The sequence below is a fragment of the Lampris incognitus genome, chromosome 11 (assembly GCF_029633865.1).
Source record: "Lampris incognitus isolate fLamInc1 chromosome 11, fLamInc1.hap2, whole genome shotgun sequence".
In the NCBI taxonomy this organism is placed as follows: Eukaryota; Metazoa; Chordata; class Actinopteri; order Lampriformes; family Lampridae; genus Lampris; species Lampris incognitus.
Genome location: NC_079221.1, coordinates 9,519,822 through 9,737,321, shown reverse-complemented (window position 1 = coordinate 9,737,321; position 217,500 = coordinate 9,519,822). Strand labels below are relative to the sequence as shown.

Below are 217,500 nucleotides of genomic sequence, written 5' to 3'. Positions count from 1 at the left end.
ATGACGACTTCCTCCATTAACACTTCCCCACACCCAACCGCCGCCACGAGCAGGCCGCCGTGTAGAAATAGACCGGCTGAAATGCTCTTTTTACTTTTTCTGCCCCCCTCCAGCGAGATGAGACGAGCGTCCCGGTGAAATGCCCAGCGGCGTAGGTTAGCGCAGCAGGACACAGACCGTCGTTGCCCGAGGAGTCTGAAAACACAGTCTGCCACACAGACCGACCAAGTTTGAATCTTGGGCGTTTTCGAGCCGATGATTAATCGATGGTTTTTACTTCCTCGTGTGCAGCTCTCAGCCCTTACGCAGCCTCCTGCAACCCCTGCATTCACAGCCCATATCAGCACTTTATGAGAGGACTCACAGTGCTGCAGATGAGCCTGGTCTGACAGCTGGGACACTCCCATTCATCCGGATGTATTCCCGGACCCTGGGTAGGATGGTTTCTAGGACAGCTGTGGCCGTAGCCTGGACCACGTCCATGGACAAGCCCTCCAAGTGGGCCATCACTTCAGGGTCCATGGTGTCTTCAGTCATCACCCTCCATCATCTATCGAACAAAAGAAGCAAGAAGGTCCTGGGACTGAGCCCCGGGGTAGTCCAACCTCAGGGGTCGTCCCGGGTCGTCCTGTGTGTGGCGTTTGCGTGTTCTCCCCGTGTCAGCGTGGGTTTCCTCCGGGGGCTGCGGTTTCCTCCCACAGTCCAAAGACCTGTAGGTCAGGTGACTCGGCCGTACTAAACTGTCCCTAGGTGTGAATGTGTGTGTGTTTGTGTCGGCCCTGTGTGATGGACTGGCGGCCTGTCCAGGGTGTCTCGCCGCCTGCCACCCAGTGACCGCTGGGATAGGCTGCAGCATCCCCGCGACCCTGAGAGCAGGATAAGCGGTCTGGATAATGGATGGACTGGAAGGAGCGCTTTACTGAACAACAGTTTCATTTAAGCAACAAACATTAAGAATATTTTCCATATGATGAAATTTAGTGACGATCCCTCTTAAGACCTGCATGTGTGTGTGTACATATATGTATGTGTGTGTGTGTGTGTGTGTATATATATATATATGTGTGTGTGTGTGTATGTATGTATGTATATATATATATATATATCTTATAATGTCTTATGCTTAGATATACAGCAAAGCAAACATGACTTAACTTTGTCCCAGATCGTCTCTTTATCACAGGTCTTAAGACTGGTGGGCAGGTTGTGACAGAAACGTGTGTGTGTGTGTGTGTGTGTGTGTGTGCGCGCAGCAGACGGTGCGTCACCTGCCTGATTGTAAGAGAAGAGCCCTGTGCTGCGCCTGCTGCATACGAATGAGCAGCTCCAGTGGCGACGTGCCGGTGTGGACGAGACCATTCTGACGGCGCGAGGAGATGAGCGCCCTGGACTGGCTGGGATGGTATCGTCCCAGACAGTACCGGTACCGATCCCTGGTGTCCACTACAGACACGCCAGTACCGCGACCCACTGCATGCATGCAGCCAGGCAGGCAGGCAGGCAGGCAGGCAGAAAGGTGCACAGGGACTCGCGCGCACAAACACACACATGTTCACATCAATACACACACAAACACACACACGTGTCTGTGAATGTTCTCATTCATCCAGGTCATGGTTATCCAAAGGAATTGAATCAAGTGCAACTGGACTTGGTTATATATCTGTGAAGACGTTTCGCCTCTCATCCAAGAGGCTTTATCAGTTCGTGCCTTTCTGACTAGACCAAGCTAGTCTGACTGGCTAGTGATGAGACTCATGACCACTGAATGGAGCACTAACGAAGTCGAAACTAACACCTCCAACGACCATCGTTGCTAAACATCGGAACACAAAAGAGCCTTTGACATCAATAGCTCTGATAACGACTCCAAAAAGGCTAAATATCTGGGTTTCATCACCAGCCAGTCAGACTAGCTTGGTCTAGTCAGAAAGGCACGAACTGATGAAGCCTCTTGGATGAGAGGCGAAACGTCTTCACGGATATATAACCAAGTCCAGTTGCGCTTGATTCAATTCCTTTGGACACACACACGCACGCACACACCCTGGAACATTTAAGGCTGTCCATTATAGTCGCACACAGGCGCAATTGTATGTCCATTGGGCCACACAGCAACTTGACTTTTATGTCAGTGACATTAAAGAATGACAGCACGGGTATCTGGGTGGTGTGGTGGTCCATTTTGTTGCCTACCTACACAGGGATTGCCGGTTCGAATCCCCGTGTTACCTCTGGCTTGGTCGGGCGTCCCTGCAGACACAATTGGCCATGTCTGCAGGTGGGAAGCCGGATGTGGGCGCCTCCTCTGGTCGGTCGGGGTGCCTGTTCGGGGGGAGGGGGGGACTGGGGGAATAGTGTGATCCTCCCACGTGCTACGTCCCCCTGGCGAAACTCCTTACTGTCAGGTGAAAAGAAGTGACTCCACACGTATCGGAGGAGGCATGTGGTAGTCTGCAGCCCTCCCTGGATCGGCAGAGGGGGTGGAGCAGCGACCAGGACGGCTCGGAAGAGCGGGGTAATTGGCCGGATACAATTGTGGAGAAAAAGTGCGGGGGAGGAAAAAGAATAGCAGCACACTCCAGCAGTTAGATGGATGTTCTGCACGGAGTTAGCCAACATATTTGTCCCGCTATCTTCTTATAGCTGCTGTAATACTGCAGGCCTGCTGCCCCACCCTGAGAGGGTCTGTACACCAACAATATGGTGGGGCTGGTCTACTTCACCTACCAGTGTGAAATGTTTTGTGTGTGTGTGTGTGTGTGTGCGTGCGCATGTGAGCACTGTTGATGACTGAGCATGTGCATGTGTGTGTTTAGCAGTAATGGTGTGAATGATTTCCAATAGCAGATGGCAAGGCCGATGCTCTCCATAGTTGAATGGGCTCAGATATATGCGCTGTCAAGACTTGTACGCCACTCGATGGACAAGAAATTACCAGGTCAGGGCAGAATTACTGCTCTCCTTTAGAGAATATCACAATATGTATATCTCATCTCAATTTCAGCCGCTACGGTCGGGTCGCGGTGGCAGCAAGCTAAGTAGGGCACTCCAGACATCCCTCTCCCCAGCAATGCCCTCTAGCTCCTCCTGGGGGATCCCAAGGCGTTCCCAGGCCAGATTGGACATGTAGTCCCTCCAGCGTGTTCTGGGTCTACCCCGGGGTCTCCTCCTAGTTGGCCGTGCCCGGTAACCTCCAAAGGAAGGTGCCCATGGGGCATCCTAATCAGATGCCCGAACCAACTCAACTGGCTCCTTTCGATGCGAAGGAGCAGCGGCTCTACTCCAAGCTCCCTCCGGATGTCCGAGCTCCTCACCCTTTCTCTAACGCTGAGCCCAGACACCCTATGGAGGAAACTCATTTCAGCTGCTTGTATCCGTGATCACACCCTTTCGGTCGCTACCCAAAGCTCATGGCCATAGGTGAGGATTGGAACGAAGATTGACTGGTAAATTGAGAGCTTTGCCTCCTAGCTCAGCTCCGTCTTCGCCACAATGGTCCGGTACAACGTCCACATTACTACTGATGCTGCACCAATCCGCCTGTCAATCTCCCACTCCATCATACCCTCACTCGTGAACAAGACCCCGAGATACTTGAACTCCTTCACCTGAGGCAACAACTCATCCCCAACCTGGAGGGAGCAATCCACCATTTTCCAGTAGAGAACCATGGCATCAGACTTGGAGGTGCTGGCTCTCATCCCAGCCATTTCACACTCGTGTCGTGTCGGAGGTTGCGTTCTGATGAAGCCAACAAAACCACATCATCTGCGAAGAGCAGAGATGCAATTCTGAGGTTCCCAAAACACACACACTCCTCACCTTAGCTGCGCCTTGAGATCCTGTTCATGAATATCACAAACAGAATCAGAGACAAGGGACAACCTTGGCGGAGTCCGACACCCACCGAAAATGTGTTTGACTTTGTGCCAAGAATGCGGACACAGCTCTCACTTAGGTTATACAAGGACCGGATGGCTTGTAGCAACTGCCCTGGTACCCCATACTCCCACAGTACCCACCAAAGAGTGCCCCGGGGTACACGGTCATAAGCCTTCTCCAAGTCCACAAAACACAGGTAGACTGGCTAGTCAAACTCCCATGCCCCCCTCAGCACTTCCGCAAGGGTAAAGAGTTGGTCCATTGTTCCATGGCCAGGACCGAATCTGCATTGTTCCTCCTGGATCTGAGGTTCGACAGTCGGTCAGAGCCTCCTTTCGAGCATCATAGAGTAGACTTTCCCAGGGAGGCTGAGCAATGTGATGCCCTGATAATTGGAGCACACCCTCCGGTCACCCTTTTTGAATATGGGAACCACCACCCCAGTCTGCCACTCCACAGGTACTGTGCCCGACCTCCACGCGACACTGTTAAGGCATGTCAACCAAGACAGCCCAACAATGTCCAGAGCCTTCAGCATCTCAGGGTGAATCTCATCCACACCCGGCGCCTTGCCACCGAGGAGCTTTTTAACTACCTCAGAGACCTCTGCCAGGGATATGGGTGGGGCTTCCCCTGAGTCTTCAGACTCTATCTCCTCCACTGAGGACATGTTAGTTGGGTTCAGGAGCTCCTCAAAGTGTTCTTTCAACCGCTCGACAACATCCCCAGTCCGGGTCAACAGTTCCCCTCCCCGGCTGAACACAGCCTGAGTCAAGCCCTGCTTCCCCTCCCTGAGTTGCCGGATGGTTTGCCAGAACTTCCTTGAGAGACCAACCAAAAGTCCTCCTCCATAGCCTCGCCGAACTCCTCCCACACCCGAGTTTTTGCTTCTGCGACCGCCGAAGCAGCAGCCCTTTTGGCCTCCCAGTACCTGTCTGCTGCTTCAGGAGACCCCTGGGCCAACCAAGTCTGAAAGGCCACCTTATTCAGCCTGACGGCTTCCCTCATCTCCGGTGTCCACCAGCGGGTTCTTGGGTTGCCGCCTCAACAGGCACCGATGACTTTTTGACCACAGCTCTGCCTGCCGCATCTACAATAGAGGCTTTGAACATGGCCCACTCAGACTCCATGTCCCCAGCCTCCCTCGGGATACACAAGAACTTCTTCCAGAAGTGGGAGTTGAAGACCTCACGGACAGGGGCCTCCGCCAGACATTCCCAGTTCCCCCTCACTACAAGTTTGGGTTTGCCAGGTCTGTCCAGCAGCCTTCCCCACCATCTGATCCAACTCACCATCAGGTGGTGATCAGCTGACAGCTCTGCTTCTCTCTTCACCCGAGTGTCCAAACCATACGGCCGCAGATCTGATGATATGACCACAAAGTCTATCATCGATCTTCGGCCTAAGGTGTTCTGGTACCAAGTACACTTATGAACTACATTATGTTCGAACATGGTGTTTGTTATTGCCAATCCATGACTCACACTGAAGTCCAATAACAAGGCACCGCTCGGGTTCAGATCAGGGAGGCCGTTCCTCCCAATCACGCCCCTCCAGGTTTTTCCATCGTTGTCCACGTGAGCGTTGAAGTCCCCCAGCAGAACTATAGAGTCCCGAGGTGGAGCCCTATCCAGGACACCACCCAGCGACTGCAAGAAGGCCGGATACTCCGAACTGCTATTCGGTGCATAAGCACACACAACAGTCAGAGCCTTTCCCCCAGCGACTCGCAGTCGTATAGAGGCAACCCTCTCATTTTCCGGGGAGAACTCCAACACAGCGGCATGCAACCAGGGACTTGTGAGTATCCCCACACCTGCTCGGCGCCTGTCACCTTGGCCAACTCCAAAAAAGTAAGAAGTCCAGCCCCTCTCCAGGTGTTTGGTACCAGAGCCCATGCAATGTGTGGAGGTGAGTCCAACTATATCTAGTTAGTACCGCTCCACCTCCCGTACCAGCTCAGGCTCCTTCCCTGCCAGAGAGGTGACATTCCACATCCCGAGGACCAATCTGCAATTCCGGAAGTTGGCATGCCCCCGTCCCCGCCTTTGCCTGCTGCCTGGCCTGCATTGCACCCTACCACAATGCTCATCCTCGCGTGTGGTGGCTCCATGTTGTTTTTTCGGGCTGGGCCCAATCGGGCCCCATGGGCCAAGGCTCGGCCACCAGACGCTCGCCGGCGAGCTCCCTTCCCAGGTCTGGCTCCAGGAGGGGGCCCCGGTTTCCCTTTTCTGGGCGAGGTGCTGTAACTCTGCTGGTGTAGATTTGTTAGGTTTTTTGGGAATCGCTCTTAGTCTGGCCCCTCACCTGGGACCAATTTGCTTTGGGAGACCCTACCAGGGGCTATTGCCCCGGACAACACAGCTCCCAGGATCACCGGGACACACAAACCCCTCCACCACGTTAAGGTGACGATTCTCGGAAGAGTAATGATTCTCGATAACGATACAATATGTATATATCAATTCCTACACAAGTACACATACAGCATGCGAGGTATTCGCCTGTCTTTCTGGCTCGATCCTTGACTTCCTGTGAGCGCCGTGGCCTCTGTGTGCATGCGTGTCTACATGTATGTGTAAGTGCTTAGCGGGGTCTTAACACTCTTCTTCTCTTACAAGGAGGTGGCGTGCAGATGGCTGTGCAGGCGATACAGGAGGTAGCTCAGGTCAGCGCAGCCGCTAAGCCCCTCATCTCTCACCCACTACCAGGAACTGGCCACGTTAATTAAATCACTTATACCTCTTAACTGGGGCAATTATGAGATTTAATTAGTTGGTGAATGCTTGATTAAATAGTTAACAATGCTTGATTAAGAAAAGGAATGAAGGCGTTGTGCGAAGGGTAAGTGTGCGCTCTGGGAGAGTGCGAGGAAGGGGGAAGGGGCTTTACGGATGGCGAAATCTAATAAAGGTTTTAGCGATTGAGTACGTTAGGCCTGTGTGTGTGTGTGCGTTAGAAAGAAAACTCCAGGGCGTTTTCCTTTCTAAGTTTTTACACCGTGTTCCCTCCAGATGTATAGATACACATACATACAAATGGAGGGGTGTGTGTGTGTGAGTGTGTTTATGTGAGTGAGTGAGTGTGTGTGTGTGTGTGTGAGTGAGTGAGTGAGTGAGTGTGTGTGTGAGTGTGTGAGTGAGTGTCTATGTGTGTATGTGTATGGATGTGTGTGAGTGAGTGAGTATGTGTGTGTGTATGTATGTGTGAGTGAATGAGTGTGTGTGTGTGTGTGTGTGTGAGAGAGAGAGAGACAGAATTGGGGGGGGGGTTCCCTCTCTTGTTCTCTTGCTGTTTCATTTCGTTGTTGACGGCAGAGAGGAATGAAGGAGAAAATACTCAGCCGCCATGCAGAGGCGAGGCCCGCGGGGTGAAGAATATCCACGTGCCCCCCCCCTTCAAACTGTTCCTCCTTCCTCGGGAATTCCCATAATCCCGAGGTCTGATCAAGCCAATATCCCGCCGCTAAATACGCGGCGGCACGCGCCATCCATCACACTTCAGGAGGCGCACGCTCGTGAAGTCAAAACGCCATTTCCGCAACTCCCAGCGAGGACAGGTGAGACCCGGCAGCGCTCGTGGGACCTCCTCACGGGCGGCGACTCGCCGTGGCGCGTGGAGGGGAGCGTGGGACAGAGCGCCATATGTTCGCTGGAAGAGAGGGAGGGAGGGAGGGGGGGCTGTAAATGTAAACATGACACGAGGCAAAGTGAGGTCCTTGGAGAGCACCGCCCGGGGGAGAGACGCGGCGCTGCAGTACCACCGCACAGAGCAGGACCCCCTGTTGCCAAGGAAACAATACGGAGGTTATTGACATCGTTCCAGAGCGTTCCCGGGGATCCCGGTTCTGCATAATATCGCCGTATTTCCTCGACGCCTCCGTGAGCACCTGACACGGCATCGACCCTGTGGACGTTAGCGTCTGTCGTGCTGCAGAACGCGAATCTGCTGGAATGATGGCAGAGGTCTGCATCTCTTTCATGCCATATTCCTGTTAACTCCCCCCCTCTCCCCTCCCCTCCCCCTCCCCCCTCCCGGTCCTGCAGCACGCAGGTGTTTGTAACCCCACCAAGACTCAGTTGACACTGAGCTCCTCATCAGCCGCCCCCGCCCCCCCCCCACCTGACAGGAACTCGTGTTTCTAAGGGCGCTCGTTCCCTTTATTTCGCCACGCGTCTCTCCGCCACGCGGGGGAGGAGCGGCGCCTCCCGTCCGTCTGACCCCGTCAGCAGTACGGAGTCGCGTTAATTGACGCATTAATTAGCTCCGTCATCAAAGGCGACCTCTGCAGATCTGCTGACTGCCGGCCGACGGAGGAGCGAAGGAGCGGACGGGGGGGGGGGGGTCGGGAGGAGGTAGGATCTCCGCGGCTACTGTTGAGGCGCTGGGGAGGGTGGAGCAGAGAGGCTCCATCATCTGTTAGCCATCTGCCGTCGGTGATTTATGGCTTTGTTTTGCTTGCCTAAAAGCAGCAGAACACGGCGTCGACGTGGTGCTACATCAAGATGATGGCTACGGCGGCGGGGGGGGGGGGGTGGTGCTTCACCTGATGTTTATTCGGTTCTGATGGGGGGGGTATTTCCACGAGGGACGGTGGCGGCGGCGGGGGGGGGTCGTTACGTTGGGCGTGTGCGTTTGTTTTTGCTGATCTATTGACAGGCAGCGTTACGGGAGACGCGCCTCGGTGTGGGGGCGAGGCGCGGGTGGATGGGAACGGTGTTTGTGCAATGACGGGGGTGGAGCTGAGGGGGGGGGTGAGGAGGAGGGGGGGTAGGGGGAGGTGAGTGCATGTGCGGGTCTGTGTCTAAGCGAGTGTTTTGTCGTCTGACCCGGCGTGATGGATCTGTCTGGAGAGACAGACCTCAAAGGCTTTAATTGAAAATTGAGACAGTGTTGCGATGATATTATTGATTTTCACACTCCGTATCCCAGCCCGCCGCGCGCGCGCGCGCACACACACACAAGCGACACTTCGGAAGCACTGTGTCTGCAGGAAATAGGAGGAGAGGGAACGGGAGCGGGGTCAGAAGAGGACAGAGACAGCGGGAGGAAGAAACAGAGGAGGCGACAAGAGGAGGAGGAGGAGGAGGAGGAGGAGGAGGAGGAGGATGGGGTCGCTGCAGTTGGTTTGGGAGATGGACGTTGTGGCGCATCTGTAATGGGTAGATGATAGGCGGCGGGCGGGCTCCGAAGAAGACCCGGCGGCCTCCTCTGCCCTGCAACGGGTTCCTTGTTGTAAACCCGGGGGGGGGGAGCGCCCCCTCCAGGCTGCTCGTAAGTCGGCACACAGCAGTGATCGGTAGAGGAGGGAACATGTTTACTCCTGTTTCAGGACCTCCCAGTGGGCTCATGCAGACAGAACCTCTCCTGCTCCTTCCCTTTCCCTGTGTCACACACACACACACACACACACACACACAGACACACACACAGCGCGCGGTACACAGGCAACAGGTCATGTGGTCTCTGGTGAGCTGGTGAAGGTGGTTTTAAGACCAAAACAAGCATCCTGCAAATCAATATCTCGCCTCTTCCTCATCCAGCTCATCCTGCACGCTGGCGTGGTTCCCCTCTCCCCCCCACCCCCCCCGTTCGCTTCAGCCACCCCCTCTTCCCTTCCCATCCTCCATGACAGTAATGACAGTCTGGTTTGTTAAAAGCGTTTTATGCAAATGGTGTGACTCCCCCAACAGGCTTCCCTGCCTGCCTGGGACTGGGACTGGGACTGGCTCCGACACGCCTCTCAGCCGTCCTCACCGGTGGAGGGAAACGCCCCTCCAGGGGACGTAGTCCTGGTATTTCAGCAGTCAAGCTAATTCTTGGTGTAATAGAAAGCAGAAAAAAACTGAAGAAAGATTTTTTTCGTTTGTCGCAGGTTCAAACCACACAACCACTGTCACCTGCGGGCGTCCCTTCGTCAAAGGAGGACCTGATTGAAGGCACGTCCCTTGTTGTTCTCGGTCATTACAACGAGGGTGTTTTGTCATCCAACCTGTCACTGCCAACGCCCTCGTCATCCTCAGCCACGCTGGCAGGGCGGACCGGGCACCGGGCACCTCCTGCGCTGGCGGAGCCGAGGACTCGCAACACGTAGACTGTGATGCACACCGATCAGCCAAAACACCACAACCACCTGCCTTATTGTGCAGGTCCCCCTCGTGCCACCAAAACCGCCCTGACCCACCTGACGAGGCATGGACTCCACAAGACCTCTGAAGGTGTCCTCTGGGATCTGGGACCAGGACGTTAGCAGTAGCAAGTCCTGTAAGTTGCGAGGTGGGGCCTCCGTGGACCGGACTTGTTTTTCCCAGCACATCCCACAGGTGCTCGATCAGATCGAGATCAGGGGAATTTGGAGGCAAGGGGAACACCTTGAACTCTTTGTCAAGTTCCTCCAACCATTCCTGAACAATGTGGCAGGGTTCATGATCCTGCTGAAAGAGGCCACTGCCCCTCGGGGAATACCGGTGCCATGAAGGCGTGGACCTGGTCTGCAGTGATGTTTAGGTGGGTGGTACATGTCAAAGTAACGTCCACATGAATGCCAGGACCCAAGGTTTCCCAGCAGAACATTGCCCAGAGCATCACGCTGCCTCCACCGCCTCGCCTTCTTCCCATAGTGCATCCTGGTGCCATCTCTTCCCCTGGTAAACGATGCACACGCCCCAGGCCGTCCACATGATGTGGTTCATCAGGCCAGGCCTCCTCCTTCCACTGCTCCATGGTCCAGTTCTGACGCTCACGTGCCCATTGTAGGAGCTTTCGATGGTGGACAGGAGTCATCATGGGCACTCTGACCAGTCTGCGGCCGTGTGTCCTAGGAACCTGTCTGTCATAGCCAGCATTGACCTGCCGTTTTGGAGGTGCTCTGACCCAGTCGTGTAGCCATCACAACGTGGCCCTTCTCAGAGTCGCTCAGATCCTTACGCTTGCCCGTTTTTCCTGCTTCCGACGCATCAACTTCAAGACCTGACTGCTCACCTGCTGCCTGATATATCCCACCCCTCACAGGCGGCGTCATAACGAGACAGCGTTAGTCACTTACCTGTCAGTGGGTTTAATGTTTCGGCTGATCAGTGTATGCATCCACCCATTCATCCATCCATCTATTCATCCATCCATCCATTATCTTGGTCAGCACCGCGAGGGTGCTGGAACCTACCCCTGCATGCACTGGGCACAAGGCAGGATCAACCCCTGGACAAGACACCTGTCCATCACCTATGACACAACACAGCCAAACAGAGTGCAGCACAATAGTTTCCCGGCAAAACGGACAACACAAACACAAAGGCCACACTGCAGTGAGGAGCCACACTGCAGGGAGGAGCCACACTGCAGTGAGGAGCCACACTGCAGGAAGGAACCACACTGCTGGAAGGAGCCACACTGTAGTGAGGAGCCACACTGTAGTGAGGAGCCACACTGCAGGAAGGAACCACACTGCTGGAAGGAGCCACACTGCAGTGAGGAGCCACACTGCAGGAAGGAACCACACTGCAGGGAGGAGCCACACTGCAGTGAGGAGCCACATTGCAGGAAGGAGCCACACTGCAGTGAGGAGCCACACTGCAGGAAGGAGCCACACTGTAGTGAGGAGCCACACTGTAGTGAGGAGCCACACTGCAGTGAGGAGCCACACTGCATGGAGGAGCCACACTGTAGTGAGGAGCCACACTGCAGTGAGCAGCCACACTGCAGGGAGGAGCCACACTGCAGGAAGGAGTCACACTGCAGGAAGGAGCCACATTGCAGGGAGGAGCCACACTGCAGGGAGGAGCCACACTGCAGTGAGGAGCCACATTGCAGGAAGGAGCCACACTGCAGTGAGGAGCCACATTGCAGGGAGGAGCCACACTGCAGGGAGGAGCCACACTGCAGGAAGGAGCCACACTGCAGTGAGGAGCCACATTGCAGGAAGGAGCCACACTGCAGTGAGGAGCCACATTGCAGGGAGGAGCCACACTGCAGGGAGGGGCCACACTGCAGTGAGGGGCCACACTGCTGGAAGGAACCACACTGCAGGAAGGAGCCACACTGCGGTGAGGAGCCACACTGCAGGGAGGAGCCACACTGCAGGGAGGAACCACACCGCAGGGAGGAGCCACACTGCAGGAGGGAATTTGTTTGTTTGTTTTTTTGCTGTTGTGCCTTCACGTTGGAATGGTGATGGCAGGAACAGCTCCGCTGGATATTCGTAGTGAATTAATGATGAACTATCAGCATTTAACTCACGAGCCCCCCCCCTTTTCTCCCTAATTGTACCCGGACAATTACCCCACTCTTCTGAGCCGCCCCTGTCGCTGCTCCACCCTCTCCGCCGATCCGGGGAGGGCTGCAGACTACCACATGCCTCCTCCGAATGTGGAGTCACCAGCCGCTTCTTTTCACCTGACAGTGAGGAGTTTCACCAGGGGGAGGATCACGCTATTCCCCCCAGCCCCCCCGACCGACCAGAGGAGGCGCTAGTGCAGGGACCAGGACACATACCCCCATCCGGCTTCCCACCCGCAGACACGTGATTTTTTTCGTACCCGTTTTCCGGGAACTCTGCCTCTGATTGGCTAGTACTCGTTGCCTCTGTTGATGAGGTTGGTTAAGGTTAGTGTTGGGGTGGGGTTAGGGATAGGGTTAGCCAATCAGAGATAGAGTAGGGGCGGGTCTTCCCGGAATCCAGGTGAACGCTCTCTCAACGAGTACTAGCCAATCAGAGGCAGAGTTCCCGGAAAACGGGTACGAAAAAAATCACGCCCTGCAGACACGGCCAATAGTGTCTGTAGGGACCAAGCCGGAGGTAACACGGGGATTCGGACCGGCGAGCCCCGTGCTGGCAACAGAATAGACCACAACGCCACCCAGACGCCCGAGTTTTTAATTCAAGGCCACATGAACAACACGAATTATTGTGTGGAAAACACAAGAGAAATACACATAGCACAAAAAAAAAATGTTTTTTGCCAAAAAATAATGTAATTATTGCCTGACTGCTGGAGTGTCTCCATCCTCTGCAAACACACACACACACACACACACACACACACACACACACACACACACACACACACACACACACACATGCCTTAGTGCAAACTGCACGCTGCCTCCTAAAGTGGGCCTGAGGGAATGAGTGATGGCGGACCCAGGAAAAAAAGAAACGAGAGAACGGAGAAAGAGGCTGCGTGGCAAAGGTGATCACCACTCACCGCCTGTGGCAGACAGAGAGGATGGGGGTCAGGTGTAGGAGTGTGATTCAGGGCTTATTGGTCTAGCATCAGGGGGCAGTTTGGGGCAAATTCCCCTCCCCCCTCCCCTTGGTCTCTTCCCTCCCCCAGCTAGCCCTCGGTGTGTAATGGCGGACCTCTCAACCTGGGCTAAACGACAGCGTGACCCGACGGCCACTTTTAGCGGCGAGCATGAATCAGAGGCGGCCCTCCTACAGAGGCGGCCCTCCTACAGAGGCGGCTTCGGCTGTAAAGCTGTGGACAACGCTGGGGGGGGAGGGGCAGGGGGCCGGGGGGGCAGTAACAATGTCCCTGTGTGTTACCATCCGGAGAAAAGGGACATTTGGTAAGAGAGACACACACCCTGGGCTTGTCCCCGTGTGTAGCACACCGCGTGTTTGTGCCGCGGGGCCGTTCGGGTCTGTGCGCTACGCGGACCGGCTGAGGTGGGCCGGGCGCTCCGGGACCGGGACGGAATGTGACGCGTCTGTGCTCGGTAACAGCATTATGGTCAAGTTATGTGGCGAGGCCGCGGGACAAAAGTGGCCACAGGCTTTAATTAGATTTTGTCTTGTGATCCCGACGCCCTCCCATTACTGCAGCGTCCCCTGCACTCCCCCGAACACATGCCAGGTGTCTGCGGCGCTGCACAGACCACAGCCCAGACCACAACACAGAACACAGCACAGCACAGCACAACACAACACAGCACAGCACAGCACAGCACAGCACAGCACAGCACAACACAGCACAGCACGGACCTTACCGTCCGTCCGTGCAACGCTGAGCGCGCACGTGGGTGTGAGAGTGTGTGTGTGTGTGTGTGAGAGACTGTGTGTGAGAGAGAGTGTGTGTGTGAGTGAGAGAGAGCGTGTGTGTGACTGTGTGTGTGTGTGAGAGAGAATATGTGTGTGTGTGTGTGAGAGAGAGTGTGTGTGTGAGTGAGAGAGAGCGTGTGTGTGTGACTGTGTGTGTGTGTGTGTGAGAGAATATGTGTGTGTGTGACAGTGTGTGTGTGTGTGTGTGTGTGTGTGTGTGTCCACGCCCTCAGGCCCATTGTCCTCTTCCCCGTGTCCTGTCTAAAGAGAAATGAGCAAAAAAACAAAACCCAAAACAAAACAAAAGTTTATTGATTTTTCTAAACTTCCTGCTCGTTAACCTTGCACGCGCGCTCCTAGATACTTCACCCAATACCGCCAACACTTTCCGCCCATGTGCTCTCCCCCCTCTCTCCAGAGTTTAACAAAGACACAAAAGCTCCACCCAACCGCTTAACTTGACCCCCCCCACCCCCTCCCAACATCCCGTCTCCCCGAGTCGGGGTCCTCGGGCTAAACACCTGGGCGCACATTAGTCACTTCCTGCTGGAGCGGAGGGGTCTACAGTGACGCGTGCTTGATGTGTAATCCTCAGACGGACTGCCGCGTGCTGCGCCGACGCCCCTCCAGGAACCGAGGAGACGCTCCTTCGGTGTGCCGCCGCGTGGGGAGCAGCTCGTGAGACGGGCCACGCACGCGCGTTTCACACCTGCCTTGACCTGAACGAGGAACAGGAACCACCGCACGTGAAATACCTCGCAGCACACCGGCTCCTCCCGAGGACTGCAAGCCTCACTGGTAGACCGCATCAGGGCCTTGGGAGGACCACCGTGTCTCCGTTGTGTGTGTGTGTGTACAGACTGGACTCTTGTCTGTCCCCCCGATTTGCATGAACATCTATTTTACTGTTGGTGAAAAACACCCAGACAGCATCCGGGTGTGGGCCACTTCAGGCAGTGATGTGGCTCTGATGGCCTTCTCTGGCCCTGACCAAATGGATGTGAGCCTGAAGTGGCCCACACGTAGCAAATATGGCCCCAAATATGCCAAATCAGATGTGGGCCTTTTTTGGCAAAGATGTGGTGCTCTGAGCAGCATGTGATCTGGATGTGACCCTGAAGTGGCCCGTGTGGTAAACGGTGAATATGGCCCAAATATCACAAAACACATACGGGCCACCTTTGGCAAATATGTGGCACATGCGGCATTGCTACGGTTTGGTTCTGGCCCAGATCTGGCAAACAGGAGCGGGCCGCCCAGGTGCCATCATTCCACGCGGCATGTGGGCCGTATCAAAGTGTCGGGTGTGGGGTGGGTCCGGGCCACAGCAGTTTTGCTGTCTGTGTATTAAACTAAACACCCCCTTCAACGTATCAGCATCTCGTTGTTTTCACCCTCGGGCCTTTTGGCTGTTCTCATTCGGTCCGGCTCATCTTCCAGATGTTCTCTACCTGAGCACCGGAAATTAGCCTCAACACCTGCTCGCTTCGCCTTCTCTCGCTGTTCAGACCTCATGTTGCATCACCTCCCTGTGCCTCATCCCAGAATAGTGGCACCCACACCGCGATAAGCCCGGATGTGTGTGTGCGTGTGTGCGTGCGTGTCTTCCTGCTACTTTTCACGGTGTTAGGCCTCAGAGACAACCTGAGACAACCTGATTAGACTTGAGAGGAGGTGGCAGTCGTAACCCCCGACTGTTACCTCAAACAACCCAGAAACAGGATATATTACTCCCACACCAGACTTCTGGCATTGGCAAACACACACCTCTATACACACACCGCTGCACACAGCCCCCCCCCCACACACACACACACCACAAAAACAGACTGGCATCGACACAATTGGGCTTTATTGCTGTACAGGTACTTATAAAACATTGGGAACATTATAATTATGAAACAACACATAAAATCTTTTTCTTTTCACAAACACATGTATGCAGGTAAAATAGTCTGTATGCATGTACAAAAAACAAAACAAAACAAAAACCATGAAAGGCAGCGAGATACACATTTCGTAGGTGCCAAAATATGCAGCGTCTCACCGCTATATATATAAATGGACTGGGAACGTTAAAATGCCCGTTCTACACCGGCCGCGGCGCCAGAGAGCTGATGGGGGGGGGGGAGATGGGGGGGGTTGGATTCCTGACTGAAGGAGATGAACGGCAGTTAGTTTGCAGGAGTCGGGTACTACTCACAGCCCACTGAGGCTTGCTCAAGGAGACGTTAGCACGAGGAGGTGCATGAACATGCGAGGGCATGTCCAATCAATGTTAATCTCTATTAACAGATTTTATATATATATATATATATATATATATATATATATATATATATCTGTAGGCACGAGATTTGGGTAACAGAAGCCTTCTGGTTCCTGTTTTAGCCCGAGTTACTATTGACCAATCAGGTTTGAGTAGGCGGTGCTTCCTACAGGAAACCGCTTTGGCGGCTTGTCGTTACCGGTCCGTGTGGGGAGCGCAAGAGGCGCAACGCTTTGGCCGAAACGCCGCCCGGACCGGAAACGCCCACAAAAAGTGTCGGCGTTTACGTGTGGTGACGGAGAAACGTCGCCCTCTCAACGCCCAACTCCGTTCTCGTGTCTCAAGTTGCTAACCGGACTGTAAACAATGACGGGCGCACGGAAGCGGAAGTCTTCACAGGAAACGAGAGCGAGTAGACGCGGTTTCGCGCATGCGTAAAACAAATCGTGTTTCCGTCACGGGTCGGGGAGCGGCCAGCAGCTACACAGGAAGCGGCGGAAACATCGGCCGTTGTCGTCGGAGGCTAAATCGTGTGATGGCGGTGAAAGGCGGATGTGGATGGATGACAGTCGTGCGGAGGGGCGGTGGGTGACGGCAGTGAGTCACAGTGCAGCGGGGGGGGGGGGGGGCTTCACATCAGAAAAGCCTTCTTTTACATCTTTTGTGCATAAGCGGTTTATAAAGGGCCGGCTCCACACAAATGGTCATGCAGGGTTAAAAAAAAGCACCAACAACCTCCTTAAACATCTCCACAGAGCCCGACGCTTTCACACGTTCATGTCTGGTGACAAACGAGTGAGAAACAGCAAACAAGAGCAACACACGGCCACCAGATTCCCGTTTCAGAGAGAGAGAGAGAGAGAGAGAGAGAGAGAGAGAGAGATGGATGAAATGGGAATAAACCGTCAATACCTTGATGGTGGTTGAACTTCCTGGTGGAACATAGAGTGACAGATCTGTCCAGAGCAGCTCCACGCTGCAGCAGCAGCAGCGGCCTCCATGCTGTCCAGCTCATAACACAAGATATAGTTCACCGAGCAAATCAGCCGCTCATCACAAATGCTGCGTTGTCATTACCTAGTTAAAAAAAAAGAAGTCAGCAAACAGCAAACGTAACCCCCACAGCATCATGTCTGTGGACAACAGTCGGGGTAAGCAGTCGGGTGCTTGTTTTTCCGGATGTGGGTGGAGGATCCAGTGATGAGCTAGCTACATTGGGTCCCCACTGATGTGTCAGTCAGAAATCTTCTTGTTGACATTGGTTATCTATACATTCGCACAGTAACTCATGCGGTTAGTCCCATACATTCTGGGGCTGATCCACTGTGCCGCGCATCTTACCGGTCCCCCCTCCTCGCTCCTGGTGACCTTTGCTCTGCTCCGCGGCGGCACCAGCAGCCAAGGTCGATGCTGTGATGATGCTGCTAATTCCTAATGCCGGATCAATCAGACACATAGCGGGTGATCAGTAGGAATGAGAAATCAATCAGAGCTATTGATACTCTGCGGCTCTTACAATCCGGGCCGATCTTGAGATCTCTAAGCCGCTTGTCAAGACACACCCAGCCCATTACCCGAGTCAACATGACATCATATATCAAAGCTGTGCAATAAAACACCCGCAACCCTTTCCGTACACCACGGACGCGTCTGCCTGGCATCACTGGAATATCGCGACGGCAGATGGAGATATGGGGATCAAACCATGTTAAATAGAGTACAGACATTAATAGACAATCGTTCTGCAAAAAAAGAAAGAAAAAAGATATTCACATTATAAAATAAAACTCTTCTTTGTGCCTCAATCATTGCATCAAACCCAAGACATTCGTAGAATCTCTTTTTTGTGTTGTTTCGCCATCATACACACTATCTACACTCTTCTCTTCATAGTTCAGTCTCTGTGCTATTTCCCTCATGGCAGAAGTTAAAACATACGATGCTGGTCACTATTTACAGGGCGGTAACCGTGGAGACTCCCGCAGAACCGATCTCGTCCAACGGGAGGTGGGGGTGGGGGGTGGGTGAGGCGGTTGGCGGCGGGCAAAAGGGGCAAGTCTGGGGGAAAGCGGGGGTTGTGAATTAGTGTCTGTCGGAGGACACACACAGGTGGCGGTGGAAGCTGTATAACGATATCCGAGTTCTGTGAGTTTGGGGGTCCTCCTGAGCTCTGCACCGTCTCCTGTAAAATGAAATAAAATAGCCCATGTGGGACGGCTCACTGGACACACACGCCACCGTTTCGGTATCGAGAAGACACAACGAGAGCCGTGTCCGTATTTTTAAAGTGAAACGTTTTTCTTCACTGAGATGAACTTCTGTCTGGTCCGGAAAGAGCTCGCTGGAGTTCCGCTGCATCACAGGAACAGTTGTGATTTGGTCATCGGTTTGTAGAGATGGAAACTAACGCACGCTACAAAACATCCAAACAAGTTATATTTCGCCGTGTCTCTCGAACCTGTGTAATTTTGGCACAGTGTCATCGTGAAGGGAAGTGCATTTGCCCAGAATGGGGGCTTGTCCATGATGTGTCTTTGTGCTAAACCGAAAGGCTGGTGGTCACCAACTTGCGGGGGTTGAAGAAGTGCACCATGGGATACCCAAGGCTCGGCGTTTTCGGTTTTTACCGATTTTCACCGAAAAATAACCCGATTTTCACCCGGCTTTTATGTGTCCACAGATCCAAAAGTTGTTCCTGCTCGTGTGAGGTCATATGTAACAGTGCCCTCTTGTGGCGAAATTCGGCATGCTGGATGGCTTTGAAAAATAAAAACCCGAAAACGCCGAGCCTTGGGGATACCGCTCAGATCCCCACGACCTCTGATCTCTTGTTACCAAGCTCGTGGCAGCATTCGGGGCCCAGCGGTGGCGGGCCGCGCGCGAGCCGTTTCCCTGATGAGGCCCTGCGACCCAAAGCCACGGCGCTGACACAGACCGGACACGGGGGGGGGGGGGTGTACACAGGCGCTTGTTGACTTGTAAACTTCAGAGAGGTCGCAGAGGCGAGGTGCACGACCACACGTGGGAACATCACAGAACATACTCAGCACCATGGTTGTCTTTTTGTTTGTTTGTTTTTTTGGTGGAACTTGTGTGTATACAATCACACAACATAATGGGCGGGGACAACGGGACACTTCACATTAGATAATCGTGGACAGACTTCGAACTCTGCCCATTAATCCACCAACGACACCGCCACCTCTTCGCCGTCTGCCATCCACTAGTTCGTGGTGGACGCGGGTTGACGGCGTCTCCCCGTGGTGGGTCTGTAACCGCCGGCCGCACGAGACGGGACCCCCGAACAGGTTTTCTAGGGAACGTCCTTCATTGGTTGAGTTGAAGGCGGTGAGGTGGTACATTCAACCCAGGGGACGGGGCTCGTCCTCTTGCAACCGAGGCCCGGTCCCCCGGCGTTCAAAGTTGCTTGGTCCATTTTGAATTTGTTTCCAAAAAAAAAAAAACCCCCAACAACATTACATTTAATTGTGGTGGCGGGGAAAGAGGGAGGAACTTTTTCGCCGGTAAACAAAGAATTTCACAATACAGCCAGCCAGGTCGGATGGATCCTCCCCCCCTCCCCCCTCCTCACGGAGAGGCCTTCCTGTTGGTCCAGAGCAGCGAGGGGGGCGGGGGCGGGGACTGAGGCGGGCGGAGCTTCCAGTCGCCCTGCCCCTCACACTGCGCTCGCCGCCACCGCAGCAGCTCTCCCAAGGCGGTGCCGTCATCCCTGCCGTAGGTACGCCACCGCTGGGTCACCTGCAGTACAGACGGAGGAGAAGGTGGAGGAGAGGAGCAGAAAACGGAGATTAGACTCTGGATAGTTTTTCCCATTCAGGTTGCTCACTTAAAATAAAAAAAATGTAAAAAATCAATGACACCAGAGCAAGACAGCAGGCAGCAGAGAGCTGAAATGACCAGGATGTGACTGGAAGAGATGGAGCAAAGGGTGTGGAAGATGAAGCGGGGGTGGTCAGGGGGCATATAATAATGAAAATAAAATAACAGGTCAATGTGATTTCATAGCGGTGCGACGATAAAACCAAATAGATCTGAAATATCCTATTCCGATTATTATCCTGTCTGGACTACACCGGCGGCGGCAGTGGCGGCGGAGAGAGAGGCCATGTTTCTGCCTGATCCATCATCTTGAAAGAAGCAATAATCATTGGTCTGAATTTCTCTCCACTCACCGGGCCGGTTTCTCTCTCCAGAGCGGCTGTAATGGAAGGAGAGGAGATGAATTGGGGAGGGGAGGGGGGGGGGGGCTTGTACTGAGCCGTCCCTGGAGACACGGGGGGGGGGGGGGGACAGCGAGGGAAATCCCTTCTACTGACTGGCAGGTTTAATGACACCTCATTTCCATATCACGTCTCCGGGACCGTCGATGCATCAGCTCCAACGAGGCCGAGGGCAGGAAGTGCGGCGTAGACGAGCTCGTGAATTAGGGAGCAGGCAGCAACAGTTCTCGCGCCGGCGGGGCCGCCTCGCAAACCGACACTCGCCCTCCCCCGTCACACGGACGCGTACGGCGCAGCGGCCGCGCGGGCTCACGCTCACGTGCCTGCGCATGTCAGTCTAGCTGGGGGGGAGGGGGGGGGGGCGTCATCAGTCATCAGCCAGTCAATACCCAGCGAATCAATCAGACAGGAATTCCAATCTCGCTCGGTCAGTAATGCCGGTGATGGGTCTGAGCCCTGGTGATCCATACCAGATTAGAAGCTGGAGGGATAACCGGCGGGGTCTCGGAGGGATGCTGGGAGAAACAAAGGACGCCCTCCTCCATGCTCAGAGACGGGGTTCGAGTGTCGCCACATTAAAACTGGATGCAGGCTCGGTGGCAGAAAGTTCTATAATTTCTGTTGTTTTTTTTGTTTTTTTTTAATGGCCGCTCTCTGCGACAACTTTTTGGTGCAAATTTCCAAACATAAATGTTAATATAAACCCCCGTAAATCCTCTGCAAACACTGACACACACACACACACAGACACACACACGCCCACACACACACTGGTGGTGGAGCTGGTGGCGTTTCCCCCCCGTTTTTCTCTGCAGGAGCTGGAGGGGCACTCTAAATAAAACCAGCGGGACTCAACGCCGCAACATTTTCCCTGTGTGTTGCCAAGCGTACGGTACCGTCAGTGATGCATTCCAGTAATCCAGGCCACACACTCGCTGCCTCACACACACACACACACACACACACACACACACACATACATATGCGGATTGATCGGGGGTACGTGCACAACGTCCGGCGAGCTGATCCATAATTTACGAGCGGGCCGGTCTCCGCACTGACGCCAGCCAGGAACACCGGCTACTGGAGCAGCAGACATGCAGGGACACCGTGTGCCTCTACACACATGCAGTCTACCATGCACGCACACACGTGCACACACACACACACACAGTGAAGAACTAGCAGATACACCACCGCCAGGACACTTGAACATCTCACACTTTTCTGAGAACAGCTCGACACTGGCAAATACTTCCCCTGCCCGTGTGTAGTGGAGTAGTACACTATAAATAACACACCTACTCCTGCAGTAACCATACGATTTAAGGCCCATCACACTTTCGAGCAGTGACCAGCCCCCCCCCCCCCTTTTCTTTCCCCAATTGTATCCGGCCAATTACCCCAGTCTTCCGAGCCATCCCCGGTCGCTGCTCCACCCCCCTCTGCCGACCCGGGGAGGGCTGCAGACCACCACATGCCTTCTCCGATACACGTGGAGTTGCCAGCCGCTTCTTTTCACCCGACAGTGAGGAGTTTCGCCAGGGGGATGTAGCGCGTGGGAGGATCCCGCTATTCCCCCCCCCTAGCAGAGGAGGCGCTAGTGCGGCTACCAGGACACATACCCACATCCGGCTTCCCACCCGCAGACACAGCCAATGTGTCTGTAGGGACACCCGACCAAGCCGGAGGTAACATGGGGATTCAAACTGGTGATCCCCGTGCCGGTAGGCGACGGACTAGACCGCTACGCTACCCGGACACCCTCAGAACATGATTTATTTGAGCTATACCCCCCCGGCATTATAATTCTCTCTCTTTCAGAAAGAGCTAGATGAAAGCAGAATCACAAACGCAGGTGGAGTGTGATGCCGGGTGGTCTCCATCTGGTGCACAGAGAAGCCCTCTCTCGCTCAGCACCAGCATCTCTGACTCTGGACTACGATGATGTCACTTATCGTCTCCTTCCGCTGTCTTCAGTCAGCCGGCGCCGGTGATGAAATTGAAAGTGGCTTCTTGCCTTAGCAATTCAAATGAGAAACATCAACCACTTTAACTGACACACATGTACGACAAGCGCGCCTTCCTCAGAACAAATACGAGGTATTTACATGTGCGCACACATGCAAAAACACACAGGCGTGCACAAACACACACACACAAAGGCAATAACTGTGAGTCTTAAATGCCTCCTCCCCAGAGGAACACCTACGCCAGCATCAATACGTTAATAGCATGCTAATGGTATGCTAATGCCATGCTAATCTAGGATGACTAGTGGTCATTCCAACCTGTCACTCAAAGTCTAGAGGTGACCTGACGGTGGCCCCCGGCCTCGCTGTCCCCACAAAACACAGATGTAACAGATGTGCACCACACACTACCAACCAACAACATGAAACGCACACACACGATCCTCCCCCTTACACAAACAGTTTAACAAACGCCAGACAACATTGTGTTCCCCTGCCGGATCTTTCCAGCAGCATGGCTGCATCACATTCCTGGCTCATGATAACTTGGGTCATGATAACCTGGGTAATGATAACTTGGGTAATGATAACCTGGGTAATGATAACTCAGGTAATGATAACCTGGGTAATGATAACTTGGGTAATGATAACCTGGGTAATGATAACTCAGGTAATGATAACTCAGGTAATGATAACCTGGGTAATGATAACTTGGGCCATGATAACCTGGGTAATGATAACTCGGGTCATGATAACTTGGGTAATGATAACTCAGGTAATGATAACTCAGGTAATGATAACCTGGGTAATGATAACTTGGGCCATGATAACTTGGGTAATGATAACTTGGGCCATGATAACTTGGGTAATGATAACCTGGGTAATGATAACCTGGGTAATGATAACTTGGGTAATGATAACTTGGGTAATGATAACCTGGGTAATGATAACTTGGGCCATGATAACTTGGGTAATGATAACTCGGGTAATGATAACTCGGGTAATGATAACCTGGGTAATGATAACTCAGGTAATGACAACTTGGGTAATGATAACTCGAGTCATGATAACTTGGGAAATGATAACTTGGGTAATTATAACTCGGGTAATTATAACTTGGGTCATGATAACATGGGTAATGATAACTTGGGAAATGATAACTGGGGTAATGATAACTTGGGTAATGATAACCCGGGTAATGATAACTTGGGTAATTATAACTTGGGTAATTATAACTCGGGTAATGATAACCTGGGTAATTATAACTTGGGAAATGATAACTTGGGTAATGATAACTCGGGTAATGACAACTTGGGTAATGATAACTCGAGTCATGATAACTTGGGTAATGATAACTTGGGTAATTATAACTCGGGTCATGATAACCTGGGTAATGATAACTTGGGAAATGATAACTGGGGTAATGATAACCCGGGTAATGATAACTTGGGTAATGATAACCCGGGTAATGATAACTTGAGTAATGATAACTTGGGAAATGATAACTGGGGTAATGATAACTTGGGTAATGACAACTTAAGTGCAGTAAATCTTCCTTCGTGCAGCGTGCCCTCCTCGGTAATCGAGACGCACGATCTCCATCTCATTTACACAAATTCCGAGTCAGAGAAAAAGGAAGAAAGGAAGAACCCCCCCCCCCCCCCCCAAATCAACGACTGTCCGGGGTCATCTTCAAAGCTGCTGGAACAGAGCGGGCCCTGAGCAGCATGTGTTTCATATCTAAACCCACCCGGGCCCGGTCCACCGCTAATCCCATAAACGTACCTAAGGGCACAAGCTCAAAAGGAGGAGGAAGAGGCTCTAAACATTACAGAGGAAAGTAACAGACAGAGGTTGTAGGGAATATACGTATGCCCCCGCGCACTCACACATACACACACACACGCTTAATCAAACACACACACAGAAATACACAAACACACAGAGAACCACAATAACCAGTTGAGTAGACACATGGATGGGAGGGGAAACAGAAAGGAGGGAGAGAAAGACCGACCGGAAGAGAGAGAGAGACAGATGGAGAGACAGATATCTTTCATCTGTATATATATATATATATATATATATATATATATATATATAAAGGAGAGAGATAGATGAAAGAGAGAGAGCGATATGAAGGAGCGAGAGATGGAGAGATGAAAGAGAGAGATGGAGAGAGATGAAAGACATATGAAGGAGAGAGATGGAGAGAGACAGATCAATGTATATGAATATATTTATATATATACAGTGCATCCGGTAAGTATTCACACCCCTTCACTTTCCCCACATTTTGTTATGTTACAGCCTTATTCCAAAATGGATTAAATTCCTTTTTTTTTCTCATCAATCTACACACAATACCCCATAATGACAAAGTGAAAAAGGTTTTGTAGAAATTTTTGCCCAATTATTAAAAATAATAAACTGAAATATTGCATGTACATAAGTATTCACACCCTTTAGTCAGTACTTGGTTGAGGCACCCTTGGCAGCGATTACAGCCTCAAGTCTTCTTGGGTATGAAGCTACAAGCTTGGCACACCTATATTTGGGGTATTTCTCCCATTCTTCTCTGCAGATCCTCTCGAGCTCTGTAAGGTTAGATGGGGAGCATCGCTGCACAGCTATTTTCAGGTCTTTCCAGAGATGTTCAATGAGGTTCAAGTCTGGGCTGTGGCTGGGCCACTCAAGGGCATTCACAGACTTGTCCCGAAGCCACTCCTTCGTTGTCTTGGCTGTGTGCTCAGGGTCGTTGTCGTGTTGAAAGGTAAACCTTCGCCCCATTCTGAGATCCTGAGCGCTCTGGAGCAGGTTTTCATCAAGGATCTCTCTGTACTTTGCTCCATTCATCTTTCCCTCGATCCTGACTAGTCTCCCAGTTCCTGCCGCTGAAAAACATCCCCACAGCATGATACTGCCACCACCATGCTTCACTGTAGGGATGATATTAGCAAGGTGATGAGAGGTGCCTGGTTTCCTCCAGACGTGACGTTTGGCATTCAGGCCAAAGAGTTCAATCTTGGTTTCATCAGACCAGAGAATCTTATTTCTCATGGTCTGAGAGTCCTTTAGGTGCTTTCTGGCAAACTCCAAGCGGGCTGTCATGTGCCTTTTACTGAGCAGAGGCTTCCGTCTGGCCACTCTACCATAAAGGCCTGATTGGTGGAGTGCTGCAGAGATGGTTGTCCTTCTGGAAGGTTCTCCCATCTCCACAGAGGAACCCTGTAGCTCTGTCAGAGTGACCATCGGGTTCTTGGTCACCTCCCTGACCAAGGCCCTTCTCCCCCGATTGCTCAGTTTGGCTTGGCGGCCAGCTCTAGGAAGAGTCCTGGTGGATCCAAACTTCTTCCATTTACGAATGATGGAGACCACTGTGCTCTTTGGGACCTTCAAAGCTGTAGAATTTTTTTGTACCCTTCCCCAGATCTGTGTCTCAATACAATCCTGTCTCGGAGGTCCACAGACAATTCCTTTGACTTCATGGCTTGGTTTCTGCTCTGACATGCACTGTCAACAGTGGGACCTTATATAGACAGGTGTATGCCTTTCCAAATCATGTCTGATCAATTGAATTTACAACAGGTGGACTCCAATCAAGATGTAGAAACATCTCGAGGATGATCAGTGGAAACAGGATGAACCTGAGCTCAATTTTGAGTGTCATAGCAAAGGGTGTGAATACTTATGTACATGCAATATTTCAGTTTTTTATTTTTAATAAATTTGCAAAAAATTCTACAAAACCTTTTTCACTTTGTCTTTATAGGGTATTGTATGCAGATTAATGAGAAAAAAAAGGAATTTAATCCATTTTGGAATAAGGCTGTAACATAACAAAATGTGGAGAAGGTGAAGGGGTGTGAATACTTTCCGGATGCACTGTATATGAAGGTGAGACAGATGAAGGGAGAGAGATATGAAGGAGAGAGAGACAGATGAAGAATATATATATGAAGGTGAGAGATGAAGGGGAGAGAGAGATGGAGAGATGAAGGAGAGAGATGGAGAGAGATGAAAGAGATATGAAGGAGAGAGATGGAGAGAAGAGATAAAAGATGAAGGAGAGAGATGGAGAGATGAAGGAGAGAGATGGAGAGAGTGAGAGATGAAGGAGAAGCAGATGTTGATGATCTGGAATGGCTTCATCAGCTGTTGGGCAGGAAATTCTGGGTGAGATGTGAAGGTTTCAGGAGAAGCTGACGGTGTACTCTCACTTAAACCTCCTCACACTTAACGCTCACTTAAACCTCCTCACACTTAACTCTCACCTAAACCTCACACACTTAACTCTCACGTAAACCTCCTCACACTTAACTCTCACTTAAACCTCCTCACACTTAACTCTCACTTAAACCTCCTCACACTTAACTCTCACCTAAACCTCACACACTTAACTCTCACCTAAACCTCACACACTTAACTCTCATGTAAACCTCCTCACACTTAACTCTCATTTAAACTTCCTCACACTTACCTCTCAGTTAACTCTCACACTTACTCTCACTTAAACCTCCTCACACTTAACTCTCACTTAAACCTCCTCACACTTAACTGTCACTTGAACCTCCTCACACTTAACTCTCACTTAAACCTTCTCACACTTAACTGTCACTTGAACCTCCTCACACTTAACTCTCACTTAAACCTCCTCACACTTAACTGTCACTTGAACCTCCTCACACTTAACTCTCACTTAAACCTTCTCACACTTAATGCTCACTTAAACCTCCTCACACCTACCCCTCACTTAAACCTCCTCACACTTAACGCTCACTTAAACCTCCTCACACCTACCTCTCACTTAAACCTCCCCACACTTAATGCTCACTTAAACCTCCTCACACTTAACTCTTACATTTACTGTTTCCGTTCCTGCGTTCATCTCATCTCATCTCATTTACAGCCTGCTGCTCTTCCACTCAGTGGTTCTACTGCTGTTACATTCATTATTGGACTGTGTAATTAAAGTTTTTTAATCATTGTATTTGTTGTTGTTATCGCTTTTATGCCCCGAGCGTGTGTTTGTTTTTCTCATCCTAGTTCAAGTTGTGTGTGAAGCACAACATGAACGTGGGTTTCTGGAAATTGCTGCATGAATGTATGAATGTAGCTCATCCTGGGCAAGGATGTGGCAAATTTAGAAAACGTGAAATGTGCACATAGCCAAACACACACACACACACGCACACTTACATATACACACAATGTATTTAGCATCCCCTCCCCCACTGTCTGATTAAAATGTCACAGTTTCAGCAGCGCTCCCATGAAGCAGCCCCCCCCCCTCCTGTCTGTCACACAGCAGAGAGGGAGGAAAGTAAACGCAGCGCCATCAAACCAAACAGGGGGAAAGTGCAAACGGCCAGGCCTCTATTCTCCTCATAATGAGTCTGCACTGCTTCTGACTCATGTCTGAGGGAACCGGAACAAGCCCATCCATTCATTCTTCGCTGAGCGATCCACCCCCTCGTCTTCATTCATCCTTCCCTTTTAGTGCCCCCCTTCAGATCTTCTAATCCAGCATCAACCCAGTTCAGGACACTGCTAACTGAACGGCATTGTGGGTCATGCATTTGTTCCCATCTCCTTAATTAACTGAAGGTAACAGAATGAACCATGCAAACAACAACGGAAACAAGAAGACCCGTGTACAAAGTTGTACGAGAAGCCGGTCTTGGCAGGTCATTTGGGTTCATGTTCAGTCTTTAACTCCGGCTTTTTATGAGAGACCCTGTGCATGTTTTTCAAATGACGCAGCAGGTGAGTGAGTTAAGGACCCCGGATGAAAGGAAGGTCTTGTGTAACACCGCGGACGACTACTTACTAGCCCTTGGCTAACGGGTCAGACTCTTTAGTTGACTGGTTAATGTAGTCGCCCGTGGTGCGAGACCTGGGTTCGCCTCCCGGTTGCGGCAGATTCCCGGCTGCCCCCTGAATTCGCTACATTGGTGTCTGATGTGGGATCTGCCCCAGCCGGGGCGCAAGCCCAGGTCTCCTGCACCATGGGCAACTATGTTAACCTGTCAACTGAAGGGTCCAGCCCGTTAGCCAAGGGCTAGCGAGTCTACTCATTTATGCTTGTTACACTCACCCATATGTTGATGGACTTTTGCTATCCTGTGGTCACAACGATCATCTAGTACAGAGATAATTCAGCATGTACTCGGTGCTGGACCACAGTTTTTCAGAGTTGGGTGGATTCTCTTGATCATGGGACAATTGCACAATCATCATACAGTCAAAACTTGCGACATGGAAATAAAAAAAGATCATCTGGAAGAAAAGGATCTGTTAAAGGTTTGTGGAGAGGAATGCAATATGGATCCAGCAACACAAAACCCAAGATGGATGGAAATAAACGGCATCAAAAACTGCAGCTCTCCATCGTTCACTGAACATTCTGCACATGAGTGTGAGGATGCTGCATGTCTGCCTGTAGTTCCCAACATGCAAAAGTGTTCACTTGCATCTGGCCCACTAAGGAATTTCCCATCGATTAAAGGTCCACAGGATGTCCAGGCCAAATCCAGGCTCAATTTGGTTGAAAAGTAGAAGTCTAATAGACATCTGAATCTCTTACCATCCATCCATTATCCAAAGCGCTCATCCTACACAGGGAAGCTGGAGCCTACCCCAGCAGTCATTGGGCAGCAGGCGGGGAGACACCCTGGACAGGCCGCCAGTCTATCACAGTTCACCTGACCTACATGTCTTTGGACTGTGGGAGGAAACCGGAGCACCCGGAGGAAACCCACGCAGACACGTGGAGAACATGCAAACTCAACACAGAGGACAACCTGGGACAACCCCCAAGGTTGGACTATCCCGGGGCTCGAACCCAGGACCTTCTTGCTGTGAGGCGACCGCGCTTACCACTGTGCCGCCACTGCAGAATCTCTTACTTGGAGAGCTAAATAGCCTCTATTAAAACAAATCTACCAAAATATATAGACTTGCATTGTGTATCTCACAATTAAAGTAGTTTAAGCGATATGTAATTTTGTAATAATTGATTAAATAGTTTGGTCTAAAAGTGGGCTGTATTTAGTCTGATATAACAGCTACAGGAGAGCTAATGCATGGCCGCCATGTTGAAAGATTTAATGCTCTGTGGCTGATGTTTGCGTGCATCTACCTGTGCATGCATCATCCAAGGACAGCTTCCGAGGTCATCCTGAGCACAGGCTGGAAATCAGGATGTCCACCATCTACCCAAACATGCGATTAACATTGTCCAAACATGTCTGCCTCGCAGTGTAGCCTGTGATTAAGCCCCCATCTCCACTCCACTTTAAGCCTCTTACACCGGGGTTAACCTCGGGTCGTAACTCCAGGCCACAAACTCTCACTGATCAACTCTTAATGCGCCAAATCCTGCTCCTCCACACGAAGACAACCATTCACTACAGATGTGGAGAATAATCATCGACAACTAAGAAATCAACCTAATCAACGACAGATATTCCCAAAGCACCTCAAAGAAGGCCAGATTAAACTGTGATGTTGGTCCCCCCCCCTTTCCCCCCCCCAATTGTTTCCGACCAATTACCCCACTTTTCCGTGCCGTCCTGATCGCTGCTCCACCCCCTCTGCCGATCCGGGGAGGGCTGCAGACTACCACATGCCTCCTCCCATACATGTGGAGTTGCCAGCTGCTTCTTTTCACCTGACAGTGAGGAGTTTCACCAGGGGGGACGTAACGCGTGGGAGGATCACGCTATTCCCCCAGTTGCCCCTCCCCCACGAACAGGCGCCCCAACTGACCAGAGGAGGCGCTAGTGCAGCGACCAAGACACATACCCACATCCGACTTCCCCACCCGCAGACACGGCCAATTGTGTCTGTAGGGATGCCCGGCCAAGCCATAGGTAACACGGGAATTTGAACCGGTGATCCCCGTGTTGGTAGGCAACGGAATAGACCGCTACGCCACACGGATGCCCCGGTGATGGTTTCTCTAACACAGAAGATAACGGTTTGTGCAGATATAATATGATGTAGATGTCCGTGTGGAAAGTAACGCTCAACCAAAGAGCTGCAGTTTCTGTTCAAAAAGGAAAAATAAAAACCAGACTGACGGTTTCCCCATGTCACTTATTCTGAGATCAGACATCCTGTATTTATTTCACCAGGGAGCTCATACTATTCTGTTGATATAAAGTGTTGGTAAACAGCTTATCTGATCCCAGAGCAGTGTGTAAGGACAACCTATACACAACACAAATACAGGGGGTAAAGTGAGGAGGATGTGCTGGTACAGCAGTGGTTTTCAAGCTTTTCCTCTCCAGGGACCCACATTCTCAAATAGTTTGTTTATTCTGGGATGCCAGCTGATATTCAGGCTAATGTGTAGACTGATTTACCCATTTCTAGGGCAATTATTTTACTAGAATAGAAATATTCATTCAGCAGCTTCTACACTGCAGTGATTTGGGACCACTCTGGTGACATAACCCAGCTTTAAAACAAAAACTGCAATTTTTTAAAGCTACACTATGGAGCAGTGAACACACATTCCAGGACCCCCCCCCCTTTCAATCATCGGTCCCTTCGTCCCAGTCTATGAAAAGCACTGCCAATGAGGGTGGAAAGCAGTGAGGCTTCGCCCACACTCACCGCATCCCTACATGTGAGGGGGGGGCTTCCAGAGACCCCCCCTCTTCCTCCCCTCTCCTCCTGCTTTAGAGGGCAGCCCCCGCACCAAAGGGAGAAAAGTTGAGATGGCCCCTCTGGAAGATAAGACAGGGAAGTGAGAGTATTTTAGGGAGAGCCAACGGGAGATGAGAGAGAGAAAGAGAAAGAGAGAGAGAGAGAGAGAGAGAGAGAGAGAGAGAGAGGGAGGGAGAGGGAGAGAGAGAGAGAGAGAGAGAGAGAGAGAGAGAGAGAGAGAGAGAGAGAAAACCTGCAAAAAGCAGGAAACAACAACTGTGGTTTTGATACTGTATATCCTCCTGGTGGTGCACAACACTATGTATGAAACCTTATGGGAGAAATAGCTGGAAAAAGGGGCTTACGTGTTCTGAGAAGAGCCTTGTAAGACGTTCCTATTATGCCGCTGCCAAGAACGGGCTTGTCAAAGATTGCGAGAATAAATAATCGTGTCTCGAACAGGGTGTACTTACACATTGGCCTTTTATGCTGCACATGGAGACCAATATTAACCATCCACTCGCTCAGCACATCCCAGCCGTCTAGCCAATAAATGCTAAAAGTCATGAGAACATTTTCAAGAAAGGCATCTCTCTGTTTCTCTCTCTCTCTCTCTGTCTTCGTCTATCTCTCCTCTCCGTCTCTACTGGCGCAGGCAGGGAGACTGCATTAGCGGGCCCAGGGTTGAGGGAACACGCCGTACCCTCTCATCTCTGGCAGGAATCTCCTGAGATTGTTGTGCCCTGAGCTGATCTGAAAGTGGAACAAGACGTACTTGCTTATTCCCTGGCTCCACGCACGGCTCCACGCACCCCCCAACGCCGCCACTCACTCTCGCTCGCTAGCAAAATGCAAGACTGATGCAACTGTTGATTATTCTGAATGGGACCCGTTTCTCTGTGTGAGTGGACCGCCTGCCAGCAAAGCATCTGGAATGAGAAGAGTCTTCTCATTCCATCAGAGTAGACACCTTCACATGGTTTGGGATAATTCAATTCCGGACCGTGTCTCCTAGATCCCACCCCGCCCCCTCGCAGAGAGACGAAGAGAAGAAGAGCAGAGGCACAGATCAGTTAAATACGAACGGTCTGAGATCAGATGTGTGAAGATACACGCAGGTGCAAGACTTTGTGATACTGTGCCAAAGGTTATTCTCAGATCTTGCTGTTGTGTCATGAACTGATTGTTCTGCAACCAGTAAAAACTGACGGAGAGACACCACGCCAAGGACATCGTGAGAGATCTTGTTCTGAGCTGCGTGAGACAAGTCGGTTTGTTTCTCAGGAACACAGTTTACCAAGAACGAGGAGAAATGCTGAAATGTCACATTAGTGCAAGACTGAACGTTATGTCTGGAAGAATTATGTGGGATAAAGACCAGATCTTTCCTTTTTTTTTCCAATTTGCTTTTCCTCTGTGGGGTGGCACCCTGGCGTGTCCTGGTTATTAACAACTGGCAGGGCAGAACTGGAAGAGGCACAGTAGGCCGGTTGGTCCTCACGCTGACCTGCATCGAACCTGCATGCATCTCTGCTGCATCTATCCAGTATTATTATTATCATTACTATTCTTAATAAACCGTCATTTCCCGTTGTCAGATTTCACAAGGTCAACCGGCGCTAAGTCTCCACACTCGACCTTGGCCACCAGAGACAGGGACGGAGCTGAGAGGGGGGGAATTACTCACCAGGATGTGTATGCTGCTTGTTTCTACTTGAAACCTGTGTGTGTGTGTGCTCGGCAGAGTTTATACAGGATACCTTTACAGGAAGTGCGGCTGTGAGTAGTTTGCTGTCAAGCTGTTGTGCATTTTCAGATCATCTCTCACAGTAAGGGGTGATTCTGTCCCACTGAATGATTCATAACGCCTTTAAATAATTCACCTTTTCTCATACAGGTGTGTGTGTGTGTGTGTGTGGGTGTGTAAGTGGAATTGATTTTCAAAAGGGTTCCCTTCTGAACAATACTCCCAAGATGGTTTCCCCTTGGTCATGTGACAACAAAAAAACCTGACTGTGTGTGTATGTGTGTGTGTGTCTGTGTTCATGGATCCATGTGTATGTGCGGGATGTAAAATTCAATCCTGTAACCCTAGCCGTGTCCTCCGCATGACAGAAAGCTCACATGACACAGGTGAAAAATTTAGTCCAACGGAGGCCATTTTGTGCAATATTAGCCCTCCTTTTCTCCTTCTACCCTGTGTGTGTGTGTGTGTGTGTGTGATAGAGAGAAAGAGAGAGAGAGCGAGAGCGAGAGAGTGGATGTGTGCCTGCTGGCACCGAGTGTGTGCATAGGTATGTGAGTGTGTGTGAGTGTGTGTGTGGGCGATCTGACATAGGGCACAGACAAGCTGAGCAGGTCAGTTTCACTTTTCACAAAAAAGGAGGGCAGCGCTGAAATGTCAGTGTGTTCACACAGACGATCCTCCCGCTTTATTTTCTCTCTCTCACTCGTTCCTGCAACATTACGTAAGGCCGTTTCATCGTAAGGTAACACAACACAACGGGAGAGGCCGTCCTGCTGCCACCAGTACAATGTGTGTGACGTTTCAATTTGAATACTGCACTGATATCCCAGTCCGGTGTGTGTGTGTATGTGTGTGTGTGTGTGTGTGTGTACCTGAGTATGGTGGCTGTCCATGTGCCTGTGCAGCGTTGCGGCGCTGGAGGAGTTTGACTTGCTGTGACTTTCATCTTCCAGTGACCCTGAACACAAAACAAAGGCAACAGCAACAACACAAACAACAACGCGTGAAAAGCTGTGCAGAACGTGACCGGGGGCCCTCCCACATGCAAACCACTTAGAGGGAAACACAATGGCGAGATAAACCAGCCTGGCCATCTCGCCCCGTTAACCCACATGAAGAGATTTTGCTTTCTGGGTCCACAATGCAAATTTTTGATGTGTGCGTTCTGTTGTTGTTTTTTGGCTTGCAGCTCTCTCTAAACATCACACCATCTCCATTTGTCTCCTCTTCAACGCAGCAGCCATTTTTAATGTTTCATCCGACTGCACTGTGTGATTGCACAATCGCTGTTTGAAACCTTTTTCCTGTTTTCACCCCCCCTCCCCCCGTCTGCAGGTTAAAGTGGTTAAGAAAAAGCAAAACTGATTCGATTCTCATGTGAGCTACGTGCTCGGTACTACGTGTGCCGGTACCGTTGGGGATCTGGTTTCCATTCTCAACGGGGGCGGGGCTAGGGGAGTGCAGGGAGTGGTTGTTGGCGTTCTTGTCCTGTAGCTGCGGAGATGGCGAGTTGGGGGCGGAGCCGCAGTCTTCCCGCCCTGGCAGGTTGATATTAGAGTTGAATCCTGCGGATGAAACAAACAAAGAAGAAGTGTTAGTTAGTCGGGACATAACACATCCTACAAGTCACATATTCTGGATGAGCGGCTTGGGTCCTGGGCTGTCCCGGTGGCATCTGGACACTGCTCGGCATCCTCCTCATCATATTCTTCATATATTTTATATTCCATTACAATTCTGTTATCCTCTTTCAGTGTTGTATTGTGTGAATTGTGTAAACACAACATCATTGCACGTTGTCCGTCTTGGGAGAGAGAGCCCTCCTCTGTTGCGCTCCCTGAGGTTCCTTCCTATCTTTTCTCCCTGTTAAGGGGTTTCGTTTTATAGGAAGTTATCCCATATCTGATGTGAGGGTCTAGGGACAGGATGTTGTGTTGCTGCAAAGCCCACCGAGGCAAATTTGTAATTAGTGATATTGAGCTATACAAATTAAACTCACCTACAAGGATGAAGAATGCAACTGTAAAGGACCTGAAGTTTATACTACGGTCAATTTCTCCTGCCACTCCAGTTAACACTTCATAATGAGTGGCAGTAAATAGTAATAAAGAAATGTATCACTGGGCACTTATAAGCCATTAAATCACACTTTTTAATATTAACAGACTGCTTGAAACATCGTTAACCACCGTAGTGATATATCGTGGAGTGTTGTATTGAATTCAGTGTCTTCTTCCTTTTTTTACCCTCTTCCTATCAGCACTTATAAGACGTGCCCAGGAAATCTGCCTTAAACCTTAACCATCTGCACTTTGGGTCAGAAATACCAGGTCGAAATTCCAATTTAATTTTGTTTTTAAATGTTCTTTTGTTTACCTTGCGATGCTATCATATCATTAATAATTGTAATATTTTAAGCCATATGCTAACGTTAACAAGTATGCTGCAGTTTGTTATTGCTATTACTCATTTATTAATCTGTATTTAAGGCTACTCATCATAAAGCATGGCCATCATTTCTGCCAAACTTCACTGACGTCGATAATGTCTCATAAATATAGATGTAATGCAAGATAATGCCAGTAAGTAGCCCTGCTTTCACTCTCCTCTCACGCCTGCTAAAATGACAGTCGTGGCCAAACCCAGCTCATGTAGTAAGATAATGTAGTAAGTGGATAGAAGTGATAATGACTACATTCACTCCCTTGCCCTCTACCCTAACCATCAGAACTACATGTCGAGCCTTTACCCCCCACCCTAACCATCAGAACTACATGTCTAGCCTTTACCCCCCTCCCCACCCTAGCCATCAGAACTACATATCTAGCCTTTCCCGCTCACCCTAACCATCAGAACTACATGTCTAGCCTTTACCCCCCTCCCCACCCTAGCCATCAGAACTACATATCTAGCCTTTACCCCTCTCCCCACCCTAGCCATCAGAACTACATGTCTGGCCTTTACCCCCCCCCCAACCCTAACCATCAGAACTACATATCTAGCCTTTACCCCTCACCCTAACCATCAGAACTACATGTCTGGCCTTTACCCCCCCACCACCCTAGCCATCAAAACTACATGTCTAGCCTTTACCCCCCCACCACCCTAGCCATCAGAACTACATGTCTAGCCTTTACCCCCCCACCACCCTAACCATCAGAACTACATGTCTAGCCTTTACCCCCCCACCACCCTAGCCATCAGAACTACATATCTAGCCTTTACCCCCACCCTGACCATCAGAACTACATGTCTAGCCTTAACCCCCCCACCCTAACCATCAGAACTACATGTCTAGCCTTTACCCCCCCACCACCCTAGCCATCAGAACTACATGTCTAGCCTTTACCCCCCTCCCCACCCTAGCCATCAGAACTACATATCTAGCCTTTCCCGCTCACCCTAACCATCAGAACTACATGTCTAGCCTTTACCCCCCTCCCCACCCTAGCCATCAGAACTACATATCTAGCCTTTACCCCTCTCCCCACCCTAGCCATCAGAACTACATGTCTGGCCTTTACCCCCCCCCCAACCCTAACCATCAGAACTACATATCTAGCCTTTACCCCTCACCCTAACCATCAGAACTACATGTCTGGCCTTTACCCCCCCACCACCCTAGCCATCAAAACTACATGTCTAGCCTTTACCCCCCCACCACCCTAGCCATCAGAACTACATGTCTAGCCTTTACCCCCCCACCACCCTAACCATCAGAACTACATGTCTAGCCTTTACCCCCCCACCACCCTAGCCATCAGAACTACATATCTAGCCTTTACCCCCACCCTGACCATCAGAACTACATGTCTAGCCTTAACCCCCCCACCCTAACCATCAGAACTACATGTCTAGCCTTTACCCCCCCACCACCCTAGCCATCAGAACTACATGTCTAGCCTTTACCCCCCTCCCCACCCTAGCCATCAGAACTACATATCTAGCCTTTACCGCTCACCCTAACCATCAGAACTACATGTCTAGCCTTTACCCCCCCACCACCCTAGCCATCAGAACTACATATCTAGCCTTTACCCCCACCCTAACCATCAGAACTAACTACATGTCTAGCCTTTACCCCTCACCCTAACCATCAGAACTACATGTCTAGCCTTTACCCCCCTCCCCACCCTAGCCATCAGAACTACATATCTAGCCTTTACCGCTCACCCTAACCATCAGAACTACATGTCTAGCCTTTACCCCCCCACCACCCTAGCCATCAGAACTACATATCTAGCCTTTACCCCCACCCTAACCATCAGAACTACATGTCTAGCCTTTACCCCCCCACCACCCTAGCCATCAGAACTACATGTCTAGCCTTTACCCCCCCACCCTAACCATCAGAACTACATGTCTAGCCTTTACCCCCCCACCACCCTAGCCATCAGAACTACATATCTAGCCTTTACCCCCACCCTAACCATCAGAACTACATGTCTAGCCTTTACCCCCACCCTAACCATCAGAACTACATGTCTAGCCTTTACCCCTCACCCTAACCATCAGAACTACATGTCTAGCCTTTACCCCCCCACCACCCTAGCCATCAGAACTACATATCTAGCCTTTACCCCCACCCTAACCATCAGAACTACATGTCTAGCCTTTACCCCCCTCCCCACCCCAACCATCAGAACTACATATCTAGCCTTTACCCCTCACCCTAACCATCAGAACTACATGTCTAGCCTTTACCCCCCCCCCCACCTAACCATCAGAACTACATGTCTAGCCTTTACCCCCAACCCTAACCATCAGAACTACATGTCTGGCCTTTACTCCCCCACCCTAACCATCAGAACTACATGTCTAGCCTTTACCCCCCTCCCCACCCTAACCATCAGAACTACATGTCTAGCCTTTACCCCCCTCCCCACCCTAGCCATCAGAACTACATGTCTAGCCTTTACCGCTCACCCTAACCATCAGAACTACATGTCTAGCCTTTACCCCCCCCACCACCCTAGCCATCAGAACTACATGTCTAGCCTTTACCGCTCACCCTAACCATCAGAACTACATGTCTAGCCTTTACCCCCCCACCACCCAAGCCATCAGAACTACATATCTAGCCTTTACCCCCACCCTAACCATCAGAACTACATGTCTAGCCTTTACCCCCCCACCACCCTAGCCATCAGAACTACATGTCTAGCCTTTACCCCCCCCACCCTAACCATCAGAACTACATGTCTAGCCTTTACCCCCCCACCACCCTAGCCATCAGAACTACATACTAGCCTTTACCCCCACCCTAACCATCAGAACTACATGTCTAGCCTTTACCCCTCACCCTAACCATCAGAACTACATGTCTAGCCTTTACCCCCCCACCACCCTAGCCATCAGAACTACATATCTAGCCTTTACCCCCACCCTAACCATCAGAACTACATGTCTAGCCTTTACCCCCCTCCCCACCCTAACCATCAGAACTACATATCTAGCCTTTACCCCTCACCCTAACCATCAGAACTACATGTCTAGCCTTTACCCCCCCCCCACCCTAACCATCAGAACTACATGTCTAGCCTTTACCCCCAACCCTAACCATCAGAACTACATGTCTGGCCTTTACCCCCCCACCCTAACCATCAGAACTACATGTCTAGCCTTTACCCCCCTCCCCACCCTAACCATCAGACCTACATGTCTAGCCTTTACCCCCCCACCACCCTAACCATCAGAACTACATGTCTAGCCTTTACCCCCCCCCCACCCAAACCATCAGAACTACATGTCTAGCCTTTACCCCTCACCCTAACCGTAACGTAATCCTTATTCCAAAATAGACCCTTAAAGATGTGAGGACCAGCCAAAAATGTTCTCACTTTGCAAAAATGTCCTCACTCTGACGGTTGAAAACTCGAATTGGTCCTCACGAAGAACACACACACACACACACACACACACACACACACACACACACACACACACACACACACACACACACACACACACACACGCACACACACACAGGACCATGAAAACCACAGAGAGAGCCAGGCAACATCTTCCCACCCTGCAGTCCATCTTGGAAAAGATCACCATCAAACAGGCCAAAAAAAATAATTTCAGATCCCACTCATGTTTTACACAACCAGTACCATCTCCTTCCCTCTGGCAGACATCTGAGGTCTCTCTCGAGTAGACTCAACCATTAAAAGCACTCCCTTTTTTCCTCCGTCCTCAATGGCAGATATGCTCAGCTATGTGAAATGGGTGTATAAAAATTACTTTGGCCCTCATACGCACACAAACTGTTTAATAATCTCCCCCAGATTTCAACATTCGGCACACTTCCTTGTTTATAATCAAAACCTATTTTGATGTCTCCATTTTGAGATTCTTTTTACCCGACTCCTTTTCTCCCCAATTGTACTTGGCCAATCACCCCACTCCTCCGAGCCGCCCCGGTCGCTGCTCCACCCCCTCTGCCGATCCGGGGAGGGCTGCAGACTACCACATGCCTCCTCTGATACATGTGGAGTCACGAGCCGCTGCTTTTCACCTGACAGTGAGGAGTCTCACCAGGAGGACGTAGCGCGTGGGAGGATCACGCTATTCCCCCCCAGTTCCCCCCCGCCTCAACAGGCGCCTCGACCGACCAGAGGAGGCGCTAGTTTAGCAACCAGGACATATACCCACATCCGGCTTCCCACCTGCAGACACGGCCAATTGTGTTGGTAGGGGTGCCAAACCAAGCCGGAGGTAACACAGGGATTGGAACCGGCGAGCCCCATGTTGGTAGGCAATGGAATAGACTGCTATGCTACCCAGACATCCCTCCATTCCAAGATTCTGTCTGTTTTTCATATCACTGAATCATAGGGCCCTAACATAGGTATGTATATATAATACATACAGTATGTATGTTGTTTATTGTATATGAATATATAGGAGTGGAGTGACACTTTTTTTATGTTGGTCATCCTGTATGCCCCCCCCCTCCCGGGGCAAATAAGAGTTTATCTTGTGTCTTAATTTCCCTTTTTCTTGAATAATTTCCCCTCATAGTCTGACCTATCCTATGCTGAAGCCGTTCATACAGAGGCAATCGGGGCAATGACTCCATATGACCTGCCTCCTTTCTACCCTTTAGGCCTTCCATATTGCAGCTCCTGCATTTGGGAGGGGGATGGCTGTGTTTATGCTTTCACATGCTTGTGGGTGAGCATGAGTGTGTGTGGGACAGGAATTCATCAGCTGCCATCCCACGTCGAGAATGTGTGCCTCCTGCCTGCCCCCGCCTCACCAGTCACAAGGTGTCTAAATATAGCCATACCACCCTCCACAATAAGTCCCATTGGGCAGGTGGGTGTTTGTGAGAGAGATAGCGAGATTAGGAAAAAAGAAGGAGTGGGAGAAAGCCCATGTGTGGGACTGCTAGGGTGTCGAGAGAAGAGATGAGTGGCGGAGAGAACCTGCACTAAGTGCAACGTGAAAGCTGCGATGTGGAATGATCACGCAGGATATTGGCATTTGCCAATGTGCCGCGGTGGTAGATTCAAGCCTGCGAGACCACCTGCCCGCTTCTCCACTGAAATTCCTGCGGCTCTCCTGTTTCCCCGAGGAGGAAGAGGAGGAGGAGTGGGAGGCAGCTTCTTCTTCACAGGGATGTCTGGGATGGCAACTGTAACCCCTGGCTGCCCCGACAGCATCAGGTATCATGCGAACTCGTTTAATGGCCAAGAGGGAGCGGAAGAAGGTCATCCCGCTAAGCCCGTCGGCATCTCTCGGCGCTCAGATCTCGACCCGCCGCCTCGCCCTCACCCACTCAAAATAACAGCAAGGCTGCAGATCCCCGGGGCCGAGTCCCTCCCCCGTCACACGCACCGTTTCTGTGATGGCAGTGCTTTTCTCTACGCAGCTACAAGTGCTGACGAAGAGTTGACCGCAACAGGTCACGTGAAGAAGATGCGTCAGCACGGACATATCTGTGCCCCTACCTGCTCTTATATGGAGCGCAGCACCTGTCCCCTTGAACTTTGTTCCGTTTATAGCAGCATGACACAACTGGGTTCTTTTACGCAAATACCAGGCCCGCATCATTACCGGCAAGTTGGAAAATGACTGATTGCTGGCATTGAAAGCAAACAGATTTGTTTGAGGGTAATTCTGCTGACAGCTACGTGACGATAGTCCAGTATGTTCTGGGGGACTCCTGTTGGGGAGGGGAACCGTCTTCTGTACAACACGAGTGAGCTGCTAAATATTTCATTCCCATCCTCATCATCCCACTGCTCATGTATCATTAGACCGCTAATACACTAATACATTTCAGAGGGATCGAGACAGATAAGAGCGAGAGAGAGAGAGCGAGAGATCTGAGCGGAGGGAAAATGCAGCCATGACCTGTCGCGATGTGCCCGTGAAACGCCGAATAACCAATGGAAAAATGAAAACAGTACACACTTTCATATCCCGAGAGCCTTGGGATATTTCCAAATAGTGTTTGTAAGTAATTGAAATCTCTGACCCGGGACCCGCCCATCTCTTGTGATGAATACCTTCGCCCTCTTTCTGCAAAGGTTAGCCCTTGCATCAAAGTCAGTATTTGTGTGTGCTCCGCATGTAAGACACAACACCAAGAACAGGTAGATGATACTCCCAGTGCAGCGGGACACTAAGCGGGCTACGTCAGTTAGCTCATTAGCTAGCTAGCATGCTAGAAGGCAGCTGCAAGCAGCCAAAGGGCAACACATGGAAGAGGGTAACTGATGGGCTGCCTTAGTGGGCCAAAGAGGGTGGCTGGATACAAGAGCTATATTAATGACAAGGGGTTTCCAGGTAAAAGGAATCGGGGCTTATGAGTGGGTGCACCCCCCCCCACTCATTCACACACACACACACACACATACACACACACACACGCAGAAATAGTAGGATATTACTTACAAACCTATACTCCTCCTGCCCTATAGAAGGTAATCACCCAATACCCAATAAATCATCTAGCAGACCTGGCTGAGACTTTGATCACAACCTCATCACAGTAGCTCGCACACACACACACAGACTCAAGACACACACACACACACACACACGTGGCATACCCACATGCATGCGTGCACAAGTACTAGACCTGGTTGGCTGTATGGGACGGTGTGTGAGAAATCAAGGCAAAGAAAAGTTCAACTTACCACCAACACACAAACAAGTTCCCACACACCGACAACAACACTGCACATCGGCTTAGCCAGGGGAGCATCCCGGCTGTGTCTACAAATCCTGCGGAGGACCGAACACTCACTAAACCAGCTTTAACTCAAAGTGGTCAGAAGGATGGGGAAGGAAGAGGATGAAGGTGGTAGGGAGGAATAGATGTTTATATCTGGGTGGCTGCATGTGTGCTTGTATGAGTCTGACCTCCATCTCTCATCTTGCGGCCAGAGGTAGATTTCCTCAGCAGGCTGCGTCCAGAGCTGAACAGGGTGTTCAGCTCGTCCAGGGGGCTGGTCAGGGGTCTGCCGTTGGCTGGGTTGAACAGCAGCGGCGACGAGGAGCACGAGTGGGCCCTCCGAGGCTCGGGACGGGATGTCTTCACCGGGGAGTAAGGCGGGGGCTTCCCGTGGGCGTCTCCCGCAGACCTGTGTGAGGAGGAAGGCTTGGGGGAGTCCGAGCCCGCCGTGACAGATGACGCCCGGGTCAGAGCCAGGAAACTGGCCTCCGGAGGGAAGGCGAAGTGGGAGGATGGTCGGTAAGGGGGCGGTGGGGCATTGGGGGGAGGAGGGGGAGGCGGAGGGGTGAGTGGTGGCGTGGACTTGTCTGGCAGGAACACGGTGAGGCTGGGTGAGGAATCGGCTCTCTGGCGGGCGTACTGCGGGGAGAGCGGGCTGTCCGGCCCCGTGGCATAGTTTAGGTTTGTCTCAAACACCGGCAGCTTCTTCACCTCTAGCGGCGTGAGGGGAGATTCGTCTGATGCCGGGGAGCAGGTGACTGGGGAAGGCGGGAACACCAACAGGGGTGGGCGGTGGGGGAGCAGGTTGGGGAAGGGAGCGGGGATGTCGCAGCCTCCGTCTTTGCTATGTGGCATCTTGGGAGCCACTGCAATGGCGCTGTTCTGGGAGAGAGGAATATCCATGGCGGCACTCATCCCACCTACCGCTACCCGTTTAGGCTCGCCGCTCCGAGGAGGAGACGCCCCCAGCCCCACCAGACTCAAGCCCAAACCCAGAGCCTCCAGCTTGGCTGTCTTGCTAACTGCCCCGGCAGGAAGTCCACCCTCGTCCGGCAGGAAGTACTTCATCTCCTCATAGACAGCCTCTGAGTCAGCCTGCTCCGGGCTCTCAGCAGGTTCCTGGTAGCTTCGTGCCCGGGGTTGAGCACCCACCATCTCTATGTAGACGTCCTCCTCGGCCTGGACCTGGTACAGGCTCAGCGCTGCCCCCTGAGGGACGTCCACAGAGGCGGATTTCTGCATCAGGCTGCTGACTCCTCCCGGCGCTCCGGCCCGGGACAGCAGGGCTAGCTTGACGTCAGCGGGACGAAGCTGATGGAGGTGGGGGGCGGCGGCGTTGATCTCCTCGTAGGAGCCTGTCAGCTTGGTGTTGGGGCTGCGCTTAGGTTTGGGGGGAGGCACCTTCCTCATGGTGGTGTAGTCATCGCTGTGGGGACGGGGCTTGCACAGGGCTTAGAAAATGACAGACGGCAACACCAGTTAGCTAAAGGGACAATGAAATCAACATACGTCAGTAATGGAGCATGTGAGCGGAGCGACTTGAACTTCCCGTATAGTCCACGCTTGGCTCTGGTACCACTAGATTCCACAAGGAATGCTTGCTTATAACAACTTCACTGATAAGGCGCTGATAAAATAATTCACACAATCACAGCCGGAAATTTGATCTACTGGTAGTCTCGAGCAGCAGGGCATTCTGGGCTGAGCAGTAACAGATGGAATTGGAGTGGACTGTTGGGCAACATCCCAATCTTCTAAAACGGGGCTCATTGCTCTAATGAAATTATGGCCGCTCCGCTCTGCTCCCATTCTCTGATCAATACTGACATGCCATTATAACTGTCATCAACCAGGATGGTGGTGGCGGCGGTGCATACCTGCGGGGTCTGTCGGGGAGATCTGTGTTTTGGGAGGGCTTCCTGCTGGTGACCCACAGCCCTCCGGGGTAGGGCTCTCTTTAGGCCCCAGTGTCAGCCCTGCGCTGACCACCTCGTACGAGGCACTCAACCGGGTGTTGGGGTCCCTCTTTGGTTTGGGAGGGGGCTGCTTCCGAGGGGAGGCGAGCCCTCCCCCGCCTGCACCATCTTCTGTGGTGTGAGTCACCTGCTGCAGGGCTGGTTTGATGGATGGACTGGTAGTAGAGTGGACCGCGTTTTCCATGGCGAGGGGGATGGGCACGGAGCTGGAGCGAAAGTGGCGGATAATTCGGCTTCCCCCGCTGGCAGAACCCTCGTGGGCTTTCCCACCTTTCTCCACCACCCTGGAAAATGATGATATAGAAACAATACAACTGAATAATCATCTGTACTTGACTGTTTTCATGCTTTTGTGCCTGCCTTCAGAAATCACAGGATTATTCCCGTTTCATCTGAATTCTTAAAAAAAAAACACAACTCGTTCCTTTTAATCCTCTCATGAAGCAAATGGCCTAAATCTTACTTTTCATTAGGGAAAGAAGTGATATTACAGGGGCTATTGCTAAAATTGCTTCCCATCAAATAATCATCAGATCCAGATGAACTTAATTATATCTTCCAGTTCACAAGCAGGCTCGACTCTACTGCACGTCTGCATCATCTGTCATGCAGTAAAATGTGCGCTAAAGAGGCCGGTCGCAGGAAAAAGGTTGAAAACCAGCGGATTATGCTCGCCCATAACTGTTTAAGTCTAATCTCTTTACTGTGATATGATAACATGATATCTCCAGTTTGATATTTCCTAACCTAATCTGGCCAAGCCATCTGTCAGTCCCACTAGGGTGTGTGTGTGTGTGTGTGTGTGTTAATGGCAAATGTATTCTCTTTACTCAGTCTATGTGTGTCTGTGTATATGTATACTCATCAGATCTTCCCTAAAGCAAAACAAAAACAACCCTAATTGACAAAAAAGGTGGAAAAAAAAGTCAAAACCACAAACTAATTTCCAAAAACATAACTGGAGGTCAAGTCTTTCATTCCTTCAGTGAAAACCAACAGACTCGACTGCTTTCAAGACTTTTCTCCTCATGTTGACATCCGCTGTGTTTGGTAGACATTCAGAATGACGGGAAAATAATAATAATAATGATAAAAAACCAATCAGAATTGTCTTTCCTATTTCAGAACAACACAGCAGTATATATTTATTTCTGAAAAAAAAGTGTGTGTGTGTAATATATATATATATATATATATATATATATATATCAACAAGGATACAGGAAAAAAGATTTTAATACATTGCAGTACAGACCTGTTTTGTGCGTCTCACACTCATCAGCTGCTAATGTTTTACTCACAAAGAATCATACAGTTTGCATTGTCCAACGTCACGCCCCTAATTTCAGTTAGACAGCGACCAATCAGATGGGGAAACATTCAAATCATAACAACCAATGGGGTTGTATAATATATATTGTTGTATATATATATATATATATATATATTACACATACACACACACACACACATACATATACTTGTGTGTGTGTATGTGTCATACACAGACTGAGGGTATATGAACATTTAAAAAAAATTTGTGCACGCATGTGTGTGTGCCTACATATCATGGCATGGCCTCCTCTATCCCCCCTCACACTCTGTCTGTTGGTTCCCATCCTGTTCTGAACCCCCCAGGCTCCTGTCTCCTGCCCCAGCAGCAGATGTTACGTACACACACAAGGACATATAGAGGACACAGGAAATATGCGTGTCAGTGTATGTGTGTATATACTATACTGTATGTGTGCGTGTGTGTTTGTGTGTTTCATCTTTTCATTTCTCAAGTGTTGCTCTCATTCCAGTGTTCAATTGCTTAAAAAAAAAAAAAGAAAGAAAAGAAAATAATTACTCGTTCCACGGTTGGGAGTGAATTGATGTCTTTGTGATTTCTGTATTTTGATTTATAAACCTTAAACCCCCAGTCAGTAGATGTAGGGTTGCTGGCCTTGCTCAGACTGAGGTTTTACTACTGCTGTTCACAGCTGACTGATTAAATGGGATGACATCACGTTTGCATTTTATCACAACTGTTCTTCTGATATGTGTACTGACCGCAGGCTCACATGTCAGCAAGAGATAACTTTTATATTAGTTTTTTTTCTAACCCCCCCTTTCCCCCCAATTGTATTCGGCCAATTACCCCATTCTTCCGAGCCGTTCCAGTTGCTGCTCCACCCCCTCTGCTGATCCGGGGAGGGCTGCAGACTGCCACATGCCTTCTCCGATACATGTGGAGTCGCCAGCCGCTGCTTTTCACCTGACAGTGAGGAGTTTCACCAGGGGGACGTAGCACGTGGGAAGATCACGCTATTCCCCCCCAGCCCCCCCTCTGAACAGGCGCCCCGACCTACCAGAGGAGGCGCTAGTGCAGCGACCAGGACACATACCCACATCCGGCTTCCCACCCGCAGACACGGCCAATTGTGTCTGTAGGGACGCCCGACCAAGCTGGAGGTAACACGGGGATTCGAACCAGCAATCCCCATGTTTTACATGAGTTTATACTGTTGTATGGGAGTTGCATATACTTGCATGGTTTGCAAATCCTGAAGTAAACGGCTCCTTTTGATTTGAAATATAAAACTTATAGCTTATTATTCTCTAAACAAGATGAGCATCAACATGCCTTTTTGCATTTGGTCTTCCACAAACAGAGGATTTAAAGGAGTACAGACCTAAAATTAAAGTCAGTGTTACCATGGCAGATGGTAATATATACTACTAGCAGAGGTACCTGGCGTTGCCCGGGGAAAATGTTTTCACCAAAACAACCAACACGATCTGATCTTTACGATATAATCGATGATGAAGTATAGGATAATTTATGATATGATACACATGATAAACGAATGTCGAATAAACGAATCTTATTCACGAAAATGATCAAATGTCATAATTTTCAATCTATCCATCAAGCTTCTTTGCCAATGTGTGTATTAATCGCTCAGTGCTCAAGCGCCTCAGGGGAAACCACATTGCGTGCCTTCAAGCTAGCATTGACAATGTTAGGTGTAGTGCCTCCCTTGACCACTGGAAGGATTTGCCGGAACCCTCCACAAAGCATCATTGGAATGCGTCTTTCGCAAATAAATCAAATGTTTTACTTGGTTTTTGAAATATTTTTTCGAACTGTGCAATCTCTGGAAAGTGCTGATTCTAAAGATACCTTTCTTTTTGTTCTACAATGAGTATTTCTGGAGTTTTAAGCGAACATACAAACATGCACCCTCGCTTTATATATGTAGATAAAGGAGATAGAAGAGGCCATGAAACATTAAAATATATTAATTTTCCCATCACACGGATAGAGGTGTGTAAAACGTCTATGCATATAAACCTTTTTTACACTTTTATCAGCGCTGAATGCACAAGTGGGGGTCATTTTCAAACACCCTTAGTAGAAATTTATCATATCACGCAGGCATTAATTTTCTAAAAATGAAAAAAGCTAATTTACTGATACTGGTCTTTAATCTAGAAGCTTCTTTAATGAATATCTCCAAACTAATCTTTAACTCTAATAAATTAGAGATTTCTCCAGTCTTCTGAAAATTGTTTCGAGGCATCACATCTTATATTACGCTGAGATGAAGAGGTGACAGGTATATACCATTCCACGGGTGAAACACTATACTAACCCAAGCTGATAGCTCAGCTCATTATCAGGCTATCAATCATGACAGTCGCAATTAAGAACCTCCAGCACGCATGGACACAGTGACACCATTAATCACAAGTCACAAGGCACATATGCACACGCGCATGTACACAGGCGATGACTCTTTCACGCAACCCAAAATCCTGCACATGATGCTAACTACTGATGGTTTGTTATCTCCCCGGCTGAGTAATGCTACACTCACCAAAAAGGTCATTACATTTACAATTATTCATGATATTGTAGGGCGATTCAACCCCCCCCCCTTTTTTTTTTTAATCAGAGTTAGGCTGGTGTGCAGTGATTAGTTAGACAGAGTAACCCCCTAAACTAGCCAAGTTTTTGGTGCCGTGAAAGTTGGGAAATAGTTCCAGCAGCAAATGGGGAGTGATATATTGAGTGAAAATAGCACGAGGGAGTACTAAGATTAACAATGTACAATGAGCATTTACCATTTCTCATTCACAAACCAGATAAACCCTGTTTGAAACGAGTTACGCTGACTCTGACTCGATCACTGCAGCAGGATGAAATGTGAGCAAAGTGAAGTACTTCAGAGCAAAGTAAGGTACTTCAGACCAAAGCAAGGCATTTCACTTCCTGGTTAGCTTAGTGATGCTCATACATATTGAGCCAGGACGCTAAGCATTTTAGAGATATTGGATGATGGAATTCAGAGTGTGAATTTTTTTACACAGCATTTTGGAAGCAAGCTCTTAAATTGTTGGCAAAATGTCCCATCTACATGGAAAGTGCTGCCAATGTGCTACTGTATTGTAACTAACTGTATACCGGGGATGGGGGAGCGGCCCTCCTCCACATACCTCTTGGTGGGCTGATCTTCCTCCTTGCCCACTGGCTCAGGCCGCTCGCCGAGTGGCGGGCTGCTGCCAAGGCTGCTGCTGAGGCTGTTTCCATGGCAACGCAGGCGGTCACTCTCACGGGCGATGTCAGAGGCATTCTGGATGACCAGCTGGTCGTAGGTTCGCAGCCCCATGTCCTCGGCCCCCTGCAGGAAGCGCTGCACACTGCACTCCTCGGAGTGCTGTAATGACAGCTGGTGATGAACTCGCTGCCTGGCCAGCCAGCCACGCACCACTGAGAAAAGAGGGAGGGGGGGAGAGACAGAGACAGACAGACAGATAGACACACAGATAAGCCCAAACACCTAAAATAACAATTGCATGTGCTGGATTGTTTATTTTTTGTGGTAGATCTTACCTTTCTGACAAGTGATAATCTTTTTATGGAGCTGGTAGCAGCGGTCGTTGAGCTGGTCGGCCTGCCAGTACCTCAAGAACACTTTGCTACTGCCCATCTACACAAACACAAATACACACCCACGATCAAATTTCTGAACACAAGCACAGATTCTCACTACACTTCAACAGTCAGCTTCATTATTATCCTCATCATCATCATCATCATAACTATTGTCATCATCATCACAACCACCATCAATCATCATACTCATCCATCAATCCTGGGAGCACCCAGCTGATCAGACGAGGCAGCATCCCAGTAGCTATCTCAGAGGAGTGTGACTGACTAGTTGAGCGATAGAGCGGCATGATGTATGATAATGGGCGGGTGTGGAGTGTATTCAGGGGGGTGCGTCTGCTTTTTCACACCGCTTTCACTTCCTGGACCCACAGCATTTGGAAGGGGTGACCGAGGTCACTCAAACCCTCCACCCCCACCCCGCAGGACAGGTGCAAAGGGACATGGAGTTGACATGCTGCCAAAGCCAGACACTATTCATTCACAAACATGCCACTTGTAAGAGTTGTGCGTGTGTTTGGGGGGGTAGTTGTGGGCTGTGTGAGAAAGTGTCTGCAGGGCATTGTGAAGGAGTTTATGTGTGTGTGTGTGTGTGTGTGTGTGTGTGTGTGTGTATGCGTGTGTGTGTGTTTCCATGTGCGAGGAGGGAGCATATGTGCCCTCTGGGTCAGACACTCTCAGACAGCAGTCTGGTAGCTGGAGTAGGGAGGGTCGCAGGGCTGTGTGTGAGTATGTGTGTGTGAGTATGTGTGTGTGTGTTTGTATGTTTGCATGCACACTTGTGCACGGTATGAGAAGAATGACGTTGAGGTGGGACAGCTGGAACGCCTTGACCAAGATTCCATGGGCTCTTCATGATACGGGGTTTAGAGATTAAGTCATTTGGCATGTTCTTTGTTATTGATGGAGACAGAAAAGAGACAACAGACAGAGATTTGGGAGATTTACACACAGACACACACACCTGCCACCCCTGGAGTTTGGACTGCTGCAGAACGAAGCGACACTTCTCCTCCAGGGTCCTTTTCTTCCCATCTCCAAGAATGCAGTTTGCCAGGTCTCTGTACCTGAGACATGTAGAGGAAATTGGACCTGGTTAGAGTACTGGAGACGACCAAATGAAAAAATGATGAATTTGAATTTCAACTTTTAAATTGGTTACTTGGACTCATCCAGTAACACCCTATCCCTCTCCTCCGCCGTTCAAACGCAAACACAAAGGTCAAAGGCCAGCGGGGTCGTGGGGCGGACCAGCCAAACTGCATCTGTTCCTATTGGTGTTGCCCTTGGCAACGGTTGCTATGAGTGGTCAGCTGGGGAAGTGGTTTGTTTTGATTTGGTATGGGGAGAACGAGGGAGAGCTAGAGAGGGTGAATGAAAGGAAGAGAATGAGAAAGAGGCAGACTCTGAAACCGGCTTTGTGGGGACGTACGGACATAAAAGCTGCTCATCCACGTGGAGCCGGAGGCTGTTCGATGATGTGGACCTGTAGTGCAAGAAAGGCTGAGAAAGCAGACAAGGGAACTGGAAAGTGACCATGGTCCGAACAGGCGTTTAAAAGCCAGACGCTCCAGACCGCCTTTGAGATCAGATTCTTGTAAAAGACATCTGACATCCTATAAACATTATCAAAAAGGGATTTTTCAGTTTTATGGATGGCGGCACGGTGGCTTATTGGTGAGCACCGTCGCCTCACAGCAAGCGGGCCGGGTCCTGTGTTCGGTTCCAGTCCATCTGTGTGGAGTTTTAATGTCTTCCCTGTATTTGTGTGGGTTTCCTCCCACATTCCCAAGACATGAATGTTGGATGAAGGGGCGCCCGGGTGGCGCGGCGGTCTGTTCCGTTGCCTACCAACATAGGGATCGCTGGATCGAATCCCCGTGTTACCTCCGGATTGGTCGGGTGTCCCTACAGACACAATTGGCCGTGTCTGCGGGTGGGAAGCCGGATGTGGGTATGTGTCCCAATCGCTACACTAGCGCCTCCTCTGGTCGGTGGGGGCACCTGTTCAGAGGAGGAGGGGGAACCGGGGGGAATAGCATGATCCTCCCACACGCTACATCCCCCTGGTGAAACTCCTCAATGTCAGGTGAAAAGAAGTGGCTGGTGACTCCACGTGTAACGGGAGGAGCCATGTGGTAGTCTGCAGCCCTCCCCGGCTCAGCAGAGGGGGTGGAGCAATGACAGGCATGGCTCGGAAGAGTGGGGCAATTGGCTGGGTACAATTGGGGAGGGGAAAAAAAAAAAGGGGGGGGGATGTTGGATGAGTTGGAGTCTATAAATTGCCCATAGGTGTGAATGTTTTGTGAGAGATTGCGTTTGTCTTGTGATGGACATGGCAATCTGTCCAGGGTGTTTCCCGGTCTTCCACCCAATGCATGCTGGGATAAACTCAAGCCCCCCCCCCCCCCCCACAACCCTGAAATGGATTAAACGGGCATAGTAGATGTACACTCTAAGACGCCCATCTACTATGTACAACTGATGTACGTTCCAAGTTATTTCAACAGCCATCACGTTTGATTGAGGAACTCCTCATCAAGGACTGAAGCTGCAGCGATGTGGACAACAGCCGCACTCAGGATCTGAACTTACAAAATGTACTGCACATTAACTGGAGATTCACAGGGCTGTGGTCCCTGGGCCCACAGGATGCAGCAGACCAAGCTCTCCCAGCCGATCCAGCACCAGCTCTCCCAGCCATCAAACGAAGACACAAACTTGGACGCAGATGTGGACAAAGACACTGCATGGACGGTACTAGATGAGGCTGCTGCAAATGTGAGTTCGCGCCGCCATCTTCCCACACCGGAAGCAGGAAAGGTCATTCAATATAGCTCTAGCATTCTTCTTCTACAACAGACCAATTCGGGTGAGTAACATGTGGAGACCAGTTTACAGGGTGTTGTCCGTTGTTGTCTGCTCTATCTGTCTGTCTCATGGTTTGAACGTGAAGCCCTGTGAGACTGCAAACAAAGGCTGTGCAAATAAACATTCCTTAACTTGACATACAACATCATACAAATATCAAGGTTGGCACGCTGATCCAACAAACCATGTGAACCCTTCAGGTGAGCTCAACTGGACGGTGTACTCTGCCAGTCCAGTTACCTCACATTGTTGTTATCAATGAGAGCCAGAGACATGTGAAGGTTCGACAGCACAAATTCGGATAACTGAGGTAAAACACAACGAGCAGATGGCCAGAGGCCTTAACCACTTGTCACTAATAGCATGTGCATGTGTGTGTGTGTGTCTATATGTATACATGTACACGAATAAGGGATGTATTTGATTTAGTGGAGTGGACCCTGGCTGAACCCTCCTGCTGTATGGTAATGCCAATGCTGCAGACAGCACACGCTGCCCCCCTGGGTCCCATAAAACACAAAGGAACTCTGTAAACCCATGACCTCTCCTATGAGGATATGAAAACCATGAATGGTCCCCCACTTTTTACAAGACCCGCGGGGGCTCCATGTGGAGACCAAGAGGTGAAATAACCCCTTTGATAAGAGTTTAAATGGGGGGGGGGTGCTATGGCAACGTGACTTTATGTGACCGAAGAGCCATCACTGACCACTAACACCTTGTGTCACAAGGGCAACAAAGGCGACACGGCTGGACTTGAAAACGGCTCTGAACCATTCCGAAGCTCCCGGCGGCCCTCCAGACACTTCAGATGACCCCCAGACAGCCCCGCTGGCCTTGCTTGTGCATAAAGTTCCACCCAAAACAGGCCGAAACACCGACCGTTCATGAAGCTGGATATTCTTCCCTGGGCAACTCGATGGCATGCTGACGAGTGTGTTTCTCCGACACGTGAGGAAAAACGGGGGAAACGCGTGGAACCGCTCTTACAAATACCGATCGATAAAACAGGGATGCTACGCGCTAGCTGAAATACGGCTGCCGCTTCCAACGATGCCGTAAGGAAGGGAAGTAACCGCCCGCGGAGGGGGCGGGTTTAAGGTTCAAGTGGTATTATTTGACCTTATACATTGGAAGAAAATAAACCTGGCCACAAAACACATACTGTACCATAAAAGACAAATAAAAGCAACTATAAAATAGATTTCCTCATAAATCACAGCGGTGACCAGGCTACACTAATGTAATTGGCTCGGGGTGGTCAGTATGACTTAGTGCCCTGCCTTGCATGGAGCAACTGTGTGTGCGTGTGTGTGTGTTTGTTTGTGACGATGTAGCAACCTCAAGATCAAGGGCTGATTTATAGGCCTGTCATTTTGATTAGTAAAGGGCCAGGGCCTTTTTTGGAAGAGTGAGAAATAGACACGGAAAGGGGAAAATGAAAGAGAGCCAGATCAAGATAGGGTGATGTGTGTGTGTGTGGGAAGATAGAAGAGCACAAACGTAAAAAAACAAAAACAAAACAGACCAACTAAAGTGGAAGGACTGAGAGTTAACAGCGTAAAGGCCTTTCCATACCAGGGGGCGGGGGCAGGGGCGGGGGTATAGTATATTTTGTTGAATAGTTTTTGTCACGAGTACTTTTACACCGAACGTGAACATTACGCAGTGAAAAAGTGACGTCAAATTTATTTTTTTTTTTTGGACCTGGGTAAATTTTTCGGAGCTTTCGCACTGCGAATAAAGGCCTCAACCAACAACCGCATGAGGAGGGTGCAGCTGCAGCGTCACAGCACTGCACAACACACCCACTTCACTACACGACCCCCCCCCCAATGTTGTTACCCTAATGCCATGTTGCATGACACACACCCCTGACCCTAACCATCTCACCCCATATGCCTAACCTGACCAAGTGGGTGTGTCGTGTGGTAAAGTGGGCGTGTCAAATGAGTGTGTCATGTGGTAAAATGGGCGTGTCAAACGAGTGTGTCGTGTGGTAAAATGGGCGTGTCGTGTGGTAAAGTGGGCGTGTCATGTGGTATAAATTGGGCGTGTTGTGTAGCTCGTGCAGCCGGATACACTAGAATCACGCTGTGCAGAATGGACGACAACGTCACAACGCCTCACGACAATGGCGGACCTGTTGACTGTTAGTGTTTCTCATACGTTATTTTTTACTCTGCCCGCACTATGGGAAGACCCACCCCTACACTGCCTCTGATTGGCTAGCCCTAACCCCACCCTGAACCTAACCATTCTAACCAAGGTCCCGCATTGCTCTTGATTGGCTAGCACAAAAGAGTACTAGCCAATCAGAAACAGATGTCGCAGAATGCGGGTGGGGGAAAGAAAATAAGCGGTTTCTCATCACCAGCCAGGCAGGGTGCTCACATTACCTAAATATAACCTCACTGTAGCCTAATTATGAACGACGAGCAGCTATTAATACCTTCCGGTAACAGAACAGACACGATAATAAAAATCAATAATTCATTAATTAAGTTTCCTTTATTAATCCCCTCGGGGAAAATTCATTTACTGCGAATTAAGCCACCCTAGCTGTGACCTGTGTAGCTAGGAGCAGCAGGCTGCAGCCTTCACGCTGCGCCCGCGCACCAACTCCAGTTCTTTTCCCACTGCCTTGCTCAGGGACACAGACAGGAGTATACACCCTAACACGCATGTTTCTACTGATGGTGGGGGAAACCGGAGCACCCGGAGAAAACCCGCCGCAGACACGGGGAGAACGTGCAAACTCCATACACACAGGACGACCTGGGATGATCCCCAAGGTTTGACACCCCGGGGTTCGAACACAGGACCTTCTTGCTGTGAGGCAACAGCGCTAACCACTGGGCCACCCAAAGCAACATGTGCCCAACGTGGGGCTATATGTAAAGGCTATATATGTTTAAAAATTATATGAAAGAACAACACAGCTCCTACGCACACACACACAAGACACACACACACACCGAGCGTGTGACAGCGTACAGTCACTTGACAAGTCGCTCTTTTTTTTTTGCACAGCCGGTCAGGAAAGACTTGGATTTCGCTTCATCTCAAGAGGTTTCGCTCCTCCCATCACCAGATTTGCTCAGTCTCACGGTGGCGTGAGCTCATCATCACTGACGCAGCCGGATGGAGGGATTTCTGTTTCGATGGAATCACCGGCTCCTTCTGTCGCAAATCCGTATCGCTGCCGCAGTGAACAGTTTCGATGCGACATGTCTGCAGGTGAGTATTTCACACTTTCACGCCGTTTATCCGTCGCGTGCCTGGCGTGTAAAGGCCTCGGGGACCCAAGTACAGGAAGGAGAGGCAAGATGTGGGGGTGGGCAGACAGAAAATGGTGGCGAGGACGAGTGAGGAGGCGAAGGTATGCGAGAGAGAGAGAGAGAGAGCGAGTGAAAATGGGCTCTGTGAAGAAGGCATAGCCCCCCCCCCACACACACACACTTGGGCTGGGCTGAATGGTTTCTTTGTGACTCGTTGCCTTCTTCCTTCTATGTTTAAATAAACAAGACCTTGACGTATAAACAACAGAACATAGACACACACGCATCGGACACACACACACACACACACACATACACATAAAGAGGCCCCCTTCACAATCACATACACACACAGCATAAACTCTTCCGTCATTTTATTGGATACTTTGTGTGTGTGTGTGTGTGTGTGTGTGTGTGTGTGTGTGTCTGTGTGTGTGTGTGTCTGTGTGTGCTCGCTTTACAGGATGTTCATGGTCAAAACACAGATGGAGCGCGGCCCAGATTATGGCGCTGCTTTAAATAAATTCTGGTGACCGGAACATCAGCGGGTACGACAACGGCGTTATGGTAATGAACTTCTTATCGCACAAACGCAGCAGCTGTGTCTCACTCTTATCTGGTACGACAACTCACAGCTACTCTACGACCGGCAAGTACAACAAACCCCGCGCGAACGGGCCTGGGGTTTTACACATGCTGCTGCTGGCTAGTATTACCATCACAATCACCTTAGCCGACGTCTGACCAAGTCGCTGCACACACACACACAACACACAACACACACCCACACACACACTATACTTGTTACTGCCCTCATAGTACGGCGTACGCCTGGCCCCGCACACACAAGTCCCGCTCTCTCGGCGACCGGCCGCCCATTGTGATGCTAACTGATCTGTCGGCACGACTCGGAGGCCCCACAGGAAACGGCGTGCGCCTCGTATCTGCCGACAACCCCGAGGTGTGCACACACACCAGTGTATTGAGACGTAGCTACACGCACATTTACATACGCACACACCCGTGCACGCTCCCTCCCTCCCTCCCTCCCTCCCTCGCTCACGTGACGGTTTTCTTCGCCGTCTCCACGTTTCTCGCACACACACACAAGCAAGCGCGCACAAAACCCTCAGCAGGAATCTTTCAATTACAGCTCGCACAATGAAGAGCGCCGGCTCTACAAGGTACAACACAAAGGGCCCGGCTGCAGCTCACAGACCCGCTACACCGCTACCTATATTGGATTCCCTCCGTCTCCTCGGCGTGCTCCTGCTCCTTCACATTCAATTCCCTGCGCTTTAAGCGGCGCCGTAACAAACGCCGTATGCAAATCCCGCCGCTAACAGGACCGCGCCGCTCCGGGTGCGGGATTTACACCGACGGCACCGCAGCCAGATAACGCGGGACACCAACACCGTTTTGTTAGGGTTTTTTTTTTTTGTTGGCCGAAAACGTCATCGTCTCCTCCCCGTGTTGTGTGTAGTGTGTCACCACGACCGTTAACCAGAACAAAACTACGGATGACGTCACGGCCAACCGTCCCAGAAACCCCACAGAGGAGCACATCACAGTGGCTACCCACCGTTCCTCACATAGAAAGAGGTGGTGAACCTTTAAGTGGGTTTCATGAGCTGGAATACCCCCACCGCCGACCCTCTTGGCATTTCCCAAAGGTGGGAAAATTGACTGCCCTCATGATGAATTCGGCAAAAAAGACGAGACGCGTCACATGGGGCGGCACAGTGGCTAGCGCTGTTGCCTCACAGCAAGAAGGTCCCGGGTTCAAACCCTGGGGTTGTCCAAACTTGGGTGGGTGGGCTCGTCCTCCGTGTGGAGTTTGCATGCTCTCCCCGTGTCTGCGGTGGGTTTTCTCCGGGCGCTCGGGTTTCCCCCACCATCAGAAAAAGACATGCATGTTAGGGTTAATACTCCCGTCTGTGCCCCTGAGCAAGGCAATGGAAAGAAGAACTGGAGTTGGTCTCTGGGTGCTGTGCGGCGGCTGCCCACTGCTGCTAGCTACACAGGTTAAATGCAGAATTGCCCCATGGGGATTAATAAAGTAGTCGAAACAAAACAAAAAATGGACGCTTTGAGAGTGAAAAGCTACACCTTTTCTTTTTTGATTTTTGCCTTTTTCTCCCCAATTGTACTTGGCCAATTACCCCACTCTTTTGAGCCGTCCAGGTCTCTGCCCCGCCCCCTCTGCCGATCCGGAGAGGGCTGCAGACTACCACATGCCTCCTCCGATACATGTGGAGTTGCCAGCCGCTTCTTTTTACCTGACAGTGAGGAGTTTCTCCAGGGGGATGTAGCACGTGGGAGGATCACGCTACCCCCCCCCCCCCCATTGACCGGAGGAGGCGCTACTGCAGCGACCAGGACACATACCCACATCCGGCTTCCCACCCGCAGACACGGCCAATGGACCTATCGCTCAGTCCCGCCCCTTGAACGCAGACAAGCCAATGGCAGTGTAGCACCAAATGCAAGCGGGAGCTCACTCGGACATCTGGAGCCAACGACTCCATTAAGCAGCATCAGAGCTGCACCACAAGTCGTGGATTTGTGATGTTTTATGGATATAAGTTGGCAAAAAATGGTCCAACGATGTGCATGGGGTACATGCAACACTGATGCGAGGTACCCTGAGAGGGTAGGCAACGGGGTATATTTTATCCAGTTTCCCAAAGCAAAACATGACAGAGCCAGATGTCTCCGGTGGATTAAGCTGTGTGGCACACCACAGTCAACTCAACGTGATGAAGGTCAACAAGGATGTCTACATTTGTTCTAAGGTAAGGCAAGATTATGTGCAATATACTTTCCGCTTTGAAGCTAAACGTTTGCTCCAAATAATAAACTCTTTATTTTAATAAACTAATGCACGTAGATGTCAGTGCCTCTCCAGGATTAACCTTAGTTAATTGAAGGTAAATCAATTTATCTTACCCTGCGGTGCACAAACAATGCTGGTCCTGGATGATGTTATCTGCAGTCGTGATGACCGCAAGATGAGGCTTTTCCCTCTTGCATTGCGATCTGTAAACTCTCACCTCCAATTTAAGCTTGTCACCCACCATATCTAGTTTTACATTTTGCACATATCCCTCCATAGCACAGCACAGACGAAAGCAGGTCCTTCTGTCTCCAGGAGTTATGTATAGCCTCGTGGGATATAGTTTTGACACCGAAAGCTGCCATTGTAACTCTCTAGTCAGCCCGGGTAGCTTGTCCGAGTTAGCAACAGTAACTAAGGGGGGCGGGGCTTAGCGATAGGTCCATTGTGTCTGTAGAGACGCTCGACCAAGCTGGAGGTAACACGGGGATTCGAACCGAAGATCCCTGTGTTGGCAGGCAACGGAATATACCGCTACGCCACCCGGATGCCCAGCTACGCCCTTTCTTTCTGCATAAACTGCACATTATGATAAAGTTCTGTCTTTTGCCTACATTATACGGGAGCATCCGAGAACCCCATACCTCCTTCTGAGCTGCTGACACACGCCGTGGTCCAGCAACAAATAACTTCTGATCCATTTATTGGTCAAGGGCCAGGTGACGAAACTCTCTGGTAGACTTGTGAGAAGCTGGGACGAGATGTTCTACTACAACATTGTTACCTTCAGTCTAACCGACACCTCCATCACTGCCCTCTACATCTACACCCCTTTATATCCTTTAGACACCTCCATCACTGCCCTCTACATCTACACCCCTTTATATCTTTTAGACACCTCCATCACTGTCCTCTACATCTACACCCCTTTATATCCTTTATACACGAACACCTCCATCATTGTCCTCTACATCTACACCCCTTTATATCCTTTATACACGAACACCTCCATCACCGTCCTCTACATCTACACCCCTTTATATCCTTTATACACGAACACCTCCATCACTGCCCTCTACATCTACACCCCTTTATATCCTTTAGACACCTCCATCACTGCCCTCTACATCTACACCCCTTTATATCCTTTAGACACCTCCATCACTGTCCTCTACATTTACACCCCTTTATATCCTTTATACACGAACACCTCCATCACTGTCCTCTACATCTATACCCCTTTATATCCTTTATACATGGACACCTCCATCGCTGTCCTCTACATCTACACCCCTTTATATCCTTTAGACACCTCCATCACTGTCCTCTACATTTACACCCCTTTATATCCTTTATACACGAACACCTCCATCACTGTCCTCTACATCTATACCCCTTTATATCCTTTATACATGGACACCTCCATCGCTGTCCTCTACATCTACACCCCTTTATATCCTTTAGACACCTCCATCACTGTCCTCTACATCTACACCCCTTTATATCTTTTATACAGACACCTCCATCACTGTCCTCTACATCTACACCCCTTTATATCCTTTATACATGGACACCTCCATCACTGTCCTCCACATCTACACCCCTTTATATCCTTTATACAAGGACACCTCCATCACTGTCCTCTACATCTACACCCCTTTATTTTTTTTTGAAGTTTATTTCTAATTTTTCCCTTTTTCTCCCAATTTAGTGGCCAATCGATCCCTATTCTAGTTCAAACACCCACCCTCGTACTGCATGCGTTCGCCAACTGCATCTCTCCGGCCGGCAGTCTCATAGGAGACGCCTCGCCACTTTCATGACAAGGCGAATCCAGGCCGAACCACTGCTTTTTCCGACACACACACAGACGCATTCATGTGACGAACACAAGCCGACTCCACCCCCCTCCCGAAAACAGCGTTGCCAATAATTGCTGCTTCATCGAGTCCGGCCATAGTCGGATCTAATGAGACCGAGGCGCGAACTCCGGTCCCCAGTGGGCAACTGCATCGACACAAAGACCGCTACACCACCGCGGACCCAGCCCTTTATATCCTTTATACATGGACACCTCCATCACTGTCCTCTACATATATACCCCTTTAAATCCTTTATACATGAGCACCTCCATCACTGCCCTCTACATCTACACCCCTTTATATCCTTTATACATGGACACCTCCATCACTGTCCTCTACATCTACACCCCTTTATAGCCTTTCTACATGGACACCTCCATCACTGTCCTCTACATCTACACCCCTTTATAGCCTTTCTACATGGGCACCTCCATCACTGTCCTCCACATCTACACCCCTTTATAGCCTTTCTACATGGGTACCTCCATCACTGTCCTCTACAGCTACACCCCTTTATATCCTTTCTACATGGGCACCTCCATCACTGTCCTCTACATCTACACCCCTTTATATCCTTTATACATGGATACCTCCATCACTGTCCTCTGTACATAGTATTTACCTTACTTAGTGTTTGTCGATTACCAAAATTATAATAGGCTCATGCTCTGTAGACCAATTATCGGTTAATTGTTTCAGCATTAGCGGATATGGGCTGAAAACTGAGGGTTTACTTGTTCTCTAAAGATTCTTCTTCTGGTACTTTCGCCTCTATTAGACGTGACAGTGAAGACAGAGAGGAAAGACAGGGTGAAGAGAGGAAAGACAGGGTGAAGAGAGGAAAGCAAACATCTGGAGCTGGACTCAACTCAGGTTGTTGCGCTCAGGCCAAAACATTCACAGTTCAAGCCAGAGCATCCCCTATTTATTTTTTTTTACACGTTCCCCCCCTTTGTATCCGGCCAATCACCCACACTCTTCCAAGCCGTCCCGGTCACTGCTCCACCCCCTCTGCCGATCCAGGGAGGGCTGCAGACTACCACATGGTTCCGCCGATACATGTGGAGTCGCCAGCCGCTTCTTTTCATCTGACGGTGAGGAGTTTCACCAGGGGGACGTAGCACGTGGGAGGATCACGCTACAACCCCCAGTTCCCCCTCCGCACTGAACAGGCACCACGACTGACCAGAGGAGGCGCTGGTGCAGCGACCAGGACACATACCCACATCCGACTTCCCACCCGCAGACACAGCCAATTGTGTCTGTAGGGACGCCTGACCAAGCCGGAGGTAACACGGGGATTCGAACCGGTGGTCCCCGTGTTGGTAGGCAACGGGATAGACCACTACACTACCCAGACGCTCAGTGTTTTTTTTTTTTTTAAATAAAGCAGTGATGAACAGTTGGTGTGGTTTTGTGGAGGCTGCACTCAGCACCGCCTGTGAGGCATGTGTGTGTGTGTGTGTGTGTCTCCCAAATTGGTGGGATCTCTGAAAACACGATGATGTTTACAGCAGGCTGGTGGAAACTTTTGGGAGACCATGTGACCAGTTGTGTCCTTCCTCATTATCTGGCAGGAATGTTCATGCTAATCCCTTTATCCTCCGAGAGAAAAAGAGAAAGGGAGAAAAAGACAGGCAGACAGAGAGAGAGAGAGAGAGCTAAATCCTCTCTTAGTACAATGCACTGGTTCTCAGAATCAGAGAAAGAGAATGATAGAGAGAGATAGAGAGGGGGGGAGGAGAGAGAGAGAGAGAGAGAGAGAGAGAGAGAGAGAGAGAGAGAGAGAGAGAGAGAGAGAGAGAGAGAGAGAGAGAGAGAGAGAGAGAGAGAGCAGAAGGACAGGAGGCTTGGCAGGAACACATCATTCTACTCCTTCCCAAATAAAATGTCCCCAAAAGTGTGTTTTCCCTTTCGAAGAAAAAAGAAAAAGAAAGAAAGAAAGAAAAGAGACTAGGTGTAGCTGTTAGTCACGGAGAGATGAAAGGAAGGAACGGCGCTCTTTCTTCTGGGGAAGAACCGTTGACAGCGTGGAGAGAGAGAGAGGTACAGGAAGTGACAGGTAGAGATAATGGTGAACATTTAAGTGTGGGACATGGAGACCTTCCATGCAATAGACCTGAACGATGTGTGTCCCTGTGTGGCTGTGAGTCTCTTTGTGTGTGTCCTTGTGTGTGTGTGAGTGACAGAGAGAGTGTGTGGTGTTTTGCGTATGTGTGTGTGTGTGTGTGTCAAGCTGACACGTGAAACTCGGTGGCAGTGTTAGGAAGAACAGATCCCCATCACATTTTGGGTAAAAATTAATCATCAGGACTCACGGAGACCTGCAGAAGTGTGTATGTGTGTAGTTGTGTGCATGTATGTGTGTGTGTAAGTGCTCGTGCTGTAAATATGTTACCCATATATGTGTATGTGCTCACAGAAAGTGTCATGTGCTGTCAAGCTCTGGGTTCGCCATGACCTGTTTACTTCAGCATGTGAAAGCCGACACAGATCACTGTGACCTGTCGGGAGCTGAGAGCACCACGCTGCCCGACGGAGACGGGGGGAGGCGGAGAGGCGGGGCCATAAATCATCTTCAAGCCCTTCTTAAAAGTTGTGGTTGAAAGCATTTTGTAGGCCGTGGCTAGAGGAGTGACTCCAGACGTTTCTAACTTAAGAGGACAACTTTTGGGCCACAGAGACGGAGCCATCTTAACAAAGTGTGCATTGACCTTTGTGTTGTGGTAAAAAACCATTTGAGAATGAGAGAAGAAGAAAAAAAACCCACTGTTGTTAGAAAACCCGTTTCCAATGTAAGTAACCCGGTTTCCTGAATTTTCACTTTCTTGCATTTACATTTATATTATTGTGGCGAATTCAGGGGGCAGCTGGTAACCGCCGCAGCCGGGACGCGAACCCAGGTCGCCTACACCACGGGCGACTGTGCTAACCAGTCAACGCAAGGGTCCGACCCTTGAGTTGACTGGGGAACGTAGTCGCCCGTGGTTCGCGTCCCAGCTGCCCCCTGAATTCGCTACATTATTCACACATTGGGCAGATACTTTTTATCCAAAGTGACTTATAAAAGATTCAGCAATTGGCAGATAAACTCAAGTATTACCAAACGGCACCGTAAAGTCCTACATAATCACATCATAGTAGCACAACCTGAAACAGAAATAGTAGCAGTACATTGCTACACAGTAATCATATCATAATAGTGCTACATGAAGTAGTAGTGGTAATTTCGCTAAATGGTAATGATATGGTAATGATATAGCCAAGAGTGCAGGTCATGTCGAATACATTCAGTGTAAGTGTGCCTTATACAATAAAAAGGGGGTCAATATGAGAATCAAACAGCCAAGTAGATTTACATGATCACATATCAGTACAACAGACATCTTCAGAATAGCATAAAATGTAAAGGGCAGGTAGTAGAAGGGTACAATGGTTGATACCTAGAGGCCATTATTACTGGTAAGTAAGGGCACAACAGTAATAGCTGACCTTAACGGCAGTATTAGATAATTCATACTAGCTGGGAAGTGCCACTTAATCTTGCTTAGTGATTATTTAGGGCTTGGAGGAGGACAGTTTTTAGGCCTCTCTTGAAGGTTTTTTGGATTTTAAGTACATAACATGCTATAGCACCGACCTGCTGAGAAAGCCGGAGAAGGGCAGACGGACGGGATAGCCGTAACGGATCGTGCGCACCATCTCCAGCACCCCGATGTACTGCAGCTGGGTGGACACATGGAAGCTGTCAAAGCTGTCCGGCTGGCTGCTGGCGTTCGGCCGTACGCACTCCACAAAGTGAGGGGTGCAGGCCTGCAGCTTACTGGTCACCTCTGACAGGGAGTTCTACGAGAGCAAATGGAGAAGGAGAAGGGGGGGGTTGGGGGATAGTCAAAGGCATTAGTCAGTGTTATTTCCGAGCACATGAAGCCGACAGATTGTGTGCAGATCAAGGATCAGGGTCTTCTGAAGGGCTGGTCTAAGCCTTTTGGGTGCTTTTGCTGTCATGTGTGTACAACTTGTCTACTGCAAGGCTCGAGCTACCACTGGTGCATTCCTTTTCATGGAGTCACAGTGCACGGTCGGCGGTGCATGGTGACCGGAGTGAGATCACGTCGTCCGTGCGAGTCTGTGTGTTTGACAAGAGTCAGGTGACTTTTTTTAAGGGGTGTATATTGCCTCTGCAGGGAGCAAAAACATAATGAGCTCTTTTCTCTCACAGAGGGTGCGCAAGCTTGAGAGAGCTTTCCTTCAAATGCTGAATTCTCGACCGCGATACACAGACGCACAACAATACTCGCACATGTAAAAAACAAAACAAGTTTGCCTCTCACTGCTCCACAAACCGACGTCATCCCGCGCTCTGCATCTACATACTTGCAAGTACAATGTTTGAAGCTGCGCCTCTACACGTCAATCACTTAACAGTACAGTATCCCAACATTTAGACAGACGCGCACAAAAACACGCACATGGCACACAGTGGCTGTTGTTCATTGTGCATTCATTCATATGGAGGGCTTTATGCTTGGCTTGGTACGGCATCATTCTTCAGCCCACTCTCTCTCTTTCCCTGCCATTCCCCGGAGGCCCGGTCGACCACAGGCCTTAAAGATCCAACACTGGAGCACACAGGCCTCATTCAAACCGCCGCTACCGCCGTTGCGAGCCACACTTCACCCTCCTTACGTCACGAGCACACATCAGACCGCTTTGTGGCGAGGCTGCTGGCACATGTTCCTGACTGCCTTTGCACTTTTCGCCGGGAGAGGAAATCTCCCATAAATGAGCATTATTGTTGCGTCGCATAGTTATGAATTCACCGCAGCCCACTCTCTGTTGGTCTCGGGGCAGCACCATTGTCAGGGCCCGTTTCAGCATTTGAATGAGAATAGTGTTTTCGTTTCACCGGCGCTGGCCCGAAGGAAGGGGCGTGTGCGAACGCGCAAACGAATGTTTCTGTCCCGGGCCGAGGCCTGATGTCACAAACTGCAGTCACGCTTGAATCAGAGATTTACTGGCCTGGGGGGCTTCGCTAAGATTTCCCCTCGTGGAGTTAAGATTCGAACCAGACTCTTGAAGGGATGTGCAGAAAATGAGTTTTTCAATAGCCAATGAAAAAAAGTTCACTAGTAAAATGAACATCAACACAATAATCTGCTGCTAATTAATGTGACATGAGGAATTTTGCAGACAGACTCACTCTCCTACGCCTATCCAATACTCGTTCTGAAAGCCAGGAGTTTCTGGAATGATCTTGGTGGTACTAGCAAAGAAAATGTCAAATCTAGATGCGTAAAGTCTAGAGAGCCACCCATCCATTATCCAAGCCGCTTATCCCAAGTCGGGTCGCAGGGATGCTGGAGCCTATCCCAGCAGTCAGTGGGCAGTAGGCGGGGAGACACACTGGACAGGTTGCCAGTACATCACAGGGCCGACACACATGCACACATACGGACAATTTAGTACGGCCGATTCACCTGACCTGCATGTCTTTGGACTGTGGGAGGAAACCGGAGCGCCCGGAGGAAACCCACGCAGACTCGGGGAGAACCGGCAAACTCCACACAGAGGATGACCCGGGACGACTCCCAAGGTGGGACAACCCCGGGGGTTCGAACCCAGGACCTTCTTGCTGTGAGGCGCCCGCGCTAACCACTGCGCCACTGTGCCGCCCATCTAGAAATCTAAATCTAGAGATATCAAATCTGAATGATCATACAAGTAAGAAAAAGTATTTAATTTTCAATTTACCAGCAAAATTCTTCTTCGTTGTGCTTGACAGGAAGTGACAAATGGCTTTATTTTTCAGAACCTCCTGTTTAGTGACAAACCATCAAGCATGAAACATTCTGCAAAATGGACTTTTAGGCTGTTCCAGGTCTCGAGGCTCAACTACAGATTCACTATTGACCCACAGCTGGGTGACCTGGAAACGTCTAGAGAGTGTGTACCTGTGTGAGCGTGTGTGTGTGTGCGTGCATGCATTAGTGTTTTGTGTCTGATTATTTGTACCTGTGTCTGTCCATGAATGTTGTGTGTACGTGTGTTTGTGAGCATTTCTGTTTGTGTGTGTTTTTGTGTCAGTGTGCGCCAGTGTGTGTGTCTATGTTTGTGTGTGTGTGTGTGTGTGGGGGGTGGGTGGTGAGGTGGTGGGATTGAGAGTCTAGCTTACCCTCAGCTGGACAGCCATTGTGATTGGACCACACCTCTCGAGCCGCTGGAGGAAGGAGCTTGCTCCCTTCTTCTTCAGGATCTGAAAAGAGGAACAACAAGATTAACATGAAGGAAATGCACATCGACCACTAAAGAAAATGAAATCAACACAAAATCTCCAATAACCCCAAAATTAGCACCTAACAAGGTTGTGTTTTTGTTTGGTGTTCCCACTGTGATGTTTAAAAACCTTTTGCCTCTGCTGTGTGTGTTTATGGAGGGTGTGTGTGTCCTTCTGACTCAGTCCTGAAGGATCAGAATCAGATTTATTGCCAAATAGTTAAAAAACATACAAGCAATTTGTCTAGGTATGTTGGTGCAAGAGGGAAAAATTAACAGTAAATAGTAAAATAAAAGTTAAAAAGAATAAAATATATATAAATAATAAAATAAAATAAATATATGCAATAATTAGGAAACACTGGAAATATGGCAAGTACTCAAGTTATTTACAGAATAAGAGTTATTTACAGAATAAGAGTTATTTACAAAATAAGGGTTATTTACAGAATAAGAGTTATTTACAGGGTAGTGCGGGCTTTACGCAAAGTGTCCTTGTACAAAGGGCACAGTAGGGCAAATAGATATATTGCAAGGTGTTTGTGCATGTGAGTGTGTGCATGTGTGTAGGTGTATGGCATGCCGTGGTGTATAGAGAGGGTCAAAGGGGGAGGGTGGTGGGCAGTGTCCGTATCTATGGGTGTCTGGGACTTGTTGTAAAGGCCTACTGCTGTAGGGATGAAACTGTTCTTGTGGTGTGAGGTTTTGGTTTTTATAGACCATAGCCTCTTGCCAAAGGGGAGTGTTTTGAAGAGACCATGACCTGCGTGGGAAGGGTTGGCCATGATCTTTCCTGCTCGCCTGTGTCCTGGCGATGTACAGGTCCTGGAGGGACAGCAGGTTGCAGCCAATCATCCTCTCAGCAGAGCGAATGATATGCTGCAGTCTACCCTTGTCCTTGTCCTTGGCAGTGGCGTACCATAATGATGGAGGAGGTGAGGACGGACTCAATGATGGCAGTGTAAAAGTGCACCATAATTAGCTTTGGTAGGTTGAACGTCTTCTGGGAGAGCTTGTCCTGCGGCAGATCTGGGATGACGGTGTTGAAGGCAGAGCTGAAATCCACATACAGGATCTTGGCGTAGGTTCCTGCGGAGTCCAAGTGCTGGAGGATGAAGTGGAGTGCCATGTTTATGGCATCATCCACAGACCTGTTGGCTCTGTAGGCGAACTGCAGGAGGTTGAGGGTCAGTAACGGGTTTAAGGAGGGACAGTACAAGGTGCTCAAAAGACTTTATTACCACAGGGGACAGGGCGACGGGTCTGTAGCTACTGAGTCATGTGGTCCTTGTTTTTTTTGGGGGATGGGGATGATGCTGGAGATCTTGAAGCAGGCTGGTATGTGCCATGCATCACATGAGGTGATAAAAATGTCTGTGAACAGGGCGTCCGGGTAGTGTAGTGGTCTATTCCATTGCCTACCAACATGGGGATCACTGGTTCAAATCCCCATGTTACCTCCGGCTTGGTCAGGCATCCCTACAAACACAATTGGCCATGTCTGCGGGTGGGAAGCCGGATGTGGGTAGGTGTCCTGGCCGCTGCACTAGCGCCTCCTCTGGTCGGTCGAAGCGCCTGTTCAGGGGGGAGGAGGAACTGGGAGGAATAGCGTGATCCTCCCACGCGCTACGTCCCCCTGGTGAAACTCCTCACTGTCAGGTGAAAAAAAGCGGCTGGTGACTCCACATGTATTGGAGGAGGCATGTGGTAGTCTGGAGCCCTGCCTGGATCAACAGAGGGGGTGGAGCAACGACTGGGACGGCTCAGAAGAGTGGGGTAATTGGCTGGATACAATTAGGGGGAAAAGTGGGGGGGGGGGGGGTTCTGTGAACACCGAAGACAGCTGATCGGCACAGTGCTTCAGGGTGAACGGAGAGACAGAGTCTGGTCCAGCTGCTATGCGGGGGGTTCCATCTCTTGAACAGCCTGTTAACGTCCCTCTCTAGGATGGAGAGAGATGTCACTGTAGTAGGGGAGGAGGGGGCCTCTAAGGTGAGCAGTTGTGGAGAGGTCCGGGCCCCTGCGGAGGTAGGGAAGGGGGAATTGGTGGTCTGGGGCTGGTGAGTGGAGTCACGGGGGATGGTGTCAAGACTGTCCCATTGTCTTTCAAATCTCATTCAGCTCGTCAGCCAGGCGCAAGTCATTAGCGGATGTTGTTCCATATGTCGCTGAACCAGTTGCCCCCCCCCCTTCCCCCTCCCCTGCACATTATGCGACTTCCATTTCTGATGTAACACTGCAGTGTTACATCACGTTACATTATAAGGGTACTGAAACAGCTAGGGCGGAGGAGCGGGGGAAGGGGTGGAAGGGGGTCTTATGTAAACGTCTGCTCTAGATGGCTAATGAGCCACAGAGGCAGGGGGCAACAAACCCCAGGAGCTTACTCAACCAGCGAGGCACTGTAGGTGTGCACACAAAAAACCAGTACACGCACAGTATTGTATTTTCCAAGACATATGGCAGGTAGAATGGGGAGAGCGAGAGAAAGACATGAGAGAGAGGGAGAGAGAAAACAGAAAAAGAGAAGAGGGGGAGAGAGAGGGAGAGAGAGAGCGAGAGAGAGAACAGAAACTTTGGCAAGGATGCAGAGTTATGAAATCTCTGTACTCAGGAACACAATGTTTTCATGGTGTTTTTCTTTTTCAATACAATAAAATGTCTCGAAGAACATCTTTAATCACTGGAGCGACATGACTTTGTGTGGCTGCGTGTGTGCATGTAATGCGTGTGCCCGCGTGCATGACTTTTCTATCTCTTGGCAGGACTGGACAAACAAATCCAATTCCCAGAGGTTTATATATAGCACTGTGGTGGGAAGTAGCCTAAATTAGACAAGTTTCCCCCCCACCAAATTTGCTCTCCCTGTTTTTCCATCGATCAGGACAGCGGGCAGTTTTCCAATTGGAACATCAACCCTCCGACCGAGTGTGTCACAGAATCGACCACTGTTCTTACCGCTCCCCGTTCCTTTCAGCTCACATTATAGTTCCACATTTGTATGAAAAGATGGATTGAGCGCTGGGTTTGTCTTGACCGCCGGGTCATATAAACCAGTTGTTTGGCCCTGAATCTGACCAATGGATGGTTTAAATGTTTTCTTTTCTTCCTCTTCTTTTTTTTTCTAGGACCAGCAAACTGACACAAGCATGTGTTGGACGGCCACAATGGGCAGTGGAAACTGCTTATAGGGATCACATCCATCTAAATATGATCAATATATGCGATTAATCACTTTAAGTGAAGTCGAGTTTTGTTTTGTTTTTTGGCTGACCGTTTAGCTGACATGTGCTCACTTATCAAATAAATACATTGTAACGAAACAGACAAACTTCTCTAACTTACTGGATTTAACTGAAAGAGTCGCCTGCTTTCCAGCCACTGTACTGTGTCAAAGAGACTACAGGTTACAGTAACTTCGCTGAGCATTGTCTAAAGCAGGCCGAGGTCTGACAACTCAAGTAAGCCTGGACCACTTCAGGCTATCTGGTGATTTGGGAGGTGGGTTTTGGGGATTTTTGGAGCACAGTTGGTACCGCTCAGCAGCACGAGAGTAAATACAAATAATAATAAAACGATTAGGTGGCATGGTGGCGCAGTGGTTAGCGCAGTTGCCTCACAGCAAGATAGTTCGTACCCCGGGGTCATCCAGCCTTGGAGGTCGTCCCGGGTCGTCCTCTGTGTGGAGTTTGCACGTCCTTCCCGTGTCTGCGTGGATTTCCTGCGGGTGCTCCGGTTTCCTCCCCCAGTCCAAAGACATGTAGGTCAGGTGAATCGGCCGTACTAAATTGTCCCTAGGTATGAATGTGTGTGTGTGTCGGGCTGTGATGGGCTGGCGGCCTGTCCAGGGTGTCTCCCCGCCTGCCGCCCAATGACTGCTGGGATAGGCTCCAGCATTCCGCGACCCCAAGTTGGATAAGCGGCTTGGATAATGAATGGATGGATGGATGGATGGATGGATCTTGGTTCCAAAATATTTTTGTTTTGTTTTTATATTTGCTTTTAAAGTTCCCATGTGTGACAAACCCAAAATGATCACTTTAAGTGGACGGTTTGATCACAATAACCAGGTTATTCGAACAGAGTTAATTTAGGAATGATTGTTGCTGGCAATTTTCAGTATCAGTGGTTGATCACCATTATAGTATATAGATACAGTTATGGTTAAGTCGGCCAAAATGCCCAGCTGATTATGAGTGCATCGTTACCTTGCGTGTACCATTTATGTTTTATTATGGGACCGTGGACACTCCGTACGGTACCTTAGTAAGGTCGTGGTACCTCCGGGGCTGCTGTGGGGCGGCAGCGATGTTGGCGGTGGCAGGGGCGGCAAGGGGCATCCTGTGGAGGAGCATGGCTGCTTTCGGCCCCCTCAGTCCCAGGCGACCCTGGACAGTCGGCACCAGAGAGCCGGTCTGAGTAAGCTTGGACTGAAAGAGCTGCCGCAGGAGTACACTCTCACTGGCTGCCAGGGGAAACCACACACACACACACACACACATACACACACACACACACACACACACACACACACACACAAAGAGAGAGAGGAGGGGGGAACATAGGAGGGATTAGGAGGGACAGCATTGGTGGAAACAAGGGGGTGGAGGAGGATTAGGAGAGGTGGAATAGATGGATAGAACGAGAGAGGATGTGGAGAGGAGCAGAGAGAAGGATGTGTGGAAGGAGAGAGAGGCGCAGGAGAGAGGGAATGGGAGGAGGGGTGGAAGTTAGTCTGCATGTAAACAATCAGTCGGTCCGCAGGAGTGGGCAGAGCGAGGCACTCGACAACACGTGGAGCAACCCGCAACAACAATGAACTCATTCAGAGAGCCAAACAACATGTGTGTGAAAGTGGGTGGTTGGGTAGATGCAGGCTCTCTGACATGCTGAGAGCAAGCAAGTATGAACGACAGAGAGAGAGAGAGAGAGAGGGAGAGAGAGAGAGAGCAAGAGAGAAGTGGATTGAGAAAGGAAAAATAAACATGAGAACGAGACTTGTTTAAGGATCCTAATTACTGGCGGCTCCAGGGGTAATTGTCTTTTCATTTAACGCAATCATCCCCATCACCATAGAACTGCACAGACCCCTCCGCTCAGATGCCCCCTGCTTTTACCCTTTAACCCGTTTGGGAGAGGGAACAAGTCCGACAGAGGCCCAACACATAATGTGTCTCTGTATTTTCCCATCCATCAATCAACATTAAAAGAGTTTTTTCTTTTATCACCTGCATATGCCCGTTTTATTCTTATTTCTTATTAGCTTGCACACACAAATGTTTAGGGTGACTCAAGGATGCCATGGCGGGTGCGGTGATGAAAGGGAGCGTGGCACTGAGTCAGTAAAGATGGAGGGACAGCCGCCAAGTGCGAATGAAGGGCTAACCTTTAGATTAGCCTCATCATGTAAATTGTAGCAATTAGGCTGCTAGACGCGGGGCCAACCCTGGCATCCGCACAACGGCTGCCTGTGTCCCGCGAAACCACAACACTCTGCATCTGGCACCTTCTATAGACAATATACACACTAATGGCGCTGTCTGTGAGAGACGATCGCATGCGTGCACGCAAGCGCGTGCACGTTTTGCGTGCACATTTGCGGAGACACGCCCACCCATGCCAGGGCTGAACGATACTGCAAAAAAAATTTGCAAAAAATTCCACGTTGTGACATTTTGGGGGTTTTTTAGTGACATGTTGTGCAATACTAAGGAATTAAACAGGCGTTACATAATGTCACCAGACAGACACAGCTCTTAACTTCCACAGCTCCATTTGCAAAGAATGTATTTCTTGAACAAGATTATGGTGATTTTAGAGGGGAAAATAAAGCAGCATTCTACGGAGTCACTAAAGGAGGGGCGTCCGGGTAGCGTGGCGTTCTATTCTTTTGCCTACCAACACGGGGATCGCCGGTTCGAATCCCCGTGTTACCTCCGTCTTGCTCGGGCACCCCTGCAGAAGACACAATTGGCCGTGTCTGCGGGTGAGAAGCCGGATGTGGGTATGTGTCCCGGCTGCTGCACTAGCGCCTCCTCTGGTCAGTCGGGGCGCCTGTTCAGGGGGGAGGAGGAACAGGGGGGAACAGCGTGATCCTCCCACGTGCTATGACCCCCTGGTGAAACTCCTCACTGTCAGGTGAAGAGAAGCGTGGTGACTCCACATGTATGGAAGGAGGCATGTGGTAGTCTGCGGCCCTCCCCGGATGGGAAGAGTGGGTGGTGCAGTGACCAGGATGGCTCGGAACAGTGAAAAAATAGGAGACGTCACTAAAGGGAAACAATCACAACTTTTTTTATAATCTCTGTGTATTTGCTGTAAGGTGTAGAAGTTGTAGCTGTATAATTTAGCCTTTTTATTTGCATTTTCTTACACCACAAAGCCTATCAGCAAAACAAGAAGACATTTTTTCACATTCACAGATTGTCTACCACTGACGTCACCAGTAGACAATTTTGGTGGCGTATCAGAGACACACAGAACCCTGCTCAGTATCATGGCCGCTAATGGTGCCACGAATTCATGTTTGCGGCGGCCTCACCCAGTATACCGGTGTGGGAAGATGGCAGTGCAAACTTATGTTTGCGGCGGTCTTCTCACCCAGTACCGTCCATGCAGTGTCTTTGTCCATGTCTATGTCTAAGTTTGTTTGTTTGAAACACCGAGGGCGGTCTGGTGGCGGGCTCGCCTAGTGTTGACTGTGTTTTAGTGCCGTTGTGTGGAGGTGTGTCGAAGGTGCCTGGCTGGGAGAGCTGGCGTTGGATCGGCTGGGGGAGCCTGGTCTGCTGTGTCAGGTGGGCCCAGGGACTACGGCCATGCAGGAGCTGCACCCGAGGAGGAAACACCGAGGGCTGTCTGACAGGAAGCGGAAGTGGGGCAGGCTATGCTAACTGCTAGCCCATGTAGACCGGCAGTTCCGACCGTCATCCTGGCTGGCGTTCGTTCTCTGGACAGCGGAATTTTTGGACTGTGTTGTCAACTGTTTGCGTGTGGGTTTTTTTTTGGGGGGGGGGGCTTTTTTCCTCTCTGTTTTTGTCTTTTTGGTGTCGTTTTTGAGAAATTTGGGATGTTTATTTTTGTCTTTTCTGTCGCACTGCTGTGGGCTGGGGGAAACTGAAGTTCGTTTCTGTTGTGTACGCAAGTACACGAAAGAAACGACAATAAATTGTTCCTGATTTCCTAATGGAGTGTCATCCCTACAAAATATGTAGCGATAGTATTGAAAATCATGATTGTTCCCCTTTAAATAAGGTGACATATTCTTTATAAAATGTGCCAGACTACCTTTTTCCTCAAGGGTGGTCAGAAAAGAGCACACCTTGCTACATTTCAATTTCTATCAAGAGTTCGAGCCTGACATGACGTATGGCTCCAAATTGCATCTTTACAACGTGACTGCTGGACGTGTAAAGTGCGATGTTGATTATGAGACAATATATTGCTCAGGCCTAACACACTCGCACATAAACACAAACGTGCACACAAACATTTCTCTGTGATCGAGCTGGTGTGGTTGATTTGCGTACATATGTGTAATATATACACACACACAAGTGACGGGTACTTACACTTCATTGCAAACAAGAGATTCTGAGGGAGGGAATCCTTGTTCCGTGTGAGCGACCCTGTGAGGTCATACGAAACCTATTGGGAGAACACAGCAGACAAGGATGTTGACACGTGCAGCAGATTTTGTGCAATATTTATGAATACCCGTCTGTTTAAATTGACCTACATGCCTGCTGACGTATAGATTACAGATAGAACGAATAGTAAATTACCCGCTATGCTGGTTTTGAAATAAGTAAACTCAAAAATGTTAAACACAAATGTCACAGGGACGTCTATGGTAATGTACAATAACACAGAGCGATCTGTAACCGCCATCTTATGTTTACTAAGCAAACAGCCACTCAGGGGAGCGGATTTAAATGGGAGTCCTCTGTCTGTTGTCAAGTAGAACACATCACATGTTTGTCATACAGTAAAATATTTGCACACTTCCACAGAGCTTCCCCAGTGACGCCTAGGGCAAATACCTGGAAACCTATTTTGAGTCATCACAGTTTCACAGCAAGTATGCAAATACTAACTACACATCAGCAGCCGCGCTCCGGAATAAGCAGCTCAATAACGGTGAAGCAACGAACGAAGAGAGACCTGTGCGGCATAGTGGCTGACGGTGAAGGCCGGGCCCTGGTCTTTGGGCGGGGGGTTGCCATTGCCATCCTTGGTGGTGAGAGAGAGGCCGTGGGTCTGCGAGTCTAGCTGGGCCGACAGCCGCTTGTACAGCGTCTGCTCGGCTGGCCGGAGGCTCTGGCTCTCCTCGTCGACCAGAGACAGTAGGCCCTGCGGCTTCTGGAGAGGCAGACAGACGATCATACATATTACATGTCAACCATGTTTATCACACGTGACTAGAAAGGAGTAGTAGTGGATGTCTGTTTTACCCCAGCTCTAATTTATAAACCCATCCTGGACACATTTTTTCATGGTCAGCTTGGATATAATTATTGTAGTGATGATAAGTTCAGGATTTCAACAGTTGTGCTTCTGAAAAATAATTTCACGGAGAAGGCGGTACACATATCACTGACTCTCCAGGAAGGTATTTCGTTGCTTGGTGCTCTTGGTGCTGCTTTATCATTAAGATTATTTGGAATGGGGCGCCCGGGTAGCGTAGCGGTCTATTCTGTTGCCTACCAACACGGGGATCACTGGTTCGAATCCCCATGTTACCTCTGGCTTGGTCAGGTGTCCCTACAGACACGATTGGCTGTGTCTGCGGGTGGGAAGCCGGATGTGGGTATGCTCCTTGGTCGCTGCACTAGCGCCTCCTCTGGTCAGTCCAGGCACCTGTTCGGGGGGGAGGGGGAACTGGGGGGAATAGCGTAATCCTCCCACACGCTACATCCCCCTGGTGAAACTCCTTACTGTCAGGTGAAAATAAGTGGCTGGCGACTCCACATGTATCGGAGGAGGCATGTGGTAGTTCAGCCATTCCCGGATTGGCAGAGGGGGTGGAGCAGTGACCGAGAAGGCTCGGAAGAGTGGGGTAATTGACTGAAAACAAGTGGGGAGAAAAAGGGGGAACCCCCCCCCCTTGGGAAACGGTAAAGATTCCCCATCTTACTCAAGGGCACATCAGCAGAGTGAATGCGTTCCAATGCCGCGAAATTAAACCTGGATCCTCAGGCAGGACAGTCATTATGAAATGTAGGCCAGCATGACAACCAAATTTAGTGTATTTCCAATTTTGGAATGAAACTCTTGTGAATAAAGTCAACAATTTACCTACTGATGATCTCTTATGCTTAATGTTTATCAATGTCTGAATTTTGATTAAAAAAAAACTTAATGAAATGCTGCAGTTCTGCATTATTATTAATGAAATGCTGCAGTTCTGCATAATTATTGTACCCAACCCCTTTGACTTCGGCATCCAACACTCTGCACCGTTCTGCAGAGACCATCTCTCCACAGACTCGGTGAGAATTCTGACACCACTTTGGTCCTCCAATGTAAGGATACATGGGAATTTGTCTTTGGTTACCTGCACTGCAACAAACGCAAGTCCACACACCAGTAGGACAACACACGAGACACATGACAAGGACATCTTTCACAGTGCAACAACAGCATAGCAACCGCCATTACATTACACAATGTACATAACACAGTGCAACACATAAGCTATGTACAGCAGCTGGGATAGAATGAGGTAGGACAATAATTCAATATTAACGATTACCGTCTTTCAATGGTATTGTATTGGGATGAAATTTGGATATTGTCTTAGCATATTACACAATATTGTTGTCTAAATTAATGATAACGAGAACCTGCTCCCAAAAATTTCATACTAAACACGAGTTCTGAAATATTAGAGGGAATTATTATTTGAAAACTGGATTTGGTTCGATATTGTACTTTACCAAACAGTTCAGTGTGATGAACCTCAGCTGGGTTCTTCAACACAGTATTTTTGCATGAACAGGGGGGCTATCATATGAATCGATGTCATGTAAAATTACATATCATTATCTTGATAATAATGTTTGCCCAGCACTGGAACGAGGTGTCGATTAAGGGTGGTGAGTGTGTGAAGAGTGTTGTGTGTGGCATGTTTTTTATACGTGGACATTACGTTGTTCACATGGAAATATCACACACATATATATAAATATCACACAACCAGACCGGGCCAGTGTGCTCCAGTGCTGTACCTGAAAAAAGAAGTCCAGAACGGCTGGCTGGTTGCTGGGGGAGCGTAGCGTCTCCATGGTGACCGCCTCCTGCAGACACTCCTGCTGCTCCTGCTGGAATAGCACCTCGGAGACGTACTGCCTCAGCCGCTCGTTGGTCATGTTCACACACAGCTGGAACACAAACACACACAGACACAGCACATATTTTAACACACACACATCAGCCTGGAAACCTACACTTTGAATGCCCATGGTCGAGGACCTTTGAGACACACTTTCTACATGTTTGTTTTTAGCATCACACGTTCACACACGTACACACACACATGCACACTCAACGCATACACACGCAAACACAAGCGACCCCACAAGCTCCACACTGTGACGAGGATAGTGAGGTAAATGGGGCATAACTAAACAGACCACTCTTGTAATAGAGTTGACCCCAGCGTTATAAGAAACCTTTACCGGGACTGTATAGGCCTGGTCGGCACAGTAATGGAAATCTCTCTCTCTCTGGGGTCCGGAACCTTCCACTGTTTCACTATAATGTGGACACAGTGTTCCCACTGTGCTACCTGACCTCTTACTCACCCGTCAGTCAACCAGTCACAATACAGGGAGGCGTCTTTTGTCCAATCAAGCGTCTAGCTCTAGTGTGTGTGTGTGTGTGTTTGTGGTGCAGCAGCGGTGGAGACTGAAGTGAGACTTGTCACATCGATGTAACAAATGAACATGTAGATCATGAAATGGAACAATTAGGGAACCCAGGGCAGCAAACAGCTGTTGCGTGTTACATGAACCAGCTATGAACCCGCTCAGCTGAACGCCGCGGCGCTGTAAATACACTGCAAGCGCCTATAAAGCAACAGGGAGAAGCGTTTTTTATTTCTTTCTAACTAATATTTTTTTTGGGAGGCTACTTTTGCCTTCATTATTCCCGTCAGGCGGTGGCCCGGGGGGGATAATGTATTCGGGTATGAGTGTTGCTGCGAGTCAGCAAATCATTCACTGCTGACCTCAGCACAGGACAACTGGAGGACCGCCAGATGAACCAGAAATAATAACCTCTATTTGTATTTTCCTAGGGTTAGACCAAAATGGTCGCACAGCAAACCGTTTCTTTTTGGGAAAGCGCATGTTCATGTTAGACTTGGTCACATTCACGCGAGGGTCTGCCTGGGAGGCTGCACATCCACAGACTGACAGGCAAAATGTTTTTATTAAGTAGATTTTTTTAGCTTGAGCGCTCTACATTAAAAACCATGTTTTTCTCCATGTTTCCTGTTCAATCAACTTGAGCGCTGTGCAAGTCTTTTAACGGCAGGAAAAACCCTGTTTTTTCTGTCCGTGTGTGTGTGTCTGCTGCTAATCTCACATACTACTACTGATGTTTGTGCAGCATGACTGTAGGATCAAGGACCTATCGTGGTTGCAGTGGTTCAAAACCACTGAAAAACCTATTTTGGGGTCGTCCGGGTAGCATAGCGGTCTAGTCCGTTGCCTACCAACACAGAGGTCGCCGGATCGAATCCCTGTGTTACCTCCGGCTTGGTTGGGCGTCCTACAGACACAATTGGCCGTGTCTGCAGGTGGGAAGCCGGATGTGGGTATGTGTCCTGGTTGCTGCACTTAATGCAAAGAGGCTTGAAGAAGATGACGAGGTGAGGATGTCATGGGTTATGAATGCACACCATAACTGTAAGTTGTATCTGGAGCACTGCTGTACCTGTAGCTCTCAATAGGTTCTGCAAGGTTTGAGAGATTCAAATGTACGAGATGAAAGAGGTTCAAATATGTGTCTTCACCTGATGAATCTGATCTGAGTAGCCCAAGCAACCCTACTGTGAGGGTAACCTACAGCCCAGTGGATTTAAAAGTCTGCACACCCCTGTTAAAATGTCAGGTTTTTGTGAAAAAAAAAACTGAGATAAATCATGTCAGAACTTATTCCACCTTTAATGTGAAATTGGTTTTCACTTGAATTTTATAAGTTGCAAACTGAAACCTGATAGCAGGGAGAAAAAAACATAACAAAACACAATAACCTGGTTGCACAAGTACTCACATCCCTAAACTAATACAAACTTTTCATTTTATTATAGCACTCAGTCTTTTTGAGTCTATCAGCTTGGCACATCTTGATTTGGCAATATTTTCCCACTCTTCCTTGCAAAACATCCTAGAGCCGTCAAATTGCAAGAGTGTCTCCTGTGCACAGCCCTCTTCAGGACACCCCACAGATGTTCAATTGGATTCAGGTGTGTGCTCTGGCTGGGCCGTTCCAAAATGTTGATCTTCTCTTGGTGAGGCCTTTCCTTTGTTGATCTGGATGTATGCTTTCGGTCGTTGTTGTGCTGAAAGGGGAAATTCCTCTTCATCTTCAACCCACTCGCAGACGCCTGAAGGTGTTGTGCAACAGTCAACTGATATTTGTAGGTATTCATGACTCCCTCTACCTCGACTAAAGCCTCAGTTCTGACTGAAGAAAAGCAGCCACAAAGCACGATGCTGCCACCACCCTGCTTCACCGTGGGTGTGTTGTTCTTCTGTGTTGTTTTTGTGCAAAACATGCCTTTTGGAATTATGTCCAAAAAGTTCTACCTTGGTCTCAGTAGACCACAACACATTTTTCCACAAGGTTTCGGGAGACTGGATGTAACTTTTTGCAAAATTTAGCCGGGCTTGGGTGTTTTTTCCTCATGTGAAAAGGCTTCCATCTTGCCACCATACCCTATAGCCTAGACATATGAAGAATACGGGAGATTGTTGTCACACATAGGGAGCAACCAGTACTTGGCAAAAATTCCTGCAGATTCTTTAATGTTGCCGTAGGCCTCTTGGCAGCCTCCCTGACCAGTTTTCTGCTTGTCTTCTCATCAATTTTGTGGGGTCGTTCGGTTCGCGGTGATGTCACTATTGTGCCATATTTTCTCCACTTGTTGATGGTTTCTTCACTGTGTTCCATGGTATATCTGATGCCATGGAAATGTTCTTGTACTCCTCTCCTGATTGATAGCTTTCAAAATTGAGGTCCCATTCATGCTTTGCAAGCTCTTTGGGGACCGTGGCTTTTGCAGTTTGATGCGCCAAGAAGATATTAGGAAAACCTGAACTTTATTTGAGGTTAATCACAATCACTTTAACTGACGGCAGGTATATACTAACTACTATTTAACATGAGTTTGAACGTGATTGGTTAATGCTGAACACAGCCACACCCCTAATTATAAAAGGATGTGCACACTTATGCAACCAGGTTATTGTAAGTTTTGTATTTTTCCTTTTTTCCCTCTAAAACGTTTCTGATTGTTTTTCACTTTATTTTTATAGGTTGCAATTTCACATCAAGAGTGGAAAATGGTTTGACATTATTTATCTTGGTTTGATTTTACATCACAAATACCTGCCATTTTATTAGGGGTGTGTAGAATTTTTATATCCACTGTAGATATATGGCTTGTCTGTACGGATTGATATCGGAAAATATTAACTGAACTGTTTATTATTAAGGAAAAAAAATAAGTCAGTCTGGTGAAAGCTGACTTGCAGCTGTTATCAAAATTAAAACTAAAGTAGCGAAGGCTGTATTTAAAGATGTATATCACCTCCATTAGACTGAGGACCACATGATCCTTGGGACGGTGGCAATGGTGCACCACCAACAATCTTGTCCTCAATGTGCAGAAGACGAAGGAGCTGGTTGAGGACTACAGGAGGTCTAGAAGCTGCAGCCATTCCCCCGTAAACCTCAATGGGGTGAGAGTGGAGCTTGTCTCCAGCTTTAAATTCCTTGTAGTCAACATCAGCGAGGGCCTTTCCCGGACATCAAACACCCAGGCCCTTGTGAAAAGGGCCCACCAACTTCTGCATTTCCTGAGGAGGCCGAGGAGCACCTGTCTATCCCCCAAAATGCTCACCAACGTCTACCACTGCACCATAGAGCGCATCCTGACCAGCTGCACCTCAGTGTGGTACGGCAACTGCACCTCAGTAGACCAGAAAGCTCTGCAGCGGGTCGTCAAGGCGGCCCAGCATATAAAAGACATTTATCACAAACGCTGCATTCGAAGGGGTCTCAGCATCAGCAGGGATTCCAACCATCCCAACCATGGACTGTTCTCCCCCCTGCACTCTGGGAGGCGCTACAGGAGCCTCAGAGCCCGCACTACCAGGCTCAAAAACAGCTTCTTTCCTCAAGCTGTTCTGAACCAAGCTATTCTGAACCTGGCCACCCATTAAATGTCTGTAAATATGTTTATACTCGTGCTCTTTTTTTATATACTTATCTTTAGCTTCTAGTGTTCATCTGTTTAAATCTTATACTATGTTTGTCTATGTCTGTCTTGCAATGTTTGGTGAAGCTGCAGGCCTCATTTCGTTTAATGACAAAAATTTGAACTGAATGTCTTCTTGAAGGTCTTCTCTAGCTCTACAATGCCTTCACCTTCCAAGAACTGAAGGTTTAAATTAAAAATGACACTACCTTTCCTTTCCTTTTTGGATTTCCTCCCCCCTTTCTCCCCAGTTGTATCTGTCCAATTACCCCACTCGTCTGAGCTGTCCGGGTCACTGCTCCACCCCCTCTGCCAATCCGGGGAGGGCTACAGACTACCACATGCCTCCTCTGGTACACGTGGAGTCACCAGCCGCTTTTCACCTGACAGTGAGGAGTTTCGCCAGGAGGACGTAGCGCATGGGAGGATCACGCTATTACCCCCAGTTCCCCCTCCCCCCTGAATAGGTACCCTGACTGACCAGAGGAGGCACTAGTGCAGTGGCCAGGACACATACCCACATCCGGCTTCCCACCCGCAGACACGGCCAGTTGTGTCTGTAGGGACGCCCGACCAAGCCGGAGGGAACGCAGTGATCGGAACCTGGCGAGCCCCGTGTTGGTAGGCAACGGAATGGACCGCCACGCCACCCGAACGACCATCAAGCTACCTTTCCCATGGTCACCTAATATATCAACGCTGGGTGTTAATAAATATCCAGGAATCACAGACTAACTGGCTTTAGGTTTTGGTTCCTAAAAATTAGTTGAAACCTGGATTTGATGGGCACTTCTGTCCAGAGCACCTCACAGCATCACGACAGGATAACATTCTACCACTGGTCTACCCACTCAAACACTTGCAAGGCTACTCCCTGAGCTCCAAAATCTGAAAGCTGATCCTTCAGGTGCTGTGACTCTGATCCGGCAGGGTCTCCGACCTGCTTTTCGGCTCACCGCGCACCCCCCCCCCCCCCCCCCGCTGAAATACTGCTGTGGTGTTTCGGCAGCCCAGACAGCCATGCTGCTGTTTCTCCTCCATCAGTGTCTGTCTATTCTTCGTCCTCTAGCTGGTCTAGTCCATTAAAAGCTTAGTCCCAGCAGATGGTTGATTGAGTTAGCTCATTTGCAAAGCGCTGAGCAGGTACAACAGACCCCTAACAAACACAGCTCTAATTAACAAGACCGGGCTGTGCTAATGACCCTGATCATGCTGCTCACGCAGACTGGGCTCGTGCACGAGCATGCTTGCGTGCGCACGTGCACTCATGTGTGCAGACGTGGCAAAGCGGGAACGCTCGCGTGTCGCCTACTGTAAGCGATCGCGGTGTGTTTGTTTATCCGGCTCCTGCTCCTCCCCTCCTCTCCTCTCCGGTGTGTAATGAGTGTGATTTAGTGATTAGAAAAGGTCGGCATTAACAGGCAGCTCTTAGCACCCGACGACGGGGGAGACGGTTGGGGGAGCGGGGATGGGGCAGAAGAAGAGGGGGAAAACAGGAGGGGGGGAAGTAGAGAGATTACAGTAGCTCTATTAAAATCACTTCTGCTGTAACGCTTTTCACCGAGGAGAATGCTATCTATTTTTCCTTCAGCAACACCCCCCCCCCCCTCCGGCCTCTTCTCTTTTCCTCCCCGATGGTGGCTCCATCTCTGTGACCTTGGGAGGAAAGGTCACTCAATCTCCCTCTCCTGCTCGAATTAGAGCAACATCCCAAGGACGAGCAAAGCCACCGACATCTTATTGCCGCATACACACAGAAGGGAAAGTCACTCAAACACACACATGAAGGACAACACATACACACACACACACATTAATAAGAACTGAGAAGAGGCTTGGAGTTCCCTAGGGGGGGAGCAGGTAAGCCCCAAGCAGCAGGAGTAAGCACTTATCTCTTTCAACACCTCCAGTTCTCTGATTTACACCTGCAGATCACAAACACACACACACACACACACACACACACACACACACACACACACACACACACACACACACAGAGTTACATACAGACTTGTCTCCTGATCCCCGCTGTTCTTATAGTGGACTAGTCCATCGGCGGGGCAGGCTTGGTCAGGAAGGTGGCAGATTTACGACCAGCAGCACGGACGCAACACAAAGCTGAGAATAATACGCCCTCAGCTCTTTGTAGAGCTCAAACAGTGTGCGCAACACATACGTACACACAACTGTGCATAAAACACCGATGCACTGACATCTTACCACATAGACTCACAACACATGAACACACAAAACAGACAGACACCTACGTTTATGCACACAGACAGAGACACAGACACAAACAGACACGCACACACACAGACACGCACACGCGGGGTTAAAGCCATGCGTTACTCTGGCCGCTGGCACAGAGGCGGTCATTGTGCCAGCAGTGGGTTCAGCTGAGGACAGCCAGACATCACGCCACAGTGAGCCGCCTGTCGCACACCTCGCCTCATTCATTACAACTGCACACAAGAATGTCAGGAGCAGAAAGAGACGGACCACCTAAACACTGCAGAACTCGGTAAAGCTCGTCTCATAACCCGCGTCACAGCCCGGTTCCCAATCCACCCAGAGTTCAGCGGCCAACGACGGCCTTGTGAGCCGGCGACCGAATGCCCCGAACGGCCTTGCCTTTAATTGGAGGAGATAACGGAAAAATGTCGAGCCGAGGAGGGGGGACGACAACCCTGGTGTGTGTAGTGCAAGTGGGGCGTGGCAGGCTGCAGCGTAGTGTCTGAAAAGCTGGTACGGGGCGTACCTGCTCAAATCCATTTCTCTGAAACTCTTCAAATCCAAAGACGTCCAGGATCCCAATCTCTAGGGCAGGATCACTGCAAACAAGAAGCAGAGGGATAAATGTAGTACACACATCTAACCCCCCCCCCCCCCCACACACACACACACACAGCGCCCTGGCTAAAACACCTACCACTCCATTTCAGTTCAAGCTCTGGGACTCTACTGATGAGCGCTCTATGTCTGAAAAGCAAATTGATCTCGAACCTACGCAATTTATATCTCACTACCACACGTACTTTCTGAAAAGAAGCGTTGACAAGGACTCGTTTGTCTGCCCATATAACCCCGAGAAATACGGTGTTTGTATGTGGTCTGGTGTGCATGCTTGTGTGTGTGTGTGTGTGTGTGTGTGCAATGACAAATATTTCAAGGGGTGTGTGTTGGTTGTGGTATTTATTGCATTCTGAGGCTGATGCACATACACATGTACACACGCGCACACACACACAGCAAAACACAAAAACAGTCCATGAGATAGGACTGGCCTTATCTGAGAGTGTGTGATAAGACCCAACAGCATCAACAAGACCAAGGATCCACTGTGTGTGTGTGTGTGTGTGTGTGTGTGTGTGTGTGTGTGTGTGTGTGTGTGTGTGTGTGTGTGTTTGTGCATTCATGCGTCTTCTGTCAACAAAAATATTCAGCTGGGGATGCATGTGACGACAGCATGTGTTTGTCTATGGGTTTGAGTGTGCGGCGTGCAACCTCAGTCTTAACCTTGTTTGTCTGGGTGTTTACATGTGTGCGTGTTTGTATGTGTGCGGCTGGCTTTGCATGTTAGCCTTTGTGAGTGCATGTGTACCTGTCATGCGATGTAAACTATTTCAAACCTGCACTGCCAACTTTGTGTTGTGACTGATGCTATCAGTGTTGTCGGTCCCAGAGACATGAATGTGCTACCAGTCATCAGCGATGACAGATGCACCTCGCTGCTGCCGCTTCCGATAACCGATTTCAACACCACGGGCTTTCCAGAGAAATTCTGCAGCAAGTTTACAATGGCAACCTCAAGATACGCAAACACACACAACCGCACACACACAAACACAGGTCCATACCCAGTGCTGTCGTCTTGTCCCTGCAGGTAGTCGTTGATGTTGTTGACCAGATAGCTGAAAAGACGGCCATAAAGGGCCTTTGCCAGCTGGTCCCTGTGTTGCTCTGACATCTCCACCGTGTGGCGCCGAGTGATCACATCACCTGATACAACGGGAATGGGAACGGGAATGGGACGATTAAGGGAGAGTTTTGCCATAATTTCCCACTGTTTGAATTTTACAGCCACCAATTATGCATCAGGACAGAGACACTGTACAACTGTGTGTGCTGTCTTTATGTGGAGTTCTGCACGCGGGGCGGAAGATCTGCTTACACATGCGGGACACTCTGGGGTGTGTGTGTGTGTGTGTGTAGTTGGGCAGTTAAAGGGTTACCTTTGAAGTACTGAACATCAGAGGTGAGTGCAGAACTTAGGTCATCAGAACACACCTGCAACATTCCAGCCACTTAGGAGGGAAGAGAGAGAGAGAGAGACAGAGAGACAGACAGAAAGAGAGAGACAGACAGACAGAGAGAGAGAGAGACAGACAGAAAGACAGAGAGAGAGTGAGACAGACAGACAGACAGACAGACAGACAGACAGACAGACAGACAGACAGACAGACAGAGAGACAGAAAGACAAACAGAGAGACAGACAGAGAGAGAGATTTTGAATTTGAAATCCACTTTGTAATTTTTCAGGAATGATCAGGAACGAGTCATGAAGTAGGAATGCCCTAAGTTGTGGCGGTCTATTCTGTTGCCAACTGACACGGGGATCGCCAGTTCGATTCCCTGTGTTACCGCCGGCTTGGTCGGGCATCCCTACAGACACAATTGGCCGTGTCTGAGGGTGGGAAGCCGGATGTGGGTATGTTTCCTGGTCGCTGCACTAGCGCCTCCTCTGGCCAGTCGGGGCGCGTGTTTGGGGGGAGGGGGAACTGGGGGGAATAGCGTGATCCTCCTACGTGCTACGTCCTCCTGGAGAAACTCCTCACTGTCAGGTGAAAGGAAGCGGCTGGCGACTCCACATGTGTCAGAGGAGGCATGTGGTAGTCTGCAGCCCTCCCAGATCGGCAGAGGGGGTGGAGCAGCGACCGGGACGGCTCGGAAGAGTGGGGTAATTGACCGGATACAATCGGGCAGAAAAAAAAGGGGGGGGGATGCCATAAGTTATTGTGTTTGCAACTATCAGGAGTGAAAAAGTTACCTGTGTGTTATGGAAAGTACATCATGCAGCCCCCCCCCCCCCCCAATACACAACATCAAAACATCACTGACAGAAGGAATCAAACTACACCAAGAGAGGTTACTTTTTCCTGACAGCCTGATAAAAAGGACTGATTGATAGACAAGAGTGAGAGCGAAAGTGCAAGCGAGAGAGCGAAAGATGGGAATATACAGATCTAGATGCAGAGGGAGGGAGAGAGAGAGAGAGACAGACTGAGAAAGGGAGATGTGAACAACGGCAATGGAGAGAGTGACAGCCGAGCTGAGAACGACACAGGAAAGCGATGACACCGGGGGATATGAGCAGCAGAGTCAGTCGTGATAACATCCTTCGTCCCCGGTATGTCTGGCGATGACGTCATACTGCCAGCACGGCGAGCTGAGCGCTGCTGAAAACTTGCTGCCGCACCATCGCTCGCCGGCGCCGGCAGCGGCTCGCCGTCACTGAATTCTGGGCAGAACCTCCATAAACGGGCTACAGAAGCACAGGATCCCTCTGCTGACATCACTACCCACAACATCACGTCTCCCTTGACAACGGCCAGCTCTGTCCCACTCTGGCAGCAGTGATGTCATGTGTTTACCAACTTGCCAAGGTCAGAGGTCACAGGAGTCCACAATGTTTGCAAGAGAGAGAGAAAGAAAGAGAGACAGACAGACACAGATAGAAGGCAGGAGGGGCGACGAGGCTTAAGTAAACAAGTGGATGGGGGAATGACGTGATTCACCAGCCCTCTAGCCACCAGCCACCTCCCCCACATCCCACCCACGTGCAGGGTGGCTACGTGACCCTGGTCATGTGACGGGGGTCGCTGACCTCTCTCCAGCAGCTGCAGGTCAGAGGGGAAGGCTGTGTCGGCGTCTGTCAGCGCAGTGAAACGCAGGTCCCCAACGTGCAGCACGGCGGAGAGCAACGTAAACACGGATTCCACTTCCTGGTCATGAGAGAAAGGGGGGGAGGGGGAGAGAAAGAAAGAGAGAGAGAGAGGAACCTCATTCAGCACAATTTGCTGTGAGATATGTAGTCATTTTACATCATCTAAATTAATAAATTAATACATAAACCATTGGAGACCCTGAATATATGTAGTTACATATAGTCAGGTTCTCCTCCTCCTCCGATACACGTGGAGTCGCCAGCCACTTCCTTTCACCTGACAGTGAGACGTTTCACCGGGGGGGGACGTAGCGTGTGGGAGGATCACGCTATTCCCCTCGGTTCCCCCTCCCCCCCAAACAGCAGCCTCGACCGCCCAGAGGGGGGTGCTAAGTGAAGGGACCAGAACACACCCACATCCGCCTTCCCACCTGCAGACACGGCCAACTGTCTGTAGGGACGCCCGACCAAGCTGGCGGTAACACGGGGAATTCGAACCGGCGATCCCTGTGTTATAGGTAACGGAACAGACCGCCACGCCACCCGGACGCCCTGTATCCCCTAACTTCTTATAATTCCATGTATATGATTAAGCTATTCCGTGTGTGTATAGTTTGTCTTGTCTTTTCTCCCCGTTATTCCATGGAGATGTTGTGTTGTGCCGCTTTTGGTGAAGTTTTCCATCGACTGTCATGGCAATAAAGCACCGCTGATCTGAACTAAGCTGAAACGGAGACAGAGAGGCGAAATTCCTCATCTATTCTAACATTACTGTTATAACTATTTTCATTTTCATCAGCATTGTCGTAATTTAACCTTGATTGTTCTCTTCCATCGGTGTTTTTTACGCACCATTCATACGTTAACGTTTATGGCGACCGCACTTTGGCAATAAAAACGTGCTGTTTTTGTCGTGGCAGTACAGACAATGGAACTGAGGTGACAAACGCGGCCGACAGAGAGGTTTAGAGAGGAGCAATAAAAATGATTTGTACCCGTTTTAACCAGTTCGAGACGAGAGACTAAACCCCCGCTTATCATCAATGTGATGATCAGCACAGGAACTCGGGGGGGGGGGGGGGGGGTTGATTTTTTCCCCACCGCCACCGGTTTCTGAAAGCAACACCTATGCACAAACAAACCTTTTACGACTCTGGAGGCGAGCCGTTTGATGCCTTGTAAAAACGCCACCCAAAAATGGAAAAAATGTGACGCTCGCCAATTGTTACAAGTCGATTCGTTGGATTTTTTTTTAATTTTTTTTACAAGACGTGACCTAAAAGATCCTGTCAGCATCTCTCACCCTTTCCTTCATTAATTCTCTCCATTCGCTCAAGCCCGCTCTCTCGCCATTCCTCCCGTTACCCCCACACTTCCTCCCTTCACTCCCTCTTTCCTTTCCTCCACCTCTTCCGTTTCCTTCTCTCTCTCGCTGCCCTTGAGTAGAGGACGCTTAATGGAAACCCCCATTAAACAGAAGTGCTGAATCTTTGGACGGGGCGGCGGCGTTTTGAGTGAGCACGCGCGCGGATTCGGGCGTGCTCACCGGTTCGCACGCGTTTCATGCAGATATGTGCGTGCGTGCCCACGCTTTGAGGGCAGGATATTGGAGCTCATATCTAGGAGATAAACACAGGCATTAGTCTCTGTCTGACACTCTATACATAGAGAACCCCCCACCCCCACCCCCACGCCCAGCCCCCCTGCTCGGAGAGAAGAAAGGCAGCGAGTAAGAGAGCGAGAGAGAAAAGGAGTGATAGGGAGTGTTAATGACGATTGACCTTTGGGGTCCGGGCTGGGATTCACCCCCCACCCCCCGATGAGAGCTTAGACAGAGACCAATGGGTGGGCTATCAATCCCACCCTCAATCCCCCTCCTCTTCCTCTCTTTCCTATATACTACACTACTTCCTTCTGATAACACCATCTATACATTTACCCCCCCCCCCCGACTCTACCAGCTAGGGATGCACTCGCACCTCTAACCCCCCCTCCTCCTGTGCATGTGGACGGCTTAAAAGGTGAGGCGGTGGTCATTCGGTGATGACAGATGCTGAGTGGCGAATCTAAGAATGGAAACGGATTACAAAGCGCAGGGAACACACCCACACATATGCGCATACGTATACGCTGCGGCGTGACGGGTTTTCCCGTTACATGCCGTGGGGAGTAAACAACACCGTGTGTCCTAAATCAACCCCCAGCAGCCCCCCCCCCTCCTCCTCTTCGGTGTTCCCGTGCTTAGTCAGGTGCAACAACCCCCGTCGCCTGGTTGTGTTCTCCAGTGCTTCACCTACGGTTCAGCGAGTCTTGAGATACATAATTCAGACGCTGAGAGCGTGCGTGTGACCGGAGATGCTCGGGGAGTGCTACCGCTAGGTGAACATGGAGCGCCGGGTATCTCTGGAGGTGTGTGACTTGCATGGTTACACCACAGACTACAACATAATGGGGGAACAATGTTATTTCAGGGTTAAAAGTTCACATTTCAGCGAGGCGGCGCAGGCCAAAGAGAATAACAACCGAATGAACGACCTCAACGAAGACCCTGCACCCTTCAAGTACCTGTTTGTTGAAGCCCAAGGCCCGCAAGCCTTGCTTGAGGGCAGCGAGTCGCTCCCGGCTCTGTGTGGACGCCGTAGCCACTGGAGGGGTCTCCCCAGGAGACCCTCCGCCCAGATACCTGGAGTACAGACACGGAAAAGGCTGCTGTCAAACTTGAGCTTTAACTACAAAAATGAGAGATTAGGAAACAGGTCGGCCCACATGCAACGTGTGAAATCCCAGCCCTGGGAGGAGGCGAGGCTCCTCCACCATTTGGCAGACACAAAGGGGCGCATGTGTTCAAACACATGAAGCCATGCACTCAGCAGGGAATTAAACACATTTGGATGAGTGCGGCACAAACCCCAGAAGATTAATAGGATACTTTGATGTGGAGTGACATACAGCCCCTGTCATATTCACCCACTGGAGTGAAAATGAGATGGCGATCAGGAAGTAGCAGAGAGAGAGCGAGCGAGCGAGCGAGCGAGAGCGAGAGAGGGGGGAATGGGAGGATAAGGAGGGGGTTTAAATCAGGGAAGCTGGATCACGTACACCCGGCAGTCAGGCAGGGGGCAAGGCTGGGTTAGTTTCATGCCAGAGGGGCTGTAGCATGCTTATCAGGCACCAAAACAGCCCCATTCAGGTCAGCGGTTATCTCGCTGGCGTTCGAGGGGGTTGTTGATGCAACAGTAACACGCAGTGGCTCTGTCACTTCACAAGTAGAGGCACGCACAAGCAGGGACGCCCAAACTCAGCCAAGCACTCACACTCACACTCGCGCACACACACACACACACACACACACACACACACACACACACACACATCGGATCTGGTTTACGTTTGCAACTCTGCTTTCTCGTGTTGTGTAATATTTATGATCACCCAAATGTAGTTGAGAAGGCGTGATGCGTGTAAGTGAATATCTGAAAACACAGGTTGGATTTGGGTATAAAAAGGGGAGTGGGAGTGCTCCTTTGGGTGAGAGAGACCAAAACAAGCCACTCTATTCTCACCCGGTGGCCTACTTAGACTACTTGTTAAAACACTCGCCAGAAAAACAAACACAGGCACTCTTGTGTGTTCGCAGGAGCGGGGCTACATCCACACTTCGGGTACACAAGGAGAGCAAAACATTCATGAGAGACACCAAGAGTGAGCTTGACTGCCAACCTCGGTTGAACGGTAAAGAGGTTTTTCCAGATAATTGTCATATGACCTGCAAAATAAAAACTGCATGGGTCCTGTGTGTAAACTAATCGGTCGTTGTCACGCCAGGTGGACAAGCAGCTAAAACCACATGTATCTAAACCACATGATTCTCAGATGTGTCATTGTAACCCGTAGAGATCAGGTGGGCCACTCCACCGAAACAACGTTACATTACCGGGCAGAGCCGATAATCACCAGCAATTTATTCATCCACCCATCCATTATCCGACCCGCTTATCCTGCTTAGGGTCGCGGGATGCTGGAGCCTATCCCAGCAGTCATCGGGCGGCAGGCGGGGAGACACTCTGGACGGGCCGCGAGACCTTCACAGGGCTGACACATTCACACCTAGGGACAATTCAGTACAGCCGATTCACCTGACCTACATGTCTTTGGACTGTGGGAGGAAACCAGAGCCCCCAGAGGAAACTCAGACACGGGGAGAACATGCAAACTCCACACAGAGGACGACCCGGGACGACCTCCAAGGTTGGACTACCCCGGGGCTCGAACCCAGGACCGTCTTGCTGTGAGGCGACCGCGCTAACCACTGTGACACCCAAAAATGCTTCATCGAAGAATCCAATTGATATTCATCACACTGAACCAATTGGTAAAAAGAATATCATCAAACCAAATCTAATTTTGAAAGGATACTCCCTAAAATATTTCTGGATCTCATTTTGTGAAAAATTTAAGGTTCTAGATTCTTGTTATTAATATCCAAATTTCATCCAAATACAATACCATTGGGAGACAATAAATGATAATATTGAATTATTGCCCAGCCTTAAGTTAAAGTACAGAGACTCTTGGTGACTCAGTGAAAACGGAGAATATGTACACGCTCCCTGCTTTATGTGTGCTAGATCCTGCTGCAACAGGACGAGAAGACACCTTCTAAGTTTTGGACCACCGGCGTTTGGGCACCAATTTGTTCGGATCACACACCTCTCCAGGCAGGAAAATCAAATGTTGTCTGATATGTTATTTACCAGAATAAAGCCAATCACTAAGTTTTTTTTCCTTCTATTTCCTCCCCTCTGAAAGACTTAAATGGCTTATCTCTCTAGGAGGGTGGCTAATGAACTTATTGATAGCTGGCGTGCTGCTTGTAGCATAATCACTTAACACATGTCAGTGAACTAATTGCTTCTGTCAAAGCGGATGTGCAGCAGCTGGGATTCAATGCGGCAACGGCGGCCCAAAGGCCACTATCATACCTGTTCTTTATTTGTGTCTGAATGTGTATGAGTTTGCTCGTGTTCGTAAATGGGTTTGCAGTGCACTCTGGTTAATGGACGCTTGCTGTTACGTTGTGGTTTCTCACATCTGGCCTGTCAGGCCTCTGGGCAACTGTGCTGTGTGGTTGTAACGAGCAGATTGTGTTTGAAGTCGTCAGTACAGCTTTTCAACTGAAATCGAATCATGATCGATCGCCGGTACAGCACAGAGGTGTAATAACATTAAAGAGATGCCTCCATCATCACAATATAGCGCCACTGTGCCATTTGACATGTCTTCTGCAAGCATGTAATAATACTTCTCCCTTTACAGTCCACTTGCTAGTCACCACCGCCTTTAGTACACACAATATGTGTGAGCTATGAAATGACTCCCGACTTTACCTATGAGCCAGGACGTTGTTCAGGTAAAGTGCGCTCTTCTCTTCAGGGGACAGGCCCTCGGCCATCAGGTAGAAGATGTTGAAGCTGTGCTGGCGATGAGGCAGGTGGACCAGGCGAGACTTCTCAAGCATGTAAGCGTACACCCGGGCTAAAACACACAACAGATCATGGGTCACAACGACAAAGGTGTGATGGTAACATCCAGATATTGTTGGAAAAATCAGCCGTGACTATGTACATGGTTTCTGAACTTAAATATTTTCACTCACTGAGGCAACACAAGGTGAACATGAATGGGTAGAGCAACCAAGCTGTGATAACTAGCAGGTGGAGCTCTAGTGCCTCCTGCTGGCGATATTGAGATACCAGTTTTAAAATTAAAAACGTATGCTCAAGCATTTCATCCTCGATGGCTCGTTGATCAATACACCTCACCCAATTTACTTTAGGTTCTTGTGCAGTAGTTATATTCATGACTTTCCACGAAAACAGGGGATTTTTTTTTAATATATATTTAGGTCCCATTTCTATTCCTCTTACCCATGTCACATTGATGGATTTGGGAAACATATCCAGCATCCCGCGACCCCGGTTGGGATAAGCGGCGTGGATAATGGATGGATGGATATGTGTGAATAAGTGTGCCAATACTGAGCATCTAGTTTTATTCAAGTGGTCTACACAGAGAAATGTAGACTACCTCTGAGCAATGTCCTCCTCTTGTCACAGTACTGCAATGTGAGTAACTTGATAAAGCGGCTGGAGTTGTTGTTCCTTTGGGTCTTGGCATGTCCGAAGGCCTCAAGAACACAGTTAACCTGCACGTCATAAAAAGAGACTGGTGATTCTTCTTCGCTGTTAAAATGACTTTAACCGACCGTGGGCTTGCCATTCTGTACTTATCCATTTCTATGGCAATCTCACACACAAATAGCTTTCATAGAAATATAATTAAAATTCCTCTCAAAAACTAATTTGTTGTCCTTGACCAAAGCATTGAACCAACTTATAATACACTCACAGGAATTCTCATAAATGAAAAAAGAAAAAAGAAAAAAAAAGAAAAAAAGAGATTCATAAAAAACAGCAATGATAAAAAAAGCAAGATTGGATTCTGCTAGTCGAGAGGTTCTCATCTCCGGACCTTGAGGTCATGGTACTGCTGGTTTTCTACTGTCAGGTTTTCTATAGAACCAGTCTAATCACACTGAGCATCCAATTTACCCAAAGAAAGTCTCCTCCACTACCCCCTCCTCTCCTCTGCGACCTGAACACGAGATGTCTGCGCCGTCATATTGACTGCTGTCCTTATACTGCAGAAGACAAGAGAAGCTGCTTCAAATAGCTCTGAGTGTCCTTCAATGGAGAATATACATCTGTATCCCGTAGAAAGCATTTTTAGGGGCGTGCAGGTAGCGTAGCAGTCTATTCTGTTGCCTATGAACATGGGGATCGCCGGATCGAATCTCTGTATTACCTCTGGCTTAGTCGGGCATCCCTACAGACACAATTGGCCGTGTCTGGGGGTGGAAAGCCGGATGTGGGTATGTGTCCTGGTCGCTGCACTAGCGCCTCCTCTGGTCGATCAGGGTGCCTGTTTGGGGGGGGAGGACTGGGGGGGAATAGCGTGATCCTCCCACACACTACGTCCCCCTGGTGAAACTCCTCACTGTCAGGTGAAAAGAAGCGGCTGGCGACTCCACATGTATCAGTGGAAGCGTGTGGTAGTCTGCAGCCCTCCCCGGATCGGCAGAGGGGGTGGAGCAGCAACCAAGACAGCTTGGAAAATAAGGTAATTGGGCAAAAAAACAAAACAGTAATTATGTTTTATGTAATATTCATGTAGGGAAGTATTTTTGGTTGTGAATATGTCTAGAATCTGACTTTATAGTAAAAATGACAAACGTGGCAGGTTAAATACCGGCAATTGATTACATTTTTGGCAAAAATATTGCTCAGTTCATTAAAAGAGAAATATTTAAAGTAACGTGTACCTTGTTTCGGTTCTTTTTTAGGCTATGGCTTAAATCACCCGTGTGACAGAATTGCAGGCAATAACTTCAAACATTATTTTTCAGTCTTATTATGGCACTAATAGGGCCCATCTCTGCAAGAGATGGTGTAATGTGGTGGAGGCTTGGTTAAATTGCAACACAAGCAATGCCCCAAGAGGCAAATTTCTTATAAATGGGCCAACTAAGGAAATTGGTGTACCAGTGTCGGTAGAGGGAAACGGTTCATCCATGTGGCGGCACGGTGGTGCAGTGGTTAGCGCTGTTGCCTCACAGCAAGAGGGTCCTGGGTTCGAACCCCAGGGTTGTCCAACCTTGGGGCTCATCCCAGGTCGTCCTCTGTATGGACTTTGCATGTTCTCCCCGTGTCTGTGGTACTCCTGTCCGTGCCCTTGACCGAGGCATGGCAAGACGAACCGGACGGGCGCTGCACAGCGGCTGCCCACTGCTCCTCGCTACACAGCTAGGATGGGTTAAACGCAGAACATAATTTCTCCATGGGGATTAATAAAGTATACATAATAATAAAGGTGCAGTGTTTATTATCGCAGTGTTTATTTTTTGTGCTCGGTGTTGGTTTCAACTTTCATGTACTATAATGTTTATCTTTTGATTCATTATGAAATTAAAAATAACATCCCTAATAAGAAACACATAAAATTGTGGCCAAAATACAGGCCTACTGAACGGGGGATCAGACTGTGCTGTGTACTGTGGCCTTGGGATCAGTCAAAGATATAAGTAGGCCACTTAATTGACAGCCGATGTCTATGATCAGGGAGTGGCACATTCGCTGTCCCAAATCGTCTCTACTTTTTCTCGTTTCCTTCCCTCCCAAAAGACCACCCACTTCCTACCCACCTGGAGGAGACGTGTCATGTGGGAGGAGAGGGGGAGCAGAAATGAAGAATGTCGAGATGCATCGGGGGAGTTTTCGGACCTGGTATAATTGGTGAACATTATCGTAACTGCCGAGCAGAACAGAAAACTTGTGCCACGGGGGGTCCGAAAGATTGGCGTTGAGAACCATCATATCAGTCAACAATGGAGAACGGTGCAGCTGAAGTTCCACTTCTCATCACTAGATGTCACTATGGGTTTTATTATGGCCGCGACTCCACTCTCGACTCTGTCCCGGAGTGATTTGAGAGCGAGTTGACCCAGATATCGACTATGATGACTTCATCAGAACATGGCACTGCTACACCCCGGCTCCACGTTTCTCTTCTAACCAAACAGAAGACCGGGTGAAAGCGCCAGTACATTTCTCATCAGACACTTCAAACACAAAGGCACAGTATAAAGAGCTTTGTAGGATATTGTCAACTACAAAATCAGGATCAGTGGTGATTTTGCTTTCACAAAGAGAAGGAAATTATGTGGTCATTTACTCGGTTTAGTGGTAATTACCCATTTTCACAAAGTCTGCCATGATGGTAGAGGTTCCCTATTTGGTAGCAAATGACCTGCGTGGATGAATGGATGGGAGCTGGACATTAGTCATATCTTAGTGCACCATATCATTTTCATCAATACTCCCATCATCATGCTAGATCCACTCCTTTCTAAGAAAAGTGCCCATGTGTGCCTGTGCGAACAGCTCAGACCAAAAGAATCAGCATCCGAGAAATCGGCTCCTCCATCCGAGATATTCAGGTGCAATCATACAGAATACAATGTCTGAATGCTCAAATGATGGCTTAGACAAAAGAGTGGACGTCAAGCACAGAGGAACCGAGGAAGAGACTGAGGATCGTACCTAGCCGGGGCTCGTCCCAGCGGTGTGCTAATCCATATATCTATATTTTTTCTCCTTCACAGCAACAGAAGAACAGTGGGGGACATTCACAGAGGTAAGAACCCTGCTGGTCTATACTGTCTGCTATTGGATTTATCTGATCACAGGAACCACCGGGGGAAGAGGAAAAAAAAACAGCGTGAGAGGAGGAAGAAAGAAAGTAAGCTATCAGCGCCTTGAATTGAAGGTTCACAAACTCAGTGATGATGACTTTGACGGTGGGGGGCAGGGTGGTTAAAATAAAACACAGAAGATAATCTGAATCTGCAGCTATCGACCACCAATACACCTCCTCCACCCATACTGTCTCTATCATGTTAAGGAACAACGAGGGATAGACTCACAGAGGAGAGGAGAGAAAAGAGTACAGCAATAAGGCAGGAAAGGAGAAAAGACGAGAACAGAAAAGAGGAGAGTAGACTAGAATAGACTACAATAAAGTTGAGAAGACTAGAATAGAGTAGAAGCAAACCAAAGCACAGTAGAGTAGTATAATAAAGTATAATAGAATAAAGCGGAATAAAGTAGAAGGACAGTAGGAGTAGAGTAGGGACAAGTTAAGTAGAGCAGAGTAAAATGTAACAGAGTAGAGTAGAACATAGTAGAATCAACCAGAGTATAGTATAGTATAGTACAGTATAGTTTAGTAGGGTAGGGTAGAGTAGGAGAATTAACCAGAGTATAGTATAGTAGAGAAGAGTAGAATCCACCAGAGTATAGTGGAAACTATATTATAGTATAGTATAGAACAGAAGAGAATGGTACAGTAGAGCAGAGTCCAGACTCACATGTTTCATTCTGGGTTCTAGAACAAAGCCTTTGGGGCTGGAACGAGCTGTCAGGTGTCTCACTATATGCTTACAGGCTTCTGACTTCCCAGAACCACTCTCCCCACTAGAGAGCGAGAGAGAGAGAGAGAGAGAGGAGAGCAGTGAGAGAGAGAGAAAATTATTATTTTTAAACTGTTGAACACTTGAGCATTTTCTTCACGAGTCATCATCATACAGTATTACTGTACATTCTATTTCCAGTTTGTCAATACATAATTCATGTGAATAGCATGTCAGTAAAGCCCATGAGAAACAAATTGAGAGAGCAAGAGTAGGGTGTGTGTGTGTATATACATCCATCCATTATCCAAACCGCTTATCCTACTCAGGGTCGCAGGGATGCTGGAGCCTAGCCCAGCAGTCATTGGGCAGCAAGTGGGGCGACACCCTGGACAGGCTGCCAGGCCATCACAGGGCCCCCATCCACACACACACACACACACACACACACTTAGGGACAATTTAGTATGGCCGATTCACCAGACCTACGTGTCTTTGGACTGTGGGAGGAAACCGCAGCACCCGAAGGAAACCCATGCCAGACATGGGGAGAACATGCAAACTCCACACAGAGGGCTACCTGGGACAACACAAGGTTGGACAACCCTGGGGCTCGAACCCAGGACCTTCTTGCTGTGAGGCGACTGCGCTAACCACTGCACCACCCCATATATATATATGTGTGTGTGTGTGTGTGTGTGTGTGTGTGTGTGTGTGTGTGTGTGTGTGTATGTGTGTGTGTGTATGTGTGTATATATATGTATATATATATGTATAGATAGTGCATCCGGAAAGTATTCACACCCCTTCACTTTACCCACATTTTGTTATGTTACAGCCTTATTCCAAAATGGATTAGATTCCTTTTTTTTCTCATCAATCTACATCATGGGTCTCAAACTCGCAGCCCGCGGGCCAATTGCGGCCCGCGAGACGTTATTTTGTGGCCCCCTACTTGACATCAAAGTTTAGTGTTAGTGCGGCCCGCGCTTGCCCTGGGCTTTTATTTTTCACTTATGAGCTACCATAGCGCAGGCTCATGACAGCTTCCGGTGTCGCGTTTGTTGTCAAGTCATGGTGCGTTCCCGTTACATTGGAAGTTGTAAATTGGAACGACTCGGATTTCAGACTTCCAGTTGAAATGTCTAACTCGGAGCTCAGAAAGTCCGACTTCCGAGCACAACTTGAACGCACCATAATGGGCAGCGCGAATTAGCAACGGTTGAAACTTGGTTGAAACTTGATTCCGGAGCGACACCAAGTGGAAGGAACATATATCCTGTCAGCAAGCCCCAGTTATGTCTTTCTCAAAACCTGCCGTGAAGAGAAAAGTTGGTGACGAGCACAGACAATTTCAGGAAAAGTGGGAGACAGCATATTTTTTTGTTGAGCACAGAGGCAGCCCGACGTGTCTTATATGCACCGAGAAAGTTATGGTGCACAAGGAATACAACATCAGACGTCATTACTCGACTAGACATGCTGATGAGTATACAAAATACCAGGGAGATGAGAGAGAGAAACGGGTCGCCAATCTTAAAACATGTTTACTGAAGCGACAAGATTTCTTCAAGAAAGCTAGCAAAGATAATGATGCAGCAGTCGAAGCTAGCTACGTGGTGAGTGAGATGATTGCTAAGTCGGGAAAGCCATTCAAAGAAGGGGAGTTTGTTAAAAAGTGCATGTTACAGGCTGCAAGTATAGTCTGTCTGGAAAAGAAGGGTCAGTTTAGCAACATCGGCCTTGCAGCCAAGACAGTGGAAGAGCGCATTTCTGACCTGTCAGGTAACATATATGATCAACTGCGTGAGAAAGCCAAACGTTTCTGTGCATACTCAGTCGCTCTTGATGAGAGCACAGACATCATTGACACTGCGCAGCTCGCAATCTATGTCCGTGGTGTTGACGACAGTTGTGAAGTGATGGAGGAGTTGCTCACAGTGATTCCAGTGCATGGCCAGACCACCTCTCAGGAGATATTCCGCCAGCTGTGTGATGCCATTGTGGATGTGGGTTTGCCATGGAAGAGGTTTGCTGGAATAACAACCGACGAAGCGCCATCAATGACAGGGAAGGAGAAATGGAGTGGTGGCACTTGTTCAAAAAAAAAAAAAAACTGGAAGAGGAGGGTGTGGAGGAGGCCATTGCTCTGCACTGCATTATCCATCAGCAGGCCCTTTGCAGCAAATGCCTGAAGTTTGACAATGTGATGTCTGTCGTTATGAAATGCATCAACCATATCAGATCCAGGGGTTTAAAGCACCGGGAGCTCCGCGCCTTTTTGGAGGAAATAGAGTCAGCATATGAGGATGTGCTCTACTTCACCGAGGTACGTTGGCTCAGCAGGGGAAACGTCTTGAAGAGGTTTTTTGAGTTGAGAGCAGAAGTGAAAGCCTTCATGGAGCAGGCTTGGATGGCTGTTCCTGTGCTAAGTGATCCCAAATGGCTCATGGACTTAGCTTTCCTTGTTGACATCACACATGAGTTGAATGTACTGAACAAGAAATTACAAAACCAGGGGCAGCTTGTCAGTGCTGCCTATGACAACGTGAGATCATTCTCCACAAAACTTGTGTTATGGAAAGCCCAGCTCTCTCAGACAAACCTCTGCCATTTCCCAGCATGCAAGGCACTCATGGATGCAGGCACACCATTCAGTGGTGAGAAGTATGCTGATGCCATTGTGAAGCTACAGGAGCAATTTGATCACAGGTTTGCAGAGTTCAAGACACACAGAGCCACTTTTCAAATTTTTGCCGACCCCTTCTCCTTTGATGTGCAAGATGCCCCTCCTGTGCTTCAAATGGAGCTCATTGACCTGCAGTGCAGATCAATGAGCTTATTTGATAGCTTGTTTGTTTTTGTTGTTTTTTTTTAGTTTTTTTTTTTAGCTTATTAGCTTATTAGTATTCCATCTTGTCATAACAGAACCTGGTGTCCCCTTTTTGTCTCACACTGTTCGTTTTTGTTCCTGCACTTGTACTGTTACCTGTCTTGTTTTGATCACCTGTATATATAAATTAAAAATTTTTTTTAAAAAAAAGATTGAGGACATTGGATCTGTTGTACTTTTTTTTTTTGGAATACTTGCGGCCCAGCCTCACCCAAACTACCTCCAGCGGCCCCCAGGTAAGTTGAGTTTGAGACCCCTGATCTACATACAATACCCCATAATGACAAAGTAAAAAAGGTTTTGTAGAAATTTTTGCAAATTTATTAAAAATAAAGAACTGAAATATTGCATGTACATAAGTATTCACACCCTTTACTCAGTACTTGGTTGAGGCACCCTTGGCAGCGATTACAGCCTCAAGTCTTCTTGGGTATGAAGCTACAAGCTTGGCACGCCTATATTTGGGGTATTTCTCCCATTCTTCTCTGCAGATCCTCTCAAGCTCTGTAAGGTTAGATGGGGAGCATCGCTGCACAGCTATTTTCAGGTCTTTCCAGAGATGTTCAATGGGGTTCAAGTCTGGGCTGTGGCTGGGCCACTCGAGGACATTCACAGACTTGTCCCGAAGCCACTCCTTTGTTGTCTTGGCTGTGTGCTCAGGGTCGTTGTCGCGTTGAAAGGTAAACCTTCGCCTCAGTCTGAGGTCCTGAGTGCTCTGGAGCAGGTTTTCATCAAGGATCTCTCTGTACTTTGCTCCATTCATCTTTCCCTCGATCCTGACTAGTTTCCCAGTTCCTGCCGCTGAAAAACATCCCCACAGCATGATGCTGCCACCACCATGCTTCACTATAGAGATGGTATTAGCAAGGTGATGAGAGGTGCCTGGTTTCCTCCAGACGTGATGTTTGGCATTCAGGCCAAAGAGTTCAATCTTGGTTTCATCAGAACAGAGAATCTTGTTTCTCATGGTCTGAGAGTCCTTTAGGTGCTTTCTGGCAAACTCCAAGCAGGCTGCCATGTGCCTTTTACTGAGCAGAGGCTTCCGTCTGGCCACTCTACCATAAAGGCCTGATTGGTGGAGTGCTGCAGAGATGGTTGTTCTTCTGGAATGTTCTCCCATCTCCACAGAGGAACGCTGGAGCTCTGTCAGAGTGACCATTGGGTTCTTGGTCACCTCCCTGACCAAGGCCCTTCTCCCCCGATTGCTCAGTTTGGCTGGGCGGCCAGCTCTAGGAAGAGTCCTGGTGGATCCAAACTTCTTCCATTTACGAATGATGGAGACCACTGTGCTCTTTGGGACTTTCAAAGCTGTAGAATTTTTTTTTGTACCCTTCCCCAGATCTGTGCCTTGATACAATCCTGTCTCGGAGGTCCACCGACAATTCCTTTGACTTCATGGCTTGGTTTCTGCTCTGACATGCACTGTCAACAGTGGGACCTTATATAGACAGGTGTGTGCCTTTCCAAATCATGTCCAATCCATTGAAATTATTACAGGTGGACTCCAATCAAGATGTAGAAACATCTCAAGGATGATTAGTGGAAACAGGATGAACCTGAGCTCAATTTTGAGTGTCATAGCAACGGGTGTGAATACTTATGTACATGCAATATTTCAGTTTTTTATTTTTAATAAATTTGCCAAAATTTCGACAAAACCTTTTTCACTTTGTCATTATGGGGTATCGTGTTTAGATTGATGAGAAAAAAAAGGAATTTAATCCATTCTGGAATAAGGCTGTAACATAACAAAATGTGGGAAAAGTGAAAGGGTGTGACTACTTTCCGGATGCACTGTATATATGTATATAGTATATGTAGTGTATGTATATATATGTGTGAGTATGTGTGTGTGTGTGTGTGTGTGTATATACACTCACTGGCCACTTTATTAGGTACACCTTGCTAGTACCGGGTTGGACCCCCTTTTGCCTTCAGAACTGCCTTAATCCTTCGTGGCATAGATTCAACAAGGTACTGGAAACATTCCTCAGAGAGTTTGGTCCATGTTGACATGATAGCATCATGCAGTTGCTGCAGATTTGTCGGCTGCACATCCATGATGCGAATCTCCCGGTCCACCACATCCCAAAGGTGCTCTATTGGATTGAGATCTGGTGACTGTGGAGGCCATTTGAGTATAGTGAACTCATTGTCATGTTCAAGAAACCAGCCTGAGATGATTCGAGCTTTATGACATGGCGCGTTATCCTGCTGGAAGTAGCCATCAGAAGATGGGAACACTGTGGTCATAAAGGGATGGACATGGTTAGCAACAATACTCAGCTAGGCTGTGGCGTTGACACGATGCTCAATTGGTACTAAGGGGCCCAAAGTGTGCCAAAAAAATATCCCCCACACCATTACACCACCACCACCAGCCTGAACCGTTGATACAAGGCAGGATGGATCCATGCTTTCATGTTGTTGACGCCAAATTCTGACCCTACCATCCGAATGTCACAGCAGAAATCGAGACTCATCAGACCAGGCAACGTTTTTCCAATCTTCTATTGTCCAATTTTGGTGAGCCTGTGCGAATTGTAGCCTCAGTTTCCTGTTCTTAGCTGACAGGAGTGGCACCCGGTGTGGTCTTCTGCTGCTGTAGCCCATCTGCCTCAAGGTTCGACGTGTTGTGCGTTCAGAGATGCTCTTCTGCATACCTCGGTTGTAATGAGTGGTTATTTGAGTTACTGTCGCCTTTCTATCAGCTCGAACCAGTCTGGCCATTCTCCTCTGACCTCTGGCATCAACAAGGCATTTTCGCCCACAGAACTGCCGCTCACTGGATATTTTCTCTTTTTCGGACCATTCTCTGTAAACCCTAGAGATGGTTGTGCGTGAAAATCCCAGTAGATCAGCAGTTTCTGAAATACTCAGACCAGCCCGCCTGGCACCAACAACCATGCCACGTTCAAAGTCACTTAAATCACCTTTCTTCCCCATTCTGATGCTCGGTTTGAACTGCAGCAGATCGCCTTGACCATGTCTACATGCCTAAATGCATTGAGTTGCTGCCATGTGATTGGCTGATTAGAAATTTGCGTTAACGAGCAGTTGGACAGGTGTGCCTAATAAAGTGGCCGGTGAGTGTATATATATATATATATTATTGTTCATTCGTGTGTGCGTGTGTGTGTGAGACAGCACACAGGGCGTGTGTGATGCGTCAGTGCAGTAGTACTGGGGTAGTAGTGCTTGTACTTAGTGCATGCTGCTTCTGCTTGCTACTTTCTGCTTTCAGCTACTGCCTCCAGCTAGCCCTCTTGTAGGGGATGAAAAGAGGTGCCGAGTGCGTAAGTCTCCTCCTGCCGGTACATAGCCTCTCTGTCGTCAAGACTCCTGTAGTGCCTCCTCGTGGCCACACACGGTAATTGGGTACTTTGCGGTCTCAGGCCAAACTGTAGGGATTTTGGAGCAGCAGTGGGCCCCAGAGAGAAGGCGCGCAGGCCCACCGGTGTGTGGACATGCCCTGGCGTCTCTCAACCACTGCCCCAGCTATGGGCTAATAGCAACTAAGTCCTCAACGGCAGAGCGGGCAGAAGATGGTGGCTGTGAGGACCACCACAACGGTCGCAAAGGCGCAAGAAGGCTGCAGCAAAGAAGGGCCCCCAGTTGTCTTGGTCTCCATGCCACTGGATCCTGGCCTTTCTATGCCAAGGACTGTGTGGAGGCTGTCTGTGCACCAGCCTCCCCACATTAAAAGATTCCATGCACAGGCGTCCTCCCGAAAGGGAATCAGACTGTTTTATTGTTTATTCATCTGACATTCATGCCAAAAAAGCATACTGAAATTTAAATTGAGAGAGACGACAGGGAGAAGACAAAAGAGCTCGGAAAATCAAATCAAGGGTCCCGCTCCTTTTAGGAAGTCATTTTCCAGGCCTTTTCAAGGACATTTTCCATGACTTTTGCTTGGATATACATGACAGCTATTGTTCACAGCGGGCCATGTTAAACAGTATTATCTATCAGTAGAACCCTATCAGTCTCTAAATGGACTGTGTAATTTTCAGCTGGTCAAACTGCCAAAGCTTCAAATACTGATGTATAAACTCCGCCACTAAAAATATGCAATTTATTACTTAACTTTATATGACCTCAGCAAGGACAACTGACAAATTTTGTAATTTTTCAGGTGTTTCCCAAAACTAAAAAACCTGGAAAGCTAGTCTATGAAGTTCCAGGTTTTTCAGTTTTTCCATGACAGGTGTGAACCCTGAAAATAAATACCAAATACCTGTCTAGTGTACTGTACATTAGGCTTCTCTTTATGTATCTAAGATGAATGTGCATGAGTCATTTGTCATGCGGGTGTTTCCTACATCTGTCACCTCAGTCTCTCTTCTCCACCCACCTGACATCACCCCTTCAGAGACAAATCCCCCCATCCATCTCCCAATGCACCCCCCTTTTACACAAACTATCGCTTGTCTCAACTAACAGTGAGTTTGTTCCATTCACTTCTCTGTACACTGATATCGCCACAACTTGGGCGCTGGGGGCTTGTCAGTAATTTAGCATTGAACAGAGATGGGAGTTGACATAAGGTGCCTCCGCAGTACATGCTCTGACACACACTGACATGCAGCGAGTTGAGACCAGCATAGTAACACCAAGCAGATGGCTTCAGAAGGTCAGAAGCCCTTGCTAATGACTGTGCATGCATCTTTGCAGGGGTGTTTTCATGTGTGCATTTTTATGTGTGTGTGTGGGTGTACGTGCACATGCGTGTGTGTGATTCCCTACCAATAGCTTTACTGTGAGTGTGAAGTCCAAAGCCCTTTACCTTCTCTTTTCATTTACCAGTTTTTATTAGATTTCAAGGGCATTTCGTTAGTGTGCTCCTCTCCAGGGATCATGGCCACTGATTGCCTGTAAGCGCACAGGACTGTGTGTGCACAGAGGGAGGAGGAGGAGAGTGAGGAGACAGAGATAGGAGGAAGCAAGGTAGAGAGCAATAGGCTGAGGGAGAGCGAGTCAGTCAGATGGAGGAGAGCGAGATAAGGAGGGACACGAAAGGAAAGACGAGAGAGAGAGAGAGAGAGAGAGAGAGAGAGAGAGAGAGAGAGAGAGAGAGAGAGAGAGAGAGAGAGAGAGAGAGAGAGAGAGTACATTGTTCTTGAGGGGGCTGTACATTTTGACTGCCTCCGGCCCACTGGAGCACAGAGGTGTTGTACTGTGTTTGTGTATTTGATGGATAGCCCATGGCCAGAGTGCATTAACTCTCTGCCATATTGGTTGCAACTCAGCGGGAATGACACTGGAAAGCCGGAACGGGATTTAATTGCAATCAGGGAGCTGCCTCCATCTAACCGTGGACAAAGAGCAGGACGCCGCAACGGTCTCAGAACACATCCATCTCTCTGCGAGTGTTGAACAGGCCTGGAGTCCAGCTCAGGCTGAGAGCTATTAATCTCTCGGGGAGTGTTTAAGAGGCCTGCTGGAGGAGGGGTGTGGACAAACTGGGCAGCTAGCCAGTTTAGCTAACGTCATTGCTCACATGTTTACTGAGTGAGTACACTGCTGAGATTTGGCCCAATAATGTGAAGAACTTAGAGCGTGTGAGGTAAGTCTGTGTGTGTGTGCTAGTGTTGCACCTGAGGATGAAGCACTGTGGGTGTTTCTCCTGCAGCATCATGTGGTAGGCTCTCTCTGCTGAGGAGAAAATGTGTGGAGGCAGAGAGGAACACAGACGACCCGTGGCGCTCAGGTACAACTGGCTCACCTGAAAGAAAGAAAGAAAGAAAGAAAGAAAGAGAGAGAGAGGGAGAGAGAGAGAGAGAGAGAGAGAGAGAGAGAGAGAGAGAGAGAGAGAGAGAGAGAGAGAGAGAGAGAGAGAGAGAGAGAGAGAGAGAGAGAGAGAGAGAGAGAGAGAGAGAGGGAGAGAGAGAGAGGGAGAGGGAGAGAGAGAGAGAGAGAGAGAGAGAGAGAGAGAGAGAGAGAGAGAGAGAGAGAGAGAGAGAAAGAGGTGGACAATAGCATGTCCCAGTTAAGAACCCTGGATTACAACCTTATGTAACATGAGTCAAGTCATACGGCACAAAGGATGAAGTTCCAGCTACTTTGTGAAACTACTCCGGGTATACTTTTGCAGACTCGTGCATGTGTCTGTGCATTTGTGTGTGTGTGTGTGTATGTGTGTGTGTGTGTGTCACAGTGTAACCAAATCCACCAATCCAGTGTGACAAAGATACCAGTTGGGTGTTAACTGGAAGTTGTAAAACGTTGTGTCCATCTAAAGCCATCACTAACACACAAAGTAAACAAACATGCTTGCAGAGGTTTCATTACATTATGACCTTTAACCAGTAGGCCCATTTGTACTTAAGGGCAACCAGGTTTTTGTTGATCGCTGGTTCACATACAGTGCCCTGGTTGAGTTTATCCCTAAGACGCCAGGACACAGTTTAGCGGTTTTGCCCATTGGCCCCGGAACCATGTGTTCCCGCACAACTTTATCTACCGTGACTACCACCTCTGTATTTCTCTTTAATTTTCCAGCGTCTGAATCCAACATACAAGAGGGAAGTGGACTGCTGGACTTCTAAATTGCAAAAGAACTCAAAGCACAGAAACCCAGTCTGCGTGCAACACGACAGAATAACAGTCCAGAAGTTGTCCATTTTCCTACACATCATTACAGCGTCTTTTGCGCAGTAATAAAACAGAAAAGTCACCAAATCCCTCCTCTGAAACCCTCGCAGTTCAGTCCGGCAGATGTGTGCTGGAGATCAGGTTGGGGATATGCCGACAACTGTACAGAAGGAGAGGGAGAGGCTGGACGTGAACCCCCTGACCAGAGTGGGTGACAGACGTTCAGCACATCACACATGTTGCGGCATATGTCCTTTCTCGCTTTGCCCCCCGTGCCCCCTCCAGGATGAGCGGGCTCGATGCCTGGAGCAATGCAAGCTCGCAGGTTGGAATGGGACGGTCTCATCACAGCAGGAGGAGGTGTCTCCTCCTCGCCATCCAGCCCCCACCTGGTCCATCATGGGCACGCTTTCAACTGGCATTAAGGCACTGGGTGTTGAGCCAGACACATTGCAGTCTCCATTTTCCTTGCACAGCAAACACAGTGTGATTGAGAGCCTTTGGACTGAGCCATAACAAGGCCTGGACTGAGGACAAACAGAGGACTCTGTTGCCAAGTGAAACGGTCTAGATTTAAAGGGACATTTTGCCGCTAATAATCTACACATTCAGTAAGGGCTGGTGGTCTATCTAGTCTTAAAACTATATCCACTTCGGTGCAATTCATTTTGACAGTGAAGTCGACATTATCCTACCAAGAGAGCGGTTCCACATTGCCTACATGTACAAGTGTGCATTGCGCACGAGTTTCTCCATAGCAGTGCTTAGAAAATGAACATCCCAGCCAATCCACCTTTCTAGATCTTCTGCAATCAACTCACGTCAGGGGATGGTGCAGGGGATGGTGGAAGCGAGCCACTTTACCATAGTGTGCTATGGCGACACACAGAACATCAGCAAGTATTGTGCACAATACAGAGATGCTACCAATAAGATTAATACATGGAAACAAGGGTAAAAACTGGCAAAATTTCCTTTAAAAGGACATATCTACAAGATACTGATTAATAGCTCAACATGAATAAATAATGCGATAGTTTTGTTGGGAAAGTGGGAAGTTTTTCCACTGACATCAGTGGGAAAGCCTTTAACCGTGTGGGTTATATCTAAAAGTGCTTAATGATGAATTTCAGGGAAATGTTTCTTCCTCCCGAAATATAAAGGATTTTAGCAAATATATTCATTCATTCATTCATTCATTCAATCTCTATATCCATTTGATCCAAGTTCAAGCCATAGGGGGCTGGAGTTCTTCTCAGCAGGTATTCACTGGGTGCCAGACCAGAGGATATCCTGGACAGCCTCCAGTTCACCTGACCTGTCTTTGGTCTATATAGAGGAAACGAGAGTAGTCACCGTAATAGGGACAACATACAAACTCCACACACAAAGGCTGGAATCAAACCCGAGACCCTTGTTCTTGAAGGCAGCAATATTAACCACCTTAAAGGAAGAAGAAAATCACAATTTTCAACATTTTCTGTGTGTTTTTATATATATATATATATATATATATATATATATATATATATATATAGTGGGTATAGTACTCAATTAGTATCCAAAATACTGAGCAGTCTTCTGCGTGTCTCTGAAACACCACTGACATTTTGTGGAAGTGTCCGCCAATGGCATCACTGGAAGACAATCCATGAATCGGCATCTTTATATGGCATTCGTTGGCGTTGCCTACTACAGCTGTATGCTATTACAGCCTTGGTATTCACATTTTCTCAAACAATGTAGGTGGCCTATTCTGGTGAAGCCCACTAAAGGTGGCAGCAAATCATGAAGCAATGGATGTAGTTTTCACAGTCATGGTTTGTCCTCCTGTGATATCACTGGTAGACACAATTTGAGCTGTGTTTCAGAGACACACAGAAGACAGCCCAGTATTATGGCTGATAAGGGAGTGTTATCCAACAAAACACGCACGCATGCACACACACACACACACACACACACACACACACACACACATACATACATCCATCCATTCCATCCATTATCCGAACCACTTATCCTGCTCTCAGGGTCGTGGGGATGCTGGAGCCTATCCCAGCGGGTCATTGGGCGGCAGGCGGGGAGACACCCTGGACAGGTTGCCAGACCATACATATATATATCAACATGGATACAGGAAAAAAGACTTTAATACATATCAATACAGGCCTGTTTCGTGCGTCTTGCACTCATCAGCTGCTAATACACTCATTTAACACTCATTTAGCAGCTGATGAGTGCGAGACGCACGAAACAGGCCTGTATTGATATGTATTAGTCTTTTTTCCTGTATCCGTGTTGAGATTCCGCTCCTCATTAGCCTGTTTCATGCCATAAGCACTCATCAGCTGTCAATAGTTATTGAAAATAAAAAATGAATTAAAATTAATTAAATAATTTATTGACAGCTGATGATTGCTTATGGCATGAAACAGGTTTGTACTGTCTCATAAAGAACTTACTTGACTCACTGGATTTTATATACACACACACACACACACACACATATATATACACATATACACACACACACAATGTTGAAAATCTTGATTATTGTTTAAGAGACAAAAGGGCTGCAAAACGCTTTGCTTTTTAAACTAGTGTGTGTGTGTGCGTGAGCGAGTGAGCGAGAGAGAGAGAGTTTTTGAATAAAGAATGTGTGTATGAATGAGTGTGTCCCAGGCCTGATACTTTAGACCACTCTCTCCCCTGGCTGGTGCAGAGTCAGCCTCGCACTGTGTATCGCTGACGGGAAGACTGCATTATTTATCAGCCACATCAAGGTCTATTTCATCCATCCATGCACTGCTAATGATACACACAACCCACCTCCCTCTCTGAGAGTATAACCCACTATGCACAGACACACTTCATACCATGTAACATAATATTTTAAAGAGCAGAAAATACGACTTAGATGCAACGTTAGTAGAGTAGCAGAGCAGATGCTTACCAAAGTGGAGTAGATGGGCAGCTCTTTGTTTGGATTTACAAGCAGCAGAATGTGTCCGATATAGGTCTAAGAAGAAGTGAAGAAAAACACTAACGTTAGCTGAGCCATGCATACTTTCCACCCTTTCGGCGTTAAGGTCAGGGAGCGAGTCAAACATCTGTTAAATGTTTATCCTCTGGCCGTGAGGATGTTTATCCCTCAGCTTCAACACACCGCCCGAAGGAGAAACGATGAAGGCGATGTCATTCTGAAACACTGATAGCCCGGAGCTCACACCAACACCAGTACCTCCAGGGAGGAAGGCCGGTGACACACATTGTTCGGAAAAGATCAGTCTTCTCCCCATTCATTCCTACACATCAATATTCATAATAATCTACACTACCGTTCAAAAGTTTGGGATCACCCAAACAATTTTGTGTTTTCCATGAAAAGTCACACTTATTCACCACCATATGTTGTGAAATGAATAGAAAATAGAGTCAAGACATTGACAAGGTTAGAAATAATGATTTGTATTTGAAATAAGATTTTTTTTACATCAAACTTTGCTTTCGTCAAAGAATCCTCCATTTGCAGCAATTACAGCATTGCAGACCTTTGGCATTCTAGCTGTTAATTTGTTGAGGTAATCTGGAGAAATTGCACCCCACGCTTCCAGAAGCAGCTCCCACAAGTTGGATTGGTTGGATGGGCACTTCTTTGAGCAGATTGAGTTTCTGGAGCATCACATTTGTGGGGTCAATTAAACGCTCAAAATGGCCAGAAAAAGAGAACTTTCATCTGAAACTCGACAGTCTATTCTTGTTCTTAGAAATGAAGGCTATTCCATGCGAGAAATTGCTAAGAAATTGAAGATTTCCTACACCGGTGTGTACTACTCCCTTCAGAGGACAGCACAAACAGGCTCTAACCAGAGTAGAAAAAGAAGTGGGAGGCCGCGTTGCACAACTGAGCAAGAAGATAAGTACATTAGAGTCTCTAGTTTGAGAAACAGATGCCTCACAGGTCCCCAACTGGCATCTTCATTAAATAGTACCTGTTAGAGCCTGTTTGTGCTATCCTCTGAAGGGAGTAGTACACACCGGTGTAGGAAATCTTCAATTTCTTAGCAATTTCTCGCATGGAATAGCCTTCATTTCTAAGAACAAGAATAGACTGTCGAATTTCAGATGAAAGTTCTCTTTTTCTGGCCATTTTGAGCGTTTAATTGACCCCACAAATGTGATGCTCCAGAAACTCAATCTGCTCAAAGAAGTGCCCATCCAACCAATCCAACTTGTGGGAGCTGCTTCTGGAAGCGTGGGGTGCAATTTCTCCAGATTACCTCAACAAATTAACAGCTAGAATGCCAAAGGTCTGCAATGCCGTAATTGCTGCAAATGGAGGATTCTTTGACGAAAGCAAAGTTTGATGTAAAAAAAATCTTATTTCAAATACAAATCATTATTTCTAACCTTGTCAATGTCTTGACTCTATCTTCTATTCATTTCACAACATATGGTGGTGAATAAGTGTGACTTTTCATGGAAAACACGAAATTGTTTGGGTGATCCCAAACTTTTGAACGGTAGTGTATATTCATAATCATAATCAGAAATACTTTATTCATCCCCGAGGGGAAATTGGAAAACCAATAAGCAGGTGATATCTGTATCATCACGAGGATATGCTAATCCGGGGTTTGGCAACCTATGGCTCGCATGCCCATGATGGCACGCGAGGCCATCAACAAGGGCACATGGAGCAATTAAATAAAAATAAAAAAAATAAAATACTTTTTTATAAAAAACATTTTTAGCATAAAATGTAGCCTAATGGTGAACTAAATGAACAATTCGATTTAACATATTGAAACAATTAATTAGTCTCAAAATACACCATTATTTTTGACAGCAAGAGTGCACACAGCTGACATATCCTTCTGATCAGCCCATGAGCACAGCATTACAGCAGTAGCGACAACGTAGCATAGCTAGCTAGCTAGCTTTTTTCTTTTATGTCAAGAACAACGGATGATGGCAGAAGCAATACTGTCTAATATTCTCCTCTTTCAGCCGTCTTGGACAAACGAATTTGGATTTTTTTTCACAAAAGGACCAAGTTGTGTCCACTCTGCTGTGAAAATGTTGTGTGTCGAACTTAAAGTGTAAAACATCGTTTTGAAACAAGGTACGAGAAACACTCCACATATAAGGCTGATAAAGCAGAATCAACCAAGAGGGCAGTGGCCCCAGTACGGGAAGCAAAGCAATGTGTTTACAACCTGACGTGCCTCCGAAAACCAAGCTACAGAGGGCAGCTAGAAAGTCGTACCGTGCATTTGCTTAACACGGGAAGCCATTCTCTGATGGAGAGAATATAAAGGAGGCTTTCCTCAGCAGTTCACAGGTCATATCTGATGGGTTACCAAACAAAGACACGATCATCGACGGGCTCAGACAAATGACCGTATCTGTGAGAACTGTAGACAGACGCAGTACAGACATGGCTGAAAATGTAAGACACCAGCAGACTCCTGCATTGAAAGATGCGTCAGTATTCAGCGTAGCTCTTGATGAGAGTGTTGATGCAAATGACCTTCTACATCTCACAGTGGTTATTACGACAAACAAGGGTCGCACTATATCGGTAAGACTGAATTAATTTTCTTTTCTGCTGTATTAATTTTTATACACTTGCTCAAATAATATTAACAATAACAATAATAATAATGACAATAATAATGTGTGTGTGTGTATAGAGAGCGCAGATTTTTTGGCTTGCGAAATCTAGACTGGGCGGCAAGCAGCAGCAGTAAATAAATAAATAGGTAAATGTTCATTATGAAAATAAACTGGCACTCAGGTCTGTAAACTTTTTTTTTTGAACTTGGTACAGGACATCCAAAAGGCTGCCGATCCCTGCGCTCATCTAATGGCAGGGGAAGGTGAGGAAATAGTTCTGTGTAGCATCGACAACCTGACCGATAACCTTTTTCCAATAAACACACCAAATCTGTGCGCACACGCACACACACACACACCCGAGGCCATTTAGACAATATCTGCCAATCCGCCTACATCTGACCCCTTCAGATAAACTGCTAACCTTCTGCTTGCTTCTCACTCACACAGTCCCCGAGGCTGCTCGGAGGCGAACAGCTTACACCGACTCCCCTGAGAAAACACTGGCAGTGTTAACACCATGCTGTCCTGTCCTTGAGTCCACACTCAAGGTTAATGGTTTGAGCAACTCCCCCTTGCCTGCAGACACCGGCTAAAGTCCAACTTGGTGTTTTATCACCAACGTTTCCAGTGCCGCCTTAACCTGATCCTTGAACCGTGAACCACTTGAGCAGCACTAAGTGTGCCGTTTTCATCCGAATGCCGCAATTGTCCAGCATCATGTCTCAAACAATAAACTGTCATCCTCGTCTCCTGAGTTTCATATTTGTCTCCAACTCCCCATGGCTCTCCTCCGAGGTTTGGCTGGGTAGTGGTCCTCCTCTCCTGGCAGAAGGCAGCAGACCCCCCTCATCAAAGCCCCATTCCTGATTGCCCTGCTGGGAACATATGGACCGTTCACTGCCTTTGTCCCGTCCCTTCATATTCTTCCCCACACGTCTCGGCTCCCCTCAACCCTTCTGCATCGCTGTCCTGCATCACCTTCTCAAGGTCAATTATGTCTCCATCAGCCGCAGAGATGGGAGGGTCCAGACGAGGACAGACTCTTCCCGAATCTGTCGACATGGAATAAACTGAAAATAAAAGTCACTTACGTTTAATTTTGATCAAACTGACTTCTATTCTCACTCGTTTGCTTGGGTCAGATAGTTACGACATATCTCATAACCAATTTCTGGCACATTACATCCCAAACACTTCTCAAGATAAGCTTCAGAGGGGAGCTTGGTTTTATCTGTAAAGCTCACCGTACTCGGGAATGACACCCGAGTTTTTTTTTTGGGGAATATATTTGACAGTAACAAATTGGGACAGAGTGTGTAGTGATTTGTCCAAGCCATGTTGGGAGGGCAGAAAGAATGCATCACACTCAGTTCAGATCATTTAAATCAATCCCTTTCCTCTTACTAACACAGACAAGAAATGGGGAGGGGTGGCAACAGTTACACTTTTTTTTGCATGTGTGACACGTTTCAGGACAAAAGTACTATCTATGTGACATGTAAGCATTTCAGGACTGCATAACAATGGCACAGGTCAACCAGCAGGGGTCCAATTTTGGCAGATGGATCATCGTTGCTTGCAAGATTTCTTCGAGGACTGACGTCTTCCATTGAAACGGAGCCATATATTTCAGTTTAAACTTAAAAAAAAAAATCGTATTTACTGTAAGTGTGCCGTTCCTGTTCCATTTCTTTCTCATATCTGTCCACCCTGAACGCCCCCCCCTCATATCCTGCCCGGGCCGTGGTTAATTGCACTGTCCGTCGCCCATCTGGGCTTCCATAATAACGGACTATTTGAACCGCTCTACAGAAGAGAGAAGGCACTCGGTGGGTCTGCATTGATCTGGCACCCGTCTTTATAGCGCTCAGCCCCCTGAGGAGAGGTACACACCGGGCTGGAGAGTTAGAGAGGAGAAAATGAAAGGAGTGTAATGGATGAAAACCAATGGAAGCGATGGAGATGGAGATGAAGCCTTCTACTCCTGAATATACTTATGGATTTTTCTTTCTAGTCTATCAAAATGGTATTGATTCAACAACTTGGGGAAATTGTCACCAACGTTGGGCTTACGTATGTAATTTTGTGTGTGTGTGTGTGTGTGTGCATTTTGGAGTTTAAGTGTATATTATATCCATATTTAAGTGTCTGTGTGTGTGTGTGCCCAAGTGTGTTTGTTTGTGGATGTATTCATAACCCCCCCCCCCCCAAAAAAATGCTTTCCCATTCAGGCCACTACTTGGGTCTGTGCCCCTGGGCCCACAGCAAAGAACTGACAAAATCACAATGAAGTAAGGCTACTTGTACTACTAGTACTATTTTTGGCTGCTCCCGGTAGGGGTCGCCACAGCAGATCATAAATACTCCACTTCTAAAATAACCAATTGGCCATGAGAGAGAGGAAATGCGATTCAGCCCCAGATAAATACACAACCACATGTCAGAGACAAATAAAGACCAGAGATGCAAAGAAATTTGATTGCAACCGAGCTGTCTGCAACACTGACACAGGCCACATATGTGTAATATTTACAACAGGGAGGAAGGAGGCAGTTAGCAATACACAGAATATCCATCCATCCATTATCCAATCCACAACCCCAAGGATGGACTAACCTGGGGCTCGAACCCAGGACCTTCTTGCTGTGAGGCAACTGCGCTAACCACTACGCCACCGTGCCGCCCTTACACAGAATACGATATCACAAAAAACAATTCAGACAACTGACTAATCCGATGCACTATACTGTCAGTGGTCACGGTAGAAGACACCAGGCTAAAGCATCATATAGTATCTAGTGGCCTTTTCCTTGCTATGTCATCAGGAAAATCCAAGGCGAGACCAAGCCAAGTCATCAAGGGCAAAATTATTTATTAACCAGCTAAATGAGCTATTAGAGGGTTGAGTATGTTTGCTGTCATTGAGGTTATTAAGTGGGCACCTTCCCTCACTGATGTCTCATTGAGTAATTTAATATCTCATTCAGTAGGCCCATGACAATTTAAGACAGCAGTCACACTGGACACCTTTTAATACCAGTTGCCCGATACTTTATTTTTTTTTTTTTTATAAAAGCCCTGATCCAATCCATGCATCCAATGATTGGATGCATTTTGGGCAGTGAGCGGCATCTTGCTAGGTATCCACAGAATCATCTGTCAATCATGTGTGACAGCGTTATCAGTAAGTGAATCAGCTACACAACCCTACTAATATGACATCATTACCTTTTTTAACAGCTACTACTGCTACTCAATCAACATGTCTTCTTTTAATACCTAAACTACTATTTATTTAGGTTCCCAAACTTTTTTTTAAAAAAAAGATTTTTCCACCCTTTTCTCCCCAATTTTACTTGGCCAATTACCCTATTTTCCGAGTTCCACCCCCTCTGCTCATCCAGGGAGGGCTGCAGACTACCATGTCTCCTCTAATACCAGTGGCGTTGCCAGCCGCTTCTTTTCAACTGACAGTGAGGAGTTTCGCCAGGAAGACGTAGCACATGAGAGGATCACAGTATTCCCCCCAGTTCCCCCTCCCCCCTGAACAAGTGCCCTGATTGACCAGAGGAGGCGCTAGCACGGTGACCAGGACACATACCCACATCCAGCTTCCCACCCTCAGACACGGCTAATTGTGTCTCTAGGGAGACCCGACCAAGCCAGAGGTAACACGGGGATTCGAACCGGCAATCCCTGTGTTGGTAGGCAATGGAATAGAATATGGAATAGACCGGGTGGCGACTCCACATGTATTGGAGGAGGCATGTGGTAGTCTGCAAGCCTCCCCTGATCGGCAGAGGAGGTGGAGCAGTGACCAGGTTGGCTTGGAAGGGTGGGGTAATTGGCCGGAAACAATTGGGAAGAAAAAGGGGGAAAATTCCAGAAAAAAAAGAAGAAAAAGGAAACAATTAGAAAACCGTGCCCTCGCTGCCAAAAATGTGTCCAATGAGATTATAGCCCGAGAAGACTCAACAGTCTATTCCTGCATCCTGGCACCAACCACCCCCTTCTCTGGGTGTGTGTGCTACATACAGTATATAATTTGTGTGTCAAAGTGAATGCCCATGCTGTGCTCAATTGTGTCTCACAGGTGCACGGTATGTGTGAAGTGATACCAGCATTGCACACTAATCCCAAGACCACACTCATCACCTCATTAGGAGTAAACAAGTACAGTGGCCTAGATACCCCAAAGGCAAAGAGACAATGTGTTTCTGTGTTTGTTTGTTTTGCTTTTCGGTGTGTGGTGTAATGTGTAACGTAGCTTTAATGTGGAGTTGGGTTGTTTGTCTTTGCCTACAGTACGGTTGCATACTAAAGAGCGAGAGGGACCAAAGATGCTTACGTAGATCTGATCGTTGCCAAAGCGCTTCTGCATCTCGTAGAGAAGGCTGCTGTCGGTCAGCTCACTGAGGGACGCCAGGTCATCATTGGGCGCCGGGGGCATCAGCTTTACCTGCAGACGAAACGGCAGTTGCTTGACTCACGAATGTGGGACATCTTAAGTGCAAGACACCAAAACCACTCTGCAACTGTGCACCTGCGGGAGTTTTACATAATACACGTGGATGCTTCATGCTATGTGCAAAATAACCTATGGGAACACAGTCTTGATTTTGCTGTTGCGAAGTGCAAACATAATCCCTCCTCTCAGTGCAATTCACACACCAGGGGAACATTTTGACAAAGGTGTGAAATCTGTTTTCTTAATCCATTAAGGCGCAACCTGATTTCTGAGCCCAAGGATAAAAATGATGCACCCAAATTAGAATGGCTGTTACTCTTGAACACCTTTGAATATTTGCATAATCACGGAGTCTCCAGAAAGGTAACCCTTTGTAGCTTGTTCCTTAAGTGTCAGATTTAACCTACAATTTTACTGATATGGAGTTGCAGAAGTGTAAATTGAGTTTTATCTTTACCCATAAGAGATATCATTATTTGAGTGAAAATAACTTCCTTTAGCTTCGTCACTTGAGTCATGACTAATGGAGCATTTGCAGTAAGTCAAACTAGTTGAGTCTTCAAATTTGATTATACAGCACAGCATTATGAGCATTTTACATTGTTTTAGCTTTGGATATGCATAGACGGATCTCCAAAATGCCTATTTAGAGTCTCCAAATGACCACTTTGTGCCACAGGATGTTATATTTTTGTACCATTCCTCCTGTAGGGGGCCGGTGTGTGTAATAAGGTTAAATAACTCTCCTGTGAATCTGTGACGCATTTCCTTTGTGGTGTAAATACATCATCATTTCTTACCTGTTCAAGTTTATTGGCACCAGAGCTGAAGGGCCCATCTAGGCCGTTGTCCTGGGATGGGTGTCGGCTCAACCCCCCACTTGCCTCCCTGAACATGGCGCACTTCTCCAGCAGACTATCCCGCTTAGAGATGGGCAGGCCAAGGGGGTTCCTGAACAAGATGTCAGGAAAACAGTGGGGACACAAACATATTTGAAAGAGATGGTGGCGAGAAGTCAGGTAAAAGCGATATGAAAAGAGTGGCGACAGAAACTTGTTTTTGATTTCACAAACTCTCTGCGGAGTCTCTGCAACACAGACGGTGACCATGGATGTTTTAGACTCACAGGTTCTTGACAGGGGTGGTGAGGTCATGTGATCCCCCATCATAGCGTTGGTCAGTGGAGGGCAGAGGAGCAAATGGGTCCTTCAGTCTCTGGAGCCAGCACTCCTCCGCCTTCAGCAGCATGTCAGCTATGGGAACTGATGCGGCAATGTCTGGGGACGTGGCACAAGACATGAGCCCAGTAAAATCAATGAAATGTAAGAGAAAAAAAACGGCAACTTTAGAAATACCATGCCTTCATGTAGATAACTATACAGCACCCAGTTTGAAATCAATGCACTGAAGCTCTGAAATTGATTAAAGCAACCTTTCTCACCTTAAAATAACAGCTTCAAAATCAGTTTGAAGGTACACTGACCTGTGATAGGGAGAATGGTGCTTCTTCATTCCTGCTCTGTGCCCAGAGAACCTGTTCTTACACTATGTAAGTTGGGCTGAGCGGGTACCATCTCCCCCGAGGGATATTTTTTTTCCTATGATGGCAAAGGCATAACCTGCCCTACTCTGCCTCGGATTGGCTTGCCCCCATATTCTTACCCTAACTCTAATCAATCTCACTCACTGTAGCCTTTGCGGTGTGTTCAAGTGCAACTTTTTGGCCCAGACGGCAGGCGACATGAGGCGACGCAACAGTCGGCCTTCGTTGCTGCTAGTTGGTTTGGTGTGTCTTGGCCCTTAGGAAAAAAAAAAGTCACTTGCAGGAGGTCGTACCAGCTCAACCCTGGCTACATAGTGGAAGAACAGGCAGGTGTTCAGGGCGTGGAATGGGAATGAAAGAGGCACCATTCTCCCTATTACAAGTCAATGTACCATCAAAATGATTCTGAAGCTTTTATTTTAAGGTGAAAAAAAATTGCATAATTTGGCTTTAAGAGGAAATGTTTTTGACACCACTTGACAGGTTCGATTTCACTGTCAGTCCTGACCGCCTCCCTGTCAGACAACTGTTTCAGTCAGCGAGTCTCTCAAAATTGAATTTTCATTTAAAAAAATTCTAAACTCTACCCCCCAAAAATTTTAAAAACCAAGATCTTAAGATAAAAAAAAAAAATCCTGATACTTTGAGCCCCTGAGCACTCAAACACAGCAAGATACCCCCCCCATTCATACCATAGTGTGGCCCAGCTCACTGTGATAGTAATAAATATCAAAAAATGAAAGAAAGAAAAAAATCACAAAGGAAATCGAAAAAAATTACACTTTCTGAGCTCTCAAATACAGCGGGGTATTTCCCACTGTTGTATACCCCCCCCCCAACAAAAGGGGCAGAATGTGAACCTCACTGTGGATCGATCCAGCTGTGCTTAAGAGACAGGGGGAGTTAAGATCCCCCTGTCTGTATCTGTAATGAGGTCTAACAGGGCACAGGGGAGGGGAATGGCTTTATCCTGTCTTTTATTTCTGAGTAACTGACAACCCCCCAGGCACCCATTTCTATCTCTATCTGTCCTCCAACTCCTGTAGAGAGGAGGGGGCTATCGGTGAAGAAGAGGGGGATTGTCTCTTCTGTCTCTTGGAGCTGGTCTTCAGTCTTGGCTGAGTTAAGCTGGTCTGGTAGCGTGGGTTATTGATTAAGGTCGGAGCGAGGTACACGGCGGTGTGATCAAACCACAATAGGGAGTGTTCGGGAGGGAGAGGCAGTTACGATATCCACCTCCACCATGGAGAGGTGAACCCATCTCCACAACCTGGCCTTTCATCCCTTCCTGACAACACGCCATGCTTCAATCTGCAATAATTAGACAGCTTTATTTAGCATTCAGTGGGAATCCTCCATGCCATACTGGTTCCAGCTGAGGTTTTCTTAACGGCTTCCTTTCTCCAACTGCCCCCCATAATATATGTTTAGAGGTACAATCCTTAATTCAAATGTAAACCAAAGGGTCACCCTGCTACAAAGATACAAAACAAGAGGACTGGAACCTGCCTTTTATTAAGCAACCATTTAACTGACAGGTAGAGTTTCTAATCTTTTCTGATGCTGCACGAGGTTTGTTCACATCAGTAAAGGTGGCAAAGACTGGGGCAAAACAGGCCCATTCAATTACAACTGGCTGAGAAAGACACAAAATTCTTATTCTTTTATCTATAACTCAATTATGCATGTAAATATACCCACATTTTCTAAGTTCAACTAAATCCCATATTGAGCCTTTACAGAAGTGTCCCAAGTCCTACATATCCATCCCCCCCATTAAATTATTTACTCTCCCCTCGAACCCATGCATGCCACTGTCAACACAAAACGAAATCTTTGGCAAACCCACACACGTTCATGAAGCCCGACCATGACAAATATATTTAATCAGAGGTCTATCTTGTTAGTGTGGACACGCTCCAGCGTCTTGTATTTGTTTATAAATTACACAATAATAACGCCATTGGCTCATGACAACCTTCCCTCATGTGCATTAGAGTTTAATCAAATCAGCCCCTCCCGCTTACTGCTAACACCTTCAAATTAATCTGTGTGTGTTCCTGTTTGTGTGCCAGCGATGGGTAGGTACCAGTTTTATCTTTCTTTGCTAAAATATGTTTTTTTCAGGGGGTCAACACACACACACACGTGTACAGTAGTGCTGCAACTAACAACTATTTTGATAGTCGACTAGTAACCGATTAGTGGAACGATTAATCGACTAGTCAGATACTGAATCGCACAAAACAATAGCTCTTGTCATTGACCATCATGTTTAGTATTGACTCGGTAAGGGTAGTCGCTTGCTGCGGTGTACACGTCTGCTTCTTTTGCATAAAGCCATCCAATGTACCTTTACTCTTTTTCGGAGTCGGACTGCATAAATTTGATTAAAAAAGACATTTGTCAGGCAAAAGGGTAACATTACTTTTTTTTTTTTTTATAATTTTATTTCTGATTTTTCCCTTTTTTCTCCCAATTTAGTGGCCAATTGATCCCTATTTTAATTCAAACACCCACCCTCGTATTGCATGCGTTCGCCAACTGCATCTCTCCGGCCGGCAGTCTCGAAGGAAAGCGCCTCCCCACTTTCGTGACAAGGCGAATCCAAGCCGAACCACTGTTTTTCCGACACACACAGAGACGCATTCACATGACGAACCCAAGCCGACTCCGCCCCCCTCCCGAAGACAGCGTTGCCAATGATCGCTGCTTCATCGAGTCCGGCCATAGTCGGATCGTAACATTACTTTTTAAACTATTAGAATCCTGCATGCAGGTATAGACGGAGTTTTATTGGTGTTATGTTAATGTTAAAAGCCAAGACAACTCCGTCTACACAAAGCTAGCTAGCTAAAAGCTAGCTAGCTTACCGAGGCGCGTCCACATCGTCCAGATGTCCAGTGTGCCTCCGCTTCACATGTTCGTGCATTACTGAGGTGCTCCCATGATAAGCAAGGTCCACCTTGCAAATCTTGTAGGTAATCCTTTTCTTTGCCAAGCTGAGGGTGAACTATTCCCAGACTTTAGATGTTTTAGGACGCGATGGCGTTGCGTCAGCCGCCGCCATTTTGCTGTTTTGTTTACATGTCCGGTCGCTTCCGCTTCCGTTCCCGGTCGCTTTGCGCATCTGCAACTCTCAGAAGTTTGGGAGGAAGTGCAATGGCTAACTCCTGAGCTACTTCCATCACCAGCTCTGGTGAAACGATGTTTCGTTCAGTTCCACAGCGTGAAATACATGCGCGATGACGTAACCGACGAATTGTCGACAATTAAACTCGTTGGCAACTAATTTCGTCATCGATTTTTGTCGACTACGTCGATTAATTGTTGCACCCCTAGTGTACAGGCAGACACGACAGCTAGTGTTCATGAATAAGCTTGGTTTTTGTATTAGGGGTACATGGATATGTGTACGTGTGTTGGGTGAATGATCGTGTGTGTGTGTGCTTGTTTCAGATTAGCCCAGTGATGCTAGTGAAAAAACTCAGCAGAGCAGGTCAAACCGAATCTCTCAGCTTCATTAACATTGGCAGTGTGTGTGGGTTTGTGAATACCTGAGGGCTTGTCTTGGTTGCGGTTCAAGAGAGTGGGATTTGCTCGGTGCCTCAGGAGTTGGCTGACTATGCTTGTCTGTAGGGGGAGACGGAGAGAAATATCCACAACAGATTTCATCAGACTCTACAACAAATCCAAAAAATATCTTAGGCCACTCTCTGGCAGTGCTGACCCATTCCTACACACCACAGTTGACGGTACCCGCCCCCCCTTTCCTCCCCAATTGTACCTGGCCAATCACCACATTCTTTGAGTCATCCTGGTTGCTGCTCCACCGCCTCTGCCAATCCGGGGAGGGCTGCAGACTACCACATGCCTCCTCTGATACATGTGGAGTCGCCAGCCGCTTCTTTTCACCTGACAGTGAGGCGTTTCGCCAGGGGGACATAGCGCCCGGGAGGATCACACTATTCCCCCCAGTTCCCCCTCCCCCCTGAACAGGCGCCCCGACCGACCAGAGGCACTAGTACAGCAACCAGGACACACACCCACATCCGGCTTCCCACCCGCAGACACGGCTAGTTGTGTCTGTAGGGGCGCCCGACCAAGCCGGAGGTAACACAGGGATTCGAATCAGCGATCCCTGTGTTGATAGGCAACGGAATAGACCGCTACTCCACCCGGACGCTCCAGCTGAAGTACTTGAGGTGGAAAAAGACAAGTGCAGGTACTCCCTTGCTGGCACTTTGCTGTGCATGACAGTCCAGCAGAGGTTCTCAAGTTTCTAGTGACCAGAGCAGTGCCAAGACATGTTCTCAACATGTACTCCTGCGATTAAAAGGACATGCATTTCAATTTGAAACTGTAAAAATAAAGTTACATGCTACATACAGTCTTGAGGGTGTGAAAGTATATATATGCCCGATCCATCATCCAAAACATTATCTTTATCACCCATGACACTGCATATAGCAAAAGCATAACAAGCCAAGTAGTGATTTTCTTATCCTATACCTTCCTGTGCTTGCTATGTACGTGGCAATAAACACAGTTTTACTCAAAAACAAACAAAAAATGTGAGCAAAAATGAAAATGCAAAATGAAAGAAGAAGAAGAAAGTCACTTTATTTTTGTCATTGGTCCAGGTTACAGCGAAATGTCTTCTCTGCATTTAACCATCCTACTGTACAGGAGCAGCGGGCTGCAGCGCCCAGGGACCAACTCTAGCTCTTCTCTCCACTGCCTTGCTCAGGGGCACAGGCAGGAGTAGTGACATTTTGACAGGAGGTCCGGGAAACACGAACGCTAAGGCTGCAATATGTGACACTCTAACTTTTTAACACGGTGCAGTCTGGGTAATGAGGTAATTTCATGTTGAAATGCTGTGAAAGATCAGTAAAATGAACTGCAGTAGACTACGACAGAACACAGAGTCCATCGAGGGGAAGCGAGTCAGACGTAGAAGCCGGTGGAGGAATAAACACTGAGCGTTCCTCGGAGTTCATGTCGGCACGTTTTGTCCTAATAAAGTAATGAAGACGGGCCGGTTGAGTCTCTACATGTCAATCTACATTTTGTGTGTGTGGGGGGTGTCTTTTATAATGGATTTCAAATGTTTTTTCCAACACAAGATGTAAGAGCATCATCCCGGGCATGCTCCAGGGAAGAAAAAGATGGTTTAGCCACGGCCATCACTAAGCAAGAGAAACAGAAAATATTATATATAGTATTAATGTACTCTTTTTCCCCCTCCCTTGAGGACACACTATTTTAAAACCTCTGCCGGCTCGCCACCTAGTTACTCTCATATTTTTCGCCAAGAGATCAGATCTGGTTAAAGATGTACAGTAGTGACACAGTGTCGGGATGGAGGTGACAGAGGACGGGTCTGTGTGGTTGTTATCCATGACAGCAAGTTTTCTTTAAAAACTGACAGCGCCGTCCCCCCCGTCACGCCTCGGTGAAGACTCCCGCTGACTCCTAACCTCATTAATGCATGCAATGTCATGTGACAGCTGTCATCCTGTAGGTACACAACAAAGTGAAATCAGCCTCTCTTTTTTTTCCTTTTCCCATCAATCAACCCTCCCGCAGCCCCTCGCTCTCTGAGAGCTTTCATTCCCTCTTCTTCCTCAGCTCTGTTTCTTCTTGCACACCTTCATTCTCACCTCTCCCTTTGCTTCCCTCTGGGAGTGACACCTGTGTTGTGTCAAGATTCCGAAAGCGTGATGTGCAAAGTACGTGATCTGTGTCTATTCTGGTGTGTGTGTGTGTATGTGTGTTTGTATATGTGTGCCGCATGAATTCGTCTATCGAGGACAAGGACTGTCCTCAGTGCCTGTGAGGTGAAGGTATGTCCTAGAAACCATCTTAATGTAACTCCATCCTCTTCGAAAGTCAACGTCAGCAGAGAAGTGCACAAGAAACTAGAGCTGGGCAAAAGATTCAGAGGAAGCAACTATCACCATCAATCTATCGAGTCAAGTCAATTTTATTTGTATAGCCCAACATCACAAACTTGCCTCAGGGGGGGCTGTAAAGCACTACAACATCCCGTCCTTAAACCCTCACATTGGATAAGGAATAGCTCCCTAAAAAAAAAACTTTAACGGGGAGAAAAATTAAGAAGAAACCTGAAGGAGAGAAACAGAGGCGGGATCTCTCTCCCAAGATGGACAGACGCGCAATGGATGTTGTGTGTAAAGAATAAAACACAATTTACAGAACACTGAGGATTTCACACAAAAAGGTTATGACAATATATTGTCATAACCTTTTGTGTGAAATGATTAAGAAATATCATATATTCTATATTTGTTTCAGTTTATTCGGTTTTTTGAAAAACTTGAAAATATGACTTGGGCCATTATTTTAAGAATGTGACGATATGCATAAACGAGAGGGAGGACAGCGGAATGGTGAGGATGCAAGGAGTATGGGTGACAAAGGTATACGAGTTTAAATACTTGGGGTCAACTGTCCAAAGTAATGGGGAGTGCAGAAGAGAGGTGAAGAAGAGAGTGCAGGCAGGGTGGAGTGGGTGGAGAAGAGCGTCAGGAGTGATTTGCGACAGAAGGGTACCAGCAAGAGTTAAAGGGAAGGTTTACAAGATGGTTGTGAGACCAGCAATGTTATACTGTTTGGAGACAGTGGCACTGATGAAAAGACAGGAGGCGGAGCTGGAGGTGGCAGAGTTGAAGATGCTAAGATTTTCATTGGGAGTGATGAAGAAGGACAGGGTTAGGAACGAGTATATTAGAGGGACAGCTCAGGTTGGACGGTTTGGAGACAAAGCAAGAGAGGCCACATTGAGATGGTTTGGACATGTGTGGAGGAGAGATGCTGGGTATATTGGGAGAAGGATGCTGAATACGGAGCTGCCAGGGAAGAGGAAAAGAGGAAGGCCCAAGAGGAGGTTTATGGATGTGGTGAGGGAGGACATGTAGGTGGCTGGTGTGACAGAGGAAGATGCAGAGGACAGGAAGAGATGGAAATGGGTGATCTGCTGTGGTGACCCCTAACGGGAACAGCTGAAAGTAGTAGTAGTAGTAGTAGTAGTAGTAGCAGTAGATTATTATAGCAGACACACTGTTCTTCCAGATAAGTAGGACTTAAGCCATGAGAGAGCTAGGCTAGAGACACCAAAATTACAATTTATTCTGTCTAATAGTATACAGTGATCAATGGTGTCAAATGCTGCACTGAGGTCCATCAGTAGAAGCACAGAGATGAAATCACAGTCCACAGCAATTAGAAGATCATTTACCACTCTGGTCAGAGCAGCTTCAGTGGAGTGACAGGTCCTGAAAGCCGACTGAAAAGGTTCACATAGATAGTTTTCTTCTATATGGGTCGAAAGTTGTTGATACACAACTCTCTCTAGTATTTTAGATAAGAATGGAAGATTAGAGACTGGTTATTAAGACACCCTGGAACGAGGTGCTGTTTCTTAGTAAGAGGTTTGACCATAGCTGTCTTAAAACTGCTGGGAACAATGCCAGTAATAAGTGATAAATTAACAATGTCTAGCATCGTAGGTCCCAGGAAAGGCCAGGAGTCTTTAAAAAGTTTTGCTGGTAAAGGGTCAAGTAGGCAATTAGTTGGTTTAGAAGCTGACACAAGCTTCGTCAAAGTATCAAGAGATTTGGTAAGACAGGATCTCCAGGAGTAGCTGGAGTTGGAAGAACTAATTTTGTTTCTGATCTCATAAACCTTATTGCAGGAAAAAGTCTAGAAACTCATGGCCCATGAATGGTGAGGGGCCAGTAGACGGCTGCTTTTTAGTAAATTTAGCTACAGTGTCAAAGAGAAATCTGGGATTATGTTTATCAATATTGATTAAGCGAGAGAGACACACGCTGCTTTTGCAGCAGATAGGGCACACTTGTATTTTAGTAAGCATTCATGCCAAGATAAGTAAAAAACTTCCAATTTTGATTTTCGGCATTTATGTTCCAGTATCCTGTAGGCCCGCTTAACAGCACGTGTCTCATAGTTAAATCAGGGTGTAGGCCTCTTTAGTCGCCTAGCTCTAGTAGTGAGAGGTGCAACTGAATCAAGGAGACTAGAGAGGGCCACATTTAAGTCACTACTGAGATTTTCAACAGAGTCTGTCTCTATAGTGAAAGGAGTTCAGACTTCAGGCAGCTGATGGCCAAAGGCAGCTACAGTGGACAGACCAATGTAGTGAGTGGCAATTACATCTGTGCCGACATTAACAGGACAGGCCAATGATGCTTTAAACTTAATGAGAAAATGATCTGACATAGCAGATGTGGTTGGCAAGACAGTCAGATCAGAAACGACTATTCCTTTAGATAAAACCACATCAAGGGCGTTACCACTGCAATGAGTCGAACCCTGAATAAACTGAGTGAACCAAAACGTATCAACAAGCGCCAGAAAGGCTTTACTTAGAGGATCACCAGCCATATTCAGATGACTATTGAAATGACCAAGTATTAGAATCTCATCAGTATGAGTAACAAGGCCTGAGATAAACTCCAAATGCTTCAAGAAATAGCTCGTAAGGGCCAGGAAGTTGATAGAGTATCACAAAGTGGACTGAGCAGAGTCCGTTTGTGGCTGAAGGAGATGGACTTAGAATAAGAGCCTCAACAGATTTAAATTTAGTTTCAAGTTTAGAAGTTAAATTGAAAACAGAATTAAATATTAAGGCAACACCCCCATCTTGTTTATTTGCCCGAGCCGCATACGCATTAGTATAGTCAGGTGGGGAAGTTTCATTTAAGGGAAGAAAAACATTTGGTTTCAGCCATGATTCACAATCATATCAAAACTATGTTCAAGAATCAGATCATTTATTAGTAAGGCTTTGGCAGACAGTGATCTGATATTTATGAAACCAAATTTAAGCATCTTGCTGGAGTGATCAGTAGTAGGCAGAATTTTAGAGCCACCACTAGATGAAATATTAATTGGAATTAGACACCTTGTATTAGTTGAACATTTTGAAGACTTGTGCTTTGGGCGATGTGTGGTCACACTTTTTATAAAATTAGAGGTTTGGTTTTGTAGATTATCAGGTGTTTCGTTGCATATTTCATCACCACCAGTGGTAGGAATGATTATTAGATTATTGTGATTCAAACATTTAGGAGAGGAGAGCTTGGGAGCAATACAGCAGGGAAGGGAGAGGGTCTCAATGTTGTAGACCAAGCTGTAAGTCTGATACCAGGGGTTGGCAACCTATTGTACGCGTGCCCACGGTGGCACACCAGGCCATTAACATGGGCATGCGGTGTAATTCAATAAGATGTTTTTCATAAAAACATTTCTAATAAAGAATATAGCCTAATAGTGATCTATCAATTCAATTTATAATAATACTGAAATTAATTAGTCTCAACATACCATTGTTTTTGACGAGGAGAGCACACATCGACATGGTCTATCACACCCCTCCTCCCCCTCCCTCTGATTTGCCGACGAGCGCAGCATTACAACAGACGTGAAAACGCAGGATACCTAGCTAGCTTTCTTCTTTGCTTTACGTCAAGAACTGACGATGGCAGAGGCAAAAAACAAAACAAAAATAGGTTGTCTCATATCCAAAAACTGAGAACTTCAAGAGCACACATACTAACACATATATCTGAACTAACACATATCCAAACTAAACCAAAAAAAAAAAAATCACTGTCCAAGGAAACGAAGGCCAGCCAGGATGATTGTCGGAATTGCCGGTCTTCATGAGTTAGCAGTTAGCTTAGCCTGCCCCACTTCCTGTCAGATCGCCCTCGGTGCTTCCTCCTAAGGGGCAGGTCCAGGAAGGGGCTGTGGTCCTTGGGCCCACCGGACGCAGCAGACCAGACTCCCCCAGCCGATCCAACGCCAGCTCTCCCAGCCAGACACCCTCGACACACCTCCCTGCACTCCACGCGACGACACCAAAAACACCACAGTCGACGCCAGGCGAGGCCGCCGCCAGACCATTCTCAGTGTTATCGGAACTGCCGATCTGCACAGGCTAGCAGTTAGCTTAGCCTGCCCCACTTCTGCATCCTGTCAGAAACGCCCTGCCCTCGGTGTTACCTCCTCGATCGCAGCTCCAGGCAGGGCCATGGTCTCAAGGTCCACAAGACGCAGCAGACCAAGCTCTCCCAGCCAATCCAGCTCCAGCTCTCCCAGCCATCAAACGAAGACAAAACTTAAACGCAGATGTGGAAACAAAACAAACTGCAAAGCCAAATAATATCAGCAAACATGACTGACGACAGCTTGATTTAGAGGGAATTCTTTCATGACAGCAGAATCGACCTCATCAGCATTGAATCCAAATAGTCTGCAAATAGTCCCAGATGCTTTGTTACAAAAACTAGAAGACAAATAATCCATTTGTCACCCATAAGTAAACTCAGAACTGGTGTGTTTTTATTTTATCATCTCATATCAACAGAGATCAAACATCTCCGTGTGAATTTCAGCACCGCCTCCTTTTGGAAGAGTGAAAAGGACATATCTGACCGCACAGCAGCGAGAGACAAAATGAATCAGCAGACCGGCCCTGCTGGCTCTGACCTCTGCCCACAGCTGCTCGGCTGCAAGTGTAAAGCATGTTCAACGGGCAAGCATCCAGTCAGCTGCACTCACACTCTATAAATACCACTCACATTTCCTGGGGACTGTGCTCGCAAACTCATCGATGGGTCAAAGTTCACATGAGGATCCAGGAAAGGTCAAGAGTATGTAGCAATTAGCTGGGAGACAGACAGAGAAAGGTTTTGTTTTTTCCCCCCCAAAGTATTTTTCGTGACTCAAACATGCAGTAGCACTTAACAGCCCTCCAAACTCTTCTGGAAATTAATTTTATCAAAAGGAAGGGATTTGGACTTGAAACTCGATCTTATATGAGGCTTGCCTTGGAGCCTTCAATGTAGATTACACTGAGTAGCATTTTCTTGTCTTAAAATCTGATTAAAAAAAAAAGTCTGCAAAATGCCCAATCTGTTGTCAGTCGCATAATGAATATTTCAGAAGTGTGGTCCCTAGAGAGAGAAAAAAATTATAATAATTGAAAAGCAGTATTGTGGAAGCTAAAAGGCAGTGTTTAAACTGTCGGGAGATAGAGATAGGGGAGCCTAATTAAGTACAGTAATGGGTTGTGCGTGTTCTTTAAGGGTCAGTCTATTATGCATGCCGATGAAACACTAGCCTTGCGTTAACAGGGGTCTTTGGGTTTACAGAACCAACTAGCCTTATAACCTCTCCACCGACGTCTCCTGGCAACAGTGTGTGTGTGTGTGTGTGTGTGTGTGTGTGTGTGTGTGTGTGTGTGTGTGTGTGTGTGTGTGTGTGTGTTCGTTTGTGGTATGGAAGTGAGCAGCCCACTTAAGAGTGGCAGAGTCGACGAGTGGAGCATCGATTAGGTTTTCTCTGCAGTGCTAAATCACCTCCACCGGCAACACGTTGGTCTCTTATCACTGCTGAGGTGCCAGAGTTGGGCTGCCTGCATACCAACTAGACTCTGACCTCACTGGGTTTCTCATCGCTCTCCCTTTGCAGCCATTCCCACAGTCCCACCCCCCCCCCTTTACACAGGATGCTGCGAGCCCAAGTTTATATATCTGTAATTATCCTGCAATGTTAATTACTGGCTCCACCACTAGGGTTTCTGCTGTCATGAGTTCAGTACTCGATGAAGCAGAACCAAAAGCATGCACATTTGGTTCTGATGCACTAACATCTTACCACACAGATTCACAGTACATGAATACACAAAACAGACAGTTTATGAACACGCGCGCACACACACACGCACATACATATGTATTAGTATTGGTATAGATGGGGCATCCGGGTGGCGTGACGGTCTATTCCATTGCCTACCCACGGGGATCGCCAGTTCGAATCCCCGTATTACCTCCAGCTTGGTCAGGCGTCCCTACAGACACAATTGGCAATGCCTGCGGGTGGAAAGCCGGATGTGGGTATGTGTCCTGGTTGCCACACTAGCACCTCCTCTGGTCAGTCGGGGCGCCAGTTCGGGGGAGAGGGGAACTGGGGGGAATAGCGTTATCCTCCCACGCGCTACGTCACCCTGGCGAAACTCCTCACTGTCAGGTTAAAAGAAGCGGCTGGCGACTCCCCATGTATCGGAGGAGGTGTTTGGTATAGTCCGCAGCACCTCCCCGGATCGGCAGAGGGGGTGGAGCAGCGACCGGGATGGCTCGGAAGAGTGGGGTGATTGGTCATATACAATTGGGGAGAAAAGGCGGGGGGGTAAGTATTGGTACAGATGTAATTCAACTGCAGAGTCTACAGCACAAGGACATGACAACCACAACATGCTCTCTCTCTCTCTCCCTCCCCCCCAGTTATCAGTTAGAACGGAAGATAAAGCAAAAAAGAAAGAGATGTAAAACAAGTAGGCTGACATTTCACTTAGAAGATTCCTCACCAGAGGGGTTTTACATTTGTGTGTGTGTGTGTGCATGTGTGTCCTTGTTTGAGTATGTATGACATTTTCAAAACTTGTGCGTGAAAGTGAGTATATAACACACACACACAAACACACACACACAGTTTTCCTAAGGAGGGTAGCAGCTAAAGGAAAGTGCTTGGATAAAAAAGAAAAGAGCAGCAGACTTGAGATAGAACGAGACACGGGGTCGAGAGGGGACCGAGATGAAAAGAACGTTTTACAAACACAAGCAGGAAAAAAAAGAAGAAGAAAACGTGGCCTCCGGGTAGATGAATAGAAGAAGAATAGAGCCATTCTGAATACCACACAAATAAACCCTCTTTGTCAGCATCCAAACACACAGCCAGAGAAATGTAATTACATATCTGGTTGTGTCAGCAAGATTTTAGCGTGATTGCTTCCCGTCCGGATCTCTCCCCCCCCTCCCCACCTGGCCCCCGTCTCCCCCCAGCCCCCACCCCACCCCACCCCATGTGGAAATCAATCTCCTTCCCTGAGAGAAATACCATTAAAACGCTAATCTAAAATGCAGTAATGAACGCATATGCGGTCCTGCTCCGTGCTGGCACTCGAGCATTTTGGATCGATAGGCCCAAAAAGAGCAGTTTATCAGGCAGCGGGGCGAGGCGCCGGAGGGCGGTCCCTCAGCGCTGAAATCATCCTGCCAATACAGTCCTCGTTATTTCAACAACTTTCACTTATGTCCGCCATCGGCTCGGATCCAGCACCGCCAGGTGGGCTGGATAACTGATGTCAACATTTCAGGTGTGGTGAGGCGGGTGGAGCTACCTGTCCATATTTGGCGGCCAGGTGGAGAGGGGTCCAGAAGTTGTTGTCAGACGGGTGGGGGTCTACGCCGCTCTCCAGCAACACACTCGCGACCTCTCTGTAGCCACTGGCACATGCTATGTGGAGCTTGAAAGAGAGACAGAGGGAGGGAGAGGACAGTCATTACACACACACACATTAATGTACAAACCGAGTGTACCCTCTTTTTTTTACCACCCCCCCCATTTTCTCTCCAGTTGCACTTAGCCAATTACCCCGCTCTTCCAAGCCATCTCGATATACATGTGGAGTTGCCAGCCACTTCTTTTCACCTGACAGTGAGGAGTTTCGCCAGGGGGATGTAGTGCATGGGAGGATCACGCTATCCCCCCAGTTCCCCTCCCAAGCAAGCATCCCGACCGACCAGAGAAGGCGCTAGTTCAGAGATCAGGACACATACCCACATCCGGCTTCCCACCCGCAGACATGGACAATTGACAATTGTGTGTGTAGGGACGCCCGACCAAGCCGGAGGTAACACGAGGATTCGAACCAGCGATCCCCGTGTTGGTAGGCAACGGAATAGACCGCTACGCTACCTGGACGCTCCTTTATCTCAGTCAGTAAGAGTAAGCAACTAAAACTGAATTAATTTTCTTTTCTTTTTTTGTCCTAGAAATTTTCATACATTTGCACAAATAATGACGTGATGAAGTGTGTGTGTGTGTGTGTGTGTGGAGCCCAGATCTTTTGGCAAATGGAATTTAGACAGGGAGACAAGCAGCAGCAATTAAGAAATAAACAGAAAAGTACTCATTATGAAAATGAACTGGCACTAGGGTCTGTGATTTTTATTTTCTAAGTGCCACGGGACATCCAAAAGTTTGCCGACCCCCACACTACACACACACACACACACACACAGTGACATGATATGGCAGTGGTACAGCGTGATGTGTGTTACTTACCAGAGTGACGCCGTCATCATTTGGCTGGCCGAGGTTTCCACCGGCGGCGACCAGCTGCTTGACATCTGACAGCATGGTGCCGGGCCTCTGGGTCCGCATAGTGTGCATGGACGACACATCCACACCTGGAAAACACACACACCAGAACACTGACACTACTATATACACACTGCAATACTGACAGCACTTTACATATACTCACCATAACACCAAGAGAAGTACAATCACACTACGAGTACTACATACATCCAGAATACAGAGTACTAAGTGCACACAGAACACTGAAAGTATGATCAGAATACTGAGAGAACCATATACACAGGAGCTCTGATAGTACCACATACGCCGAGACTGACACAACACCAGGTGGTGTATGTGGCAAAGCGCTACATCAGCAGAGGGAAACCCGCCAGTCTGACATGGGGGGGCTACGCTTTATGAGAAATATCACTTCTGCTCGAACGTGTCGTCTGCCACTAACCCCCTCTGAGCTTTGTGTGCACATTACACACATCTGACACCACATTTGTCATGGTCGGAGTTGGACCAGCGGCCACCCAGCTTCATCTCTGTGGGGACACCACACAGTCGGTGAATTAGGGAAACACTGAGGAGACGTTACAGACATTTTCACAGGAGATTCCGGAACCAGGAATATTTGTCAATACATTCCATGCACCCACGCACATGAAATGAAACGAAATATCGTTTCCCCAGCCCACAGCAGCGCAACACAAAGACAAAAACACATATCCAAACTACAAGAACACATATATCCATCCATCCATTATCCAAGCCACTTATCCCAATCGGGGTCACGGGATGCTGGAGCCTATCCCAGCAGTCATTGGGCGGCGGGCGGGGAGTCACCCTGGACAGGCCACCAGTCCATCACGGGGCACAGGGCAATCAACTATGATTTTTATAATACCAAAAGCAGTTCTGCTCAAGCGAACACATTCCAAGCCAAATTATAATTGAAAGAGTCTTGTTATTTTTGCCACTACCTCCCCGAGTCGGGAGTGGGTAAAAAAAAAAAAAAAAAAAAAAATTCCCTGTACAAGGGAGTGAACGCCAGGATGACTGTCAGAACTGCCGGTCTGCATGGGCTAGCAGTTAGCTTAGCGTGCCCCGCTTCCATGTACTGTCAGACCGCCCTCGATGTTTCCTCTTCGGGTGCAGCTCCAGGCAGGGCCGTGGTCCTTGGGCCCACAGGACGCAGCAGACCAAGCTCTCCCAGCCGATCCAACACCAGCTCTCCCAGCCATCAAATGAAGACACAAACTTAGATGCAGACGTGGACAAAGACACTGTATGGACAATACCAGAGTGAGGCCGCTGTAAACGTGAATTCGCGCAGCCATCTTCCGACACCAGAAGCGGACACTGACATTGTACCTAACAGTCATTTTCCAAACACCAGTGGACTGACGTACAAAGACATTTGACCATACGGACAAGCTTAAGTCCAAGCCCTAGTAGATTAAACCTATGGCAGCCAGCGGTCACGATATTGATGATGTCGCCACGAAAATTCAGATAGTCATGAAATATACATGCAGTGGCTCAACCCGAGCAACCCAAGACTTCTCTGGATCATCAGAAGGAATGACAGACAGAAAGGAGGTCCAGGAGGACAATCTATCCCAGTGGTAAAGGAGCTCACTGCTCCATATGCGCACACACAAAGTGAGTTTGGATTGCTGCAACGACGCCGATTGATTATACATCGATCCATGTTTGGCAGCAATTAGCTGCGGGGCACTAACTAATGGGACTTTTCCACATAGATCGGCTGGATCAGATAATCGATGGGTGTGTTTTGGCATACAAATGACAGCCTCAGGGTTTTTACCTTTGTTAGTAACGTCCACAGGTCCCCTTTACTGCACTTGGCGACCAAACCCATAAGGATGACAAATATGAAGAATGAGTTGTGAAGAATATGTTTGAGGCGACGACAACAGGAAAGTAAAAAAGCAGTATTTCTCACACAACCTCCTCCCTGTCTCTGTCTCTCTCTGTCTCTCACTGCGATGAGGACGAGATGTGGGCTGGAGATAGAGAACGTGTAGCTGCGTTACTATGGCAACAGAGACCCATCACGGAGCGTGTGAGCGAGAGTGTGTTTGATGCAGGCACTGCTCAGTGTGACGGGGCTTCGGGGGAGCAGGGGGGAGTCCACCGCAGGGTCTGGCAGAGGGATGCAAGAAACACTCACATTCAGTATCTGGTGGGATGAAGTGTGTGTGTGTGTATGTGTGTGCGCACGCATACCCATTGAGTGGTGTGAGAAGCTAGCTGCATGCGGTCAAACCTTGTTCCCACACACACACACACACACATATATATATATATATCCCTGTGTGTCCCTCTCTCTAGGTTTCTGCTGTGACCTTCTCCTTTCTCTGTAGTGCTGCTGTGCACCATCAGTCAGCCTGGAGGGGCACTTCACCTTAACACACACACACACACACACACACACACACCCACCCACCCATGCACACATACAAAGACAGGCACTTGCGCACACACAGAGACTCTCATAGGGCAAGTGATGATCACATTTCTTTGGGACATGAAAATTGGGTTAACATGATTAGGTCAAAGAAAGGAAAAATACAAAAGCAGTTTAGTTAACACACGGGTATCTGAAGCTCTGCCTAACACTAACCATTATGCTCAGCAAGTACCACATAATGTGAACTGTCAGTATACCCCATAATATGAACTGTCAGTATACCACATCATGTGAACTGTCAGTATGCATCAAAATCTATAATCTATTGTTTGTGTTGCTACAACTGACTGAGACACTTCCTGTACACAACCAGAATGAGGTTAGCTGCTGCGTTTAAAGATGGCGGTATGCGGGAAAGTCAGCACAACGGCCTGCACACCACGGTGACAAACTGTCTGTCTGCTGCTTGACGCAGTACTGACATGGAGGGTACAGTAAGTGACTCGAGCTGTGCGGCAGATGGCCAGCTGAGGACAGGGGAATCGCAGCGGGACACGAACTCTTGTGGCCGCCTTTAGCGTGATGACATGTTAGCGGCTACGCTGTGCCACCAGGAACACCGCAGCGCTCACGACTCTGCTGACACACGCTGTACTAGCCACTGGCTTTACCGCGAGTCGGTGTCTGTTTCTGTTCACTGGTTTTGAGTGAGTGTGTGTGTGTACGGGTGTGTCTAACGTGAGACAGATAAGAGTGTTTTGCAATTTGGGGTTTTAAAACTACACTGCACAGCAAAACCCAAATCTGTACATCAAGTATTTAACAATTATCCTGCAGCGGCAACTTCCATTATGACATCACACGGGCTGACAGCTGCGTATTCTAAGTATCGACCAGGTTAGTGTGGCAGCAGGTGCCTGTGGCACGACTACAAGAATGTGGAGGGCAGCGGACTTCGAGTCTTAACTGGCCAGGACTGCGCCGGACTGGGAATGCTGGTTGACACTGGAATAGACTGAAACACTGAATTCGAGTCCACATTTTTTCTTTCAAATTTTCCCCTTTTCTCCCCATTTGTATCTGGCCAATTACCCCGCTCTTTTTTTTTTTATAAATCTATTTCTGGTTTTTCCCCTTATCCCACCCGATTAACCCAATGGCATATGGTCGGAACTCTTGTCGAATAACTCCCCTGGCTCACGTTTCCACAGGAAGGAGATAGTCATAACACCAGCTTCCTTCAAACTCGTGTCAGCTGCTCTCGCTATTTTACACGCTGAAGCCTCGCATGGATTGCATTACCTTTAGGCTGCGAAGGAGACGTAGGGAGAATGCTGCCGGTTGCTTGGCTGCAGGCGCCCAGATAGGCCAGAGGGGTCGCTGGAGAATGACGAGTCCCCGAACAGTACACCGATCTACACCCACTATCCCTCGGGTAAGGGCGGCCTAATGAATGCCTTACCCCGTGGACGCTCTTGGCCGTGACTGGTACCCCGCTCTTTTTGAGTCGTCCCGGTCGCTGCTCCATCCCCTCTCTGCTGATCGGGGGGGGGGGGGGGGGGGGCGCCCCGGCCGACCAGAGGAGGCGCTAGTGCAGCGACCAGGACAAATACCCACATCTGACTTCCCACCCGAAGACACGGCCAATTGTGTCTGTAGGGACGCCTGACCAAAATGGCGTTAACGCGGGGTGCGGTCTCATATGTTATGGGATTAATAAGAAAACACTGCAAGAAGAAGCAGGGCTGCCCTGGACCAGACTGTATAGGACTGCAGACTATCTGGAACGCCTGTTTCTGTAATTTGACCCCCTTTGTTTTTTGTTTTTTTTGTAATCTTGTGTTGCAACTGCGTGTGGACATGACTTATTATACGTTTACAGTCATATTGTCAGATCAAACCAGTATCGCCTACATGGGAATTTCTCTGTGATAAAATGAACTCAACCTCACGAAGCACGTAGCTCACTGTCGTGTCAACCTCAAGTCCATCTCCGTTTATTTCCCATCCTTCCCTTCGCAAATTAAGCCATCAAGGGATAGTGACCAAGTACACAACACAACACGTCATGACACAACACAACCAGCAAAACACAACACAACATCACAACACAGGTGAGACGTGCATGACGTTACTGACCGTTCTCCTCCAGGTGTTTTCGGAGGATGTAGCTGGCCTCAGTCCCCTCGGAGGCGTAGTCCAGGGGAATGTTGCCATTGACGTCCTGCAGCAGGACGTTGACTCCACCCTTTAGAGACATGCAACAAAGAGGACAGAGGACAGAAACAAATTGAGTGCCGGGCGATGGTCATTTGTCATACAGAAATCGATGATAAAGCGGGCCCAATTATCAGGGCCTCCCAGCGGCGTGTGGCACCTGCAGAGAGCCCCGGCGACATTATAACCACACAATAGAGTCAATTAAAGAACTCATTAAAAAACACCGCCTGTAGGAGTAGCCGAGTCGTAGAGGGTGACGGCCCGCTGGTGTTGACTGGTGGTGGAGGGGGTAGTAGTGGTGGTGGTGATGGGTGCGTGCATGCGTGTGTGTGTGTGTGTGTGTGTGTGTGTGCGTGCGCGCGTGTTAGTTAATGCAACCTTGGGATCATCGGGGTTGAGGTGTGTATCTGTGCATATACGCGTGTGTAGGTGTGACAAGATTAATGTGTGTTTGCTCACCGAGGAGTCCTGTCTCTGCAGGCTCCTGTTCTGGTGTGAGATAACATGGGAGAACCCCCCCCGGCTATGTTAATGACGGTTACCGTGACGACAGCACTGTAGCCGGTTACAGCATGGTTGTGACAGATTGCTTCTCTTTGCAGGAAATTTAGTGCACTCTGTGTTTATAAAAAGAAGGAAAAGGGTGTCCGGGTAGTGTGGCGGTCTATTCCGTTGCCTACCAACACACGGGTCACCCGTTTGAATTCCTGTGTTACCGCCAGCTTGGTCGGGCATCTCTACAGAAACAACTGACCATGTCTGCGGGTGGGAAGCCGGATGTGGGCAAGTGTCCTGGCCGTTGCACTAGCGTGTCCTCTGGTTGGTTGGGGTGCCTGTTCAGGGAGGAGAGGGGGAATTGGGGAGAATAGCGTGATCCTCCCACGCGCTACGTCCCCCCTGGTGAAACTGCTCACTGTCAGGTGAAAAGCGGCTGGCAACTCCACATGTATCGGAGGAGGCATGTGGTAGTCTGCAGCCCTCCCTGCATCGGCAGAGGGGATGGCGCAGCGACCGGAATGGCTCGGAAGAGTGGCGTAATTGGCCGGATATGATTAGGAAGAAAAGGGGGGGGGGGTCTTGCAGTGTTCACTGGCAGAGCAGAGAGGTACACTGTACAATTTTTTCTGGCAAATACATCCTGTTTTATTCAAAGTCCCCCTTTAGATTCTTTAGACCAAACTTTAAATAAAGTTGCCCCCCCCTTTTTTTTTTTGTTAGGATGCAAAACATCTCATGAACCATGCTTCTGCCTCACTCACTCACAAACTGACATTTAGCAGTGATGAGCGAGTCATGAACGAACCGTTCGAGACGAACGACTCTTTTTACTGAGTCGGGAGTGACAACTCCTTGTCTCCATTAACTCGTTCACTTACTCGCCCCTCACACTAGCTAGTGTGGACTACGAAGACAAGGTGATACAACGTGTCACGATTGTGCAACTCTTATGTTTATTGTATTTGTGGAAATGTATCAAATTAATTACTTATTACCCTACCCCTATGAGGAAAGCAACCACTTTGGTGCTTGTTTCAACTCACTACTTGCTCTCCCTGCCCTGAGCTAAAGGTCTCAGGCTGTACGAACCAGTCACTCACCCACTACTTGCTCTCCCTGCCTTGAGCTGAACTCGAGCTGCACGAACCACTCACTCAGCAACAAGTTCCATGCCACAGTCAGTAACCGTCAAGTCGAGTCAAATCAATTTAATTTGTATAGCCCAATATCACAAATTAGAAATTTGCCTAAGGGGCCTTACAGCAACACAACATCCTGTTCTTAGACCCTCAGATAAGGAACAACTAACTCCCTCAGGGAGAGCAACAGCGAAGGGATCTCTCTCCCAAAAGGGGCAACGTGCAATGGATGTTGAGTTTACACAATTTACATAATAACAATTTGCATAGTTGACATGCCATCGGGGTGTGTGTGCGTGTGTGTGTGTGAATTAATTGTAAAGCGCTTTGAGTGGTTGTTGCAGCTAGAAAAGCGCTATATAAAATGCAACATCATTGATAATACAACAACTGAAAGAGGATAAAAGAATTATAATGGAATCATAAAATATATGAAGAATGATGATGAGGAAGAGGATGAGGAGGAGAGGGAGAGAGAGAGAGAGAGAGAGAGAGAGAGAGAGAGAGAGAGAGAGAGAGAGAGAGAGAGAGAGCGCTCTGTTTGAGAGAGAGCGGATTGGTTTGGTGACAGCGACACTCGGGAGACTCCCAACAAACTGTTCAAAAACAGTCAACAAACATGAAAGGTTGGTAGAGACAGGCATTGCTGTGTGCTTGACTGGCATCTCGGAGTGGATGGCAACACACCACCTGAAGCTCAATCTGGACAAGACAGAGCTGATGTTCCTCCCAGGGAGAGGTTGCCCACACCGACACCTGGCCATCACCATTGACAACACCGTGGTGACGCAAACTCGGACAACGAGGAATCTGGGTGTGATCCTGGACGACCAACTGTCATTTGCTGCAAACGTTGCATCGGTTGCTCGCTCCTGCAGATTCCTCCTCTATAACATCAGGAGGATTCGCCCATTCCTCACCGACGAGACGGCACAGGTGCTCATCCAGGCTCTGGTCATCTCCCGGCTGGACTACGGCAACTCCCTCCTTGCTGGCGCCCGGTGTCAGCCATCAGACCTCTGGAGCTTGTTCAGAAAGCTGTGGCTCGTCTGGTGTTCAACCACCCTAAGTTCTCCCACACAACTCCCCTTCTCATGTCCCTACACTGGCTCCCAGTAGCTGCTCGCATCCAGTTTAAGACTCTGGTGCTAGCCTACAGGGCAGTGAAAGGAACAGCTCCTTCCTATCTCCAGGAAATGGTCAAGCCCTACAACTCCGCCCAACCACTTCGCTCTGCTGCCTCAGGACGCCTGGTTGCTCCGTCGCTCAGAGGCCCCTGCTGCCGATCGACCCGGTCACGGCTCTTTTCTGTCCTGGTCCCACAGTGGTGGAATGAACTCCCCACTGATGTCAGGACAGCAGAGTGGCTACCCATTTTTCGGCGCAGGTTGAGAACTCACCTCTTCAAGACCTACTACCCTGTTACTTGCTCTTAGCACTTATTGCATTCACTCATTAAAAAAAAAAACAACTTTCTTGCGCTTTTACTTTAGCACTGGTTTTGCTCTTAGATGCTTATTTAGAGAGGAGATGCACGTATGACCTCTGATGACGAGTAGTTCTCGTGATTTCCTACGTTAAATGCACTTATTGTAAGTCACTTTGGATAAAAGCGTCAGCTAAATGACTGTAATGTAATGTTATGTGATTTTGGATGAGAGAACTCACAGCACCATCGCAGCAAGGGTGTACTCGTATAACTGCACACACGGTGAAGTTACACTGTCACACAAAGACAGAGAGAGAGAGAGAGAGAGAGAGCGAGAGCACGCTAGCTAACAACAGCCGCGAACTCAGGAAAGTGGGTGAGAATACAAGCGGAGCCAAGTGTAGCTAAGTAGCAAAAATATCGCCCCCCCCCAAGGAAGACCAACGGTTCCAAACGAGGTTTCCAACAGCTTATTAGTTGCGATGCAGGCTAACATTTGTTAGCGAATGGGCTAGCGTAACGTTAGCTAGGTGGCTAACCGTCCACAAATTTTAATTTGTCCCTTTTTAGTAGTTTACAACTACTCGACTCAGATTGTTCAGTCATGAAATTCAACACTATAATTTCTTATTAGCAGACTGTTTTGCTATAGATGTCATTCTGAGATGAGACTGCCGTTCACGTCTTTTAAACTGAATGACGGACCTTTTTTTAAATGGAAAACAGCCATTTTAAATCAATACAATTATTTCAGTTATTTTTATTACCAATATTTTGTATGTGAGTTGTTTTCTTTACCTCAGAGTTGGTTTAAGGTGTTTAATGCTGCAGTATGTGTTGGTCTCGTTTGTTACTGCTGGAGTTCATTGCTCCGCTCGTCTCTGAGTGACAGCGTCAAGAGTCACATTAAACTTCATGTTCGTCTAGCAAAGTTAAGTAAATACTTGCAATTGCTGCCTTTTTGAAGATGAACTTAAACGTCTACGGCACGGGTCCCCAACCACCGGGCCACGGACCAACACCGCGCCGCAAAGCATTTGCTATCGGGCCGCAAAGAAACGATATACAATATTCAAATAAAAGCCTGTGTTAATGCTAGAGGGCTTTTAATTTGAAACGGATACTTGAAGTGTGTACAATGATGTAATTTTATCACTCATTCACGTGGCATTCGGCAGACCAATGGTAACTAATTTCATAACTCAGAGACCACTCAGTCAACTCAATACTAGCAGCTAGTTAGCAACCATGAGTAGGTAAAAAACAAACGCCGCTTGAGAGTTTCTTCAGAAGAGGTAGGGGAGATAAAAGGTCTAATGACGATGATGACACAGACACATCAGAGGACGAAACAGCAATAAAGAAAGCTTCCTTCAAGAAGAAATACGAGTCGCATTTAAAATACGGCTTTATTGCGACTGGTGACTCGCATGCTCCGAGCCCCCTGTGTGTGATATGTGGAGACAAGCTGTCTAATGAGGCAATGAAGCCCTCAAAACCACTTCAGCACCTTGAGTCCAAGCACCCTGCACCTAAAGACAAACCCGTGGAGTTCTTTGAGCGAAAACAATGCTAGCAAATGGCACAGAAGCAAGTGCTAAGAGCCACCACCTCTAAAAAATGCTGCTGCTCTGAGAGCGTTGTACTTAGTGGCCAGTAATATTGCTAAGGCTAAGAAGCCTTTTACTATCGGCGAAAAATTGATTCTGCCTGCTGCCAAGGACACGTGCCATGAACTGTTGGGCGAAGCTGCAGCTGACAAGGTGGCAAAGGCAAGGTTCCTCTTTCAGCTACCACAGTTTCAAGGAGAATTGATGAAAAAGCAGAGGACATAGAAGCACAGTTGTTGGAGTGGCTTAATGAGTCACTGTGGTATGCTATCCAGGTCGATGAGTGTACCGATGTCGAAAACAAGCCAATACTGCTGGTTTATGTGCGATATATATTTCAAGACGATGTGTGTAAGGATATGTTGTGTGCTCTGTCGCTACCAACTAACACAACTGGGGCAGAACTGTTCAAGTCTTTGAGGGTAACGGATGCAAACAGGCTCAATAAACTGATTCACAAAGCCAGTGACATTGTGGGGGTGGAACTAGATTCTCTGGCAACGGTTTCTGAGAGGACGACACTGTTGAAATTATGTACCATCATGGACAATGTCTCCCACCCACTCCATGACGTGCTGGTTGGGCACAGGAGTACTTTTAGTAATAGACTCATTCTGCCGAAAAGCACCACAGAACGCCACAGGAGGTCATTTCTGCCTGTGGCCATTAAACTTTACAACTCCTCCCTCAGAGTGTGTCAGACACTCTGAGTTAATGGTCATTGGACTGGCCCTTCAATTTGTTTTACCCTGTCGGGTTTTGTTTTGTGCTGCGGTAGTGCAGTATAGATAAAGTGTTATGTGCACCGTGCTTGTTGATATATTTTGTTCTTATTTCTATTTCGTATTTTATCTTTTATATCCATTTGTTTCTATTTTCTTGTTAACTTCTAAGTTTTTAGTTTTTGTGTCTGTAATAGAATCCAATTTCCCCTCGGGGATGAATAAAGTATTCTGATTCTGATTCTTTGGATGACTACATGTCAGGCAAACTGGACTGGTCATTCTGTGTTGGAATATGCACAGATGGGGCCGCAGCTATGACCGGACGGCTGTCTGGTTTCACTACCCGAGTCAAAGAGGTTGCTTCTGAATGCCAGTATACACACTGTGTGATACACAGAAAGGCTGGCAAGCCGAAAAATGTCACCTGATCTGAACAGCGTATTGAGTGACGTTATTAAAATGATCAATCACATCAAAGCACATGCCCTTAACTCACGTCTGTTTGAGCAGCTTTGCGAGGAAATGGACGCAGAGCACACTGAAAACTTTGCTTCCATTTCCAACATCATATCTCTGTGAAGCAGGGTTTTCTGCAATGAATGCCACAAAAACAAAATTGCGGAACAGACTGGACATAAGAAACACCCTTCGGGTGTCACCGTCTCCCATCACCCCTCAATTGGACTGTCTTGCTGCAGGGAAACAAGCCCAGGGCTCCCACTGATTCGGTGATATTGGTGAGTTGCAATGTTGTCATATGTATGTTATGTTAATGCAAGAAAAATATGCGATCCCCATGTTGGTAGGCAACATACTAGACCGCTACACTACCCGGACGCCTGGCAGTGGCGTTTTTAACTAGATTGTATTACACAATCTTAGAAAGTGAGAGGATGTCTGAGGAGTGAAGAAGCATACTGGTACCGATTTTCAAGAATAAGGGTGATGTGCAGAGCTGTAGTAACTACAGAGGTATACAGTTGATCAGCCCCAGCATGAAGATATGGGAAAGAGTAGTGGAAGCTAGGTTAAGAGGAGAGTTGTTGATTAGCGAGCAGCAGTATGGTTTCGTGTCCCAAACGAGCACTACAGATGCAATTGTTTGCTTTGAGAATGTTGATGGAGAAGTATAGAGAAGGTCAGAAGGAGTTACATTGTGTCTTTGTGGATTTAGAGAAAGGATTTGACAGGGTGCCGAGAGAGGAGGTGTGGTATTGTATGAGGAAGTCAGGAGTGGCAGAGAAGCATGTAAGAGTGGTGCAGGATATGTATGCGGGCAGTGTGATGGTGGTAAGGCCTGCGGTAGGGATGACAGATGGGTTCAAGGTGGAGGGGGGATTAAATCAAGGATTGGCTCCGAGCCCTTTCTTGTTTGCAGTGGTGATGGACAGGTTGACGGACAAGATCAGGCAGGAGTCTCCGTGGACTATGATGTTCGCTGATGAAATTGTGATCTGTAGCGAGAGTAGGGTGCAGGTTGAGGAGAGCCTGGAAAGGTGGAGGTATGCACTGGAGAGAAGAGGAATGAAAGTCAGTGGGAGCAAGACAATACATATGCGTGAACAAGAGGAAGGACAACGGAATGGTGAGGATTCAAGGAGTAAAGGTGACGAAGGCATATGAATTTAAATACTTGGGGTCAACTGTTCAAAGTAGTGGGGAGAGCAGTACAGAAAGGAGGTGAAGAAGAGAGTGCAGGAAGGTGGAATGGGTGGAGAAGAGTGCCAGGAGTGATTTACGACAGAAGGTTTACAAGATGGTAGTGAGACTAGCTATGTTGTAGAGTTTGGAGAAAGTGGCACTGCCGAAAAGACAGGAGGTGGAGCTGGAGGTGGCAGAGTTGAAGATGCTAATATTTTAGTTGGGAGTGACTAAGAAGGGCAGGATTAGGAACGAGTATATATTAGAGGGACAGCTCAGGTTGGATGGTTTGGAGACAAAGCAAGAGAGGCAAGATTGAGATGGTTTGGACATGTCTGGAGGAGAGACGCTGGGTATATCAGGAGAAGGAAGTTGAATATTGAGCTGCCAGGGAAGAGGAAAGGGGGAAAGCCAAAGAGGAGGTTTATGGATGTGGCGAGGGAGGACATGCAGGTGGCTGGCATGACAGAGGAAGATGCAGAAGACAGGAAGAGATGGAAATGGATGATCCACTGTGGCGACCCCTAATGGGAGCAGCCAAAAGTAGTAGTAATAGATAGATTGTGCATGTGACCTCTCTTTCTCACTAACTCTGTCTTAACTTTATCACACGCTTTCCGCCTGCGTGCCGGTGCACAGCCTTCCACACACACATGCTTCCTCCTTTCAGTGTGAAGCGATGTGTGCTTATGCCATGTGCGCACACCCACATAGACACACATGCATCTTCGTCAAGGTCAAGGTCTGCATTACTAGTCAAGTCAAGTCAAGTCAATTTCATTTGTATAGCCCAATATCACAAATTACAAATTTGCCTCAAGGTGCGTTACAGCAACACAACATCCCGTCCTTAGAACCTCACATCGGATAAGAAACAACTCCCTAAAAAACCTTTAACAGGGGAAAAAAATAGGTAGAAACCTCAGGGAAAGAACAGAGGGATCTCTCCCCCCCCCCCCCCCACAGTCCATGCTGTCAGACGTGACGGCATGTCACCCTATGTGGCTAAGCACAGGCAAATTTTATTTCTAAAAAATTCAAATGATTAACAATTAATTTCTACATCATGTGATGCCACTGTTAACTGTTTTTTGCAATAAAATATTGGTAATACAATGAAATTAAATTAACATTTTTTGTCTTACGTTTAGGACTTGGGCTAGTTGGAGCACAGTTGTCAGGCCTTTCAGCAAAGCTCTTAAGGCCCAAAAGGTGAAGCCTTACGGGTACCAGTCTGCTGCGCTCTTCAGTTGCGTACACTGATCCACACAGAGTTTACTTTCTTTTGTTCATTTGCTACTTTCATTTTTGTTTCTTTTGTTTGCTACCTTGGTAGATAGATTGTGTATGTGATCTATCTTCTTCTCTCTCTCTCACTCTATAAACTCTCTTTGTCTTAACTTGATCACATGCTTTCCACCTGCGCGCCGGCTCATAGCCTTCCACACACTCATACTTCCTTTCGGCATGAAGCAGCGTGCACCCACGCCATGTGCACACAGGCGCGCACACCCACACACAACCTCCCTTTTTTCTGCTTGGCGCCATTTCCTCACCGCGCGCACAACATTTGCACAGCCTCGCTACCTCATATCACCTTTTGTGCCTTGACCGTCGCATTGCTGCTCGGTTATTGATTGTAACGGATTAGTCAGTCGAGTTTCTTTTTTTTATTTCAACTTTAATTGCTTGTTCAGTAAAGTGGCATTTTCTCCCCTGGGTGCTCCGGTTTCCTCCCACAGTCAAAACACATGTAGATCGAGCATCCGGGTGGATTAGCAGTCTGTTCCGTTGCCTACCAACACGGGGATCGCCAGTTCGAGTCCCCGTGTTGCCTCCGGCTTGGTTGGGCGTCCCTACAGACATGATTGCTCATGTCTGCTGGTTGGGAAGCCGGAGGTGGGTATGTGTCCTGGTCGCTGCACTAGCGCCTCCTCTGGTCGGTCAAGGCGCCTGTTCAAGGGGGAGGGGCAACTGGGGAGAATAGTGTGATCCTCCCAAACGCTACGCCTCCCTGGTGAAACTCCTCACTTTCATGTGAAAAGCGGCTGGTGACTCCACATGTATCGGAGGAGGCATGTGGTAGTCTGCAGCCCTCCCCAGATCAGCAGAGGGGGTGGAGCAGTCACCGGGATGGCTGGGAAGAGGGGGGTAATTGGCAAAGTACAATTGGGGAGAAAAAGGGGGGAAAAGTCCCCCCCCCAAAAAAAGACATGTAGATCAGGTGTATCAGCCATACTAAATTGTCTCTAGGTGGGAATATGTGTATGTGTGTGTGTGTGTGGGCCCTGTGATGGCCTGGCAGCCTGTGCAGGGTGTCTCCCCACCTGTCGTCCAATGACTGCTGGGATAGGCTCCAGCGTCCCGTGACCCGAATTCGGATAAGCGGCTTGGGTGATGGAATGATTGTTCTAATAAATTGTTTTCAGTGAAGCAAGTCGTCGTCCTGCCTGTTTTGTGACAGTTCTCACTGGAGCCGTCCTCTGCCAACTGAAGTACTCCAACTGGTGCAACATCGATTATTCCATCCACTTGAATGGTTCAATTGTATCTATTGAACACCAAAATTAACGGTTGATAAATTTACGAGACGGATTTGATAACCTTGTTACACCCACACTGTATCGTTCTGCTCGCAACAAAGTCGCACAACAGTTGTGCTTCGCATCTTTGACACTATTTGTACTTGTCCCCTGTTTCTCTTATTTTATCAGCCCCTGTTAAGGGTCAGGTGCTAAAACGGAAACGCCACCTTTCAGAGGGCGATTGTCCGCGTCGAGTCATAAGTCTGCGCCTGTTGTGTGACTGTACCATAAACGACAAGCCGGTGTGACGACTGGAGCTGGACGGGGGCTGATAATGGGGACAAGAGACTTTAAACGAGGATCCTTATTGAATACTTACAGCTAATAGATTTCTAACGACCCAGTTGTGGCGCAGCAAGGAGATTTATGGCCACGTCCTCGGGCAGACGGAGAGAGGGATAAGGCAGGGCGAGGGAGAAATGGGTACGTGGTAAGAAAAGAGTGGAGAAATTGAAAGGCCGGCCAGCTGACAACCTGAACGACATGAGCCTCGTACATGAAAAAGCTAATGTCAGAAAATTAAACCACCATTATCACTGAAACAGAAAATACATATATATATATATATATATATATATATATATATATATATATATATATATATATATATATATATTTTAAACCTAAATGATTATAGACAACCTCTTTTACCAGTTATAGGACAAATGTTTTAAATACTTAAAGGAAACACTTTTAATCCTATGATGGAAATCAATATAAAAGGGATAGGTATTCGTTTAAATGCCACCATACTCCTCTATGAGAGAACACGCTGGTGCACCCACCCATTTGTGTTGTTCGGTGGGATCCGTCGTCCCTCAATATCAGGGTCAGTTCGGGGTTAATGAAGAGATTAAATAAAATTCACTGTCAGCCGCTGGTGACAACTCATAAAGAAGAAAGACGTAACGCCTTATCAGGATCAGAAGCAGCACTTCAGACAAAGTCAGCGTCACAGAAAAAGAGATGGTGCCTCTGCTCACTTTACCACCCCGAACTAAAACTGACTCAAGTAAATGGGACTTGTATGCAACCAAGACCACAACTTCACCGCCAGAAAAAAGTCAACCTCCCTGTATGTGACAGCCCCACTGTGTTTCTGTATGCATGAATGTGTTTTGTGTATTATGTGCATGTGTGCATGTGTGTGTGGTTTGTAGTGTGGAGAACAGTCCAGTTGGATGAAGCCATCAGCTGGCAAGACAGCAGTCTTTCAGGACTGGACTCAGTTGGAGAACACACACCGGCACGTGTGTTGGTCAAAGCCGATCAACTCGCCATCTATCAGTGGTCAGCACTGTTGCCTCACAGCAAGAAGGTCCTGGGTTCGAACCCCAAGCCGTCCCAGTTCCTTTCTAAGTGGAGTTTGCGTGTTCTCCCTGTGTCTGTGTGGGTTTCCTCCGGGTGCTCCGGTTTCCTCCCACCATCAAAAAGACATGCATGTTAGGGTTAATACTCCTGTCTGTGCCCCTGAGCAAAGCAGTGGAAAAAAGGAATGGAGTTGGTCCCCGGGCGCTGCAGCTGCCCACTGCTCCTATACAATAAGATGGGGTAAATGCAAAGAACACATTTCGTTGTCACGTGTACAATGACAAAAACAAAGTGGCTTTCTTCTTTCTTCTTCTTTATCAGATGGCAAGCAGAGGAAAAATAAACTCAGGAGTTGTACATGATACTTACCTGTAACGAAATGAAATGTGAAGCAAATTGGGTTTCAAGATCTACAAAATGAAATCCCTACAATCTGAACCCTTTATTGTACCATGTGATGCGAGAATGGTCTTAAATAACATGTTTTGCCCATCAGCTGGACAGAATTCATGATGGTGAGCTGCAATGCAGACCCATTTGTGGACCAACAAAAACGCCTTCCTCGACCTTGGCATCAGTTATTCTCGGAAACATCTGTCTCAAATAGCGAAGTCCATCACCTTCTTTGTTCATTGCTTCCATAAAATGTTTTCATCAACCCGAGTTTTATATGAAGAGGGGGCAGAAATATCTTTGGTGGGTTGAAAATTGGTTTGTGCGCCACACTTTTCTGACCTGGAACGAAATGCTTACGGAGTGGCCAGTTCTTTTTACTGCAATGTGGCTCTTTAGCACGGCTATCTATCCCCTTCACAGAGGAAACAACAGTACTTTGTATATCGGAGCTGCATTCCTAGTAGCAGTGCCAGTACTTTTACATCACCACACATGTTCCAGCCGTAACTGTTGTACTGTGTGTGTTTCAACAACAGTTCCATGTTATTGTAGGTTTCTTTCATGTGTACTGCATATCCAATGGCTACTGAAAGGTGGACATTGTGTGACATGACAGCTTTCAGGCTTGACTTTGATGAATCTATAAAAAGACGCCATCGTTGTGGGTTATGCACACGACCCAAAGCCATGAATCATCCATCAATGTCAGTGCAGAAACAGAGGTTGTCAACCTGCATAAAGAAATTTGTCAAATGTTCTTGACGGTTCCGAAAGATAGAAATTTTTGTGTCTGGTGACAGCAAACCCCATCCTTGCAATCCTGAACCAAGTAGTTCTGCTTTACCTTTTAATAAGTCCCTGACTGGGTCATTTAATTCTGGCTGTGTTATCAGATGAGGATAACCAGGCATAAAGGGGGTTCAACATCTGGATCAGCATCGTTTTCCAAATCTGGTACATGTGTTGTGGCATCGTCATCTGGCTCATCGAGGCTCCATGTCTCTGGTGCCAGTGTCTTCGGTACTGGCAAACTGTCATCACGTGGCACTGGTCTCATGGCTGAAGGCAGACTGGGGTATTCAGTAGATTTCTTATTTTTAGTAGAGAAGCCAGATGCATTGGTCAGACAGAAGTAACAGTCCGTCACGTGATCGTCCTGTTCTTGCCATGTCATTGGGACTGCAAATGGCATTGACTTCCGAGGACCTCTCAGCCAGGCTCTCAGGTTGACCGCACATGTTGCACAACAAATGTGAGGAGCCCAGCGTTTCTCTTGGTCACCAATTTGACATCCGAAGTAGAGCTCATAGGCTTTCTTAATGAGTGCAGTCATGGTGCGTCTTTCAGCCTTGAGTGTGTATTCGCCACAGATGTAGCAGAATGTATCGCAGCTGTTGCAACACTGACGAGACATTTCTGCTGTATTGAATCTTACTGAAGACAATAAGTCCTATTGTTAAGTATACTCACTACACTATTGCCTGAAGAACATGTGCATCAACATGCATCCAAACAGCATCTGTAAATGTGAGCAGCTTTTGTAGCCTGACTGCCAGCGTCTAACCTGACTAAGCATGGCTAGGCATGCCTACAACATCTGCATAGCACCTACACTGAGTGCATGCCGAGGCATGCTTGGACTGACAAAAAGAGTTTACTTATTGCAGGCAATATACTAGTAGACTTAAAATATGACTTGAAATCACAAACACAGGTTATAGCTACAAAATGGTATATGATAGAAAATTTTTTAAGGTGATTCTCATTATCAACAGCCCAAAATTCATAAAATACAAAAATACTAGTGTTCAGGAAGCAAAATCTTCATTGTCCAGTACACACTGAAGCGCTTCAGTGTTGGGCAAGTTACTTTCAAAATGTAATTACACATTACTAGTTACTTTTATTTAAAAGTAATAAGTTACTTTAGGGTCACAGGGATGCTGGAGCCTATCCCAGCAGTCATTGGTCAGCAGGCGAGGAGACACCCTGGACAGGCCGCCAGGCCATCACAGGGCCAACACACACTGGAATTAAAAGAGCAGGATAAGTGGTTTGGATAATGGATGGATGGCAGTTACTTTACAATATTACTGTCTATGTAGAGTAATGCGTTACTGATTACACTACTTCTGTGTTACTTTCACCAAAATAACCACAGAAGTACGACTAGCCATGAAAAAATGGAAGAGGGTAATGTTTCAAGCACAGAAGCTCAGGTTTATTGCAGTTCATTACAAATCCAGTGGTGGGTGTTATCGTTTAGCCTAATGAAGCTGTAGAACTAAAATGGTTTATATTAACCGCTTATATAACCACTTATATTCAGGTTACTTGTGCTATTTCCCGCTCCAGACAGTTCCCTCGGCTTCCCTTGACATAGACTCAGGGTGTGAACTACAGGGGAGCCAGGGTCAGCTTGGCTACTCTTAATAAGACACGAGCTCCCCTGAAAACATGATTTGTGAAATTTTGGGAGCATCTCTAACAAACTGACGATATACTACTTTTGCCATGCATTTCTATTTTTCTGTATCGTCATCATCATGGACCATTCATAAAATTAGGCTATTGCTGATGTATGAGTCATGCATGAAGGTGACATAGAACTAATTCACTTTCATACACATTGGTGGTGGTTGAGGTGAGTTTCCCCCCTTCGGTGTGAAGCAATTTGGGTGTCTAGATAAAGCACTACACAAATGTAATCGATACATCCATTCATTATCCAAACCGCTTATCCTCCTCAGGTGGAGATGCTGAAGCTTATCCCAGCAGTCACTGGGCAGCAGGCGGGGAGACACACTGGACAGGCCGCCAGGCTATCACAGGGCCGACTCTCACACATAGGGACAATTTAATGCGGCTGATTCACCTGACCTACCTGTCTTTGGGCTGTGGGAGGAAACCGGAGCACCCGGAGAAAACTCACGCAGACACGGGGAGAACATGCAAACTCCACACAGAGGATGACCCAGGATGACCCCCAAGGTTGGACAACCCCGGGCTCGAACCCAGGACTTTCTTGCTGTGAGGCGACCGTGGTAACCACTGCGCCACCCCAGATCCCTTTATTGGTGATCCACTATTATTATTATTATTATCACTATTATACTGGCATGCATGCTATTCTTGCCATCACCATCGAGGCATGGGGGCGCAATAACTCACTTTAACTCGAAGTTCAGAAAAAAACAAACTTTCTAAGTCCCACTCAGTCTGCATGCCGACTTGCCATTATTCATTTATCTGTTTTGTAGTCACTATACAGCTATGTAAAAACAAAAACAAGAAAGCTATGAAGGCAATTTGTCTGCCATATAATGATGTTTGCTCACTTTTAATTGTTGACCATGTATGACCTATATCATGTTTAACTTTAGTCTATACTGCTTAGATAGATGCTTAAAGCTCACGTGCGACAGAACAAAGGTAGTTTTATAAAGTGTCTTCACCATGTGAACAAATAAAGGCCTATTGTTCACTGTGAGCTGATAGCAGAGGAATGTATGAGAAACTCACTGAGTGTAGCAAAGTCTGGAGAAACGGCCCTGGTGAATTACGAGCTGGAAGATAAGGAGGAGATCTGACCTATGAACTCCTTGAACAATACGCAAGTTCTGTTATCCATTAGCATGACAGCTCAACAGTAAAGATAACCCTTTTCCTGCAAACGGGGATTAGGGCGAAACTCTGGGTTCATACCGTTGTGACCGTAACTCAAGACTTGTTTACAATAAGCATGACTCAGCAGTGTTGCTGCAAGGTAGAAGAGGAGCGCCCTCAAAAGGATGGTGCACACTTATCTATGCTTTGTGTGCCTGTTCATGAACATTATTAAAGTGTGACAACACTGTAAGAGATTTTTGTCTCACTCCTCATTTATTGTCAGAGTGGAACTAAACAATTACCAAGACAGAAGCTTACTCGCAAATTTTGTATTTACCAAAAAAATCAATGCCACTCGACTCTGAAGAGCAATCAGAGCCAGAGGTGTCTGTGGTCGCTTCTGTTTTAAGGTAAGGGCTATTCCAAATTAAATGTACATATTATTAACTTTTAGTGCAGTATTGTATGTGATGGGTGTTGATTAGGACTGGATCCTTTGTAGGCAGCCTGGCCTATTTCTGTTGGTATTTACAATGCTCATGCATGTGTGTGTTGCTGGTTTGTTGATACGTGACCCTCGCATTTGATGTCTTAATTGTACCGAGAAGTTATTGTGCTCACCTGTATGTGATGGGTAACTTTAACTGTTGTTGATGAGGACCCTTATAGCCAGCCTGGTGTGTTCTGTTTTTGATTTAATGCTCATACATCTGTGTTTTGCTGTTTGACCTATCCATGTCTTATTTGTGCCGATAAACTATAGAATACAGTACAATCTGTGCCCATGTCGACTGAACAGGAATTATGGGGGGGAAAAAAGTCTTTAATAAGCTAAAAAATAAAACATTTTGCCTTTCAGTCCATGGATATGCAGCCTCCTAGGGGGACCCTAGCATGAATGCGAACAAGTCTAATATGAACTTGCACTTTCCAAAAAGAAAAGGTTTGCTATGTTACCATTCTGGTCTAATCCGAACTCTGTCCTTTATTTTCATAATATAATAAAGCTGGGCAAACTGTTTATGCTCACGCATGTGTGACTCACATCTACAGCTGACTCAGATCGGGCAGCGACAGGAATATGCAACACTTCCTGTTTTGACTGCACCCTAGAGGAAGTTGTTCCTTTATAACTTTTGCATTTTTTTGGATTATCAAAATTCTTTTTGATAATCTTCAAAACTTTTGATCATGTCAGTACCCGATGTGAGTCAACCGTAGATGCGAGTCTTGCATGGGTGAGCGTTAATGGTTTACCCAGCTTTATTACATTATAAAAATAAAGACAGAGGTTATGATTTTCAGTTAATCCAGTGTTCCTCCAGTTCTGTGCTGAGATCATCAGTGAATGATTTGCTAACTTACGAAATACGATCAACTTCTCGCTTACTTTCAAGACTCATACCCGAATACATAATGTTTTGACAGTGTCGCTGCCCTGATCCAAGTCAACCAGGCAGCGACAGAGAGCGGCATTGGTCAAGCGAGCTAGAGAGTGAAAGAAGAGAGGGAGCGGCAGAAGCAAAAAGGTTTTGAATCACTGTAACCACGAGAGGTTCTCGATCATATCGCCATGGTTCTTGATCATACAGCCATAGTTATGCAAAAAAATGTCCGGCTGATGGGCCCAGTAGTATGCAAGATTACGGATGTCTGTCTCTGCCACAGCCAGAGACAGACTGACAGACACACAACACCATCACACGCAACCAAATGCAATATCCCCTCCCAGGCTACTGCCTGGCGGGGATAATAAATGAGCTAGCACCGAGAGGAGGGCACACATGCTGCAAGAGGTTAACAAGCTAACCCCTGACCCCAACATGCTAACCACTGCAACAAAATAGATCCGCCTCTGTCGTCTTGGCGACAGCAATCTGTTAATACCGTCCTGCCGCAGGCTCACAATAAAGGTTGTTGGACGTCTTGACCGCCGAGGAATCAATACCATCAACAACCAAGAGACACACGAGGAAGGTTTTCCCATGGGTGGCTAGTCACTGCTGGGATACAGCCACGGCCTGTCATAATACAGTGTGCATCTTCCAAAGTGAGATGAATGGACTAAAGAAAAGGTCTCTCTATATTTTTTTCATTCATTATCCAAATTGCTTATCCTGCTCTCAGAGTGGCGGGGATGCTGGAGCCTATCCCAGCAGTCATTGGGCGGCAGGCGGGGAGACACCCTGGACAGGCCGCCAGGCCATCACAGGGCCGACACACAAACACACACACACACACACACACACCTAGGGACAATTTAGTACGGCGGATTCACCTGACCTACGTCTTTGGGCTGTGGGAGGAAACCGAAGCACCCGGAGAAAACCCACGCAGACACGGGGAGAACATGTAAACTCCACACAGAGGACGACCTGAGACGACCCCCAAGGTTAGACTACCCCGGGGCTCAAACCCAGGACCTTCTTGCTGTGAGGTGACCGCGCTAACTTCTGCACCACCGTGCCACTCTATATATTTAATCTATATATTAACACTTCTAAAATTTCCTTCTTTTTTTTTTTGCCCAGAGATAGTCAAATGTTAAGCATCTCTGTCTTAGAAGCTAAACATGTGTCCCATCTTGACTTGGTTTGAATCCCCCAAGGACTCAGTCTCTTGATAAAAAAGGAAAATAGAACACTGTTAAAGTACTCTGCCGTTTGAAATGCTATAATCCTGTAGACTGTTTTTTAATTTTCTGACCCCAATGGTATTATGGGTGATTGCATTTGTGTTTTACCGATCCGAATCCTAAGGATCCCAAGAAATGAAACCGTGTCAGGTGCTTTTGGGTCAGCACCTTCCCCACTGTCAAACCCCCAAAACACTTGGCTAGACCTGAGTTTACATTATTAATGCTGCGGTTCTATTCATGAAGGTCCTCCATCAACCTCTTCTGCCATTTCTTCCTGCTCGCCACAAAGACTTTGCGCCGTGTTTAAACACCTCGCTACCGGCATTCTTCTTCTTCTGCAATTGGATGCTATGGTGGAGACATAAAACTCTATGCATCACCTAACTTTTTTTGGAAAAAGTCCTACTATATTAAGAGACCGCAACCATTAAAATGAGCATAACTATTTTTATAATCTGGTTATTTATGGATAAGCTACTTATTTTAATGTGCAAGCAATAGAAATTACACAGCATAATTTGATTTGTTGGTTTGATTGCATGTCAATCTTCAGAATTAAAACTTTCAAGTTTAAACTTTACAGATCTACTTCATTTCGGTAAAATGTAAAACTTTAGGATGGCAAAAGTCAAAAAGACAAACTGATAGAGACAGGGTAACAGCACAGTAACATATTTACGCTGTAATTTAAATTTTCTTTTCAAAGTAACATTTAAAATAATTCAATAAGTCAGAATCAGAATCAGGAACACTTTGTCACTTCATTTCATGCACTTGCACACATGAAATGAAACGAAACATCATTTCCCCCAGCCCACAGCAGTGCAACACCAAGACAAAAACAAAAAACTTCAAGAACTACAAGAACACGTATATCCAAACTAACACATATATCCAAACTAAAAAAATAAAAATAAAATAAAATTAATAATAATAAAAAAATAAATTCCCTGTCCAGGAGAACGAACGCCAGCCAGGATGACTGTCGGAACTGCTGGTCTGCATGGGCTAGAAGTTAGCTTAGCCTGCCCTGCTTCCGCATCCTGTCAGACTGCCCTCGGTGTTTCCTCTTCGGGCACAGCTCCAGGCAGGGCCGTGGTCCCTGGGAACCACAGGACATAGCAGACCAAGCTCTCCCAGCCGATCCAGCACCAGCCCTCCCAGCTGTCAAACGAGGACAAACTTAGACGCAGACGTGGGCAAAGACACTGCATGAATGGTACTGGGTGAGGCTGCCACAAACTTGAATTTGCGCCGCCATCTTCCCACACTGGTGCTGGGTGAGGCTGCTGCAAACGTGAATTCGCGCCGCCATCTTCCCACACCGGTATTGGGTGAGGCTGCTGCCAAACGTGAATTCGCGCCGCCATCTTCCCACACCAGAAGTGGTGAAATGTAGTGACAATGTAATTAAAAAATGACACTAAGTCTGCAATTATATAAAACAGTCATACAGGTATTGTGCCTGAAAGACAATCTTCTTTCATAAATCTTCTTACAGACTTCTTGTTCAATTCCCAAATTTTCTAAAACCAGGAAAATTAATTTTGAAGAATGTCGATGTATTTCAGATATGCCTCGGGAACACTGGATTACACCCCATTAGGTTGTGCAACACCCTTCTGTCTGAACCAATGTCCAGTTTGGCAGAAAGAGCATTCCGGCATCGCTTGCGAGACCAAAAATGGATTCAACTAGTGTGAAGTGGAGTTGAGTGCGGCCCGAGGCTCGCTACAGTATTAATCACTTGACTTCAAAGCGCTTACAGTCCGAAAAGTTTTCAAGTTCATCACTTCCGAGTGCTGAAAGTGGGTCAATCCTCAAATGCAACCCGGTTGGAGTTTTTAATTATGAAACAGGAAATATTTACTGAGCGGAAAATGCCTCCCGAGAATCCCGTTATCAAATTCCTCCATCTTCCACAGTGAGCGATTAGAGATTAGAGACCGAGGGTCAATAACCCCCATGGGGAATGACAGTATGCCACCAAAAAAATAAGAAAACACTGGCGAAGGGCCAGAATCTTTAATCTGCCACTCACGGTTTTATCAATCCATTATTTTTTCAAGAGGTCAGTTTAAGTGTGCTTGTGGTGTGTACACAATCTAAGATAGCCAGACTCCTCTTCATTGTTAAATAGACATGGCCCATGGTCAGTAAGGTTTCAGGAAATTCAGAAAAAGAGAAAAAGAGAATTAGGGCAATTCTGCAATGAACTCTGATCACTTATCATGTCTTTATGCTGCTCTCACAGGACAGGGCCAATAAGAGGATACAACTGGCCCGCTTGAAGGACATTAGATGTGTTGGCTGTCTTGTGGGCTGTGGCTTTTGAGTTGAAAGGAGGCTAAAGTGTCACACATGGAGATTATGGCTGCAGCAAACATCCGGTGAGGCAGCCTGATGCATGTATTAGCAAGGCCGGCTCACAACTGTCAAGTATTGTTAACAAGATGAAGATGGCTTTGTCCGTCTTATAGTGAAAGCAATATAATACGTAAAAATGTTCAGTGACGAATGGAAACCATATTCCGTTTTGTTATTCTGTTGACGGTCAAAACAAATTCCCCTACTTTTCACTGGAAGCGCTTTGTTTTAGTCACGAAGAGATGACAAACCCTGTTATGTTTCCATTCCCTACATGGAAGTCCACTGCTCTCGGACCGAGGAGCACTGGGTGTATATCCAGTTAATCCTGCCAGAGGCATAACGCGAAACCTTGGCCAAAACTGGGATTGGGAATGTGCATGGAAATAGGGTTGGGAATGGGGAGTGTGGAAATGGTTCAACCCCCCCCCCCCCCCGACTCCTGCTGTTTGCAAACTGGAGATAAGAGAATTAGCGTTACTGCTAGCAACGACACCCAGCCCCTCATCACACCCCGCTCCTCATCATACCCCCTCCTATTTTTCCCCTCACAAGACAAGCACAGTAACATCTCTGTCAGCAAAATCCCACTTTGTCTGTTTCGGGACCAGGGGACCGGAAACTAAGGACAGAGGTGTGGAGGACAGGAGAGGGGGTGAAATTGCTGAGTGAGAGAGGGAAAAAAAGATGGAGGCTGAGGAAACAATAGCTTTAGTGCATATTAGCAGCCACTCTCTCTCTCCTTACATGCCAATCAAAGATTAAGACTGCCAGTCAAGCTTTTCTAGAGGGAGCGCCCTGTTCAACCTCTCATTAAAATGTAGACCCGGCATATTCCGAAGGAGAACTCTCCCTCTCACAGCCCTGATAAGAAAACTGCTCGAGAACAGAGCGGAGCGACTGGGCACTGGCAAGCTAGGGGTTGGAGGAGATGGGTGTCAAAGTGATTGAATAGAAGAAAAGGGAAATTGCGTCCCGATCAGAAATGCAGCTTCACTGAAGCTATTTTTACCCCGGCAGGAAAGGCAGTGCCTTGAGCTCTCCCTTCAGAAACCCATCCTCCCCACCGATTAGACCGGCAACAGCCACTCGTTGTATGTTATCTTACCGTGAAGAAAATAAGACACTCCATAGAAACATGTCCCACTTGAAAAAAAGGGCGTCCGGGTGGTGTGGCGGTCTGTTCCGTCGCCTACCAACACGGGGCATCACCGGTTCGAATCCCTGTGTTGCCTCCGGCTTGGTTGGACGTCCCAGCAGACACAATTGGCCTTGTCTGTAGGCAGGAAGCCAGATGTGGGTATGTGTCCTGGTTGCTGCATTAGCGCCTCCTCTGGTCGGTCGGGGCGCCTGTTCGGGGCGGGGGGCTGGAGGGAATAGAATGATATCCCACTGGCGAAACGCCTCACTGTCAGGTGAAAAGAAAGAGGAGGAGGCATGTGGTAGTTTGCAGCCCTCCCCGGATCGGCAGAGGGGGGTGGAGCAGCAACCAGGATGGCTCGGAGAGAGGGGTAATTGGCCAAGTGCAAGAAAAAGGAGGGGGGGGGGGGTCCAAAAAAAACCAAAAGAACAAAGAAAAAACACGTTATCTTAACTCTCTTAGCTAACTTTGTTATTCTCCTCACAACCCCAGAACGAAAACCACACACACACACACACACACACACACACACACACACACACACGAAAAAGAGTAAATGCATGTGTAAAATTAGATAAGCACTCGGTATCAAAGGGCATTCAAGCTGTCCTCATTTGCATTTAACTTGAGGGACTCTGCTGGGGAAAATAAAATGCTTATTTCATGTCGCTAAAGCAAGTAATAGAAAAATAAAGTGTTTGAACTTTTCCCACATTGCCGAGTTGTGCTCATCACCCTCTTCCCTCCTTCCTCCCGGCTTCTCCCCTCCGTCCTTCCAACAGGACTGAGGTCTGTGTGAGTAAATGTGACCTCATTAGCGAGAAACTGGGACCGCCTTGGCAGTGAATGGCAGACGTTAAGTTACTGCCTCCCAGGGAGTAGCATTAAATATATCTCTCTCTCACTCTCTCTCTCTGTCACTCTTGCTATCTCTCACTCTGTGTCACTCTCGCTCTATCTGTGTCACTCTCACTCTCTCTCTCTCTCTGTCACTCTCGCTCTCTTCCTTTTGGCTACTCTCACTCTCTGGCTCTCTCTCTGTCACTCTCTCTTTCGCTGTCAATCTCTCTCTCGCTGTCACTCTCTCTCGGTCACTCTCGCTCTCTCGGTCACTCTCACTATCTCTCTGTCACTCTCTCTGTCACTCTCTCTCTCTCTCTCTTGGTCACTCTCGCTCTCTCGGTCACTCTCACTATCTCTCACTCTGTCACTCTCTCTCTCTCTCTCTCTCTCTCTCTCTGCCACTCTCGGCTCTCGCTGTATAAATTGCGCTCTGCATATCCATATCACACTCTGCTGTACGGAATATCCAGCTTGCACAGATCTCTGCTCTGGAGAGAGGGGGGGATGCACACAAATACACAACTGCACATACACTCACACACTCTGCATAAACATGCAAACGTAGCTGCCAAGAAGTACACTGACCCAAGCGCGCGTGCGTGCGCGCGCGCGCGCGCACACATACACACACACACACACACACACACACACACACACACACAGAGACGTGCACGCCTTTTCCCTGGCAGCTCTTCAAACGCGTCGCCGTTCCCCTCCGGGTGTTTCGACCACCCACCCAGCAGGTAGGCACTCAGCCAGCACTCAGGACCAAATCAGCCGAACCAGCCCAAGCAGGGCTCTCCCTGGCTCCTCCCCGGGTCTAATTAACAGAACCAGTGCAGACCCTGGCTGTCCCATCCCACATCCCAGCGAGTGACTGGTCAGGACGGCGAGCCCTCCCCCGCAGCTGGCCCGGCTCTCGCACCGGACCCAATCAGCAAAACCACAGGGGCCGCTCAGCACATACACCCGGCAGTAGGAGCCGTCTCCACAGGGTAGCTGCTCTCTTTGATATCATGCTAATGCAGATCATGGATGTTCACATTTCTCGTGATTCGGCTGGGTTTGCGAGAGGAGGAACGTAGAGTTGCATGATGTCGGTGAGCACTTTTTGCATCAGTACCTCAGTAACCTGACACCCTCATGAATGGCAACCACTCCACTCGATGGAAATTCTGGATGTATCGAATGAATAGAGCCCCCTGCTTCAAAGCGAATTCCAAATGTGAGGCATGCACGAGGACCTATTCCAAAACAGCCGACGGCCTACTGATCTAGTTTGTGGCTTACATGCTTGAAATTGCAGAGATCGACGAGGAAATTCCAACAACTATACTCAGTAAGTTTGTGTGTGTATGTATGTGTGTGTATTTTATAAATTCATGCACATTCCTCACCAGCAGCAGCAGAAGCACCATGTCGGCATGGTCGCACACACACGCCACGTGTAGCGCCGTCCACAGGTCCTCATCCTGCAGGTTGACATTCAGACCCCGCTCGATCAGGAGCTCTGCTGCAAACACGTTGTCGTGGCGAGCACACTGTGGGATGCAGAGGCAGTAGTTTTCATCTGGCAGCCATTTTGTTGACTATCATGCCTTATCCTGCCACCCCCCCCACCCCCCCCCAGCATTGCTACCGTAAGTACAATCATCAGTGCTGATCCGTGGTTGAGTGAACACGGCAAAATAAAGCGTCTGTAATTAAAATCCTAATATTGCCGGGTGCGTAACTTGTGCACAACTACCCAAGAACTGTCGACACTATCAACGCCATGGGACCCGTGCATGCACACGGAGAAAAACGACAAAGCAGGAACCAGTTAGGAGCCTGTCCCACTACATCTGCAGGGTGGTTATCGGGTACTCCTAGGGAACGGGTCTGTGTTGTCTCCAGGACTGATAAGAAATGATTTCGACTTAATTGATTTCCTGATCCCTTACCGCCACTTTTAATGTGTAATCGGAGCATCGCGTCACAGAAATCGGGCGTTTCCTATGTGGGAGGGACGACAGGCTGTAACATCGCACACTTTTTACCCCTTTTTTGCTACTACCGCATAATGGCACATCCATAGTAACCAATCAGCTGTGTGTGTGTGTTTGTGTATGTGTGTGTGTGTGTGTGTGTGTGTGTGTATGTCTCACCAGGTGTAGCAGAGATCCTCCAGAGGAAATGGGGGCGCTGAGGTCCGCTCTCTCCTTCAGGAGGCGCAACACTGCAACACAACACAAGGCCAAGGCTGCAGTTTTACACACATCCATATGTTAACACCTGCTGCGTGTGAAGACAGATAGGATGCTTGGGGCATGTAAATCACGCACGCACGCACGCACAAACACACACACACACACACACACAGATCCCTGCCACACTGTATTAAACCCTCTATGTATGGTGTGTCCTCCACTTGCCCTTGAGGACTTATGTAATGTGCATCTGTCTTCGCATGTGTGTGTTTGTATATTCATTTGTATAGGTGTGTGTGTGTGGGGGGGTATGTTGTATGTGTCTTGTAGGTGTGTAAATGTGAGTATGTGTGTGTAGTGCATTTGTGTGTGTGGAAACGCCATGCCCCCCCCCCCAGCATGCTCCACTCACTTCGCATCACATCAGCCGCGGTCAGCTGCCCAACCCACTCACACACTGACACAGATCCACTGATGAAAACACAATCCATTACAGAGAGAGATCACTCACTCTGCCGTACACACACACACACACACACACACACAAGCACTGCTGGGCTGAGCGAGATTACTGAGCTTTTCACGTCTGTATGGGCATTTTATAACACAAATGACATCATCTAGTTACAATCTGTATTTACCCAAAAATCACAAGAGGAAAAATTGAGAGAGAGAGAAAGAAAAGGGCAAAAGAGAAAGGTTCAAGGACAGAGGGAAGGAAAAACAGAGGGCAGTAGAGTGTGAGTGTGTGTGGTTGTGTGTGTGAGAGCATGTGAGTGAAGAGAGACAGAAAGAAATAGAGCAAGATGGACAGACAGGCGTGATGTGAAGTAGAGTGGTCTGGTCTGTAACCGTTATCTCAACAACACAGACTGCACCAGACTGACACCGAGTCAACCCTTGAAAACTTTAGACCAGCAAAACAGCCCCCACTGTCACGCGATCCGTAAACCCCCACATGGATGGCACATGAACAGACAAACACACACAGACACACATTTGTTCCGCAAAGCCAGAAACCTTGACAACCGTTAACCATGGTAATCACTGCAGTGATAATTCCATTATCCACGGTGATGACCCCCATGATCCATGGTGACGACCCCCATGATCCACGGTGACCCCCATGATCCATGGTGATGACACCCATGATCCACGGTGAGGATCCCCATGATCCACGGTGATGACCCCCATGATCCACGGTGATGACCCCCACGATCCACGGTGATGACCCCCATGATCCATGGTGACGACCCCCATGATCCATGGTGACGATCCCCATGATCCACGGTGACCACATGATCCATGGTGACGATCTCCATGATCCACGTTGATGATGGTGACGACCCCCATGATCCACGGTGATGACCCCCATGATCCACGATGACGACCCTCATCATCCATGGTGACCCCCATGATCCACGGTGATGACACCCATGATCCACGGTGAGGATCCCCATGATCCACGGTGATGACCCCCATGATCCACGGTGATGACCCCCATGATCCATGGTGATGACCCCCATGATCCATGGTGACGATCCCCATGATCCACGGTGACCCCATGATCCATGGTGACGATCTCCATGATCCACATTGATGATGGTGACGACCCCCATGATCCATGGTGAGGATCCCCATGATCCACGGTGATGACCCCCATGATCCACGGTGACGACCCCCATCATCCATGGTGACCCCCATCATCCATGGTGACAACACCCATGATCCACGGTGACCCCCATGATCCATGGTGACAACCCCCATGATCCACAGTGATGACTCCCATGGGGACATTATGTAGGCAGACATGCTTAAAGTATAACTTCTTCCCCAGGTCTGAGCCAAACTCCACCCACTGCATAATTTTGAAAAATGCTATAAAGTGGGCAAGGGACTGGGGGGGGGCTGCTCCCCCAGCTGTGGCACGAGCCCAGCCTGACCAACCGATGTGTCCAATGGTGCTTCTACAGCCATCAAAAGCAAAAGTCAAAGCCATTGTACCAAAATTGAAATGATGAAAGAATTATAACTGTGAATTGAGAGACATTTAAAAGGGTGGTAGAAAATGTAACACAGGCAGTTTCACAGACACACAATCAAGGGTGGGGCTGCGGGGTGGGTTGCCCATCTCTGATTAGACAGCGTTAACTCAACGTAGAGAAGCCCCAAGCGGCCGACTCTACGTCAACATTGGCCTTGCCACGTTCAGGGCTGATTTAAAACAGTAGATGTTTTAACAGTGTCCGGGTAGCATAGCGGTCTATTCTGGTGCCTACCGACACGGGGATCGCCGGTTCGAATCCCCGTGTTACCTCCGGCTTGGTCGGGCCCTACAGACACAATTGGCCGTGTCTGCGGGTGGGAAGCTGGATGTGGGTATGTGTTCTGGTCACTGCACTAGCGCCTCCTCTGGTCAGTCCGGGGCACCTGGTTCAGGGGGGAGGGGGAACTGGGGGGGGGGGGGGGAATAGCGTGATCCTCCCACGTGTTACGTCCCGCTGGCGAAACTCCTCACTGTCAGGTGAAAAGAAGCGGCTGGCGACTCCACATGTATCGGAGGAGGCATGTGGTAGTCTGCAGCCCTCTCCGGGTCGGCAGAGGCGGGTGGAGCAGCGACCGGGACGGCTCGGAAGAGAGGGGTAATTGGCCGGATACAATTCGGGAGAAAGAAAATCCAAACAGTGTTTGATTGAGTCATTTCCCCACAGGTCAAAAATGAAGCCCTCTTCTTTCACCTGAACCCACAACTCTTAAATCATTCACGTGACTAGACTTGAGCGACTGGACAACTATACCGGCAATCGGCGGTTGGCTGGATCTAATCCACGGGTGGTATTTTTGGGTGATTTTTATCCTTTCATCTTGCTAATTTAATGGACTTCCTCCTCCAACTCAGTAAATGATTAACCTGTAATTCCCTGCACGCGAGAGCAGGATCTGGCAGGTTGAGTTGGGCCGTGTGCACGTTCTTGCTGCACTGATTTACGACGAGTCTTTCACAAAAAGTGATTAAATGACAGTTAAGCCGTCTTTAGTGGTTGCTGTCCGGTGGATCGGTGCTGAAAAGCAACATCAACTCATACTTCATACTTGTAGACCAAAAACTGTACGAGCGGTTGTGCCCCCTGGTCATTTAATAGTGTAATTACATTATCCCCACCTGATGTGGAGGCTGCAAGCGGAGGCGTCCTTATCTGACGCCATCAGATCCCCCCCCCCCCATCAAATCGTGTCGAACAGCTGTTCAGTCTGTCTTTACAGCTTATTGCTTTGCAGAGATCTCAAGGGGATTTGTTTGGTTTAATTAAAGAAGAGTAGGCTGTAACAGTAAAATTAGATTTTCACCTTAATACTCATGGAAACTGGTAGTGTTAGAATCTTTTACCGGCACTACTCGTTTGCAAAGACGGCAAATGACTTCACTTAGGTCCTTCGGCTTGCCAGTCGTGTCTGGTTTAGAAATCAAAATAATCCCATATATCCTGTATTCTTTTTCGCAACGAGCTCTTGGATGATCGCATTCGCTGAAAATGGCTGCAGCACGGCGGGGGACAGATCGGCAATCGCTGACTGTTGGGCTTACGGCGGCCGGTAGGAAAAGTTTTTTTTTTTGGTAACACTTTCTATGAAGCTTGCATCTATAACACCCTATAAGCATCTATAACGCCCTATAAGTCATTGTAAGATTCATTATAACCATGCATACGCCCTCACAACACCTCATAACCATCTTTATGATACATTATGTCAATTTAAAACGGAGTTACGCATTATAAATGTCATCATTAGCCTGTGTATCTGTCGAATGTCATAATGCATCATAGCCAACTTGTTTTGCTGAAGTTTTGTAGAGATGCATAATGAGACTTCAGTGCCATTTCAGTTTTCAGCCATAACCGTTAGTCATTGTAATACACATTATAGGGAAGTATGGGCGTTATAGATGCTTATAGGGCGTTATAGATGCAAGCTTCATAGAAAGTGTTACCGTTCTGATTTTGGAATTTGTTCCAACTTTTTCTCCCAAACTGTATCCAGCCAATTACCCCACTCTTCTCAGCCTTCCCGGTTGCTGCTCCACCCCCTCTGCTAATCCAGGGGGGGGCTGCAGACTACCACATGCCTCCTCCGATACATGTGGAGTCGCCAGCCGCTTCTTTTCACCTGACAGTGAGGAGTTTCACCTGGGGGACGTAGCACGTGGGAGGATCATGCTATTCCCCCCAGTCCCCCCCCCGAACAGGCGCCCCAACCGACCAGAGGAGGCGCTAGTGCAGCAACCAGGACACATACCCACATCCGGCTTCCCACCCGCAGACACGACCATTTGTGTCTGTAGGGACACCCGACCAAGGCAGGCAATGGAATAGACTGCTATGCTACCCAGATGCCCTAGTAGGAAAATTCTGACATATCACCCAACGGGAGCATAAGCTTAAATATAATTGGGTATGCATACATATACTTGTCAACCATTCTTCACGTGCACAATTAGAGCACACAGACAATCATCCGCCTCCACAGAAAGAAACACACACCTACACACACACACACACACACACACACACACACACACACACACACACACACACACACACACAGTCATTATGGCCCTTGGTACCTAATGGCCCCTTAAATGGTTGAGGAGAAGCAAACCGGCCCAACCCCAGAATCAATCAACACAATTACCCCTGTAATGCTAATCATAGGAGCTCGAGACTCTAAACCACTAACTAACTAGGGCTCATATGAAGCAGAAACAGTTATCAGGGAATAGATAATGCACTTACATTGCCGTCTAACAAAAACCGCATTACATGCCTTTTCAAATGGCAAAGGTGAACCAGCGAGCTCTAAAAGAGGCGCAAAAAAAAAAAAACTTGATTCCTCACTGAGGGAGGAACGGGTAAGATATGAACTATATAAAAGACTGTCAAGATAAAAATTAACGGTTTGGAGAGACTCCTGCAGTACTCATGAAGGTCTCCGTAAGGCCTCCCATTTGTTGGCGTCTGTTTGCATTAGCCGGTCTGACAGACAGTGGAACCTGCCTATGGTTTTTATGGGAAATTACTGACTAAAGAGAAGTCAAAGGTCAAGAGGCTCGTATTGACCCTCATGGCAGTAAAAACACCAAGGAAGTGTTGGCTGACATTACAGCCAGACAGAATCAATAGAGCTCTTGTACTGTTCATTTTTCTGTTTAGTCTCTGTATCACCAGTGTCAACTTGTAGTCACTGTAAAGCTGATAAACATATCAGCAGAATCTGTTAATTACTATTATCTTTGGATATTAGCACGCATCAGCTGGATAATACCAGCTATTAAGTAGGTCAAAGAAATCTTAAAAAAAATTGAGAAAAAAAAATGTCATCAGGAATCAGGAACACTTTATTAGTCCTTTCACTTCATGTACTTGTGTACATGAAATGAAACGAAATACTGTTTCCCCAGCCCACCGCATTGCAACACAAAGACAAAAAACACATATCCAAACTAAGAACACACATATCCAAACTAAAGACACATATATTCAAACTAAGAACACACATATCCAAACTAAGAACACACATATCCAAGCTAAGAACACACATATCCAAACTAAGAACAAATATATCCAAACTAAGAACACACATATCCAAACTAAGAACACACATATCCAAACTAAGAACACATATATCCAAACTAAGAACACACATATCCAAACTAAGAACACACATATCCAACCTAAGAACACATATATCCAAACTAAGAACACACATATCCAAACTAAGAACACACATATCCAAACTAAACACATACAGTTAGGTCCATAAGTATTTGGACAGTGACACAATATTTTTAATTTTGCCCCTGTACACCACCACAGTGGATTTGAAATGAAGTAACCAATATGTGATTGAAGTGTGGACTTTCAGCTTTAATTTAAGGAGTTGGACAAAAATATTGCATTAACCGTTCAGGAATTACAGCCAGTTTTATACATGGTCACCCCATTTTCAGGGGATCAAAAGTAATTGGACACTTGACGAAGGTGGTTTCATGGGCAAGTAAGACCTTTTCCATCATTATTCCATGACAAATTAAGCAGATAAAAGATCTGGAGTTCATTCCAAGTATTTACATTTGCGTTTGGTAGCTGTTCATCGGAACTCTCAACATGAAGTCCATAGAGGTGTCAATACAAGTGATGGAGGCCATCATTAGGCTGAAAAAGCAAAGCAAGTCTATCAGATGGATAGTAAACACTTCAGGAGTGGCCACATCAACATTTTGGTACATTCTTAAAAAGAAAGAATGCACTGGCAAGCTCAGCAACACCAAAAGGCTTGGAAGACCACAGAACACATCTACAGTGGATGATGGCAGAATTCTTTCTCTAGTGAAGACAAACACATTCACAACATCTAGTGAAGTCAAAAAAACTCTTGAGAGGGAGAGGTATCATTGTCCAAGTCTACAATCAAGAGACGCCTGCATGAAAATAAATACAGAGGGTTTACGACAAGGTGAAAACCACTGGTGTCACTTAAGAACAGGAAGGCCAGATTAGACTGTGTTTAAAAACATCTAAAAACCTACCCAGCTCTGAAACAAGGTTCTTTGGACAGATGAAGCAATGATTAACTTGTACCAGAAGGATGGGAAGAGGAAAAGTGTGGAGAACAAAAGGAACAGCTCATGATTCTCAGCATACCATATCATCTGTCAGACATGGTGGAGGTAGTGTTATGAAATGGGCATGTACGGTTGCCAATGGAACTTGGTCAGTGGTGTTTATTGATGACGTGACTTCTGACAGAAGTAGCAGGATGGATTGTGATGTTTATAAGGATATACCATTTGCTCAGATTTAGCCAAATGTCACAACACTGAGAGGACGGCGCTTCACACTGCAGATGGATAATGACACAAAACAAGCTGAGAAAGCAACTCAAGAGTCTCTCAAGGCAGAAAAGTGGAATATTCATCAGTGACCAAGTCAGTCGCCTGACCTCAACCCAACTGAGCATGCTTTTCACTTGCTGAAGATCAAACTAATGGCCAAAAGATCCACAAACAACCAGCAACTGAAAGCAGCTGCCGTTAAGTCTTGGCAGAGCATTTCAAAGGAGGAAACTCAGAATTTGAAGATGTCGATGGGTTCCAGACTTCAGGCAGTCATTGACTGTAAAGGATTTTCCTGCAAACATTAAATATAATCGTTATAATCACAGTTATGTTTGTTTGTCCAATTACTTTTGAGCCTCTGAAAATGGGGTGACCCTGTATATCCATGGCTGTAATTCCTGAACAGTTAATGCCATATTTTTATCCAACCCCTTAAATTAAAGCTGAAAGTCTACTCTTCAATCACATCTCAAACACCTCATGTCAAATCCACTGTGGTGGTGTACAGGGGCAAAATTGCAAATATTGTGTAACTGTCCAAATACTTACGGACCTAACTGCATATCCAAACTAAGAACACACATATCCAAACTAAGAACAAAGAAATCCAAACTAAGAACACACATATCCAAGCTAAGAACACATATATCCAAACTAAGAACAAAGAAATCCAAACTAAGAACACACATATCGAAGCTAAGAACACATATATCCACACTAAGAACACACATATCCAAACTAAGAACACACATATCCAAACTAGAACACATATCCAAACTAAGAACAAATATATCCAAACTAAGAACACACATATCCACACTAAGAACACACATATCCAAACTAAGAACACACATATCCAAACTAGAACACATATATCCAAACAAAGAACACATATATCCAAACAAAGAACACATATATCCAAACTAAGGATACATATATCCAAACTAAGAACACACATGTCCAAACTAAGAACACATATATCCAAAGTAAACACATATATATCCAATCTAAGCAACAACAAAAAAAATCACTGCCCAATAGAACAAACGCCAACCAAGATGACTGTTGAAACTGCCAGTCTGCATGGGCTAGCAGTTAGCTTAGCCTGCCCCACTTCTGCGTCCTGTCAGACCGCCCTCGGTGTTTCCTGTTCGGGGCCAGCTCCGGGCAGGACCGTGGTTCCTGGGCCCACCGAACGAAGCATACCTAGCTCTTTCAGCCGATCTAGCGCCAGCTCAGCTCTCCCAGCCAGACACCCTCAACACACCTCCCCGCACTCCACATGACACCAAAAACACAGTCAACGCTAGGCGAGGCTGCCGCCATACCACCCTCGGTACATCAGTCATCCCCATTCATTCAAGAACAACCAAATGGCAACCATCTGACTCTCCTTGGTATGTCTCTAAAGCGGTTGACATTGGAGGTTAAGGGAAATAAAGCAAGTACAAAGAGATGTTTGCATGAACGAGACTCAATTAACCTGTCCAACATGTATTCAAACCACGTATTGATTCATCCCACATAGCTTGTGGTTCTTAATTGATCGTATTTGTAAACCCCAATATTGTTCCAACTTCTGGACACCAGAGAGCCAGTTAGCCAGAAAACATGTGCATTGGTAATCATTTAACAAAATCCATAATAATCACAAGTCCCCCCCCCAAGATTATTGGTGCTTCAGTCATGCTGACCCTACAGGACACGAGTGTTTATGTGAAATAGGAATTTGACATGGGATTTATTAGACAAACGTGAGCGTTTTGCCCTGATACCACACAGCCGCATTTTATCGGGTGTTAAACTGAAACGAGTTGAGTGGAATACATGAAGGGCTGTAGGGAAGGGAAGGACCAACGGTAGGAGCTATATCTAGAATGCTTTGTGACGTTTCCGTCTATTTTAGTTTTAAAGCACGCAGTCCGTCATGGATGAGACGAAGCTGGTTGTCATAGAGATTTATGTTCCTGAGCTGGTTTAGCTTCGTAGCACAGACAAAGGCTTGTCCCACTGCAACAGCAGCACTTTTCAATCTGAGGAACATCGCTACAATGTCGGTGCTGCCACTGCACATTCAGTTCACGTTTGATTATATGCTGATTTCAATCACTGGCCTTGTGATCATATCCATGTTTGTGCGTGTGTGTGTGTATGTGTGTTTTTTGTGTTATCTCTTCCCTGAAGGCTACTGATAGGGATGGGGAGAGTGAAGGAGAGAGTGGGCGAGGAGCTTGGTTGGCTGTCATTTTTGTGGGAAACCAAAAAACAGCTGTCAGAGACATCTCCATGGCAACCGGATGAGAGCCGATAAAGAGGAGGAGGAGGAGGTACGGAGAGGTAAAAGTGGGAATCTATGAAAACTGAGAGAGTGGAGGTAAAATAAGGAAAGGGAGAATGGACCGAAGCACCAAGTCGTACTTAACCGAATGCTTCTTCTGACCGCACCACCAGATTCCTGCAAGATGCTGGCTATGGCAATACGGTCGTCCTATGACATCATTCTCCTTTTTCAGCACATCCCCCACTCGCCACATGTCTAACCCACAGCCCAAAGCTGCAGCCAAACTGTGGGACAGAGCAAAACCCTTAAAACCACTCCTTACCAAACAACTAGATGAGTCAACGTTTGGCCTCCAAGCCTAAGCTGGTGACTCAAACATACTTAAGTTACATCATGTCACTAATCTGTCCTTGGACTCGTTTAAGACCTTAAAAGGCCTAGCAAAAAGGTCTTTGTGTAAAACAGGATGATTACAGCCTGTGACATCTCTGAAGACAGTCACTCCTACAACATGAACGCCGCTCTGCTCATGAGCCAGGGCAAACAAAAGCTTTCCTCCTCCGGGGAGAAATGCTCTCACTAACCGCTCAAAAGGAGACCATGTAGAAGAAGGAGAGCATCGCTCGTGCATTACAGCTTCTCTTCTTGATAGAGATGGTCTTCTCGGATACAGCGCTTCCTTTTGCGCTTCGGTTTGTCTGTTGGGTTTATGTTCACTATTAACCTGATGTTCCTTACGTGTCCTAAATGACGGCTTTAACGTCACTGGAATGAATGTCACAGGCCCGGCTGGAGCTGCAGCTTGTATGAAGACGATATAAAATCAGGCTCAGGGTCTGAAGATTTTAACAACACACAGGATTGTCGAGATGAAATTGTGGTATAATCGGCAATAATATAATATGTGGGTGGCACGGTGGTGCAGTGGTTAGCGCGGTTGCCTCACAGCAAGAAGGTCCTGGGTTCAAACTCCGGGGTAGTCCAACCTTGGTGGGTCATCCCAGGTCATCCTCTGTGTGGAGTTTGCACGCTGTCCCCATGTCTGCGTGAATTTCCTCCGGGTGCTCCGGTTTCCTCCCACAGTCCAAAGACATGTAGGTCAGGTGAATTGGCCGTACTAAATTGTCCCTGGGTGTGAATGAGTGTGTGTCGGCCCTGTGATGGTCTGGCAGCCTGTCCAGGGTGTCTCCCCGCATGCCGCCCAATCACTGCTGGGATAGGCTCCAGCATCCTGCGACCCGAATTCGGATAAGCGGCTTGGATAATGGATGGAATATGACATATATGTACAACAAACAGCGCATTGAGCTAGTAGTGGAAAAGATGAAGCTTATTTTCCTCAAACTTTCACTTTCTTCCCCTCCTCCTATTGACAATGACAAAGGACAAAGACACACACGCACACAAGATGGGGGCAGTAAATCTCACAGCACATAACTTCAACAAGATGTTGGTGAAGTGATTGATTTAACTCGGGATTTTATCACAATTTTGATATTTTTTACCATGATAACTGTCTAGTGTATATTTGATTGTCCTGACAGCCCACATCACACACGCACGCACACACGCACACACACACGTGCACAGGTTGATTGGGAATATACTGCAGCAGCAAGATCCAATGTACTGTACTTCAGCCTGTCCTCCTTTTCAATTTCTGCACCGCTCTCTCATTGCATCGTGACACTCCATGGCTCTGATCAAATCCCTGCAATGCATTTTCCATAATTTGACAACCAACTGGAATTGTCGTTTGCTTCATCCAAGCCCCAGACCGTATTCTTCCCCACAGGCAGTAAAGCATTGCTCCAACAAGTCCCGCAATATGAAATCCTATTCAGATTCTTCATCCTTGTAAAGGCCTCTGTCTCCCAGGTCCTTATCACAAATTCATAGTCACACGGGGGCAACCGTCTCACCTCACTGACCCATGTTTCTGAAATGAGCCCTCTGGAATTTGCCTCGTTTCTACTCCTGGCTGGCGAAGAACCGCCGCTGTGGCGTTCTCCGGTAACGCGGCACTCTGGAGGCAACGTATCTCGTGATGTGTTTCATGTGAGACAGGACTACCGTTCCACGTACCCGCGTCCGGGGTGGAGAAGAGTGGGGTTATTGAGTAACAGTCTTCACCCTGCCCACCACGCAGCTGCAGCAAAAAGCTCAAGTGTTCGTGCAAAATGTGGGGCATTTGTAAAGCAGAGTGTGGCAGAAAGCCTCCACAGTACATCTGAAGGTTATATGGACAAAAAAAAAAACAGCAAGTGGGAATTAGCTCGAGTTCGCTTCGCCATGTTCAGTGCCAACAATGTGATGAAAAGAAAAAGAGTTTTTTTTTAAAATTTATTTTAAATCCTTTTTTTTGGGGGGGGGGGGGGGTGCAACCCGTATTCCATTATTTGGTCATTTGTCAGCCAAGGTCTCGGGATGAATAACTTAATTTTCACGCCAGCTGTCATTTTGGGAAGGAAGGTAACTGTTTGATCGAAAGGCAACAGACCTCCTCCAAATGCGCTCCTTGTTTCTATAGTGAGCTGAGGACTACCTGAGTTATGGTCCCCCGAGACCGCCGCTCAAGGTCTCGGTGACACGATCTGACTAACTGTTCACTTCTTAACAAATTACTCCAAGGACTGTGGATGTGTGGATTTTTTTTTACTTTGAACTTTGTTAATTAGATTTTCCACACGTGCAACAGCAATAAAATAAAAGCACTTGTAATTTACAATGTGTTATTGAGTTAAGATCATTAGAGAGTTATATAGCACCATCACCCTACAGGCTGAAAGTATTACTTGAGATGCTCTTTACTCGGGAACAACTGGGGAGGCAAGTTTTTCTGCATACGTGAAGAAAGGGCACCATCTTTCTGCTTCCGGTGTGGGAAGATGGCGGCAGGGATTCACATTTGCGGCGGCCTCACCCAGCCCCGTCCATGCAGTGTCTTTGTCCACATCTGCGTCTAAGTTTTGTCTTCCTTTGATGGCTGGGAGAGCTGGCACTGGATCGGCTGAGAGAGCGGGGCAGGCTAAGCTAACTGCTAGCCCATGCGGACCGGCGGTTCTGATAACACCGAGGGCGGTCTGGTGGTGGCCTCACCTGGCGTTGACTGGTGTTTTTGATGTTGTCGTGAGGAGTGTCGAGGGTGTCTGGCTGGGGGAGCTGGCACTGGATTGGCTGGGAGAGCTCGGCCTGCTCCTTCCGATGGGCCCGGGGACCACGGCCCCTGCACGGAGCTGTGCCCGAGGAGGAAATGCTGAGGGCGGTCTGACAGGATGCAGAAGCGAGGCGGACTAAGTTAACTGCCAGCCCATGCAGACCCACGGTTCCGACAGTCATCCTGGCTGGTGTTCGTTCCCTTGGACAGTGATTTTTTTTTTGTGCATGTGTTAGTTTGGATATGTGTGTTCTTGTAGTTTTTGGATGCATTTTTGTCTTTGTGTTGTACTGCTGGGGGAAACAGCATTTTGTTTCATATCATGTACGCAAGTGCATGAAGTGAAATGACAAAGTGTTCCTGATTCCTGATATTTTTTCCGATTTTTTTGTATTTTTCCTCCCCAATTGTATGCGGCCAATTACCCCACTCTTCAGAGCTGTCCCGGTCACGGCTCCACCCCCTCTGTCGATCTGGGAAGGGCCGCAGACTACCACATGCCTGCTCCGATACATGAGGAGTCGCCAGGCGCTTCTTTTCACCTGACAGTGAAGAGTTTCGTCAGGGTGATGTAGTGCGTGGGAGGATCACGCTATTCCCCCCGGTTCCCTGCCCCCCCCCCCGAACAGGTGCCCCGACCAACCAGAGGAGGTGTGGTGCAGCAACCAGGACACATACCCACATCTGGCTCCCCGCCCGCAGACACGGCCAATTGATTCTGTAGGGACGCCTGATCAAGCCGGAGGTAACGCAAGGATTCGAATCGGCAATCCCCGTGTTGGTAGGCAACGGAACAGACCGCTATGCTACCTGGACATCCCTTTTCCAAATTTCTTTAAAGAGCCTTTAACTATACATCTGATTTTTTTGTAGTGCATGATTGAAAATATCCTTGATCCATAATGTGTGAGTAGGGGATATTGGTGATTTCCCCTTTATCAATATCGGATGTCTAGCCAGAAAGGTGACAAAGGCATGGTGGCCCAGTGGTTAGCGCGGTCATCTCACAGCAAGAAAGTCCTGGGTTCGCAACCCCGGGGTCGTCCAACCTTGAGGGTGATCCCGGGTCGTCCTCTGTGTGGAGTTTGCATGCTCTCCCCATGTCTGTGGTGGGTTTTCTCCAGGTACTCCGGTTTCCTCCCACCATCAAAAAGGCATGCATGTTAGGGTTTACACTCCTGTCTGTGCCCCTGACTGAGGCATGGCAAGACCAACTGGAGTCGGTCCGCGGGTGCTGCACGGCGGCTGCCCACTGCTGCTAGCTACACAGCTAGGATGGGTTAAATGCAGAGAAAGAAGTTCCCCTTATGGGGATTAATAAAGTAGTAAAATATAAATAAATAAAAAATAAAAGTCTATGGGAGCTGCTTTGCATGTAGAGAATGGCAATGGTGTTGGAATGATCCCAAATAGCACTGTGAGGTTCGATCCGCATCCCAGTTACCTCTGACAGCGACTAAAAATCTCTATCCAGTAATTGTATACGGGTGGACACGACCAGCACATATGAATGTGGTTCGTGGGAGATTGGTGACATCTTCCACATATGGAATCAATGTTATCGTACGCTTTGGTCCAATGAGTGCGGTGGATAATTTTACACTGAATCAGACCATGTTTACTGCATACAAATGAGGTGTGCATGTACCTTTCTCAAACTATCCTCCCAAATATTCTCTGAGATCTCCTCTCCCAATTCTTCTTCTTCCCAAAGAGACTTTAGGGGGTTTAGCGAAGTTAGGTTTAATGACTGAATCTGACTGTAGATATATGAAATACCCTTGAAATACCCTATGATACACATGAAATACCCTATGAAATACCCTTTCATGACACGGTCCTGAGCAAGACAGGGGGTCTAAGGGCGTGCCAGTGGGAAGATTAGGGAATTGGGGGTATATGCTGTGAACAAAACTGCGGACTGGAGAGAAGCAAATGTATTATCAATATATAAAACATCTGTATCCCAATGCTGGACCAGTGAATCCCCCGTCTACTAGAGAAAGCACGATTTGCAGCTAAAGGGCCTGAGGCGGAAAATGCCTGACATGTGCGGATGTGCTTTAATCGACTCGCCGGGGTTGGTCAGATTTTGGGGTGTCAGCGTCATTACACATTTCACTTTGAAACTCCCCCGGGTCTCTTAATCTTAATTGGAAAACTCTTAAAACCTGAATGGAGAAGCGTCGCAGTTCAGTTTCAACTTAATACCAAACACCTCACGGAGAAAATGAGTTCACAAATTCACGTTTGTTCTTTTTTTATTTGCTTCCTCTCCATTACCCCTTGTCGTTTTTCCACAAATCCAAACATGTGTAGGAAGAGCTCGAGTCACTGATGAATTTAAATAAGGCCTTTGTACAGAGGCACTGGAGCTTAAGTAAGCGGTAAAAAAAGCACAAAGTCGGTGAAAAAGATGTGCTGATACAGTTGACGTAAGACGGCAGGCGACTGCCTCGTAGCCAGAGATGTGAGGTTTTAGACAGGGCTCCGGCAGGAAGCTGCAATGAGAACCTGATCTTCCCACTTCTGGGTTGACGCCCGGCTCTGTCAGAATCCCAACAGGTGTTTGACAGGCCTGTGATCTCAGCATGCCCTGTTAAACAGGAACACCTCTATCTTTTTGTGTTTTCCTATGTAACCTTTCTCTCTTTCTCCCCAGCTCTCTTTCCTTCTGTCTGTCTCCCTCTGGTTTGTGTTGAGGAGATTTGGCCAGATGTCGCAACCTGTCGATGGCGGAGGGTTCATGGAGACTGGTTCAATATGGGCCGGTGACAGACCAGTCCAGGCCCTGACTGATAAACCATCCATCCATCCATTATCCAAATTTGGGTCGTGAGATGCTGAAGCCTATCCCAGCAGTCATTGGGTGGCAGGCGGGGAGACACCCTGGACAGGCCGCCAGGCCATCACGGGGTGACACATTCACACCTAGGGACAATTTAGTATGGCTGATTCACCTGACCTACATGTCTTTGGACTGCGGGAAAAAACCGGAGCACCCAGAGGAAACCCACACAGACACAGAGACAACATGTAAACTCCACACAAAGGACGACTTGGGATGACCCCCAAGGTTGGCCAACCCTAGGGTTCGAAACCAGGACCTCCTTGCTGTGAGGTGACCGCGCTAACCACTGTGCCACCGTGCCGCCCTAAACTGATAAACCAGAGACAACTTAAATGTCTCGAGGGCCCACAAGGAAGATGTTGTGACATCACCCCCCACCAGAAGAATGATGTTAGACAAACTCCAAACACACAACTACCAGAGGGTGTTGTCTAGCAGGTCCTCCCTTAAACAAAACACACATTGTAAAATACACAAGGGTGCAATATGATATTAGGCATGACACTGCTAGGACAGCACTTGTAATGAGAGGCAGATTAACTCTCATTCAGCCACTACTGGCGCTGTTGAGCAAAGGGAGTGCAGAATGACTTGGAGTCGATGGAGAGTAACCCCCAAAAGAGACATTTTACTACTATCCATAGAAGGTGTGAAGCGATATTATACATTCTTGAAAACTGCTGCAGTATTCAGAGCTGGGTAAAGGCTATATTGCGGGCTCATTGTAAAGCTATAAGAGGAAACTGGCTAGCTCCCAGATGTTACACTGGTACAACAGTTTGACATGTCCCAAACATCTCAACCACAGTATGACGACAACCGTCCACTTCATCTCTAATAAGAAGAGACAATGGCGGCGCTTACTATGACATACACGCCCTCCACTACAAACAAGTCATTAGAGTCTCTGAGGCCTTGTGGTGTGTCTGAAGGCTGGATCTATAAGCCCTGATCGATGAAAGTGGGTGGGTATCCAGAGGGCCGGGGTGATGGAGGGTGGGGGTGCTCACAGGTCTTTTCCCTACTCTACAGAATGGAGACTGACATCTCCACCAGTCCCACATGTAATTAAATGTCCCGATAGTGGCAGGGTGTCTGTCGCCTGATGCAATTAGTGTGATGTCTGAATACGCACAATGCACTTGTGATGGCTACGATGTGTGTGCACAAACAAATGCATATACAAACGCATACACAGACACACACACACACACACACACATCGGTTCTGAAGATGTCATTGTACTTCAGCAGAGCTAGTTTGCAGGTTTTGATGAAATGTTTCTCACTTGATCAATGTGAACACAGAGGGCTGAGCCACACACACACACACACACACACACACACACACACACACACACACATGATGGATGGATATATATATATATATACACACACACATATATCCATCCATCCATCATCCTAGCAGCTTATCCCGATAGGGGTCACAGGATGCTGGAGCCTATCCCAGCAGTCATCGGGTGGCAGGCGGGAAGACACCCTGGACAGGCTGCCAGTCCATCACAGGGCTGACACATTCACACCTAGGGACAATTTCTTTAGTACGGCCGATTCACCTGACCTACATATCTTTGGACTGTGGAAGGAAACCCATGCAGACACAGGGAGAATATGCAAACTCCACAAAGAGGACGACCTGCGACGGCCCCAAAGGTTGGACAACCCCGGGGTTCGAACCCGGGACCTTCTTGCTGTGAGGCAACAGCGCTAACCACTGTGCCACCATGCTGCCCACAAGGAGGTCAGCTATAGCCAAATACCTCCAGAGAACGAGGCGGATCCTCAGGAGCCAGGTCAATGGGAAGAATAAGATCCAAATATTGGCAGGCATATATGTGTGTGTGTGTGTGTGTGTGTGTGTGTGTGATTTTCACCAGAGGAGTCAGAATACAGAATGCAGTGCCTACCAAGAGCAGTCCTCCTCCATTTCTCACGCCGGGACTCATTATTATTGATGGACACAAGGACTGCAAAGCTAAATTCAGACACATTCATTGAGTGCATAATTCGACTACGTTCACACACAATTAGGTCATATACTCACCACTTGGAAAATTCAGGTCCTTACTATCGAATTTGAGTGTGGATGCACTACAATACTGCACAACTCAACTCACTGTTCAGGTGCTACAGCCAATTACCCCACTCTTCCGAGCCATCCCAGTCCCTGCTCCACCCCCTCTACCGATCCGGGCAGGGCTGCAGACTACCACATGCCTCCCCTGATACATGTGGAGTCGCCAGCCGCTTCTTTTAACATGGCAGTGAGGAGTTTCACCAGGGGGATGCAGCGCGTGGGAGGACCACACTATTCCCCCCCAGTTCCCCCTCCCCCCTGAACAGGCGCCCCGACTGACCAGAGGAGGTGCTAGTGCACTGACTAGGACACATACCCACATCTGGCTTCCCACCCGCAGACACGGCCAATTGTGTCTGTAGGGATGCCCGACCAAGCCGGAGGTAACACGGGGATTCGAACTGGCGATCCCTGTGTTGGTACACAACGGAATAGACCAGCCTGGCGGCCTGTCCAGGGTGTCTCCTCGCCTGGTGCCCAGTGACTCCTGGGATAGGCTCCAGCATCCCGTGACCCTGAGCGCAGGGTAAGTGGTTTGGATAATGGATGGATGGATGAAGTATTGTTGAAACGGATATGTCATTAATGGCAGAGTCTTGTTTAACACTTTGCTTTTGTTTGCCGTGACGCACAAATTCGGCACTTCATTCGGCCATTCCTCGACTCTGGCGTCCGTAGTTCAACATTGCACTGGACCACGGCAAACGACGGCTGACATCCTGTTAGCGGGATTCCGCCATCGAAATAAAGAGCGCGGACTTCTGCACGTGCACAATATTTCATATTGTTATTGTGTTACGCTGGGACGACACAGAGGGGGACTGATTGTGGCTCTGGGCGGGGACAGCTGCTGCGGCTCGGCCTGATGAAGTTAAGAGATGAGTTCGGGAAAGGCAATTTCCCCAAATGTCACAGCGGGCGCGAGCTGCGTGTTTGCATATGACAGATGGAAATAGAGAGGAGGAATGTGGAACGCGGTGTGGGGATTCATCTCGTTCCAAAAGGCCATCTTCTATTGTGTCCTTTTTTTACCTTAACACATCCAACAGCATTCTGACCACGGTCCCACTGTGTTCTGCCATTTGTTTGTTTCACCTTCCTTTTTCTGCTTTTCTCCATCTTCCATTTCATTTCCTGCCATGATTACTGATAAGAGAAAATGACTGTGTGGAATTCGTGTGTGTGTGTGTGTGTGTGTTGTGTGTGTGTTGTGTGTGTAAGATATAAGATATCTCTGATTACACAGCTGCCTTGTCAGCAGTTTCTCATCTATCTCTGAATCAGATCCTGAAGCTCGCTCGCACAAAAAAAAAAAAAAAAAAAAAAAACAGGCTTCAATTTGGACACAACGGGACAGATTTACCATCTCTGTCCCTCTCCTCTTTGTCTCTTTCTCTCTCTGTCTCACATCCAAACACAAGGACATGGTCTGTCTCTCTCTTACTCATTCTGTCTCTCCTTTGCTGGTCTTGCGGCATCTCTTTGTACATCCCGTCTCTCTGTATGATGCCGCTTGCACTCTTACACTCTCTCTCACACACACACACACACACACACACACACACGAGTCACCAAGGTGAAATGCGTTTTTAATCTATTTTTTTCCGGTAATCATTACTATTTGAGGGTAGCGATGATATGATGCTGAAAATTGAAAAGAAAACTAATTAATTGAGGACGGAGATGAGAGGGGAGCATGCGGTTAATTCCAGATAACAGCGATGGTGAACCTCTCGGCGTTCAGTCAGCTCGCAGGCGTTCGTCTCCGCTGGCCCCATATGCTGCGCGGATACAGTCTATCACCCCCGTTTCATGGCTTCACACTTCAAGGGAGATCCACAAGATAGCAGCCTAACGAGACGACCGAGAGCGGAAAATAATCAACAAAACATCAAAGGGAGTTTCGCTGCCCGTCATGGCTGATACAGAGAAGCTAATTACATCATTTGTAACGCGGCGGGGATCCCCAGGGAGAGGAAAGGGCGCTCGCACATCCCCAATATGTTCTCAAGATTTCCTCAGCGCTTTCCAGGCAAGAGGTTTGGTTAGCTCGGCAAAGCCAGGGGAGCCAACACCAAACCAAATCCCACCCCTGCAATTACTCCACTTACCCCTCTCCTCCAGATCTACCCCTAGGCCTCGGCAGGATGGGGGTATGTTTAAACATTTTCTCTGCTTTTAAAATGAATACAGATTCTCTGCCGAAGGAGAGACAAAGACAGAGATACGGGGGGGCGATCCAGAAATGTTCCCACATACCTCTGGGGAGGGCACAAGCCTGAGGCGCAGATTTCCACTGCATAACAACGAAGAGGGGAGCGGGCGCAAGACAGCGGTGTGGTGTGAAACATGGTGTTGTGTAATCTCACGGCACCCAGTGACACGGCACGCGCGGGAGTATGCTGAAACAGTCACGGTCAGGAAGTAGTGCAGCTAGCATTATGCTAAAGTGTCTGCCATGTAAACAGAAAGCCCTCGGTGAGGTGGAATCACTATGTAGCATCGATGGGAAATCTGGGGCGGGGGGGGGGGGGGTCCAACCTGGGTCTAATTTTTTTAGTTTTTCCATTGAGCATATCAGTTATGATATAGTTTTCCTCAACAGCTTCATTGAAAAGATTTTGGACATAGGACCACCGCTACGCGGGTGCTCCGCTTTCCTCCCACAGTCCAAAGACATGTAGGTCAGGTGAATCAGCCATACTAAATCGTCCCTAGGTGTGAATGTGTCAGCCCTTTGATGGACTGGCAGCCTGTCCAGGGTGTCTTCCCAATTACTGCTGGGATGGCATAGGCTCCAGCGTCCCGCGACCCCAACTGGGATAAGCTGCTTGGATAATGGATGGATTGACCACCGCTAGGCAGCTTTACAATGGTGTCTCGTGGGGAAACTGAACATGTTCCCAGTTATCTAAACCACATATTTGGACATGAGAATTAAAGTGCAAATCCTGTCGCATATTTTAAACAAAAATTGATTCATCGCATTGATTCATCTTGCAGGAATGACCAGCCTATAGTTACTATGTATTACAGTAATCATCAATAAATGACCAGGCCAGCCAGTTGAGACGTCATGGGAAATCGTTTACATAGTCTGAGGGTGTTTTTTTGGGCGTTGATGTTAAAAGGACAGGTTTAAGACTTGTGTTAAATTTCAGCGAACAATTTCAGTTCCAAATTATAGTCTTCCGAGAAGACGCCCCTGTTGCACACCATGCCGCCCGATATGTGTCAGCGTTTAACAACCTGGAGGACAGTGGATAATCCACACACACACATCCATCCATCCATTATCCAAACCGCTTATCCTGCTCTCGGGGTCGCGGGGATGCTGGAGCCTATCCCAGCAGTCACTGGGCAGCAGGCGGGGCCGACACACACACACACACACCTAGGGACAATTTAGTATGGCCGATTCACCTGACCTACATGTCTTTGGACCGTGGGAGGAAACCGGAGCACCCGGAGGAAACCCACGCAGACACGGGGAGAACATGCAAACTCCATACAGAGGACGACCCAGGAAGACCCCCAAGGTTGGAGTACCCTGGGGCTCGAACCCAGGACCTTCTTGCTGTGAGGCGACCGTGCTAACCACAGTGCCACCACACACACACACACAAAATACATAAATACAAATTTGAAGTAAAAAAGTTCAAACACCCTCACAGAGTACACACGCTGACAGATACAAACAGCAACACACAGCAAATAAGGCAATAGATAAGCAAGAAAATGTGTTATCTGAATGTACATAATGTCTAAATTAATTGGTGTATTGTTATAACGTGTATGAGATGTGCTAAGCTGTAAAGTCTGACTGCTTTGCAAACCTGTCACACAACACAAACACACACACATACACACACATTAGACTATTCTGAAATGAGAGAGAATTCCATGAATAACATTTACTGTTGCGATCATTATTACTGTTATTATTTTTTTGTGTAGTTGCGCTGGCATTATTTACAAAATGTTCGATTTTAATGCCAATAAAACAACTTTGAATTTGAATGTGACACAGTCATCTTGAGGTTAATAAATTACACGACCACTTTTAAAACAGTGCACTGGCTCAAGTAGGGTACTCGGCCCTTGTACTATGCGTCAATCCCCCACTGAGACCACTACTCTGTTTACTCTAGCTCCAGATCTCCATGCACACCAGTGAATGGTCAGGAGGTCTCCCCCCCCTAACAAAGCCAGCGGTAGCCTGGTGCCAGTCCGGTGCCACGCTGGAGTGTGGGTGGTAAATGGGAATTAGATAGCGGGGCAGTGGAGCCGATTCATGCCCAGCCAAGGAACCTAGGTTTCCGTCTGGCAGTTGCAATAGCACACCAGCTGCTCCTAAAGACCCCATCTGAACCTCACTGGAAGCCAAAGGGAGGGGGTGGGGGAGGGAAGGGGTGGGGATTAGCATAGTGACCTGCGATGGCTGTGAAACCGACTGATACAGACGGACAGCTGGGTAAATAAATGACAAACAAGCGCAAAGGTGTGGGGAGGGATGGTGAGGGGGTTTGGGTAAAGATTATTGCCCCTGTAGAGTCAGAGCAGTAACTCGTATTTGTCTTGCTGGAGGCCCGCTTAGACTTGGAGAGTGAGGAGAGAGATGATTTACTTTCACCAGGGGACAGCTCTGCCAGTCCCCCTTGGGGGACAACAGTAGAATCCCTGATCAAGAATCACACTTTGGAGTGAGGCCTGACACTGAAGACAAACATGCACATGTGCACAGAGGCGCTCACACACACAAACACAAACACACACACACACACACAGTTGTCTCAATGCTCACTATCTTTCCAGAGAAAAAATAAAATAGTCTTCTTCTGAATGAGACATTATTCAACACTCTCACACAGACGAGGAAAAAGATCAAATGTCGTTCATCTACGGTGGCCCCGAAGTGCACATCACAATGACATAAAAAAAAAAAAAACAGCAACAAATCAGAAAACACAATAGCATACAGGAAATCACAACGACAAATAGTGACTCACCATGGCAAATCACCAAACACAACAAACAAATCAGAAATCAAAACAGAAACCACAATGATCCAACAGAAAACACAACCACACTTTGGGGGGCGTCCGGGTAGCGCAGCGGTCTATACCGTCGCCTACCAACACGGAGATTTCTGGGTCGAATCCCCGTGTTAACCTCCGGCTTGGTCGGGCGTCCCTACAGACACAATTGGCTGTGTCTGTGGGTGGGAAGCCGGATGTGGGTATGTGTCCTGGTCGCTACACTAGCGCCTCCTCTGGTCGGTCGGGGTGTTTGTTCGGGGGGGGACTGGGGGGGAATAGCGTGATTTTCCCACGTGCTACATCCTCACTGTCAGGTGAAAAGAAGCGGCTGGTGACTCCACATATAACAGAGGATGCATGCGATAGTCTGCAGCCTTCCCCAGATCAGCGGGGGTGAAGCAGAGATTGGGGCAGCTTGGAAGAGTGGGGCAATTGGTAAAGTACAATTGGCAAAGTTGAAAGCATATCAAGTATCACCTCATATGTATGCCCTGCATCTAAATAATCTCCGATAGGGCATCCGGGTGGCATAGCGGTCTATTGCGTTGCCTACCAACAAGGGGATCACTGGTTCGAATCCCTGCATTACCTCCGGCTTGGTCGGGTGCCCCTGTGGACGCAATTGGCTGCGTCTGCGAGTGGGAAGCCGGATGTGGGTATGTGTCCTGGTCGCTGCACTAGCATCTCCTCTGGTCGGTCGGGGCGCCTCCACGGGTGGGTGGGGGGGGGGGGTAGCGTGATCCTTCCATGTGCTACGTCCCCCTGGCGAAACAAACTCCTCACTGTCAGGCGAAAAGAAGCGGCTGGCGACTCCACATGTATTGGAGGAAGCATCTGCAGCCCTCCCCAGATCGGCAGAGGGGGTGGAGCAGCGACCGGGATGGTAGAGTGAGGTAATTGGCCAAATTCAATTGAGGAGAAAAAGTGGGGGAAAAAAAAATCTCTGATAATCTCAAATGCTGAATCATCGGTAGTGCTCATGTTTACATGTGAGAGAGCAGCAGGTAAACACCGTCCCGGTGTTACAACAAAATCTGTGACCTGTAAGATTATGCGACCCTGCCCTTTAAATGCACTATTTCGGCCGTTCCTCCACAAATGCTAAATCCAAATCTTAATCCCAACCACCCCACATCAAAAATTAACCGTCTCCAACAGAATGCCTAATCTTGTATGCCTAAATTTAAGTGCATCGATTGGACGGCTGTATCCTGTCTGAAAAAACTTGTTTTAAAAGCAGGGTCACATAATCTGATGGATCACAGATTTTAGTGTAACACCGGAATCACTTCATATTTCAATCATGTAATACATCCAATCAGCGACGATCCTTGTCGATGGGCACCCCACCTGTTCCAATAGGAGTTAATGCTGTTGTGTTTTTCGATTTGTGGTTGTGGTTTCTGTTTTGCCGTTGTGATTTCCAATTTGTTGTTGTGTTTTCTGGTTTTTCATCATGTTTTCTCTTTTGCTCATTTGATTTGCAATTTGTCATTTTGTTTTGTTATTTACCATTGTGTTTTCTCATTTGCCGTTGTGCTTTGTGATTTGTTGTGTTTTCCTATTTGTCATTGTGATTTGGACTTCAGGGCCATCGTATTAATGAGCACATTATTACTGTCAGTCAGTCTCTAAACTACTATCAAATCTCAGTTTGGTGGTGGCCGTGTGGCATAGTGGTCTATTCCGTCGCCTACCAACACCGGGATCGCTGGGTTGAATCCCCGTGTTACCTCCAGCTTGGTCGGGCGTCCATACAGACACTATTGGCCGGGAAGCCGGACGTGGGTATGTGTCCCGGTCGCTGCACTTGCGTCTCCTCTGGTCGGTTGGGGCGCCTGTTCGGGGGAGGGGGAACTGGGGAGAATAGCGTGATCCTCCCACGTGCTACGTCCCCCTGGCGAAACTCCTCACTGTCAGGTGAAAAGAAGCGGCTGGCAACTCCACATGTATCGGAGGAGGCATGTGGTAGTCTGCAGCCCTCCCCAGATCAGCAGAGGTGGTGGAGCAGCGACCGGGACGGTTCGGAAGAGTGGGGTAATTGGCCGGATAGAATTGGGGAGAAGGGCGGGATCTCAGTTTGAATACCAGCTTTGAGTGTTTAAGTATTTGTGTGTGTGTGTGTGTGCGTGTCTGCACACTTTTGCTCCACCTGAGTAACCTGTGCAGGATGAGGCAATACTGCAGACCTGAGAGTGAGTCCTCGTATACACCAAATCTGTTTTGCTTTCAACAGCTGCTTGAAATGATCACAGATCCACACACCCACGCAAACGCACTAGCACTCAAACGCAGGCGAATACACAATCACACGCACACACGGGCACACACCCATCACACGAGAGACAGGATAGAACAGGGTAAAATCTGTCAGCTGTTGTCATGTCATTTTGTATAAGTTTATCAGACATGAAAGTTGAGATGACTTTCACACAAACACACACTAAAAAGCATGCCCACCTTCTTTGTCATCATGGCGGATGATGGCGTCCTGTATGACATCATCGAGGCTGAAGCGAACGCGCTGCTTTCTGCGCTGGCCGGGAGGGGCTCGGGCCTTGACTCCGCCCTGCTGGCGCTGAAGGCTCTTCTCCCTCTCGTAGTACGCCCTTATTTGATCACAGCGCATCCTCCTGACCAGCCGCTGGCGCTGGCCGATGGGCAGAGACTCCAGCAGACACTGGTCGATCTCCATGTTCTGACGGAAGACGTTACATAGCTGGAAACAACCTGCAGGTGGAGATACAGAGGGCGACAGAGAAGGAGAGAAAGAAGGAGAGGAAGCAGGACAAAGAAAGGTAAGGTTAAAATACAAACAAAACACATACTATATCCAACATGAAAAAAAATTTTTCACTGTTCAAGAGAGTGAACACCAGGATGACTGTCGGAACTGCTGGTCTGCATGGGCTAGCAGTTAGCTTAGCCTGCCCCGCTTCTGCGTCCTGTCAGACCATCCTCGGTGTTTCCTCCTTGGGCGCCGCTCCAGGCAAGGCCGTGGTCCCTGGGCCCACCGGACAACGCAGACCAAGTTCTCTCAGCCGATCCAATGCCGGTTCCCCCAGTCAGACACCCCCGACACACCTCCCCGCACTCCACACAACGACACCTAAAACACAGTCAACGCTAAGCGAGGCTGCCGCCAGACGCCCTCAGTGTTATCAGAACTGCCGGTCTGTGTAGGCTAGCAGTTAGCTTAGCCTGCCCCACTTCTGGTGTGTGACCACCCTCGTCTGACACAGCTCCGGGCGGGGCCGTGGTCCCTGGGCCAACAGGATGCAGCAGACCAGGCTCCTCCAGCCAATCCAGCGCCAGCTTGCCCAGCCATCACACGAAGACACAAACTTAAGACTCAGATGTGGACTGTGGACGGTACTGGGTGACCCCGCCGCAAATGCAAGTTCGCGCCACCATCTTCCCACACCGGTACTGGGCGAGGCCGCTGCAAATGTGAATCCGCGCCGCCATCTTCCCACACCAGAAGCAGTCTATGTATGTATGTATGTATGCTAATGTAAGTAGTTGTAAATGTTTGAGACAAAAGCTAATCCACCAACATCCAAAATGTGAAAGCTTGGGTAGCAGCTCATTTTAATGGCTACTGTCAAGTGAGACTTTCCTGGGAAAAAATTATAATGTATGGCGCAAGATTTTCCTGGTGCATAGTGTTTTACATCTTCTGCATAGCAGCCAAATATGAAAGGAGACATGTAGCTGGAAGACGAAGCAAAGTCGTAATGGCAGAACAAGATTATAAAAGACCACGACAAGACACGACACCAGCTTAAACTCAGTTTCCACCATGTTTTATTTGTTTGGATGTCATGAAACATCACTGGTGACTGTTTCATCGGGAACAGATCTCTAAAATCTGGATTACACTGCAATGACCACAGTGTCCATTCTGTAGGTGCCACTATCCATCCATCCATCCATTATCAAAACTGCTTATCCTGCTCTCGTGGTTGTGGGGATACTCGAGCCTATCCCAGCAGTCATTGGGTGGCAGGTGGGGAGACGCCCTGGACAGGCCGCCAGATCATTACAGGGCTGACACACACACATTCACACCTAAGGACAATTTAGTACGGCCGATTCACCTGACCTACATGTCTTTGGACTGTGGGAGGAAACCAGAGCACCCGGAGGAAACCCATGCAGACACGGGGAGAACATGCAAACTCCACACAGAGGACAACTCGGGACGACCCCCAAGGTTGGACTACCCCGGGGCTCGAATTCAGGACCTTCTTACTGTGCGGTGACCACGCTAACCACTGCACCACCTAGGTGCCACTAGTTTAATCAAAAATTATAAACGGTCAGGATCATAGCTTTAAATTTTGACTATGGCATTTGTGCGCCCTTAAGAGCCCAAACTACAAATGCTCTGAATGCGGGTAGGCTGGAGCGAGAGACAGAAAGACAGATTGGCTTAAACAAGTGAAACCACTGCAGACCTTAATACAAATGCTGCACGACACCAAGCTAGTGCGATGAGACTCAGATGACGAAGCGTAGTGGTGTCACCGGTTTCACCTCCGGGCGAGAGCGTGCGAGTGTGCAGGCACCCTTGTATGTGCACCTGTGTGCAGCCCTGTTCATGTGGTTGTGTAAGTGTGCATATTAAGCATTTAGCATATTTACAGTGGTGTACATTTGCTGAGTCTGTTTAACCCCAGGGCGAGTTGCAGGACGCTTCAATGTGTTTTGTGCGTCGTCTTTCCCGTCCCAACAATGTGTAGCTGATACTCCTGACTGTGCATAATTCCTCTGCCTCTCAGTGGAACGAAGCCAAGCGCATCTCATCGCTAGGCAGCAGCCAACCTTATTATGTGCTGCCTGGGTGGTTAGCAGTAGCGCCTCTGCAGTGGCGGGCCCAGGCGGGGACTCACTGAGCATGCTCGGATGAAATCAAGACACACACACACACACACACATAGAAAAAAATAAAAAGTTTGAAATTAGATATGTGTAAGTGTTGCGTGCGTACATCTGTATTTGCGTATATCTCTGAGATTAGATTGACGTCATGTGTTGTGTGTTGTGAAAGAGTGGTGTGAAGTCTACAGTGATTGCTGGAGTCGTTCCGCTCACAGCAAACCCACAAGAAATAATAAGGGAGGCACGGAAAGGTCACGCTGCAGATAAACTGGACTGGAGACAGTGGGTTTTTTTTTTTTACTCGTCTTCTTTCTGACTCACGGTCTCCTCTGCTTTCTTGGCCCGCTTCCGTCTCCTTCTCAAAGTCCCGCCTTTCATCAAACTCAAAACCGTTGCTCCCCTGGACTCTACCTCCGTTGCTCTTCTCCCCATTTTGCATTCCTGTCTTACCACTGGTGTATCCGAACCGACGTTCTCCGACTTTCTGTCTCCCCGCCCGTCTACTCCTCGGCTCGCTCTCTATCTCCGTCTGCCTCCCACCTCTTCTCCCTGCATTTGTTTGGGTTGAGGGTGGAGTTGGAGGTGGTGGTGGTGGTGGGGGGGGGGTGACTCAGCACCGTGGCGCTACATCAGTCTTCTAGTCAGTTTTAAACCACTGTCAGCAGGGCACCTTTGAAGTCCTACAGCTTTTACCCATCACACCCCGCTCCCTCTCCCTCCCTTTCTCCCTCTCTCTCTCCCGTACTTTTTTTAGGAGGGCCAGAAGTAACAACTTGATCTCGCTTCGTCATGCAGGCGTAGAGATAAGAGAGGGCCGTGAGTGCCGCTCTCACTCTCTCTCCCTCTCTCATGTCTCTGTGCACCCAAAGGGGCCAAATGCAAAACTCTTTGAACCGAGTTCACACCACCGACTGCAAAATAAAAGAAAAACGACCTAAAAAAAAAAAGCAACCATAAATCAACAAACAGGCTTTGCAACACAGCCTTCCAACAGAAGTGGCGGTGCTGTTGATAACCGCGGCAGTATTGTGTCAACTCTAAACGCCACTGTGGCCCATCCGAAGGGGACCAATGGCTGTTTAAACTAGACCCTTATCGGACAGACCGCGAGCCGCTCGAGCCTTGATGTGTCTGAGTGGGTTTTGTGTGTGTGTGTGTGTGTTAGATAGACATCTCTATACTCATTCCAACACCTGTCCCCCCGCTCACCCTAACAAAATACAGCCGCACCATCTGCTTGGCGCCGACTGAAAAAGGTTCTATTGTGTTCAGGTTCCAGATGAGAGGGGTCATTTGAATACTGTTCACACCTGGCATGTGTCTCAATTGTACATCAGTCTGGGAGGCTCGCTGAAGGGACTGAACACATACACACATCAACACACCACAAAAACACACACACTCTCTCTCTCACACACACACACACACACACAAACACACACACTCTCTCGCTCTCTCTCTCCTATCAGTTCAGTTCAACAGGGCTTTATTGGCAGGGCCATTGAGAGACGCAGCATTAGTGAAGCTCATTTCACAAGGCAGCAAAGAGAAAAGCCTCAACAATCACATCTCTCTCTCTCTCTCTCTCTCTCTCTCTCTCTCTCTCTCTCTCTCTCTCTCTCTCTCTCTCTCTCTCTCTCTCTCGCCATCTCGTTCTGTTTTTCTCTCCACCTTGGGAGAGAGATCCCTGCTCTGTTGCTCTTTCCCTGAGGTTTCTTCCTATTTTTTGCTTCCCTGTTAAAGGGTTTTTCTTTTTAGGGAGCTGTTCCTTATCCGATCTGAGGGTCTAAGGGCAGGATGTTGAGTTGCTGTTAAGCCCACTGAGGCAAATTTGTAATTTGCGATAATGGGCTACACGTATCAAGTTGACTTTCTCCAACCGTCCACTATCCAAACCGCCTATCCTGCTCTCAGGGTCGCTGGAGCCTATCCCAGCAGTCGTTGGACGGCAGGCGGGGAGACACCCTGGACATGCTGCCAATCCATCACAGGGCCAACACACACACACACACACACACACACACACACACACACACACACACACACACACACACACACACACACCTAGGGACAATTTAGTACCGACGATTTACCTGACCTACATGTCTTTGGACTGTGGGAGGAAACCGGAGCACCCGGAGGAAACCCACGCACAGGGAGAACATGCAAACTCCACACAGAGGACGACCCACCAAGGTTGGACTACCCCGGGGCTCGGACCCAAGACCTTCTTAATGTGAGGTGACCGCATTAACCACTGCGCCACCACCGTGCCGCCCAAGTTGACTTTCTGTCACCTTTATCAGTCTTATCGGATTATTCACTTTTTTTTCTTCTTTTTTTTTTACAACTTAGGTGTCATTTTTGTAGTTTTTGCCATCATATATATCAGTTATAATGTCACTTTACTCATCAGCTTCATTTTGCAGATTTTGGACACGCCGGCATCGCTTGACTCAGCTTTAAAACGGCGTGTTACGGGACAACTGAACATGAGCGTCAGACGAATTTCAACAAGTCCAATTTATTCAAATGATCTAAACCATGTTTTTTGGAAGTGAAAACAACAGAGCAAATTAAAAAGCTGTAACCCGGGTGGGGGTGTCTGGGTAGCGTAGCAGTCTATTCCAGTGCCTACCAACACTGGGATCGCCGGTTCGAATCCCTGTGTTACCTCCGGCTTGGTTGGGCGTTCCTACAGACACAATTGGCCGTGTCTGCAGGTTGGAAGCCGGATGTGGGTATGTGTCCTGGTCGCCGCACTAGCGCCTCCTCTGGTCGGTCGGGGCACCTGTTCTGGGGGGGGGGGTGTAATAGTGTGATCCTCTCACGCACCATGTCCCCCTGGCGAAACTCCTCACTGAAAATAAGCGGCCGGCGACTCCACATGTATGGGAGGAGGTATGTGGTAGTCTGCAGCCCTCCCTGGATCGGCAGAGGGGGTGGAGCAGTGACCGAGACGGCTTGGAGAGTAGGGTAATTGGCCAAGTGCAGCTGGGGAGAAAAAGGGCGAGAAATCCTCCCCAAAAAAAGAGCTGTAACCCTACCTGTCCAATAATATCAATGGTCACTCACATTGCTGAGCTACTTCCTGGTTTAACTTGCAGGAATGAGCAGCCTATCATCATCGGCGGTCACTCTGGGTTGAGTATGACTGTCCTCCTTTTGGGTCTTCATGTGGGCGTAAAGGCTGATCCTGGAGCTGCATAATGGGGGGGGGGGACGCCTGTGTGTGACAGCTTCTTATGTGGAGAGGCTGATGCGCCTGCAGCCACCACACGGTGCCCCTGCCAGGGGGTGGCCAGAGTCCAATGGCATGGAGAACCAAGACGATTGGGGACCACCCTCTTTTGCAGCCTTCATCCGCCTTTACTGCTTTTGTGACCCGGAGACATCTTCCACCAGTTCCACCGTTGAGGTCTTTGTTGGATTGCGCTTCGTCTGAAACCTCCCCGTTGGGTGACCCTACCAGGAGCCAAGCTCCGGACGGCATAACTCTTGGGATCAATAGTTCACACACTTCTCCACCACGAGAAGATGGCGATCCGGGAGAAGAAGCAGCCTATACCAACCAAAGGTAGTATTACTAATCAACTAACTACTTACCCAGCACGTAAGGAGGTCATAAGGAGAAGTCATATACACAGTGTAACTAACGTTCTAGGTTTATTTTGTTGTTGACGACCCATAAGACACTGTTATAAAGCTATATCCAAGGGTAATTCCAAGTCCAAAATCCCAAAAATGAAGCCGGTGAGTAAAATGATGTCATAACCGGTATGAATGATGGCAAAATCTACAAATATAAGATCCAGGTTGCAAAAAATAACAGAACAAAAACAGGGCTCTCTCCTTCCTCATCCAACTTTCCTCACCCTCTTTCGCCTCCTGTCTGCTGTTGCATATTTCACCTGCTCGTCCACAACTCTCCTCCTACCATCCTGTTGTGGGACCCAGAGGCTGGCACGTGTGCCTAGGTTCAGATTAGACACCTGTTAGAGGACATGCTGCGAACCAAGAAACACACCAGCCCGAGGATTCATCTGCGGTGCAGCTCGCTGCATGTATCTGTGTGCATGCCAGTTCACACCCTGTGTATAAGAGAGCCCACAGACTGACTAGTAATCATTGTCAGGTCACTGACCATACAGTAACTACACTGTCCATCATACTTACACTGACCATCACAGTAACTACACTCAACATCACAGTAACTACACTGACCATCATAGTAACTACACTGACCATCACAATAACTACACTGACCATCATCCTAACTACACTGACCATCATAGTAACTACACTGACCATCACAGTAACTACACTGACCATCATAGTAACTACACTGACCATCATAGTAACTACACTGACCATCATATCAGGAATCAGGAACAATTTATTGTCATTTCTATCATGTACTTGCTCACATAAAAGAAACAAAATTTCGTTTCACCCAGCCCACAGCAGTGCAACACAAAGATAAAAACACACATCCAAAATTTCCAAAAATGACACCACCAAAAACACACAAAAACAGAAAGAACAAAGGGGGGGAGGGGACCCCACAAACAGTTAACAACGCAGTCCAAAAATTCCACTGTCCAGAGAACGACTGCCAGCCAGGATGACTGTTGGGACTGCCGGTCTGCATGAGCTAGCAGTTAGCTTAGCCTGCCCCGCTTCCGCGTCCTGTCAGACCGCCCTCGGTGCTTCCTCTTCGGGTGCAGCTCCAGGCAGGGCCGTGGTCCTTGGGCCCACCAGACACAATACATCAGGCTCCCTCAGCTAGACACCTCCGACACACCTCCCCCGCACGCCACACGACGACACAAATGCAGACGCAGACAAAAACACTGCAAAGTCGACTCTAGGCGAGGCTGCTGCCAGACCACCTTGGTGTTTCCTCTTGGGCGCAGCTCCGAGCAGGACCATGGTCCCTGGGCCCACCGGACGCGGCAGACCAAGCTCTCTTAGCCGATCCAACGCCAGCTCTACCCACCATTAAACGGGGGACAAAAAAATTTTTTTTTTAAATCAACAATCAAAATAAAAACTTCACACGATGACACAAACTTCATAGACGTAGACAAAGACACTGCATAGTCGGTACTGGGTGAAGCCGCTGCAAACGTGAGTTCGTGCCGCCATCTTCTCACACCGGAAACCGATCACATGACCAGGGTAACTCCATTCATAGTAACTACACTGACTATAATCATACATCATTCCTGGATAACTACACACTCACTCACATACACGCACATATAGTAGTAATCACACAACCACATACATGACCCAGAATGTCTGGCATGTGTGGGCAGCACATGAGAAAGCGTGGGCTTGACACACATCTTAGAATCAGTAGATTATTATTTGCAGGAAACCAGCAAATACTGGCACGAGGCAGACTGACTGCAGACAGCTGTGGTTTGCATGGTGGTCTACATTCACTTTTGCCATGTTTGTCTCCGTTAAGCATCTGAAAGCAAATTTTGCCACTGCTGGTAAAACAGATTTGGGGGTGGGGGGAATTTCCCCCCCCTTTTCTCCCCAATTGTACCCGGCCAATTACCTCACTCTTCCGAGGCGTCCCGGTTGTTGCTCCGCCCCCTCTGCTGACCCGGGGAGACGTAGCGCGTGGAAGGATCATGCTATTCCCCCCAGCTCCCCCTTCCCCCCAAACAGGTACCCCGGCCAACCAGAGGAAGTGCTAGTGCAGCGGCCAGGACACATACCCACATCCGGCTTCCCACCTGCAGACACCACCAGTTGTGTCTGTAGGAACGCCCGACCAAGCTGGAGGTGACACGGGGATTCAAACCAGCGATCCCTGTGTTGGTAGGTAATGTAACAGACCACTATGCTACCCAGACGGCCCTAAAACAGATCTTTTTAAACCACTGCAGACCATAGTACGAGAAGATATGGTACAAGTGGTGTCAGTTTTTCCTCCGGGCAAGAGTAAAAGTGTAAGTGTGTGTGTGCTCTTGTACTTCTATCTTTGTGAGGACCATTTTGCACTTTTAACCATCAAAGTGAACACATTTTGGCCGGTCCCCACTTCTTTAAGGGTCTATTTTATGGTTAGGACTTGGGTTTAAGATAGAGGTTAGATTTAGGACTGGGTTAAGGTTAGTTAGAATTAGTTAGGATTAGACACATAGTTCTGATGGTTGTGGTTAGGGTTAAGGGCTAGGGAATGAATGTAGTCAACGAGGGTGTGTGTGTGTGTGTGGGATTTTTTTCAAAAGTGAAAACAGTTAGCGAGGCATCCAGGTAGCGTAGCGTTCTATTCCGTTGCCTACCAGCATGGAGCACGGGGATCGCCAGTTCGAATCCCCCCGTGTTACCTCCAGCTTGGTCAGGCATCCCTACAGACACAATCGGCTCTGCATTAACTCTAGTCCACTGACTTCCAGTTTCTACTGCAGCGGTCATATCAGCTGGCCCTGTGAAGGCCTGGCGGCCTGTCTGGGGTGTCTCCCCACCTGCCGCCCAGGGACTGCTGGGATAGGCTCCAGCATCCCCGCGACCCTGAGAGCAGGACAAGCGGTTTGGATGATGGATGGATGGAATGGAAAACAGTTAACGCTCCACGAGAAGGAATATTAAGAACACCATCAGATGGAGAATTCACCGAAGGTGTTTGTTCATGTGTCAGTTTGTCCGTGTGTGTGTGTGTGTGTGTGTATGTGGAGGGGGGGTTGACTCGTCAAACTCAGCACAAAGGGGAAGGTTACAATCGCTGGTGACTACAAACTGCAGCCAGAACTCGCTGTCTGTCTGTCTTTCCTTCTCAGACTGCCCCCCCCCGCGCACCCCCATTTTCAAATTTATTTTTTTTACCCAGTGTTCATCCTGCTATTCATCTCTCCGTCTCTCTGATCCCTGACTCGGTGCTTCCATGCCGGCATCTTGCTGTGTACCTTAATTTTGCTCTTGGCCTGGACCCCCCCCCCCACCCCTTCGTTCTCACTTCCCCACTCTCAGACTTGAATTTTACACGACAACAAACCACAATATCCAACAGCTGTCTCCCCCCTTTCCTCTCCTCTCCTCTCAACCCACTCCTCTCCCGGTTTCTGGAGGAGTTGCTTCATAGAGAACATAGGAAGCATCCATAGCTGGTATTATGAATGACATAGCACCCCAAATGCTTTTTTCTTTCATGCACACACACACACACACACACACACACACACACACACACACACACACACACACACACACACACACACAAACACTCACTCACACACAAACACACACGCTCATATACATATAAATCAGCCGTTAAGCGTGCCGCCGGGGTCATGGGCGAGGCGCCGGGCCCGTAAACTCCTGAAGCACTCCCACATGCAGCAGACGTCAAAAATCGTGGTGTGTTGATAACGACACGAGTCGCCCTCAACTGAGTCACGTCTGAAACGCGACAATGCGAAACCTTCTCTGCCGGCTTTAACGGTCAAAAATACACCACCCTATGGCCAAAAATACATCACCCTACGGTCAAAAATACACCACCCTATGGTCAAAATTATACCACCCTATGGTCAAAAATACATCACCATATGGTCAAAAATACACCACCCTATGGTCAAAAATACACCAACCTATGGTCAAAAATACATCACCCTATGGGCGCGCCTAGAGGCCACGGGCGCGCTGGGTGGGAAGATGTAAGCAGGGGACGTGAAGAACAGAAGGAAAAGGACACAAGAACTGAGAATGAAGGACAAAGGAGATGAATGGGTCTGAGGAGAGAAGGATAGAAGAAATAGTGTGTATACGGGGGGGGGGGGCAGAGAGAGAGAGAAAGAGCGAAAGACAGACAGAGAGAGCAAGAGAGAGACAGAGCGAGCAAGCAAGAAAGAGAGAGGGGGGGGGAGACACAGAAAGAGAAAGAGAGACAGAGACAGAGAGACACACAGAGAGAGAGAGAGCGAGACAGACAGAGAGACAGCAAGAGAGAGAGAGCAAGAGAGAGAGCAAGAGAGAGACAGAGCGAGAGAGAGGGAGCTAGAGGAGCAAGAGAGACAGAGCGAGCAAGCAAGAAAGAGAGAGAGAGAGGGAGAGAGACACAGAGAGAGAAAGAGAAAGAGAGAGAGAGAGACACACACACACACACACAGAGCGAGACAGACAGAGAGACAACAAGCAAGAGAGAGAGAGCGAGGGAGAGCTAGAGAAAGAGAGAGAGACTCTGCCCTCCCTGCCTTCCCGTCTTGCAGGCTGCCCAGTATTGATTGAATGTGGAATCCCACACAGGCTCCAGCTAGGAACACTGACAGCACTGCAGCAGCTTGTCAATTAGAATGTAGAGCAGAGGCATGTGCATGAACGGACACACACATGCTTGTGCATGCATGCACACACACACGCACACACACACACACACATGCACACAGGCACTCTCACACACTTGCTGCACTCTGCACAGGTAGGACAAGATAGAAGGGAGAGAGGGAACAAGACAGGAAAAAGGAAAGACAGGAGAAGTGACCGAGGTAAATAAAGAGAAATAGAGAGGGGGAGACAGAGAGACGTCGGACTGACAGCGATCGCCCCTCCACTCATCCATTGCTCCCCCTGTCCCCCTCTCTTATCTTCCTCTGACTCCCTCCCCCTTCCTCCAGACCACTTAGCCGCGAAGTGTCCGTCACTCATTCATTCCTCTCCAGATCTGTCCATCATGCCCACTCTATCCGGCCTCCCTCCTCAAATGTCACCCCGTCTTTCCTCTCCTTCTCCGTTTTCAATTCCAATATTCCTTTCTATTTCCATCCCTCAATCACCCACTCACTCTCTCACTCTCTTTCTCTCACACACATGGCTCCCCGTCTGTCTCTCTGCCCATCTTTCTGCATCGTTCTCTTGTTCTCTCTATTCGTCTGTCTCCCCGTCTGTCTCTCTCTCCCTGTTCTGTGTGTCAAAACAGAACGCAGACTCCCGTGGGAGCTCTTCCTTTTTCTCTCGCTCTTCCTGCTGCTACCTGCCGCATTCACTGGTCAACTTCTCACATTTGCAGCAGCTCTCTGCAGCAAGCTCTCACACCCACTCACCACGCACACACACACACACACACGAGAGTGCCAAGCCTCGGCATGAATACTGTAAGTGAAGTTTCGACGGATATGAGGGATGAGTCGTCATCATTCCTGCGGGTACAACTCTGATTCGAGAGCGCTGGGCAGAAATCTGCAAAATCTGCCTGTTAACTCACCCTGTATAAAACAGTTACACACCTATGACTGATTCGAACACAAACACACACTTGCCTATCTAGAAGGACAGATAAGGAAAGATGCTGAGTTGTTACTTACAGCATTTGATGAAATGGTAATGAGACATTTTCTGGCTGTGTTAGTTGGCCAATCAGTCACCCAGTCAGCCAGTTAAGTCAGACTGGCAGGCAGGCAAGCAAGCACTGGAGTCAGCAAAGTCGGGCAGGAGGACCGTCTGCAGCCACAGGTTCCAAGCTAAACTAAATAACGCGGCACCACGGCTAGTACACTGGCGGGATGCATTATTCATCAGGCTCCCCGCGCGCCGTCCATGCACCCCGCTCCTCTGCCTGCATTATTCACCGGCAACACCGGCGAAGGCAGCAGCTCGGGTTGCAGAGCGTGCGGCACACACAAATATCCAGACACGCAGTGATATATACACACACACACACAGACACACAAACCCTCAGCAGGAGGAGCTGCGGCGGTCTCTAGCTCTCCTCACCCACAGCCAGATAACCGCCACACAACCTCTCCCCAGTCATGACCGACGCACGTGCTCCACGCACGTCACTGACTGACAGCCCGGCCAGACCCGCCCCCCCCCAGCTCAACACACCCCCGCTGACGCAATGCTCTTCGCCTCCTTGCACAACCCTCCTTCCCTCTGTCTCTCTCTTTCTTTCTCTCTCTTTGATGAGTAATGCGCAAACGCACATGCACAGACCGACACACACACTCAGAAGATACACTGACACAGATACATACTTCACTGTACTACCCTCTCCCTCCTGAGCTGAGGGAAGAAGACGGGGTAGAATATTAATGCTGCCCCCCCATTCCGGAGATGTGTTCAAGTAATGAGGGCTGGGTGAGCTGGTGGACATGTGGGTGTAGGGGGGTGCAGAGAAACGGACGGAGCAAATGCATCGAGTCAGGGATGAAAAAAAAATGGAATGAAAGTGCAATAGATACAGCAGGGGGAGCAAGAGGAAGAAAATCAGCAAAAGATGGATGGATGGATGGACGGATAGATGGAGGGAAACTGGAGTATAAATTTAGACAGAAGGAAAGGTGGCACCCAAAGAGAGAGCAAGAAAAAGGGAGGGGGGAGAGCAAGAGAGAGGGAGCTGGAGAGGGAGAGACCTTGAGAGAGCGAGGGAGAGAACAAGAGAGTGTTAAGCTGCTGCAGTGCGGCTCTCGATGCGGTGACAGGTTAAGTGCTCACTGATGGTCTTTAACTAGCCTGGAATTAACTACAGAGAGACTTAGCTCTAATAGTCCAACACGACCCCAACACACAATCCATCATGCGTCTGTCACAGTGCCACAGACATACATATGTGCTAGCACGTGAACGTACAGTAACACACACAGACACACACACACACACAGACGAGTGCAGTAAAGCAGCGTTTTCTCTGAGCATCTGCAGGAGGCTCTCAGCTGTGACTTTCTGCTTTACGGCTGACTTGTATAAATGAATTCCTAAGCCCTACAAACAGAGAGTTTGCAGAGGGGAGGGGGACAACGTGACTTTTCATGCGCTTGTGTGTGTGTGTGTGTGTGAGAGAGAGAGAGAGAGAGAGAGAGAGAGAGAGAGAGAGAGAGAGAGAGAGAGAGAGAGAGAGAGAGAGAGAGAGAGAGAGAGAGGAGAGAGAGAGAGAGAGAGAGAGAGAGAGAGAGAGAGAGAGAGAGAGAGAGAGAGCGAGCGAGCGATGCGAGCGAGCGAGCGAGCGAGAGAGAGAGAGAGAGAGAAGAGTGAGTGAGTGACAGAGAGAGAGAAGAGTGAGTGAGTGAGTGAGTGAGTGAGTGAGTGAGTGAGAGAGACAGAATGAGAGAGTAGGAAATAAATGACGGAGAAAAACAGAAAGAAGACAGAAGGACAAACACATCCACACATGCAAAATACGAACGAACACACACACACACACACACACACACACACACACACACACACACACACACGTACACCCTGGAGGAGGGTACTAAAGTCTGACATCGTGTGCAGCAACATGCCACTAAAGCAGGACTCAGACACACGTTTAAAAACTGTACCGCGCAGCTCTCCAGCAGGTGGAAATCTCAGCATGATTCGTTTTCTGTGCAAGACGTACCACCACTACATCTGTCTCAGATTTCAGCTCCCCACCTACTGTGTATCTACATGCAGCACCTTAGTGGGACAAGCTTGTATCTCTGTGCAGCATCTCAGTGGGACAAGCTTGTATCTCTGTGCAGCACCTTAGTGGGACAAGCTTGTATCTCTGTGCAGCATCTCAGTGGGACAAGCTTGTATCTCTGTGCAGCACCTTAGTGGGACAAGCTTGTATCTCTGTGCAGCACTTTAGTGGGACAAGCTTGTATCTCTGTGCAGTATCTTAGTAGGACAAGCTTATATCTCTGTGCAGATCCTTAGTGGAATAACTTGGTATCTCTGTTCAGCATCTTAGTGGGACAAGCTTGTATCTCTGTGCAGCACCTTAGTGGGACAAGCTTGTATCTCTGTGCAGCACTTTAGTGGGACAAGTTTGTATCTCTGTGCAGCATCTTAGTGGGACAAGCTTGTATCTCTGTGCAGCATCTTAGTGGGACAAGCTTGTATCTCTGTGCAGCATCTTAGTGGGACAAGTTTGTATCTCTGTGCAGCATCTTAGTGGGACAAGCTTGCATCTCTGTGCAGCATCTTAGTGGGACAAGCTTGTATCTCTGTGCAGCATCTTAGTGGGACAAGCTTGTATCTCTGCGCAGCATCTTGGTGGGGTAAGCTTAGAGGATAAAAGGGAGCAAGAGCCAGCTGAAGACGACTGTGATGGAAGGAGATGGTGCAAGGAGAGACAGAGAGGGGGAGACAGAGACCAGGGTTTGGAAAAAGTGTGTGTGTGTCCACATGCGCGCGAGCAGGAGCGCTAGCTGCTCGAGTAAATCCTGTCATAGGAAATCAGGTCACTGGTACAACTCTTTGCCTTTGCTGCCAAATGAAGGCAGAGTTTCACCTTGCAAGTAAGACACTTAGGCTTTGTGTGTGCATTTATGTTTGTTTGTGTGTGCACGTGTGTGTATAAGACACAAATCTTGTCAAGACAGCTCTTCAAGATGTTCTTTGCTGTCAAGAATGTGCAGGAAAGGTTATGTGAGCAGGAACACATGTACATGTGTGTGTCTGTGAGAGACAGCAAGAGAGATAGAACAAATTACAATGGCTATGGTGAACTCAATACCTGTGACCTACTCGGTGAAACTGCTTAACACCAGACACGGGTGTCCAGGTAGCGTGGCGGTCTATTCCGTTGCCTACCAACACAAGGCTTTCTGGTTCGAATCCCCGTGTTACCTCCGGCTTGGTCGTGCGTCCCTACAGACACAATTGGCTGCGTCTGTGGGTGGGAAGCCGGATGTGGGTATGTGTCCTGGTCGCTGCACTAGCCCCTCCTCTGGTCGGTTGGGGCGCCTGTTTGGGGGGGAGGGGGAAATGGGGGGAATAGTATGATCCTCCCACGCGCTACATCCCCCTGGTGAAACTCCTCACTGTCAGGTGAAAGGAAGCAGCTGGCGACTCTACATGTATCGGAGGAGGCATGTGGTAGGCTGCAGCCCTCCCCGGATCGGCAGAGGTGGGTGGAGCAGTGAACGGGACGGCTGAGAAAACTGAGTAATTGGCCAAGTACAATTGGGGAGAAAAAGGGGAAAAAACAAAAAACAAAACACCCGACACAATTTGAATTTTGTACATTTTAAAACATGGTTTTAACTACACCACACACACATGCGTGCACACACTCCTCCTGCCCCCCTGCTACTGGGTAGGGTACTGTATCCCGTTAACACTTTCGAGTGAAACATACACCCCTCCGGGTAGTACATATGACAAGAAAATGACTGGTTTCTGAATCGAAGTGTCATGACACATTAAGTGCATGTGAAAGATCCCCCCCCACCACCTCTCTACCCCCCCCTCTCTCTCTCTCTCTCTGTCTGTCTGTCTGTCTGTCTGTCTGTCTGTGGCAACAGAAACAGCCTTGTACCACTTTTCATCCAGAGCACAGGAACGGTTTGGGAGACCAGAACCAGCTCGACATGAGGACTCAATTCAACACCCCTCGCTAGAAGGCTAGTCAGCCTCATCCTCCAGCTCTGTGCGGAGACAGTTGCCGTGTAACGACTCTGGATCACATTCTAATAATAATTAGCTCTCTGCAGGCGTAATTAGGTCACACAGCAGACAGGAGAGAGGCAGAGGGAAAGGGGGATACAGAAAAAGTGAGACAGAGAGGGAGATAAACTGAGGAAAATTGAGTTTAAAACATTCAGGGGATATACATGTTTAAACGTAATCCCCCCGCCCCCCCCCCTAAAAAAATACACACAAAAAAAGTCCCATGTATAACAGGTAGAGAATATTCTAATCCTCTTTGTGCAGGACAGCACCGCTGGCCAAGATGCTGTGGATGTGTCAGGGTACCAGAGCCCAAAGGAAGATGACTGGAGCAACGAAGACTAAACTATTCCCAGTTTATGTGAAATATTCCTTTTTCCACATCCATCATCATCACTTCAACCAAAAACTCAACTTTGTTGGTGTACTACGACTAGCAGCCCAATACCTTTCTTCAGTTTCTATTGGCGTGTTAGAGCGTTAGGTTTCCTTGCATCTAAACAACAAAGAACAATTCTGATGTTATAATAGTTTAGGCAGAGAGACTACATACTATGGCAAGACTACATACTGTAGGAAGACTACATACTATAGGAGACTACATACTGTAGGAAGACTACATACTATAGGAGACTACATACTTTAGGAAGACTACATACTATAGGAGACTACATACTGTAGGAATACTACATACTATAGGAGACTACATACTGTAGGAAGACTACATACTATAGGAGACTACATACTTTAGGAAGACTACATACTATAGGAGACTACATACTGTAGCAAGACTACATACTTTAGGAAGACTACATACTATAGGAGACTACATATTGTAGGAAGACTACATAATGTAGGAGACGACATACTATAGGAGATTACATACTGTAGCAAGACTACATACTATAGGAAGACTACATACTACAGGAAGATGACATACTATAGGAAGACTACATACTACAGGAAGACTACATACTGTAGGAAGACTACATACTGTAGGAAGACTACATACTATAGGAAGACAACATACTGTTGGAAGACTACATACTGTAGGAAGACTACATACTATAGGAGACTACATACTGTAGGAAAACTACATACTACAGGAAGAGGTTTCATGTCTTATTAACCCCCGCTGAGTAATTTCGACACATCCAGTGAGAGACTGGTGGAAGTGGGAGCGCTTTGTGCAGAAGACTCATCATTTGTGGATTCAAAAGTCAACCAAAGAGCCGCCGTTAACGGCCCGTTTCGGCACCCTCCCCATCCTCCAACCGAGCATGGGCTAAAGCAGGGGGTCAGCAACCCTCTGGACGTCCAGATTCCACAACGCCAAAAGATCTGCGCTCCACACGCACACAACTTATGCAAATGTATGAACGTTACCAGGGCACAAAAGAAACTGAATTCAATCTTACCGACTTAGTGCGACCCTTGTTTGTCGCAATATCCGGTAACCACGGCTAGACCGCGCTAACCACTTCACCGCCGTGCCACACAAACAAAATGTTAGCAAAAATTTTGCGGCGCTTAGAAGTTAATCTATTAAATATGCGCTGGGATCTCTCTGTATGGATGAATAGTTAATATCAAATAATATATTCACACAAATAAATAATAATTAATTTTACAGGCCGAACCTTACATGGTAAAGCACATTAGCATATTGTGCAAATGTCAAGTAAACATGGAGGTTGTTTTCTCATACAGTGCAATCATCTGTACTGCACAGATTTACACATCACACACACACACAAGGGTGTGTACACATACACCAGGGGCCTGTTTGAGAAGGCAGGTTTTACAAACCGAGCTGCCAGAATCAGTTTTCAGTTTCAGAACAGCTGATCCGAGTTCGTTCAACCAACTCTCCAGCACGCTCACTCCGAGCCACGCACGTGCGTGACGACTATAAAAAGCCATCTTCAATGGAGCGCCGCTACTACGATTCACCATGGCAACCAGTGAGGAGGGGAAAAAAAAAGGTCGTCTTACTTCACCCCACTGGAGTTATAAATATTAATGAAAGCGTATGCAGAGCACGAGTGTACGTGTGAGGAAAAGAAGCAGTACAGCAGCAGCACAAGAACGTCAGCTGGCCTGCAGAAAACTGTTGACCGAGTCAACGCCTGAGCATTAATTGGATTTTTTTTTTTATGTTCTATCTCAAGTCTTCCACCATGAAAAGAAGAGAAGAAAAGAAAGCCGCTTTATTTTTGTCGTTGTTAATTTGTTTGTCTACAATGAAATTCATCCTCTACATTTAACCCATCCTATTGTACAGGAGCAGTGGGCAGCTGCAGCGCTCGGGGACTGACTCCAGTTCTTTTTCCTTCTGCCTTGCTCAGGGGCACAGACAAGGGTATTAACCCTAACGTGCATGTCTTTTTGATGATGGGAGGAAACCGGAGCACCCGGAGGAAACCCACATAAACGTGGGGAGAACACGCAAACTCCACACAGGAAGGACCTGGGACGGCCTAGGGTTCGAACCCAGGACCTTTTTGCTGTGAGGCAACAGTGCTAACCACTGAGCCACCGTGCAGCCCAACACACACACATATAGAGAGAGAGAGAGAGAGAACTTTCTCTACTGTAGAGTGTTTCTTTTAACAAAGTGATATATACTACATATGTGTATAATATATTTATGCAGGTGCAACCAGCAACTGAAGATGAAACGGGTACAAACAGGTACGGTATAACTTCATTACAAACAATTGTGATGTTTAGCCTACCCTAACTAATTTAACGCCATTCAGTGGTGACATTCAACATGGGATATCATTAAGTAATTAGTGAAATTTTCTAGGCCGAAGAAAAAAGGTTAATTTTTCAGCCATCCCAACACTGCCAGTATTTAACACTGTCTATTTGAAAACAACACCTAAATGCCTTTACACATACTAGTCTCCAAATTTGTGCTGACTGGATATGTTCAAACTTTTTTTTTATATATAAATTTATTTCTGATTTTTCCCTTTTTCTCCCTATTTAGCGGCCAATCGATCCCTATTTTAGCTCAAACACCCACCCTCGTACTGCATGCGTTCGCCAACTGCATCTCTCCGGCTGGCAGTCTCAAAGGAGACGCCTCCCCACTTCCGTGACAAGGTGAATCTAGGCCGAACCACTGCTTTTTCCGACACACCCAGAGACGCATTCATGTGACGAACACAAGCCGACTCCGCCCCCCTCCCGAAGACAGCGTTGCCAATTAATGCTGCTTCATCGAGTCCGGCCATAGTCGGATCTGACGAAACCAGGGCGCGAACCCCGGTCCCCAGTGGGGGATATGTTCAAACTTGACCTCCATTATAACCAACAGGAAAAAAAGGGTTGAGGCCTGAAAAACAGGTGGGGGTCCACTGCTACCACTCACAGATGGCCCTCAGTCAAAACAGTGTGCGACCTAGACCTATTGCTGAAGGCATCTGTGGAGGAAGCTCATCTAACACAACCACCCCCTCGACACAAGGGCCTACATAAGGGCTACTTATTCAAATGAATGATACATGTACATTCATCCTTTTGCCAATGCTAGCTCAGTGACACCCATCCATCTTAGACACAACTTGGCTCTGGTTTTCTTGGAGCTGGTTGTTGACCTGAGGAGGGACATGACACAAGTAACTCCTGTCTCCATCCAGGGGGTCAGTGTGGACACTGGAATACTAGAGGTACCTGGGGGTGTATATACACAATAAACTGAACTGGGCTAAGAACACTGATGCCCTCTACAAGAAGGGACAGAGCCGTCTCTACTTTTTGAGGAGACAGGGCCTTCAACATCTGCCAGACAATGCTCAGGATGTGGTATGAGTCCGTGGTGGCCAGTGCTCTCCTGTTTGCTGTTGTGTGTTGGAGCAACAGACTGAGGATAGCGGATGCAAACAGGCTCAATAAACTGATCCGCAAGGCCGGTGACGTTGTGGGGGTGGAACTGGATTCTCTGGTGGCGGTTTCTGATGGAACTGGATTCTCTGGCGGCGGTTTCTGAGAAGAGGACGCTGTTGAAATTAAGTGCCATCATGGACAATGTCTCCCACCCACTCCATGACGTGCTGGTTGGGCACAGGAGTACTTTTAGTAATAGACTCATTCTGCCCAAAAGCACCACCGGAGGTCATTCCTGCCTGTGGCCATCAAACTTTACAACTCCTCCCTCAAAGTGTGTCAGACACTCGGAGTCCTTCGACTTGTTTTACCCTGTCGGGTTTTGTTTGTGCCACGGTAGTGCAGTATAGACAGGGTGTTATGTGCACCATGCTTGTTGATATCTCGTTCTTATTTCTATTTCTTATTTGATCTTTTCCTATTTGTTTCCGTTTTTCTTGTTTCTATTTGTTTCTATTTTCTTGTTATCTTGCAAGTTGTTTTTTTTTTCTTACTAGAGCGTGAGTGTCTGTAATAGAACCCAATTTCCCCTCGGTGATAAATAAAGTATTCTGATTCTGATTATAGTGGTACAATTCCTTGAAATTGAATTATTACTTTTTCAGAGTCTTTGTTGTCCTTCAGAGATCAATCTAAAATTCAAGGTGACTCAATATTTGAAAAATTGTGATGTGGCTTGCATACTGTTGTAACAACAAAATTCAAATTAGGTGGCGCACTTTTCTGGTTGAAGTTAAATTAAACTGTCTAATCTTCCTCATCTTCTACCAGTTACTGATGGTGTAATCTGGTTGGTGGAGCCTTCTGCCATAACAGACCTCCATGCAGTTGTAATATTCCACAGATTTTTCATAATGGCTTAGAAGAGAACACAAAAACTGTTACTTTTCATTACAGAAGGACGATGAGGACACCTTGTCAGCCGCCCCAGAGCGGAAAGACACAGAGAGGACTATTGACGCTTACACCTTAAAAATAACATCTAGGGGCCTCCGGGTAGCATAGCGGTCTATTCTGTTGGCTACCAAAACAAAGATTGCCAGTTGTTACCTCTGGCTTGGTCAGACGTCCCTACAGACACAATTGGCCGTGTCTGCAGATGGGAAGCTGGATGAGGGTGTGTCCTAGTCACTCCACTAGCACCTCCTCTGGTCGGTCGGTGCGCCTTTTCAGGGGGGAGCGGGAACTGGGGGCTACGTCCCCCTGATGAAACCCCTCTGCCAATCCAGGAAGGGCTGCGGACTACCACATGTTTCCTCCAATACATGTGGAGTCACCAGCCGCTTCTTTTCACCTGACAGTGAGGAGTTTCCCCAGGGGGACGTAGCGCATGGGAGGATCACACTATTCCCACAGTCCCCCCCCCCCCCCGCGAACAGGCGCCCTGATCGACCAGAGGAGGCGCTAGTGCAGCGACCAGGACACATACCCACATCTGGCTTCCCACCCGCAGACAGCCAATTGTGTCTGTAGGAATGCCCGACTAAGCTGGAGGTAACACGAGGATTCGAACCGCCGATCACCGTGTTGGTAGGCAACGGAATAGACTGCTACGCTACCCGGACACCCCACCACAGGCAAATCTACGCTCAGTGTACACTCACGAAAAATTCGCGAGCTATGCAGAGAACCAGGCCGCTTTGGTGTCCACATCACTGATGACGTGGGCTGCATCACATATGATCCGCAGTGCAGAACAGTAATTAGCTGCAGTCGCTCTGTTGCGAAGCAGCTTTCATATGGAATGCTAAAGGCTACTGTTTAGGCCTACCTGCACCTTAATGCTGTGGAAAGACTTCCTATTCACATTATCTCCTTCATTCACTGAAAGAGCTGCGATAGCAACAGGAGTGCCATCTCTGCAGCCAATCACACCTGGAAACCATGAAATAAATATAATTAACTGCTTAGTGCTTCAAGTCTCAAAGCTTCATACTAAATTAATTAATTATCCCTTAGACTGATATCCACAATTCTGTGGCGTTCTTCTTTGATGAGTCTTGTGGGTTTGTGACTTGGGAACGCCACGAAAGTGTACAGTAAATGTTCCAGTACGAGACTCACATTTCTGACAGCCCGACAGACGGTTGCCTTGGAAATATGCTCAGCATCACGGACGTTATATAGAAAACTCCTCTTGGCGGAAAAACCGAAGGGCAAGACACAGAATTTGTTCCAAACTGAGAGCACGTCCACAATGTGTCATATGAGCGACATGAAGGCTGGAAATATTGTTCACATAAACGATCGATTGTGCAGAAAAATGGTACTGCTCAAACAGATCATCAGGCAAATGATAAAACATCCAAGCAGGTTCTGCTCACCCTCCTCCGGTGGAGAGTTCGGCAGAGTGTTTGTGCTTCAGTATCAACTGGCTCTTCCAGAAAAGGGCATGCCATGTCTGACACGTCCTACAGCCTGCAGGCTTTGGCTGAAGAGGAGGAGAAACTCAGGGTTGGTTGAAGAAAACCCAACAGCGAGCAGGTTAGCTTCACGGAGTACGTTGCCGTAGTAACTGGCTCAGAGAAGGCTTTGTCAAACCGAAAACCTAAAGTTTCCTTCAACTCCGAGTCACCTGAGGTTTCACAAAACCCGCTTTTCTAAGTGTGTGCAAAACATACAGACACACGTACTACTACTTTCGGCTGCCCCCGTTAGGGGTCGCCACAGCGGATCATGCGTGTCCATCTCTTCCTGTCCTCCACATCTTCCTGTCACACCAGCCACCTGCATGTCCTCCCTCACCACATCCATAAACCTCCTCTTTGGCCTTCCTCTTTTCCTTTTCCCTGGCAGCTCCATCTTCACCATCCTTCTCCCAATATACACAGCATCTCTCCTCCACATGTCCAAGCCATATTATCTTGCTCTTGCTTTGTCTCCAAACCGTCCAACTTGAGCCGTCCCTCTTATACACTCGTTCCTAATCCTGTCCTTCTTCATCACTCCCAATGAAAATCTTAGCGTCTTCAACTCTGCCACCTCCAGCTCCACCTCCTGTCTTTTCATCAGTGCCAATGTCTCCAAACCATACAACATAGCTGGTCTCACAACCATCTCATAAACCTTCTCTTTAACTCTTGCTGGTACCCTTCCGTTGCACATCACTCCTGACACACTTCTCCACCCTGCCTGCACTCTCTTCTTCACTCCCCGTTACTTTGGACAGTTGACCCCAAGTATTTAAACTCACACACCTTCATCACCTCCACTCCTCGCATCCTCACCATTCCACTGTCCTCCCTCTCATTCACACATAGGTATTCCTAAACAAACAAAAACAGTAAACCAGTATCTCACCCAGATCCCCGGTGGTTCACTGGACTGTCTGATTAGTTTCACACACACACACACACACACACACACACACACACACACACACACACGCACACGCACCCACAAACACACACACACACACCTGCTTTAATCAGGCACTTTCTTCTTCACGGGCTCGGGCCTACACGTCATCTTCCTTGCCTCTTTCTGTCTCCTCTGCATTTGCATGGTGAAGGTCACTTCAAACTCCGCCTGCTATTTTCCTGCTTTCACTGCACTATAACGTGCTTCATATTTGCAGGGGTAAAAAGTAATGCTCTTTGTAATGGCCTGAGCCGTCTGTCATTTTGCCATCACACACAGAGAGGCTCACTGCATGCAAGTACGGAGACAACGTCAGAATTTCAGACAATTCCCTATAATTTCATTTGATCAGACCAACGTATTCCTGGAAAGATTATTCAAAGCAGTAGTCAGTGAAACTTGCTGTCTCGCTGTAACAGGGGGTTTGAAACACCAGACAACACCCACCTGATGGTCAATACCCCGGTGCATACTGTATGTTAGCTACCCGACATACGCATGTTTCACGAAAAAGGAAAAAATAAAAAATAAATATTGGAGCAAATGTACAAAAATATATAAATTAAAATGGAAGTCCAGAACAAGTGAAAGATGCCATATGAGGACTAATAATCTGGATAAAATTGTTTTCACAAAAATGGTTGAGCTGGGGCATTCGGGTAGCATGGTGGTCTATTCCATTGCCTACCAACACCGGGCTCGTCGGATCGAATGCCCATGTTACCTCTGGCTTGGTCGGCCGTACCTAGACATAATTGACTGTCTGCGGGTGGGAAGCCGGATGTGGGTATGTGTGCTGGTCGCTGCACTAGCACCTCCTCTGGTCGGTCGGGACCCCTATGGGGGGGGGGGGGGGGGGGGCTGGAGGGAATAGCGTGATCCTCCCACGTGCTACGTCCCCCTGGCAAAACTCTTCACTGTCAGGTGAAAAGAAGCGGCGGGTGACTCCACATGTATTGGAAGAGGCATGTGGTAGTCCGCAGCCTTCCCTGGATCGGCAGAGGGGGTGGAGCAGCGACCGGTATAAAATAAAAAAAATAAAAAATAAATAAAATAAAATAAAAAGGTTGCGCTGGAGGTGCCTGCCACATTGCTTTGAACTGCTCACATCTCTCATTACATTTGACCTCATTCTGCCTCGGCACGCCGCAATACAAACCCCTGTGATGATTTAAGAAAACAACATGACATAAACTCTGATACATCCTACTGCATATATATATATATTCTTATTTGGCGGCGTCTGTATTCCAGGCTGGCCCTGTAACCGCCATGTGGCGCTGATGTCGCGACACCTCCCTGGACGAGACGCCGCCGTGGGACTGATTCCGATACTGAAGTCACTCTGCACCAGGACTGGGTGCTGTTTGTTAAACAGGATTAGGCTATAGGGTTTAGCTGTAGCCACCCACTTTGCATGTGTACTTTATGGACGCCTGCAGTCTCCGTGCGGATGTGTGCGAACTGTGATATTAAAGCACGGTACGGTTTCCTTGCCTGCGGGTTCGGCTCCGCTCCAGTGTTGAGGTCGGGAGAACTTCTGAAGGAATAATATTTTCTCCTGGGCTGGGATGAGGGAGAGAGTGAGTTTTCCTATCAAAGCACACTTTGCTCCGTGGCACAGGGAGAAGGAGGAGGAAAAATGGATAGGCAGCCCCCCAGCAACTCCTCCTCCATTTGCTCAGCTCTCAGAGAGCACAAACCAGCAACACTGTTGACATAGGAAGGGTCCAAGCTAACGCACAAACACGACTTGCAAAGACGCACCCCTGCACAAACACACACCTTAAAGGGAGGCACTGATGACATCATCTGTTTCACTCATTTCCTTCATTTTCTTCATCCAGGTGCCTTATCTTTATGGAGGGGAGAGGGGTTCTTATTCACTCCAGTTCAGGATCTTTTTTTCTTTTTTTTGCTTCCCCCCCTTTTCTCCCAATTATACTTGGCCAATTAACCCCACTCTTCCGAACCGACTCGGTCGCTGCGCCACCCCCTCTGCTGATCTGGGAGGGCTGCAGACTCCCACATGCCTACTCCGATACATGTGGAGTCATCAGCTGCTTCTTTTCACCTGACAGTGAGGAGTTTCACCAGGGGGGCGTAGCACATGGGAGGATCACACTATTCCCCCCAGTTCCCCCTCCCCCCTGAACAGGCACCCCAACTGACCAGAGGAGGCGCTAATGCAGCAACCAGGACACATACCCACATCAGGCTTCCCACCCACAGACACAGCCAATTGTGTCTGTAGGGGTGCCCGACCAAGCCCGAGGTAACACAGGGATTCGAACCAGCGATCCACATGTAGGTAGGCAACGGAATAGACTGCCACACTACCCGGACACCCCCTTATTTTTGCTTTTTTCCCCCCCTTTCTCTCCAATTGTATCTGGCCAATTACCCTATTTTCTGAGCCATCCCAGTCGCTGCTCCACCCCCTCTGCCGATCCAGGAGGGCTGCAGACTACTACATGTCTCCTCCGATACATGTGGAGTCGCCAGCTGCTTCTTTTCACCTGACAGTGAGGAGTTTCACCAGGGGCACATAGTGTGTGGGAGGATCACGCTATTCCCCCCCGTTCCCCCTCCACCTCGGACAGACTGACCAGAGGAGGCACTAGTGCAGCGACCAGGACACATACCCACATCCGGCTTCCCACCCGCAGTGTCTGTTGGGATGCCCGACCAAGCCGGAGGCAACATGGGGATTCGAACCGGCAAGCCCCGTGTTGGTAGGCAACGGAATAGACCGCTACACTACCCAGATGCCCTGGTTCAGGATCTTAACTGGCAACTGTCTGTTTCACCAACCCCTAATACTGATGCATGAGCTGCAGCAATGTACCACAATACTACACACTTTGAAAATGAGGAACCTCCGGGGAACAAGTGACATCTAACAACTTGCCATGTTATCGTCACACAATGGCATTTCCATGAACTTTGAAGTGGCTACACACACACACACACACACACGCATGCATGCACGCACACTTTAAAGGGGCTATACTGATGTTTTGATCTTTTTTTCCTCTTTTAGCTAATTTCCTTCATCTCATCGTCCGGCTTTGCCGATATAATTTGGGCACAGGTTACCTTTAAAAGAGGCTTGCAGGAACATCACCACGGAAACAGCAGAATCCTTTTCATCAGTAGCATCACTCAAAAAAAAAAGAAAAAAGATATCGATAACATGAAAATTTTAAAAAAAAAGATGTCCACTCCAAATTTCTTTCTTTCGTTTTTTTTTTTTTTTTGCAGTGTGCTTAAAGTCTAAATGTTTCCCCTTTTAAGACTGGAGATTATTACTGCGTGTGCAAAGACAGACTGCTGCTTTGAATTCTCTCGCCTGCTTCTCAGCAGGAGGGAACACCAAGATTAGAGATGCTGTCAGTGTTCTGTGACTGATGCAATGCACTACACAAAACTCAAAGTGAGTCTAACACAGGAAGGGAAGTATATAAAAACAAATTTTTTAAAAAATCAATTCGCGCTTTTTTTTCCTTAAAATCTATAAATCTCTCTTTGTATGTGCAAAATCTTCTTTAATCAGAGCACATCGAGGGGCTGATTATAACCTAATCCCACCGATCCCTCCTCCAAAACGTCAGATCAGTACGGGGTTAAACTCACCAGCAGGCTTTAATACATAATATTCGTAATACTAGATAATAGCTTACTAATGATTTTAAAATGCTGGTCCACAGCCGAGATATGCCAGAGCTGGTTCTGTGTCATCACTTGTATATCTTCATACTGAGAACATGCAGTTTACATGCTACGGTTGGTCCAACCCAGAATTACATATTTACACCATACATGACCTATTTGCACCTAGGGCTGTGCGATATGACCAAAATCTCATATCACAACATATAGGTCATTCATATCACAATAACCATACACATCACGATGTAGCACATTTTCCCTAAACTCGATGAATAGTTTATATAAAATGACCACATGCAAAGGCCTATTTCTTATTATATTTTGAATTATACAATCGACAAATAAAAGGTACTTATTCATATTTGATTATTTTTCTCCTTTTATTTAGAACCTTTGCGCACATTTTCAATGACGCAAGTAACGAAATATAAAATATTAATGTATAAAATATTAATTAATTCATTCATCATCAGCTGCTTCTCCGGGGTCGGGTCGCAGTGGCAGCAAGCTAAGTAGGGCACTCCAGATGCCCCTCTCCCCAGCAACGCCCTCCAGCTCCTCCTGGGGGGATCCCAAGGCGTTCCCAGGCCAGATTGGAGTTGTAGTCCCTCCAGCGAGTTCTGGGTCTACCCCGGGGTCTCCTCCCAGTTGGCCATGACCGGAAAACCTCCAAAGGAAGGCGCCCAGGAGGGATCCTAATCAGATGCCCGAACCACCTCAACTGGCTCCTTTTGATGCAGCGGAGCAGCAGCTCTACTCAGAGCTCCCTCCGGATGCCCAAGCTTCTCATCCCATCTCTAAGGCTAAGCCCAGACACCCTACGGAGGAAACTCATTTCAGCCGCTTGTAGCCGCAATCTCACCCTTTCAGCCACTACCCAAAGCTCATGACCATAGGTGAGGATTGGAACGAAGACTGACTGGTAAATTGAGAGCCTTGCCTCCCGGCTCAGCTCCTTCTTTGCCACAACGCTCCGGTACAACGTCCACATTACGGCTGATGCTGCAACAATCTGCCGGTCAATCTCCTGCTCCATCCTACCCTCACTCATGAACAAGACCCTGAGATACTTGAACTCTTTCACTTGAGGCAACAACTCATCTCCAACCCAGAGGGAGCAATCCACCATTTTCCGGTAGAGAACCATGGCCTCAGACTTGGAGGTGCTGACTCCCATCCCAGCCATTTCACACTCAGCTACAAACAGCCCCAGTGCGCGCTGGAGATCCGTTCCGATGAAGCCAACAAAACCACATCATCTGCGAAGAGTAGAGATGCAATTCTGAGGTTCCCAAAATGGACATACACCTCACCTTGGCTGCACCTTGAGATCCTGTCCATGAATATCACAAACAGAATCAGAGACAAGGGACAACCTCGGTGGAGTCTGACATCCACCGAAAACGTGTTCGACTTTGTGCTGAGAATGCGGACACAGCTCTCACTTAGGTTATACAAGGACCAGATGGCTTGCAGCAACTGCCCCGGTACCCCATACTCCCGCAGTACCCCCCACAGAGTGCCCCACGATACACGGTCATAAGACTTCTCCAAGTCCACAAAACACATGTAGACTGGCTGGTCAAACTTCCATGCCCCCCTCAGCATTTCAGCAAGGGTAAAGAGTTGGTCCGTTATTCCATGGCCAGGGCGGAATCTGCATTGTTCCTCCTGGATCCGAGGTTTGACAATCGGTCGGCGTCCCCTTTCCAGCACCCTAGAGTAGCGTTTCCCAGGGAGGCTGAGCAATGTGATGCCCCGATAATTGGAGCACACCCTCCGGTCCCCCTTTTTAAATAAGGGAAAATGTGCATAAATTATAAAAAGTTAACCCAGCCACTGAGGATGCACAAGCCAGTGCATCCTTAGTGCCGGTCCCAAGCCCGGACAAATGGGGAGGGTTGCGTCAGGAAGGGCATCCGGCATAAAATCTTTGCCAAATCAAATATGCGGATCATAAATTACGGATGATCCGCTGTGGCGACCCCTAACGGGAGCAGCCAAAAGTAGTAGTAGTAGTAGTAGATGCATAAATTATAAAAAGGTAAATAAAAAACGCTTTTCAACTACAGCTGCGTAGGTGGTAAAGGACGCTAGCGGTGTTTGAGTCTGTTGTGGGGACCGGCGTGTGGCATATTTCGCAAAGTACGGTTTTCTGGTCCATGTCAGACTTTTCATACCCAAACCACATCCATATGATAGAAGTATCCCTCTTTTAGGTTCAAGCTCCTTGTTTTGTCCTGGCTGGTTGGAGCCCTTCTGTTCGGAATTACCCTGTTCTGCATTACGTTCACTGTCCTCCACGCTCGTTTGTATTGCCTTCATGCAAATTTCCTGCCTGCGTCCGTGCTGTGCAAAGAGCGGAAAGGGTCGTCCAAATGACGAAAAATATTGCCGTAGAGTGGGATTTGCGACACAACAAAATAAACAATAGAGCTTAATGTGAAATGATGGACGTTTTCTATCATCACACAATATCGTCAAATCACACAGCTCTATTTGCACCATATTGGTTTGTAAATCACACAGTGCTTTTCATCAGGTCCCAGGTGCTGATGCAGTAGGTGTGGCTACATAAGGAAGAAAACATTTCTCGTTCACAAATCCCCTTTTGGTTTGACATTCAATTACAGTTATTTCACAAGTGTCAGCTCAGAACCACAACAAAATTGTGGAACTGGACAAATCAGTCAACTGCTGGACGAGTACACAAATACACACCCATGCATGCGCACACAAGTTTGATAAAAAAGGAGGTCCAAAAATGTTCCTTTGTACAGCCTCTGCACACCTTTACCTCAGGGACTTGTCACAGAAACCAATTTCTATGTGATTTGCACGTCAGAGAAGGCAGGACCCCAGAGGGCCAAAGGAGATGAACAGATAGCACAAATAATGAATGCTGCACAGTGCTTCATCATCAGCACTGATATATAGGACATTGGTGCAGCAATTACCTGGAAATGGCAGCTCTAACTGGAAGTTTTAATCAAGAGATAACTGTCAGAGAGGGGAAGAGGGTATTATCCTAATTGCGTGTCAGTCAAAGAGCGACGGCCTAATTTGAATCAGTTAACTTGAGAAAGGAACAACTTCGTAGATCATTTACGTGAAAATGGTGCATCTCCAGGAATAAGAGAGAAGCGCCCACTGACAATGAGCCTGAAGCACAGCGCGGCATCCCCTCCACTTCGTGGCACGCATGGGCTGGGTAGACAACAAGGCATGTCAGAATTGTATCTTCGGAAATTTTACACTTCTCAAGTTAACAGATTATGACCGAGACAGGGAGAAAGAAAGAGAGGGGAGAGACAGAGATGCAGAGACAGAGATAGGGGGAGATGGACCATCTGTAGCTTCTCTCCAACAGGGAGATACTGCAGCAGAGCTGTAAATGGAAAGGTGGGGGACTGATTCAGCTAATTATCACCGTTAGCCAGGGGCAGGACGAGACAACAGGAGATGGGCGAGTGAGGCGAGAGAGAGAGAGAGGAGGAGATGAGAGAGGAACAGGAAGCAAACGATTCAGTTGGAGTCGGAGAATTTTAAAGATAAATGGAGAAAATTAGTGTGTGACAAAGGCAAAGAGAGAGAGCGAGAGGGACAGAGAAGCACTATCACAATTAATAACTTATGAGCCAGTCAGATTCTCTCCTCTCGTGTATCCTTTCTCGATTTGTCTCTGCTCCCCTTTCCCCCCTGCATTTATGCGTTTTTCCCCCCCCTCTTTAAGTCTCTTGCTTTTTGCTTCCCCCTTTTCTCTACATTCTTTGATCCATCAACAAGTCTCTTCTCTTCTCGTTCTCTCTTGCTACAGTTAAATATCCTCTCCACCAGATCACAGCTCACCAACAGCCAGGCACAATGGACAGTGGGAGAAATAAAGGGCACCCGGCATGCTACAGCCAGAGACAATCAATAACCAGACTCACAAAAGAACAGTGCAAGGTCTGCGAGCCCCCAGCACAGCATCACTCAGCACAGAGGAAGCCTGCCTCCGTTGCCGTCTGACTCCCGACCAAAAACCGGAAACAAAAAGAGAGAAGGCGTATGCTGGGTGACTCCGGTGACTCACAACATCGCAACTGGAACAATCCAAAAGACAGAGAACCACTCACGGATATAGACTGAAGATTTGTGCAATGGGACACTCAGACGGGCAGACAGACGTCACTGCCTACAGGTTATCGAGCTGCGCTGACAGCTGCTCCCCAATCCACTCCACAGATTCCCCAAGCCAACTCTGACCCCAATACATGCAAGTGCACATATGTGGCTCTCTCTCACACACACACACACACACACACAGCTGTCTTGCAATTGGTAGACCCTAGAAAATGTGAGTCACCTTTAGGGAATGGGGCAACGGGGCAGATGGAGAGAGGGATGACTATATATTGGGTGTGTGGGAAACAGATGAAAAGAGAGAAGGATGAAGCCAAAAAAGAGAAGACTGTAAGACAGAAATAACATACTGAGTAAGAGACAGACAGATGGAGGATGAAAGGGAACAGGGGGGGGGGGGGGGGTAGAGATAGAGAGAGAGAGAGAGAGAGAGAGAGAGAGAGGAGAGAGAGAGAGAGAGAGAGAGAGAGAGAGAGAGAGAGAGAGAGGAGAGAGAGAGAGAGAAGGCGCCTCAGCCTATTGAGCCCCTCAGATCAGTTGTAGAGGATCACCCAGTCCTGCTGATCTCATGTTGAGGAGCGTGGCCAAGTTGCTGAGCCACAGCTATCGTGTTATTCCACAGCATTACAACACACGGCTTTCCTTAGCTTTCAGACCACCGTCAACACCACGCCCTGTGTGACTTCACACACATACACACACATACAAATAAACACACTAACGCATATAAATCCAAGCACACATAGACATACACAGACACACACTGACACATGCACATGTAAATCAAACGAGAACTACACAAAGATCAGGTTCAAAGTGTCCGCAAGCATGAGAAACTGACCTATTTTCTGCTGTTACAACAACACGTCACATAAGGCGGCCTTAAATACATTTCCTCAACACAGTGTTTGTATGAAACCGTGTGTGTGTGTGTGTGTGTGTGTGTGTGTGTGTGTGTGCGTGCGCACATCTCTGTCCAGGCAAACTCCAGCTGCTCCGTCTGACTGGTCACCCGAGCAAGCTGACTCCAGGAGGGAGGACATGCTGTTTGCACACCCAAACGAAACACACGCACACACACATCTTTAAAATGCCTCCACCTATCCAGCTGACTTTGAAACACAAGAACGGCAGAAAGACTTAATGGTGAAAGAACTGAGAGAGAAAGAGAGAGAGAGAGGAGGGAGAACGAGTACGAGTTTCTCGCAATTCAAGTGAGCGAGAAGGAAAACTGGCCCACAGAGGGAAAA

At 48.0% G+C, this 217,500-nt stretch overlaps 1 protein-coding gene across 1 annotated transcript; it reads right to left on the bottom strand.

Moving 5' to 3' along the window:
* Positions 1 to 19,650: 19,650 nt before the first annotated feature.
* myo16 (myosin XVI) lies at positions 19,651 to 185,654 on the bottom strand. Its single transcript, XM_056289920.1, has 34 exons — positions 185,393 to 185,654; positions 160,571 to 160,641; positions 159,821 to 159,964; positions 136,411 to 136,519; positions 131,811 to 131,935; positions 130,864 to 130,989; positions 121,190 to 121,265; positions 117,216 to 117,366; positions 116,890 to 117,040; positions 115,970 to 116,080; positions 108,953 to 109,018; positions 105,000 to 105,127; positions 96,465 to 96,570; positions 92,567 to 92,684; positions 91,867 to 92,014; positions 89,045 to 89,162; positions 86,420 to 86,537; positions 84,767 to 84,838; positions 84,392 to 84,533; positions 83,293 to 83,365; positions 76,270 to 76,422; positions 74,204 to 74,401; positions 73,612 to 73,687; positions 70,306 to 70,508; positions 65,943 to 66,023; positions 63,408 to 63,613; positions 49,882 to 49,984; positions 48,858 to 48,954; positions 48,461 to 48,734; positions 43,877 to 44,259; positions 42,188 to 43,450; positions 34,222 to 34,374; positions 33,682 to 33,767; positions 19,651 to 19,952 (listed from the first exon to the last, which is right to left on the bottom strand). The coding sequence occupies exons 1-34, from the start codon at positions 185,625 to 185,627 to the stop codon at positions 19,782 to 19,784; spliced, it is 5,835 nt and encodes a 1,944-aa protein (XP_056145895.1). The 5' UTR covers positions 185,628 to 185,654; the 3' UTR covers positions 19,651 to 19,781.
* Between the last annotated feature and the right edge of the window lie 31,846 nt (positions 185,655 to 217,500).

Bases quoted from the DNA above. Each gene is read 5' to 3' on its own strand.
- myo16 (XM_056289920.1), bottom strand. From the start codon at position 185,627: ATGGAGATCGACCAGTGTCTGCTGGAGTCTCTGCCCATCGGCCAGCGC. The intron at 76,423-83,292 runs GTACGCCCCGTA...TTTGTGTTCCAG, and splicing joins AGAGAAATGGATTTGAGCAG to CTGTGTGTGAACATGACCAA. The intron at 43,451-43,876 runs GTATGCACCGCC...TCATTTTCTAAG, and splicing joins CTCCCCGACAGACCCCGCAG to CCCTGTGCAAGCCCCGTCCC.